The sequence below is a fragment of the Falco cherrug genome, chromosome 10, assembly GCF_023634085.1.
Source record: "Falco cherrug isolate bFalChe1 chromosome 10, bFalChe1.pri, whole genome shotgun sequence".
NCBI lineage: Eukaryota > Metazoa > Chordata > Aves > Falconiformes > Falconidae > Falco > Falco cherrug.
In genome coordinates, this window is record NC_073706.1 from 15,419,033 (window position 1) to 15,698,080 (window position 279,048).

Here is a 279,048-nt window from a genome sequence, read left to right on the forward strand (position 1 = left end):
TTGCTGCAGCCCCCAGCCCAGCCCCCTGATTCCAAGGAGCCAGAGCTGTTACCACCCGCTGCCCTTCCCCTTCTCCCGGACGCCTGGAGCAGATGAGCTCACACGGACTGGTTCCTTCAGTCCCTCACCAAAGGCATTAGCAGAACAAGGGAGTTTAATTATCTGGGTTTTCTTCCAGGAGGGCATGTACCTGTCTCTCTGTTGAATTTATCAGTCGCTGCTAGATTTTATCTCTTGCTTGCAATTTGCTTGTGATGGTGTTTTCTGCACCAGGGGCATCATGTCAGCAGCTCCCCTCCTTGCACAGCACGGACAAGGTAAATGATCTCACTCTTCCCTCTGCAGTGTCGGGTCCTGGGCGCTTCCTCCAACACACGCACCGCAGCATTCCGCCCACCCACCGGTGCTCACGTTGGTTTCGCATCAATTAGCGACTGTGGCGATGCCCACCTGACTGTGGCGATGCCCACCCAGCGCGGCAGAGCAAAGCTGGAGAGCCGCCAGCGCCAGTAGCAGGTCTCACCCGGGGGCTCTGCTAATATCCATGGCCCCGCCAGTCATACCCAGAGATGAAGGGCCCCCATTTTCAAGTGACTCAGACTCACCCTTCCTTCCTCAGGAAAACCTATGATCAGATAAAGCCATCAAACTATCTGGTAAGAATAAACAAGTTCTCATCTGCACGGATGCAGGCTATACCCCTTCTAACCCCTTGCAGAGAGGGGAGGCAATGTGTCTGCTGCCTTAACCTTGTCCTTAGGAGAGACGCCTCCAGCCCTGGGCAGAGAAGCAGGGTTTGCTCACGCATGTGCAAGGCTGGGAGCTGCTCTCCCTGTATAACTGCCCTTGCTGGAGGTTTGGAGAGTCAAATCCCAGCTGGCATGGCCCCGGTCCCTGCCCCGGCCCAGCATCTCTCCATCCTCCCTTGCCCCACTGAGCTGCATCTATGCTGTACCAGCAACAAATGCACAGAGAAAGCAAAGGTGCCCATGAGGGCGAGCAGGGGAGGAGCAGAGGGGGCTGCGCAGATACTGGGTGGAGGAGGAAGAGGGAGGGAGGAAAACATTTAAAAAAACCCTGCAACTGCCAGCAGATGGGCAGCTGCCCCCGCGAAGGTGACGTGCTGGCAGGCGGAGGGGCTGGCAAGGAAAAGAGCAAAGGAAGGTGTGAAGATTTCCCTGCAGATTAAACCAAACCCACACTGTGACTGCTGGTTGCCAACCCAAGCCTGGGCAGGGAAAACAGGGTGGGTTTGGGGTTTGCTGGACCCCTCCCGAGGGTCCTGGTGTGGCAGAGGCAGGACCCCCCAGTGACCTGCAGGTCTCAGCCCTGCCTGTGCCCATGGGGTGCCCAGGGGGCTATGGCCCAGCGTGTTCCCACCCTACCTGGGGGGCTGGCATGACCAGCAATCATGGGTAGGGGTACGGCCAGGAGCCCATGTCTCCACCCCAAAAACCCTTGGAGGCCAGAGACAAGGGAGCACGGTGCGAGGATGCAGCTGTGGGCACCAGGGGAAGTGACACCGGTAGCTCGGCGGCTCCAGCACTGGGAAAAGCAAGGATGGAGTGGGATCTGACAGAGGGGTGCAGAGGGGAGGCACTGGGGGTGGCTTGAACCCATGCTGGGTCCAGCAGCCAAGGGCCGGGACTGAAGCTCAGGGTTGGTGTGGCAATGGGGGGAGCAGATAATGCATTACAGGGAACAAACTCCCAGAGGAGTAATAAAAGTGAGTGGGATGGGTTTAGGAAAGAGCCGAGAAGAGAGCATGGACATTTTTGGAGGGGTTTGGAACTATGAAATCCAGGGGGAAAGAAAATAAAGAAGCCATCTGTCTTCTTTGCCCCCACCCCTGCGCCATTCCCTGGAGAGCAGGGGCTCTCCCAGGCTTTGGGGACAGTCGCCTTTCTGCCTCTGCCTGGGCGCATCCCTGAACCCGGGTGCAAGTGCCGGCCCTGCCAGCACAGCTCCGGCCCGACCGGGCTCCAGGGCTCATCCAGAAAGTGATTCCTGTCCCATCTGGTGGTTGAAATCGGGTCAGACGCAATGGCTGGGCTCCTGCATGGGGCTGAGCACACGGGAGGGATGAAGGCGAGCAGAGGGGAGGCTGGATTCATCACCGCCACTGCCTTGGGGACAGTCAGGCCCCGGGGACCATGAAGCCCTGCCTCCCCCGGACCCCCGCAGCCCTCTGGACTGGTATCCCCCTGCCCACGGCCCCGGGGCGATGCTGGACTCTGCCCGTGCCCTGCTCTGCCTGCCCAGAGAAGAGGAAACATCTTCCCAAGGGCGGCCCGCTCCAGGAGGGATTTTCTGCTGCCTGTTGGCTGTGTGTGGCCGGAGCCAGCCTGGCCCCTGCTCAGGTGCTGGATCTCCCTGGCTGTAATTTCATCCCTGGGCTCCTGTAGTGGCTCCGGCCGGGCGGCACGAGGGAAGTGACCGGGGCGCAGGTCCGAGCCCCGGCCTGGAGCTGCATCCGCCCGGCATTTCCAGCCCAGCCTTATCTGGCAGCTCCCCCCGTGACTCCCCATTTTCCTCCGCTCCCCTCCTTTCCCCACCCCACCCCACGCACCCGGAGGCGCTTCCTGCAGCCGGGCCAGGGCTGGGGGCTGCGGGGCACCCGGCCGGACCCCTCCCTGCCGACCCTGGCTCTGCCCAGATAGGAAATCCTGTGGGAGCCAAGGGCTGGGAACAGCGGCTGAGCTCTCCCCGGGGCTGGGAAGCACCGGGGTTTTGGCTAGAGGTCACATCAGCCAGCCAGGCTGCTCTGGGCAGAGGGGGAAAGCCAGGGTGAGCAGGGAGAAACCTGCAGGGAGTGCGTGGAGACCACTGGGAAGTGCCCACAGCGGACACCCATCACCTACACATGTACCATTGACACCAACAAGGGGGGGTTTTGCACTTAATGAGCCACTTTCCTGTTGGGAAGGGTGGGAAGGAGAGGTGGCTGTGGGCACTGCAGCAGGAAGATGCTGCCCGCCAGGACACACAGCCATGGGCGTGACCCCGACAGCTCCTAGGTCCGCAGGAGCCAGGCACTACCAGCGCTGCTGCTCACGGAACGGCTGGGTGATGCTGAACACTATTAACTGCCTTTGAACAGCTTCTAATATAAACTAATTTATTGTCAGCCTCATTGCTCCTCATGGCAAGCAATTTAATATAAATTCAAATATCGTGCAAAATGCTTCTTACTTACTTAAGAGCATTTTGTGAATGTTTTGTCAGGGTCTTCCTAATTTTTCTTGTTATGTCAGAATGGGAAGCAGCCACAGAGTTGCTGCTACCCCCACAGCAGCTCAGCTCCAGGCACTGCCCTGCGTGGGACCCCAAAACCTGGGCTGCCTGAGCAAATTCAGGACACTGGAGGTAAGAAAAAGGGGGAGCATCAGAGCAGGATCCAAATGAAGATGAGCTCTCCATCCCTCCTGAGCTGAGGGGGACGGGAGCAGAGGTGCAGTTAATCCACCCAGAAAGGGCTGGATTGTGCCCGCTGGACTGTCAGCCCAAGCTCCGCATAAATGAGAGCAGAACTTAACTTACTCTATTTAAACTAGCTAAACCTCAAATGTGGCCTGAATCGTTAGGCAAACTACCAATTGCCTGACTAAACCCCAAACCACACTGCCCAGACTTCAGCAGTTCTATATATTTTAACTGTTGCTTCTGCCTTTTTCGAGCGTGGCTCCATTACACACACAACTTACACAGATCGCATGAAACAAAGGGCTCGCACGGCCTGCAATTCCTTCAGGTTCTGAAGAAGACAAATTATTTGCACACAGAGGGATTTATTTCAGCTATATTTCTCTTAAACACTGAGTAGTTTGAGGTGCTGTAGCAAAACAGCTTAAGCTTAACTGAGCCAAATCAGACTGTCCTGCTTTGTGTCCACTGAAAAGAGAAACGGGTTTGCCCATTTCTAAAGGGGCTGGTGTAAGCCCGTGGGCAACAGCTGGGAAAGGTTGCAGGTGTGAAGGATGGTGATACTGGAGGAGAAAGGATCAAGATTTATTCTAAACGTGCCAACGTTGTGCTGTTGGTCTCAGGAAAAAGCATGGCCCAGGCAGTGGTTTTTTGCAGATGCAGAGAGGCAAATGTCAGCGGAGAGCTGAAAAAGGGGAAGATCTGGTTAAAGGGTGCTACCCAAAACACAGAGGGGTGAGCTGCTCCAGCTCCACACCTGGGAAAGGAGGAAATCTTTAAAGGGATGAAGTACCAGACCACTGCAACGTAAAATGCAGCAGAAAGCAACCCTGCGAAGAGCACAAACTCAGAAAAAGGAAAGCAGAGGTTCTTTATTGCAGGAGGAGGGCAATATCCACATAGCACAGTGATCTGCTTGAGCCTGGACCAGCACCAAAATGATCAGCAGCTTCTGGGTGGGGATCCAAGGGCCCCCAGGTTGGCTCTAGGCTCCCAAACAGTACTGGGAGGTCTCACACCAATGCTTTTGCTGGGGAACCATGAGTTACAGCCTCCTGTGTCACAGCCCATCGCCTTCCTTTTAAACCAGATGATTTGGGGTTTGTTTTTTTATTTTATTTTATTTTATTTCAATGTTATTTAATTAGTCACTGAATAAAAGTGTTCCCCAAATATTTCTTGTTGCAAACTGTGCTTCTGCCAGGCTTGCAGCCCCAAATAGCAACATAAAGTGCACCAGGCTTGTCACCCTTTTGGTAACCACCACAACTTGCACATCTTCCCCTGTGAACTGCCCTGCGTGAACATTCCTGGGAATGAAACACTAGGATTGTTATGGGTCCCTGTTTTGGAATGTTTTGAAAAGAGAACCTTTTCTGTCAGTTTGGGAATTTTTCTTTTGGTTTTAGCATTTCATTGGAAGAAGCAGAACCAGACTTTGGCTGCTGCTGGGCCACCCCAAGGAGGAGAACGAGCGAGAGGTGAGACAGAGCCAGGGCAGCAAGATGGGGATGGAGCAGGCAGGAGAAGGTCTGGGGACAGTGCTTGCTGCTGTGTCCCCCCACACCCCACTCCTGCACCCCTCTGTGCCATGGCCCCAGCACCTTTCATCCTTACCATCATCTACAGCCTTGGGTGAACCTAATCGAACACCCCGGAGCTGAGCTCACCCAGGCCATGAGAGGTTGGGAGTGGGGACCGAATTTGGCAGCCTGGAGGCTTCTCCACTTGAGAGGCTTTGAAAGGGAATGTATTTTTGGAGCATTAAAGATCAACTGTTTCTGACTCCGGCCAATCCCTTTCAACAGCAGCACCAAAGGAGGTCAGTGGGATGCGGCTGGTCAAATATTTTGTACATGAACATCATCTCTCACCCCCTCAAGTATTTACAGACCTGAGAGCATTTCCTGCTGTTCCCCCCCGTTGAGTATTTGGTGTCTCTGCTTTCTCTAGCAGGATGGTGTGGTGCATCTTGCTTAGTGGTGAAGATGTGAAGGACCACCCCGGTGCTGCCCTTTGGTACAGAAAATCAAAACTGAAGCAGCACAATGTGTTTAGTCACACAAATGGCGACGGATTTACCCGGCAAGAAGTGAAACAGCAGCGCACGATAATGAGAAAAAATATGCGGGGGTGGTGGTGGTGGGGAGATGGGGTGGAAAGAGGGAGTTTTATTCCCCAGGGATTTTTTGTAATCTTCATTCACCATATTTAGTAGGCTTGTGACTTGCCCTTGCTAGCTCATGGAGAATTCCCCCAAGTGTTTACTCCCACAACCTAGCAAATGCCTCAATACACATCATGGAAAAAATACAATTGACATCTTCACTCCCACTAGAGAAGGAATTCTAACTTGCCCGGCACAGACCGGGAGTATGTGCCTGTAAGAGAGACAAATACTGCTTCATTAGCTCGTCTCAGATGTGGTTTACTCCTCAAATGACCTGGTCAGGGCTTCTCACCACCTCCCTCCCTTCCTTCACCTAAAAACCCGCCTGACCTTTGGTCGGAGCAATAGGGACAGGAATGTGGGTCCTTTAACCCTTTCCTCTGACATCAGTTAGCTGCTTTCAACGTGGTTGACAAGAGTTGATGGTCCCAGGATTTGGAGGGATCCAGAGCTGCCATGAGGGGGAGGAGCAGAGCCCTGTGAAACAGCTTTCTTTATTCTGTAGTTAGGGAAGAGCAGGCTTTGGTGATGGAGATCCATGTCTATGGTGTACAGAACATGGAAACAAAATGGGGATCACTGCCAGCAGAGATTACAGGTCAGGGATCGCTCAGGATTTCTTTTCACATCTCTATTTCAGAGCACAAAACTTTTGTTGGGGAAAAAAACAGATAATTGAGCCATCTGGGTTTTCTTAATGTGCTTCCAAACTGACCGCATGACACAGACACACAAGAAATAATTTTCATTTATCAGTTGTAAAATCCCCTACAACTATGATGAGTATCAGGCAGAGCAGAGCTGAAGACAGGAGCTCTTGAGAATGCTTCAGCATTACTGATGATTTTGCAAATGGCACACGGTACAAACGCAGCAACCTAGGCAGCCGTTCCCCAGTCTGGTCCCACCCTACGCCAGCACAGGGGACAGCAGGAGGACAGTGCATGTGAGCACTGGCGTATTGACACCTGTAAGGTCTCTGAGATTGTCTAGTGAGTGATCACAGAGGTGCAGGTGCACCAAGCAGGCAGCAGAATTCAAGGACATGCTTGCAAGTCCACATGCGCTTGACTTGCGCAGCCAGTGACGATCATTAGCCACTAAGCACCGGCACATGGCTTCAGCTTGGCTGTGCTGGTGGCTGGCGGTATGTCTGTGCGCTCACAGGCTCTTCCTAAAGTGAAGGGAATGTGTTGGGGCGATTCCAAACACTCTTGTGCCACACGAATAGAACTTTTACTTGTTTTCCCAGTGGCTAAAAACTATGAATGGTGTGATTAAAGTCCTCACCTCCAGCGGTCTCTGCCTCGATGAGATCTGTGATATGGCGGCATGCAAAGGACATCGACTGAGGCTGGAAACATGCGGTCTTTAATCCTTGACATTTCTCCAAAGAAGTGCATCATTACACTCTTAACCTCTCCTTTGTGCATCTTGTTTATGGCACCTTGCACACCAAAAATCACTGAACTACCCTGATTTTTCCTCCAGCTCACTTTTTTTTTCCTGTTCTCTTTTTTTCCATGCACAATCTTTCCCTCTTTATGAGGAGAAAGCACCTCACTTCTAAGGACTGGCTGAGCAATGGCAGCATTTACCTAAAATACAATACAAACTTATAATTAAAGGAGGGGTGGTGGTGGTATGATTAGCAAAAGAATATTAAACCGTTTCAAGCCTCCTGAAATCCTTTGTGTGGAACAGCTTTGGGAAACTCGGCCTGCCGCCACCCTCCCCCTCTCGGAGAGCGCTCCCCAGGGCAGTGCCCAGGCTGCAGCTGCTGCTGCTCTGGGGGAGTCAGCCCAGCCTGACACACAAATAAATACTACATAAATAAATACTTTCATCCAACAAAGACCTGAGGAAGAAACCCTGGCTAGGAGGAGAGGAAGGGAATGTACATGCTGAACCTGAGGAGCTTTGGGGAAGCTCGCCCTCAAATACAGAGAAGTGAGGAAAGGCAGGAGTGCTTATATGGTATGATATAGATGTTATGCAAAATAGACATATTTGCATGAAGGTACAGCTCCATTTTCAAGCAGCCCCTCTAACCTTCAGTCAGCCTCTCACCTTCATATTTCAGCGCAGAGCCTAAAAACCAGGCAGACATAAAGCACAGAACAATTTGACACCTGCAGGTGCAGGAGGGACAGCTTCACATGAAAACTGGCTTGAGCCTTCAGGGTGGAAAAGGGATTTTGGCAGTTTAGTTCTGGTGCTCTTCACCCACAGGTAACCAAGAGCGGAAAATGTGCGTACGATGCGGCAAATGCACAGGATTGCGGTGCAGAAAGAGCAGGTGGCAGTGGGAAACTCCGCCTGGCAACGATACTGTGTTGCTTAAGTCTAAGAAATTGTGTCCTTCCATGACTTCTGCAAAGTCTTCATTTGCATTTTAATGGAACTCTTTCTAGGAAGGTGCTGCTTGGACTCTGTTGCAATATAAAATAAAGAGGTAATTAAAAACATGCTGGAGTTAAGACATTTCATTTTCATTAATCAGGTTTACTCATAGTCTTTTCAAAATTAAAACTATTTAGGGTACGTAGGAGGGAAGGGGGGGAGGAAAACACATGACGGAACATCCGTTTATTTAAATTACAGATTAAAAAGTGGAAAACACACTTTTTGTGAGGGGACATCCTAGAGATTAAAAGCACCTTGCAGAAATGGATTTTAATAAATGAAGAGCAGGTACAGAAGTCAGCTCCAAGGTAGGTCTGCCTACTTCAAAGCCTGAGATGAAGTAAATATATAGGATGAGGGAAAGGAAACCACGGAGGAAATTTTTAAACCTTAGGCACACAATTATCCAGGCAATTACTGTGATTAGACACCTAAGTCAGTTAACTATGCAAATAAATGGCCAACCCCAGTTACTCATAGGTATATTTCCCAACTGGGGGCACAGTCATGGTAGGAAAATGCAGGCAAACAGTTTGCAAACATTTTATCTGCTGGACCAGCTCCTGCTTTCACCATCCAGCACCCGCGGATTTTAAGAACGATTCCACTGCTCGCCACAGCTATCGTACGATCAGCGCTGACTTCCTCCACGCTCCAGACCTATCCTGTCCTGTTAAGCTCTGTCCTTTGAAATATAGGGCACTTTCTGTCAGATCCTTCAGCACGACAGCCAGAAGGGCAAAATCCTGCCCTTTGTGGCAACAAGAGGTTTTTCATCCCCGGATTTGACGGCCGACAAGGAACCGTGATCTCCATTTCACAGCGGCAGAACCTTTCTCCAGACCTCCCAGCCGTGCTCTCCAGCCATTGAGCCGGGCCAGCGCCCCGCTACCCAGGCTGGTCAGGGGGCTCTCAAGTCTGCAGGGCTGCGATTTTTTTTTTTTTTTTCCACTGGGGGTTGCGTGAAATATGACTTGTTTCTTAAGAGAGTGGCGAAGTGGGTTTTTTTTTGGCCCCTGCGAGGTGCCGAGGGGGCTATAGTGCGGCCCAGGCAGCGGCCCAGCCCCGCCGGGAGCACAGACTCCCGTGAAGAGCGAAGCCCCGGCCTTCGCCGCGGCTGATGCTCGCCCCGGCCCGGGCGCGGCGCCCAGGGAGGCCGCGCTGGGCCTGAGGGGACGCACCCCGCCGAGGGGAGCCCGCCGGCCGCAGCGGCGCGCCTCCTGCCCGGGCCAGGCGCACCTGCTGCCGCGGCAAGGGCAGGCAAGAGGCGCCCCGGCGGGCCCGGGGCGGCGACCGTCGGGGTGCGGACCCGAGGGGCAGGAGCGGGGGCACCCCCGCCCTCCGCCTCAGCCCTGTCACCGCGCCGTCCCGTCGTGCCCCGCGCAGGCGAGCCCGGGCGCGCGCCCCCACCCTCCCTCACTTCCGGTGTCCGGCAGTGGCAGAGCCGGCGGCGGCGCCCCCGCTCCCCCGGCGCAAGGGGGGGGGGGGGGGGGGGGGGAGGGGGGGGCGTAGAAAAGGGCGGTGCTTACGGAGGCCCGTGGCTCCTGCCGCCCAATCATCGGGCGCCGATGGGCGAGAAGGGGCGGGGAAAGCGCCGGCACGCGCCGCACGGCACCACCCCCCCGCCCGCCGCGGGCTCGCGCCCCGCGCGCCCGAGGGAGCGGCGGGAGCGCGCCCGGGCGCCCCCCCCACCCCCCCCCCCGCCTCCCCCCTCAGCCGGCTTCTCCCCCCCCCCCCTCCTCCGCCCTCCTCCCCCCTTCCCCTCCCCACCCGGGAGGAGAGGCACGGAGTGACCGACGGAGCCAGAGCTCCGGCCGCTCCGAGACCCCGCTCTCCTCCATGGGGCCCAGGTAAGCGCGCCGCCCCCCGCCCCTGAGGCGAGCGGGGGGTCGCCATGGCCGCCCGCCCCCTGAGGCGGCAGCGCCGGGCCGCCCCCATCCCCGCGGCCGCCCTGAGGCGAGGCGAGGCGGACAGCGCTCCGGGGGCGGCGGGGAGCCCCCCGCCCGCTGCTTCCGCACCGCCGCCTCGTTTATTATCAGCGATATTATCCCCCCCAGCCTGGCACCCTCGGCTGGGGCAGAGCCTGCCGCCCGCCGCGGGGGGAGCGGGGGCCGATCGCGCCCTGCCCGCGGAGGGGGCACGGTGCCTTCTTTGGGACGCGATGTCTTATTTGGTGTGGGTGGATGGCTTAACTTGGTAAGTGGCAGGGTTTAACCCCCCTCCCCCGGCCCTCCCCTCCCCTCGCTCCTCCGCCCGCCCCCCCCCCCCCCCCCCCCCTCCCCGTAACCTCCAAAAGGGGAATTTTCCAGCTGGTAATTTCTGCTGCGTCAACACCCAGCTCAAGGGAGAGGAGAAGAGACAAGGGGGCATTTTAACAGCAGCTCCACTTGCGAATAGCCAGCCTCAATCCCGGCTCCAGCATTAAACCCCTTTCCGCCCCCTAAAAACCAGCATCCGTGCAAGTTGGACCAAGAGTTTGTCAGGAGTGTGGTTCAAAACTGCTTGGAAAAAGGGATGAGGTAATAATACTGGTGAAGCATGTTGTATTTCTCTCCTTCTGCCGGTCTCTCTTTCTCTTTCTCCCTCTCCTCTCCCTCTCTTTCTCTCTCTCTCTTTTTTTTTTTTTTTTTTTTTTTCTCTCCTTTAAAAGCCAGGCCTGTTTTGGGTTATTGTCTCCCCCTAAAGCCAGACATAGATCGCCTGGCCTTGCCTCCATTTTAATTGCAGGCTGAAATGGGAGAAGTGACCCTTTTTTTTTTTTTTTTTAAAAAAAAAACAAACCTCAACAAGCAAACAAAAAAAAACCCTTGGAAAAAAAATACTGCTGTTCCTTTGGGGGATATAGGTGATTTTTCATAAGGCCGTAACAAGTGCAAAAGTGGCTGGAAATGTTTTCTGTCATGCTGGGAAACTAGTGAGGTGTCCTCCTCCCTGCTCCCCCAAAGAAAGTGTGTGTAAAATTTGGCTGTGGGAGGAGGAGAGGTGCTGCGAAAGGTGCTGGGAAAAGAAGGGGTTGTGCTGCTGGATTGCCTTTGTGTCTCTGTAAATAGACATGTCAGTTCCCAAAGTAATACAAGTAGTGTCTGATAACTCAATCCCAGATGACAAATAGAGAATGGAGCAGATTTTCAGGACTGTAATAGTGGGAGGATTTCTCTTTTGAAACAGAGGAAAAAAAAGAAACGTTGGTACCTCCTAAGGAGGTTCTTCACCGGCGCTTTATTGTGAAGCAGAGCGTTCGGATGAAATCCAGAGATATAAACTGATATTTATTTATTTTTGCACCTGACATGGGAAAGATAAACAAAGGAGAGTTTAACAGCTTTTTAATGAATTCCTCATGCTTTTTATTTTGCAATCTCAATGATTCATTTGGCAGGCTTTACAGGACCGGATTATTATCAGCATTGTTTAAAGCCATGCTAATTAGGAGATGTGTTTAGCAAACAGTAGTATTGTAGACACCTGTACCAAAGTTCCTGCATGCATTTTAATTGCATCACTGGTATCATTTTTAGCATTTAGTCACTATAATACAGATCTAGGTCTCAGTTCTTGAACTCGATCAAGTACTTATTACAAGTGTGGATTCTCTATGTACATAGAGCAGCCCTGCTACTAATGCACTAAATGTGTTTTCTCAGAAAGGAGGGGGGAATATTTTTTTTTTTTTTTCCCCTGTGGGGATTAAAAGGAAAAGCTGCATTATCCAGGATCGGTGAGAAAAATGAAATTTTGAGGAAGAAGCTTGATGTGGCTGGATAGCTCTTCCACTTTTATCAGTACCTTGCTTGAACATTTTATGTTTTTATAGCATCTTCTGATTGGAAGTAAAATGTGACTTTCCCCTTTTAAATTCTGTCTAGCTTCTCTTACTGTTTGTCAGGTTTTATATTTTGAAACCTTTAGTGATGGAAAAAATGGGTGGAGTGTATTATTAGTCACAATATTTTCAACATGTGGCAAGGAATTACCGCTTTAAGGTGTTTTTGGGGAACTGACAAGAAATGGGCAGAGAAGCCTGCCCCATGGGCTGGAGGGAGAGCTACAAAATGGTATTTAGGGGAGCTCCCAGACATACGTTCCTGAAAAATATTACGTGGTTTGGTATGTGAGTGGGATAACTGTAATTGAAACAGAAAACTAGTCTTTTGGTTTTGATGCAGCCTGTCCAGGAGGGGGAAACTCGCTCACAGCTAAACTTCTCTCACAGTAGTTTTCATAGACTTATCATTGGTGTAACTGAGTTAATTTTAGTGTGATACCAAAAAATGTGGTGTTATAATAATTCTAACATTCGATGTTTATTCATATACTTTAATGCTGCTTCATTGTGGAGTGTGTAGGATTGAGCCTTTGAAAACATGACCTGTACATGGGGTTCTTGGAGACTGAAGAAAATGGGCCAGTTTCTCCCCATGGTCTTGGTTTTCTGGGACAGTTGTACAACAGTGGATATGTTCTTCACAAGAGGATTTTTTTTTTGTTTTTTAATAATTGGAAGTGCTTAGAGGAAAACCAGTTTAGCAGTTTCCCCCCCATCCCCAGCAGTCCTCTGTCAAAAGGAAAAATGCCTCATGTTTGAAAGATGTGTTATTTGCTGTTAATATGCCTGCTTTTCCTCTCTTAACGTGTGGTGTTGCTGTGAGGTTGAGCATATTCTTTCGTCTTTGCTATCCACTTGTGTGGATTTTTTTTAGATATGTGTTTTTGAAGTTTCTATGCAAAGTTTCCTGTCCTCCCAGCAGTGCAGCAGCAGGCTGATGCCCAATCCAAACTGTTATTGCTTGCTTTCAGAGCAGAATTATTTCATAAACAGCTTAGCCTTTTCCCAGGACGTTTTTCCCTGCGTGTTCTTGCCAGTTTTACTGGCTGCTCTGTAACGCTCTCTAGACTCCCCCTAAACTGGTAAAAAGCATTCACAGGGGTTTTCCTTGCTCCTGTGTGCTTAGTTTAATGGGCAAACAAAAGGGCAAGGAGAGGGCTTAGTTTAAGTCTTTGAAGAGCTACCTGCAGTTGTAATGGTTATCCCACATGTCTGTTATAATTCCCAGGAGCCAGCAATTTGTGTCCATTCCTGGCTGTGAGCATACCCTAGAAAATTCTGACACTTTGGCACAAAAGGATTAATGCCGTGTTTATATTTTGCTTTTGGCTTATGACTGGCTAGAATATTTTTAAGTGCATGGCTCTACCTGTGTTTTATGTGTGTGATATTTGAAACTTAAAATGTATTAATAGTGAAAGCATGCATGCTGTAGGGTTGTCTGTAGATAGCAGGGGTCATGTTAGGCGAGAGTACAAGGACCTACCATGGCTGTGAGACAGAGGGAGGTGTTTGGTCTGCGGGAACTGCTGCGATCCTACTCCAGACCTAAGGATCCCCGCGAGCGTTTTTATGGTATTTTGGTCACGTACAATGACAGTCAGGACTCCAGTGTTAAAATTTGCTGCTTCAAAACGTCACTTTATTCCTTCTTGAGGACTTCTTGTTTCGCTAGGTGATATGTTTGTGTTACAGCTCCCTTAAATACAACCTTCAGTAGTTGGTTTCCTCAATTCCCTCTAGATCCTTAGCCCTTTAGGCGGAATGAGATATAAAAATGTGTGTTGTTTGTTGCAAGACTTCTTTCAGTTGAGATGCAAGAGGAAAGAATCTCAATTTCCCTGAACAGTTCAGTAGGTTTCTGGTTCTTGTTGCCTCAGTGTATTTGGATACACGGGGATGTCCAGTTTGGAGGGATAGGTGCTTGGGATTCAGTTCCCATCCTGCAGCTGTTGCCTGAATGTGCAGGCATCGTAATGGCTTTTTGTTGGTCTCCTCTTCTGTGAAACAGGGGTGCTGGGGTTTACTCAGCTCTTTCAAAGCATTTTCTATTAACACTGATGAAAAATCATAGTTGTGCCAAAAACGCCTACTCTTGGTAAATGAGTCTAATGGGAAGTCCTCCCTGAATTTCCTACACAGTGTGGTAGAGTTCAGAGGCTCGCGGGTGGGGTTTTGTGTCCCTTACCAAGTCAGCTGTGGCGCAGTTATTTTCTGAACAGTTGCTTTAACTTTCTTTCATACCCATGTATTTAAGAAACATCAGACTGCTGTTGAAACGTTGGTTTTGAATAGCTTCTGAGTGCTTTGCAGGCAGGATGAGATCCTTGACGGTAATTCTAATTAGATGGAAATGTGTTCCACTTTGCGGTGTTTTGTTGCGCGGAGGTAAGGGTGTACATGTGCATTGGAGCCGGTGGCGCAGCTGCGGGGAGGAGCGAGGAGGGCCTTGCTGAAATGTAACAGGTAGATGCTGAGTTAGAGGTGAAAAGCACCTTTCTGCCTTGCTTTTTGTGATGTGGCTCCCTTTTATTTCAGCCCATACGGTGATGATCCCTTCTGTCCCGTTACTTGCTTGGATATGCACTCGGGAAGAAAAATATTCTGCAAATGTTGGAAGTTGCCTAGTGTTCACTTTGTAGTAAAACTGAGTTGGGGTCTCCTGTAATGGAGGGAGGTAATGAGGCGTCAGAAATATTTTACAAACACAGCTACTAGCTCGTGTGTGGATTAAAATAAACTTAGTAACAAGAATGTCAGAGTGTGTGCCAGGAACTTAGCTGCTTAAGAACCCTACTTAGAAAAGTGAGTAGGGTTTTACATATTAAGGAATATGTTTATGTCTGTGTATACTTAAATACCTTGTTATCTTTCCTAATTATTTCCTCATCATGTGTTGAACAAACTGCTTATTCCATCCAAGCGAGTTTGCTTCCTGGTATTTCTCACCTTGCGAAGAAGACCTCTGCAGAAAGAGTTGTTATTTCAGGCAGTTAGCTCATTCTCTTTGAGGAAAGGGTTCAAGAAATGTGCACCTTTTGCACTGATATACCATTGGAGGAGATACCTTCCTGACTAGTGCTCAAATCGTCCTCTGAAACAGAAGAATCGATGGTCTGTATTAGCCATTCAGTGCTCAGAATACCCAAACCTGAAACCAACTAATTTAAGTACTGTTAAATGAAGTAGTCAGGATGCAGTACTGCTGAAAGCCCTGCCACTATAGTATTGGAGAATGAGGTGTTGGCTAAATATAAAACTAGTTTATTGACTTCCTTCTTATTACCACTGTATCCTTCTTGGCTTTGCTCCACTGTCTTTTTTTTTTCTTTTTTTTTTTTTTTTAATAATAGTTGATCAAATTGGGATTCTGAGATTTACACTAAAAAGTAAAAAGGGATACTTACCCAAGGCACTAAGTGTTTGTATTGCAGATTACACAAACAAAATTAGATTGTTCACAGAGTACCTTGTGTGTTATCTTTAGTTTTGCACTGGTTGATCTTTTCCCTTTTAGATTATTCCTGACCCCTTATGTCTGTCTCTTAGGTGCTCTCTTGGTTCCTCCCACTGCTATACTTCTCTTTAAAAATTACCTCATGATTCTTCCTCCTTTGGCTCCCTCCCTTTCTACGTACTGAGTTTGGGAACTTTAGCAAAGATCCCCTAGTTAAAAATCCAAAAAACAGTGAGAAAGTTTTGGGGGAATCATTCTTCAGGGCAATTCCCAGTGTGATATGCTTGCAGTTCTTCAATACTTTTTTTTTTTCTTTTTCTTTAAGGTGCTTTTTATGTTGTGTCTTGACTAATACGTGCACAAGGGCAAAGTCTTTTGCTTAGCTTTCTTTTGTGACTTTTTTTTAAGTGGAAGCTTAAGATCTTGTAGGAGTTAATGGCACTTGGATGGGTAAGTGTCACAATAGCCACAGGCATTTGGATTTTTTCCAGTTGTTTTTTAATCTTTACTAGAGTAGCAGATACATGTGTAGCTAAATTCTTGTATTTTTTTGGTATCACTAGACTTGTCAAGCCTGGTACCCTGTAAGGTACTTGTTTTGTAAGTGCTGGCTAGCTCTTCCATCTTTTGTGTTCTGCAAGGTCTGTGGCATCGTTCTCTTGGTGCAACCAGATGAGAGAGAATGGAGATCAAAAATAGGAGAATGATACAAGTAACTGTTTCGGTACTGAGATGTAGCTTTTCATGATGGAGAGACAGGCACATGGACATAGTTGGAAGTTACGGAGAAATGAATAAGGGAAATGCAGAGGAAATGCAAGTGCAGTAGAAATATTACTGCAAGTAAGCATTTTGAACTAGAAGCTTGCAGCTAGTGCCCTGTTGGAAAGGTGCATCCTGTTGTATTAGCAAATTGTAACCAGTTGGAATATTGTCTTTTGGAGTAATTGTCTTTTGGGCTGTGTAGATTTTACAGGCATGGAAGACAAAACTTTTACCTTCTGTTAGGTATTTGCATCTTTTTTCTGTATCTCTTTGAGTTTTCTTTTTCCAAAATACTTCAATTTTTGTAAGAGGAGCAAACTGCTTAGTACCGTTGTGCGTACTGCTTTTTAACTTGAAGGTAACACTGACTTTTGAAGACTGCAATTCAGTCAAGTTGGCTGGGAATAGAATTCAGATATCTTTTTTTTTTTTTGTAATGTGGACACATAATTTTCCTGTAACCTTAGGCAAATGTTTTGATTTGGGGGGGAATCGCTGTAACTGTATGGTTAGATTAATAGTAACCCCATTTAAACTGTGGATGACAGGTGCCACAGAAACATTACCTGAAACTTTTATGATGTTAACTAGAACAATGTTAACTGTTTGGAATCCTCGTATTTCTGGGGGTTTTACGGTGACTTTATATATACTGGCTCTTTTTAGTGACTTCTTCAGAGCACTTCTGTCTGGAAGCATAGTCAGAAGTTGTTAATAGTCTTAAAATTTGTGTGTTAAACTTCAGTTAACACAGGCTAAATCATTTTTCCTGTATGCTTAGTTATAGAAATCTGTCTGAAGATTTCTTGTTGGAAATGGCAGTGTTGTAAATGTGCAGTTATTTTAACGGCTGCTTGTAATTTTGTGATGCTGAATGTTTTTTCTATGAAGTTAAAGATTAGATTTTAATTTTTGCCACCTATTTTTTCCATTCCCAAATACAGGACATGTGATGAACCTTTTGGAGCTTGTTACCAGGGGCCAGTCTCCTCTCTTCATTAAAACATGCACTGTCCTGCTGTGAAACATTGTGACGTTTATTTTTGCTAACAGGAAACATTTTCAAATATTGGTAAGTTCTCAGCATTTAAACGTATTTTTGTGATGTGGTAAGGGAAGGAGGAGTAGCTGGAGATAATGTCATGAGGGCTTACTGTTCTTTATAAATTTGGGCTTAACATTGATAACAAGGGCTCATTTAGGAATCTTACCCAGCTGCAAAAGCTGAAGAAATACCTCTGGCTATTCTGCTCCTACCTTGTGGTAGGGGTGCCTCCATTAATCATGGTCATTTGGTTCTCATCTTGTCGATTAGAAGAGGAAAACAGGTGCAGAGCTCAAAGCAAAAAGAAAAAAATGCAGAGCAGTACAAAATAATACAGGTCTCAGCTTTACTGTTCTCGCCAGACTATTCTGGCTCATTTTGTGCTCTGGGACAGCAGCATAAATGAGAGTCTTAACAGTAACAGCCCTAAGTCTAAGTGAAAATACGTATTACTTTTACACTTCACTAACAAAGTAATTTCCCATGTGTCTGTTGGTCTGGCTCCTTCGCTCTCCCACTTTATTTTTTTTTTTAACTGTCTAAATAGCAGGACTAAAAAGAACTAGCCAAAACAATTGCTATGGAGAAGCAATCAGAATTAGAGAAAGGCAAGACTTGGCACTCTGAAATAGAAATTGAGAACAAAGTCAATGGTATTTGATTTAGTTGGGTCGTATTTGTTTTCAAGATTTTCAGTTCTGCGTGTTGCCATAAAGAATGCTTGGATTTTCCTTATTACTACTTTTATTTGTTAGATATGTTACTTCACCATATATTATGACATAAGTTTGTATTGGAAAAGCTTTCTTAATTTTTATCTTCTGATGTTTTCTTTCACAATCTGTTACTACAGAAGGTCGGTCTTGAAATCAACAGTATTGATTTATAGGTCATTTTCGTTAAGAGAGCTAATCTGTATATTCAAGGTGTCTGAAATGCAGAGATGAGAAGTATATGGCAAATACTTTGCTGTAATGGCTAACAGTATATAAGCAGTATAAAGTTTTGAATAAAGCATAGTCAGAAATTTTAGTTGAAGTTAAATGTTGCAAATGTAGTGAATATGCTATTCTGAAGAAAATAAAGCCTGTTTTATATAAGAAAAGCAAGTGTACAAGATGATAGCTACAGTGGATACATCCTCACTGACAAAAGACCTTTGTGTAGGTGAACTACTTCTTTGTACCTTGTCGTCAGAAACAATGTTTCATCTGAGAAGTCTACCTGTGAATGTGCCTTACTACACATAAGTATCTATATTTTACACAGAATTTTCAAAATCTTGGGGCTCTTTAGTCCCTTAAATTAGTATGCTGTTAGCTAGCTGCAGCTGGCAACTGAACATTTCAAGAAGAAATTCTCTTGAATATTCCATTGCAAACTCCTGTCAGGAGTTGTATTGGTAGCTTTTTAACCTTGATATTTTATAGGTCAGATAAGGTGAATTAGTGCCCTTCGGGCCACAAATGTCTCTTCAAAAAGTCATTAAAGTGAGAATGTTTTGAAAAGCTACCAAACAGGAAACCCCGTTGTTTCAAGGATCTGTTTGAAGTTCCATTATCTAAAATTAGACTTTTTTTTTTTCCCCCATACTTTTAAGAAGTAACTCTTGTTTTATTATTGCAAAAATGTAACCAGGCTTTAATTATCTGCAGTGTATTGATATGTTTTGAGTTAAAATTTTTTTAGGGTTCATTAAGTCATAAAAATAGGGGTGTTATAACTGAGCTTGGAGGGAAATGACTTAAAAATGCACCAATCGTTCAGTAATCTTGTAGTTTAATGCTAATAACTTCTGGTTTTCTTTTTGTAATAGTTCTGTCTTTCTCCTACAAGAGTTCACACCAGTGCTATCAGGAGGTCACAGAACAGTGCACTACCTGTGCTGCCCTAGGGCTGTTGATGTCCTCAGCTGTTGTAGGAGAAACACTAGACCTGGAACCCAGTTTGTTACTGGTAAGAAGTAATTGTCTTGGATTTTATTTAATTTTTTAACATAAAAATATTTTCTGGCTGCTTTCACTAACAAAATCAGTAAAAATCTCTTCAGTGCTTATTACTTTAAGAACGCTGTAGCAAAATGCGCATCTCTGGTCTTTTTTGGGTTGTTTTTTTTCCCTCCTATTTCTAGCTTTACAGTTTCTAAATTGCTAATTCTAATTTGTTATTGCCCTCCTTCCAAAATGTGGAGGCTAAGAGTTTTCCCTTAGCTTTCACTTTCAGACCTGATTTTCTCTTTAACTTCTTCAAGTGCTGTCAGAGGTAATGAAGGTTCATAAATGGATTTTTCCAAGATACCTTCAGAAATCCTGTCTTTTGGCTGCACCTTCGCAGTGTTCAGCTTCTACACGCTAACTGGCTGGCCCCATAGCATCAGGTAGACTGTTGGTAGGTCAAAGTCCACAGCCAAATCTTTGGTTTAAAAGTTTTGGAGTAGAGAGTGAAATGTTTAATGATAGCTCCCTGTTATTTTATGTTCTGCTTACTGGAGTTAGGTTTTGATTATGGTTCATGTTTGGCTTGAGGAAACTAAATTTTAACAATACGGTGAATGAGTAAAGTGTGTAGTGTTTTGCACTTGTTCTTTTTGCTGAAATTGGCCACCTTTGAATTCATAATTGCATTGAATCTATGTATTTTCATGGTAGAAGCAATTGTAAAATGATGATATGGTCTTAAATATATTTCCTGACTAAATGTAACCTGGACAGACGGGGAGTCGAAGGCTCTTTGCCTGCCCGGAGAACTAGGAGTTTGAGCAAGTGATTTCCTTGTCAGCGTGTTTACAGCTGCTGAAGGTGCAATGCTTGCCCTGCTGCTGCTGTTTGAACTTCACTTAAGGACTTTCTGGATTTTAACTACTACAGAGATGCTAAATGGAGATGTTGTTTTAATGCTGTTGATGATGGGATAGTGTTGGCTTGAAATCGGAGAAATTTTAGTGAATCATCATCAGGCAGGTGTTAATTAAATATTGGTAGGGGCTTGGTTTTTTTTTTTTCTTTTGCCCTACAATGAGAATTGAGTGGGCCTCTCAAACTTGATAATAAAAATATTAACTAGTATTTTTCTTAAAGTTCACTGAAAATCATTTGCCTCCCAAATTCTTGCCTTTTCTGTAATTCCGTAGTATTTCTTGAATTGAATGACAGCACACTTATTTTCTTTCTGTGACTCTTAACTCGTAAGGATGAACACACGCTGTTGGGCTGTAATTAAACATTCTTATCCCCAGTCATAAAGGAGAAGTGGTCCACTGTTGTTTTCATGAAACTGAGTTGTGAGTAACCTCTTTGGCCCAAGGGTCTGGTCTGGTCTGTTTACAAACATCTGCCTGTTTCTCTCTGAATTCAGAGTTGTGGTTGGAATGACCAACTTAAACAGTGAATGATCGGTTTCATGAGTCAGAATAGGGTAGAAGAGTTTCTTTTTTGGCAAACTGTTCATAAACTATTACTTGCATCTAATTTGAACAAAGCTGAACATACAAATATAATTTTGGGGTATCTAGTGTCAAGAAATGAAAACTTTTCTAGGATTGCGTGCTCTTCTTCCTCAGACACCCTCATGATAAAACACTCTGCTTCTGGGGACTTGCACTTGTAAAGCTCATGAGCAAAGTCTTTGCGTGAAGTGTTCATCCTTTAATATGCCTAGTAGTTTGCCTTTTCTCTCATTTAGGAGAGTAAGTATAGGTGCTGTCCTTTTCAGTTGCTAAGGTTACATTTGGGTTTCTTGTTCTCCCTTCTTTTCAGCCCAGGGCACAGGGATAGGAGGAATCCTATGCATTTCTGTTGTCTCTAATGGGATAAAAATGAAACTTGTATACACACTGTGTCCTGGGCAAGGAGGCGTTTCAAGCCCAATCTCACCTTACAGAACTCCTTTGCAGAGGAATTTTAAAAATGTTGGAATGTCTTGGGAGTGGAGACATGGACAGAACACAGGGGAAGCAGAGAAGTGGGGTGTGTTTGTTGGTTTTTTGTATAATAAACCATTGGAGTGAATTTGAGTTCTTCTTTAATCTTGTTTTTACCCTTCTCTGAAGGGGGAGGGGGGGAGGAAACAACACATTTTTGGTTACATTCCAGTTGGCATGTTTTCTCTGGGGAGCATAGAGTGGCTGGTGGAGGAGTGCACTAGTGATTATTTTGGTACTCTGTAGCTTGTGTCCTTAATACTCAGTGTAGAAACATGTTTAGAAAATTGTACAGATTAAGTGTCTTGTAGTTTAAAGTTTGGTTCACTTATGTTCTGAGAGCGCAAAAAGTAGATAAACAAAAACCCGCTACCAACAACAAAAATCTGAAAAACCCCTCTAGTCCTTTTTTTTTTTTTTGCTTCTTCCTTTTTTCCTGTTTTCTTTCTGAGTGAAGGGAGTTTATTTTTGTCCCCGCTATTTCCCAGGGGACTGTACTATAGAGGGTTTCGTGTGTGTACTTCATTTCTTGTCTGTGGCTTTTTGTCAAAAATAAAATAATGCACTGAGTTTTAGATGCAACGCATTTGTACCTCTTAATTTTATGGGTGTTGAGATTTTGGTCAGGAGACATTATGGGTATGTATGCGAGAGGTTGGCTTTGTAAGTATTACTGGTTACTCTTTTTAAAACCTTTCCTACAGTACGTGAAGATTGTGTTTGTTTAGACTCTTGTCACCAGGTGATATTTTCATGTTCAAATAACTGCTGGTAGTACAAAATAAACAGTTTTCATATATGCTGTCTTTGTAGAACTAGATTCATTCTAGCTAGGGTTAAAGATTATATAAATTATTAATGCTTACTTTAAGACCAGGCTTTCGAAAAGATGAACAATAAAAAGCTGGCCTGTATCTTAACAGAACTTTGCATGAAAGTGGTTATTAAATCTGCTCATGTTTTGTTCTTTTTGCTGGTACATGCAAGTGTTGTTTGTTTAGGGACAATTTTTTTTTTTTTTTAGTTATTTTTGAAAAAGTAATAGACTTGAATTACTGTACTGTCTGCGAATTGACTTATGAAGAAAGACTGATCTGCTGCAGTCTATTTTGTGGAATATCTACAGATAAGCTTTCATGGTTCATTGGCTTCTTGGAAAGCTGTGTGGTGGCCATGTGCTGTCATCACAGGCCCAGGCCTAGAGGGTTTTAGTAGGTGCTCAACATTGAAATCGTTCAGTGTACTAAAAAGCCAAATGAGATAAAATAAAAAATATATCATTGACATTCAAAGTCTAAAAAATTCTTCACAGTTTATTCCATCTTCACCATGCTTCCACTAGAAGTTGGAAGGGTACTGCTTTTCTGAAGAAATCTTTCCACAATGTTTTTTAAGTGGAGATAAATATTGTTACCAGGAAAAGGGGAAAAAAACCCTCAACAACAAGCCACAAAACAGCACGTAAAACTGGAACACAAGAGCACAGGGTTTTGAAGCTTCCTGAATTTTTAACTACTAGCGAATTGCCTTAAATTTAACTTGGATTAATTCCCTAGTGATCCTTGACATTAAACGGATGTGCTGGTTTGACATGGGTAGACAGAAAACTAATTAATTCCTCTGAATTTGAGGCATATTTAATTTTCTCCCCCAAAGACCTCTCATTTGAAAGGTACGATGCTGTAACAAATCTTGAATGTGGAATGTGGATAAGGTAGCAGACCTTTGGACAGAGGAAGATGAAGACACCTACAATAACAATTGCTGGTTTGGAAAATGTTAAATTTTATTGATTAGTCTGAACATGGGAGTATCCACATTATTGCTTGCATACTTGAAAGTGCTACATGTGCCCACTTGTCAGTGGAAAGGATGCTGCTCTTTGGGTGTCTTCCCTGTTCATCTCCCTCTCTTTGTACTTAAAGTACATTGGAACAAGGACAAGTTGTCTTCCCTTTGTGCAGAGCAATGTATGTTGTCATTATTTTTATTTGTTTTCTTATATTAATCACATTTTAGAACATCAGATACTTTTGCTTTCTTGTCCAAGAGGTACCTACACACCCTCTGCTCTTGTCCCCAGTGTCCTTGGAAATGTGGGCAAGGAAGGTACAAGGACTGTGTGATCTTATTGTTGTGACACGCTTTTGTTCATCCATGGCTTGCCTGGAGGGTGTCTTTTGTCAAGACTGGTGGGTGGGAGGGAGGCCAGTAAGGAATCTTGCATACAAGATTTCTGTGTGTTTAGTAAAAGTCTCTTGGTAGGAAATAGTGTCAGAGAAAAGCTGTTTCCTAGAGATGCTAGCAAGTGCTTCATCCATAAGAAGCACTAGATTAGTTCAATACCTGAACCTCAAACGGTCATGTCTAAAATCAAAGGTAGCAAGAGGCAAATATTTCTATCTGGGTTGCTGCCATAGGAAGCTTAAACAAAGGACAGGGTGTACCTAAAATAGGCTGTTACCAACAATGAGGGGGAATCCAGCCCACTGAAATAAGCTGAATAAATATCTGAAATGATAAAGAAACAAAATCTGTGAAGAAATCTGTGCAATTTCCAGGTGAAAACATTCAAGAAGAAAAGCTGCTGTTGTATAAATTCACAGAAGCAGGTGAAGACATTGACAAATACTCCTGATGCTAATCTGTATTAAATTGAGGAAGAGAAAATTATCCTTGCAGGAGATTCCCCCACCCCTCTTCAACCAATTCCAGGGAGTGATGCTTTAGAATATAGATTGCAATACCCATGGAGGAATAGCAAAAGGAAATGCCATCTCTGAAACCTTCTGATTGCTTTGTAATTGTGTGCTGTGAGGTTTTCTTGTGTCTTCCTCTGAATCACGTGGATCTGGCAGCTGTTGGAGACAGGATTGGTGATGGACAACTTGCTTTATCCTATGTGGCAATTCATGTTTCCTGAGGGGACTAAGCTGACTCTTCAACTCCTAAAAGTAGATACAGTAGTGGTTTCTGGAATAAAGACAAAACTGAACTGTCATTCTGCCTTAAGAGGTGGTTCTCTCAAATATGAAGATGCTGGGAAGCGGTGGCAGCCACCTTCAGAGCCTTGGTTAGAGAGCTGCTGTGCTGCCTGGTTCCATCACAACCTTTTCAGACCAAAGACATGAAAAATCAATTTCATTTTATTTTTTCCTTATTTCTCTTGATTCTTGGTTTGATTTTTATTTCATTTTTTTGAGATAGAGATGGTTTCTGTGTGAGAATTTGATTTGAGGTCTCCAGGCAGGTTTCAATGGTAAATAGGTAGTGTTACTCAGATACTGTAGAGCTACACTATTATTGACCTCTTCCAGTTCAAATAAAGATGATCAGCTTCTTTGTGCGTTCTGTGCTTAATTCTGTAGAAAAGCTGTATGGATTTGAAATAAATGAACACCAGTTTGGACTGACTGTGTTGCAGGAAGATGGTCCTTCCTCTCTTGAGTGAAGCAAATGCTTCTCAATGATCGGGGACCAGCTAGTCTTGCAAATTAGCATTTCTGACACTGCCGAAGAGGCAGCTCCACTCTTGCAGAACTGGAGAAGCTCGAGCAGGCAATCTTGCGTAACTTGAACTTCTGAATCATCAGGTGGCTCTCTAGAAGAAAAGTCCTGTATCATGTATGGTCTGTGGGCTGCGAGGTTGTTTTCCAGCCAATGGTGTTGGCTAAACTGTAGCTATTTTTCTCCTGGAGATGATAATAATAGCACAGACTAGGGGAAGGGGGCAGAGGTCTTGCGGATCTGTATTCCGCAGTACAGGAAACCCACTTGCATTTGTCAGGAAACTTTCTTAATCATAGCTGTCCTAGGACTGCTGTGAGCAGATTTGAACAGATGGGACTGAATTTGTGTTTGAACTCCATGTATGTTGGAAAGTTGCTTCAAGCTCTCATCAGTCTCCTTAATGATAGTGCTTGTATTTAACCATGTATGCTTCAAGACCATAAGACCTCAGAAGTACAGTGATTTTGGTTTTGATGTGTGTGCTTGCCCATAATTATATTCAGAATTTGGTCTTGTCAGCAGATACCAATTTTACAGTTGTACATTGACATGTGGACCCACATACCAGTTTTACAGGTGGAACTTCTTATATTGGAACAAATTTTTTGAGAGAAAGGAATGTATTTTTATATATATATATATATATATAAAATCCTTTATATTGTGTGGCACCTTGGCATTCTTAATTAGTTGTACTATTAAACCACTGTTACCCGGTATATAAATATTGATAGTAAGTTCCAAATAAGTCATAAAAGCTAGATAAAATGGCAGAAACTAATGCCAAGGAATTTGTAAAGCTGTGGCCACAAAGGTGAGTGTGGACCTGCAAAGGTAGTAACTGCTGAGGTACGGTGTTGCAGAGAACACTTCATCTGTCTGTTCTGGTGCTTCCAACATCCACCCTTAACGCCTTGGGTGTTGTGAACTTGAAGTTATCTCGCTTGAGAGACAGAGTGTGTTCATGTGCCCTATACCAGTGAAGTGTCACCTTGGGAGGCAAAGGGCAGGGAGTTTCTGCTGATGCTGAATGGCCACCAGATTAACCTGTGTGGTAGGAGTGACTTGCTGAACGCTGCAAGAAACGTACCTGTGCGCTTGTCCATGTTGATGTATCACTTCTCTCGTATTTGTACTTTGCAGGTGGGATAAAATTCAATCTGAAAATATTAGTGCCACTGATCACTGTCAACATATTCCCATTTAAGACCTTTTTTCTGTTTTGGGGTGTAAGAGGAGGGTAATTTAGAGCATAGCTTATAAGACAGGAGTCTCTGCCTTTATGCTTTAATGCTCCTGTCATTAACTAGCCTTTTTTTGGGATAATACTGTCAAATTTTATAAAAGATGATCAAAAGTCCTGTGAATTCTCTGCTTGGTGGATGCTTTGTTATTCTGGTCATAAGCATTCTTTCTAAACGTGAACGTTTACGTGATTATTGGAATTTCTCTATGCAGTATCATAGGGTGGTTGTGAGGTGAACTTGGAGATGTAAAACCAAGGAAATAACACACTTTATTGCAAAATTTAAATCTTGTAGCTTATAAGTAGTTAAGATTCAAATAACATTAATCTCATAGTTCTGATCTCTTGCCAGTTTAGTTTGGGTGGGGACTTAGAATTCTGTGATCTGTGGTCTTGGATTTGCCTATGGCTCTTCTGACTTGAAAACAGTATTTATAGCCCCTTAACGGCAATATAGCAAGGGAAATAGCTGGTTTCAATTGGCGTTTGCTGTTTGAGGATTTCAGCTATTCAGTGTGCTACATGTGCTTGTTCCCTTGAGAAAATTGTGTTACAGAGCGCTCTTCAATAGTTTGTCGCCATCAGCATGGTTTCAAGTGTGTAGTACCTTTTTCAAAACCAAACTTTGCTGCAGTCGAACTGTAATCTGACAGCTGTTTTACTCAAGTAACTTAAGACAGGTTTTCTTAGAAATCTGTAGTAATTTAAAGAAATATTTCTCTGGGATGTTATGAGCCACTGGAGGATTGAGCTTTGAATCTAGTCCCTTTTAACGTAAATTATTTGAAGTCTGGTAAAAATAAGCTGCATTGTGTAGTGAATGTGCAGTCTTTCTAGACAGTAGTTGTATTTTCTGGCATTCTTTCAAGATGAACCTGTTACTTAATTTGATACAACTTGGGGCTTGTCTCGGTCTTTGAAAAACACATCTGTATGCTTGTATTGGATTTTGTAATACTGTCATTTCCTTCCCAATACAGGACTTGTGGAAGAGGAAACACAAAGATTTCCAAATGAATAACCGAAAGGAAGATATGGAGATTGCTTCCCACTACCGTCATCTGCTGCGTGAGCTTAACGAGCAGAGACAACACGGCATCCTCTGTGATGTTTGCATTATAGTGGAGGGGAAGATATTTAAGGCTCACAAAAACGTCCTGCTTGGCAGCAGTCGCTACTTCAAAACGCTGTACTGCCAGGTACAGAAAACATCTGACCAGGCCACAGTCACCCATTTAGACATTGTAACTGCACAAGGCTTTAAAGCAATCATTGACTTCATGTATTCTGCACACCTAGCACTGACCAGCAGAAATGTCATTGAGGTGATGTCAGCTGCTAGCTATCTGCAAATGACAGATATTGTACAAGCCTGTCATAATTTCATAAAAGCAGCTCTCGACATAAGCATAAAGTCCGATGCCTCAGATGACCTCGTCGATTATGAACTCGGAGCCCCTTCCAGCAGTAGTACGGATGCTTTGATTTCAGCAGTCGTGGCTGGCAGGAGTATATCTCCCTGGTTAGCTCGGCGAACAAGTCCAGCAAACTCTTCTGGAGATTCAGCTATCGCCAGCTGCCATGAAGGAGGAAGTAGTTACGGAAAAGAGGATCAAGAACCAAAAACAGACAGCCACGAAGACATTTCATCCCAGTCTCTTTGGTCTAGTGACATGGGCTATGGGTCTTTACGTATTAAAGAGGAACAGGTTTCACCATCACATTATGGAGGGGGTGAACTGCATTCTGCCAAGGATAGTGCAATACAGAACACGTTCTCGGAACAAGGAGTAGGGGATGGCTGGCAACCCACTGGGCGCAGGAAGAACAGGAAAAATAAAGAAACTGTGCGGCATATTACACAGCAAGTGGAGGATGACAGCAGGGCAAGTTCTCCAATGCCATCTTTTTTACCCGCCTCAGGATGGCCATACAGCAGTCGAGACCCAAGTAAGTCGTTCTTCCGATTTTTGTGGCTGAAATGAAAAACATTGTTAATTACATCTGTTTATGGTGTCATCTTTTCTCTGAAAAACATAAGCTTGCCAGAGACTGAAAAATGGTAGAAACCTGTGTTGCCAGCTATTCAAAAGAATCAAGCACTGTATGGTTCAGGAGCCTCAGTCTCATGGTGTTGCGGGCTGGTTCTCCTCTGAAAGAAGCTGATAGTTTTGTTTTGGCCTGGAATGTAGGATGGTCTAAATCACCCCCAAAACACCATTATAATTGTCGGAATTAATGAGAGAAAAGGTTGGAATTTGTTAGCAGTTGTGCAAACTGATGTCAATGTTGAAGAATTTTCCTTGTGCTGTATATTGATGATGTAATTAGACCACACAGGTGTAATGATCCTATCTTCAGTACTTCCTGATGTTCAAGTGTCACTTTTTCATGTGTAAGAAAACCACCATAGCTTGTTGCTGGTAATTGCAAGACAAATGTTTGGTAATTCGTAAGAATAACATGGTGTTTTGAGGTACTACTGAGGCTTAAAATGTGTTTTGATGTGTGACTAGGTGTAGTCTTAGCTGAGTGGCTGCTTTTAAGGTGTATAGCCAGGGAGAAAAATGTTGCGTTGACTTCTTTTGAATCTTCAGTAGTTATTTTTCTGTCTCATGATAACTGTCCTATTTAATGCATTAATCACTGGCAACTAATAGACCCAGGAATGTTACTGATACAGGGGTTTGGGTGTTTTTTTCGTAAAGGACTTTAAGGGAGTGTGGTATTAAACTAACTCTCTCAAGCTGACTTGAAGAACTCAGTCTGTGCTGTGAGTTAGCCTGCATTTCATTGCATACCAGAATCCAAGTCAGCCAGGAGAAGGGTGTGTGAGGTTCTATGCCCTTATATTGCCAAATTCAGATGAAAAAAGCAGTATAAATAGTACTGAATGTCTGAAGAGTCTTTATGGGCTGGAAAGGGATGTTTAAATTGCCTACATACTGAAGTTTAAATGTGATTTTCATTGAACGGGTAACTCTTTACAAATGTCTTTAGATTTATTATGTTTTACAGTTATCTGCTGCAGCAAGCTTGCATGTAATTATTCTAATTAGCTGATGATAAAATCTAAACGTCAGTTAGAAGAAAAATACGAGATAACTTGAGGTAACAGTGATTTATGATGAATCCTGGTTTTATAATGCATGTATTTTAGGATTGTTTTGAATGAAGGTTCAGCATGGACTGCCTGGTATGCTACTGACACGCAAATATTTTTCACTTTCACGGCATCCCATGAAAACGACTCAATCACTTGTATTGTCTGTGGGGTGTGTGGGGTTTGGACAGGTATAAGAAGTAAACCACACATGTTGGAGTGATGGGGAAACAGGACTACAACTCTGATCGTCCTAGCAAACTGCTTAGAGATTGAATGCCTTTACATTACTGAAAACAGTGTGAAGTATAAGAGATCATATTAACAGGAAGCTGAATGAAGTTTAGATTATTTAATTCTTAATTGTTAAGGAATTAAATAGAAGTGGCCTTTTTCTTTGCAACTGTTTGCAGATGGGAGGAAGATGGCTTCGGGCATTGACTCAGCACAGTGCTGAGACAGCACGTCAGCAGGCACAATCAAGTTACTTGTTCCAAATCTTGCCTTAAATGAGGTTCCCAATAGAAGAGGTGTTTCTAATGATGGGAAAGGGGAAGCTGAAAGGTGGTGGTTGGAGGAATAGTTTTAATATTCCACTAGTGCTGGTAAAGCAAAAGGAAAAACTGAATAGCAACACTTCTCCTGTCCAAAACGAGAGGAGTGCCAGACCCAAACAGGCACAGGGCCTGCATACGCTGGCAGTGGCCAGCCGGTCTGGCTGCTGCTTGGAGAGCACTGTGTGCAAAGTAGAAGTACCCATGCTGAGCAAGGGGGATAGTTGGAGACTGAGCTGCTCATGGTTTCCCTATACTGGCCATCTGGAGAGGTGAGCTGAGATGAAATTCTCCTTTCTGCCCTGCTAAAAAGGGATGTTTCTCTGTGCTGTGGGGCCTGAGATTGTGGGATGGGCACATATGGACAACGATAGGGACTGTTTCTATGTGCTTCCCACAGGCAGGGCTCCTCCTGCTTAGATTTTAGGTCGAATTTTCTTGTCTTTTCGGTTTTGGTTTGGGGTGTTTTTTTGTATGATTTCAAAGGATTTGGGATCTGTGCACGTTCAGCTTAAGTTAACACTTGGACATCTCGTCAGCAGCGAGTCTCTCGCATGTTTGTGTGCGTAGTTGTGTGGTTTGAGTGAAACCAGAGTTGGTCACTCTGAGGTTGCCGCTTTTTCAGCGTGAAGTAAAGCATCCCTGCTCCCCCAGACCATCACTGTCATGGGCCCTATAAGCAGTAGGGTCTTTTGGTCTCACATTAATATTTCCCATCTCCAGCAGGTGGAAGCAACCCTCTTGCGAATTGCTCCATCTCCTAAGTTGCCAAGCTACAAGGTTCTGCTTAGGTTGGTTTTTGGTACCCCAGGTTCTTCCCTTTCCTGCTAGAGTTCAGAAGTAGTTTAGAGGCGTTGCAAACTTGGCTCCTATGCACGAAGGAAAACTGATTCTCTTGTGTGAAAATGGGTAATGGCAAGTGTCTGCGCTGTGTAATGAGTGTTTGGGATGTGTTTAAATTGCAGCTGGAAGTTGTCTTTGATTTAGTAGTGTCAGGCTTCATTCTTTAAAACAGACTTAATAGTCTAGGGCTGGTTTTTTACCTCATTTATTTAGAAGTGTCCCTATCAGTATTGTTCATAGCCAAGATGAAAAGGTACTGGTTTGCCAAGGAAATGGGTGTTGAATGTTCTTTCAATAAGCAGCTAAGAGGAAAAAAAGTTACCTAGAACTCTTTGTTCTTTGAGGCTCATTCATGTTTCTGATCTAATCAGTTATTTTAAGATGCTCCTTGTTAAGTCTGAAAGCCCTCGCTGTGGGATAATTTGGGTACCATTTCCAAATGCTTCTGTACTGGAGGACTAACAGACTTTCTGGCAATGCAAAAGCTGATGAAGAAGAGTCCATCTTAAAAGTTCCATGTTTGTGCAAGATACTCATTACATCTTGCTTGCAAGCAGCATTACATTTCAGCAACATGCAAGCAACGTTTTGGAAGGCGGATCTTACAGGTAATCATTGCATCACCCTTTTAAATCAGTGATTATTTGGGGCAGTATACTTCACAGATTAAAAATACTCTCCTATTCCTGTATTATACAGGATTATGTAATTTATGTTTTAACAAAGAAGCACATTGCAGTCACTGAAACTTTGATTTTGAAACAACTAACAATTTGTTTACACTTAGTAGTGGTGCTTCTTTCAGTGGGAAACATGTTCTTATCAATACAGGTAGGTAGGGTGTACCAAATTGTCCCGAATACATAAGTAGATGGTACTTAAATATGGATCAGTGGGGCCTCAAAAAGACACAGATATTTTTTAAATTTTTGTTTTAATTGAAAGGATAAGAAAATTCTTTCTGAATCAGTTGATTCTTTTCCAAATGCTGGTGGGGTGCTGCTGAGAGTCTTTGAATTTGTTCGCACTGTGGATTAAAAATAAAAAGGAGTGTCTGGAATAATCTTATTAATGGTACTCTAACATCATGGAAATAACAACTGAAGCAAGATTCTTAGTGTCTGCCATGCAGAGTATATCTTCTTCATCGAGAAAGAATGATCAAATAGGATTTGCAAAAGAATGCAAGCTAAGTTGAGATGCTAGATTGAGAATGTGATTAAGCTCTCAGTTTCTACAGGGTGGTGTTAGTCAAGCACAAAGCTTGATGAGGACCATCTTTTCAGGCTAGTTTCAATGTATTAACTTGGATACTCTGTTTAGCCTAAAACACATTCATTTTTTTCTGTCTCATCCTGTTTGGGTTGTTCAGGATGTCAGTTTGTCATTTCTTGTATGAAACGTTCGTATATGTTTTCCTCACCAAGCCACATTGCCTTGGAACAGCAATTCTCCAAAGTAAACTGAAGGATGGGCTTTTATAAATAATAACTTTCTTCATAACTGAGCCAAGAAGAATTTCCTCCACAGACTTGCCAAATAATAGGTCTGCCTTTTATTTTAACCTTTTTTCTTAAATCTTGTAGGTTTTCTAAAGAAACATACTATTCTTTGTTAGTCTTAATGTCAACAATGCTTATGAAATTCAGAAGTAGTCTTGTGCCTTGAGCATCTTTGTTTTCCTTAGGTTGCAGTTTCTTTAATATTGCTGGATAAAGTGTTTACAGGATTACACCTCCTGAGTGCATGGACTGCAGGATCGGGTGGTATTTAAAAGGCTCTTGCCAAAGAGGGCAGTTACCTTCACTAGAAAAGCTGTTAAGATAGCAAAACGTGGCTGGTTTTGCCTCTTCATATAATGGAAAACTCTTGTCACTTGGAGGGTGTCTTTTGAAGAATTTATTGATGGTTTTATTAATGTGTTAGTTCAAGCATAGTAGTTATGATTCAGGAATTTATTTTGAAGGAAATACTCCCCCACATCTTCTGAGTGTTTGCACCCTAAAGCTGCAAGTGAATTTCTGTGTGCCAATTGACTGTGAAATGAAGCTAATTATTTTTAAAACGGAACAGTCATTTTTAAAGACACTGCAGTTTGGGAACTTTTTGCTTTACTTTGCTTACATGCAGTGAAATGGTTGCATTCTGTAAGAGCAGCTTCAGGACTTAAGTAAGCCCAGAGCAGTGACCTTTGTGGGAAGCATGGACAGGACTTCACTATATCCTTCTGAATTTGCAGAGTTCTAAGCTGCTTCCAGCACTTTCCCATCAAAATCTTTAATTATGCACAAGTTTCCTCCCTCATGGTGAGGAGACATTAAAGTTCATCATTTTCCAATGACACAAGCTGATTTCGGTGCCTGCTGCAGGGAGTTGTGCTACTGGCTCTTGGTGAAGACTGGAGACAGCTGGTGTCATAAGCAGTTTCCTATCCCTTTTTCTGTCTTGGTTTCTAGAGAGTAAATTATGATTACACGAGTTGTTGGCAAGCACAGATGCTTAACAGTTGGATCATACAGTGAGCTTACATTTCAGAAGGCTTCAGAGGGAGGCAAGAAAGAGCTTGGTTTAGATGAACTCTCGAGTATTATTTTGTGCAGGTGAGGTCCCTGGGCCTGTCTGAGTGCAGGTAGGTGACTATGTGGATTGTCTTATTATGGAATGATTTTATTCTTGCTAAAAAAGTCTTTTTCTCAGCAATCTACTGAGCTTCCTGTAACTCCTTCACATTTTCAATGCAAATCTTCAAATCTTTCCTTGTATTATTATTAAAGAAAAAAAAACAGTGTAAATTTCTTTTTTTCTGTTGTGATATTTGGCAAGCATGTTAGTCCAAGCAGTGGAATAGAGGTCTTGCGTAACGAGAAGAGGGGGAAGAATGAATGTGGTGCTTGTATTCAGAAATCAGGTGTTTAAGGAACTCTTTAAGATTTTTGTTCTGCAAAACCTGTGTCATAGTTCTGGCTTTACATGATGCTTTATAAATAATCAATTTACCTGTCCTGAAGAGCTAGTGTTTAAAAGAGAAGAAAAAAAGGTCTTCAGGCTAGTACTGAGGGTTAATATTGAAGAAATAAAATGCTGCGTGAACAAGCTTGGAAAGAATGAGGCTTTGCCATTGATGACAAGCTGTTTGGTGTGAAGGATTATGCCAACATGGAATGGAAATGGAGAAAGGGAAGGAGAGGTGACGGAGTACAAGAGAGAAGAGAACAAGGAGCAGAAAGAGGGATAATAGAAAAAGGGAACTCAGAACAAGTTCTGAGAACAAAGACGCTAAATTTGGTGTAGGAAAGGTGCTATCTGAGACAGACTGAAGAGGTGAGGTAGGAAGGTTAAAGCAGACGTGTCTGTACCAGGAATACTTGTTGCATGTTAAGGCACAGAGAAGAAAAACACACATGTTTTTAGGCTTTTGTACCCAGCTGTTCCCATTAGACATGGATAAACCTTACTGAGGCTCTGTCCTGTCTAGTCGTTCTTCACTCTTTTTAACTTCTGCAGCCCAATGTTAAAACTCTTGCTCCAGCTTGAAATGCACGTAATAGTGCTCCCACATGCTATTCTGCCTTGCCGCTCTCCCATTAGTGGCACATTGATCCATCTATCTGGCCTATCCCAAACTTCTTTCCCTGCTCCTCAAAAAGCATATGAAAAGCATATATTTTTTTGAGACATGGTATCCCATACTTGATATAACTATTCATCTTACATAAAATAAAGATATATAAGTAAATCATAGATTTTTGTGGGATGAAAATGAATGTATTGAAGGAGATGCTAAGGGTAGTCTTAGCAGGTAGATTGAGAGCATGCAGTGTTGAAATGATCTGCCTAGTGTGGCAGCCAAAAAAAATCACTGGGACAGAATACAGTTGTTTGCTCTTCCTTTAAATGGATTTTGCTTTGAAGAGGTGGAGCTTCCAATCCATCTGCCATGGTTTGAGTTCTGGTTGCAATATAAAAACTTAAGGCAGGTGTTTAAGAATTTAACGGCCATGAATGAAAACTAAGTTGGTTAAAACTTCAATCCTCAGATTAGTATCTGATGTCCAAAACCAACATGGGCTTAAATTTTAACAGCTTTCCTACTGTTAGTTCATTATTTAGATCATTCTTTTATGCTCAGATTTGGAAAGATCACTTTTTATGGAGGATAGATGTTTTGGATCAAAATGTTCAGCTTATGGGAGTTCAACTTACGTTGGAGTATTTTTGAGGGTAGGTAATAGTAAATTACAAATAACCTGCCACTTGGAAAATTAAGTTAATTACTGCTTTTTTTCCACTTAACTTTCACAAAGTTGTAGTTATGCTGCAAGGTACTAAAATTTTCTTCGCTACGATTGAGGGGGGGTTTAATGATGTTTTTGTTGGGGAGATATTTTGATTCCTTAAGCAGTGGTAATCAGCAATGCCAGCCTTTCTTTCACAGCCAGACCTGGAGGGGTTACAGATTTGTGCTCTAATGCCACCCCCAGAATTCTTTCTTAGCGCCAAAATCGGCTTAGCCCATGTTCTGCATTCCTCTGGCTTATGGAGCTGCCCAGGTTTCTAGACTGTCTTTGGTACTCTCTTCATGTGCATGAAGTATTCTGTGTACTGTGTGGAGGCGGCTGCTAGTTGCAGCAAAATGCACCACCAATGGAAAAAACAAACAAACAAACAAAAAAACCCCAAACCAAAACCAAAAAACCAACCCTCCCTGACCTCTGTGTCCATCTGCTGAATTTTGCAGAAACTTTGCAGAGTGCTCAGTGAATAATTCATGTTCTCTGTATCACCACAGTTTATGGGCTAACAAAATTATTAGGATGCAGTCTTTGCAGGAATAACTCTTTCGAGTTTCTGTTATTAAAGGGTTAGGTCAGGTTATTTTCAAGTTTGGAAGTGAAAATCATTGCTTTAAACCCAGACACTTACTCCCTGGCTACACCCTGGCTTTAAAATGGTTCCACCCTAAACCAGCTTTAGCTCAAAGCTCAGTGTCTGTTTCCTTTCCCCACCCTGCATTCCATTTTCCCCAGGCTCCAAAGCTGCCCCCCTCCTCCTCCTCCTGCTCTTCCTCCTCCCTATGGTAGCAGCCTTGATTCTGTTAATCTGCTTTAACTCCAGAGATCAGAGGTACTTCCCCTCTCTTGAGTGCCCTTCTCACTATTTTACTGGTTCTGTGTGCCAAGGTTACACTAGGCTCATCTTTACAGAGATCTCAACCTTTCAAATAGTTGGTTGGCTGTTTTTTTTAACCTTTTTTTGTTTCTTTACTGAAATTACAAGTGAGAAATCAATAAGGCTACAGAATTTTAACATAAAAAATTCCTAATCCTGCTTTGCAATCATCACTGGTCAGGACTTTCACTTTCCAGCTTTCCCATTTGAAGTGCTGCTTTTGCATTAAAACATAGTAGGAATTAATGCTTTAGATGCAGTGTCTAGGAATCAAAACCAAAAAGTGACTTTGCTGCATTGGTCTTAGATTGTTTGGGTTTTTTGTTTACATTTCTTACAGGCACTTGTTTCAAAAGGTAAATATTTGTTCTGAGGGTTTTCAAAAGTTGTAACTCGGCATCCTGTCATATCATGAGTACTAGTGTTCATATTTAATGTGATACCTGAATGTTATATTTCTATCCCTTCATGTTTGTGTCTATTAATGTGCAGATGTGCAGCGAGAGGCTGTCTCTACACTGAGGAGCAGCAGAGAATAGTATCAGTCCTTTTACTGCTTGAGTTATGAGACTTAGAAAAAGAGGTTAAGCTTACAGTCAACCTTAGTATTTTTAAAGTGATAGTCTGTTTGAAGTTACTGTACAATTCTATGCTTATTTTGAGGAAACAGGAGTGTGGCTTAAGGTATTTCTGCACTGCCTGGTCATTCCTGCTCCTGCGGGGATGACTTTTATTATTCTGTTTTTTTAAAACAATTAACTTATTCATTTTAACTATTTTTTTTTCTTTGGATTTGGGTGTTTTGTTGTATCTTGTTTTGGGGAAGATCAGTTCGTTGACCAGGTTTACACTGTAGCCCTACAAACCATTGAGCTGAGGTCACTAACAGGTAGCAGTGCGCAGTAGGGTTTGGGGCCAGGAGCTCCTTTAGCTGACACAGACCATGGAAAAGCCTCTGCAGAATTTGGTTGAATGTTAGGAAAAAAAAAAATGTTACAAGAAAGAGATAGAAATTGGTCTTATTTTTTCCCCCAGATACCTGGAGGAGTGGAGGGAATTTTCCAGTTGATATTTGGACACTGATTACTGTTTTGAAAAAAATAGAGGGATGGAGATACACTTGTGCTTTTAGAATACCACTGCAGAACTATCAATATAAAACCAGGTCATATTTGTGTAGAACAAGCAAGTCTTGCTTTAGCAAGACTATTCTAGAGGTATTGAGGAGGATGTTGCTGCTGTTGGTAAAACATATATGGTGAACATCATATATGGTGAAAATCATATTCAAGCCTGTATGGTGAATGCTGCCTTTCAGTTGGCATGGACTCCCCCAAGCACTCCAGAAACAGTAACAGCATTTATTACAGTTTTATGCAGGATGGTGTTTCTCAGCAGCTCAAAACCCGACAGTGCAGGACAGTGTCCCAGGTCACCCTGCTTTGAGGCACAGCTGAGAAGCTGTAGTAATGCTCAGATCTGGAGGAGGAGGGGAAGAGGGGAAAGCGCAGCCTGAAGGAGACCATGGTTTTGGTTCCATAAGGATTCAATTAAGATATCTTAAAGTCTTTAACATAAAGGCAGTTTTTAATGATCATATATGTTGTGGTTAAATAGCTATGTTTGCCTTATAGTTTCCCAAGTTATGAAATTGGAGCTTATTTTGAATGCTGCGCACATTTATTATATCCACATGTATGCTATTATGTTTGTAAAATAGTGCTAATCAAAACCAATATAGTTTATGGCATCACTTCTCTATGTAAATATTACAGTATGTGAGAATGCTGGGTTTTGCTTAACAAATAGCAAGTTGTAAAACACTTGCGAAGGATTTCTGTTAGAAAGCAGGGGGTATCTGAAATACAAGCTTCAAAGGTATTTTTAGCAGTTCGTAGAAAATTGTCATTTTTCTACCAGCCCAGACACTTTTTTTTTTTAAGCCACTAGGAAATGAAAGCTTTTTTTTCTCCCTGTGAGTTTAAAAATTAATTATGTCTTTTGCACCAAAGGAGATCAAGCCAAATCTTCCTAAACTTATAGAAGAAGCATCATCCCTGGAATTTTAGATTAAATATACTGTCAGGCAGATCTGTATAGATACTTGACACAAATAGATAGATGAATCTCAGAAAACTGTCTTTGATTTCACCTAAGTTTTTTCCAGGAGAGTTCGGCTCGGGTCATAATTTGGCTGTGTCCTTGAAAGAAAAGCTGAGTTTAAGTGGCTCCCACTTTCCCTTGGTACTTAATTGTACCCCCACGCTCTCCTGCAGTTGTTCCGGTGAAGATGTCTGTGCAACCATGTAGTGAACCGGATTGGGGAACTGATCTGGGTTTAAAAATAACTTTTTTTAATAAACCAGTTTATTTTTAATGTATTAGTTCCTGTCTCAGGTTCACCTTGCAACTATACACGTAGTGTTGGTACAACTGAGGGAGTAGCAGGGGAGGATGCAGGAATGGACATTTGGGGTGGGAGAAGCTGCTGATGTTGGGACCTCTTTCCTCACCCCCTCTCTGCCCTTTCTGCCTGTCATGTTATAAACAAACAAAAAATTGTGTTTGCCACTGCACTAAAAATTACCCAGCTGTGTGCAGGAGATTCTAAACAACTACTCCAGAAAGCACGATGCCTGCATCCATCGCAGGTAGCTTCCAGAGCCAGTGCTCTGTACTTCGTTGGTTAACAACTTGGGTGGTGGGATGGAGCGAACCCTCAGCACGTTGTTTGGATCACACCAGACTGGGAGGAATGATTTGCTGGAAGGCAGCGGTGCCAGACACAGCATGGATTCAACAAAGACGAGTGTGAAGTCCAGCGTGTGGGACAGAACAGCCCCGTGCACCAGTGTGGGTTGGCAGCCAGGGAGCAAGAAAGCAACTTTGCAGAAAATGTGTTCGGGGGAGTAATGAGCTGAAGAAGGAAGGGTCTGCGTGCCCTCGCAGCTGCGAAGGCTGGCTGCGTGCCTTACAAGGAGCGTACGTAGCGTGTCAAGGGAAGTGAGACCACACTGGGGGTACGAGATCCTGTTTGGGGACCTCTAGGCCAAGAAGGACTTTGACAAGTTTGAGCAAGCCCAGCTGAGGCCATCAGGGTGTTGTGTACAAGGAGAGGCTGAGGCAGCTTAGTTTAACCTGGGAGGAGAGAAGGAGAGTGGATGGAGTGTCCAGAGCCAGACCCGTCCCAGATGCATATGGAGAAAGGGTGAGAGGTAATGGACACAAGTTACAGGAAGGGAAATTCTCATGGGGTAAAAGGAGGAAATTCTTTACAGAGTGGTCAGATGATGGAGGAAGGGCCGGGAGAAGCTGTGGTATCTCTGTCCCTGCAGATACTCAGACCTTGGCTGTACAAGCCCCTGAGAAACAGGATCTAACTCTAAAAGTAGCCCTGAAGTCCCTTTGAATTTATTTTTAAAAATGGTTCCAGGTAATACAACATTAACACTGTCACAAGTCAGGATGGCTTCTGGCTCACTGTCTGTTGGTGACACCGCTTAAGATACAACTCCAGTTGCTGTTGTTTTCAAACTGTACTCCCCTTGATCCTTGTCTTTCTGACAGCAGAATGGGTGCACCTGAAAGTTTGTCTTTCCTTTTGTTCACTTTTCCACCCTAATTTATGTAAAGACAGAGTATTCTCTGCACTTACAAACTTTGCTTTGTTCTTAAATGTGTTAAAAAGAAAATGAGCAGTATGATTTGCCAGCCCCGTGTCAGCTTCACATTTGCCTGTAGGAGGGAAAGTATTTGATGCACTTAACTGGGGGTCCTATTCTTTATGACTGTCAAGTGCGCTTTATAAATAAGAGTAGGATATAAGATTATTGAGTGTTTCTTTTATTAGTTCCAGATAGTTGGGATCTTGCTGTCACCCCTAGCTTTGGCAAGTGTCCACAAAATGCAGGCAGCCAGAGGCTTTGTCTGGGTTTAGTTGAGAGTGTTAGTGATGTTGGGTTGATAGTATGCTGGTGAAACTGGCAGGACGATGGTGTTCATTCTGCTGAAGCACCTAAAGGCTTAAAATCTGCTAAAACAGGTGCTGCAGCTGTGCGATTGGGTGAGCTGTGTGGAAAGGGTAAGGATGCTTTCCATGATAGGAGGTGCCTTGAATTGCCGTCATCTTTGGAGGTTGTGGGGACTTGTAAAGAATTTACTCCAGATGCTGAGCACTGATAACCTCCTGTTCGGAAAGGTGTGCTTGGAGGAATGGCTCATGCTGCGTGTAAAAAAAAAAAAAAAAAAAAAAAAAAAAAAAAAGTGCTAAATTTTAAGGGGGGTTGAGGATAGGTTGGAAGGGCTCCTAAAAGCTTCCTGAAATTTGCCAGGCATGATGGAGAAAACTTGCAGGAACTGGCTTAAAGCTTTGGCTGTGAATGATGAGCTGAGTACTGTTGCACGCCCTTCAAGGACCGCTGTGTTTGCTGGCTGACTTGCCCCACCTCGCTGGCGGCTGGGGCACTTTGATGAGGTAGGCAGTCGCTTGGTGGTGCATGTCGTGTGACCTCATCATCCTGGAAACTCAGAAGACCAAGGGAGAAACATTACTGCTTTGTATTTCTGCCAAACAGAAAGAGACTTTGAAGAGAAGATGACAGACTTCTTGGATCTCCTCTTACCCTGAGACTGTAATGAAAAGAGCAATATTGAGGAATAGCGACCTGGCAAAACGTTGCCTTCAGTTCTTGGGGAAGACCTTGTTTCTGCTTTGAATGCTTTCAGCAGCAGAGGTACTCGTGTATGGCTTTTATTCATGCCTTTCTCTCTTCTTACGGGTTAAGTCCTCCGGCTACATGTTTCTACCAACTCTGTATGTGAGAGAGCAGGAATAAAAGTTGAAAGATGAAAAAATTATTAAAGAAACTCCAAATTATAAAAGGGAATAATAGCATTGGGAGTCTGGAAAACAACAGAAAAGACCACTGGGGGTTTACAGAGAAGGTAAAAACACAATACAAACAAGAAATAAGTGGTGTGAGAGAAGCAAATACTGAGAAGGTAGTTTGGTAACAGCAGAGTTTAAGCTGTAATGAGGAAAAATGACTGTAGCAGGGAGAAGAAATACAAGGAAAAAACTGTATTAAAGTAATTAAGGAACTCAAATGGATTCTTTAAAATGGAGGAGCTTTTCTAGGGTCTTTCTGAGATGGCATGTGTGGGGTTTTTTCAGTTGTTTGGCTACATTTAATGCTCTTTACTGCCAGTTTTCTCGTAGATCTTGGAAAACAATTTATCACGCTAACATTTAATTTGGATACTTTTAGTAGGTTGCATCACCTTTCTCTCTGCTGTAGCCCTTGCTGAGGGGCTGGCAGATGTCTGCAGTGCTACTTGATTTTTTGACTAGTACAGCTTGGTTTTCTCATATGCATGAAGTGCGTTTTGTTGTGCCATGCTCAGCTGGGCTGTGTGGTCTCTGTGAGAAGGTGCTCATAATCGGGCTTCCTGTATTCCCTTTAGATAAGAACTTTACCAGTTAAATGTTGCTTTCAGAGATGCATGGAAATACTGTTGCCAAAGTTGTAAAAATGGGCCCTGTGTTTTATTTGAAAATAAAAGCTAATAATAAAAAGTATTCATCCAAGTCAACAAACTAATAAAGCTTTTCTAAAGCTTTTGTGTTTTGGAAAGTAGGCTGGTGTAATAGAATAACTGCAAAATAATTATTTGCTAAAGAGACTAATGAGCTCAGTTTTTTAGAGCAGCATTAATCCCATGTTTAACTTGCTGCCCCGACCGGGATTTCCTGCGCGCGGTGCCTGGAAGCTGTGCAGTCTCGGGGACTGTCTCAGCGGTGTGAAAAATGAGATGTGGGGGAGTTGGATAGAGCTCTCGGGCTGCCACGTGATCCGTCGCCTTGAATAATTGCAGAATAGAAGCTCATTTACTAAAGCTTGGTTTACGTACTGTTGAAGCACTGTAGTAAACAGTTTAGATTACTGGGAAGTGGCAGATACTTTTGATTCATGTAATTCTTTGACTGAATCTCGTTAAAAGAAGCTGCCTCCAAAACCACTTCTCTCTTTTCTCCAGAATACAATGTGAAGAGGGACTTCATGCATTTTTGGGTTTTGGTGCACTGAGAGTATTTTAGTGCTTATGTGACTAAGTGGATATTTATTTTGCCTTAATGTGTATTTGATTAGGTTACATCAGCTATAAATACTGGAAGCTCTAAAGCCTCTATTTCACTGTCTGTCTCTAATCTTGGCTTTTGAGGAACATTTAATGTCTTGTTGTGGTTACAATTAATCTCTGTGTGTTTTAGCAATTAGTGTTTATGTGCAGCAGGCAGTAACAGATTTTGGCAACTGTCAATCAGCATCTGTAATTGGCTATGAAAAAGGACAGGGCAAAAGGCAAGGTGATTTACTGCCTGTGTGGTTATTTGGCAACACCGTTTTGTTGACAAACACCCTTTCTGGCCCAGGTTATTTGCAGTGATTTGACGTGTAGGTGGTGAGGAGCAGAGAAATAGCAGTGTTAGCATGGCTTTGATTTGATAAAGCCGTCTGTTAACATTACCAGTGTAATGGGCTAGAATTTACTTACTTTGCCACCTTTTGTAACAGCTGCTGGTTTTTAAAGTCCTGTAATTTCCTTTTATGCAGAAATGTTAGTTTTAAAAACAAATGTCATTTGCTATCTAGAAAAATTATATTACCTGTTAGTTGCTCACTCAGTAGCAGAGGAATGACAAAATACATAAAAATCTGAAGCGACTGAATCTTTCTGCTTCACTAAGATTTAATAAAACTGCTAATATAAGGTTATACAAGCAAAACACAGATGGAGGAGGGAAAATCTCTTTAAAAGGGAGAGCATTTCTGAGAGTTCACATGGTTACTGCTGCTGTGTTTATAGCCCCCAGCCTTGGGTATTCCTTACGTCTCCAGGGCGTAGGAGTACCCTGCTAGTGATTGTTTTTTCATTATTGTTTGCTTTGAGTCTTTTTGTTTTTTGAAGGAAGTGGAAAAACTTAACAATAAGAGGTACTGGCAGTACAGCAGAGCTCAGTAAAGTGAATCTGAACGTGTTGAGGAACCTGTTGTGCCCTGGGCTGGGACTGGGGAGTTCACTGACTGCCTGGCTCCGTGGGCTTGGACACCTTGAGCAAGTCACCGCGTCTTTCTCTGGCGGTTACCACCTGTAAAATGGAGATAAAAATAACGATCATTTTCCTTTAGCAGTTTTCCAGGTTACAGGAGATAGGCGCTGTACCAGTGTCCTCATTAACATTTTTAATAAGGCTATGCAGATTGATATCTTGCCCTGGTTTGAAGCTGTTGAATGCTGCAACAGAGTGCTGGCGTACCACACTCTTCCTCTTCCCTTCTCGTAAGCTCTCCTGCTGGGAAACCTTCTGTACGGGAATAAGTTTATCGCTGTGGTGTATCTGATGAACACCTGGATTCCTTGCCCTGAGAAGTGCAAGGTGAATTTGTGCAAGCAGCAGAGTGTTAGTTTTGTACCCGTCATACCACTGTTTTGAACTGTAATAGTTGCATTAAGTAGACTTAAACATATTTTGAACTAGGAGGCAATAAAATGTTCAGGATCTGCGAAACAGCTTCCTCTTCCATCTGATCACTCATTATCTATGCCTTTTCTTTGGATTTGGATTTTTTTCCCCACTATGTCTTGATAGTAAAAATGCTACAAAGGCATCTGTTTGCTGGGAAGCTTTAGCCCTGTTTACCAGGTACTCAGTTGGGTTTTGAGCATGTCAGCTGTGTTGCTGTGGATTCTGGAGTAGGTAATTGCAGTTGATTTTACACACTTTATAAATAGGGCAACAACCCTTTTTGTAAATAACTTTTGTTTTGTGTGAAGAATAGAGAGGAGCATGAGAGTCACTTTCCTTTACATAAAACTACATATGTTATTTAAAACTGTAAGAGTCAAAGTTCAAACAAGGGAATCTTTAACTAGGCCTCCCCAAAAATACAAAAATAAAAAGTGTTTTGACAGGGAGACATTAACATTATGGTAACTTTTAAATTTTGTTTTGAGTTCACTGATGTTTTTGTTAGTAGTTTGTTACATTTTTATATAGCTGCTTTGTAGCTACCTGTTGTAAAGTGGCTGATCTGTGTCTTTGTATTTTAACTGTATCACTGCTGTATAAAACCTACCCTGTGATACATGCTGGGAACCACCCATTACTGTGTATTTTTCAGGTAAGTGACCCCGAGGGATTCATACTAATTATCAGTCCACTGTTACAGGCTGTTTATTACTGGATCTTTGAAAACTTTTATTATGGGGAAGAAATGAAAGAATAAAAATTTGTACTGCTGGTGTATAATTATGGAAAAAAACAGAACTTAAACATTGGAGTGTAACTTCAGTACTAGCAGACTATCCTGAAATCTTAGTTTAAAGTAAAGAAACAAAGTTTTATCCAGTTACTAGTTGTAGGGGAGGTTGCACACATCTCTCTCCCTCTGCCCTGCTATTGTGGTGTGTGGTGCTGAAGTTAAGACCAGGTAGATCTTAAAAAAAGATGGGGCAGAAGCGAAGGGTGCAGATGGGCACAGGCTGGGAGAACAGAAAGCCCCAGCCATGGGGTGGGTATGCTTTCTGTTGAGCCTCTGAACAGCCAAGTTCATCTTGGGACTTCGGGAAAAGAAGGGGCAAGAAGCAACACTCTCACGTGAAAAGTGAGAATAAGGCCAAACGAGGTGGTGATAAGTTCCTGGTTCTGTTATTTGGATCCATGATTAGGCAGACTTGTGTGGTTGGTGTGCCACATCTCAGGGGATTTGTTTGCACCTCTAACAGCATCTTCTGTCACACAGGTGCTGAGGTGGCAGTAACAGAGCCCAGCAGCTCCGACAGCAGAGTAGAGCGGTCAGACCCCTACCCAAATGTCGACGAAGCCCTCGTCGGCGGGGAGGCCAGCTACATCTCTCAGCCCTTGACTCCCGAGAAGGAGGATGCGCTCCAGGCTGCCACCGTCGCCAACCTGCGTGCGGCTCTCATGAGTAAGAACAGTTTGCTGTCTCTGAAAGCCGACATGCTGGGAGAGGATAGTTCTCTGCTGTTTGAGTACTTACCCAAAGGCACGCATTCCCTCTCTCGTAAGTTTGTGTTTTTATATTTTTTGTTTACTGATACTTTAAGTGAAATCTTTAGTGAGAAGAAAATACAAGTCACTGTCTTGTTTATTACTACTGATAGGTTTATATCAGTTTTAAATCCTTTTTAGTCCCACCTCCCTTAAAACTTGGAAACCTGTGTCTGGTATTGATCCAACTTTAATGTTAACTGCTGAAGGCATGGAAGAAAGTGTTTAGTGCATATGTATGTAGCGCTTGGCTTCAAATTCCTGTTTTATTTGTTTGCAAAATGGTACTTACAAATGAAATCCAAAGTATTTAAGTCCTTATGGTAAAAGAAGTAGCACCAAAGGTTTTGAATCCAAAACTGACTAATGTTGGAAGTCTTGAGTGTTGCTTCTATGTCTGTAGAAACGATTGTGAGTTCTGTAGATTGCATGATCTTCTTGCTGTTTACTTTTAGACCTATGTCCAAGTAATGAGCAGCTATTGATTGCTTTGTTATACTTGCACATGGAAACAAATGTTATTCTACTGGTGATTTGTTGGAGACAGCTGTTGTGTACCATTCTGTGTGGCCAGTTTACTTTTCAACATACTCTTGTATTTCCTTCGTTGCAATCATAGAACACATTGATTCGCTAGTGCATAAAGAAAGAAAAATGATTAATGGTGTATTTTAATAATAATCTCAGAAGATGGTGATATAATTTGTGATGTAAAATAGAGCAAGCAGTGGCTGAGTACTACTGTTTGTTTCCATCAGAAAAGGTTTATTTTAATCTATTACTGAGAAAATTGACTGATTAAATAGAATGAAATGTCCACTTAAGGTATTTATTATTTTATTTTATTTTTACTTTCCTATGGCAGAAGGTAGATAATGTTTAATGGTGGTAGATTCATAGAATATGTCATAGAATGGCTTGGGTTGGAAAGGACCTTAAAGATGACCTAGTTCCAGCCCCCCTGCCACGGGCAGGGACACCTTCCACTAGACCAGATTGCCTAAAGCACCGTGCGAGTGGCCAACTGGTCACTTGAGTTGTGTGATAAAGGGGAGTAGCTGCACAATGTAATGTCTGTCTTAGTATCTTATTTTGCTACTCGTGTCTGAACAGTGGAATCATTATTTTTTTTTTAAATATCTAAGTTCAGAGAGAAACAATACATTTTTTTGTACCTTATTCTGCAGCTTAAATCTTTAGGTGGAATTGCTGATGCAAAGTTCTTGTTTCTTCCGCAGTAGTTCACTTACTGAACGATCTCCAATTAAGTCAGATTTAGACAGTTCAAACCAGGCTCCTGGGTTGAAAATCCCTTTGTTGCAATGAAATAACAAAGATCCTGTGCAGCAGTTTAGTTGCTGGGCTCGCATGCAGTGAGAAGAGTGCCCTCAGCTGGCACCGGAACGGGTGGGAGCATAGACTGATGCGCAGCTGCAAGGGTGATTTATGCACCGCGTGTTCAGATCTGTGACTCGTGACAGGTGAAATCAGCGGTTTCATCTTCTGTCATGATAAACTGGAATAACGACAGGGCAGCCCTCTATCAGTCATCCTTCTCTTGGTTGGAGGATTTTACATTTTACTTAAAAGCTGCAGCACCACTTGGCGTAAAGACAAATGAGTATAAAGCAGTCATAAATTTGGGGCTAGAAATTAGAGATTGCCTAACCAGCTGAGAAGCGGAGTTCAGTAACAGGCATGGTGTAGGCAGAAGACCAACTGGGTTTAAAATAAAGCTTGGTAATTTAGAAAAGGGGGTGAATGATAGCACGTTGTGGGGTGCCATGACTCAGGAGGTCCTTCCAGCCTGTATTTGAGGTCCCTGCTTTCCAGCTCTCACTGTTGCTTGAATTTCATTCAGCTAAGCCTCAATAATCTTACCTTTATGGAAGCAAAGTGAATTGCGTAAGACAGACAGACGACTGCTGGATTAGTCTGTCGCTTCTACATCAGCAGGTGGATGTGGCTGTGGCCTGGTAAGGGGGTTTTTACAGAAGCAAGGAGTTAAGGGACCTATTTTTCTTTCATCTTATTCAGATTCACAGATACCGATTTACTTTAATCACTTAAAAAAGATGTTCTGATATAAGACTCTCTTGCTTCTAAGTGGTCATTACTGAATATAAGACTCTCTTGCTTTTAAGTGGTCATTACTGAATACAATAGGACATCAAGTTTAATGAGAATTTTCAGTGTATAAAGTGACAGTAAAGCAAGTGGTAAGAATTGCGGAGATCTAAAAGCACGGTCTAGGTTGGTGCTAGCTTTGTAGGTTTTTTTCACATTTTTCTTCAAACACAATTTGAGGATGTTGAGTCATTTTAAAGGCCCGGGTTATATTTAAAAAAAAGAGGGGAGTAGGCAGGAGCACAGTGAAAAAGATTTCTTTTCTTTTTTTTTTTTTTTTAAACCATCTGTCTGATGAAAAGGAAGCGCACTAATTTCAAGAATTTTAAGTGATCGATTCCCCTTGAGTTAAAAAAATGTGAAGTGTGCTTTTAATCTTAACTGCTATCACTGGATTGCCTTCGTATTCTCTTACAGAGCACTACAGTAAGTAACTGACTCAAGGAGCAGTGTTCGCATTCGCTTTTCTTTTGTGGAGGTAGAGACTTGATGGAGGCGGGCAGATCCGAAGAGTGTATCATACATGTTTAACATTCTGATGAGCCATTTCTAAAGGGGATATTAATCTCCAAATTACTGCACACATTACAAGTTTTCATTTTTTCTTCCGCATAGTTCATACTGTTGTAAAAGTCAATAGAGGATGCCGCAAGATTTTAGTTTTACCTTGTGTTCTTTTTTCGTAATTCATTGTATATTGTAATGATTGTATGAGGTTTGAAATCAGTTGACATTCTGCTGATGGAAAAATGACGCCCAGGATGTGTGTGGGGTGTTGTATCACTATGATGTAGTCAAACATAAGTACAGCATTTCTAAAGTTAACCGGTTCAAACTGATTTAAAACTAGAAGGGGATATTTAAATACCTTGCCGTTTGGGTAATACAGTTGCCAGATAACCTACAGCTGAGGAGCTTTGAGAATTTGATGTTCGTGGTATATAAGCAAAATTGACATTGTTCATGTGGTTGTCAGAAACCTAAAGAACATGGGGGTTTTGCAGGGGGGAAAAAAATAAGTACTTGCGACTTACGGGTAACACAGAGGTAGTCTTGGGAACCACTAGTTACAGAACCTGCAGTTTGTTGTTGGGGCTGTGTTTCAGATAAGACATTATAAGAGGTTCATTTTTTCTTGTCTTTACATGTTTTCGTGGTTTGCCTGTAAAAGCAGGTTATTCTTCTCTGACTTCCCACTTCAGCAGTGCTGTTCTGCTGAGCTCCTTGGTTTGATAATGTGTTTCTTATTTCGTTTGTAATACTGAACTTTGGTAGCATTGTTCCGTACAGTTACAGCACATCTACAAAAGCCTCAAAGGCTTAAGTTGAACGTTTTTAGCTGGTTTTGCCAAGAATAATCAAGAGAATGAGAATTTTAATATTCATTAGAAAATGAGTTGGTTAGTTTACAGCCCTGTTTTCTTGTAAAAAAAAATAAATAAAAATAAAAAATGCAGAAAACTTTTAGATTTTGGGGTGCCAGCTCCCTTAAAGGGTAACTCTTCCACATTTTCAGAATAGTACATTGCATACTTTTTTGTATGTCTAAGTTTGGCTTTTCCTGTTTACCCTGTTGCAACTGAAACTGTTTATAGAAGCAATTCCTATGAAGCTTGCTGTCCAAGTGATTACATGGTAGACAGAGCCCTTTTCTTCTGGGCAAACCAGCTAATACGTTATTTTTAGTTGGTGGTTCATTGGAGCCAATAATTTATACTTGCACTGGATGCTAAAGGAATACATTTTACACTGTGGTCGACTTTCCCAGGAGAGAGTTAAAGGTATTCAGTTTGGTGTGGAATTTTTCTATGTGTTAAACGAAGATTTGGGGGAGAATAGATGCAATTTTAAATAAGATATCATAACCTTTGCCTTTCTTTTTTCCATACTATGCTATATTCATATAAATACTGCATTCACGTAAATACTGCTAAACCAGTGCATCATCGTCTATATGCAAAGCTGATTGAAGTGCTTTTGATTTCTGGTTTAGAAGTTAAAATACTTTCATTAAAATTAATTTCAATACAAATTTAGGAGGGAAAAAGGTTTCTCACAGAACTAGTCAGAATGGGACAAAATGTAAATTTGGGTGCTGTTTGCGTTCTCGTGTACAAAGTATGGGTCATTGATGTGGGTTTCTCATGTTACTTGAAGTTGTTGAAACCAAATAAATATTAATTATTGTTTGAAAAATCATCTTTGTATTTTGTGTTGTAAATCTTTGTGGCTCACATTGGATTATTGAGTTTGTTTCTCCTTGCTCTACTTCATTGCTCATTCGTTAGCCTTAACTTTTGCTCTAAGCAGTGCATTGTTTCTCTAGGAACCTGTGTAACTCTGTAGAGGTGTTTAATAAGGAATTGATCAAGCCAGACCCCACTGGCTTATCTCTGCTCTACACTAAAACACTGTTTGTTTAAGGAAGCACAACCCAGAGATGCCTCTTAAGTCATCCGTGGTTGCAGTTTGTAGCTTCAATGTAAACAGGGCATCTTGAATCAGTTTGGGATGTTCAGGGGAAAAAAGGAACATGTGGATGACTAGGCAGGAATTCTGCTGCAGACGTGGAGAGCTGGATTCCTGCTAACAGTTTCTAACAAGAAACACTAATGAGTTTGCGTTTTCCCTTATTTTTTCCTGTCTTTTGTTTACGGGTTCTAGCGTTTTGCTGTCTTGCCTTTAAATTGCGACAGCTACAGATGAGCACCAACAGAATGAAAACTTCAAGTATTGTTACAACACTTGAATAGAGTTAATGAAGTTGTGAAAGATTTCAATCGGCGATCAAAGTGGAGGAAGGTAAATCAAACATCCAGCTTGTGGCACAAGAGCAGAATTTCCTTTGATAGCTGATAAAAAGTTAGGTTTGGGATTGTTCGCATTTAGAAACCTTTGTGTGGTTTCACTCGAATGCTTTGTTGTGACCCAGATCACAGTGTATTGTATTCGGATGTAGTATAAACTTTGACTTGTTATTTGTAGCTGCATTAAAGAGTGTGGGTTTTTATATCCATAAAGGTTTCAATCAGATTCTTTTGTGTTAGAAATAAAAAAGCCTTTAGGGCATAAAGTGCTTTAAATATGAATTTGTTTACTCTTATGCCATATTTGCTTCTGGTTTTGCCTGCTTGCTTTTCAAAAATAATGACGTGCTCGGTATGTCATTCCAATATTCAGTTGAGGTGCTTGTTAAAGTTTGTTTAAGACTTCGTAATGTACACTGATCTTGATAACACAGCCTTTATTTGTATTTAGATTTGTCATTGATTATCAGTCCAGTTTCTGGAATATTGTTTGCCATTTGGCTGTTGCTACAGAATAGGCAAGAGGGTACAATTCTGCTTCAGCTGGACAAGTAATGTTTTCCTTTTTAACTATGGTAGATTTGTAGAATGTAACGACTGTCGGGCATAATCGAACAGTTTTGTGCAAATACTTGAACTTCTGTGCTTGCTGTCTGTAGAAGGAAGGGAATACTTTTTTCCATCTTTTGTAAAGCACTTTGAGATCAAGGAAGTACCATATTAAATAAAACACCATGGTCAGATCATGAGATCTGAAGCTTTAACATACATTTTCAAGAAAGTTAGCAATAGAAAAAAGTTTGTGCGTATGTTACTTAAAGGTTGAAATGTATGTGTTTGAAGTGGTGCTTCTCCAAGAGGTGTCTTTCAGAAATGGGATTGCTCTGGATATTTGTGCTGGACTGTGCTGCTTTCTCCTGACAGACTCCTTAGTGACCTGCCACGCAATATTACTCCACTACATACATCGCGTACAGACGAGGCATTTTGGGTGGGGAGGCTGGTTTAAAAAAAAACACAACCACAGAACAAAACAAAACAAAAAAAAAAACCAACCCAAAAAAGCCTGGCATCACTGTCCTGCTGCATTCCCTCCCACTGACAGAAGATAAGCTGCGAGTGCTGGTGCACTGCCTTTGCAAGGCCTTTTTTAAAACCACCAGCTGGTGCTAGTTCACGTGGGTGAGATTCGTTTCCTGTGTTCCCCAGGGCCTGGCACCAACTTGAATCGTTCAAGGGGCGAATGTGATGGCAAAGTGGAAGCACCATCTCCCCCGCTGCCTTCATCACACCTTGCCACTCAGAGCCCCCCTGAGATCTGCTCTTCTGGTGAAATGTCACCAGAAACCATGATAAAAGGAGAGGTGCCTTCCTCAACCCAGGTAAGATCATGGGGGGAAAATGCAAAGACATTTAAATGCAAAGGTGTCTGTTTAATCAAATTCTGCCTGGCTAGGAGTACTTTGAAAGACTGTAATTCCTTATACTTTGATCTGTTCGCTTTTCTTTTTTAAAAACTATTTTAAAACTAGAAGTCTGTTGATGTCAGGGCTGGTGCTGTCCTAATTTTAGCCTTTCTGCCTTACCTCAACAGAACTTGCATTCAAAAAACAAGTGATTTTTATTTTGGGGTATACATGTCCTTTTTATTGTAAATCGCTTTGTTTGCAAAACATTGCATACAAGAACATAATATGGTATAAAGGTAGCAGAGATCCCAGCTATCCGTTGCCCGGTTCTGGTGTTTTGCATTTGGGTTTGTTGGAACTGTCTGAACAGGGACAGAAGCAGGCTGGCTTTCTGTGTCACGGGAGGCAGGAGTTTCAGGTAAGATCCATAGCTTCCTGTGGCATTTCTTATCCTTAATTAAAGGTATAGGTAGAAACACAGTTTTTCCTTTGCAGTCACCTTAGAGCAAAGCGAGCTGGCCAGAGCGGCTGGTCGCTGCTTGTCCTGTCTCCAGCAGACCTGCCCAGGCTGCATCATGCCCCTGCCTCATAGAGGGTTGCCATCTGCCGCACACTGGCATATTGCAAATGGTTTATGAAAAAATAAAAATAAAAATCTGCTTTTATTTATAATTTGGATCAGCAATGCCAGAGCGCGTTGCATAAAGGGAGCTACACAGAAGGTGTTTGTTTTCCATGGGCTTTTCTAGGTGGAAAGAAAAGGTCGCTGTGTAGGGCTAAGGGAAAATTTTCCAGCTCTGTTGTATCTGCTAGAAATTTTCTATCCAGTGTTTCCCGTTGGCCTGAGTGGGAGCCACAGGCGCTTGGTGAGCCTGGAAACTGAGTCGTTACCCAGGTCCTCAGTAGGCATGTTGATTGCTGTCTTCAAAACACCAGATCTTGCAAAATATGGCCCAGTTAACTTAGCTGCTTTGACAGTGAAAGCTTTGTGAAGGCAAACAGGGCTGCCAAAGCAAATGATGAGCCTCCCTTAAAGGAGTAAAGGCAATGATAAGATGGGAGCCTGAGCACTAACTGCAAAGATGTGTTCTTGTAAATGCTTGCCTTAACTTAAATGTGCTTTTCATTTGCAGGCCACTTACGATGGATTTTTAGCACTTTGGCAGTTTGATAATTCTCATTCAGGTAAGGGGAGAGAGAAAAAAAAATTTCAACTATCCGTGTTTTATACCCAAAGACGCTAATTTGTACACCTGTATGTGTGTGTTTCTGTTTCAGATAAGAATTTCTCGAGATCTGAAGACATGGACATAACCACTGATGGCCTGTTCCTGGATTCAGCCCTAGCCAAGAGGCTGACCTGTGGTTTCTGCAGGAGGGTTTTCCAGTGTGCTGAAGAGCTGAAGGAGCACATCCACAAGCATGCTTTCTCCGTGCTTCTCCCGTTTGACCTGGCAGACTGCTCCCAGCCTGGCCTTGTTGACAGCGTGCCTCCTGGCCACCTTGCCCGCTTCCAGTGCTCCAAATGCCCTGCAAGCTTCACTCTGAAATCAAACATGGATCGCCATGAAAAGACCATCCACTTCAACTGTAAGAAGATGCAGTGTCCTAACTGTGACAAGCTATTTCGAGACAAGACAGACTTAAACCGGCACCTTATGTCTGTGCACTCAAGAGAGCGTACTTTTGTCTGTCTCTCCTGTGGAAAGGGCTTTGGTACACAGAAGAACCTCACCAGCCACGTGAAAGCGTGTTACCTGGGCTCTGCCCGGCTGGTCGGGTTTGAGCTTTTGGACAGTGTAGGACAAAACGAGGATCCGGAGGACACATAGATACCATTGTGTATACGAGACGCTTCCTTAAAACTAGGAAAAGCAAATTGTTCCATTGTCCTCATACTGCAAATAAATGTGCCGCAGGTGTAATATAATAGAGTAATTCCCCAAAGCTGATCAGGTTGATAGTGTGCTGGTTCCAGATACTGTGTAACTGCAGCCACGGTGCTGGTTTTCTGCAAAGATAACTTTTGTCAGCCCATAATAATGGGCGCTTTGGCTATCTTGCTGGTGTGATCCTACTGTGTGCTTATACTACCTTAAACTTATTTTTTTTTTTTATCAGTAGATCTCAAAGTGCTTTATAAAAGAAACTGTGATGTTTTCCTCTTATTCCCTGGAAAAATAACATACCTCAGCTTGTTGGGCGTGTTAGCAATAGAATTAATAATAGAATTCAGTCGTCTGAGTTCTGGTCTAGTGCTCTGTCCATTAGACAATTCAGGCGTTTCAGGCTTTTATTCAGTTTGAGATGAGGAGCTGTGAAAGCATGGGGTTGCTCAGTCCTGTAAGGTGTTTGCAGTCTGGTTTTCTCTGTCATCTAAGGGATAAAAATGTGCTGCTTGTTCATGTGTGCAACAGGGTGTGTAATTTGGGCTTGAAAGTTGTTGCGAGGCCTATTTTATTGATACTATGTTCGAGTACTCTTAGGACTTTTTTGAAATATTCTGGAGTATGGGTGTGGTTTTCAGGAATTCTGTAAATTTTGCCGATTTGTTTGTTATACATAATGTAATTAAGTTAGCCAGACTGAATGTATGTTGTTGAAACGGAGGAGAGGATTCTTTACATAGAAGGTTGAACTGAAACTTAGGGTGCGCGTATAAAAATCAGTAGTGGTTGTTACTGGAGGGTAGAAACCTTACTGTAATGTCTATTTTATTATATAAAATTCATTTATTTTTTTAAATATTAAATATTTCTGTGTCTCTTGCTATATATTTACATGCAAAACCAGATTATAGTAACTGTGAAATTAAAATAGCATAATTACTTGTCGTGCTTCCCAGCTGCTCTGTGCACAGCACAGCTTGTCAGCAGCTTGAGCTTCAGCGCTGTAGGACTGCTTCCCTTCATGTGCGAGAGAGGCAGCTGAGAAAGCGAAAGCAACTTCTAGAAATGATCTTTAGAGTTCTCCAGAATAGTTCTTCCTCATAAGATTGTTGCATCTCAGGGAGGCAAAAACAAGCAATATGTGGTTGTGCACAAAGTGGACTTGAGCAGGCTGGAGGTCTCCAGTGGAGAGTTTCTGGCAGAGCTGTTCCCCGTGGAAGGCTGGGTGAGGGAGATCATCCAGGTCCTGCTGCCCTTGCTTTCCTAGAGAGGGAATAGTTATATTCTGGTGCAGCACTGCTTTTCCCACTCCTGCTGTGAATGGGAGCTTCAGGGATACGGCTCCATGCCGGCGCTGGGTTTTTGAGGGTAGGGGGGCTGGAGATTCCCTGCTTGGCTTAGTTCTTCCTCGTTGGTTGAGCAGGATGCGGTCAGAGTTGAGTCTGTGTTCCTATATAACCAGTGTAGGATGCCATACTTCAGTCATTTTTTTTTTTTTTTAATTTTTTTTGCAAAGTCACGTTCTTTTTTTTGCTCTGGTTCCCATTGACATCCTTGGTGTTGTGGATCACAGCTGTCTGTGTGTGTGTGTGGTTTATAGTCTGTCAGCTTCCCTTGCTACAAATATCCATTTATTTGCCTCATAATATATTTTGCTCTTCAATAACCAGCAAGTGAGGAAGGAGAAGGCCAAGCCAGAAGAGAAAGCTGTCACCAAAATGGGGAATTTGGGAGCAGCAAGGTAGGATTTGTCTGGAGTGGAAAAGTAAGATGCCAGCAGAAGTAACTTTAGCAAATTTTAAAAGGTTTAATTCATGTGGTAATACTCAATGACATTTCATATTTGTTCTTTTGTTTCCTCTCCTCATATTTGAGAATTTCATTCAACATGGAACTCTTCTTCTATAATCAGGGCAACTCCTTCTCTCTAATAGGGGTTTAAGTAGTGTACTTGGCCTGTACGTCAGAGTGTTTTCTGACTTCAGCACTGAGACTTTCCCGTGTTTCCCTTCAGGATCAGGAGTAGGTTTTTTAAAATGTTACAGCCATAGGGTATAACATAGCAGAGGCTTACATGGTGGAGAAAACTTTTAAAAAGTAGGGTTGCTGTGTGAGAAAATGGCACAGGAAGATGATGGGAAGTGTAAGTTTGGCGGTTAAATTGCACCTTACTATTCATAAACTTAAATATATTTATGAGGATTAAGTGGATGAGAATTCTCTTATTTGTGAATTCTTTGTAATAACCAAATGAGTGTAGTATTTCAGTGATTATTAACTACATATCAGTTTACAGAGTTGACACAAAGCAGCTGTACCGGGCGGTGTATCACTGGTGCTTTTCCTTCTCTCAAGCCAGGGATGTAGGAACCTGTTTTCATTTAACAGCCTCAGTGAAATAAGTGAAGTTACTTGAGATGACAATACCAAAGGCTTTTTCCAAACCGTTATTGTGTTGGTTTTAAAAATGCACATCTTTGTAAATATTTTAGTGAAGTACATAGATTTTCACCATGGCCCTGTGTATTACATTCTCCGTTTCTTGGTGCTGCTCTTCCTATAGAAGTGTCCAATAGCTCATTATCTGTGGCGCTGCTGTTGATGGTCTTGATGATCTTGTTAAAGATTATTTCTTAGGACCTTAATGCTGCTATACATAAACTCTACAAAATACTGTCACTTAGACAAAAGATTCTACTCGTTCCAAAATCGGTATGTTGTTCGTTGAATATACATACTTGTGGGTGCGTATATTTAACAGTACTGTGAAAATGTTAACTCTGCAATACAGTTGTTTTTTTTAACAATGCTGCTGTTTTTCAGGTGTTTACTTTTGTAGATGCAAGAACTAAATATATGGCTATTTGGTGAAAAAATAGTTTTCAATAAAACGAGAGCTGCAAAAGTGTTCTGTGACTGTTTTTAAATAGAAGCGTTCTGGAAGTTGAACATGTTATTCTCAAGCGATTTAAGCTGAATGCAGGCAGAAGTCGGCATGAGGGGTCTTGAAATTGGAAAGTGTTAGGAGTATGTTGTTGGAAATCCATGGATGTGTTGGAAACACATGGTGCCATCCGGAGTTGCCTTTCCAGCTCCCACAAGAGCTCAGCCGAAAAGTGAAGGGATGGGTGCGGACGGTAGATGAGAGGCGGCATCTGGTCATTTAGGAAATGACGGGATCAGGCACAATCTGGTGATGTAGGAAGTGAGGGATTTTGTGGTATTCTCTTCTCTAAAGCACTTTCGCTTTGTAATCTTGGGGTGTGGATGCTGTCAGGATCTCTGTGGCAGTTTTTTCCTGAGCTGCAGCCACCTCGCCAGGCGACTTGTCCTGCTGGCTGTGGGCTCCGCGTGCGGCTTGTTGGTGGTGCTGGGTACTGGATGTGTCCCCTCTTGACTTCTCCTGAGCAGCTTACACCTTGCTTACCTTGTCTAGACTCCATAGTAAGAGGTTTATAGTGATCCTGGGGAATGTAAGTGTTTGGGCTATCGCTAATAGTCAAGCAGTTACAAGAGCAGACAGGAAACGTATTTATCATAAATGGCTTTGTATCGTGACGTTGATACTCGTTGGGGAAGAAAGTGGGCTCCTTGCCTCTGTTTAGACAAGGGGGTCTGAAATCCCGAGGAGAAGATAAAGCAAAAAATACTTTCCCTGTAATATAAAAGAGAAAGAGTTTTCATATTCTAGGTTTTTTTAAAAAAATTCAAAATCTTGTATATCAGAGGGTAGGTGTGGGGTAGGGGAAGGACTGGGTTAGCAGCCCGAGCTTGCGCAAGGCTCTGGGCATGGGGCCATGTTAAAGTATCTCCTCTGGAAGGTTCCCAATGCAGTGCAAGTGCATAGTCACTGAAACCAACCCATCAAAATTCTGCCTGATCACAGGGATTAATCTTTACTGATGGGTGAATAAAATATTCTTTAGTGTTCACTTTCCCTATTGTCAGTATTGCAGCCGTGGCCCAGGTGAGTTGGCTTTTTTAAAAAAAAATATTTTATTATTATTATTTATTTTCCTTTTTTTTTTTCCCTTGAGCTAAAAAGTTCCCTTGACAGCTTTACAAATATGCTGGAAAACCCGCACCAAACCACTAAAAAAAAAAAAAAAAGAAAGAAAGCACCCGTAGGATGGGCCAGCACAGTTGCTGAGCAGCACAAGAAAAGAATATAAGAATATTAGATCCCATTCAAACTGCTAGTCAAAGGAAGTATTTTTTCCACAAAGTTACCTGTGTGGAGGATGTTTTTAATTCCAAGTAGTCAAAAGAAATGTGAAGACAAAATTCCTATCACAGCAGCTTGAACCATGCTTTTAATCTGCATTAGAACAATAAAAAAACTTGTTAGAATACTTTTTCTAAGCTGAGGTTCTGTTGAAATGTTTCTTCTGATCGTGAGGGGTGGTGTTACTTATTTAATTTAAAGATGTCTTCATAATGTCGTGTGGTTCGCACTTTCCCGTGATTAACAAATGTGGTTAACTTTTCACCTTGTTTTATCTGCATTGCAAATACAAAACAAACTTTAAAAATGGAAGAAAAGCAACAAAAATCCCACAAATTTGGCATCGAACAACACCAATCGCGTGAGCCTACTGACTTTCTTTAATAAACACTGGTTGTACATAGCTGGTTTGCAGGGTGCAGCGTAACTCCCAGGGTGTTACCTGCAGTACACGGGGGGCATGCACTGTACGTCAGTGAGTAGGGCATTTGTAGCAGATAACATTTCAATAAGCACCTAAAAATAATGCAAAATACTCAGTATGTTAGAAGCTGTGTAGTAGGACTGGTGTTATCCTTATTCCCCCAGCTCTCCTGCATAGATGTTTGCATTTACCAAGAGCCATTTACATCCACATAGGATACTTCAGGTGATTAACTAGAACTTGGCTTTCTTTTTTTTCCATTGTTGTTATGTAAACAATATATTGTTTTGAGAAATAATGCTAATTAGGAGAAAAAGTGGGTGAAAATTAACATACTAATGGAAAGGAATCGAATGACAAGAAGGTGGAGATTTAACATCCTATCCACGTGGACAGTCACTTCCAAACTTCTGGTGGGTGGATGTCCTCAGGGAGTAGCAAATACTCTGTTTTCACCTGCTGTGGTTTGCATATTGCACTTTCCCTTGGTTTGGAGGAGGAAATGCCACCACAGCTGCCGTGTGCGTTCTTCTGGCAAACGAGACCCTTGGGCTGGCAGTGCTGCGCGTCCCCTGGGGCCGCTTCCAGCGCACGTCTGAGGTGACAAGAAGAAAAGAATCAGCAGTGTCAGAATGGCTTCAAAGAACTCATCCCTTTTCAGCAAAATATGGTTGGGGGGGACAGAAAAAAGTCCATCAGGGGCTATATACAGCTGCCTCCTAAGGAGGCTCGCAAGGGTCCTGCTGCAATTCGACGTTACGCATCCTTTTAGATTTCTGTGTCTGTGCTGCAATGGTTACGCTGGGTGAGAGTTGGATAATGCAGAGCATGTTTGCTGTAACTGTCCTTTTTTTTCCTGGGTAATCCTTGGTTTCTGCATCTTCTTTTGAAATACTCCTGGAGTGTGTGATGATGTTCTTGCATCGTCCCATAACTAAAGCGCGTGGCACTGTCGGGGTGTTACAGCTGTGGTCTGCTCTTCACGGCTCGCCGCTTCCACAAATGGTGGTGGTAGAGTTTTAGATCTTGGTGTTTAGGATAATTCACTGTAAGTCAGAATCACAGCAGATTGTTAGTCCTCTTCAGCTGCCGTTCAGCAAGCGCTGGGCAGTGTTACAGACTGTTGCTAAACGTTTGTGCGTCGGCTTGTTCAAAAGCTGCTGTTATGAGGGTACTTCAAGTTGTTAGTTTTAATAATACAAGTGCATTAACATAGTATAAAGGTTTTAAAAAAGTGTAGGTGGTTCAGAGGTGAGAGTGTGATTTCACATTGAACTACTTTAATAGTGACATAGTAAGTGAGGAGACTGTCCCATTGAGAACGTTCTGAGCGTAATCTGTGTGTTGTGCTTCCTCTCTTCCAGTCAATGAGTTCACAGTCATCAGGAAGAAGTTCAAGTGCCCGTACTGCAGTTTCTCAGCCATGCATCAGTGCATCCTGAAGAGACACATGCGATCCCACACGGGAGAAAGACCTTATCCCTGTGAGATCTGTGGGAAGAAGTTCACCCGCCGGGAGCACATGAAGCGGCACACCTTGGTAAGAGCCCTGGCCGGGCAGCAGTGTGGGCAGCAGGTGCAGGCAGCACATCTGTTCAGCTGAAGGATAATGGGCTTCCTCCAATTTACAGCTGTATTTTGTTTTCCTGCTGGTCTGACAACTTCTCCAGGTTTTTTTGGTTTATTTTTTTCCCCTCCCACCTTTCAAAGGCACAGTGTTCTGCAGCCGGTTTGTGCAGAGGGAAGCCATGGCGGCTCTCCTGGCTCCACCGGAGGGTTTCCGAGTTGCTCCCCCGGCAGCCAGTGCTGCCTGTGCCAAGGGCTGAGCCGGCCTCGCAGTGCCAGCCTTGCCCTCCGGCACAGCCGCCTCCTTCCCAGCCATGCTGGCTGCCGGGGGGAGCCTGGGCACTGAGGACAGGAGCTAAAATAGCTAATGCTGCCTTTGGGGTGGAAAAGGAAATTTTTATTTTTTTTTTTAATAGGTTGAATGATTCGGTGCAGGAAGCTTTAAAATGCGTTGCTCAGCAAGAAGAACTCAAGGCAAAGCTGCTCTGATCTGGCAACGCTTAGTTATCAAAAATAATGTTATGCCTTATTGAAGGTGGTTCCTCAAAACGGAATAGGAGGCTGGCTGGTGCTGTTGGCCGGCCTTTTACAACTTCCTCTGAAACAAAATTTTTAGGTGAACTTTGATTTACTTATAAGGGGAGAATTAGTTGCCATCCTAACGTGGTTCCTCAGAGCTTGGTATAGAGGTGGTACGGTGGGTGAGCAAATAGTTTCTATGTCATTATTTCAGTAATGCACACCAGCAAGCTCTGTTGCCCCTCTAAATAAGCTTGTAGTGAAACCCAGATTATTTTTTTTCAATACTGGGGATGGCAGCTGTGAGGTTCTAGTACAGTGAGATACTTAAAAAAAAAACCAAACAGTCCCAAGAGTGTTTACAGTTCAGTGACTAAGAATCGATTTGTTGAGGTCAGTTAAATAACTCTCCCCATATTTATTATCTATATATATCATATGTATATTATCTATTAAATTTTGGATGTAAAGAATATCTCACTGGAGGAGGTGTGCTTCCGGTAATTAATACCTAATTTTCCTGGTTCTAACTCTCAAAAACCCCACAAAGAACCTGAATTCCCTCATCCCAGTCCTGCAGGCGTTGCGTCCCCTTCATCCCTCCTGCGGTGGCGGTTCAGCAGTGGTGACGCAGCTCGGTGCAGGTGTAACGAAATGGGCAATTCCTCTTCTTGCTCTGTAGATTTCTGCCCTGACGAGAATCAGCAGATCTTTACGTACTGTGGGGAAGGCAGGGAAGCGCCCTGTACCCTCAGGAGTGAAAGTGAGCCGATCTGCAAATTCGTTTTAGTGCTGCTGAAGCCGTTGTGGGTGACCGACACGGTTCTGTTCTGTCCCAAGTCCCATTAACGCACCCAGGGAGATGGAATCGGTGATTTGTGGATACGTACCAGGGGGCTGGTGTGTGTGTGTGTCTGCCTGCGTCTCTGTACGACTTGTTTCACGTCAGGAATTAGCTAGTTTAGGAAATACCGGCTGGATTACAGATTTGTAGTGCCAGCTCCTGAGCAAAGTGCCACCCCGACAAAACCGATTTGTTTTCATTTCCAAAGAGCCATCAGTGACTCCAGGGCACCTTGGAATGGATGGCTAAAGAGAAAAGGACAGGGATTTGGGGTTTTTTTGGTACTGTTTGAAGTAAGGCCCCAGAAAAAAATCCAGTTTCATTATTTATCTGAAGATTCTTTTGAAATGAACCTACAAAAAGGGGTGTTTTCTTACATGCAGATGCTACCGTGCTGATCATGGTTTACAACAGCAGTGGTGCGGGCTGCCCGAGGCGCTCGTGGCCGGATGAGCTGCTGGATTCGTGTGCTTTGCTTGTCTTGTTGTCTTATTTCGTCTGAAGTTTTGGGGCTTAATTGTGAACTCTTCAGCTAAATCTGTAAAGATGAATGCTAGTGTGCATCAAATAAAAATACATGTTATAAAAATAAGGTGTAGGAGAAGGAAGTAGGTTTAACACACCAAACCCCTTGTTTCTCTCAGTTCCTCAACTGATAACCACAGACATAAGGGGACTATTTTAATTTAACTCAGATTAAAAAGTGTACTTTTATAGTCTTGATATAACATTTAAATTTAATAGAAACACTTGTTTTCTTTGAATGGGAGTACTAAAGTAAAAACAAGAGTTTCTTTCTAAAAACCTTTGCACTTGGAGTGCTATTTCCGTGGGGTGGCAGAGCGGAGCTGGGTTTCCCACACCGTCGCAGTGACCAGGCTGTGTCCAGAAGGAAGCACTACCCCTGTGATACCCACCAGGTTTTCACCTTAAATGAAAAGAATTTGCCCAAAAGGGTCTTGATTTTTAATTTGAAGTGACTTGTCTCTGTACATGCCGAACTTTCTTACCTGGTCTGCCACAGCATCGCACGTGACGTGCAAACTGCTTAAAACTGGTGGGATACATTTAGGTGGGAAAGCGCAGGTTGGTTGGCATACTGAGCTGCTGTCTCCTTGCTGTAGCTTTTTAAAAGAAACTTTTTTTTTTTTTTCCCCCAAGCGCATGAGAGCCTGGTTATTATTGGGGTGTTACCCCCACTATGCAGCTTGCTCAATCCCCGCTGCTGTTGCAGAAGCGGGTGCCTTTTCCTGGGAAGAGCCGCTGCCCGATGGGAGCGGGGGGCTTACACAACACATTGCTGTGGCATTCCAAACCCCCCCCCCCCCCCCCCCCCCCGTCTCCTGCCACCCCCCCTCCGTGCATGCCTGTTGGGCTGAGTGCCCAGCCATCTGCTGGGGGACTGCCCCCTCCCCCCCGGCGTCCCGTCCCTATTGCCTTGGGGTCGGGGTTCTGCTGCTCGGGGGGCAGAGCCAAGCGGCGAGCTCAGGGCTGCTGCAAGTGCACAGGTTTGAAGAGCTGTTACTGGTTTTGCAGCAGGGAACACCTCGTCATGCCAGCTGGTTGCCTCCATCATTCCATTGTTTTATTTCTCAAAACTTTCCCCCTTTTTTTTCTTATTTTGTTTTTTTTTTAATTCTTCTCAGAAATTTAGGATGTTGATGTTGTCAGCACAATGTTTTCCCCTCTCCCCCTTGGAATATTGGTATTTAGTCTGTTAGTATGTGGTCTTTCCAATGGCATTTTCAGATACCGAGGACCAAACGCTGTTTCTGTATTCAATAATTACTAATTTGGCCATAAGAGAAGTAAAACTAATGCCTGCTCAGCTGCATCCAGTAATGTGGTTCACTTTGAATGTGCCAACTGAACTGTCAGTGCTGGCAAAGAGGGGGAGAGTGATCAGGTTTCTAACAAATACTTATCGTTTTAGTACCTGCTTCATAATTCCTTTTTTATATGGCTCTTTTAGCCCTTATTCTGTGCCCTTGACCACCTTCTGTGATCCTGTTTGGCTTTTGATGCCTGAAAATCATTCTTCTACCAGTTAAAAATGAGTGATACCGATAGATCCTGTTATACCTATAGATCCTGACTGACAGCCATGTCCCAACTGCTTCTGTAAAAGCTTACATGTAGTTTAAAAAAAAATAAATATAATGGCTTTGCTTGATGCTGTTGAACACTACATCACGGGGACTAGCTTGGAGCCAGGGAAGCCTGAAGCCGGAGCACATCAGAGGAGCTGGCGGGCTTTGAGCGCGGTGGGGACCGGTGCGGCACAGAGCCGGAGCGAGCATCATGTGGTAGCGAGGGCTTGAGGGGGTGAGGCGGGTCAGTTTGTCCTCATCCCACATCCCGTTAACTTGGCTGGCTGTTCGGATGAGCGACGAGCGCGGGGTTTTTGGAGGATCCTGTCTGAGAGCAGGCGATCCTGTGCTGAGGCAGGAGCAGGGAGCTGGCCTCTCCAGGTGCTGGGTTAAAATAAAAGGAAGGGCTTTTCCATGCAAGGCGTGTTTAACCAGCAAAACCTTCCCTACAGCCTGTTGGGAGCATGAAAAGAAATAATTAAAAAAGTAAAATAATTAGGTGCTGGCGATATGTGCCCAGCGGCTGTGGTAGCTGCTGGTCTGCATGAAGCAGCGTGCTCAGGACCACCCTGGATCACTGGCCACTGCGTAGCATCATACAGGGTGGATCCTCCTCTGCTTCTGCAGGTATCTCCTGCTGAGCAGTGCCAGTGACTGGGCAACGCGAGCTCCTGGCCTGTCCCTGTGTGGCATTAATGTATAATATATATATATACACACATAAAATTTTTCTTTATATATAGATATATATATGTTTAATGTTGGTCAGCCCTGAAGTAGTCAGGTGGTTGGGCTAGATGATTGTTGTAGGTCCTTCCAAATGAACTATTTTATATATAAATTGAATATATATCTGCATTTTATATAAATTCTTTATGTATAATGTAAATGAAAGTACCTGATGAGGCTCCTTGTGGTGGGATTGGGGAGCTCTGGCTGCACTGGCTGGCTGTTCCCTTTCAGAGAGGAGCAGGTGAACATTCTGGATGAGCTCCTTGCCTTCCACATGTGGCAGAAGTAGCCAGCAACAGATTTCACCTCTGATGAGGCGGTTTTGTGCTTCTCAAAGTAGGTGATTTTGCTCATTGTGTAGTGAAGTTTGAATCTTGGGAGTGATTTCTGGGATCCTGCAGAGCATTTTCCTACTTGCAGCTTATTCTGTAAGTGCGATAGCTCCCTCTGTGTGCCTGGCACGCTTGGACGTAGGCTGCAGCGTGATTTATAGAACAGAAACACTTGTGACAAACCATTTTTCAGCCACTGGAGTAGGCAGGATTAAGGTTATAGAAGTACGTTCAGCTGCACTTCTTGAGAGAGATTGGGTACGTTAACAGTGCTCCTACTCTGGGTCTTGGCAGCAGTGGGATCAGGAGGGAGATGGCTGAATTAACGTGATGTTAACAGCAGTTTGATCGTGCGTTGGTTTGCTCTGGTCTGAAGAGAACTGGGGCTTGGTGGTGGTGGGGTTTTTTCTTCCTTTTTAAGATCCTCCTCGTGGTGGTAGAGTAATGCAACTGTTGCACCCCAGAAGAAATGAAAAGGGGAGGAAAAAATGAAATGATACAAGTTCCTCTCAAAACTGCTAGTTTGATAATCAAAAGGCAGTCTTGAAAGGATTTTCTACTGATTAATTTTGTAATTAATCACAGCGGGTTTGAGTTCACGACAAGAGCCCACGACAATCTCAGGTTGCAGTCGCAGGCTGCGGTGGTTTTGCCTTTGCAAAGGATGGGGGAGCGAGTCCTTCCCTGCAGCTCTCCATCCCTCTCCCTGGGCATTAACTTTTCTGATCATTCTTCTTTTCCAGGTCCACAGCAAAGATAAAAAATACGTCTGCAAAGTGTGCAACCGAGTGTTCATGTCTGCGGCCAGTGTGGGGATAAAGCATGGCTCTCGCCGCCACGGAGTTTGTGCCGATTGCTCTGGGCGAGGCATCGCTGGTCACCTGGACCACAACGGGGGGGAAGGGTCTCCAGACGAGTGCTACCCCGGGGAGGGGCAGTACATGGAAGACCCAGATGACATCAAAGTGGAAGGAGACGAGGAGATGGGAGACGACGACGACATCAAGTGGAAGGATGACGTGGGCATGTCACAAGATGACGTGATTTTAGATGATGACAAAGATGTCGACTCTCCACAGGAGCAGGACAACTCTGGGGAGAACGACAAGGATTTTACCTGGATTTCTTAGGGATTTTTTTTTTTTTTTTTTTTTTTTGGTTTTTGTTTCGCTCTGATATTTGTAGGGGGAGGGAGGGTGGGGGAGGAAGGAGTATGTTGGGAAAACTAAATAGCCTTGTTGTCGTCCATGTGTGCAAAATAACTCTTGTGTTTTCTAAACAAGTCCTTCTCTGTTCCACTCAGATACTGTCTTAGCAGTGTCGCTTCCCTCGACACGACTGACTTCGCCTTCCCCCCCTCTCCCTCCGGGACAAGCCCGGATCGCGGTCGCCCCCTGGACCAGCCGGGCTGCACCTGGGCAAGGGGGACCCTGCGGGCGCGAGCGCTGCACCGCGGGGGGGCTGGGGGAGCACGAGTCCTCCTACCTTCCCACCCTCGACCAATGCCAGGGAGATTTTTGTGTCCGAAGCAGGTTTTTTTTTTTTTGTGGTTGTTGGTTGGTTTGTTTTTGTTGTTTTGGGTTTTTTTAACACCTTGTCTGTGTGCTAAAATCCCAGCAGCAGTGGAATTACAAGCTAACGTTGTGAAAGCAAATTGATGTGCGTGTTGGAGGGCTTCCCTTGATGATAACAGGCCTTTTGCAAAGTTATTTGAAGAGATTTTTTTATTCTTTTTTATGGAGCCAAATAGATCGAAAGGCAGGTCAGATTACAGCCTTACAAATTGTTTTCTTAGATACTTAGCTTCCAAAAGAATTGCCATCAAAGACAGAAAGACTATGACGTTTCTTGGACCTACTGGCGTCTTACCCGTGTCCCGTCTTCCAGTCTTGGTTATCCGCGGTTGCAGGGACGTGTGTGTGGGTGCTCCCAGAAGTGCCCTTTGCTGTAATGGGGACAGATAGTTCTTTACCTGTCGTTGTTCTCTGCAAACACCTTCACTTTCCTCCCTTTGCTCAGCTGCCTTTTTTGTCAATATATGCAAACCGTAGCAGAACGGAGGCATTTAGCAAAGTGCAGGATGAACTGGGAAGGGTGAGAAGCCAGGTTGAGGAGACCCCAGCTGGCTGGAAATCTTGCTGCTCCTGTCCGGTGGACTTTGCTGGGGCCAGGATTCACCTGGGTACATTGTTCTTCCCTGCTAATTTAAAATTTTTCGTGCATCACTCGTAGGTGTAACCCCTACTGAATTCACGGTGAAAACCTTCAGCTGTAGCTGCACTGGTTCCATGTACGTTTTTGAATAAACCTTTTTTTTTAAAAAAAAAAAAAAAAATTAAGAATCAGGTTTCTCCCAGTATCTCCTAACTGGCTCTGTGGGGCTGCTCCAGGTAGTTGGATTTTCCTTGTTCATATCGGCCACTGTTGCCTTCTTCCAGCTACACCTGAATGACAACAGCAACAAAGTGCGTTGGAACTGTCTCGTTCCTGAGTAGAAGCTTCTTTAACCCTTCGCCTCTTTGCTTCTGGTGCTTTTTTTTAAATAAGAATAATAATTAAAAAAAAAAAAGCTGAAGACCTCGCTCTTCCCTTGCCGTAGAGCAATTGTCTACGCTGTCTGTGACGGTGGTTTCTTGAAACCTGCCACCGCCGCCTGCCCGTTACCAGAAAGCCAAACGATAAAGGTGCTATTTACCCCGCGGTGGGACAGGTGAGCTCCGGGGGGGTGTGCGGCGCAGGGGGGGCCTCGCCAGCAGCGTGGTTCCACCCAGCGGAGCAAGGAACAAGGATTTTGTACAATAAACCCCAGTAAAGCAAATAATCTGGAGGGACTGAAGGTGTGCGGTGCCGGGGTGCGGCAGAGTGTGGGGGGAGCCGTGGGCCTGGCACCGCCGGCGGCCGGTTCTCATTTGTTCCCTGATTTAAGGTGCATCCCGGGTTTATGGTGTTCGACCCCCTTTGCTGCGCCTCAGCCCCTCGCCAGCGCTGGCCGCATCTCCCTGCCTGCGCCCTCCCGCATCACGCTGGCGATGCCCTTCACTGGAGCCTCCGGCCGCTCCCGACCCCTGCGGTGTCGGTGGGGGGGGACACGGGTCCTCAGCCCCTCCGCTGGGCTCGGCAGGGCCAGACCCCTGGGCTCAGTCAGGCTCGTTGCTTCTAGCCGGTGCGAGTGGGTGACCCTCTTTAAATACCGAACAGAGGCGCAGGGTCCCCCAGAAACTCTTTACTTTAATCCTAAAAATCTAATTCTGCGTTTTGGCTCCTTGCAGAGCCCTCCTACCATGCAGAAAAAGGCAGAACCCCACTGTTGTGCAATTAGACCTTGATACAGTCATTTCCCCACCAGCCGTAGCAGTTGGGGGGTCCCGGCGCAAGGTGCCCCCCCCCCCCCCCCCCCCCCCGCCCCGACCTGCTCCCCCGGGCACGGTCTTTGTATTTATTGTCATTTATCCTGTAAATATGGAGGGGGGAGGGGGTGTCTGAGGTCCTGAACTTGCAGCATCACCTGTTGCGTGTAGACAAATAGATACAGTACTGAACAGGTATCTGTAGCTTTGCTTTTTATATGTAAAAAAAGCTATTTTAAAGAATTTCCAAACCTGACCCCTTCACAGCCGCTGGGTTTTGGTGACATTCCGTCTCGCCCATCGCGGGTGCCGGTGCATGCGCCCACTGCCCACCCCTCCTGGGGGGAGCGGAAGCATCACTCCGAGCCCTCCTCTTCCTCGCTTCTCCCTGCCCTCGCCCTTGGGTGACTCGGGTTTTGTGATCAGAGTGACCGGGTGCTTAGCTTTACCTTGCAAATTCCTTTGGGAATATTTTATATTCTTTTCCTTTCCTTTTTTTTCTCCTTTCTTTTTGAGGGTGGGCAGTAGGGCAGGTGGCTTTCGGAGGTGCCTCCTGGCAGAGCTGCTCTGAAGCTCTTTGAGCTGAGGATGCAGAATTAAATTAAAAAGGAGAGAAAACCAGAAACTCCACGTAGAAGCTAACTTTCACCATGTTACCATTATTATCTGGCACATGCTTCCATATTACTAACATACACTATATATACCAAATAAAGTCATTCTAACACCTGATGTATATTTGAAGTGCTTTGTTTTGATGGAGGTGTGCAGATTCAGAAATGTAGGAATTAGTCCTTACATTTCCATGCTCTGGTGGATGCTTTGTGAGGCTTGGGTTCGAAAAAGGAATTTGGGCTTTTTTTTTCTTTTTTTTTTTTTTCTTTTTTTTTTTTTTTTTTTTTAAATGCTGAAACTTTATAAAACTTCATTAGTTGCTCTGTGCAACTGCAACCCTCGGGCTCCTCTCCGGGCACGTCTGGGATCTACTGCCTATGCAAACTTTTCAGCTCTTTGAGATTCCAACAAACCCCCAGTAATTTTGCCTGTGCTGTCCAGCGCTAGCTTGAGTAACCTCTAGCATCTCGTCTTTGTATTTCCTTTCAGGGCTTTGTATACTTCACTGAGGTTCCCTTTTTTTAATTTTTTCTAAATATACGTATGTGTATATATATATATATATATACAGATTTAGTTTAAAGAAAATAACTCCCTTATTGGTAAGAAAAAAATTGATACACTTGGTCTCGGTAACTTGCAACTAATTTTTTTAAGTCGTTGTATGTACTTGTAAATGTTCCTCCCGGAATTTCTTTGTTGTCCTTGTTATTTTTTTTTGACACACGAGAGAGTGCCAGGAGTAGAAAGAGCATTTCAAGCCGTGCTTGTTCTGCACGGGATGGGGTGCTCTGGCATCGTCCTGCCCTTCCCTCCGGGAGATGTCCCACGGGATGGGGGTCCTGCCCTGCCCTTGCGTTTGGCCAGTACCTTAAACAGGGGACAAACAAGGCTCGTGCGTGGCCTTCTGACAGTTTAGTTCCAAAAAAAATAAGTGATTTAAATGTCATGAAGTCCCCAGGTTGGTGTGTTTTAAGGTCACCCCAAAGCCCCACAGCTGGGAGCGACTTTGCGGGGCAGTGGGAGCGGGATGCGTCGCGGGGAGGTTGGCGGAGCCACCGTCCTGCTCCTTTTCCTTTTTATCCCAACTCAGCGCTGGGACTACACAGGGAGCAGTTTTCTTAGGAAAGGAAACCCGCCCTGGCGCTAGGGCCCGTTGTTTCTTCTCTCGACTCATGCCTTTAAATACTCCGCTTTTCCAAAGCGAAAGCCGCGTTGTTGGGGGGCTGGCGCGCGTTGGGGCCAGGGGCTGGAGCAGGGGCTCGGCTCATGCCCCCCAGGTGGCCCGGCTGCCGCTGGGGCTGAGCCCCCTGGCACCCCCACCTCCAGCTTCCCGTTTTGCACATCGCCCTTTAGGAAAGAAACTCCATGAAAATAATGCAAAAACTGGAATTTTTTGCAATATTATGAAAGATAATCTTATTTTAGCTCATTCTGTGACATGTGCAACTCCTAAGAAAGCCATACTTAATGGTTCTTTTTATTTTTTAGATTCTATATTGTGTTTTGAATTTCTGCCTTTTTTTTTTTTTTTTAGTTCTGCATAGTAAGAGTGCTGTGTGTATGCTTTCATATATATTTATTTTTCAACGTGCTTTAAACCTGTCTACACAAATAAAGCTAAACAAGAAAAAAAAAAAAAAGGACAGCGTTTGAAGACAGTTGACTATTATTATTTTTTTTGCTGGGAATATTCTATATTATACTGACTTTATATTAATTATTATAAACCTGTGTTTGTATTGAAGATGTGTTTAATATTTCGGGGAGGTTGAGGAGATGTAACCAGAGGGCAGTGGGAGAACATGGCTGTGTTGTACTGATTTTCTGTAAATGTAGTTCAGGTAACTATGACCTTATTTTCTAGTCGCTCTCCCAGTTCCGCGGCTGCCTCTGGGTTAGAATTACTTTGTGATGGGATTTAGCTTAGACATACTTGCAAAAATCAATCAGTTTCAATAAATTGGGAAATTGCTGCTACAATTCCGGCTGGAGGTCGGTGCTTGGTTTTGTTGGGGTTTTAATGTGTTGTTATTTCTCTGCTGCTGGCGGAGGGATGGGGCGATGGCGGGGCCGTGGGCACCACCCAGCTGCAGCCCAGCGGTGCTGCAGGGCCCAGCACCCCACACTCCCGGGTGCTGGGGGGCGGCCGGGGGGTCCCTGCACCCCAAAACCCCCCTCGCCCCGCGGGAAGCCCAGCACACCCCAGCTGCAGTGATGCCCCTTTGCCTTTGCCCATCCCAAATAGGTGCCTGTGGCTCCTTCCCCTCCCCCCCCCCCCCCCCCCGGGTGTGAGCATTGGGGGCAAATTTCTTATTTTTAGGGCTTTATTTGAAATTAAATTAATCCCTTTTGCCCAGCTCCTGGGGGGATGCACAGATGATGCCATCCCCAGGGGCTTTGGGATTCAGGAGGGGGGTGACAGCACCAGGTCCGGGGGCTGCCCCCCACCCTGCAGAGCCCATCGTAAGTAAAGAACCGTAATAATTGGGGGCAAATAAAAAAATAAAAATAAAAAGAAAATCCAAATATTTATTTTTTTTTTCTTCTGGATCTGACACGTCACGTCCCCGTTGGCGCCGTGTCAGGGACAAGCGGGGGCCCAGCCTGGCACAGCACCAGCCCGGCCCATGGGGCCGAAGCCGTCAGACCCCCTGCAAGGGGGGGGTCCCTGATAGGAAGGGAACCCTCCTGCCAGGCGGGTGCCTGCCCTGGTGCAGCCCTGTCCCCATCCCACCCATCCCTCCATGGGGAGGGGTGTGGGGGCGGGCTGCCAAACCCGGTCCTGAGCCACTGGCTGGGCAGGCAAGTGATGGGAATAATGGGGAGAAAGGGGTTGGGGTGGGTGGCTGGAAAGGGGGTTTGAAGGGAATAAAGCCCCTTAAAACCCCCCCAGGGCTGGAGGCATCGCAGAGCCGCAGCGCTGCAGCCAGTGCGTTCTCATGCCCTGGGAGGGAGTATTTAAAAATACGAATTTTCATATATTTTATTTAAAAAATAAAAACCACACGAAGGAAAAAAAAAAAAAAAAAAAGAAAAAAAAGAGGAAAAAAAAAAAAAGAAACCTCTTTGTGCAGTTTGGCTTAGTGCAAATGGGCGCGTTCCTGCAGGCACTTCCCGGAGCATCGCCCCGGCGGGAGCAGCTGCTCCCCCGATACGAAAAATAGAGAGAAACGACGATACAAAGAGTAAAAAACCCCTGGGAGGGGGGTAAGGGGGGGGGGCAGGCGCCCACCTGTGCCCTGGGCACTGGGGGTGCCCCCCAGGAGCGGGTGGGGGGCAGGAACGGACACCCCCTTTGCCGAGCCCCCGCCGGCCGCAGGCACAGCTTATTTGAGCAATGGCAGCCCCCCGGCCCCGGGGGGGGTCCCCAACCTGGCATGGGAAGGGGGGGGTCCAGGAGCAGCTGGCCACCCCCGCCAGCCCCCCGCCGCGGTGCCGGGAAAGGTTGGAGGGGTTGGATTTAGCTTATTTTCAAAGGGGAATAAAAAGGCCAGGGGGCTGGAGGGGGGGGGGGGGGGGCACAAGCTCCGTGGCAGGGAGGAGGAGGGGGCTGTGTGCATAAAGCTTTTGGGGGGGCCGTTCCCTGAGTCCGGGGGGGCCCCGGGGCGGCGGGGGGGGGGCGCGAAGGCACCTCAAGTGCAAAATGTGCAAGAAGGAGGGAGCACCGCGGTGGCGGCGTCAGTCGAGGAAGCGCTGGCAGGCCTTCTTCCAGCGGCACGCCGTGCACCACATCTCCCGGTTCTCCATGCCGTACACCTTGCGGCACTTCTTGGCCTCCCCCCGCGGCCTCCTGCGGCAGAGGGACACGTCACGGGGGGGGGACACGACGACACAGGACACGGACGCGAAGGGCCAGGGCAGGGGCGCGGGCAGTGGTGGCTCACCTGGGGACGGCGGGCGGCTTGGGTGGCGGTGGGGCGGGCGCAGTGGGGGGCACTGGTGGCCGGTGGGGGGCCGGGCAGCCCTGCCAAAGAGAGGACACAGCCCCCGCTGCGGCGTCAGGGCTCGCCGCAACCGACACCGAGCGGCTGGGGAGGCTGCAGGGTGGTGGTGATGGGGGGGGGTGCAGCAGCAGCCCCTCCATCCCCGCCCCCCCTCACCTGGTACGCGTGGTCAGTGTGGACGTGGCAGAGACTGAGAGGGGCCGGGGGGCTGCGGGGGGAGCCCAGCGCCAGCTCGGGCAGCGGCAGCGGCGGCCCCTGCGCCTCGGGGCCAGGGAAGGCGGGCGGCACCGAGGAGGTGGGTGAGACGGGCGTCAGGCTGGAGAGCCCGTCTGTTAGTGAGTCCACGTCCACGTCCAGCTCCGTGTAGTAGAAGTCCTCCTCACCGTCGCTCTGCTCAAGGTCGGCTTTCCGGCTGCAGGGAGAGCGGGGTCCGGCTGGGGCGGCTCCCCCCGCCCCCCCAGGCAGGACCCCGCAGGGGGCACTGGGGGGCTCTGGGGGTGTCCGGGGGGACCCCCATGCGCTTACCCAAGGTGCACAGTTCGGATGTGCTTCTGCATCCCTGAGGAGCTGCTGAGGACTTTGCCGCAGCTCTTCCACAAGCACTTGAACATCACCTTGGTGGAGTTCTGCCGGAGAGAGGCGTCAGGCCGGCAGCCCCAGCCCCGGCGTCATCCCCATCCCCAGCATCACCCTCCTCTTCTTCCCCACCCCCAACCTCATCCCCATCCCCATCCTCACTATCCCCAACCTCATCCCCATCATCATCCCCACGCCCAACGCCATCCTCATCATCATCATCCCTGTCCTCACTATCCCCATCCCCATCCTCACCCTCCTCTTCATCCCCAACCTCTTCCCCGTCATCATCCCCATCCTCATCCTCACTATCCCCCACCTCATCCCCATCCACGCCATCCTCATCATCATCCCTGTCCTCACTACCCCCATCCCCAACCTCATCCTCCTCTTCATCCCCAAGCTCATCCCCACCCCCAACCTCATGCTCCTCTTCATCCCTTGTCCTCACTATCCCCCTCCCTGACCTCACCCTCCTCTTCACCCCCATCCTCACCCTCCTCCATCCCCATCCTCACCATGCTCCTCCTTGACCCCATCCTCCTCTTCATCCCCATCCTCGCTCTCATCCCTCCCATCATCACCCTCCCCAACATCACCCTCCTCTTCACCCCCACCCTCACTATCCCAGCCTCATCCCCAACCTCATCCCACCTTCCTCTTCCGCGGGATGGGCTCTCCAAAGACGAAGTGGGTGCCGTCAGGCTCATCAGGGCCCTCGTCCGGCAGTGGGGCAGGCAGGAAGGTGCTGGGGACGTGGCTGGAGAGGGGGGGCGACGGGGTGGAGGGGGTGGAGCGGTCGCTAGGGGGGTCCCAGCTCCAGTCCCCGCTGGTATTGCTGCTGCTGCTGCAGCTGGAGGACATGGCAGGCGCCTCCTTCCAGACCTCGCCGCTGGGCTCTGGCGAGGAGGAGGAGGAGGAGGAGGAAGGTCAGGTCCTGCCGTGGGATGTGTGTCCAGGGATGGGGGGGGACAAGGGCACACTCTCACCTGGGGCGGGGGTGGCCGGGGGGTGACCAAGCACCAGCGGGCTGGTGGAGAGGCTGGTGAGCACCGTGGCCGCCATCACCTCATCGATGCCTGCCTTGCCAGAGAGCTTCCTGCCGGCGGGAGCAACACAGGGGCTGCGGCGAGACCAACAGCCCCCCAGGACCCTCTGCCCCTCCCCATCACCCACCGAGGTGCCAGAACCCCCTACCCACAGCAGTCAGGTCTGCACTCCCCACAGGGCTGACTTGGGGAGGGGGCACACAGGGGGCATAGGGTCACGGTGGCCATGCCGCGCTGGAGGCACCACCACCTGCGAAGGCACCCATGGGTGCCCCCCAGCACCCTGAGCTGCTGGGCTGAGCTGGCATCGTCCCAGCAGCCAGACTGGAAACCCGGCCGGGCAGTGGCGCAGGCAGCAGTGCAGGCAGGCAGCCAACGCGCCGTGTTTACCACTCGGGGGGGGGGGGGGGGGGGCAGGGGGGGACGAGACACCCTACACGCCCGTGGGCAGCCCCGCACTGGGGGGGTACCGGCAGCTGCATCCTGCCCCGAGCACCGAGAAACACGGGGTTTGCTCAGCCGGGGCCAAACAACTTCCTGAAGGGGGCAAAAAAAAAAAACAACCGACCAACTATAAAAAAAGATTAAATTAAAAAAAAAAAAAAAAAAAAAAAAAAAAGAGCAAGAGGTCAGGAGCAGCAGGAGCCATTTTGCAAACCTCTGGTGCCACGGGACGGATAAATACAGCGCTGGTGGGCAGCAGCGCTGCCGGAGCCCTCGAGGGCTCGTACACGGCACGTGGCTCCATCACTGGGGCTGGGCAGCGCCCGTGGTGCCGCAGGGATGGGACGGGACGGGACGGGATGGCACAGGATGGCATGGGGTGACGGGATGGGATGGGACAGGACAGGAGGGGATGGGATGGGACGGGACGGGATGGGATAGGATGGGATGGGATGGGATGGGATGGGATGGGATGGGATGGGACGGGACGGGATGGGATGGGACGGGACGGGATGGGATGGGATAGGACAGGGTGGGATGGGACGGGGTGGGATGGGACAGGGTGGGATGGGACAGGGTGGGATGGGACAGGGTGGGATGGGACAGGGTGGGATGGGACAGGGTGGGATGGGACGGGATGGGACGGGATGGGATGGGACAGGGTGGGATGGGACGGGACGGGGTGGGATGGGACGGGACGGGGTGGGATGGGATGAGATGGGATGGGACAGGGTGGGATGGGACGGGACGGGGTGGCCGCCCACAGCCGGAGCCCCCGGCGCCGTGGCCCAGCGGCCAAAGTCCTCCTCTCGCAGCCGGCGATAAAACAGCCGCTCGCCACGCGAGGCTGGTGCTGCAGGAGGTTTCAGCGCGGGGGCGGCCGTCACCCCCCCCCCGCCACCGTGGGCCTACCTGTGCCGGGGCACGGGGATGTAGGGGGAGTGCAGCGCCAGGCACCGCTCCAGCCCGGCGTCCAGCACCCGCAGCATCGCCTCCTGGCTGGCCGGCTCCCGGCGCGGCAGCGGCTCCCCCGGCGCGGGCAGCCAGCCCTCGGCTCCCGCCGGCAGCCCCCGGCCGCCGCAGGGGAGAGCAGCCTGCGGAGAGACAGCGCGTCACCGGGGGATCCCCTCAGCAGTGGATCCCTGGGGATAGCCCCCCCGAACAAGGAGGGGAGGGGAGGCAGGCCGGGGGAGCTGGATCAGCGCCTCCAGGCAGGGCTGTCGTGGGACCCTGCCGGCTGCTCGGTGGGTCCCTCTGGGGTAGATCCCCAGTGGATCCCACCAGGTCACGGTGGGGATCCAGCTGGGGATTTCCCCAGTGCTCTGCAGAGGCGAGAGCAGCCAATGTCCTCTGGCCAGGCTGCTCCCAGCGCTGTCACTCGCCGGCTGAGTGTCAGCAGCCAGCAGATCCCTTGCCAGGCAGATCCCCAGAGCCACAGTCAGGATCCAGCGGGGATCTCCACAGAGCCAGAACACCTGACAACCTCCAGCAGCATGGCTCCAAGGTGGCAGCACCCCACATGCCACGTGACAGCACCAAGCGGATCTCTCCCTGAGCAGATCGCCCAGGATCACCCCACAGAGCTATGCAGACCAGCAAACAAACTCTCAGCCCTGCCAGGCCAATTGCAGATGGCAGCACCCATTGACTGAGTGCTGGGACCAAGTGGATCCCGCTCCAGGAAGAGCCCTGGTGATCAGGTGATCTCCTTGGGGCTGGGGCTCTGTGGGGATCCCCCAAGAAGCAGGGAGCAGCCCTTCCCACAGGGCTGACCCAAGTCACAGCACTTGCTGGCCAAGTTCGGTCACCAGCTGGATCCCTCCACAAGCTGTGCCTGGGCAGATCACCCAGGGCTCAGATCCAGTGGGGATCTGCCCTGAGCCTCATGAAGGAAGGTGCCTACTTTGCGTGCTCCTCAGGGCTGCCTCAAGACAGCCGTGCCCATTGGGTGACTGTCAGCACCAAGCGGATCCCTCCAGGGTACATTCCTGGGAGATCCCAAAGGGCTGGGATCCACCAGGTTTCCTCTTGGAGTTGTGCAGAGCAGGGAGCGGATGGGGTCTGCTCCAAGAGATCACCGTCCTCTAGCTGTGTGGCAGCACTGAGCGGATCCCTCTCCAGGCAGATACCCAGCAGGTCCCCCGGAGTCAGGCTGGGATCCCCCAGGGATCCCCCTAAGCTCTGCAGCAGACTGCTCTGCTCCGGGCCAGCAGCGCTGCCTGCCCATGCACCGGCACTCAGCAGATCCCCAGCAGCAATCACCCCACAGCTCCTTCCAAGCAGATCCTGCCGGGATCCTGCAGGAATCACCCTGCAGCTCTTTCCAAGCAGATCCTGCTGTGATCCTGCAGGAATCACCCTGCAGCTCCTTCCAAGCAGATCCCAAGCAGATCCTGCAGGAATCGCCCTGCAGCTCTTTCCAAGCAGATCCTGCTAGGATCCAGCAGGAATCGCCCCACAGCTCCTTCCAAGCAGATCCCAAGCAGATCCTGCTGGGAGCCAGCAAGAATCACCCTGCAGCTCCTTCCAAGCAGATCCTGCTGAGATCCAGCAGGAATCGCCCCGCCGCTCCTTCCAAGCAGATCCCAAGGAGATCCTGCTGGGATCCAGCAAGAATCACCCTGCAGCTCCTTCCAAGCAGATCCCAAGGAGATCCTGCTGGGATCCAGCAAGAATCACCCTGCAGCTCCTTCCAAGCAGATCCCAAGCAGATCCTGCTGGGATCCAACAGGAATCATCCTCCAGCTCTGCCAAGCAGGGTGCAGTGCTCACGAGTGGGCTGAGCAGATCCCTCTCCGAGCAGATCCTGAGGGATCCCCCCACACACCCTGGGATCACCCAATCCTTGCACGAGCGGGTGGCTCCAAGGCAGGAGCATCCCCCGCACGGAGCGGACCCCCCCGGCTGCGGCCAGATCCCCCCCGGGCCGGACCACGGCGGGAGAGCCCAGGGAGTAGATCCCTACCATGGGACTCAGTAGGATCCTCCCCCCACCCCCCCCCACGCCCCCCTCCCCTTTTCAGCCTGGCCCAAAGCGCGTTGGCACCGGCGGACGGATCACACCGGGAGGGTGGGGGAGGCGGCGGGGGCGCGGGGGGGGGGGGGTTGTGTGTCCCCCCCCGCGCCCCCGCCGCCTCTTCCCCCCCCCCGAAGTTTCTCTCCCCGAGCGGCGCCATTTTAGCAGCGGGGAAAGTTTCGGGCGGGCCGCTGTCAGCTGTCACCGCCCCCGCCTCCCCCGGTTCCCACCCCGGTTGCCGCCGCCGCCGCCCCCGGTACCTTCGGGGCGGCCCCGCCAGCACCGTCACCGCCGCCGCCGGGCTCGGGGGGAGGGGGCGGCGGCGGGTCGCGGCGGCGGCGGCGGGCGACGGGCAGCGGCACCGCGGGCGGGCGCGGCGGCTCCATGCGGGGGAAGCGGCGGCGGCGGCGGCCGGGGCCGGGCCCGGCGGGGGAGCGCGCTCCGCCGCGCGCGGCCCGGTGTCGGCGCCGGCCAGGCCACGCCCCTTAGCCCCCACGCTATTGGTCAATCTCCTCAAGTTGGAACGAGAGCGCCGCTTTCCTCGCTTCGTATTGGTTCTCGCCCTCTGTCACTCAGCCCCGCCGCGCCACGCCCCCGTCTGAGACACGCCCACAGCGCGACACGCCCCCGCCGGCAGCGGCCATCTTCGCGCGCCCCGCCCTCCCGCCGCTCCGCGCGCGGCCCGCGGGGCCCCCCGAAAAAACACCCCCCCTCCCCCCCACCCCCACCCCCGCCCCCACCCCGTTAACCCCGGGACTCCCCCAGCCACGGGCGGCCCCGCTAAAGGCGCTTCCGCCTCCCGCCAAACTCCGGGGGGGTCCCCAAAAGTTGCCGGGTAGCCCCAAAAGTTCTGATTTTATTATCATAAAGCGGAATTAAGGGCCCCTCCCCCGAAAATACGGGGCTTACCGCGCCCGGAGGCCCCCCAGAACTCCTGCGGCTCCCACGAAGCTGCAGGGTGAAAACTTCAGGCGTTATAACTTGGGAGGGGGGGTCCCCAAAATTTGCCCCTCCCCTCCGAAAATCATAGGGCTCCTGAGGCGTTACAGGCGACCCCCCGAAGTCGCAGGGCTCCACGCAAAGTTACACTCCCCAAAACTTTCGGGGGTCCCCCAAAGTTCCCCCCCGAGTTCTAGAGCCGCTAGAAGCCTCCTGCGGGGCTCCCTGGCAGCCACAGCCCCCCCGGCAGCCACAGCCCCCCCGGCAGCCACAGCCCCCCGGCCCACAAGCCATGGTGGTTGCTGGGGGGTCGCGCCTGGAGCTCGTGGGGGGGGGGCGGGTCCCAGCGGGAAAGGGGTCCCCAACCCGTGGGGAGGGGGGGTCCTGCCCGGCACCAGGGAATGCTGCCAACTGCCACCAGGGCTGGCTCGGGGAAACTGGGGGACTGGGGGGCATGGGGAGTATGGGGTACTGCGGTGCGTGGGGTACTGGGGTGCACTGGGCGCATTGGGTAGCGGGTGCACGGGGTGCATAGGGTGCACAGGGTGCCCCTAGGTTCCCTGGGTGCATGGGTACTGGGGTGTAGGGGGTACTGGGGTGCAGGGGGTGCACAGGGTGCATGGGGTACTGGGGTGCATGGGGTACTGGGGTGCAGGGGGTACCCTGGGTATGTGGGATACTGGGGTGCAGGGGTTACAGGGGTGCGTGGGGTACTGGGGTGCATGGTGCACTGGGTGCAGGGGGTGCTGGGGTGCAGGGGGTGCTGGGGTGCATAGGGTGCCCTTGGTGCCTGGCATGCATGGGGTACTGGAGTGCATAGGGTGCCCTGGGTGCGTGGGGTGCATGGGGTACTGGGGTGCATAGGGTGCCCTGGCTGCATTGGGTGCATAAGGTACTGGGGTGCACAGGGTGCATGGGATGCTGGGGTGCATGAGGTGCCCTGTGTGCCTGGGGTGCATGGGGTACTGGGGTGCTGGGATGCTGGGGTGCATGAGGTGCCCTGGATGCTTGGGGTGCATGGAGTACTTGGGATATGTGGAGTGCACAGGCTGTGCTTGGTGCATGGGGTGCAGGGTGCACAGGGTGCCCTGGGTGCGTGGGGTGCATGGGGTGCTGGGGTGCATGGGGTGCCCTGGGTGCCCGGGGTACTTGGGGAGCCCTGGCTGGTGCCTACCGGTGCCCGGCTCCTCACGCACCCGAAGCCTGCGGGGCTGTGGGCGCCGGGCGCTGGTGTGGGGCCGCCCGGGCGCTGCTGCTGTTTGATTTACCCACCCGCAGCCTGAAGGCCGGGACAGAGTCCGTGTGGCTGTCCTGGCTGGTGGCCCCCGCCTGGCCCCCCCGCGCTGGCCAACACCGGTGATTCCCATGGCTGGGGGGCCACAGGGGTGTTGGGGCCAGGGGATTCCCTGCCTGAGGGAACCAGCGTGGTCCCCAGCGTGGCAGAGGGGCCAGTGTCCCGGGGTGCTCGGCCGCCCCTTGTCCCCTGCCCTCAGGGGTGGCTGGAAGTGCCACCTCCACCCTGCGCCATGCCCGGGCCCAGGCGCTTTCGTAAGCGTGAAAAAAATAAGTGGCAAACCAGGACCCCCCCCGCACATGCCCAGCCAAATGACCCGGTGTCACCCCCACGGCCACCCACAGGGTCCCCTTGCATACTGCAGGACGGGGGGGAGCCACCAGCATCCCCCTGGGAACAGCGGCATCCGCGGGGACCCCAACCTGCCCCAGCCATGCCAGGAGTGCCAGGAGCATCGCGGGGGCTGGCGGGGAGCATGGGAGGAGGAGCGCAGCCAGGGCAGCCTTCGTCCCCAGCGCCGGTGGCCAGTGCCGGTGGCCTCTGGCCTCGCCCCCCATTAGCATGGTCCCGGAGGGATTCAGGAGCCAGCCCCACCACGTGGGCGCGGGCATGATGCCTCGCCTGCCCCCGGGGTTACGAGACTCAGCCCCGGCTGTGCCGCAGCGGGACCAGGGGTGGCTCCGTCGGCTGCCCCCCACTCTGGTTTAATCGTTAACGCCGGCTGAAGCGCTGAGCTGGCGGCTCCAGCAGCTTCGGCGTTGTGCAACTCCTGCAGCATCGCCTGCCCATTGCACAAGGGCTCTGGTGCCACCAGCCTGACCCCCCTCCCGGGCAGGGTGGCTCCGCGGGGTGCCAGCCCAGCGCCGCATCCCTGCGAGATGCCCCCGTGGTACTCAGGTGCCCTGGCCAGGGCCAGGCTACCCCTCTGCCAGGGGGGTTGCAGAGGGAGTCAGGGCCAGGCCCGCACCACTTGTCTCACCTGAGCTGCCCGGCCGCCTGCCAGGAGGGCGCAGTGCTGCAGGGGGTACGGGGCTATGCAGGGGATACAGGGCTGCAAGGGGTACGGGGCTGCAGGGGGTACGGGGCCATGCAGGGTGTGAGCCTGCCCAGGGTACGGGGCTGCGCAGGATCCATCTGGCATGTGGAGCCGGGTGGGTGTGGAGCTGGTTTGGGTGCAGAGCCATATGCTGCACGCTGCCATACAGCGTGCGGAGCCATAGGAGCTGCAGAGCCATATGGGGTGCGGATCCTTACAGTATGCAGCACCATGCAGCATGCAGCACCATGCAGCACCACATGATGTGCAACACCATGCAGTGCACAGTACACCGTGCAGCACCATGCAACACCTCACAGAATGCAGCACCGCCCGGCGTGCAACAGCATGCAGCGCGCAGTACGTTGTGCAACACCCTACAGTGCAGCACTGCGCGGCGTGCAACACCAGGAGGCATGCAGTGCATTATGCAGCATGCAGCACAGCATGCAGCACTGTACAGCACCGCTGGGCTCCTGCTCACTCCCCCTTGTGGGAACAGCATCGTGCAGTGCTGTCCCTGCAGCAGCGGCCCCTGGCAGCAGGATGGGGACCTTGGCCTCCAGCGGGCTCCCATGGGTGGGGAGGAGCGGGCAGCCTGCAGCTCACAGGGCCCCGCACCCGGGGGGGGTTCCCAGCCCTACCCACCCTCCTCGCTCCGACACGGACCGTGACCTTCCCAGCCAGACCACGAGACCCCAGGCGATGTTTCGGGATGAATCCATCCTGAAGGCTTTGCGCCTCCAGCCGAGGTGCGTGTGGCCCCGAGGACTGGGCAGTTGTTCCCTTCATTAAACTGACCCTGGCTCCCCTGAGTGCTGCAGGCAGTGGGAATTACAGGCAACTGGGCTTTTCCTACTGCTGTTGGGGCACGTCTGGGAGATGCTTTGGCCACCCCCAGCTCAGCGGAAGCAGCTTTCCCTGGCGCAGGCGCAGCCCAGTGCCATGCTGAGCCTTCCCCAGGGAAGCGGCACGGCCATGCCCACATCCCACCTTGCCCCAGGAGCAAAGCCGTTCTGGTCCCGCAAGGATGTGATGCTCTCACGCCTGGGTGGTGCGGCCCAAACGCAGCTTCTGGGGGACTGGGGTGGTGCAGGAGGGACCCTCGAGAGCTGCGGGACAGGATGATGGAGGAAGGGAGCCAGGGAAGGCCACGGCCGGGGCAGCCCACGCAGCACAGCACGGCCGGCAGCAGGAAGAGCATCGGCACCAGCCGCCCTACGCCATTTTCTATCAGCGCCCTGATCTCACAGGGGGATGGGAGCAGCTGATGGGGCCGACTCCTCTATCTCGAGCGGCTGTGGTTTGGCACCAAGTGTGGGGCTGACAAAGTGGCACAAGCGCCCGAGCTGCCTCCCAGCTTCAATGTCTTCAGTCTGCAGCAGGTTTTGCCGAGCGCCTTGTTTTCGTTTTTAATCTCGTGTCACCTGCCGTGATGCAGGGGCGAAGCTGCTGATGGCAGGCACGTGGCTTCCTGCCCGCCCGCCGCACCGCACTGCACTGCCCGCCAGCTCTGCTGCACCGCGTCACCGTGCCACCAACTCCAGCAGCCCCTGGCCACCTGAGTTACACCCAGGGAGGCGGCAGTGGGACTAGGGCCACCATCGGTGCATAGCCTGGGGGGCCCCAGGCACCCCTTGGGGCAGGGATGCCCAACGCCCCGTTGGGGAAGGAAAGGAGGAAAGTTTGAGCCCTGGGATCCGAGGGCTGGGGGCGCACACCCAGCTCTCCCACAGGTTTTTGGCACCCGTTGGGGCTGTAGCACCCACAGGAGCGACATGGAGGTGAGCAGGGCAGCAAGCACCGTGCAAACGCTCCCCAGCTCCGACCCCCTGCAAAGCCCCAGAGCAAGTCCCTGCTCTGGGACGGGCCACCCTGTTTCAGCAGCTCTTGGAGGCTGCACATCCCAATGGTGGATAAAACCCGTGGAGGGGGCGGCAGGCAGGTGCACCCGCTCACAGATCCGCTGCACCCAAAGCCGCTCTCCCAGCACCAGCCCCACAGCATTGCTGCAGCAGCAGCAGCAGCACCAGAACCAGGCGTTTAGAGCCAGTTTAAGAGCATTCTCTCCTAAGGACAACCCACTCTCAGCCTTTTAATGGTGTTTGGGAGATGGCTGCTCACAGGAACACCATCACACGTGTCCGAAAGTCTACACTGCCTTGCACCGAGGCACAGGGCTGGCCCCAGGCCCCCACACCAGGAACCCTCAGTGATGGGAGCAAAGCTGCTCCTGGCTTCCTGGGGGCTTCCCCAGGCAGATGGAAGAAGACAGAGACCCTCACTTATGGCATAACCCTGTTGATGAGGGCCTGATCCTGCAGCCCAGGGCCATGGGGCTGGCTCACAGCCCTGCCACCACCAGCCTCCAGAACAGGACCGGTCCTGAAGCAGTTCCCATCGTGGTGGCAACACCGGCCCTGTCCCACTGGGCTCCCACATGGCACCCAGCACTGCAAACTGCCCATCTCGGGGCATCCCAACATCAGCCTGCTGGCACCGGTGGGATGGGTTTCAGCAAGGACACTTAAAGAAAAGTAACATGAAATACACACAGAAAGCGCTTGCAGGGCTGCAGCCGCCCTGGCTGGCACTGGGCTCCTGTGTGCCTGTCCCTGGGGGGCTCGGTCCCCTGGAAAGCCAGTCCCTGGGGAACCCCAGCCCTGGTGGCTCTGGCTGGGGTGGGACCACCCTGCGGTGAGGACCCCACTCCCAGGGGGATGCTATAGGTTGGTGATGTACACCTCCAGCCCGTTGGCTGCCGTCCTGGCAGAGGCTCGCCGGGACTCCCCTGCCCAAATGTCGCCAACACTTTCATACAGGTTCTCGGGTGCACAGGGCTTCCTCGGCTTGTCCCGTTTCACCACCTTCTTCCAGTTAACGTCCACAGCCTCATAGTCGGGGTCGGGGCTGCGGCCCTGAGCAGTCCAGGCTTTCTCGCTGATTGACTCATAGCAGGGGTCAGGGGGGCTTTGGGCTGCTGGAGACCAGCACCTGGCTGGGGCACCCTCCGCCTGGTGGGGGGGTGGCCAGCCAGCACCCCCCTCCCTCAGGGATGATGCAGGAACCTGGGTTCTCTTCTTGGTGGCTTTGCACACTGTTGAGTACATCTCTTCTAGCTGCAAAAGGAAGATGGAGGGTCACAGCAATCCCTGCCCATCACTGGGTATCCCCATGCCCCCCCAGCTTCCCACAGCCACTGGGAGGGTCCTGGCAGTGGATTAAGTATCGGGGATCCTGCTTTTTGAGCAGCTCAGGGAGCCTTTTGCAGGGTGTGGAGAGCAGCAGTATGGGCATCGCCTGACCTTGGGGTCTGGGCTTCATCCTGCACCCCCCTCCAAAAGCACTGCTGGAACTGCAGTTGCCTAATTTACAGCCTGCTCCAAACTCAGGTGTTACAGGGAGGCAAGGTATGACACCCCCCCTGTGTGCCCCATGCAGCACCAGCCCTGTGCCCCCACCCCACAGCCCCCCCACAGCCATACCTTCGCCTGGGGGGCATGGCCTGTGCCGTCCCAGTACTGTGGTGCTCCAGGAGGCCCCGCCACAGCCCCATCCTGCACCTCCACAGGCACCGTCTTCTTCACCTTATGGACACAGGCATAATCGGCTGCCCCGTGCCCAGCCCGTGGGGGGGACACCTGGGTGCCGGTGGGCACAGGGGCATCCTCGCCCCCCACCGCCAGGCACTCGTAGACGGTGTCTGGCACCGGCTTGCACCGTGGGGCAAAGAGCAGGTTGGAGTAGGTCTGGTCGGGGGCCGGGGAGGCAGCTGGGGGCTCGGGGACGGGGATCTGGGGCAGCTCACGGTGCAGGAGGACGCTGATGCCAGAGCTGTGCGGGGAATCAGTGCTGCTGGGGGGGGCTGTGGGACTGGGGAAATCCAGGCTGGCCGGCCGCTGGCCTGTGGGGACAGGAGAGGAGATGGGGGGATGCTGGGGATGCAGCAAGCACCGACCCCTGTGCCAGCAGCACACGGGTGCCATGGCATGTCTGTGCATGCCACGATGCGCTCACCGGGCAGCACAGGACTGCAGGCACCCGCCAGCCCCCCCGGCTCGACAGCCACTCACCGTCACCCCTGGCCTTCACCCGGTACAGCTCGTGCAGCTTCGTGTCGGACTTGCTGAGCGACCGCAGCTGCGTCTGTCTGAGCAGGGACTGCAACAGGGGGATGCACACGCTCAGGCTCATGGCTGGGAGCTGGGGGGCCCAGAGCTCCCCTGGGGCTGATCCTGCCCCCCAGCATGTGCTTACCTCGTCCACCAGCTTCACTCCGTCCGGAGGGACATTCTTCTTCCTGCCCCTTCTGTGGGAAGACGCGGGGCTGAGCCCAAGGCAGGCGGCCAAGGCAGGGGTGAGAAGTGGGTGCCCTGGGACCCCAGCCTGGCCACGATGGGCATCACTGCTTGCCCCTCACTGGAGCAGCAGCACCCCCCCAAACCCACAACCCTGCTCCTTCACCAGGCCCACAGAGGGCCCCAGGCTGGCTGGGGAAGTCTCAACTGCATTCTGCACTCCACTGAAATGTGCACCACTGCCATCCCCCTTAACATCACCCATCCTGCCCATCCCACGCGCAGCTCAGCACTCCCCAAGCTGCTCCTGCGAGGCCTTTGGGCACAGGGGCTGTGCTGGGGTCAGCAAGGCACCGGGGAGCAGGATAAGGCCAGGCAGTTGTGCTGGGGCTGCAGCCAGGGGCTCGGGGCAAGCAGAGAAGCAAGTGCCAGAACTCCCAGCCACGTGTGCAAACGCCACCGAGGGACCCCCAGCCCCAGTGGCAGGAGGGAAAGCAGCGAGCAGGGCGTACCGTCTGCAGGCAGCGCACAGGGCGCCCAGGTAGATCAGGATGCCGAGCAGGAGCAGGGCAGAGCAGGCTGGCAGGAGTGGGGTCCCCACCGGCCCCTTGCCACCGGCTGCAGCCATGGGGAAGCTGCTTCCAACACCACTGTGAGGATGAGCTCTGGGGAGAGAAAACAGGAGTCGGGGTGCAGCCGGGTGCCGCTGGGCTCACCCCAGCATGGGATGGTGCTCTGCAGCCCCCAAGGCTCACTGGGACCCACACACAGCAGCCCTCCCCAGGCAGGGGTTCTCTCTGGATGCTCTGGAGGGGGACATGCACCGGCAGCCCCATTTTCTGGCCAGCCGCTGCCCTCCCCGGGGTCACCGTGACACCTCCCCTGCTCTGCCCAGCCCAGTGCAGGCACCCTGCTGCGGGTGCTTTGCCACCCCCTGGAAAAACTTTGGATTATGGTTCTGTTTCAAAAAACACAAACCCAACCCAACCGGATTCATGCTCTCAAGTTGCCACCGAGATGTTGAAAAGGAGATGCCCAGGGGCCCTGAAAACTCTCTGGAGACACCCCAAAAAGTGCCAGTGTGCCAGTGCCAGTGAGACACTGCCCCAGGCTGCGGAACGGGGTGGCACTGCTCCCCAGCACAGGACATGGGGTGGCCCAGGCAGGACAGATGACTCCGCTTCCCGGAATCAGAGCGAGCTTCAGCCTCACAGCTGCCTCTCCCTCCTCGCATCCCAGGCCCAGCAGCTCGCACCGGGATACCCTCCTTCCCTAGTGGGTCTCCCCCTCCAAGCCCCATGGTATTCGGACCCATCCACCCGCACCGTGAGACCTGTGGAGTCACTGAATAGAAAATCCTGGGTGGGAGCAGCAGTGCTGCTGGTGTCACTGGTGTCGCCCCGTTTGCAGCACCGTGCATGGTGAGGTCCCCAGGGACTGAGCCCAGCCCAGCCCTGCAAACCACACTGTGATGTTTCTGCTCTCACAGGAACCCCAGTCGCTCCCTGCAGCATCCCAGCGCAATCCGCACTTGGGCCAGGAGCTGTGGGGTCGCAACCATGTGCCCACCCAGCCAGGCCGATTCTTTGGCACAGGCATACACCGAGCCCCCTTCTCCGCCACCATAACCCCAGTCCTGTGGCCACCCTGCGCTGTGACGCCCAACCTTTCCCCCGTTTGCCTAAAGAAGAGGCCGTGCCTTGCCCAAAGGCAGCCTCTTCCCTGCACCCCATTCAAGGAGCAGCGTCCTGCCCCGCAAGCTAAGGCAGCGGCAAGGCCAGAGCGAGCGGTCCGGCACAGAGAGCAGGCGTTCCCCAGCCTGTCAGTGTCCCAAGCCTTTCCTGGGGGTGCTCTTGGTGACACCCCGTCCCACCGTCCCTGTCCCTGCCCAGCCGCCAGCGTGCTGCAAAACCCACCGCAAGAGCTGACACCGCTTCACCCGCGCCGGTGCCAGGACGGCAGCTGCTGCCGGCTGCGTGCATGCCCCGCTCCCCTGTAGCGGGGGTGCATGCCAGTGTCCGGAACGCGCCTGGTCCGAAGGGAGACCACTTACCCTCTTACATATCTGAGCCCTGATGACAGAGGTGGGATGAGCCCCGGCGAGAAGCTGCCCTGCCTTGCACCAACCTCGGGTGCTACGGCAGCTCCAGCCCCGTGGTCAGCAGGGGGGTCTGTGCCCACGGAGGGACCGATCCTGCTGCCCTCTCCCCGCCACCGTGTCACACGGCAGCATCTCTGGCGCATCTTCACTCCGATAACTGGCAAGTCTCTGCCCACTTGTAGCACCCTTTTATCTGAGAGCTTCCCATGCCTTTGGAAACTTCTCTGACTGAAGCCTTAACCCCCAGAGAGCAATTATTTCAACGTGGAAAGTCAGACAGAGAGGTTTCAGGGACTAACCGGGCTGGACAGACTGGCTTAGATCAGAGCTGGGAAGGGAAGGCTGTTCCCTCTCCAACGACGTTTTAATTAGACAATGCTGCTTTTCTGTCTGAGCATACATTAATTATACGGATTACTTGCAACACAGGCATTCGCCTTAGACAGTCCTCACTGAACTTGCTCAGCTCATTACAGCGACCGGATCGCAGGCTGCAGAAGCGATTGTGTTCAGCGCAGAACCCAGCGGGCTGAGGTTTAGCAGACAAAATTATAATGAGGTCCAGTGGCCGGGAGCTGGTGTTAGGTCAGAACTGAAGTGCGAGCTTTTAACACGCTGAGGCGGGCACACGTGGGGCAGCTTATCCCACAGCAGGTGGATTTTCCATCCCCGAATTTTTAAGATTGAAGAATGAAGGGAGAGGCCTGCTAAGGTGAAATTAAGACAGAGAAATTCTTCTGACCTACTTTCTGTTGTGCAGGAGACCAGTGGTTTTTATAGCTCAATTTCTGAGCTATAAAAATGCCCCATGCATGCTCTTTGGTGTATTCAGGCTCAGCAGTCAGTGGGAAAAGCTGTTTCTTGGGACAACATTTTGGTTCTCCCAAAATTACAAATCTGGGAGGAAACCCCAGCACCTGGCTGAAGCTGCTCAGGTAGGACCGAGCAGGTTTGCAAGGCAAAGTCTCAAACAGACCTTCCGAAACCTACACCTGAATTTCCTGCCAATAAAGTTATCGATGTCCTGGTCCTGGGGCTACCCTCCGGGGCAGGAGACTCAGCAGACGGCATTTCGTAACGTGCTGGCTCTGCAAGCCAAGATGGCTTTGAAGATGACAGCAGTCACAGCCACCGCGTACGTGCGATGCACACCCACAGCCCACCGAGCAGGGAGTAACTCCCATCTGTGCCACCCGAGCACAGGCACAGTAAATGCAGTTGGTCTGTTACTACAGGACACAGGGGGTGTTTTTGCAACTCCCAGAAAAGGCACAAGTTTCTCAACTGGGCTTCACAAAAACAAGATTACATTTACTGTAAAACTAAGCACTGCTACTGACAATTTCACCTTGCTTCCGATTCATCTACCCAGATAAAAACGCACACAGCGTTCTGTGCAGGGTGACAAGAAGGTTTATGAAACTACTAAAAGCATAGTTGCAAGAAGCCAGGACAAGCACTACAAGCCGATTCCCATCAGTGACTGCGACCATGGCTGCAGCAAACGCAGCTCAGGTACCCTGGGGAGTTGTACTGAAAAAAAAAAACCCATCTCAAGAAGCAGAACTAGATTTTTTTCTTTTGAATTATGAAAAGTGAAAGCCCCATAACAGTTAGTCAACAACACTGCATCTGCCCTAGACCGTGGGATGCAATTAGTAAATTTTAAGACTGTTTCAAACATGGAGCAGGCATGATATCTCACCTGCTTCGCTCACATCTCTGCAGCAGGGAAGAGATTTCTTTGTCAAACTCCTGTGGAGGAGTTTCATTTAGAAAGGACCAACTATATTTCTAAATTCCAGACCCAAACATCACAAAACCTGGACACACTTCTAATTATAATCCTCATCGCTACTTATATGCTGAAGTGGCTTTTGAGAAAACAGAATTTTAAAACCTTAAGGTAAGCGACCCGCCTGCTCACGCCGTGTGGCCTTGGTCAAGGCTGACAATTCAGCACTTTTCTTTCTTCCTGCCCTTCTGTGATTGCTGGAAATGCACTCGCTCGGGCAGAGAAACGCCCTTCTTAGCAGAAGTCAAGAACCTGCTAGAGAGATTTTCTGCAGACCTGAGCCACAGCAGGACCAGTGGAGACCGTGGTGCTGCTGTTATGGAAAGCCAGATGACAAAACACAGGATGGGCACATTATGGAGATACGTCTCTTCTCAAGAATCACCTGCCTACCAGTGGTGGTCTTGCTACAAATTCAGTAGTTTTACATAATTCCAGTTTAGAGGACAGCGTTTCAATGCCCACACCCTTTTAAACCTCCCCACCTGCAGGCAGGAGCTCAGCCGTTCCCCAAGAGCCGTTCCACACGCAAGCAAAAACTCTAGTCCGCCTCCCTACACCAGGAAATTCTTCTCTTGAAAAGAAACAAGACAATGCCCTACACTCAACAATTCAGTCACCATGAAAGCCATCTGTAGACCCAAGCCCTGGGACCCCAGCAGCGTTACCAAGCTCAAGCACCTTTTTCTCCTTTCTAAGCCCAGAGCACCATGCACTAAAAGCGCAGGGCTTGCAGCTCCTCGCAGCCGACAAAGTTTAACCCAGCCGATGCTTCCCCGCTGCCGAGAGTTACAAACAGGAATCCTGCCTGTCCAGTCTAGCTGGCTGCAACAGCACCTCCGACAGCGCTGTGACTTCTATATAGATCAGGTGCTTGTAAGTATTCTTCAGCCCCTGGTTTAGCTGCAGATACCCAGGTTTGCCAGCCAGGCAAGCAGACAGCACTTACTTTGCAGAAACTCAAGAGCCGGTGAGTGTGAAGAGCAGGGATCTGATCATGCTCTCTTCCTTGCCAGCCCACCTGGAGGAGTTAGTTCCTTTTCTCCCGCAGAGTTATTCCTAATTAGGGGGTCCCGAGTATTTCAAACATCTTGATCTGAGCTCTCCCACTCCCCTTTGGCTCCTTCTAGAGCAGGCACCACGCAGCACACACCACAGCTCGCTTCCTGGCACTGCAGAGGTGGTTGCTTCACCCAATGGTAGGCTGGGTTCCTCCCCGCCTTAGCTGGGTGCAGCGCGGCAGACAAGCTCCGCAGGCACCCAGTGCACAAGAGCACCCTCTAACATGCTCCGCTCCCCACTAGCTGGTTTTAGCTGCAGCTCTCTGCCCGCAGGGAATATAAGGAAAGAATAGGTCACCACAGATCATCACCACCTTGCAAAAGAACAACGCCTTACAAGGACAGAGGGGGAAAAATAAAAATCAACTTTATTCACAGGGACGTGAACTGTCTTGGGTGGGAGGCAGCAGCCATTTGAGTAGGAGTCTGACAAGTAAGGCTGTGGAAATCCCAAGGAAAGGTCAAAACACGACTTAGCTGAGACACAGGGCTAAGAGACCCAATTCTGAAAGAGATGACGGTGTTAAATAGCATCAGAGAACACAACAAATCCAAGAAATTTCTCAGCCCAGCTCAGCTCAGCTGTCATGGGCCACTTCAGCGAGCACCCATGCTTAGCTGGGCACATCAATCCTTGTCACCACCCAACGTTTGAGTGTGGGAAATAAACACTCATTTGCGAGGGAAGGGCACTGAGCAACCATCGTTAAACCCTTAAGTTAAGCCGAGTGTGTGAACATGAACTGAGAACAACGAAGATGATACAGCTGATTTAGTTAGAAACTGATAGATGCTGAAGTGCTCAAGGCAGCCCACGCCACCTTGCACATCTACACAGTGCTTATCATAGCAGGATCCAAGCGCTCTTCAGGAGAGTCACTTGTAACAGGTTTCCTGAAGACGTTAATCTTGTTTACTTTTGCTGTTACTCTGTGTTTTCTGAGATGTGTCTGCAGCAATGCTAAATCCCACATGACTTGAACAGCTCTGATCGTATCTCCTTCAGCCTTAGATTTTCTGGTTAGTTTGGCAGCCTGACTCTACCAGTAGGCGCAGCCCTGCCCAGGCCAACAGCTCTAGAAGTTGCTTGGGAACAGATAAAAAAGGCGGTACTAAAGATGCAAAACTTTTCATTAGAAAAATGACTCAGAAGAAAAGGAAATAGATAAATTAAAAGAAAAATGTGTCTTTAAGATACTGGCATGAAACTGCAAACAATTATTTTTTTTTTTCTAAAAGCAATTACAATGCACAAGTCCCACCAGAAACGGAGTCTGACAAACCACCATCTCCTCTGGGGCAAGGACTGCCTGCCGCCAACGCAGAATATAACCTAGGGAAAAGACATCCTTCCTGTCCAAAGACTCTCCACGCTGCAGGGAAGGGCACTTCTCTTGCTTGGCCTGCTTCCAGCATAGCCTGACGCTCTCCCACAGGCAGGGCTGCATGCTGGGCACATACAGACCTCCTGATCTTTGTGCTCATCCAGCATCTGGGCCCTGAGGATTTTCAGTAAGAGGACCTGCGTTTGATGAGCCATCTAGGACAGAAAAACTCAAGTAATGATGGCAAAAATCGTAAGGTTCCCTGGGGATTTGTTCCCAGCTAGGAGGTTTGAGGATCCATTACTCTGCTGTGTTACACTCCCCCAGCTTTGGCACGCTACTTGCGGAACCACGCAGCTTTCCATGCCAAGTCAATGAGTTAGGCTACAGCATGTCCTGGGATACTCTTACAGTCAAACTGATGAAACCTGATGCGTGAGACCACTATTACCAACCTCCGAGCTGCCAGCTTTCTGTCTATTCTTTACACCAGGGCTACAAGGAACTGCTCCCCAAAGCAATGGGTTCTCAGACAAAGCCCACAGCAAAAACCAGAAGGTAGAGAGCAGCTGAAGCAACTTGCCTTTGTTGTTTTCACCCAGTACAAGCCTTTTCTGCTTCACCAGAATGTGCTCGGGACCCTGCCTCCACTTGCATTCGTCAGTTGGCTGCAAACACAAGCCACAGTTGATGGCAGGATGTGGGGCTTTCAAAGCCCCTCCTCAGCCAGTTCGCAGCCAGCGACGTTATCACCCAAGTAGCTACAGACTCTGGAAGGAGGTGCCACCACAGGGATAACAGAGGAAAAAAGTGTGCAAGAGAACAGAGAATCGTATTTCTTGTAGCTAGTCCTTATACAAGGCTCAGGCTTACTGAATGCTTGCAGGGCTGGACGGATGCACACCTCTCCCCCTCCCCGCAGAGCTCAGAACCACCTAGTTTTAGAAACTGCTGCTTTTCAGCCCAGTTTTCAGGCTGGGCAGCCTGAGGCCCAGAGGAGCAGGATGGCTCAGCCAGGCTCTGAGGCCACGAGCACCGGGCCTGACTTGGAAGGACAATCACTGCAGCCAAACGCCTTTCTCAGAGACTAGAACTCAGTCATCTTCTTATGCGTGTCTGCTTTCTTCTGCTCCCGCTGCAGGCTGGCTTCCTGGGCCTGCAGCTGCCCCAGCTGTTTATGTGCATTAGCCAGCTTCTCCTCCAGCTGAGCTGTAGCAATGCTGTGCCTGAAAGCAAAAAGTATTACAGCAATGTCATCCTGCACGGTAAGATCAAAGGACTGTCATCACCCCAGGAGGGTTTGCCCTTTCCTGTGGGATAAGTGCAAGTGACCTGCTGAAAGCCAGGAAGAACCCGATGCTCAGCACAGTCTGGGCTAGAAAATGTACTCCTGCGATGCTCAACAGCAACGCGGCAGGGATGGCCATGAGAAGGAAAGGACTCCGGTACCTTTCTGCAGAGAGCCCCCCTCTGCCACAGCCTGAATTCCAGCCAAAGAACCCCAGGCGCACCTGCCGGTGTCCAGACTGGTGTGAAGCACACACTAAAAGTCCCTCTCCCCCACTCCCCCTTAGGTCTCATCCAGATGTTTCACTTGTTCCTCCTATACCTCATTTCAAGGCCACCCCTTCCCAGAAGCGCCAAGAATCCTCAGCTCATCCTGCAGTCCCAAACAGAATGTTTTCCTACCGCCCAATGTTGCGTGCCAGGGCCTGCTGGATTCCTCTGATATCCTTCTGTGTTTGTTCAATCTTCTCCATCGTCTGGAAGAGGTGGACACTCAGGGCTTTCTTAGTGCTCTTGCTAGCGTGGTAGATCTCTTTGCTGTTCCTCTCTGGCATTGCCATCCCTCCAGCCTTCTCCCCGGTACTCTTCCCTCGCAGTTTTTCATTCAAAAAGTCAAACACATTGTGGGAAGGCTTACGGCTGCCCGCGGGGGACTGTCCACAGCTGTTCCTCTTTGCTCGGCATTTCCTTGATTTGCCTGGGTCCAGCTTCCCCTGTTTCTTTTTCTGAAGCACCTCAGCACACTGGTCAAGGGACTTCCCTCGAGGAAGTACCACAGCCTGCACTGGCTCCACTCGGCCTTCAGAATTCTTCCCTAACCCTGAGGAGAGACACCAAGAGAATACTGCAAGTGAGGACATCCCCTCTCCAAATCACCTCCCACCACAAGCTCATGTTGACAGTGACAAGCTTAGAACAAGCAGACGGGCTTCTGAGGTACAGAGAGCCCCAGCTACCACCCAAGTCAAGGGGAGCGGCGAAGGCCCCGGCACAGTGGATGCAGACGCTACAACAGGAGCCTTCTACAGCAAAAGATACGGGATAAAAAGCCCGAGGCCATTCATCAGGCCAGTTTCTGTGAAACTAGGTTCAGCCCTCACATTCTCAGCTTCTCAAGCCAGGTTCTTCCTAAAACTGGTTTGGTTCCTCTGGGAGAACTATAGACAAATGCAAGCAGCAGACTGCCCTCCTAAAGCCCCCAAGGCTCAATACAATTTGTGTAGCAAGAAGCTAGTTCAGCAGGCTTTGAAGTCTGTGTCTTGAGCCAGGAGATGCTTTAACGCAGACATCAGAAGCTTCATAGATCAGTTCCCTTCTACCTAAAGCCTTTGAACATTTCATATGACAGTTCTCATGGCTTTAATCATGAACTTGACCAGGGCTCCAAATGCCTCCAATTTTTGCTATGGCCATACAGGGGCTGGTGCACACATATACCTGTAGTTCAATTAAGTTATCCCTTCTTGCCTTCTAACGCAGCTGTGATTCATCACACAGCTTGAGCCTTATCTGACAGGCCCTTCAGCACAGGGAAGTTACAGTTCTACCCAAAATCTTATTTTTCTTAACTAGTTTTAGGATCCACCAAGCAGTCAGGCTCTCACAGCAGCAGGACCGCCTTCTCCCCTTACCTTTTCCAAATTCGTATCCCATCTGAACAAGCAGTTTGGAGCCAATACCACGAGTATGGGCTTCCCAGCCACCAAAAGAGGAACTGCATGCAGGAGTCCACTCCCCGTTCTCTGGAACTCTTGAATCTATCACTGTGGCACAGAATAGAAGAAACAGTGAAACACAAACCCAAAGCTTCTACACAAATGCTTCATCCGGGGCACCCATGGCATGAAAACCCCTCAGGAGGCAGTACAATATACTTCTCCCACCCTAGAATCACTCAAACAATCCTCCAGCCTTAATTAGTTCCTATTGAGCTGCCACTTTTTATGAACACTGTATAGCGAGTCACTTAAATGAGAGCTCTCACTTGATTCAATGCATATGCCATCTCACACTTCCAGGCAGAACCATCCAGAAGTTTTACGCTTCCTTTCCTTCCTTCTAGGATGGTGATACAGGCCGACATAAACCATTAGAGTAAAATTTGGCACAGTGGCAGGTAATACTTATTCTGTGCCTCTAGCTCATGTCTCTGGTATGAAGCTCCTCTAGGCCACAATGCTAATGCTGTGTTATTAGGATCTAATAACCTCTATTAGGCTAAGTGTAAAGAGCTCTAGGACTCAACTTTGTCCCTGTGACGTTAACTGTGCTACTAGCGCAGGGACAGAGTAATCTCAAAGAAGTCACTTGGGCTCTCTCTGTGTCAGCTTTCAATAATAAAACAGGGCATGGCTGCTCCTGTGACCTCATCAAGGCACTGGAAGGATCAAACACGCAAAATTACTCTTGTACTCTTGTGTCATGGAACTCCACAGAGCTCCCAGAGATGAGGAAGTCTCCCGATTCACTCGTCAGCCAGTCACATAAAGAACAGACTCAGAGCTGGGAACTCAGCACTAAAACATCACACCCTGTTCTTTCACGTGTTGGAAGTTCCCATAGAAACCTTCAACCTTTGCTGGCCCAGTCATCTGCATAAACCAAGTATTTTCATTTGCAATTGTAACATAATAGCTAATTCCCATTCTCTATCTTTCAGCAACACATAAAGAGATTAGTTATTCTTTCATCAGAGGTGAGACACTTTTAATGAAAGCTCCAGGAAAGTAATCCAGTAGGTCCCAGAGAAAGGCAGATGTAGATCACAAGTCACTTTTGCTCACACCGTCCCCGCTCTCTTACCTTTAGCATAACCAGAATCATCAACACTGTCTTCATCAGACTCAGCAGATTCGGCACCATCTTCACTTCGCAGCGGGGGAATGACACTATCTCCTTCCACAACAGCTTCCTTGAGCAGCAGGGAATCGAACTTCACAGTGTAGTAACCACTGTCGATGTCTACAGAAGGGAAAGCAAGGACAAGAGTTCCCGTAAGTCTCCAATGCGCAGCTGGCAGAGGGCTTTCAGAAACAGAGTTGGCTCCAGTGGAATGACACAGGCAAGGGGGAAGGCACAAGGAACGTGTGGTTTAAAAAATGCTGGCTTATCTTCGTGCTTTAGATTTCTGTTTCGGACAGAGAAGCACCCACTGCAGTGAAAAGCTATTTCCACAATGCCTATGTTGATACTTAAAGGTTTATTTCTAAAAATGAAGAAAGATGGGCTGTTGAGAAATGGAATTAAAGAGGTTAGACCTGCTCCTCTGTGACCTAATAACAGTCAAAGAAATATGAAAAGAGAGAATAAACCCTCACTCTTCCCAAGACATGGGGAAGCTTGTATCAGCAGGTGATAGGCAGGGCCAGCTTCCATGTCTTTTGGTTAAACAGGAGCAGATTATTGCAATTCTAACCTAATATGCATGCAAATTCCTGCAATACCTGCTTCTTCCCTTCTGGGGCAGATAATGACCACATAGTCATATCCCTTCCACATTCCTGCTCTGTATGTCTCCTTTTTGTCTAACACTTTCCTGTTTTCCAGACTATTCCCTTCCCAAGCCTGACAAAATTCAGAATGTTTTCTCAGCTATGTCAAGATTTTCAGTTTAGGGCTGCAGCTACATAGCTGATGTTTTTCTGTCATTAACCAAAATAGTCAAGTCTTATATTCACATAAACATCAGCCTTCATATTCCACACAGAATCCTGGCAAAGCACACTCAAACACGACTCACCAGTTATTTTTGCAGTGTACCATATTCCATCGCTGTGTTTCGCCAGGCAGGCTGAGCCCACCTCCAGCGTGCTCAGATTGGGCTCCTGAAATGGCTGAAGCTCCTCCACAGACACCACTTGCCCGTGTGAAAACCTGCCAGAGGAGGCAGAAGAAGAATTATCTCCATCTCATTTCAGCAGGCTTGAAATAAAAATTGCTTCCTGCCTTAAAGGAAATGCGAACAAGTTGTCAGCAGTGATGTCTTCACCAGTAGTTACAGAAATTTTATCGTGCATTATTTCAATTACACAGGTTATTCATTTTTCACCTTAAAACATTATTTATATCATGTAACAAAGACCGCATCCTACCCCAGACTTAAGCTCTCCTTCCTAGTGACACATTCAGCAAAAAAGTTCACAGGTCTTTTGAGATAAACAGGGTCACACTTTTGTGGGTCTCTGGGCCAACTTCCTCCAAAGACGGAGACTCTACTGCAATGTATGTACTATTGACAGACAAGCTTTGGTGTTTTATTTTAAAATACTTAATTGGTTATTAATTTAGCCACTCGACTGATTATGTAAAATCTCTGCAACTTTCCCATGGGATCTTCCATTTAATCTCTGCATTTGCTAAAGAAAACAGCCAAAGGGATGCCATGCTTACCATAACACATTTTTAAAACATAAACAAAAAGGCAAAATTTCATTGGGTAAAAAAGCCAAACGGTACAAACTCAAAGGTTTAACTCTTTGAGTGACAAGGCCATTAGCTATGGGAAGGACATAAGCCCCCTCCCACCCCTTTTTCTTTTTTACCGACAGTTCTCTTTAAATCTGCATTTGTCATCCAAGAAGAACGGGCACGGCTTCAATGACTTGTGAGTCGGATAGAGATACAGCACTCTGACTCCTGCACTGCCGTCTTCTAAGTCCTCTGTCCCCACAATCATGGCATTATGGTACTCCAGGGTCCCCCAAGAGCTGTAGTAGGGGGCTTTAACCTTCATTCCGCTCAATTCCTCCTCCCCCTCCTCTCTGTCAGACTCCACCTCTTCTTCACTGTACTTTGATTCACTTTTGTCATCAGTTTCTTCATCTCTCTTTGATGATATCTCACTGTTATTAGCTGAAGGCTTCTCATCAGTTCCAAGCTCAGCAATGGCTTCCTTAAAAGCAGCATACTCCTCATCCTGCGCAGAACTGTCTGGGTGGGTGTCCTGCTCCAGAAGGCCTACTGGAGAGGATGAGGAGGAGGCATTTGTATCTAGAGTAGCCAGAAGTTTGCTCTTTCTAACAGACACCAGGCTGGACTCGGTCAGTTCTATCAGCTGCTTCAAATCTTCCTGCAACTGAATCAAGTCCGACTGCTGTGAGGGGTCCAGGCCTGCCCCTAAAGCCAGCTCCACTTGCTGCAGCTGGGCATTGTAGCTCTGAATTGCTGCTTCCAGACTCTCTTCATCCATTATCAGCAAAAAAAAGGTGTGTTTAACTGTGTTCTCTCCGGGAACTCACAACACATTCGAAATGTTTACTTAAGACGAGCAACTTTTTGGATAACAAGCCCTTGTCTGCAGAAGCTACCATCCACCCCGCCGCCTCGCTTCTTCCCTCGGAAGTAACCAGGTCGAAGCTCCTGCAGCAAACGGGCGGCGACAGGCGATGAGGGAGGCCAAGGGGAGGCCAGGCCCTGCCCTCCCCCGCCACGGCGCCCGCTGGAGCGCGCCGGGCTCACACACGGTACCGCTCCTCCCGCAGCCTGGTCACTGGCGGCGCGACCCCTCCACCACAGGGCTGCCAGCAACTCCCCAACTTGACTCTGTCTCAGCCGCCCCACTCACCCCTCAGCTCCCCCTTCCCCTAGAGCGCCGCCGCCATAACACCCACCAGCTTCCGGCCCCCCGCGCCCCACTTCCGGCTTCCCCGGCCAGCGCGTTACGCCACTCAGCGGCGAGACCGTCCCTCTACTGCGCTTGCGCACTCGGTGTCCCCCGGCGGGCCGTGCTGCAGGGCATTCTGGGATTTGTAGTCCGTGCACCACCTCGCCATTCCGCCCGGCGCGGCGCGAGAACTACACTTCCCAGAGTGCCCCGCGCGGGACGGCGCCGGCGGCCCGGGCCGGTGGGCAGCGTTGAGGAGCTGCCTGGCGGGAGGTGCCTCCGGTAGCTGGTGAGGGGCCGCGGGTTTCGGGCGCGGTCCTCCGCCTTCCGCGCCCGTCGGACGTCAGGGGCCGCGGCGGGGCCCGCAGGGCACGGCTGGGCCTGGAGCGGGCCTGGGAGGCGGCACCGGCCCAGCCCGTCCCGGGACCTGGCCGTGGGCCGTGAGGGGGAAATGGCGGGGAGGGTCGGTTTCCCCCTGCTGCCCTGTCAGACCGTGGCAGGGGGAGGAGAGGGGGATCTCCCGGGTCTAGGGGAAACGAGGCGGTGCTTGGGCATGGCTCGGATCACCTGCTGGCCCCAAGGGGGAGCGGGCCGGAGGGGGGGGCCCAGCCTGGGCCTCTTGCAGAGCTGGGGATGAAGGGTCCCCACTCGCTCGGCCTGTACCTGTGGGGAGGCAAAGCCCCTGTGCCCCGAGGTGTCCTGTCCTCACGCTGAGTGCCCCAGCCTGAGAAATCCCTTACTTCTGGTCCAGAACGCTTTTTCCTTTCCTGTAGGTAGCAGCGTTTGACTTCAAAGTGATTGCTTACCTTCACACTTGCTTAAGGACAGTTGCCTCTCAAAGTCTTTGCCTTGAGGTTCTCTTTGTGTTCAAACGGGAGAGTTGTTGCAATGTTGTGTGAGTCAGCTGTAGTGCTTGGTACCAGTACTTCCTGCATCTTGGCAAGTCTTCTCTGCCTTGGTTGCAAATGTGCCAACAGAAAAAGTGTGGGTTTCTGCAGGTGTCGGTGTCGCCTTGCCTGATTCTCAGTCTTGTGCTTTTGCCTAGCTGACTGGCCTGTTTTGTCTTCATGGCATTCTAAGATGACAAAACACTTGTATGGTGGATACTGTAACAAGATTGTTGCTGGGTAAGGCTTAAATTAAGATAAGTAGGGGGTCTTATGCACCTTTTGGATACACTGCACTCTTGTTTGACTATTAAAGCTCCCATGATACTGTTATATGGATCAGGAACAGGGAGTGGGGGACCAGCCTGTACATTCTTGTTCAAAATACCTGTTCTGTGTATTTGTATGAAGTTGGCTTCATTTTCTTTGGGTCTTACGTGTATTGCAACAAGCATTCAAGCTCTTATTTGGCTCTCCTTTAAGCCCCAAAGCAGACAGGGTAGTTTTCCAATGAGGGCTGAGTTTGCAGTGGATGCTGGGCACTATGTGCAGAAACAGAGGATAGGCTTTTTGGAAAATAATGCCTCACTTGTATGCATTTGAAAATTTCATTTTGAGCCATTTGTGTGGTCTCTTTTGGATCTGTGATTTGTCCTGGGATTGCCTCGCTATGAGAGTTATTGACAAAATAATAATATCATTTATCTGTCTGGTGTTGGGAAGAACTTGTATTGTGGAATGAGAGACTTTTGGAAGTGACCTGTTTGTTAATGATTTCCTTGTACTTGTTTCAGGAGCAGGATGTATACTCTGCTGTCTGGACTCTATAAATACATGTTCCAGAGGGATGAGTACTGCGTCTTGATCCTTGGTTTGGACAATGCTGGTAAAACCGTAAGTGCTGTTTATTAACAACTGTGTGGAAGGCACACGCAGTTCTAAACATCCTCCAGAGATAAAACTTCCAACAGACAGGTCAGTCTTTCTTTGGCTGTATTGTGAGTTATTTTAGTGATGTTACACCAAAGAATCAACTTTTCCCTCTTACTTAAATTTAGCATAAGCTTTCAGGGATGTAGGTGAGGCTTTGTTAATCCCATAATCACCTGTGATCATCCCTTCTTCCCTTGCTAAAATAGGGACCAAGAAGAGTGGTTTGTTCCAGGGTTAGGTAGGGCAGTATCTGTTGGAGAGGATTCTGCAGAAATGAAAAAGCAGGTTTGGGTTAGCATTACCCCAGCCAGCAAAATATTTGAGAGTAAATACTTTTTCTTATTCCTTTTCAGACCTTCCTTGAACAAACTAAAACTCGATTTAACAAGAACTACAAAGGGATGAGTTTGTCCAAAATCACAACCACTGTAGGCTTAAACAGTAAGTAAATCTGTTTGGATTTTTTTCAGCTTTCCTGCACAGTTAGACAACAGTTGGTTCTTGTTTGAAATATTTAAGAATTGACAAGGGCAACATAGTTGTAGAAGTAGGGATCATATCTCCAAGCTCCCCATGTCCTTCTGTAAGAAAATAAAATAGGCTTTCTTAGCTTATGAGGAAAAAGCCTTGAAATGTTAAAAACCCAAGTATCTCATCTCAGTGCTACACTCCGAGGTTAAGCTAAATTTCACTGGTTCATGGGCCTCATTCTGATATTATTTGCACTGATATGACTCTGACATTAGTGGTCACCCTTTGCGAAGGTACTGTTCAGTTGTAGAGTGTAGCCACTCTATGTGATTTGTTCCTCTGGAAGACTGTTCTACCCCAGATTTCTTAGAGGGATGCACAGGTGTTTGTGCTTTAGGGACTGCCTTTAGTTTTCATTTGATTATCTTTTCTTCTTTCCCTTAGTTGGTACTATTGATGTTGGCAAAACTCGGCTAATGTTCTGGGATCTTGGTGGACAGGAGGAACTACAGTCTCTTTGGGACAAGGTAGCAGATGTTTTTTGGTGTTTTTTTTTTCTTTTATAAATATTTTGATCTCTTAGAATTGAAGCAGTCTGATCATTTAGTAACCATACAAGCTTATTGGTATTTAGCATCAACACTTTTCCAGACATTCAACTAGCAAGTTTAGCAGTGATAATGCTTAATATTTGCATTATTATTTAAAGGCAGCAAATTATCAACCTGTATCTGGGGTTTTGTCAGCAGAGAGAAGCTTTTTCACCTGCTGTATTCAGTAGGCCTGCAAACAGAACAGGCAATGTATTCTCTGTGCCACTCTTCTCTCCAGACAAATAATACAAAGACAGCTGGTACTAATTGGTTGATTTCTTCCATGTTTATCCACATTATACTGAATTAAAAAAAAAAAATCAGAAAGAGGAACAAATGGTCCTAGCAGATAGATACACTAATACTTGTGTTATCCTTTCAGTATTACGCTGAATCTCATGGAGTGATCTATGTTATTGACTCCACTGATGAGGAGAGGCTCTCGGAATCTAAAAGAGCTTTTGGTGAGTACCTTGTGTTTTAGCTGTACTGTGGTGTCACAATGTACTGTGGCACAGTTCTCTCGTTACTGTCATGACTGTTACTGTGTCCTTGAAGTAAGCTGTGTGGCCTGTTGGTGACACATCTGTAGCACTTCTGCACTTTTTTGTTGAAGTCTGTCTTGTCTGTAACACAGGACTCTTTTGTTGCCTATAATGATCTTGAATCTCTTTCTGTGCTTATGCTAATGATTTTGAAATTTTTATTTCTTATTCTGTATTTATCACCTCATTAATTTTCAGCAACATGCTTGTTGATCAAAATAAAGTTTGGAGTTTGATCTGGAAAAAAATTCTTTGAAGAAAATAGATCTGGAAGTTTGTATCTAAGGAAACTAATGCAGGAAGGAGCCTCTTGCTTCAGTCCCTGTGTCCAGATAGTCTGTCAGGCATTTGCACAACTTTTATCTTCCTGAATTTGCTAAACCTCTGTTTTTGTTTCTGTTCCTTTGCTTTGTAGAAAAGATGATTACTAGCGAAGCTCTGGAAGGGGTTCCCATTCTGGTGTTAGCTAACAAGCAGGATGTAGAGGTAAGATTATTGCAGATTTACTTCTTACGTGTGTGAATAAGCCTTGGAAAGGTGAGCTCTGCATGCATGTTAAATTTGTTATACATTCGTGGTCTGATCCTGTGGTGCTTTCCCACTGCTGTAAATAATTGCTTTGAATTTAGTTTTTATTTTTTTTCCTTTCTCCTCCATGCTCCTCCAAAGCATAAATCGGCTTACTACAGGCACATCAGTCTCAGCTGTTTTGAGATTTGTATGTAAACAGAACAGACTATGTAGCTGTGGTGGGTCTTTCTTTACTGTGATTTGATATCTTGATACTGTTTTTTCCTGTTGATCAGAAAAAGAATGTTTAGTGCACTTTGTTTATGGTGCTCTACTGTTACTGGGAACAGCACAACAAATGTATGTGAAGCAATACTGCCCATTTCCCATAAACAGATAATATCTAATCACTGAAACATTCTGTTTGTCCTAGAACATTCCATCTATGACAGCAGTGAATGGCAAGGAATGCCTTTTCTTGGTAGTATAATTTGAATTCTTTCTGGTACATCCAGAAATGCAAAACTTTTGGTTTGTATTTGACAAGTCAGTGGGCACTACAGTGTGACTGTTTAGGCAACGCACCCAGGCCAGTCTTCATCTCCCCCAGCACAGGAAAAACTGAAGTGCTCCCCCAGCACGTTTTCCTCCTCCTTTCCACCCGTTGTACCTGCAGTTCCAGTACTGCAGTTCGAGTGATTAATCTCTAGATGGAGCCTGAGATCTTCAGTAGATTTTGGAGTACCAGCCCTGGCAGCTGTGATCAGTATCTGTTTAAGTATGCAAAAACTTCCCAGCTTCTCCCCCTGGACTTTACACCTACTTCAGTGAGTGTACTTGTGGGAAATACTTGAGACTTCCATAGAAATAATTTTGGCTTTGAAGGAGGGTTTGGTTACACTTTGTGTGTATGACAATTTTTTTTTGGATGATCATAAGATTATCTAGTTATAGAAATAAAAGACATGTAATTCCATTTAAAAGACAGTGTGAGATTGAGACAGAATGCTCATTTATGGTCCTGACTTCCCTGTGATCTCTGGTATGTGGGGAAATTGACTGTCTTTTCTGTGTGGAAACCAAAATATTAACTCTTGTATTACCACACAAGACTACAGCTTTACAGCAGGGAGCAGTCTGCACTCCTGCCTTCAGCTGTTGAGAAATAAACTATATGCAGTGACCTGGAAAGCTGTTCCAGTTTTCCTTATGGCTGTATATGCATCTTTTGTTATGGGCGTACTGCAAATGCCAGCTCTTCTGGCACCCTAGCCAGACTAAAGAAATAAAAGTTGGACAAGTGGACTTCTTTATATGGTTAAAGGAGTTATTTGAAACAGGCTTTCAGGATAAAAACTATGACTGGCCCCTTGCCCTTTCTGGAGGGTCCAGGACCAGCTCATAGGTGTAGGACATTTATGCAGTCATAGAACAAGAGCTTAGCAAAGCCGTACCGCCTGGAGGTATGCCTATTTTTAAGAAATACCTATATTGTATATTTAGAGATCTACTGCTAGAGTGTGACCTTGGATATGGACACAGAGCAGAGAGACATCAATGCTATTAACAAAACATTAAGGGGACTATAGCTTATTTTTGAGTAATTATTTAGGTTCACTTAAGCAAGGTTTAGAAAACTAGAAGGCATGTTTCTCTTCCACTGATCTAGCAGAATCAAAGACCTCTGGAAGGAAGTTGAACGCTACAGAATTATCATTGCTAGAGATTTTTCTGCTCTGGATCTCCAGACATACAATCGTAGTGAGGAATTCTCACCAGTATCCCTCTGTTGTTAATGTGGATCATGACAAGGGAGGATAAGCGGTATCTTAACCTTGTTGGTATTTGCAGATGAAAGATGATGATTACATCTTGAAAGGCCAGCAGAAGACTTGTGGTGAAATATATCAGAAGTAGTACATCTGAAATAATTATTGTTTTTTTTCAAGTTTACATTCCTCACAGTAAGCTAACAAAAATCTGACTCAATGCCTGAAATTACATAAAGTGTAAGGATTTTTTGGCCCTGATGCTAAATTCCTCAAAGAAAAGCATTCTGCTGTTAATAGGCACCACTACCCTGGGGTAAATTGCCTCCACTTAGCGCTGCCAAGCACGAGCAGTATTTGGCCATATCAGGAGATGAAACACAGTCATGGACTTCAAAATACCAATTCTAAATACTGTGTATGATCTTTTTTTTTGTACCAGGAGAATGCTCCGTGTTTAGCAGGGGCATCAAAACTGAATCATTCTGTAATTAATTAGAGGACTGGGTCAAGTGTATGTTGTGGGAGGGAGTTTGGTATGTTTTATAAAGGGATTATTGCTTTATAGGGGAATTGAATGTCTAATATATAATAGTTCATGTGGACTCCCTTGCAAGTCAGAATGCTGCTTTTGAAACTACTGGGCACTTTGGCTCAGCTACTGTTCACTGCAGAAAACGCTGCAAAATAAGAATTTATATTTGCTATTTTGATGTTAAAAGTTTTATAAAAGCTATATATTTCTGAACTGTACAATGAACTGTTAAAACTGGAAGATAGAATGGTTTGTTTTGGAACACTATTAAAAACACTGGGAAAATGGAGCTGAAAAAATAGCATATGAAAATTACTGGGTGTTGTATGATGTCTTTGGGAGGAAGTTTTGCCTTCTGAATATTAAGGTAAATTTTGGAAATTTAATTTGAAATCTCCAGAACGTTGGAAAGCCTATTCATGTATTTGAAAAATGAGAGGAGTCATGCTGAGTAGCAGCATATATTTGATGACTCATAGTGTTATCTGTTTTCCATACAGTTTTTAGAAAATAAGCCTTGTGCGTGATGACCATTCTAATTTCCAGCTTGAGATGCCACAGCTTCCCTGTAAAATTAGTTTCAGCTTAAATAAGCTCAATTTAATTTAAACAAGCTCTAAGTTGTAATTTAAAATGAGCTTGTAAAAAAAGGTAGCACTGAACATGGGTCAGCTTGGTTAGACTTCTTATTAAATAGTTTTACTTAGGCTATCCACCTTTCTGTTGTTTATATTTTAATTCCATTCTGCCAATTGATTATTCTTGAGATGGCTGCAGAACCTATACGTCAGGTTTTATCCTGATATGAGACCAAGCAGCAGCACTGTATTTCCTGCAGTGGATCTGGCAGACGAAAAAAGATGCAATGCAACCTTTTTTGCCTAAAACAGCCACTCATGCTTTTCTGCAGGTGACTCCAGAAATGGAGCCTTTGCAGCTTGATACGATCCTAGGTGTACCATTCCTGAGTCTTAATTTGGGTAATGCTGTTCTGAACCCTTCATAAAAGGAATTTTGTTGTGCAGGCGGGTCAGTCCTGGCTAGAACAGGCCTTGAAGAGCCTTCATGAAAAGATGGGTTTCAGTGCGTTCTTTTGGGGAAGTTGAGATAGAAGTATGATTTGTCAAGTTGTGTGGGTTTCCTCTGAAATGTGTGGTAGATAACACTGCTCCAGAAAGGTCATCTGTGGATTTTATTATTGTGATGGTATGCTGTTTGTGATCAGGAATCCAGCTTCCCTAGTTTGCTCTTGATTTATGTGGTTTCAGTTGTGAAACAGAACACATCTGTAAATAAATATTTTGTAATGTCGATAGGGAGGTGGAAAAGAGGGGAACTTGGAAGCCGCAGCTGACATTTTCTCCCCAGCACGAGACGCTCAAATGCTCCTAGTTGAAGTGACGGGTAATCTGCCTCATCCTCTGCTGTAGGACGAGATTCCAGTTTGTGGCTTCCCCTTGAACACTAAAACAAGGCTTCTCTGAATAGATAGTTCAGGGGTGCTATCCCCTCTCATGTGTTAATGTATTTCATCCCAAGGGGAAAAAGATGTTCCTCAGAACAGGGGTAGTATTGTGATGCAGTGACATCCTGTTATAAACAATGCAAATGGTGCAAGGCCTCCTCAGAAGCAAAGCTCTCTGAGGCAGATTTCTGTGGGGAGCAATGGCTGGACAGCTCTGTGGAAGTTAGGGCAGGCCACGATTATACCAGAGCATGAGGAAGGGAAGTTATTATCTTAAAGGTCTTTTCCAACCTAAACAATTCTATGGTTCTGTAAGCTGGGGGAAAAAAATGCCTACAGCAGTTGTAAGCTGCACTGGGAAAAGTCAGCTTCTCAAAGGCCTTAAAGATGGATGAGTTGAAGGAGGTGGAATCCCTGTGCTGCTGAGTATGTGCAGGGGTATTGGTCTTCTGGTGGGTTTTGTGAAGTCTGTTGCCTGACTGCTTTGCACAGGCCTGTGCAAATAGAAATAAAGGACAGCATGACTATGCTCTGTGCTGTTATTTCCTACCTTGAACACTTTCTCTCAGATATATTTTAATAAGATTGTAAAATATACCATCATTTAGAAAAGGAGAAATTGTTATACTATGATATTAAGGTGTGATAAGCCTGAAGCATATTTCAAGAAACATTCGCTCAGTTTCAGCAGCCTTAGGGATTAACCTTCCTGCTGCCAAGTCAAAAAAAGGTGATGACATGAAAAATAGCTCAAATTACTGACATGCAGCTCTTCTTCCTTCGTAGTAGTTGGGTAATTGACTTACCTAGAGCTCTGGCTTAAATCAAGGGGCAGTTGCACCTGCCTTTCTTATTTGGCAGTGAACGTTACACCAAAACTAAAGTAGCATCTTTTACAAACTTGTAAGGAATGGTTGTTTGGTAGTAATTGCTTGCCCATCTTCCAGACCTACTGGTATGAATTCCAAGTCAAGTCTGACTCCCACTAAAGTTAGTATTAGATTAGGTTTTAAATTGATTTAACTATTTATCCTGTGGATGACAGCTCATATTTATAAATTGCAGATTTTTAATTTGGCAGAAATGGTGAAGTAAGTTTTTAGGGCTTTGGTGCCATGAAGTAAGTAATGTTTCTGGATACAGTTTCTAGCTCATTGATTGAAACTGCGAGTTTGAAATGCAACGTAGGTCATAAGAAAGTAGAGTCATCAGAAGTTGCACAACTAATGGATTCTAAGCCCTTCACATGGCAAATTGCAAGCCTGGATTCAAGAGCAGTGGGTGAATTGGGTGTTGTTAAAGTGCTCAACCCATTTCTTAGTACGTCTGACTTAAAAGCACTGAAACCTGCTTATTTGTCACATGGTCATCCCCACAGTAGTTTCCTGTAATTTCTCCAGAACCTGTATTTTGCAAAATGGATAGCTGGTATCATTAATTTCCATCTTCCTGCTAATTTAAGGGACAGACTTGTAGAAGACGACAGACTTGTAGGAGACTGAATTCCTGTTTGCAAGTAGTCTGTTCTTTCAAAGGCTACATCCACTTCGACTATTCCTTAAGACTCACAAGGGTCTGGTTTGGTATTTGAGTAAACACTTGCCCAGAACATGTATTTAAGTCTCAAGGCCACCAGACTTTGGTGCCAGCCTGCCTGGCTGGTGATTGATACTTCTACTCCATCCATTGAAGGTCCAAAAAATGTCTTTGCAGAGAGAGGAAGAAAGCTGGGCTTGTGGCTAGCTCAAGTGCTGAAATGGCATGTCCAAGGCTTCTGAGGAAAAAGCGAGCACCGAGATCAGAAAAGGATTTAAAGGCTGGTGATTCTTCTTGTCCCTGCTTCCCGTGTTCAGGGAGGAAGGCACAAATCTAGACTTCAGTAGGGCAGGGGTATTTTTGTTGTGTTTGTAACTTCAAGAATAAAAGTTTTGTGGTAACACTGGGATTTATGTCAGGAAAGTAACGCACTGGCTTGCTGGGATGTTTATGCATTTGTGTAGTTTAGAACCACTTCCCAGCAATCTCCTAGCAGCCTTATAGAAGTGCAAGAGCTGACGGTGATAAAGAGCAAAGTGACACCAGGCATTAGAAAATGTGCTGCATTCAGTGCTGTCAGCATTTTTTCCTGCAGGTGAAATGCAATCAAGTGCAGGGCAGCCATGCCTTTAGTGTCAAGGAATGTGCTGAGAGCTTAGGAAAAATCAGCGTCCAAGCCATTTTCTGAGAGTGTGCATGTAGGGAGACATGATCCAGGCCACTGGCAAAGAGTCAGCTGGGATTCTGGCAGGTTACACCATTTTAAAAGGCTTTGTAAATAGACATACATACATACATAGTCTTCGGTGAAAAAATAATATGTTCATTTTTTTAGAATGTAAAGAAGTGAGTTTGCTCTGTTAGTGCATGAGGGGGGTTTAACCTAACAGCATTGTACCATCCTCACTGATGCAGAGCTGTGGATGCGGAAGAAGGTCATCATCTCCTGTGGCATAGAAATCAAGCTCTTCTTTGCTTTCCCTTGCAGACTTGTCTCTCAATACCTGACATCAAGACAGCGTTTAGTGACTGCATTAACAAAATTGGGAAGAGAGACTGCCTAACGCAAGCCTGCTCTGCTCTTACTGGGTAAGCATGAGACTGGGTGGTGTTTTGGTTAACTGAACAGCTGCAGGGCACCGCACAAGCAGAGCAGCGCTATAGGATCTCATAACCCCTGAAAGGGAGCTGTGCTTCCTTCCCAGCAGTGACAGACCTTGTCTGTGAACTTTGGACTCGCACCAGGTCAGTAACTTCATCTGTGAATCCTGCCTATGAAACATGCTGAAAATGTACCGTTGGCTGAGAGCAGTGGGACTTGCAAGCACGTGGAGTTGTTGATTCTTGTCCTTTATCGTGCCTTCTCCATACACAGTAACCTTTGCGGTCGTTGGCATGCTGCTGCTCCTGGCTTTTATGTCAGTTGAAAATGTAGCTGTTTATGACACTGCCAGAGAAAAAAGTGGTTTCATTGGTAGTGGTGTAATTACGCTCTTGCTTTCATATTTCTTGGCGTGCAGATGAGCTTTGTTACGTAGATGATACAATCTCCAAGAGTGTTTGTACACTGGGGACCTCTGTGATTTAAGATACAATGACTAGGCCAGATCAAAATTTGGGACACTGGGCAGCCACACACCACCCAGCTGCATGCCGTGACCTTGACCAGCCCACTAGATTCCTGATATCCTCCCTATTGCACATTGACTCTTGCAATACTTTGGTTATGCTTTCAGTTCTTTGAGTGAAAAGTGCTCTTTGGCATAAGTCAAAAGTACTGTTCCAGATGGCTAGAAATACTCGTCTGAGTTACTGCCCGTACTGAATCCAGCACTTTGAGATGTCTTGTTTTTTTAATCTAGCAAGAAATCTGTTTTATTATACAAGCTACGGCAAAGGATAAGAAAAGCTTCTTAGGCCATGAGAAAAATCTCTGTTGACTGCACTGCTAAGAATCAAGTGCCATGAAGCAGGTGAATGACCACAAGAACAATGGTTAAGCATTGACTGGAAGAGAAGTATTAGATAATAATCTCATGAAATGACACCTTTTCAGTTGTTGTGGGTTTTGTACAAACACTTCTAGTTTTGATCTGTGTGGAATTCCCTTTCAAAATTTCTGTTTGAGTTTGCACTAAAACGGTAAGTTGTGGAAGTCCTGGTGGGAAGCTGCACAGCCCACCAATTTGCGGTCCCAGTGCAGATGATTACGGAGCTGGAGCCGGGATTGGAAGATCTGATACAACTAGCCTGAGGCTTGTAGCAAAAGAAGCTCAAACCAGCTGTCAGGTGGTGTGATGCTTGTTCGTTTCAAGGTTTCCACAGACCTGATGACTAACTAAATTGTATGTAGTCTTGTACAGACATCAGAAAAAAGAGATACATACTGAATTGAAGGAAAACAGATCCCCATTGTTTGTGTGTATGAGAAGCTAATCTCGTAATGCCAGTAAATAACTGCAGCGTGAAAGCCTTCACTTGCTCTCGTAAGGGCTCGGTTACGGACTACGTGAGCTACATTTTTGTTCTTGGTTGGTGTGTTTTAGGTTTTCTTCTTAAATCTTCTCTGCTTATTTCCTTAGCAAAGGAGTGAACGAGGGAATTGAATGGATGGTGAAGTGCGTGGTGAGAAATATACACCGGCCCCCAAGAAAGAAGGACATCACGTAAGGCATGCGAAGTCAGCCATGGAATGGACAGTCTTTTTTCACACAGTTTTGTGTTCCCTTTAAAGAAGGTGGTCTACTGGATTCCTATTACACCTGATTCTTTACTAAGTTTGAAGACAAACATTCTCTTTCTGTGTCTAAAAAACTTGAGCAAAGAATTCCAGCTGGGTGGGGGGTGGGAATCTCTTACATTAAGTATTAAGTCATTGGCCTGAGAGCATAGACCAAGTGGTAATCTATGCATTGTTGCAGATGTGAAGGACTTAATTTTCTACTGTATTACTTTGTGATTCTTGATTTGTTAGTCTAAGAGGCTGGAGGCCAGTGACATGAAGGAAATCCTGATGGAACTGTGTAGGTGAATACGAAAGGGGAGGGAAAGCCTGGGGAATCGCTGTCCCTTCTAACTGGGAAGTCACTTTGCTGCTCCAGCCCCAGGATTACCATAGAGGGTGTTACTGGCCCTGTTACGCTGCTGTTTGTATAATGGGGAGAGACAGCGTGGATTATAACTCAATTTTCAGTCGGCATGTTGATTTGTAACTTTTACCTGTGGTAGATGCAGATGTGGAAGCCAGCAACTGCAGGAGGTACACTGTTTAAAATGGGTATTCTTAACAGGACATGAACTCCAGGAGCACTGCCTTGCTTTGACTACCAATCTCTCTGTTGTGCATTCTCTTTAATTGTAAGAATAATTGGTATCTTCTGTAACTGGAATGAATTGAGGCCTCTCTGTGATCTTTTTAGGCTGAAAGCTGAACCTCTAGGCAGGGAGAAATCAGTATGCAATAAAGCTTCCTACTTTGAACTTCTCTTGCTGAAACAACAGATGTTTGGAAATGGTGGTACTTAGCCCGCTGTTTTTTTGAAAGGCAAGAAAAAAACAGAAAGGCAGCTGTCCAAGTCATATAGTGCACACTTATGTAGCCTACCCAGCTAGTAATTCTGCTGACATATCACTCACATTTCTCCAGATACTTCTTTTTACATGTGTTCTACAGTGGTTTGGCAGTGGGTGGTGTTGTCACATGTTTTAGTTACTCCTAGCACTGGTGACAGTTCTGTGGTAATTGATCACAATAACTAAGGGGACATTATTCGAGCTGTGTTTGAGCAAGTTAGACAGTAGGGTTTGTTTAAAGACATCTTCTTACTTGGCATCTGTCAAAGAACTTTCTACTAAATTTTCTGCATGCAGCTCATTGCAGGTTTTGGGTGTTTTTACAAGAGAACATAATTAATTCCCTCTCATTTGGGTCAAAGGGTGAGGGCAGCTGGACTAATGTTATTAAGCACATGAAGTCAGTGGAAGTAGTTGCACACTGGAAAGCAGAATCTTCTCAGTAAAGCCAGGATAGGGTAAGGCTAGGCAAACTGTCAGATATCAAATCCCTTTCTCATTACTTGCTGTTAGAACAGGTGGTGTAACACAGTACCTGAGTTTGAATTCAGATGGTGCCAATGTCAGTGCCATATCCCAGAAGACTTAAAATGCAGTAGATCTAACTCAGACACCATTGCATTGGGCTCCTCTGGACCTGGTGATCCGTCTCAGGTTTCTTAGGCTTCTTTGAATGTAGAGGATCCCTTGAAGATCACTCACCTACTCTAAGAAGCAGCACTTTCTTTAGGGTGCTGCATGTGATGTAGGGCTGAGTGTTTCAAGTGTACCCAAGTACTGGATACCCAGTGGCCACTGGTGGTAAGGGACACCTCTCTCACTTGGCCATCTCTGAAAACCTGAGTATTTTCAATGTATCTTTGTGGTCCTGGCTCTTCAGTTGCCAGGGTTGGTGTTAACAATTAAACTGAAGATGTAAATCTGTGACTGGTGGACAAAAGTACCTTGCTGATAGATGAAACGCTTCAGTCGAGTAACTTGAAATGTCTCTTTAATGGGACACCAGGGGTTTTCCAAACTTTCCACATACTCTTCTCATATCTGTTCCTCTCCCTATTCCCTAGGAGACCAGGGAGGAAAAAACCATTCTGAGCTTGAGCCCATAGCTGTTCTCACATAGACACAAAGACTGTTTTGTGTCACATATCAGCAGGAGATCTTAAATTAAAGCAAATATTTTGACTTCAGAATTCCCAGTTTCCAGAGTGGGAGAGTCTTTTACTCAGAGAGATGCATCTGCTGTGATAAGTATGAGTATGCTCTGATGTTCACAAGAGATCAGGGAGGATTTCTTTGAAACTGGCAGTGAAAAGTGCAGTATCACTCACAGTTAGCTTCTAGAGCAGTAACAGCAGTTACAGGATGGGGCACACAGATGCAGCTGTTTGGCACTCAAAAGTCTGTTTTAGGAAAGTGTGTCAGGTTTTTCCACCATTATAGATAAAGTGCACCTACCTGATACTTTTGACAGATTTCCTGAGTTCTGGGGAAGCCCAGCAGGTAAGCTGGGTAAGCTGTTGAATTGCTTTGGTGCGTCCTCCATGCTGCAGCATGACCCAAACGAAGGAATTCAGTTTGATCAGCCTACAGGTGTAAGATAAAGATCTTGCTGTGCAAGCACAACCTGAAGTTAGATTGTGCTGTTCGTACCACGTACAGTTACTTTTCACAAAGCACAAAGACAATGGAGTGTTGCCAAGCCAGCTGGGGTTTTTGGTTGTGTCTGCTTCTACATGGTCATAAACGGCTACACAAGGACACTGGTGAGTTTCTTCTTCTGTTGGTTTTACTGCCGTTTCAGTCTCTATAAGCTGGTCTGTTCTGCTAATGGTGCCCCAGAACGGACCAATGGAGTAGGACTGAACTGACGTGGAAAAGCATTCTGAAAAGGGATGGCAGTCAATGCATAAGCTCCACTAAAAAAAAAATCCCACTGGTGTAGCCTAAGACGATAATGCTGGTAGCTGATAACTGTTTTATATTTTGACCAGTAATTAATCAATAATTTATCATGTTTTAAACTTGCGCTTTATTGAAGTCCTTACAGGAGGCACAAACTTCTATTTAAAATGCTTTTGCATTGCAAGTAACCCCTCTGCAAGACCTCCAGCCAAAGCGATGGCGTTGCTGACTAGTTCAAATGCAATCGGTTTTCCAGATTTTTAATACATTTGAGATGGACCTATTTTGCCCTTGCCTGTTTACAGCAATTTATTTCTCTGAAGAGGTGCTTTATCTTTCCAAGGTGAAACAGATTCATCATCTGTACTTAGTAATCACTTTTTCCTTTAGCAAGCTTTACACTGAGGTAAAGCTAAGTGTCTAATAATCATGGTAGTTATTCTGCTTGCCTTATTTGAACATTGGCAGAAGATTAACTTTCTCTCACCCATCTGGAATTTTCCTGCTGTGCAAACATGTATTGGCTTTTATCACTGAGAGGCAAGAGTGTTCCTTAAGAAAACACAAAACCCACTTCTAATGCTTTTGAATACTCTCTGAATTACAGTGCTCTCCACGTGGTGACCATTTAATCTTCATTTGGAACTAGGGAAAGACGCAGAATAACCAAGTTACAGCACCTTTTGCTGGTACTGCCTAACCACGTCCCATCCTAGCGTGAGCCGACAGTGATGTTGCCTTGCTGCAATGGCTTGGTGGTCTGTTTCTCAGTGATGATGTCCAGTCTTGTCCCACTCACCCCGGCATCCTATCGCACAGAACCAGGGGAAATACCAGGACAAATCAGACACAGCTTTGTGCTAAGATCAACAGCTTCTTTAAGGCTCTGGCCTGTTTCAGAGCAGAGTGAAGAAGCAAGCAGAAGGCATGTATGGGGTGTATGCCCCCAGGCGTCCTTATTACTCTCTGCTAAACTGAAATCAGCCTATAACAGAGAAGTGGACTTATTATCTTTTCCAGTGCCATAGGGTTGTTTGATTCCTAACTGAGCTATTTTTAGTCTCTTCACCCTTAAGATCCTACTCCTGTACCACTGATACATGCTATAACATTTGTGCACCAACACGTCCACCACATCCATCAGTGCATTTAAGGTAAGGCTCTGCCTTTACACGGATTACAGATGGCAATCTTGAGCAAAAGGGCACTTTACTGCAAATCTGGAAGTTTGCTTCTCATCCTGATGATGTTTTAGCTAGGCATGAGACAGTTGAGTTAGTCATGAGTTCCAGAAGTGTGTGCTCATGAATAACTGGCTATGAGGTACTGTTGTGGGTTTGGAAAATGTAAGGTTACAACAGTCCTCAGCTAAAAACCTGGATTAAATTACATGCAGGTTTCTGAATTGATTTAGGTATTTCATTATTATTTGAAACAGTATCCTTGGACTTCTCTGATGGCAAGTGGTATTAGTTCAAGGAGAGAACTTCTAGAGGCATCTGCTAAGAAAGGCAAGAGTGGTATTGTCACAGGTCTTGACCATTATCCCTTTAAATTAAAAAAAAAATCTGATTAATGTAAATGGTAACTGGCTGGCAGCCACAGATGTGGTGTCCACACGTAAAGGAAAGTGGATTCTGCCCCTGCTTGCAGCTCTGCCTATGCTCCTTAGCTTTTACCAAAAGAAGTGCCACAGACTGAGCTTGCCCCCAGTCATGGGGCCATTTTCAGAGACTGAAAGCAATTACTGCCAAGCGTTTGTTTGTCTGTAGGTTTCCCAAAAGCAGCCTGGACAGTCAAGAAAACCAGGCTGAATAGACCCTGGCACAGAGACAGGATCCTTTCTCAAAAATCCCTTTTGGCACAGTTTTGTGGTAAAATCTGGTTTGAGTCTATCTCCAGGGAGATGAGAGGCAGCAGAGAGGTGGGCCCTCTCACCAGGACAAAGGGTGGCAGGGAAAGCAGAGCAGGTGCTTTTTCACACTGGAATTTTGTACAAGTTGGAAATCCCACACAAAACATTCCTGGTGTATAACGCATTATTTTGTTTGCTGGACCTCAGGCATTTCCTGCAGCGTCGCCCTTTGTTTATGTTTCTTTGCTTCTGAAGTTCCTTAAGGGCTCTTTTCTGCTCCTCTGATAGAACCAGCTTCTGTGACAATGGCTGGGGGCTTTCCATTAGTTTCTCTCTGCATGCTTAGGCTTTTTTATATACAAAACCACTTCACAAGGACCTAGTCCCAGCTGTCAGTAGTGCTTGCTCTCGTACAGCTTCAGCTGCACAACCGAAATCTGATCACAAGCCTTCAACCGTGCCACTCATTACCTCAGAAGGGAGTGTCGATAACATTTTCTGATGAAAGGAAGAAACAAATTGGTACTAAAACCAGTCAGAACGTCATGTAGGAAAATGCCTGAGGACTGGCGCAGAAAACTTGGACAGCAACATCACTGGGGACAGAATGACCTACATTTCTTCCATAAACTGGGTGCTTGTCAAGTGGCAACAAGGAGAGGAGGAACATTTGCAGAAAATTACTCACTTGTGGAATTCTGTCTGACATTTAAACACGTAAAATCACTTTCTGGAGGCAGGAATCTCCTCATTCCTTCTTGGTTGCACTGCCTTCCCTTAAAGCTGCTGATTCCAAATGAGTGTCCAAATTTCAGCTTTGTTAGCAGTGTCCTCTGTTGAATACCACGTTTCCCACATCCTTTTTTGAGGATGTCTTTGCAGCAGTCTCACCTTTCCCACAACCATGTTGTCACATGCTGTGAGAAGTACTTGTGATGATGAGGCAGTAGGTATATTTGCTTAGGAACTCACAGGATGAAGCATCCTTTCCTTGAAATAAAATCCTTGCTGGATGAATATCTAGTATTTACTAATGCTACTGACTCATGAGCAGTGACTTCTTTTTGAGCATGTCTATAGATGGTACTGGCTTTCCACCATCTGCAGATGTACTACCTAAAACATCTTCCATCCAGTTATCTCTTAACAGCTGCTCCCTGCCTCTGTGGCTGTGACAGGAGCAGGCACACACCGTGGAGGATTCCAGTGCTTAAACTCATCTGCTTAAACCCTTGTTCCTCACGGACAGGATTGTCTGTTGCTGACTGTGTCTGGGATGTGAAGCACAAGCAAGCAGCTATGCACAGCTGTCGCACTCGGTGCTGCCCTGTGAAGGAATTGCCCAGCGGCTGCTGGCCCATGACAAGCACAGCATTACTCAGTAAAAGCTTCATCATTTGAAGTGCATGTCCTTCAGCTGAATGGATGACATTTGGAGGAACTAATTCAAACCTCCAATCCAGTGCAGCCTGAAGGTATCTGTTCAGTGTACACCGTAAGTACTGCTCTGAGGATAAACTGAATTCACTGTAAAATTAAGTGTATCCTTAAATGCTTTCCTATAACAGAAATGTTCAGTTGTTCCTGTTGGGCCCCTACTTGTGTTCCAGTTCAATTCATAGCCAGGAACTCCTCTGCTAATTCTCAGAAGTCAAATAAGTTGATACCATCTCATCTGTATATTTCCTTTAGCTGTTTTTTGACTCATAGTCCCACAAAAAAAAAAAAAAAGGAAAAAAGAAAAAAGTTCTATAGGACAGTCATAAAGAGGAATAAGGAATCTGTTGTTCCCAGAAACTGGTATTACAAATAGCACCTCCTCACTGCCTACCCCTTTAAACAGCAAGTCAGATGAATACAAAATACAGGCAGCCCCTGTATTTTGCAGCGAGATTTTGCTGCATTTTGTGACCGAAGCCCGCTGCTTGTTTAGCTTTTCTATCAGGGGAACAAGATGATCTGTGAGATACCCACGGTTATCCTGCCCTGTTGAAAGATTTTGCCCCTCTGACACAAGCAAGGCTTATTTTCACAAGATATTTGCAGTTAGGCATAATACCCACATATATTGACCGCCACGCTTTGAACAGAAGAGCTTTGCCCTGGAGGTGAAAGCAGTGCAAGCAAAGGCAGCTGGCCAGATGTGGAAGGGGGAAGGACAACTGCCGAATCGAAAGCAACTGATCCCACGCAGCCCCGTCCTCTGCAAGGTTTAAGTTCTCCCGAGTCTGCACCCACATCCTCAGCGTCGTGGAAATTTTGACAGCTCATCTCCATGCCATGAGAAGAGACAGGATCACAGGATAGAGTGCACCACAGACTGAGAGAGACCTAGGAAATGCCCCGCGAGTACAGCTGTTGCACTAAAGGACAGGAGATCTCTGTAAACAAGAGCTGCTGAATCACAGGCTAGGTTGTTCCTGCGTGACATCACATCAGTGCACAACACACGAAAGTGAGTGAAAGAAAAACTGGAGTTTGGTCTTGTGAGACCTGGTTTGTTCTTTCAGGTTGAGAGTCGTGACGTGGGAAATGTACACTCCTTATCTTCCAAGTTTCCCAACTTGTCGTAGTCTTAACTTCTGGGAAGATCAAGAGAAGTCCAATAAATCACGGACCAAGCTCCAGTATCACAGAAGGAAGTACAGAGACAGGTAGACACCAGCATCAGGGAATCTGTATGTTCTGACTGAGGCTGAACAGGCACGTGGGAGCGTGTCCCGGAAGCCAATGTGAGCTCTCCAAACCTTCACCTAGTCCCTTACGCTTCATAGTCAAAAATGCCCTTAAGTCCACATGCCTGAGGCTCAGCAGCAGCACTCAGACCACCCAGCGCACATCCTCGCTGAGCTCGTGTCCTCCTAGCAATAGCTGGGAAGTCGTCATTCCCTGCACTTCCATAGAAAAATGATCGAGTCTCCTGGCTCCAGTCCCCTGGGTTACAGCTAAGTCACAACACAGCTAGAGCTCCTCTGTGCTCAGAGCAGCTGGGAAAGCCCCAGACCGAGCATGGGACACTGCTGGCACCTGGTGTGGTGGCAAGGGACACCACACGGAGCAGCCAGAGCCTTGGTTCTCCCCCACATACGTACAGCACTATAGGGTCTCTGATTTCCAATGCTGCTTAGTCATCTGGGCACAAGCAGGCTGTTCTAGCCCTCTGCCTAAACGCTGTGTTAGATGGAAAATGCCGTTGTTTTTAAAGAGTAAGCAAACAGTTGCTTTGGAAAGACTATTTTATGTTGACCCAGACAATAATACCTAAAGTGCTTGTGGTTCAATGAACAGCGAGGGTGTTGTGTAAGGATATTATAGCTGGAGTCATTGCAAGCTTCCTGACCGTGTTTCCCAGAAAACTGATGTAAGCTAAAGGGCACCAGAAGGTTTACTAATATTTTAATCAAGCTAAGAGGCAGCAGTGGCCAGACCTGAGCATTATAGACCTTGGGAGCAGATTCAGGGGAGCCAAACAATGGCTGAACAAATGGGACAAACAGACTTCTGATGTGACCCTGTGGCTGGATGGATTCCTGTAAGTGACCTTTCAAGCCTCTCGGGGCACAAGCAAGCTTTTCTGTAAGGACAGTTGTCCTCCTGACACTTGCTGGGAAGCAGACGCTGGAAATTAGTAAAAACTATACAGTGTTGGTTTCTGTAACCGCTACAAGAAACTGGATTAATTTCATGCTAGTATTTTACCTCCCTTTTTAACTAGCGATTCGGTGCTACAGCACTGCCTGGACAAGTCTGCTGGGCACTAAATACTCCCAAGTAACTGAATCTACTTTGGGAGGTGGTGGTTGAAAGGTACCGTCACCTGTCCTCGCCCTGCTCAGCGGCAGGCAGCAATCATCTGCTTATTTTGGAACAAGCTTACTGCAAATAGCTCTGAACGCTTGAAATGTGGAACCTAGAAAGCTCACTATATTTTACAAGGGGGAAAGAAGGGCCCTTTGGTGACAGACGGAGGCAGCTGGGCAGTGAGGGAAGGGGTGGGGGGAGCGAGCCCCCAACCGACACTGCGCCCGAGGCCAGGCGCAGCTTGGAAGCGGGGACCCTTTTGCAGCACTTGTAGGGTCATCAGGCTACCAAAGTGTTTGAGCTTCTTTAATAGGAGTAACACTGATGAACCAAAATGTTTCCTTTTCATTAATATTTTTCACTGAGGTTTTCATGTTTTCATTGGAAGGAGTTATTAGTCGGACTCTGGTTTAGATCATCATGGGGCAAAAATTCTCATTTCATTAAAAGACATGAGGAAAAGTGGTTAGGAGGCAGAGTTTCACCTAGCTCTGGCTGGATACAGATCAATGGTTATGAGCCACACCTGGCCCAAGGGCACTTGGTCATCTCCTCACCTGGCATGCTGAACCAGCACCAAACGGGGCCGCCTGGTCCTCACCGCTCAGTTCCGCGTCCGACCAACCCAGGCTGGGAACGGGTCACGTCTGCTGTGCCTCCTCTTGCTCTTTCAGACGTCCTGCTCCCAGGAAGCTCCTTGAACACAGAAGGGAGCAGAAATTCTAAACTGAGGAGGGGTAGAACCGAGGGCAGGGGCACGAGGTGAGACCCCTTAGGAGAAAAGCGTCTCCCTGGTCCCACATGCATAGCCAAAGCGGGTGGCACCGGAGCCCAGCTGGCGTGCTGTGAGAGGACACCTGCCACAGGCAGGGTGACGAAGCTCAATGCCAGCATGCTCACCAGTGACATGGAGCAGGTCAGTGCACCTCAGTAACTGTTTTCTGTAAAAACAGGGATGCAACAACTTCTGCTTCTCCTGCTGGTTTTGAGACTTCACCCCCTGAAGGCTCAGACAGAAACAAATGTGTACGAAGACCTGCAGCAGGGGAGGACTGGGAAATAGCAGCAGGGTGAGAGAAAGCCAGTGCTGCATTGTGGAAGGTCTGGGTCTGGGCTGGCAGCATCACCGGCGCTGCGATACCAGGCAGGGGCTGTGGCAATGGCTTTGTCCTGAGCATCATGGCACCTGCTTCCCTGTCTGAGTCAGGGGTCCTCTCCCAGGTCACATTCTCTGGCGCCCCAGTTCAGGTACCCCTGAGCTGAGCACAGGCTGGTTTGCCCTGCGTGCTTCAGCTCTCTCTGCTCCCGCTCTTAGGCACAACTGAGTTCGTCAGTCTGACCTTGGCTCGCTGGACGCAGCCAGCGCTCTCCAGCTGCAGCCGTGGCACCGGAGGAGGTGGCTCCCATCATTGGGTCACTACAGAAATAGCACGTGCAGCAGCAGGGGATGAGTCTCAGCAGGGAATGCAACACAAGGGATTACAGTCCGAAGTAATGATCATCATTTCTTCTATGATCAGAAGAAAAAAAGATGCATGCCTCCAAAGGAGATAGCATCGGTGCCTCTTTGGAATAGCGATGGATGAATTCGGGTGTGTTAGCGCTTCCGGAGCCCTGCCTCGCAGTGTCGGGAGGGCTCAGCCCGCTGCTGAGTGACATGGGAGGGCAGGGGGCAAAGACCCTCCTAGCAAAACAAACAGTGGGAAAATCTGCAGGCAGAAGGGTGAATTTACCTGTCTTGTGACTAGGTTGTAACCCCAGGGCCAAGGGTGGCTGGAGTCTGTTTCGACAAGCAGGATTATGAGTCTGCACTGGTCACATGCCCCTGCATCCCTCTGCACACCTCGAAAAATCCCCCCTCGGTTTCCTCTCGCGATCCTGGCTCTCCGCACTTGCCATGCTGCAGTGTGAGCCAGCTTGCATGACCTCACCAGAAAAACTCCCGCTGACTCCTTGAATGAATGGTAATCACACCTGCCCCGTTTCAAACCCTCGGGTGCTGGGCCAGCACACACGCTGTTCTCATTGCACTGAAGCGTAACGTGTCCAAACTGCTCTCGCGGGAGCATGTCGGCTCCTGCCGATGGTGGTTTCGTGGTTTTGAGGACCCGCTGCCACCCTGAGTCATTGCCACACCTGGCTGCCGTGAGCGGCGTCAGAGTCAGGCCGTGGCACAGGCGTAATGTGGCCGTGCCTCAACAGCTTAAATAAACTAGTTATTTTGGGGGTGTTTTTTCCCCTTATCTTAAGGATTTAACAGCACAGGGAAGCCCAACCCAAGAACAGCATGGGCTTGGTCTTTTTATGTAGTGCTCATAGCATTTGGGAAAATTACCTTCTGTGAAGTAAATATGTGTCATCCCCAGGACAGAGCCACATCCACATTTAAACGTTACTATGTACTTGTCGTTAGACACAGCTTATAAAGAAAGCAGCCATTTAAATTACCAGGAAGAAACTCGCACTGCTGACCGTTCCTCTTCTCTCTCCAGGCTTCGGAAACTTCAGTGAAAACCAAACGGGGTTTTTATCTTCTGAAGTTATTTCACCTTTTCAGCTAATTAAGCTGATGATCTACCCGAGGTTGGTCTGTGACCGCCTGCTATGGTCTGAGTGCGAGGCACCGGTGTGGAGCAGGGGAGGCGGGCAGGGAGGGCTGGGGCCAGCACCGCGGGGCTCATGCAGGCTTTTCCAGCAAAGCCCATTTCCTGGAAGCTGGGTGGGACTCGTGCTGGGGTGTTTGGACTCTGTTATAAAGGTCAATATTTACCAGAAAGATCCCCTACTGTCACACTGTCTGCAAGCCCACGCAGAGAAGCTTTGCTGTGCAGAAACTCCGACTAACTTGGCGTGAGGCGAGGGCGGGCTACAGCCAGAGGGAGACCTGGGGAGAGGGCTCGCACGGCTGAGAAACAGCCTGCAAACAGCACCGCTGCCCAAAACGCCACCTGCCTGGAAGGCGGCATCCCAAAGGGATGCTCCAACCTGCCTGTTGCTGGGCAGCACCCAAATGCGCACCGAGCCACCACCGGGTCTGAGCATGATAACAACACACGGTGCTCACGAGACATCCTGGAAGAACAAGCCATGCTGGCAGCACGGGGCTGGGAAGCTGCTGGGTGGTGCAGGGCATCGCCTGCCTTCCCAGACCCTCGGTCCTGGTTGCACTGGCCGGCGGCTGGGGGAACCTGGCAGTGCAGAGCCCACCTGGCACAGGCTGGGTGATCCCGTTACTGTAACCATCCTCTCCTGCTCCGGTGAGCTGAGGTCTGTGGTCCCCACTGTGCTGTGGCATAGCACACAGGTGACAGACACCCATCATCGGACATGATCGGCCCCTGCTCAGTGCTGGGGGGCCACAGGGGCTCAGCAAAGCATCACTTCTCAGGAGGATGGGAAGGAGCCAGGCGTCTCTCCCCACCCCTGTACCACCTGCACATGGGGGTGTTTGACCCCTCGGAGTCACGGCAGTGGGACACAAACTCTTGCAAACCTGTGGGCTGGAGGAAGCCTACAACAGCATCTGCTGCGTTTGCTCTGTGTGAAGGGACAAAGGATCGGTGCAGGCTGACATCCAGATGGGACAGAGCACTCGCGATATCAACTAAAGCCTCCAAAACAAACCCAAAACCCAACCCCAGCGCCCCTCTTATGCACTGGCATTCAGCAGGAAAGATGTTTCCTGGGCTCTTCTCCAGGCCAGGGCAAGCACAGCAGGGAGGACATGTGCTGGGAGGAGCAGGGGATCACGGCCCCATCCATGTTTATCAGCTGGTGGGCTCTGGCATCGCTCAGTGTGTAGACACGGAGAGCTGAGCCCAGGACTGAGCACGGCTGAGCCACAGCTGCTCTGCCAGTGCCTGGTGGGATCCGGACTCCCACGGAGCCCCCCACCACGTCACAGCCACGAGCAGCTGCTGGTGGGCAGCCACGGCTCAGCCAGGAGCCTGGGGGCTGCAGCTGGCTGCCTGTGGGTTTGCTTGCACCACTGGTGGAGCCCCCAGCCCACCCCCCAGCTCTTGCCTTGCTGGTGAGAAGGGCAACGAGCTCCAAGGACAACACGAGGCATCGCGAGACCCCAAGCTCAGCCGCAGTACCCCAAGGGCACTTCCATCTCAGGGCTGAGGGCTTTTATCACAAAAAATACACAAAAAAGGCACCTCTTTTCTTTGGAAAAATCACCCAACTAAACCAGCGTCCAAGATAATGACTATCAGATTCTTGCCGATAATATTCTCCTTTTGACTCCTTCCCCCTGCTGACTCTCATGGTGAATACATGTTTGAAGAAGCCAGGGTGATACGGACAAAGCACAGGAGGCAGCTCCCACACTATCAACCCCCCGTTCCCATTCTCCTTTAGACCAAGGGCACCAAATCCTTAGCGCAGCACCAGGACTAACTGCAGCGCAGCCAGGACGGGAATCCCCTGTGGAGCCGCAGCCAACGCCGGAGGCTCCGGCTGCTCCAGCCTTCGACCTGCCAGTGCTGGGTGCCCTGCCTCGCACGCTGCCTCGCGGAAAAGTGCTGCGCTGCAGCAGTGCTTTGTTTCTCACGTTACTCTGACGGAAACCCTCTTTGTCCATGGCTCATGGACTGTGCCATCGGCGCTTTCCTACTGGCAAGGGGCTCGGAGTAAATCATGCCTGGGGATGGAGCTGCAGCCCCCTGGAATAAAGCAGCTCACTAGGGCTGAGATTAGACAGTTATCAGTGATAACTGAGTGATAACAGCGATAACTGAGCCTTGGAAAGGGGAGTTACGGCCCCTTGTGCAGCCCCCCTGTAGGATTTCAAGGCCAGGCTTGGCAAAGCTGCGCAGGGGCTGCCAGGATCAGTCTGGCTCGGTGCAGGGGTGGGAGCGAGAGGTCCCCTCTCCTGCTTTTGAGCCATTTGCTTCTCTTTGTCCCTGGCTGAACTGACCCAGGACAACATCAGCATCACTGAACGGCTTCATTGCTGAGCCCCAAACTGGGGTGAGACGGTTGCAAGTCTGGGATGCCCAGCTGCGAGTCTGCAGCGCCAGGCTGGTGTGAGCAGGCACACAGGGGCTCTGGAGCAGCAAAAGGGCAAGTGGTGCTGCAGGGCCAGCCCTGCCCATCCAGCCTGGCCGGGGTGAACAGCTCATTATTGCAGCAGGGATAGCCCAGGATGTGTCTGTGGGCAGCAAGGGGAGGTCAAATTTCCCTCCTGTACTTGGTTATGCCAGATTTCCTCTCATGAAGGAAGGGTGGGGGCACTTCCACGTAGCACATGTTCTCAGAGTGCTTTTAACAGCTCCTCGGTGGGGGGAAATATTCCTCTTTTGAACCACAAACTATTCCTGGCGAGCTATAAAAAAGCCTAACTCATCCAAGGCAGAAAATGTAGGCTCTGTGTCATCATTGCCACAGGCTGGAAAATGCCTGAGAGTGTCACTTATCGACTTCCCTAAGTGGCACCTACAAGGTTTAAAACCAGCCCTGCCTGCAGTCAGCAGGAGCGCCCACAGGCACAGCTCTTGGCTGACGAAGCACCTCTTCATTTGCTGCAGCGTCTGCTCAGGTCTGGGGACAGACCAGAGTCTCAGGGTGACACAGTTGGGTCAACCCAAGAGATGTGACCTTCACTCTGGCTGTGTGGGCAGCAAATCCCAGCGCAGACAGGCAACACCCCGCTCGCCCGCAGCCGTTGTGTCGTGTGGGTGGCTGACGTGTGATGGTGGGGTGAAGCACGTGCAAAAACTGGGCAAGGGTAAGTGGAGTCAGATGTTGGTCTGGGACTTGCAACACTACCTTTCTCCTCCAAATGAGATTAGGAAAGGACTCTGGTGACAGGAAGTTGTATAATAAAATAACATCTTTTGTTTCTTTAGAAAACATCTCTCACAAATGATACAAAACCAGGTAGTTTAGAAATAAATCTAAAGCCAGCTGCAACGGTGACTTCAGGGGCATCCTTCACCCCACGTGTCTCAGCAGGAAACGCCTTTCTCAAAACAAAAGTGTGCTAACAAACGCAAGGGAATCCTCTGAAATACTGTTAAATAACTAAAAAACCAACCCCAGCAAAACCAAACCCACACAGTTTAAAACAAAGCCAGACAGTTTTCTAAAAGGAGGGAGCTGGGTTCTTCCCCAGAAAAAAAATGACGCTGGCCACATGTTTCTCTTCTGATAACATATTGACCTTTGTGTCCGCTGTACATCAGCAGCCCAGCACCCAGCGAGCTGCCAGGAGCCGGCCCGGCCACTGGCGCAGGGATGCTGCTGCCCACTGCATCCCACCCAGAGGCAGCGACCCAGCCGCACCCGAGTGGGACCCACCACATCTGCCCCCGCACGGCTTAACTCTGACCCATCGCTCATCTCTAATGCTTCAAGTTAGGTTTAGAAAGATTAATAAATTAATCAAGCCACAGAAGAAAAAACAAACCAAAAACCACCCGAAAAGTTCACTTTGTGTTCTCATTGCAGGAGGAAGCGCTGGCGGACCTTCTCCTCGATGGAGTGCAGCTTGGTGGCTCGCAGGGCGACCAGCAGCTGCCTGCTGACCTCATAGTGATCCCCTTTCAGGTTGGTGAGGAAAGCCCTGAACTTCTCCTGGCTGGCTGCCTTGCTCCCCAGCGCCTGCTTCTTCGGCGAGCGCTCCAGGATTTGCTGCAGGCGCTTCAGCTTTCGGGGGGGGATGTTCTGGTACGCCACAAAATCAATCATGGCTTGCTCACACTCGTCGTCTCCTAGAGCCGGTGGGAGAAAACCGCCCAGAGGTTAGAGGAAAGGTGACCATGGGACATCAGGAAAGCAGGTCACAGCCCTACCGAGCCTCTCCATGTGACATCTGCACAGAGGGGTGGTTGATGCCCCATCCCTGGAAACATTCAAGGTCAGGTGGGACGAGGCCCTGAGCAACCCGGTTGAGTTGAAGATGTCCCCGCTCATTGCGGGGGGGATGGACGTTAAGGTCCCTTCCAATCCAAACTATTCTATGATTTTATGACATTGTCCTCACCTGGGCACTGCTCTCGGGCCACAGCTCGGGCCGGGGGTCCCAGCCCAGTGAGCCTGATGGGAAACCTCTCACAAGCCATCTTCCAGAGTGGCGAGGGCATTTTAGCTCTCACATGGCCACGCACATCCATGACCAGGAGCTGGGGGCCACCTGCCCAGCTCTGCCCACGCACGGCGCCCAGGCAGAGCACCGGTCCCTGCCCAAGGATGCGGCAGCGTTTGCCTTGCGGTGGGCACATCCTTTGCCTAAGGGGGAAGGGAGGCCAGCCGGCTGGCGCTACCGGCTGGTGGTGGTGGCACAAGCAGGTCAGAGTAAGCATTTTGCAAGTGGAAAAAGCGAGGTTGGAAGGAAGAAGGGAGGAAAGCACCAGATACAGCATTGCTAACTGGCCAGCTAACTGCCCTGCAAGGCTGGGTCCAGCCCTCACCGCAGGCTGAATTTTCCAGCAGCAGCCCATCCTATAGGGAGCAGTTAGAAAACAATGGTTAAAACTTCCTGTCATTTTGAAAAACAATAAATATACCTTTCCCATATTCCTCCCTATCAGGGAGTAGAAAAAGAGGGAAACTCCAGAAAAATCTGAAGTAGTTGCAGTAAATATTTACACATGTTATTTTTCCTGAAAGTTTTTTTTGTTTTCCCATGCAGATTTTCACCTTTTGGGACAGGACCAGCTTCAAGCACAGCCCGGATCAGGACTTTTGGACAGACCTCATCCCAGCTGGTTAAAGCACTGCTGGAGTACATCCAGCCTAAGGAATGAAATCAGAAAGAATTTTCAAGACTCCAAGGTCAAACGATTACTCAAACAGGGAGAGACTAGCCCAGTTTCACACCACGGTAAACTGGGACGGTTTCACCGGTTATCATGGGGTGGGTCAGGCTCCCTTGCCCAGTCTCCATCCCTTGGAGGTTTTACTGAGTTGCTCCGCTGCTGCCATCGCCACAGCCGGCAGGTGCCTGCACGCCTCCCCTGTGAGATCATGACGAGCTGGAGTTAAAAACCCCTCTGGGCTCCACTGGGCGCCTCTCGCTCTATAAATAGCTGAAAGGCCGGTCTCGCCGGGGGTGTCGTTGCCTTCCGAGCGGCAGCACACGTGTGTGCTCTCATCTGGCCACCCCCTCTCCCTGGGACCGTGTCCCACTGATGACAGAACTTTCCATCCCCTCGTGCTGGCAGGATCACGCTCCTGGCAGGGAGCTGGTGCGTGAGTCAGGCTATGTGAAGGAGAAATGCAAAATGCCCTGCGCTGGAGGCACCAGGGGAGGGAAAGGCAAGAGCTCCTCATGCACGCTGCCGGGGAAAACAGCCTCCTCACTCCATCGCCGTGGAGAAGGAGATTTTATTTCTATCTATTTTATTTCTATCTATCTATCTTTCTATCAAGCACCATCTTGATGGAAGAAAGACTTTTTTTTTTTTTTTTTTTTTTAATACTGGAACAACCTCCCCAGGGATGCAGTGGAGACCCCATCGTGGGAGGTTTCCGGCTTATGGCTGGGCATGGTGCTGGGTAACCTCACCCAGGTTCCCCTTCCCATAAACGGTTGGGCCAGATGAATTTTCAAAGTCCCTTCCAGCCTGGGCTGTTCTATGGCTCTGTGACTGGGGTTTGGTTGGTTGGTTGGTTGAAGTTCAAGGGTGCAGGTTCACTGCCACCCAGATCAGTCACATTGAATTTTTCTCCTGTGTATATTGGCTGGATGCTCAGGGTAGAGCAGGTGGCTGGAACCAGCTGCCTGCCGCACTGCGGCTGGTGTCAGGCCCTTGAGATGGTCTTCAGTCTTTCTCATTCCCAGATCGGTTGGGTTGCGTGTTACAAAGCAGCCCTGGCACCAGCCCATCATCTCCCCTGCTCCTTTGCCCTGTGCTTTTTCCACGACAGATGATCCCTGAGGTCCCTTCCAATGTGGTGTTCTGTGATCCTATGAGCTGTGCCCGCTGGCGGCTCCTGCCAAGCCCCTGCCAAGCTCAGCGCTGTATTTGCACTATCACTGTGACACAGTTGACACCTGTTTCTACTTTTTCACCTAACAGGTCAAACCCTTACTCTCAGGTGATGAGCCTTGGCCTCTGCTCCGTTCAACCTGCACGGTACAAGGTTGCGGCTCCAATGAAAGCTTCCTGGAAAACAGGCTGAAAGCCCGGGAGAAGCGAGCGCAGGAGGCATGCCAGGAGCCTGGCTGGGTGGCTCAGCCCTTCACGTTGCATCTGCTAACTTGATTACCAGCTACTGATTATCACCGTGAGCTATCAGTTACAGCCGAACGGCTGCCAAAACTGTCCTTGTGTGCTGCTATCCCCCAGTTATCCCATGCCCTTGTAGAAACTACCCCAGGATTTCACTGCCAGCTCTTTGTTCTGTCTGAGCAAGGAGCCTGCACGGGCTCTGGCTGAGCGGTGCTCGCTGATTAAGCCCTGCACCCTGCCCTTGCCCTACAAGACTGACCCTGGAGGGGGAGGCAGGCAGACAGGCTATTTATCCACAATTATAATTAATTATGGATAGCTCTGTTCTTTTACAAGCTATTTCACCTCATTTTGCATCTAAGTAGGAAAAAGTCACCAGAAGGGTCGCTCTCACCCTGGCAGCATCATGGTACCAGCATCCTCCCGCTCTGCCCACGGAGCTGCAGCTCACCTGGTTCCTGTGTGCTGTTCCTCCTCCATGGCGCGCAGGAGGTGCAGAGGGTGTCGTGGTACTGGTTGCCCTGCACGTTGGTCACCTTCCCCTGCTGCTCGCAGTCCTGGTGCGGCTGGCACGGCTTGGTGCTGGAGTTGGAGGAAGAGAAGAAGCCGCGAGGGCAGGCGCGGCACTGGGTGTCCTCAAAGGGGGTACCTGCGCACGGGGAGGCAAGGGGACCATCAGCTGCAGTGACAAGCTGGCAAGGGGGCAGGAGCTGGGGACAATGCTGGCAGAGCAGAGAGTGCCAGACACCGTCTGAGGGTGAGGGTGATGTTTTGGAAACGATCACTGCCTGCAGCTCCCCTGGGAAGCATGTGTCTTCTTGTAGGACGAACAGCAATGCTTTCCCCGGTCATCTCCCAAACTGAAGCGTTTGGCACATGCTGATAAATTGCCACCAGCCTCCAGACACAAGAGGAGATCTCATCTGCTACTGAAAAAAGGCCACCTCCTGAGTAGGAGACACGAGCCAAGCTGGGATGATGGCTAAGCTGGGTGCCAAACCAGCCCTTTGATTCAGAGCGGAGTCAGGAGGCTCCTGGCCAAGTGAAAGTAAAAGTCACTGAGAAGGTGAAAGCAACGCTCGCTTCTGCAGTGCTGCAGCTTCCCCACCCCGGCTCCGGGCCAGACCTGTCGCTGTTTCACAGGGACAGTGCCACACGAGTGAGATTGCACCGGGCTGTCTCACACGTTGCCGGGGAGAAGAGGGAATGGCCCTGACGGTAGCAAATTCCACGTGCCTTTCCATCTCCTCTTCACCTGTCCACTTAAGAACGAGCTTTCTGCCTTATCACAACCCACTTTAGGCCATCGCTTTGGCTTTACTGCCAGAAGTCCCAGCCAGCCCGGCTGATGACACCAACACCTGAGCTGGTATTTGCGAATGGGAAATCCAAACTAGCCTGTGTCCCCCGAGGAGCCGCACATGGGCCAAGGCACCTGCCCAGCCCGAAAGGCAGCGAGGTCTGCCCACAGCCCCCGACCACAGGGTCACATCGTCCCCGTCCGCACACAAACGCTCACAGCCCCAGGGCTCTGCCCGCTCGTGCTGGACGCTCGGTCCTTGCTGTGGGGTTCAGACACCTGAGCTGGGGTGCTGTCATTCCCCGCACAAGAAACCATTTGTAACAAGTAAATAATAACAAAAATACCAGCTTCTCCTCAAACGCCCCAGCTTGCTCACATGGCTCATCAGTCCTACAGCCAACAATCCAGCCAAATGTGATGTTTCATTTCAAAGGGCTTTCCCCGCATTGCTTCAAGACCTAGTTCCCCTTTGGCTGCACTACTGCATTTGGTAACTGTCACGTCCTATAGAAAAATTAAACCCCAAACCTCAGCCATCAGCATCAGCTGCAGACAAATTATTTCTCCTCTGGCCCACGAGCCTGGAGCTCTTCTGTGCTGCACATGGGAAGACTTCAAAGCCTCCACACTTCAAAGCATGAAACAAGATAACGCTGTTTTTGCTGATGCTGCCCATGCTGGTTTATTACACCCAGGTGTTGTCTCCAGGCAGAGCCTGGTCCGAGCTGATTCAGGGGAGAGCGAGGCACAAACCTGCTCGTAGGCAACTTGTATTTTTAGAAAGTTTGCACACACACACACACACACAAATGGGGGCAACTAAATGAAAGACCAGGCAAATCTGTGCTAGGGAAACAATGGAAAAAATAAACGTCCCTAAAACCTCTCGTGACTTAAATCTTGCCAGGGACAGAGTCTTGGGCTTGTGAATCTCCCCCAGAGGTAAATCGAAACGAGGCTGATTTTATGGGTCTGGATCCTGTCTACGTATGCCTTTCATGGAGAGGCTGTATTCAAAACAAATTACTCAATAAAAACCGCAGAATGTAACCCCAGAGCTACACACATTCACCAGCCCTGCTCTTAAATCATTAGCGGTGTTTTTCAGTCCAGATAATTAGCATTCCCCACTCCCCCGACTACCTGCCTGGAAGAAGGAGCTGTCAGAGGAGCTGGAGCTGCTCGGACTTTCCCATGAGCTGGGACCCCGGCAGGGCGAGCGGCTGCACGGGGACGCTGGGGCTGCTGCATCCCATCTAAGCGTGGTGCTGGGGGACTGCAAAGGCTTTCAAAGTGAAAGTGGGAGGGAAAACCCAAACAAAGTCAATCCCTGGAGAAGAAGCCAGGAGCAGTTTCAGAGATCGTTAAGGATGGCACTGTGCTGGTGAGCAAAAAGGGAGCTCAGGCTACAGGCAATCATCGGCTGCTGTATCACGCCTCAATTTTTAGCTCCAGTGGAGCTTTTGGGATGTGACAAGAGCCTCAGGAGCATGCACCCCACTGCCACAGCTGCCTGGCTATGGTACTCACCCAGTTTCTCTACACCAGAGCCTGGTGGACACTCAGAGTGCCGGATGCAGAACTCCAACTCCGAGTAGTAGCCCTCCTGGCACTGACAAACGCGGTTGTGGGTGGAATTGCACTGCTGCACCTCCACCTGCTTCTCCTCGCAGATAACGTTACAGTACCGGCACTTCTCCAGGTAGTTCCAGTACTGCGTGTAGTGCAAATCCGGACAGGGTTTGCACACCGTCTGCCTGTCCCTGGTGCAGTGCTGTGCCACAAAGGTCCCCGGCGGGCACTGCTGGCAGGTGAGCTTCTCGTTCGTCACAGCATCCTTCCACTGGTAGGTGGGTTGGGCGCTGCAGCCAAGCTCAGCCAGGAAAAAGAGGAGAGGGGCAAACATCCACTGCAGCAGAGATAGCACAAAGAGCCCTTAGCTCATCCCCTCGCAGAGGCAGAAGCAGCAAATGAGGCTGCTGTGTTAGACAATTTGTTACCTTTCTAGATGCAAGAAATTATTCTTCCACCTCACGCACCCTCCAGCCCCAGAGGTAAAGCAATACAGTGGTACCGGGGACCAGCTGCTGCCCCCCACGTACCTCCCCCCCACTGCCCTCCACTTGCCATCCCAGGTGACAAGCATCCTTCCCAAACGATGCTGCTTGAACCCGTTTTCTGATGCCTTCGGAACCCTGTTTCTCTCTTTAGTACTAAAAGCAGCTCCAGCACATGCCCCTCCTCTCCACCCCATCTGCTTCCCCACCACCTGGGGTAGGAAAGACCTCTGCAGATCAAGAAACAGAGGACAAGTTTTCCAAACCAGCAAGTAAGTAGGCGTGTGCCGTAGGAACTCTAAACTGTTCTGGAAACCCAGCTGCTGGGTACAGGACTGAGGAACCCCGGGCTCTGGCTCAGCCTCCCTTTCCTTTCCGAAGTACGCGCACCCGGCCTCAGGAGCGGACCGTACCTTACCTTGGATGGATGCCTTGAATCCGGCACGTGGCAGGGTAGCATAGCACCGAGGGCTTCCAAGCGCCGTGATCAGAGACCTGGGGGCCAGAGGGTCCCTGGGCGGCGGCTCCTCCCTGTAGCAGCGGTGCCAATCCAGCCGTCCAGCTTCGGAGCAGAAAGAGAAAGCGATAGGTACGGGCTGTCAGGAAAGGGGGACTGCTCATCTGCTTTCCAGAGAGCCCTTCCCCCGAGGGAGGTGCTGGTTCTCCCCAGCCCAGGGGCAGAACCTGACCGAGCCTTACAGCGGCCGCGCTCCTGACGCGCTCGGCGCCCCGACGTGCGTAAGCACCCGGGGGGGGACGGTCACCCCCAGCCCGGCAATAGGTGGGACCCGCGGCCGGGGGGGGGGGGGGGGGGGGGGGGGGGGGGGCGGGGGGGGCAGCGGGAGTGAGCGAGGCGGTGGGGAGCAGCTGAGGCCTCCGTCCCTCCCCAACCCATCCATCCCCGGGGAGCGGCTGCCCTCCTATCCCTCCCCATCCACCGCCCGGGAGCGGCTGCCCGCCCCGCATCCCCGGCACTCACCGCCCCGCGCTGCGCCCTTCCCCTCCCCGGGCAGCATCTTATAGCCCCGGCCCCCAGGAAAGACCGACTCCTCTTGCGCAAGCGGCCCCCGGCCCCCGCCCCCCCCCCCCCCCCGGCCCCCTCCCCCCCGCGCTGCCCCCGCTCCCGCTTTCTGCTTGTGGGGGGCAGGATCAGGCTCCCGGCGCACCTTTACCTGCGCAGAGGAAGGAGGCAGGTGGGATCTGCGCAGCCACAAGCTTTGCCGAGGGGTGTGAGGGCTGGGGTTTATATAAATATGTATATATTTAATTTTTTGGGGCTAGGGAAGGGCAGGGAAATTCCCCCGCGAAGGCGCTGTTCCCTGGCTGTAAACGTTAGACAGCTTCCCCGTACCAGCACTGGTCTCGCACTCTCAGGGGCACAGTCTGTCCCCAGAAATATTCTCGCCGTGGCTCTGAACAGCGAAACCGGCACCGTGGGGCTGTTCCAGCTCCAGGGCACTATGGGACCCCCCCAGTGCTGCGAGGGCAGCAGCCCGCTGGAGCAGCCCAGGGCTCTTGCAGCCAGCTCAGAGCTTCAGCCCCCCCTCCAGCAACACTGAGGACCACGCTAACCCCAACCATAACACCGAAACACTCGGGGTTACCTTTACTGGGATAACGTCCAGCGGCCGAGGGGGCTGGTATTTAAATAGCTTACAGGTGACACTTAGCCCCAAGGGTTGGACCTCAAGGATTTCGGTGGAATGCGAACTCAGCCGGACAGGCACAGGGCTCGGCCGAGCCCTGGGAACGCGTGTCCCAGTGCCTACTCTTCTGCACCGCCCTGGCCAAACACATCAGGCTCGGGTGCTTTGTCCTTCTGCCTCGCCTTGCCAGATTCCCTCTGAAGGCGAGAAAAGTCCAGGGCACCCCTGCAAAGTGCTTTACATGCTGGGAAGGCAGAGGCTGGAGCGGAGGCTCCAGCTGTACCCGCTCCGCCTCCGCACTGAACGCACAGCAGGAAGGAAGAAACCACAGGACGTACCTACTCTTTGGGGTAGGAGCAGGATTGCTCCTGGCTGGGCCCACAAAGAGCACAGCACACACTGTACCTAAACCCCTGCCTCCCCCTTTCCTTCCAGGCACCATCTCACCTAGCAGGAGCTGTGCCACAAGGCAGAGAAGGGGAAAGCTGCAACCAATTCCAAACAGCTAGCCAAAAAAAAAGTTCAGGTTTTTTTCCTTGTTTTTAAACTTCCCAATCAATGCAAGAGAAGAAAACACAGCTACGTACAGATCACCCCCTAACGCACAGAGCACTCAGCTGGGAGCTCTGATGGGTGCTGTACTACACGCCTGTCAATGCAGGACCCCCCCTCGCCCCCCGTACTCAGCAGGGCTCTGCCATCCCTGGCCTGGCATGCTGAGCTAGTGACTAAGAAGAAAACCAGTTGGTAGGTTTTATACCAGTAAAGCACCACCACCTGTACCGCCCTGCAAGACAAAATAGGGACAATACACACCAGGTGGCAAAGCCTCGCTCGCTCTGAACGGAAGCACGTGAGACACCAGTCTGGAAACAGTAGCTGGTCCATAAACACACTGAATGTGCACAACTTGTCAAGCATCGTCACGTGGAGGGTCTTAAAACACCCTCTCACGAGCAATTTTCTGTGGAACTGCTGTTTATAGCTTTGCTGCTCTCAGGTCAGGCTTTGTGGTCTGCTCTGAAGACCTCCAAGGAAGAGGAACCAGCTGCTGCCTCCGAAAGCAGCGGCGCTCGGTACCCTCGCCTGCCCGTGCAGGAGCTCTGAACAAGTTTCCCACCATTGTTTGAGCTGTACAAAAGGTATTCCACTTGGGAATGCAGCTGTCCACAAGGAATACAGGCTTTTTATAAGCAGCCCAACATTATTACACAAGCTTCTCCAGCAGCTGTCACGATTTGCATTTTTCTCAAGCATCTCCCATTCCATGCACACCCGCGGCTCTGTTGGGTAGCAAAGCCTCCAGAAGCGCGGAGGACCCGTAGGCAGGAGGTGAGAGGCCGTGGTTTTCCCCCTCAGGAGGCAGCAGCCAAACCATTTTGTGTATCACTAGAGAACAAACATCTGAGCATTTGCCTCCTCAGCACCAGAATGAGCCCCCCTGCTCCAGCTGGGCACTGGACCTGCAGATGGTGGATCTCCTGGACTTTATTCTTAACGCTGTTAAAGCTTGAACCTACAAGAGCTAAACACACAACTTACAAAGAAAATCAAATCCAGTTTTCTGCTACCCAGCAGGAGAAGGAAACCCTGATGGTCAGAAGGAATCCAAAGCTCCTTCCAGCCAGACCAGTTTCTACCCAACATGGTTAAAGAAAAAAACCTCTATAAACTTAAAGAACAGGCTCCAGCTGGAGCCCAAGGGCTCAGTGTCCTGTTCCGACAGCACGGCCTGGGCTGCCTTTCTTTGCACCTACACCGATCAGGTGATGGGCTGATTTTCACAGGCTGCTTGGAAAGTTTTTAATTTTACTGTTGGTTTATCTCAATCATTTGCAGCTCTCCAGCATAATCCTGATGATTTCTAACAGCTTTTGACATAATCCCTGAGCCAAGGCCTGCTGGGGTTTTGCTTCATCAGTATGCATCATCCCAGTAATTAAATGTATCAGTTAATCTCCCAGCACTCCCCTGGGACAGAGGCACATCATCCTGAGGATATTTCTTCTGGGTGAAACTCACCACCGGTGTGAATCGAGCACGAAGCCCCGCAGCACGGCTTGCCCAGCTGGCGGGTTAAAACGAGCTCTCCTGTCCGGGAAGCTGATCTCAGTTTTCCTACCGTAGATTTCACATGGTGCTTCAGGCCTGTTATCAGCCTTCTTGCTGACACATCTAGACTTTTCCAAGTAATTGCAACAGAAATCAGGTCACTTACGACTTTTGCAAACCTGTGAGTCGGTTGAAGCGATGAACAGTCACACTGCGATGTTTGTAAAAGGCTTACCCGAAAAGAGTTTCTCTGACTGGCTTCATTTCTTCCCTGTCTCCCTCAGTATTCTGCTTACATTGAATCAACCCCCACCAGGAACACCTGCCCACACCTGGTAGCGCATCAGGAATCCACAGGATCTAGGATGTGAAGAGAGGTGGCACCTTCTGGTGGTCCCTGTACCCGCCACGGCAGCTGCCGGGTGGGTGCGATATGCCAGGGATCAGGTACGCAGCCCCTCACCGCCTGCAGCTCATTATCGTCAGCGACTTCTGAACATAACAAGGACCACAGTTGGTTAGACTGGTTCCTGGAGAGTGAAATACCATGTTAATGGGGCAGAAAGGGCTTCCCCAGGCAACCTCTGCCTTTTGGGGAAATAAGAGTCTGGTAGAACAATGACCTTCCGTTAACCTTTTCCCATCGGTGCTTTTGCTGGCCCAACGACTCCCCCGAACGGGTTAACGGCGGCACTGCCGGATCACTGGAGAACAACAGCTTGACTTACTACTGATTCTCTGGCCTGTGGAGGTAGCTTAGGAAAGGAATTCGGCATTGTATTCTCATGGCTCCGACTCACTTCCCCACACAGGGCGTTGTTTTCACACTTCTGAGAGTTTCAGGGTGTCCAGCAACACCCCTCTTCAAAACCACTCTTGCAAAATCAGGGTTTGTCACTAATATTTAGAGAAAAATCTGAAAAGCAAAGAAATTCCTTGCTTTGTCGGCAGCCACTTCTCCAGGCAAAGACACAGTTCATCTCTTTCCTGATAGAAGAGTTGCTTTGTTAATTTGGTCTCTTCCCAAATCCTTCCAGATTTATTTGGGAAAAAAAAAGCAAGGAAAGTTTTTTCAGTGACACACCAGTAAAACTGGAGACCATATTCCAGGTATAGTCATAGCTCAGTACTGCATGGACAATAAAAAGAGATTAGTATCTACTTCCTTCATGATCTGTAACTCATGTGTCATTTGCTTCCCAAAAATCAGCAAGGAGTGTCCACAATCAGTTTTCATCTCCCCAGGCATTCAGCACTTTGGATTAGTTCCTCTAATCACTTGTTATAGCAACACAGATTTTTCTGAAACAATTATCATTTTCACTTTCTGGCCTTCACAAATCAAGATCTCTCTCTGTCTCTCCTTCTCGTAAATTCAACCAGTTTCAAGATGACTTGGTGGTACGTCCCATCCTGGCAGCTGCTTCCTGGAGACCCCCGTTCCTGGGAAGCAGCTGGGGCAGGGCAGGGGGAGCAGCACTCCCAGCACGTTCAGGGGGACCACACTGGGGTCGGGGAAGATTCAGTAGCAGCTCTTTGGATGGTGGGGAGTGGGAACGCGCCGTCCTTTGCGAGAAGCGGTTCTTGAGCAACCTGCCATGGGGAATGTGCAAGTCAGAGTGTCCAGTTACCAGGCAGAGGTGGGAAAACTGGGAAGGGGAAGGGCCAGAGCTCTGATCCCAGGCCAGATAACATCGCTCTGGGCATCTGCCACGAGCCAGGCGAGCCAGGCGAGGATGAGCTGGAAGCCCTGGCATAAACACCCTCCAGCAGGTGAGGGGCTGCTATTTACTGACACCAAGTGATCTACAAGGGTAGGTGCCCCGAGACCTACCCTCAGGCTTGTAGCTGTGCTCTCCCACAAGAGGAGTTCCTCGGGGTTTATGGTAAAACCTGAAGGACACCACCACGTAAAAACCCATTTGCTCACCACCGGTCAGGGCTGCAGCAGCTCACCTTCTTTTAGCTGATGGGCGTAGCTTTTCAGGAAACCTCTCCAAGATCGGTCAGGAACAACAGAATCATTAAACTTTTTTCATTATTACAACTGAAGTGATGAGTGGCTAAGCTGCAGACAAGGACAACCCCCTGCAGGCTGGATGCTCTCCCATCACCAGCACCTGTCAGCACCCGTCAGCACCCACCTGTCCTGCCCGAGCCATGCTGACAGCAGGGACCCAGACAAGACCCGCTGCATCAGAAAGCAGCAACAAAACCAGAGCAGCTCCAGATCAATCCCATCTGCAGGCAGCAGATGCGCTGGTGGGGACACTGTTGCTGCAGAGCTTTTGGGGCAGGCGGAGCCAGCGAAGGCACACAACCGTAAATCTCTTCAGCAAGATGATCCGACTGCTGAAGAGGACAAGGAGGAATTTATGAATCTCTTGAAGGCACAAAGATATTCACATAGTTCCTCTGCCCCGACTAGCAACAGAGCATTCCCATGTAGGCGCAGCCTTCAGAACTAAAACAACTCTGGTGGCAAGTAAAAAGCACAGCTGGGGGGGAAAAAAAAAGTTTTCCCCAGCAAATCACACATACCTTTTAAGTATTTCATTGAGTCTTGCTGGATCTGAGGGCATTTTTGCAGCCCATAGCAGATAAAATTCCATCAGGCAAAGCCAAAGCCATCATTAAGGTGTTCCAAGGCATGTCCCATGCTGTGGTTTCCCTCCAGTGGCATAAGCAGTAAGCTGCAGTTCTCCCCAGGCAGAGATATTCAGAGTGGACTATCTTACTAACATTTTACCGCTCCCAGCCTTCACCCAGCTCTTGGATTTCCCCTTCCACCTTTTGCCCGGGCTGAAAGAACAGACAAGAATTCAAAACAAACATCTAAACAGCTGCAGGGACCTGCTCAGAGGTGGCTGTGGGGCTTCACCCCGTGCAGACCCCCCAACCCGCCCACTGCACAACGTCAGCACCGGCTGATCTGCTTCCCCCAAGAGCATCACCCTTCTTGCTTCTTTAATAAGTATACCTTTAACTATTGCACTACAGAAGTTTTTATAGAGAGAAGAAAAAAAGGAGAACTAATGATGATATAGAACACTCAGGGCCCAAGTTGCGAAGGTATAAGCTCATCACAACCCCCTTGACCCACAAATAAATTTAAGCACATTTCAGGTATGGAGTTGCTTTGGTTTTGGGAAACAAAGCTGTCTTCCATGCTTCTGGCAAGGTTTCAGTCCAGCAAACAGAGCTCTGCCACCATTAAACACGACGCAGTCACCAACGCTACAAAACCAGAGTCCTTTGGAAGGAGAAGTTCCCCCCTACTGCCTTCCTGACACCATCACTCCAAACCTGCCCCTGCGCCTTTTTACAACACATCTATGCATACATACATTTTCCTGTAATTTTCCCCACTTAACATTTCAAATATCTAGGGTTTTCTCTGCATGATTTGTTCTTTTTTTCAGAATGTAAACCACCATCAGTAGTGCACTGAATAGACAGGTGAATAGATAGAAGGTAAAATTCATTCACAGATTTAAACACGTCAGAATATATGCTAGCTCCAAATTCCCTTTATTCCTGTCTACATCTTTGTTATTTCTAATTACTGGTTAATGAAGTACGGGAAGTCCCTGCTTTGCTGCCATTTCAGAACACCGCTTTTCTTGCCCTTCCGACAGCCTGGCCTGAGAGCCCAGCCTGCACACACGCCAGGGGCCCGGCGTCACCGCTCCCCTAGGCTGCTCCTGTGGCAAGGGGATCCCAACCCGAAAAAAGAAATTTCTCAGTGAGGACCAATATCCCAGCAACTACAAAGAGACCCGTTTTGAATTGTATAATCAGGGGAAATAAGAACCTTTGAAATTTTTTGTTAAAATGCAGCTCACTTTTCAATTTTGAGTTATCAATTATTAACATAAAATTTTCCAAAATTCCACTGATATGGAATCTACCTAGACGCTGAGGAAAAAACCAACCTGCCCCTAAAATTATTGAAGTGTATGTTCTCCCAGAAAATTCTGGAAACATACGCTATATGAAGGGTCTCTGTCATCACAGGAACCCCACAACTAAGTAGCAAGTGAAAATACAATCAAAAGTATTCAAGTGTCAAAAATCCCACAGTATAAACCTTCCCACTTACTCCTACCTACTGTTTACATAACTGATAAAAATCAAACAAAACCCAATTAAAACAAAAAGGATTTTATTTATAGTTAAATTTACAGCAGCTACTGAAGATTTAAAATTGGGACAGGTTAACCGCTCATACCCACTACTGACAGAGAGTGGAAGGAGTTTTTTGTAACCCATCTAACTTGATTTATTTTAAAGTTTTAAGCCAATTAGGTCCTTTTTCTTTTTGGAAAGTGAACATCAGATCACACGGGCACAATGGAAATAGCAGCACTGAGCAGAAACTACAGCCTCCTTTGAAGCACCTTTCAAAAAAACCCAGCACGATGAAGGAGTCAGGCTTTGGGATACACAGCAGATGCAAGGGAGTGTTCCTGCTTGCTATCTAATCCCTGAAGTTGTTTTTAAAGAGCTCATCTTTAAAATTCAGTATCTTCTGCTACTGAAGACAGCAGCTGCTGCCAAACACCACACAGTGAATCACTTCTTCCAGGAACGCCAGCGCGGTAGGCTGGGGAGCCTGGCCTCCTCACCTAGCCAGCTCAGTTCCACTGTAGCACTACTGCTGGGTTTTTTTCCAGGATCTGGGATTACCTGAGAGGCTCATGAAGGACAGATGTCTCCAGGACATAAAGTTTCAAGCCTAAGAGTGGCCATAATATAATTGACAAGCTAAAAGTAGTAAGAAATTAACCTTCTTGGTTCCAATACAGGACAATACGCTGCTTTTGTCCCCTTCTCCTGCCAGGGGCTGGAGAGACCTTCCAGGCTGGATCACCTTTGTGGGAAGAAGTGATACGTGTCGGTGCACAGCATGTAATCCAGTGCCAAGGATTGAAGATATTTAAATATTCATCCTGCTTCTGTTCAGCTTGAGAGCCAGAGTGCAGCCATTTCTTTCTGCTGATACAAAGCACTTGCCCTTTCTGTCAGTGCGATTATGCCCAGAAGAAAGCTTGGATTAATCGCTGCTTCTTCACATCACTGCGGCACTCCGGGCACTTCTTCACCTTCTATATAAATAAACAAACAAAATGCATAGATAATATATTCAATTTCTCTATCAAGTTTGTGATCATCCAGTACCAACTACAAGCCATGCCAGTCATTTGACAGTCCCGAATATTTTATCTGCTATTTTTAAACACAGTGTCACTGTGCAGTTGGTTATTTAACTGCTAGTAACAAGAGGAGGACAAAGCCTCCCGGTCAAGTAGCAAACTTTACAGCAGGTGTCTCAGCCTAATGACAGCTGTGACAGCTGGAAGACAAATACAGGAACAAGGAACACAGAGGCTGCAAGAGCTGTTGAGAATTAGATGTACTTGTTATCAGTAGAATCCCGCGCGATGGCCGATGTGCTCCCCAAACTGCTGCTTCCTCTCGCGCAGACGAGAAGGAAGCTATCACCTGGGCATACCCCGACATCTCTGATACAGACCAAGAGCTTTGTAGAGGAAGGAACCAAGTACGTTTATTTCTTCATACCACCCCACACCTTTCCCAGTTAAGAGGGGAAGACTGGGTACATGAGGCAACCATTTCCCCATCCAGGTTTCAGTCTGCTTCTTCGCTCATCTTATTTTAAAGCCTGGTCTTTAGCCATTTGACCTGCAGCTGGACCCCAACTGTTCTTTCTATATCTTGCAAATTACTGGTAAAATTAAAATGCTCTGCTTATTTCAAAAGTGAGATAGTAATAAGTTTTTTTTAAAAAAAAATTAATCTTTGCAAAAAAATTGCCAGCTCAGTAGGCTAAAATGATTGTTGCCTACACCAGTGGCACTGTAGGTTTCCTTACAGTGTCGAAGTTAATTGTTGCTACAAAAGATGTAGACTGCAAAGTAGGCTCAGGCAGTGTATTTTGATTCTAGAAACAGTAGTTGAAACACCATAAATGGAGGGGGAGAGGAAAACTCATTTTACCTCCCAGTAGACAGCGATTTGTCAAAGAGCTCTGAAAATTAAGTGTAATAAAGTAACTCTGAAATCTTACAGTATTTGCCCATACTACAGATATCCAAAATAGCTCAGTCTCTCTGAAAGACCTGCAAAAAGAGGATGAATAAACATGATGCGTTTAAACATTGAAAAGCAGCAACAGACCTTTGCACAAAAAACGGCACCCTAAAGCTGCGTATACTGGCACAGGCTCTGCAAGGCTTCCCCTAACGCACCAAAAATCCTCCAACGTGCACAAGCGCTAATCCCTCTAATAACCTTTCCCAGCTCCAGGGAATTCTGTCTGCTTCTCCAAAATCTTCTAAAACATTCCAAAATTATTCATCGCCTCTCTCACCATCTAAGTTGTTTCAGTAAAACAACAAATCGGAATAGACATAACAATTTGCAAGAACCAAGTTACTGCATTTTGAATGACAGGCTGTTAGTCACTTCCTTGTGGACACCACCACCAAAGCACTTCTGAGCTGAAGAAACACAGTGAGTAACTTATTAGCAAGGAAAATTGCTAATATTTTTATTAGCAAGTTTTCAATCCAGCCCAGTCAGTGGTGACAAAGCCCAGGGCCACGGGGCGAGCTCAGGGCTCAGACACTAACTGGGTTGCTCATTTCCTGCTGGTAAGGGCACCCCCCCCCCCCCCCCCAGCCCTTGCCACGCACAGCCTGTACGACCAGCACGGGTGGGAATGCGGAGGGAAGTGTTGGGAGATGGTTCCTTTGGGACCGGTTTCAGAGAAACATGGAATAACCTCCTTCCCGCCTGCAAACCTGCGCTCTCAGCCAGGCTGCTCCTCCTCCTCCTTCTCATCTGCGTGACTGGCAGAACAGTTTTGCCTCATCACTGGGAGAAGTGTCTCTCAGACCTCGAGTAATATCCCAAACTACCAAATATTCAACTGTTCCTTAACTGAACTACACTTGAATCGTATCAATTCTAATGTTAGCTTGCTTACAGCATCATAATGTGTACTGAGACCCATTCATCACTAGAGCTATAGCATAAGGTAAGGAAAGGTGATGGACCACGTAATTTCATGTTCTGGAACAGTGGAGCAGAATGTCTCAGCTGGTGAGAAGATGCTTCTTACACACACACACTAGTTTGTTGTTCAAAGCAAGGAAAAAAACATTCTTCAAAATAAGGACTTTGATGTATGTTGTCTATGGAGGAAGCAAATGGATCATGCTGCTGGCGTACGTAGGAAGACTCCAAAGGACTGCTGATGAAGGACAGGGTACCCAGGATGCATTTTCTTGACAACTGGAAGCATATTTTATATGTCCTTGTTAAGGAAACAGAGCATTAAACTGAACTAGCAAGAAGCTAGTTCAAAAGGATGGCAAAAATTGTGGTGGCTCTTCACGTAACACTGGGCTCAGCTGTGGAAGCGCTTGCTGTAGGACATGGGCAAGCTCGCCTGTGTTCAAGGGAATTGGCTAATGTGCTGGAAATGCACCAGAGGTTTCTCAATGTGCAGCAGCAGCCTCTGGCTCAGGGAGTTCTTGTGCTGCAAATAGCTTTGGGGCAGAGATCACCTGCAAGAATAATCACTCAGGCTTGCCATGTTCTTTTTTGGCCACTGTCAGAGACAGAATGCTGCGCTGGATGAACCTTTGCTCTGACTCAGTATGTCTGCTGTCATGTTCTGATTAGTTGCTTCAAACTGTATCGGTCTTTCCAGATTATAATGGCTGTATTGACCTCACACGGCTGTGGTATGCTACCACAAAGCAAAGCTCTGATTCACCTTGCTAAGAAAAACACCTGCCACCACCTGGTACAACGTGGGACGAAGTTTCACTGTAACTAGCAAGATTATTCAGAGAAGTGGCAAATATGGAAGGCATTAATAATAATGATCCACGGGGAATGACTCATTTCCCCAAAGACAGTTTTGTATTGGATATCTGAATAGGACGGAAAGAATACTTCCAGTTGAAAGAGACCTGTAATGATCATCTAGTCCAACTGCCTGACCATTTCAGGGCTGAACAACAGTTAAAGCGTATTATTAAAGGCACTGAGGTATCGCCCCCCTCTCTAGGAAGCCTGTTCCATCGTCCGACCACCTTCTCAGTAAAGAAGTGTTTCCTAGTATCTAGTCTGAATCTCTCCAACACAGCTTTGAACTGTTCCACACAGTTCACTGGATACCAGGGGGAAGAGCTCAGCACCTCCCTCTCCACATCCCCTCCTCAGGAAACTGTAGAGAGCAATAAGGTCACCCCTCAGCCCCCTCTCTCCAAACCCGAGAGACCCCAGGTGCTCAGCACCCCTCACAGGGTGTGCCTTCCAGCCCCTCCACCAGCTTTGTTGCCCTCCTCCAACATGCATTCAAGCACCTGGGTTTCAAATACAGTCTAATCCAGTAAACCAGACTATTTTAATCCCCAGTCTGAGAGATGTGCAATCAGATAAAGGAGCTATTAAAAAAACATGTAGACAGCAATTTCTGTGATCTATGAGGTATGAAAATGCACATTCACTTCAGACCTCAGAATTAACCAATTTCAAGACAAAACCCATGGAACAGCATGGTACAATTGCTCAATATGCAGCTGTTCTACTTTTGTGGATTCTTAAGCTGATGAAACAACAATTGCAAGTTACATCTTACTGGCAAAAGGAGAGAGGTTTTTCCCCAGACATTAAAAAAAAAAAATTATGGGATGAGATAAGATAATCTCCCTGTGGGATAATAAATGCCTAACAAAAAAAAACCCCAACAACTCCCCAGGGAGCTCATTCTGTTCCTTAATCAACTCAAGTCTCAAGCAACAATTACAAACACATGCTATTAAAATTCTTGTTGTGGCTTTCCTAGAGCCTTTTCTGAAGCAGGGTATGCTGGCTGTCAGATGTTCATCCCCATTATACCTTGGCATAAAACGAACAACCGAGTATTCAGTGGTAACTCCTATCCAGGGTGACTGGTTTGACTGCCCAGCCTGCAGCAAAGATGAGATGCCTGCCTTTGGCTTTCTTGTACTTTCTTACATATATTCCTTATAAATCAATACTTTGTGATTTTAATTTTGAAGAAATATGGCATAGCAGACCAAGAATGAAATTTAGTTGAACAGCTATTCTGAATTCCCTCTAGGAGATACATGTTTGAGAATATCAGTCTGGACATTATTATGTATTCCTCTTGGGCCAAGTCTGTCTTGGTTGTTATATTTTATTTGGATGTTAGTATACTATTTTCTACACTTAGCTAACATAACTCAGTCATCTTCTTGAAAAAAAACCAAACCTTTTTCTATAGCTTGGAATGACTGATTATTTTGTACTTACTCATAGATTCACATAGTTGAAGAAATCTCTTCTGTAGTGTTTTTGTAGGTTTCTGAGCTTCATCGTTCACCTATAAATCTTTAGACACCACTCAACTTTGTATTTGGTTTCCATACCCAGGGCCCCAGATTACTAACACCTGGCTGCCGGATCCAATGTTGGGTAAGATGCCACCAAACACACAGTGTGGGAGCAATTACATTCTCTTACCTAAAGAATTTCAACCACCAATTTCCTCAGCCAGGAAAACCAAAGGACAGGATGACACAGGAGATAAATATTTGAGCATAAATTCAGAATCCCAGATTCATAGAACCATTTAGGTTGGAAAAGATCCTTATGATCAGTGAGTTCAACTGTTAACCCAGCACTACCAAGTCCACCACTAAACTGTGCCCCTAAGTGCTAGATCTACACCAGGGTGGTGACTCCACCACTTCCCTGGGCAGCCTGCTCCTGATGTGCCTCGTCTCATGATAGTGCTTTACAGTAGGTTTTTAGACGGGGAAAATTATGAAACTAAGCAAGGAGAGAAAAAAAAAGGAAAAGATTCTGATGTTAAAAAAAAAAACCAACCAAGACCTTTTTTTTAAGTTGACTCCACAGCTTGTTGCCTGTGTAGCTTTAGACAGGAAAACATGTGGAGGCAGCTCAGAAGGAGATGCAAAGGTATAAAAACCCCAGCAGAAGGCAGAGGTCTGCCTCCTATCACACTGCAGAACATGGAAAATAATGAAACAAGTGGTAAATCTTCCACTGGGATTTGGGCATACTCTCTGTAAAAAGAGGAATTCTGTTTCCAGGGCTGTCCACGTAGTTCTCCTGAAAAGCACAACATTTTCCAGCAGTTTCAGGAAAAACTGAAACCAGTAAGCAAGACAACCTTTAACAACTGCTCCCAGCATGTTTTGCAGCAAGTGAAGTCACACAATGGACATTTAAAAGGCACATCATCCTCAGACTTGCAGTTACAGCACTGGAATCTTCCTAGAAGAGAGGGGGAGTGGGGACAGAGAAAGGAAGGGAGGACATGACTAAATTCCAGTAATCACCTGTGAGATTTTCATGCATATACATTCCCAGTGCAGTCCAGAAAACAAATGAGCATGCACTTTATGGACTACCTTAACAGTGCACAGCGGGCCCTGTTACATTTTCTTTCATATGACCTCACTCAGGCTCTCAGTGTTTCAGATCCCCATTTAGAAACTGAGGTTACATCCTCACTTTACAAGGAAGTTGTAGAGAAAAAAAATTATCTAAGTTCTCAGGAAACTATTGCACCATTGTGATAAAGGCAACAAAGTACTTTGAGAGAACACATGGAAGTGACAGAAAGTTCAAATCTGACTTGGCAAACCGGGCTAATCAATATCGCACCTGTGCAAATACAGGCATGAACCAGTCAATGTATAACAGACCATCAGCATAATTCTCCTTTCTCTTAACTTATCTTTATTCCCCAGTATTAGAGCAAGACATCCCAGATCTCACCTATACCTACCAATGTCTGTTTCCATCTCTGGGGGAAAGACAGGCACAGCTCCAGAGCCTGTGGGTGCTCTCACATTTCTGGTTTCTTTTGATACTTTAATCTTTGGCAGTTCAAGTTTGCTTTCCTGCTTAAAGTGAGAGGAAGAAATATTCCTCTGAATTTCCTCCGGCACCTTACCCTCAGAAGTAGCTGCATCTGGTTATGAAAAAAAAAAAAAACCACAACCAAACCAACCAACATGCAAACCAGCATGATACAGACACAACACACAGCTCCGTAAAACACCGCTAGCAACAAGTTCAGTAAGTTGCCATTGTAAAAGAAAAACAATTTCTAAACCCACAACTTCTAAAAGAACAATTATTTTTTTTCATGCCATACCATTTGGTAACAGAAGTTTCTGATACCAACACATGCATTATTATTGAAAGGGACCCTTTATATAGAAAAAGCTCTGTGGAAATCTTTCCTAGACTGAGTGGATCTCAATCCACTCCTGCCCCCACCTCACTCAGAGGCAAAAATTCTGCCTTCACCCACAATGTACTTCACAGTTTACAGAAGATGGCACTATAATTTTTTTCTTATTTCTCTGCACTTCCCCATCTCACATTGCCTTCTATATTACAGCTAGTAAGTTTTTTGTTTGTTTTTGCTTTTTTTTTTGTTGTTTTGAAACACAATTTGCACAGTCAACTGCTTTGATCTTCCTTCACACATGTTGGGCGGGGAGGCCCACCCACCATAATAAATAAAGATTCTAAACTCCAGACAAATATTTGTTCCCAACCTTGTCCGTGGCTGTTGTCTTTACTGCTCCAGCTTTCTGAACTCCCCTCGCTTTGCACCTGCTGTCGCACTTGCTTTTCTCCCTCACCACAGGCCAGTCCAGTCAAATCTTTACACATCTGTTTGAACTGCTCTTTGTGATGAGGGCGCACAAACATGTTAAACCCTGTCAACAAGAAAATACAGTCAAAATCACAATAAATGCGTGACCGTGGGAGACTTTGGAAGGGAAAAATTCTTTGGAAGCTGAACAATATCAGCCATATTCCTCAGAGTACCTTCAGGTTGGTGGAACACTTTGGGTTTGTTCACATCATTATTACAAGGTTTTCCTTGTCAGAAGACAGGTAATTATATAGTATTGAAAATAATCTTGATTTACCTCAAAGTTATTCCGTTCTCTACAGCTAAGCATAAATACCTCCTCCAGCCCTTTACCTGACAAGTGATCTAGCAAAATCAGGTATATACACAGTATCCAAAAAGACTGTCAACAAGGAAATTCCTTGTTGCTGTTCTGTGGTGGTGTTGTTGACAATGATTCACCACACATACAGAAATTCTAAAAAAATCCCAATTATGACTTACTGCCAAGCACAGGCAACTCTACCACAAGTCTTCTGAGGTGAAAACATTTGCTCAGGAAAGATACTGACTCCGTCTGTCAGAAGGAATGCTCGGGGGAGAGGATGACTCACAGCGCCACACAACTTCCCTCCCACTCTTCACTGCATCAAGACTCATTGACTTGTTCATGGACCAGAAAAGTTATTTTCTAAAAATTTGGAGACTACGACATCTATTCAAGGTCAATGGAGTAGTTGTTATTGTTACTTCCTAAAGACAACAACCAAAACTACATCAGCATTTCCCAGAAGGCACCTTATGGATCATTCCCTGCAGAGGAGTTCCCAGCAGACACAAGGGAGAAGGTCGAACTGAGGTGTTACATAGCACAAGCCAAGGTGCATCCACAAAGGCAATCAAGATAAGCATATAATAAATTTTTTTTTTAAACAAAACCACCCTATTTCAAATTTTGAAAACTTGTATAGCTTCCTAAATCCTTTCATCATTAACCCCATGAAAGGCAAAAACCCAAAACAAACTACTAAGAAATTAAATAATAGCTTGGAATGTGTAGAAGATTATTATGAATGATAAGGATACTAAATTATGACACAGTTCTATAACTATTCAAAGTGAAGCTCTGTAGAGGAACAGCAAATCAAAAGTGCCACTGCTTATTCCAAAACCTGGAAGCCATCTAGGAGCTTAGCACCAGTATAGCAATCAACGGTCATGAGAGCAAAATTGAGTCAGTGCAGTAGTCAGCACTGTCTTTGCTAAAGAGCAACCACTTGTAGTAACTGAGGATAAAAAAAGGTAACAAAATAATTGGACTGAAGTTAGCTTGACTGAAGGTTAGGACTGGAATTACTGAGGTCTTATACAATGGTTTTAATGGACAATTTCTAACTGGGCAAACGGAATATTTTATAATCTTGACATTTTTAGCTCTCCAAACGACATTCGTTGAACACATCCGTCCTGCTGCTCCATTTAGCTGGTTTGCTAAACTGAAAGATGAGAGGTGAAGTTAACCAATGCTAAGTTTTTCCTGAAAGCGGAGAATTTGCAGACTAACGACCAGTGAAAGGTTATTGCTCACATGAGATCACAGCACCTACATCATCTTTCCAGCTAAATAAAAGTGATTTTAAAAAAAAAATCCCTTACTTTGTAGGAGATGAAAGTCTTCTGGACTCTCGGTGGTGAGGGCTGCTACCACCGAGATCATATTGTCATAGTTATTGGTCCTCTTGTAATCTAACAACGCTTTGTAGAAACGGCTGCAAGCACTTTTGTTCAAAGCCTTTTTTATGTCGTTGAGATAGGCAGTCCTGAGGGCCTGGTGGTGATCTCTCCTTGGGCTTGAAGCTTTTTCAGTGTCTTTCCTTGGAGCCTGACTGGCATTCTGCCCTGAGGGACAAAGAGCGCAGGTGAGCAGGGCTTGGGGAGGAACAAGCAGGTCGCTCCTTTGTACTGATGTCCCTTCTCATTTGGAAGGGAGCTCCTGGACCACTTTAAAGTGACCAAGCCAACACCGCCTGCACAGCCACACACCTCCCTCTGGCGTGGCCTTTGGCATCACCGAGACCTGCTCCTGGAAATGGCAACCGAGGAAATTAATTCTGGGGGTCACTTTTAGCGTTGTTGGGAGGTTTTTTTTATCTTTTACAATGAGAAATGTGACTAGGGAATGAGAAAAAGGCAACACAGAAAAGACTGTGCATGTAGCTCAGCAATAAATCAGGTTTTGTGCTACACTGGAGGAGCAGAAGCCTTTTAAACAGCTGGCTTAACCAACTCTGCTGGCCTGACACATGGGCAAGGAAACTGGTGAGAGCAATTTTAAAGACTATGTTACTCAACCCTTATTAACAAAATGAGAAGAGGCATGTGTACATGTTTCCCAACAGGAAAACAGAATGTCAAAAAAGAATAACTAAGCTGAAATAACACACAAGATAACACAAGAGCAATGTAGGAGTGACACAGAGGGTGGGAGCTGCCATGAACATCCTGCTAAATTCCAAGCAGACCTCTGTTCCCAACATCAGCCTGATTTCTGATACGTTTTAGAGGAAAAGGTTTTATTTTTCATATTACAGGCATGCAAATGTGAAGCGTATGATAAGAAACTGATCTAAATTAACTAGTCACACCTTTTGGTATTCAGATCTTTATTCTCCGTTAAAGTGCTTTTAAAGATGTTAAAGAAGATAATGAAGTTTTAAAAGGTGGGCTTAGTTCAGTTTCCTGAAAGGGGAAAAACATGGGTGTGAATTTTATAATCAGTATCTTTTACTGCGTATTACACAGCTTTCTGGCACATTCACAGGAGCATACTCAAGGAGTGAGCAACAGAAATAATGACAGCAATAAATTCAAGTATTTTCTTAATTTCTTTTAGTGGGAACAAGTTTCTGTGAAAATTAATCTCATCTACCTCAGGACAAAATAAGTACCAAAGATTCTGTTTTGTTCAAATGTTCTTAAAATACAAAACAGGAAAACAAATAAAAGAAACAACGCTGCTTCATACATCAAAAGCTTTTAAAACCTTCCAGGAAACATGGGCTTTTTATTTTTATTTTTAAAGAAAGGATTAGCCTTTGACTATTCTTTACCCTCTAAAGAAAGACTTCTAAGCTGTCCAACTATCCTACTCATTTCCTTGTGAGAAATACAAAAAAATTCCCAGCTGTTCTCAGGAAGATCTGTAATGAAATAATAATTGTGTCTTTGCCTTCAAAGATAAATACCGGACAGAATGAGATTAGAGGGATGCATACAGAGATTACACACCAGGGAGAGAATACATTTGCTAGTCTCCGTTTCTGCAGAAAAAGCAGACTGTTCACAAGGAGCATGCACATTACCAGTGACAAAAAAAAAGGAACTGTTTTCTTCTTCCTACCTGGATTCATAATGACCTAATCTAAAATTACACTCCTTAAACTGCTCTTTCACGAGCCCTGGATAAACAGGAAGCCCAGCAGTTCTGTGCTCAATGCACCATTTCCTTCCCTCACTGACATACACCAGGTCAGTCTGGTGTCAACAGAAGCATCTGGCTTTAGTTCGTTCCTTTCATATCTACCTTGATTTAACTTACTGGCTTGTGTGTTTCATTTTGTACAATCCTTGCTGAAAATTCTGAATTGGCACCACTCCAACCTACAGACAGTGAGCCACTGTGCTGGATGAACACAAAAAACCATCGCTTCCCACCAGGAGAATTTACAGTCAATGATGAAATAAAAGCATAACAGGTTATTACCTGGAGGCTATGTTTTTATTTAACGTGAAGGGTACCTGCACTATTCAGTCCTGTTGTCAAGTGGACTCCTCCCTGGTTCAAGTGGAGCCCGGGGTTCAGCTGAGCACACGAGCCCTCTGAGAATGCAGTTTTCTGCTGACTCTGGTTTTCTTCTGTTAAATCAAATCCATCCGTTAACAGTGAACTTAGGAAGAATGAACACAGAACGGTGCATTTCAAAGTATGCCACTCTAGGCTGAAAACACCACCTGAAGATGTAGATTTATTTCTCTGATAGGAGAGGATGAGCCAACACCCTGCTTTTTTTTTTAGGACTTTATTGTTGCAGGGTTTCAAAGATTTCACAGGTTCTGCAAGGACATGATTACCCTCTGTTCACAATTTGGGTGGCGCTATGTGGGTAGCAAAGTTTTACCACAAAGCAAACCACACAAAGTTTTAAAATTCACAGACTAGATCCACAATTTCAATATTTCAATTGAAAAGGATTTTACCCCTTTTGAAATAAAATGGCATCATTACTAACTACGCAGCAACTAACGCTCAGGCATCTGCGTATGTTCACAGGAAGGCAGGCAAGATCATACAGAGCAGAGAAATAGATCAATATTAAAATAAATTCCCTTCTGTCCTTGCATTTCTACATGTCACATCCATTTTGCTCTACAACCCAGTAATGTCCACCAAACAGTACAGCTGCTTGCACGGTGCTGAAGCCAGCTCACCTGTATTCTTGGCTAGTCCCTCTCTCTCTTCCCGCAGGAGGCTGTGCTCAGGTTTGTAGCCACAGCCCACTCCAGTCAGGTTGCAACATGCTTCATCAAACTGCTTTTTGTGTTGAGGTCGAACAAACTGGTAAAATTCTTTCATTAAAGAGAGGGAAGTGGGGGGAATTAAAAAAAAATAAATCAGTACACAACAGCTAATAAATGCCACAGAAACATACAATGGCAGCAATTCTAGGCTAGGTAACACGAAGATAAAAAAACCCAGCTATACAACTGAAAATTGAAATGTAATTATCTACTATCTATACAATAAGCACGCTTATAAGTTACAGACAGGTCAGCTGTCACGCAAATTCCAGCAATCTTATTACCAGTAGGTAGTAACTGTAATTTTTTCATTGCAAATATGAAGTAGCTTGCTTCTCAGTGAAACAGGTACCTGGAGCTTCATAAACAGTCATCAACCACGGGGTCAAAGTACCTGCTAGGCTGATACTTTGAATAACTGATATACTTAGGTTTACACCTCATCTTACTTAATTGCCACAAAACACTTGCCAACCAAAAGCCCAAACATCAAACGAACTTTAGGTTTTGAGTGCCTGTAACTTTTGAAAACTAGACTTAGACCTTCGTTTGGCAACCCAGTATTTTCTTATTTAGTAATTATTCTTATTTAGGAATCATTTAGTAAGATCAGCAAATTGGGAAAGAGACTGTGGCTACTATTAGTACTACATGCTCATGCTGTGCTTCCCTCTCCTTAACCTTAAAAAATTTACAAGATGCATAACTATGCTTTTTTATTTTTGTAGATGAAAAAAGTCACAGAAAAACCTGCCCATTTGCTCACAAGTTGAGAGGCAAATGAAAACTCACAGAGAACACTGTTAAACTAGAAGAAACACTGGTGGGAATCCAGTTCCTGTCACTGCAATTGTTAAAAGCCAAGAAAATACCAGCTAAACCAGCAAACTATCCACGTTTTCCCAGATAACTCAACTTTATACACATCATTAAATAGAAAATTTCTCTAGATATTCTGTCTACTCATTTACTGTATTAACACTGAACCCTTTATGAGTGCACCTATCCAACTCACACAACCACACTCTTGACCTTACCTCCTAAATCACAGGGAATAAGCTATACTACTATTTTTAGGCAAAGTTTAAAGTAACAAAAGCTTCCATGGAATGTGATTTTTTTCAGGCCTCTCAAGACGCAAACATATGAAAGCTAGGATTTTCTGTGTGATCTGGGGATATGAAGTGATGAATGTTCATGATTACCATCCTGACTGATCTGTACTTCAAATCTAAACCACTTACCTCTGAAACAGCCATCTATGTAAGAGACAAAGGTGACGTCATATAACTAGAGTAAGGAAGTCATCATACCTCGTAACAAGATATGCTTCTTTTTATCCTCTACAAAGAGAGAGCTCATTTGAGATAACATAGTATGGAAGTTGTCTGTTTTCTTGTAGTCCTGAAGAGCCTTAGAGAAGAGATCATAGTTCTGTTGGCTTAGGGTCTCCTTCACCATGGCGATGTACAGCATGGCACGCGTCTTCTTCGGGTCCATCGGGTCTGCTTTCTTATCTTGCTGCAAACACAGGAAGACTTTTCACTACATAGTAAGACATGAGAAGTTACTCTCCCATGAGTTCAGGTGGAAGCAATATATTTACACTTCTGCCAGCACACAGGACAATGAATGTTTTCAAGTAACAGTAACATACTGTCTCTTGCAGTTATGGTAGTCACCTTCACATCATATGTTATTTCCCAAAAAACCCAACAAAACAGAAGAAAAGGTTCAGTGCCACAGAATAAACACAAATCTAACTGGCCTACCCCCTGGAAATGTCCAATTAACTGAAAACAAATCTCTGAAGCAGGAGATAAAGACCACAGGATGTTCCAGCATTTCAGTTCTTCTAAGACATTTCTTGAAGACACTACACAAGTAAACTAGGTTACTCTCTCGTGTTGGGAAACTTACTTATTCTACAATCACAAGCAGCAGGGACTTGAAACACATTCAGAACTACCCGTCCTTTATGACGATGACACTGTGAGCACAGAAGCCGTTGGACCCTTGTCACATGCCTTCCTGACAAAACCCAGTATCAACGGGGCAACCCCCGAGGCACAATACACTGTTAATTTATCCAGCTGATTATTGTATCTATTTCTATAACATGAATCTCTAATATCTGTGAACGTTCATTCCCTCACAGAAGAGGGGAGCAACGCTGTTCGCTTTCTTTGCTGACAAAACTGACCCTTTCAGAGGAATATTCCTAGAGAAGGCAGCCAAGTCTTATTGCACAATTCCATTCTTGGGAGAAGGCTTAAGAGAAATGACATTTACTCCAAACCTTGAGGGCTAGGCTGACTCATCGTGACAGCAGATAGCAACCAACTGCAAACACAGCCTTCTGCAATGAACCTGCTCCCTTCCTCACACCTTGGATATTATCAGCTTCAGGATCTGTGATGAATTCTATCAGTTTTGTTTGCTAGGTGATGGAGCCTGACAGAGGCAGCACCGGGTTAAGACAGTATGTTGAACAGCACATATCACCCATGTGATTCTCCCACAATAAATTCTTGTTAATTTACCATGACTCCTATGCAACTAGCTGCATAATGAGTTAACTGAGTTTGGAGACAGGGCACAACAGTAACGCCCAGCCGCAACCACGACACACAATGCCCCACCGCAGGTGGGGTTCAGGTGTGATCGCTTACCCAAACAAAACTCGTCAGTTGCATCATTTGAGGCTCTCTTGGACTAAATGATTGTTGTAGGTCCCTTTCAACTGAACTATTTATTCTAATCAAAAAGAATGAAACCACCCACCACACCTGCTCAACGGGAGAGGTTTGCAAGGTAGTCAATGTCAGAAAACAATTCTTTTCACCTACTAGCCCTACCTGGACCCTATGATGTCTTGAGAAAAAGCGTGACAAAGATTTTGGATGTACATTGGTGATTATTTACAGTTTGGAGAAAAAAAAAATAATTGTTCTGGCACCAGTCATCTGTCTGCCTGGAAATTTCCAATTCAAATTACAGCAGTCTATGGATCAAAGGGATGGCACAGACACATAAAAACACATACTGTATTGCTGACTAGCTTTATTTTCTTCCTTCCTCCTTTCTGCTCATCAGTTAACCTCTTCTCATACTGAAGGGAAAGCGTTGACAGACGCTGTGCCTGGGAAGATTAAAAGAAAAGAAGAAAGGTCCAAAAAAATGCTTTTCAAAGTTATCGTCCATTTAATTTAGCCATTTCCAGTTCTAAAGCTCGTTAAAACAGTTTGTGACACCATTCAAGAAAGTGAAACAAGTCAACCTAAATTATTGCAACATAGCCTGGGACACATACGTATTTCTAGAAATTAATCACTTATGGGACAATTCAGAAAGAGAAACCAAAACAGAGGAAATTAATTACAAAGGTGGTCTTGAGGGTACAGATTCCCAATTAAGCAAAGCTGGACTTACAGCTGTTTTGGGGCAGCCCTGAGAGCACACACATATCTGTGTGTAACTGATGCCCCACATGCCCCTTCACTTTCCTGCCTGGAAGTACTTCTCTTCTGAAGAAAACCTATTATCAGGCTTTTCTTGGGGTACTGCGAAGGGAAGCCTAAGCAGTCTTGTAGAAAATATCAGGGCAGATAGGGTGAGACAGTGGCAGAAACACTTGTGGCTTGACAAATTCTTTAGCATCTCCCATTCCCAGTAACAGAGAACCATGCTTGTACTGCGGTGACTGGGAATACTGGTATATACAAAAGCTCCAAAAGAGAAGTGAGTGGGCATAAGCAAGAGGAGTAGAATTGCTTAATAGCAGTCTCCAATATTATCAGATCAAGCCAGTATCAACCACATTGAAACCAATCAATTAATTAACAGAAGAAACCACAGGATAGCCTCATATTGCCAGCTGGTTTCTATTCACCTGTTGCAAAAGCAGATATGCAAAGTGATTTATTTCTTTGCTCTTGCCCAATGAAAGAATTTCATGGCAAGTATGTGACTACCAGTGCATAACAGCGTTGTTTCAAAAAGCATTGTTTCAAAGTCAAATTAACTATGACTGAACCAACAATGCTTAAAACAAAAAAAATAAGCCAATGACCTCAGATTTGGCAGCTTGTAGTCAGCTGCTGGTACTCAAGAAATAAAGCCTTCAGTGCACTCATCATACTGCAGGGATACTGATTTCCAGACAAGCCTGACCATGATTTAAGTGCACATTTAAATGTATTTTCTTTAAGCATCATGTCATGGAATGAAGAATTGGAATACAAGCAGCAAATCAAACGTTTATGATACATGCAGTAAGCCAGAAAACCTATCAAACCCATCTTCTTTATCCTGGGCTTATGTAAAGGCACCACCTTGAATAGCATGATCCAGAAGAAATAAGACTTCTCAAAGATAGGTTTCCATACGGCATATCTCACAAGTAAAACTGATTAAGAGCAATTGTCAAATCATTTTGTAAAAGGGTTGAGAGACTATTTCTTCTATTTTGATTTTTTGAGATGACAAAGGCAAGAATTCTTCTCTTCTTTTTCACACTAAGCAAACTGTTTCAGAATGACCACAGCCAAGTTTCCGTTATTTAGGGATCAAGGGTACAATATAACCTTGATAAAAGAAAATATAGCCACACAGATACTATGATGGATGGTGAAGAAAGTTATGAAACCACACCAACCCCACTACCAGTCCAACTCCAGTGCTTATTAAAATCAGCTCAATACTAGACTCAGAGTGAAAGCTGGTTGCCTCAGAGGCTCTGCGTGTCTCAGGACTACACTCCCAAGGATGTCTGGTGCCAGGTCATCAAGCCACAGATATGTAGTAACACCAAACAGAAAGCGCAGTCAAGCCATTAAGACTGACCACCAACTTACTTGACTTAAGGAAATTATGCCAAAAGCAGTACAGCTGTCCTAATGAGACACTGTAGCAGAATCACCAAGTCCCTGGAGATGTGCCAGAGTTTCCAAAGAATAAGTTCTTGTGTCTGTCATGGTGGCCCATAGGCGATGGAGCAGATTTCTCACTCAGCTGGACACAAGTTAAATACTCACTATCCTGGTTTATTTCACCAGGTTTGTACATTCTCTCTGTTTTGTTCATGTCTCCATCTCCCTTAGGCCCCCTTAGATATTCCTGAGATACTCCTTACACCTCCTCACTTTCCCTTAGGAATTCTTTCCCTAAGCAAACCACTCAAATATGCTGCAACAGGCATTCCTGGAGTCCACAGACCAGTCATTGGCCAAACTCAAGTCTGCGAGCCAGCAACGAAATACTGCTGATGGTAGCCAGGTACAGGAGCTACCCCACCAACAACTGCAAATGGGGATTTGGGATAAAGCAAGAAGAACACAGCCTAATCACTGACATATTAAAAATACTAATCCAAGAGGGAAGAAAAGGAACAGCACAGAAACAGCTTTGTTGATCTTAATGCAATAGCAGATTTTTGATTCCAATAACATACTCTGCAAGTCTGCAATATTCAATATCTGAGGCAAATCAGATTTTAACCTGAAAGTGCAGTTTCTAATTCATAAACCCTCCCCCCATCCTCTTTTTAATTCAGTATCTGGTCACATATGAAATGTTGATGCAGATTCCCACCCAGGAGGAAGTGTGTAGCTACCATCTCTTCTTTGAGAACACCTTGTTCTCTGGAGAGCACAGGTAACTTCAGGAACCTAAGTGGTCAGCAGCTATGGAGAGCAGTACAAGTATGTACCTGTTGGTCATCTAGTTGAATGTGGCAAGGAAACCCTTTGATTAAGCTTAGTTACGAGAATCAGTGCTGATTACATGAGTTTTTCTTGAGCTGGTACTTTTAAATCAATGCCAAACTAATTTTGCTTTAGAGCTTACAATTTTTACTTAGAAGCATGTTTTGCTACACGATTGCCATTACCTTTTCCTCTCCCACCAAGGCACTTTCCTCCTGTGCATCTTTGCTGCTCTTCTCATGGCACTCCAATGCATCCAAGAGCCCGCAACATTGTCTTCTGGGTGAGACGAGCTCTTGTTCATATTCCACACATAGGCTGAACGCTCCACCTCCACTTACTGGCATCACAGCATAATACAGATGACAAATTAACATTCCACATTATCTCTTGTATTTTCTTTGACTTAGTAATACCTCAAAAACTTACACAGTAATCCACACAGATGAATTTGTTTGTTTAATCTTCCACGCCTTGCAAAGTTTCATTATATGGCTTAGTAAGAAGACTGCTTTGGTTAATCACTTCCAAAATTGCTCAAGCATTTGTTACCACAACCTGGTGGACTTCTCTCAAACTCTTCCTTAAGTTATTGTCATGTTTAACCTCAAAATGGCTTAGTATCAATGGAAAAAAAGTCTTACTGCAACAGCTGCCTGTGTTTAACTACTTTAGCATTATGGATTTCCCAAAAATTGAGTTCCTGTTTTTAAGAGATTCTGACATGAAATTATTTATTATTTTTAAACAGAACAAGCGTTTTTAAAGCCTACAATTCTCACAGTATCAATACCTATAAGACACAGTCATCCTCAGGTTCCAAGAACACATCAATCAGGATCCAGGTGTATTTGGTTTTGAATGTAAGAATTTAAAGCTGCAGGTAGTGTCAAATTAGCAACAATTGGCTACTTCTAAAAGGTACTCTCCTCAAAATATATTCCCACTATTTTGTGAAATTACTTCAATAGTTATTAAAGTCACTATTTTAAGAATGGAAGTATATTACACTATAAATAAAAAGTCAGTACAATAAATTTAGTCAAAACTACAATTACAGGTGCAGTTTGATGTTGATCTTAATGCAATGGTGGATTTTTGTTTCAGATAATGTATTCTACAAGTCTGCAATATTCATTATCTGAGGCAAGATTTTAATCTGAAAGTGCAATTTCTAATTCATAAACCCTCCCCCCAGCCTTTTTTTTTTTGTTTGCTAATGCACTGCAACTCAAAATCTACACCGAAAGAGGCAATGCAGCTTCTTCCCGTTACCTCCAGTCACACATTCCAGCCCAGCCTTTAAATTGATCTACCAGTCATGTGGATGAAAGGTAAATTGGTTCAGCAAGCTCATCTGCTTGCTCTGCAGCTGCACAATAGATGGATTCAATTCAAGGGAAGGAGCATAAGCACATGGTTGGAAATTGAGGCAGGAAAAAAGTGGTGGCCGAAGTAGCTCCTTTTGATCACAACCCACAGCCACCCTGGCTTAGATGTGACATGAAATCACCATCTCACTCAGCCATAACTGTTCTGGAACCACAGCTTTAACCATTTCATTGTTCTGTTCCAAAACAGCAAGCAATCTAGAGTGAAACATTCTGAAAGCATGGAAAATACTTTCTTCTCTGGCATTAGCTAACCACAAATTTTAAAATACTGTTTTGTTCCAAGGACAATGCTGTCTTTGTTTTCTTACTGTGTAACAGTCATTTATACAACAGGATGGGAGAAGGGCACATGAAAGTCAGTGCTCATCAGAAACCAACTTCCAGTTCATTTTTTTTAAACTATCTATGATATTCCATCAAACTGCTCCTGTTCTGCAGGATGCTTTTCAGGCCCTATCTGCCCCTCTGCTCTGTGGTTGCAGCTGGCTCCCCTGTTCTCTAACGCTGAGCTACGTTTCTTCTGATCAGACTTCTACATCAGTCTTTTAGCTCTCTTTGCTTTCTCTCCCATTCCAGTTTCTAGTCTCTTGCTTCTCCTTTTCTGGTTAAGCTTAAAACAAAAAAGTTTATCTGGAGCACCCAAACCTACCTGGTTTTTTCCTCTTCAAACTGGGAACATGGTCATCCAAGTTTTTGGCTTTTTTCAGGGAGAGGACGTGCTCAGATGAAGTAGATGGTGCCATATCACTTACACTTAGGGAACCAGCAGAGGCAGAAGGGCATTGTGGCACAGGTGGCGGCATCTGCAAGCAGTTTATGGAGTGTTATAGTAGACAAAAGCTACTCTCCCACTCCACTTCCTTCACAACCAAAAGTCTCAGCAACAACCCAAAGACACCTCTTTTTTCTCCAAATAACCCTTGACAGCAAGATCATTACACGTTCTGGATTTACGTGCTTTTGAAAAAGGCAACAAATAACTAGTAAGTGACACAGACAGATGAAGTGTAGTAAGCAGGCTTAGCATTAAGTGACCTCTGCAAGAGAAAAAGGGTCATGACCCCATTAAAGCAATTGCTTCCTAACACTATCCCTGCCACATAGCTCCTTCTAGCAAAGCACATTGGGCTGTGGTTCTTCTTTACCATGAAGCTCCCATTTATCATCAGAAAAGATCATCAAGTCATCCAGCCTCATCCATCTGTAACTTATTATTTTGAATAACTTGTATTTGGCTAAAGCATCTCCCAGGAGGTCAGCCAAGTCTGTATGTAAAATTTCAAGTGTTTATTTTAACCTTAACCTCCACTTTGGGGACAAAGAATTCCCCTGTCTGGCTTCCAGCCCATTTCTTGCAATGACTTTCTCCAATCAATTAGAAAATCTTTTTATAATGTTACTTTTTCAATCAAGGAACTGTTACCGAGAGAAGGAGCTTCTTAATACTAAGTTAGAAGCCATATTAATGATGATGACCCAGTGATGAACCGTAGTAACCACTGATGGGTTTGTCTCACTCTACCAGTCAGCTCTGATTGAAATCTAAGGGTTTGACCGATTCCTCCACGCATATACCCTCTCCCCCGAGGGTGAAGTAGAAAGCTTTTTCATACTAACATCAGTTCCAGTATTTGTGTATCATCCAGTGAAAGCTGTGTTGATTTAGGAAGAACTGGAGAAGGAAGTTATTTTTGTGATCTAACCTCATGAGCTGCCCAGCATGACAACACATCCTGTCCCAGCTCGCTCTTGGAGAAAACAGGGGTATACGGCTTTTCCCGTAAAGCTTCCGATGTTTAGAAGTGACAAGACAGGTCACATCTCTCACCTGGCTTAATATTCCCAGTTTCTAACACTATCAAGAAAATTTGGTTGTTGGGTTTTTGTTTGTTTGTTGGGGTTTTTTGGTGTTTTTTTTTAAGACACTTACAATTTCTTGAGCAACACGGAAGAACTGGGAAACACTTCTGATTGCATGCCCAAAGTTGTCATAAACATTCACGTAAGGGCGGATCCATGAAGGCAGCTTGGCTCTTACATCAGCAGCTGCAAACCTGTGTAGGATTGGAAAAGGAGAGAATTTTCTGGGTTGGCCTAAATGAATTAAAAAACCACTAGATCAGGGTCCAAAAGGACAAGAGAGGAGCAGCAAGTCAACAAGAGATTGAAACAGTGCAGTAAATATAATGGGGTGAGGTCTGCACTCAGGAGAAAAGGGCTTTGTTGATACCATGTCCCATGCGATCAGCCAATTCCTTTCTTTAATCCATAAAAATCTTTAACTGTACAACAGTAGTACTGAATGCAATGTGCTCGCTCTCCCCAGTCGAGCCTCAGCATTGAAGGTTATCACTTAAACTCGTTGCCTATACATATTATATTGATGGATATTAATGCAATATAATATTGATGTACCATATTAATATAGATTACATTGCTTCAGTAATATAACCTTTCTTCATTTCCATCCTCCTCTCAAAAAGCTGCAGTGCTGGTGACTGCCTTTTCAAATGAGAGATGGAGAAAATGCAAAACCATAAGTTATTACCAAATAATTTCCAGTAACATTATAAACACTAATTCAACAAATTGGCTTATTTTGCATTAATACTGTTAATATTTCTGCAGCTTCAAGACAGGATATTTTGGAAGAAGACAACAATCTAGTTGCTTTCTCCAAGTAGTACAATATTTATAAAACCTGTTACATAAAATAGTTTAATTACTTATGAACTGTAGCCTTCTCCAAACAGTAACATCAGCACTTTTATACACAAAATACCGACACCTGTGTTGGGATATAAAGATAGTGATGCATGTTTATGCTCTAGAGCCAAGGTTTTACCTGTGGTCACAGAGGAAGATGGCTCCATAGTCTTGACGATGTCTGATGACTCTGCCAATAGCCTGATTAACAGCCCGGGAAGCTTGATGACTGTACCACTCATGCCCAGATAAATACTGCAATAGGTGGGAGGAAGAATTAACATTTTTTACCAGGTAAAATATATTTTCCGTGCTATACAGTCACTATTTCTTTCAAAAGAAATTAAAAAAGAAATCACTATATCCAACAAGATCTTCTGACAGATCTCTAAAAGCCCATGAAAACCAAATAGAGGTTGACTTGAATATCACACCTGACTTAGGGTGCACAGAAAACTCCAGTAATATCCAGCCTGGGGGGCTATTTAGTACATGGTGCACCAACAGCCTTGGTAGTAAAACAGACTCACTGAATTATTTAGGACCTAACAGCTATCCCTGCAGGACAATAAACTAAATTCATAATGTCGCTCATTGTCATGCCTGAAGCAATAGAAAGAACAAACCCAAAACAAAACAAAACACAAACAACCAAAATCTCACACACACACACCCCTCAGACTTGCAAATCATCAAAACAAAAAACCCCAAACCAGCCAGCCCAGGGAATTCTTGCTGCCTGTCACCCCTCTGGATGAAGTAATTCCCTCATAGATGGACAAAATGCATACAAAGACTTTGACTGAAACTAAATTATACCATTTCTTGAGCCTACATTCGATTGAGACTGTGCCACTGGAGACAGAATTTAGAACCGTTAACATTATCAAAAAAAACAGTGACTGTATTTATGACAAACTCCCAAGGTCAGTTGACTTTTTGCTCTTCATTATCCCATAAGGCTGGAGAATAATGAAAGCAAAAATCCACAGAGACAAGAGGGAGAAACAATGACACAAACCCACAGACAACAGTGAAAAGTTGCCCGGTATTACCTGTGCACCTGCACGACTAATTCTGGTTTCATCCAGGAACTGCATCTTCAAAATGACTCTGGGATCCATACGAGGAGGATACGGAAGCCCAGTAATGATGACTCCTCGCCCATTTATGTCTGCAAAGTCCAAGCCTTCGCTGGCCTGAGGAGACAGAGCTTTCCATTAGCAACAGGATTTGAGGTGACATTTCAGAGCAATCCAGCAGCTATCAGCCCTTTTTCTCCATTAAATCAAATTCCCAGCCAAATGTAGTTTATGAATATATTATTAATAGTTTCAACTAGATTTTTGCTTTTATTACCAGGACTTTTAAGCTTAGCTTTTTCCTCTAGAATACCTCAGCCACCACCATTAACGCACGTGTCTTATTCCTGGATAAGCAGAACAGCTGTATTCAGAAGATGTCTTAAATGTCAGTCAATACCTGTGTTTAAACTTTCCATACACTGGATTGTTAAGACATGATAAGAACACAGCAAACCCTCTCTGATGTTAAAAACAAACAGTAATTTCAAAGCACTACTGGAAAGCTACCAGAAGTCTGCTCAGAATTCACCAGACTATAGCGTCATGGCCACCAGCTGTGCTGCTGACATCTGCTCAAGTATCTGTCACTCATGCCCCCTGAACGGCGCTCACTGTGCCGGCACATCACTTTAAATGAACAAAGTCAGAGTTAATCAGACTGAAAAAAAATTTGGAGGGGGGAAGTTGGTTTGTTTTTCAGCTGTATCAATTCTCCAGGCTTGTTTACCATGCTGCACAAGCAGCTGTGATGGAATACATCAGCGATGGGGGGGCAGGTGGAATGACCAACTCTGCTTAAGAAAAGCAATCACAGCATGCTCTGTAACAATCCAGTTGCTCACCACCTGCTGTCCAATGCCCAGCTCCTCCCAGTTTATACATTTAACATGATGTCCTGTGGTATGGAATATCCCTGTGGCTAGTTTGGGTCAGCAGCTGGCCTGGCTGTGTCCCCTCCCAGGCTCTTGTGCCCCTCCAGCCTTCTCGCTGGCAGGGCCTCAGAAACTGAGAAGTCCTTGACTTAGATGAGTTTGGTTGTTGCTGTGTAGAGTTTAAACTGTTATCAACAATATTCTCACACCAAATCCAAAACACAGCCACACACTAGCTACTAAGAAGAAAATCAACTATCTCAGCTGAAACCAGGATACCCTGTGACCAAACAGACTAAACTGTCTCTCCTCTAACAGCACGCTACTGGAAAGATGATCTCTCCGCCAACTCTGCACCTCCCGGGATAATACGCTATTGTAGGAAGCAGAGGCAGATTCAGCCCAGAGTCCCATGCTTTTTCTTCACTGCTGCAACAGCCACTTTGGAGACCAGGACCAAAGGTTTGCAAAAAGTTAAATCTTCCCTTGGTACGTAGTAAACAGCAGCAAAAAGGCTCAAAGAGCAATTTATAATTTTGCAAATATTTCCATTGATAATCATAGATCAATTTATCAGCACTGGAAAATGCAAATGAAAGGCCATCAAATGTATCCAAAGGACCTGAAATTAATGTAATTATTTTACAGCTAAGCAATATATTTTTGGTTTTCAGCAGTGTTGTTCTAACATGTTTGATTACAAATGTTTTAGTTCTCTTCCAAACCAGTTGTTGTCATCTAATGGATTAGGTTTCCCATGGGCAGCCAACAGGAAATAAGTATGTTGCTCATTTCCTTTAAAGAACCCAAAGATGTATCCCTTTCAATAAAACCAGGAATGAGGTATATGTAAACTTGACGTAATTTTGAAAAGGCTTCAGGGCATTCTTCTACTTTTGGGGTTTTTTTCCCTACATATAATTACAGTCAAATAACAGAAACATACTGAAATCCAGGATGATTGTTGTTTCCCCCCACCATCAACTATGTAAACTGATCTCAGACAAAACAAATACTCAATTACCTTCCCCCGACATACTGCCAAAAAAGAAGCTCCACTGGACTTAGGACGGACAAGTTGATCATAGTAGGCACCCATTACCTAAAAGATGAATTAGTTTAAGCAAGAACAGGAATAGTATTATCCTTCACATATATATGGATAAGTAGTAAAGTTGTACTAGCTAAATTTGACTTGTACACTAAGGTCTAAAACATGATTAATTTGGCTTAGTGTGATTTTCTTTACTTTTACTAATTGCAAACATTGAGACACCATTTGCTTTGCAAAATTCTTACATTACTGTGAAATCTAGAATACATCAGGGTAAGCATAAAAGATTAATGTCAAGATACTTCTGGTGAGAAAATAAAACCGTCCTGCGTTTCTGCAGATCCTTGAATAAATCAGGCAAACCATGAAAGCAATACAAGGATATTATTTACTCCAAGAACCAAACAGAACAGCTATAAATAAACAAGATGACACCGCAAAATTCCTTAATACCCAAAGCATGACAAGCTGCGAGGAACTGGGAGGAAATGCAGAACATTAGAAGATGCTGACTACTGAAGCGACAGCTTTCTACCAACTTGATTGCTCAGTACATATGTATGTTAGCCACTGTTACATCACTGGATTTCAAATAAAGACTGAACCCTGCACAACCAGACAAAAGGGTAAAGGAAGGATGCACAGAAGAACTATACCTCAAAGAAGCACTCAGAGTTTTAATTTTATCCTAGGATAAAATCTGGGTGTTTCACACCCGAATACAGCTTAAGAGAAGGTATTTAAACACAAAAACAGTTTCTGAAAACGTTATAGGTATGCAATGCAAACACCTCTGCAAAGCTTCCTTTGTTCTTGGGTTCCACAAATATTGGCTTAACTTCTTCTATTCTTTTAGTAAAATCATGCTCCTGTAAAAAAAAAAAACAAAAAAGCAATGAACAGATATAAATGGCCACCTTAAAGTAAGCACATACCTGAAGAGCCAACAAGAAAGGAAATGCTCAGGAATGGTCACCACAGACTCCCCCAACTGTCCACCCCTCTCTTGCTAAACGTAGGAAGAGATGGAAGCAGAAAAATGCACATCTAACTCCACTAACAGTGATTCCTTGCAGCTAGTGCAGCTCAGACATTACACTGATGGAAGATCCATTTCTTTTCCTTCCAACTTGCAAGTTCCCAACAACCAACTCCCAGAGACCCCCTCCATAGCATGACACCTCTGTCCCAGCACTCACTTTTAAGGAGGCGCATTCAAAACATAACTGTTCTATCAGGTCTCACCAGAGATGCTCAAGCCACTAGCATATAGCAGTTAAAGCTAGAGCTGCAACAGTTACAAATTAAAAATAAAAGAGAAATGCTCATAATGAGAATGTTTTCCTTAAGAGCTGAAATACAGACCAACTATAATTTGGAGGTTTAATAAAGAGGAGTCTGGTGAAATTAAATGAACTCTAAGATCAGACCAGATGAGATGATGTATTAACATTCCTTTGGGTTTAGTTTTTACCACACTGCATTTCAGTGCATTCTGATCATAATAAAGTAAGCCCGATGTGGGTTGTTACTTTCCAGGTTTTATAATTTACTTGTTAACAACAAATTTTTAATAAGCATGGTTAGATAGCATAACTACAAACCGACACATCTAACCAAACCACCTAATGAAGGCAGAGCAATTAACATACTCGCCAATATTCCAGGCTCTTATCCATGGCAGAGTATGATGGGAAGAACACCAACAGTCCGTGTGGTACAACTCGCACAAGGTTACCTGCAACAAGATAGGCAAATGTATAGCTGAGGGCATTTTCCTTCTGGGATGGAGTACACAGCCTGCAGAGGAACAATACAGCATGGGTTCCTTCCAAATATTTTCTACTTTCTTGACATGTATGTTCATGTATTAGAAGTTGTTTCATTTTTTTAAAAGTAATTTCAGTAACCTTGCTGCCAAGGTCTAAACTCTAATACAAATGCCTAACTAGTGTTGAGATATTATGAGCTACACCAAACACTATAGACAAAAGAGATACATCATCATCTGCTGTATTTTCCCCCGTGACAGTATGATCAATTTTGAGATCATTTTCTCCACTCTGTCCACCACAGTCTAAACATTCAAAGCAATGGATGAGGTACCTCAAGATTGCTTTTGAGAGTTTTCTAGTCAAATAGCATACACTTTACTGAAAAAACATTAATCTGGTATTCTGTGAAAGCACTTTCTTAACTTCACCTTTTAGGCTGCACCGAACACCTCTGAGCACGCTCCTCCGCTTCCTTCAAACAGTTCTAGATTTAACAGGTTCCTTTCAATCATATCTTAGCCAAGCTACACAAATGCTCTTCTTTTATTCTGTCCTCACATGTTAAAATTTTGTGGTTGTTACATTTGTAAAACATTAACAAAACAATAAAAACTGACTTAAGGTAGGCTTGGCACAGTGCCTTTAAAAATATCACAAGAAATTGCATTAACTTCTTGTGATCCTTAGTTGCTCTGCAAATGATGCTTGGCTGCATCATCTCTGTGCATTGATTTTCTAGTTTGCATCGCTATCAGACCATATTTGGGTCAAAAACATGGTTCCTAAACACAAACACTCAACAATAAAAATGAACTACCTATATTAAACCAAGGACTCAAATTCATTTTTGTATGCAATTACAACAGCCAGCTGCCTGAGCAAACAGAAGCACACAAACCCAGACGGCATTTAGATATGCAATTCAATCTTTTACCTTTCTCTTACTATCTCTAGATTTCTAAAAACCCTGTGCAACAACCTATTTTTGAAATCCACACATTTCACTTACCAATTGTTTTCCCCAGAGAAGACAAATAATCCTCTGAAAACCTACAAAGAAGAAAAATCAAGTGACATCAATGTATCTCCTTTTCTGTTTTTCATGCATATGGACTTCAATATTCACCTAAAATAGCGTATCCACAGTCCCAATTGCTCTCCTTCCTATGGCAAGCACCCCTAACAAGGACACAAAATTAGTCATACCTTGGCTTCGTTTTAATTCTCTTTGTATTAAATACTCTTATTATTAGCACTGAAGATGATCTAAGCTTCAGTACTATCAAAATGTAACAAGCGGAAATGGGCAGCCATATAAGTTTTACAATTAATACTAACAATTTAAGGGTGAAAATTCTGCCAGAAAAGTCTGCAGGTGCTGCTAAGCCTGACTAACCTTACAACTATTTAAAATAATTCTTGATGAATTAGGTGTGGTGAGGCTGCAGGGGCAAAAAGGGTGAATTTGGTTACTATGGTTATTATTTACTGGTGGCATAAGCCAAGTAAATAATTTTTGCTTTGACTGAAAAAGTACTGCTCTCAATGAGCAGTACTTATGTTTCTTTCAGCTTTGACTGAAAAATCACCTGTTGCCTCATGCCTTTATGTTTCTTTCTTTTAGTGCCCTTACTTTTGTGCACTGTTTTGCCAGGAAACTTACATATGCAGGGGAAAACCTGAACAAATGTATTTATTTAAGACCTACAAATACCAGTATCACCCCACAGACACTGTCAAAACACAGCGAACCCTGTGAATTCCCTTCCTTAAAAACAAAAAAAAAGTGTTTTAGGCCTTGCGGGGGGATCCCCAACCTTCCCTCTTCAAAAGCAGCATCTTCAACAAAATACACTGAAGCAGCACACTAAGCTTCTGAAAATGAAACAGTCTGAGGGTTTTCCGGACTTCTTCTCTGTAAAAATCAGTTACAATTGCCGAGTTCCTTTCCAGTTCTGTCGAACATCTGACATTTTTCCCCTTTCCTCAGTAAAAGCTCTTTGAGATCTATTTTTTTAATTTTGCTGTGCTGCTGAAAAAGAGTAAGTCAGGCTGCAGCAGGCTACATTGCAGAATTCTCAGCCAGAGGTTTGGCTATAATGTTGAAATCAAAACAGACTTAATGTGCCATTACATAAAAATGTGTGTACTACAAGAAGAAAGTTAAATGGAAGAATATTGATCCTCGTTTCAAAATCCTACAGAAGGATCACAACCCTACACACAGTACTAGCACCAAAGTGATGCCACTCTTTACTAACTTCAGAGAACTGGCAAGCACAGAACTTTCTGCCATGTGCACCAAAGCCTGAAATTGCCTTTTAAAAAAGTATATGGCAGAGATGCCAATGAGACTATCCCATTGCACAATGGAAGTCAACATACAATGAAATCAAGTTTTGGCCTTCTTTGCTGGCAGTATATTCTGCTGGCAGCAGAAGCACTGTATACTCTGAAGAGCAGAAAGTCACAGGCAAAATGATGAAAGGCCAAAGAAAAGCAAGTAAGATGATGATGAAGAGCTTTGGATGTATTTTCCTTCAGAAGGTAACGCAGACGTAAAAGAGAGGCTGGTCATGGTGACCGGTGACAAGCTTTAAAAGTAAAAATAGTTGTTGCAAAGGCCAGTCATGTTTCAAATCAATTAAGCTTTCAGCAAAGAAATTAGGATGGGGCTTCAAGTCAGGTAGGGTTGACTACTCTGTAAGGACAGGGACGTGGTACCCGACTACGACATGAAGGCATGCAGGGCAGGGGTCTTGCCGGCCAGGGCCCAGATCCACACTACCAGAGCAAGGCAAGCAGGGAAGTCTCAGACACAGTAGCCAGGCTCAATCACAAGTCCAGATCATCAGGCAAAGTCACAGTGATGGGGAAGGTCCAAGATCAAGCCAGGAATGGAAGTCAGTAAACCAGGAGCACATCCAGTGACAGTAGAGAGTGTCATAGCCCAGGGATGGTGAGGCAGGTCCATAGTGACCAGGAAGTCAATCAGTAGGTCAAGGTCAGATCAACAGGGTCCGTGGCCAGGTGTGGTTATGATGGAGCTGGAGACATAGTCCTATAGCTTGGGCAGTGATTGAAGACCTATGCCTGACCTTAAGTGGAGCTCTGGGTGATGGCTGTGGGTGGAGGTCCCAGCTGAGGCTGGTCAGAGCCGTTAAGAACAATTAATGCACTTAGTGCCCTGACATTTGATCCCTTCCAGCCCTCCAGTTCTAAATTTTCAACAGCAGTAGTTAAAGGAGTGTTGTTATTCAGCACAGTGTTTATCCAAGAACTACACTTATTTCACTAGCACCCTCCTGTAAGCAGAACCCAAAATGTCAGAACCCAAGACTTCAAAGCAGAATTCCACATGGAAGTTCATTACCTTCTTTCATAGGTAGAAGTAAGCACAGCTCCATCAGGTCCCTTAGGAATGATCCCAACCCAGAGCTGCTGTTCATTAATAACATGAGGATTCTCCAAGGAAACAGGAAAAGGGCTGAAGAAACACAAAAGGAAGATCCCAGTCATACTCATTCCTTACTGGTTATCAGTCCAGAACACCCAAAAATCCTGAGATAAAACCTAAACCCCACAGCAGTAGATTGGGCATTTTCAGTAATGGTACTCTTCACCCATCTAGGTACTTACATCTGCATTTCCATTGTAAATGATGAGAGTGGGGAGAGAGTCCCACTAGTAAGGATAATTGTCCTGACTCCCTGTCGAACAAGCTCATGCATGCTGTAGCCAGGACTGAAACACCAATAGCTTAAGGTCTTTCCTGTATCAAACAAAGAGAAAACGATAAGCAACAAGTCTGTATGTAGAAAAATGAGAATATGACTAGCATATAGCACATTGCACCTGAACTTCTGAAAACAAAATGGCCAGCATCTGAAGCTAAAATTACAGATGCGTGGCCTGTTCTGCTTTTGTCCTTCCCAGATTTAATTACTATGCCCATTCAAAATACAGTTTAAAAGGTTGTTGCTTCTTCACACCTTGAGTAGGTTATACTTTTAATCAAAAGATGGTCTAGGAAAGACAGCACTAGGTCTTTCTGTCAATCAAAAGTTGGTTCTAGACAAGACAGAGCACCAGGTCTTTTTGTCAGCAAGTAACAGGCAGCTTGAGCAGATAAAACTGCAAAGTCCTCCATCCACCGACTCATTTTCTGCTGTCAAGGACAACTGGAATGGGAAGCATCACAGAAGAACTGCAGAATACTAGGATGAAGGACAAAAGTTACTAAAACAAAATACCTCCACCCCTGCTCTTGCCTGAAAAGAGAAGAAACCCTTCTCCATCAGGAATTTCCAACGGGTATAAACCTTTCACCTAAAATTTCCCCTTCCCACAGTCAACTGCCAAACCTTGCAACTTCTGCTCAGATCTTTTGTGGGATGTGGATATACAACAGGCATGACAATCTGGCATACTATAAATTATCAGCAGAAAGGATATAAATAAAAATGGATATATCACACTAGTAATTTCATTCATCGCTCAGCTTATAGTTGTACCATTGCTGGTCTTGCTGAAAACTTAGCATCAGCTTTTCAGAGACAACCAAAGGAACAAGGGTACAAAAAAAATCATCTATGTCAAGAACAAGAGCAGCCAAATAGAACATTACTTTTTGTTTCTGTTTTGCATGATTAGTTTCAGTAAAAAACAAAGATTGAGCATCCACATATCATGTGAGTCTTTTAAACCTACACACTTCATTCAAAGACTCTTTCCAAAAAGGAGCTGACAGTTTCAGGAAATCCCCAGAAACATGTGCCCAGTGACTCACTCACTGCTTAGACTTACAAAAGCACATTTATTTTAAGCTAAAGTTTTCTCCTTCCATCTCATTTGGACAAAACCATCCAGATCATGTCCAGATTCTAGAAGAATCACATTCCAAAATTTAGCAAATTCTGTATCTCTAAGCCACACTAAAAATTGGTGCAAGTTACAGTTAGGACAGGCCAGTAAGCATCTACAGACAAGAGCAAAGTCACTTATGTCAGAAGCCTAAGAAATTCCAGCATAGAAGCAAACTGTGCTAATATGGGATGGCCTTGAAGAGAACACCACCAACCCACGCACATTTGCCTCGCCAATGCTCAGCTTGAGATGTACTCCTCTGTAACCCTGCAGGATGACTGCCAGGCACCAATTACCCAATTCTTGGAGAAGCTGGAATTGTAGTGCATTTGTAGCATGGTGTTCTGCCATTATTTCTTTAAACTTAACAATATTTAATCCATTTTAAATGTCCCATTCACCAGCAGACACCACTGGATGTTACACAAAGTAGATCTCTGCAGCAGCTTTTTCCAATCCTGGTAACAAGGACAGCTAATCCATGGAGAAGGGGGTTGCTAATAGTTTACAACATGGTGATTTCAAGCAAATCAAGAGCAAGAACATTTCATCTGAAGGTAAAACTGCAACAGTTCAATATTGCATTCAAAAATGTCATCTGTGCACAGAACAGATAGCTAGGGCAGCAATCTCATCTGCTATCCCAAGCTATGCCACGTCTCCTCACCAATTACAGTCTGTAGAGAATTACACTTCAGTGAATAATCTTCACAAAATCTTTTGAAAACAGCTAATCTTACAAGGTTTGCATTATTTCTATACAGTCTGCTATACCACTACAGGAAACGGGAGACTTGCTCAGTCTCGTCTGGCCTTTGCTAGGTTTGCACATAGCACAAGTCTGAACACATTGCTAGTCTTTTGCAGGGGTACTTTGCAGATCCTGTTTTTATTTGAAAAGCAAATGTATCAGTATGTGTCACAAAATAATTCTGTGACTGCTTTGTATCATTTTAATGTATAAATCCTCCACATTTTGCAATAGATGTAAAGTGTTTCTATTAGCCTTTCCTGCACACATATTTAACAAAATCTACTTGGAATTATTCCTTTAACTTCAAATTCCAATTGAGCAATACCTCAGGAAAACAATTATTTGCAGATTACCATAAGAACATGCTTCTGTTCAGAAACAGAACTTACTTTGTGGAAACATTTAAGGGGATATCATGTACAAACCCACTAAATTTGTGGTAACTCATTTTCTGAAAAAATGTTACTTTTGTCCTTAAGAAAAGGAATTCTCTGAAACAAATACTTACATTCCCAAGAGCATCTAACTGAATAATTAAGTAGATTGTTAATACCTTGCCTTATAATTGAGAACTTTGGAGAGTACACTGTTAAGGCAGCTTAGGTAAAGAGATCTGCATCTGCCTTCTCTAATCAGAAAATGTTTTGTTTTCCACTTAAATGTATTTATTAAAAAATAAATAAAAATATCAGGAAGAACAGATGTTGAAGTCCAAAGCAGCCAAACTCAGTACTGCTTTATAGGAGCCTTAGGACAAGCCTTTGATTCAGAAGCCAAGTTTTTCTTCCAAATATGTTCTTTTGAAGCATGGTTATATTGAGGTAGTTGCAGATACCAAGTTCTGCACAGCATAAGGAACAAAATAGGTGGGAGGAGAGAGACAGGAGACTGAGAAACCTCAGTTGAACAAGAAGGACTTAAAAGCATAGCTGAGGCCGAAACTCCCAAGAAGTGACAACATGCCTGGAAGAACTTTGGAAGTTGCTCAAAAAAGGTCCTATCTCAGAGAAGGTAACAGCGCCCCGAGGCTGTTACCTGGCATAGCATTTTCTGGCCTCGAATTCACATTGTCAAGCACTACTTCTCTGGCACTTCACATGAACCTACTGCAGAGCTTCAGAATGAGCCAACCAATTGTAACTCCTCCGCTATAAATGAGTAATTTCAACAGATCAAGAATTTTCATGGAATTGACTCTTACAATACTTCTGGCACACATTTTTACTATCATATCTATACATCAATCTCCTTCTTGTAAAGGATAGTTACAGCCTTAGCAACACTAATTTTGTGTTTAACACAACAATTATACAGAGAAATATAGCTGATATGAGGATAACAACATTTCATAAACCTCAGCATCGATCCTGAAGGAGGGCTTCCCATTCTTAGGCTGAAGATTTTCTCTACACCAATACAAGCAACCATTCCATAATGGAGATTATTTTATTTCACTGGAATAATTGCACTAGAAGAAATCCAGTAGTGCAGAAAGCAGCACTGGTACAAGAATGTTTTATATTGAGATTGCTTATGATACCTTCCCCTTGGAAGAAACTATAAAAGTGAAAAGCACCATCTCAACTCACTGTATCCACAATGGAGCTGCACTTGGAAACATAAAACTGCAAAAACACCCTCAAACAATCCTAGAACTCTTCAAACTTATAAGTCCCAAAGCCTTAGAAACCTCCCTGTTCTAGAGAAAGGGACCTCTGCGGCAATACTAATGCTCCATGTCTCTTCATCTTACAAATGACCAAAAACCTCTACTAACTGAGTGCAGGGGAAAGCAAAGGGGGGTAAAAGAAAAAAAAGTCTTTCCTAATCCCACATCTACCGATGGTTTTAACTTGGACCATGGCCACAGTAACAAGGCATACTAATCACAAACTTAAGACTTCCCAGCACCATGAGGAGCACCACTATGCCATTTGGGTTTAAAAAACTTTTTGCATATAGATAGATCTGAGGCGTGCCCTCATTGAGTTACTCTGTTCAGCCCTTCACTCCTCAGAGTCATTTCTAACATTTAAGACAACATAGGTGGTGTTTCACTCAAAATCCTACAATGACATTCCAAAATTTGCCAGAGGACTCCCTGTTCACAAATGGGAAGTAAGGCAGATTGCTGCTTCTTTCTGATTTGAATAAGAGAAAACAACTGAAGATATCTCAAAGTAGTTTTCAGTCCAGCTTTTGCATAAGCCTCCCCAAGACAGAGTCCTGTACCTTGTTTTTTTGGCAATGATGAATTCCAGAGATCTGTTCTTTGTTTCTTTTTCTTATTATCGTTATCTAGATGAATATGTACCTGAAGGAAAACAACAGAAACTGTTCTAGAGATGGCTACAGAAATGAACTTGCACTTCATCACTCAAAAAAGCTAGCCCATATTAAGTGTATTTAATGTAATTCTTTACTACGTAACACTTTTATAGTGTTACTAAGGTCATATTATTTCACGTTTGTCTTCCCTACTTTGTTTCCAGTCTTCCCTAACGTATTTAACAAGGAGCAAAAGTAGATCACCATTTAACCAGTCATTTTGAGTCAGATTATCAGAGCAGCTTTCCATGGGCTGCCCTGAGCAGAGACAAAGAACCCAATTATTTGGGTATTGCCCACCAGAATAAAACATGCAGAGAAGAAAAAAAAATAATATTACCGTATTAGAAAGATCTGATACTATCTTTGTTGCCAAATGATGCAAGTCTTAAACTTAATATGAAAGCCACCTTTTAGCTAAAAGATAAAAAAAATCTTCCTAAAATTCATTATAGCATTACAGCCTAGAAGTCCCAAAATCTAAATAAATAAGGACTTTGTGGGGGAGGTGGAGGGAAGTTTCAGTGGCTCTGCTGTACTTGCTTGGTAACAGGTTATTGGAAGAACACATCAGTTCTTGCATAACATGCAGTATCAAATTTTTCAATGATTCACACTTGCTGCACCTTCCAAATTTAATTACTGTGTAGCTCCCCTTTTTCCTTGGAACCTAAACTAACTACAGTTCCTTTAGTGGTGTTGTGTTTTGTTTTGGAAGAATTTACATATCCTCCCTATAATCAACATCTTCATCTGCTATACTGCCCACATCCTCCCAAGTCTTGGATACACTAAGCACAGACATTAAATGCCAGCAAGGAAAAATGTAGAGCACAAAGTATCCCATACCTTATAATGTTTAGATATTGACTGACGTGACATGAAATCTGTTGTGCCTTCCTGAGGATCAGTGCTGAATACTGTCTGGAAAAGTGGATATAAACAAAAGGAAAGATTTAACAACTGTTAACAGCAAAACCCCTAATGTATCTTTGCACTGAGAAGTATCTCCACAAAAGCTGCTGCAGTGATAACCTTAAATATATTTCCTTGCTCCTGTTATTAAATAAAGACAGAGAATCTTGAATAAATATTGTTTTTACAGGCAATTCCTGCTAACCACATGGCTTTCTCATTGTTCCAAAAAATGCGAGGCAGTATCTAAATATAAAGCCAGTATCTAAACTGTACAAACGACAGTATTATTATTCATGCTGTTCATCACTTCGGGCTGTGATTAAACAAACACACTACACGCTCACGAGATCAGAATCACAACTAAGTGTAAAAACTTTCTGAATTCCCTTAGTATAAAGTTTCAGCCATGATACCCTATACTAATAATGCTCTGCTTAGAGAAAAAAAAAGAAAAATCAACTTGTAATCATATCTAGTTGTCAATATATTAAATTAAAAGCTTCTATCAACTCTTCTGTACAGAGTTATGCATCTTCCCCTTTCCTGTATGTGGTATCTTATGACTAAGGGTGATGCTCTTTTGCACATATGGCATTCCAGTGCAACTTCAGTGAAAACAGCTGGGGTTCTCAAATATTTATTAACTTCTGTTAATTTTTCCAAACAAGATTTCTTTAGACATCTGAAAGGAATTATCCAAGCACATAAAAATATCAGCTAGTTACAACAAGAAAGATGTTCTCCAGTAGTTAAAAAAATCCTAAAATTATGATTCCTGGAAATATTAACTTCTGGAAAACAGCCAAAGATAGGGTGTACAAAAGACATTTTAGTAAGTGTTCTAAAAGGAAGCAAAAACAAGCTGTTAGAAATTAAGTCTTGAAGACAAGGCTCTGTAATAAGCAAGCAACACATTTAACGAACGAAGACTCTGTGACCTAGTCCTACTTAAAAATATCTCAAGACAACAAAGACTATTTGAAGTAACTGCCCAGATGCATACCCCCAGCAGCAAAGGGATTTTAGCTTTCAGCAAAAGACTGCTCTTCCAAATCAAGTCACCTGTCATCCATCCACAGGCTAAAAGAGCACACACCGACAATTATTCCCAGTCCTGCAGCACACACTTGCCTGTGGACTCTGTCACTGGGATCAGGAGACCTGGCTTCTACTTGTGAATCTTCTCGCCTCTCAGGTTTAGAACCCTGGGAAACTAACTTAAGTTAAGCACCCCTCACCTTCCCCATGGAAGAACAGTGATACCTTCCAGTACAAATCATTTTAGTATCTGTGTACACAAATTGCTACTACTGTATCAGAACATACATACAGGTTTTGTTGAACCACTGCTATAAAAATAAAATTCTGTGTATGCCACTGCAAATATTCCCTCACAAACATCCATGCATTTGATGAGTTCAGTATTGCAAACCTATGAGGACCGTTCAAAATACAGCTAGATAACTTGTCTATCATGCAGGTCTGCAAAGTTTGAATACATTTCTTCATGTCTAGTTTTACACAGGGTGTTATTCTGTGGTGTTCTTTTGGACATACAAGCTGCTCTCCACCAGCATAATAGGTGAAACATGACTTCATACACTACTAATAGACAGAGTAAGCACAGAAAGTCTTAAATAAAAAATAAAAAAAATCACCTATAGGAATCCCTGCGTTAACTTGAGCTGACTATTCTCCAACAAGTATCTAATAATGGGTTTTTAGGAAAAGTCCAAATTATAAAGATTATCCTTTTCTATTAAATTCCAATTCTAGAAGACGACGATACACAATTAAGCTAAGATAGCAAGTAAATCCTTAGGTGAAAAGCAGCAATACCGAACAATTCACACTTCCTCTTTGTCAGATTTTCCAGCAAGCAGCAGGAAGACAACCTGAATGTTGTCAGGAGATTTTGGTACCTATGACAAAATAGACCTGAGCAGTGTCATTCAAAACAAATGACTAAAATCCAAGACTCAGGACAGGTCTTTTAGAGAACATGGCTAAATTGAAATCTAGGTGATTTAATCCCTCCTATTTTACTTAAAAGGGACACTAAACCGTATAAACACTAATAATCTTGGGTAAAGGGAAACGTAAGTGGGAATGTTATAAATCCTTCAGCAAAAAGGGAAAACTGAAGTACGTAGTCAGTACCAGACCCAGACAGAAAAGATTTTAACAACAAATATTCTAACAATTGATCTGGAAATACGCAACAAAATTATGGAGGGGGTTAAAAAAATAGTTAATTTGCTGCTGCCAAATGCAGAGCTGGACCCAGAAATCATTCACTTTCCAGAATAAATAAATTGCTGTGTTCTCCCTCATTTCTGCTCTTGCATAGTTTTTACCCTCCTCCTGCCTGTGTTTCCATTGTTTTCTCATGTCTTTTGACACTTCTGTCCTTCCAATAAACACAGATTACACTTGTAAGCAGCATATTTTCCAGAAGAAAGATCATCTGTCATCAATGATTTCTGAAAAAGTCTAGCACCTGATCTATCATGCAGGCTAACAGCGAGTAGAACAAAACCAGAGAACTACAAAGAGACTAAACACTGCCAGCCACGACAGACTTAAATGTCATAAAATTTCTTGCATCAGTAGCTCAACTATAGTTTTTAATTAAAACCAAAATAATTAAACCAAGACAGAAAAACAATGATTAACACATTACAATGTCATGATTATTACCACCCACCTACTAAAGATGGATGGGAAAGATCTTTTTTATCAAAAAAATCCACAAGCATTTGGGACATGAAAGTCTTGTTTCACTGTCAGGAAAAGGTCTTATTCAACCTGACACCCAGTAACTCAGGCCAAGATGATGGTCTGAAATCACCAAATTCTGGGAATAGTTAACTTAATCCTAAGCATCTGCAGATTTTCCAGTAGCTAAGATGTTTGAACTTTAAGCTGTCCAAACATTACCCTCTTTTTGAGTATCACTCAAGAATATTAGAACTTCGGTCAACTTCAGAGGGAAGCTAGAAACAGAATTTCAGGCCACTGGCCCCCTGTACCTTCTAATTTTATGGGGCCCAGGTTTTTCATAATTGATATTTTGCAAGCTTACAACAGCGAGAGGACTAAACACTATATGGATACCCACAAGTGCCACTTTCAGTTCCTGTGGCACTAAAAACTTGTTTTACAGAGCCCTTATTTTAATGATTAAATGAAAAAAATACACTTAAATTATCTTTTGTTTGCCTTTTCTCTTTAGCCTGCCCTGTTTCATGAGAAGGTCTCACATTCTCAAACACTGCTGTTAGAAAGTAAATAGCTCAATAACCCAGCTCCACCTGGTGGAGGCTAAAACCAGACAAATTTAAATCGAGCATCTCCACAAAAGGAGATCAGAACCATAAAACAACAACCTGGGTAAAAACTGAAGTAGAGCATCCCGCTAGGCAGCAGCTTTCTCCTCAAAACCCCACAGACTTCCATCACTGCACAGACATACATACAATCAAGAATAAAATGGACCCAATGTCTTTCCTAATTTTTTTAACCGGCTCTTCTATCCTTCAGATGTATATAGAAGCAGCATTAGTTATTTACCTGGATAATATCCGAGAGCTTATGCAATCCAGATATATTGACAAATATCCCAGTACCTAGACATAACAACGCACGATTACTTTTACAGCACAAACATACATTCATTTGTACAGATCTATGTCTTACCTGAACAGCACAACATACTGAATACAATGACTTGAAAATACTATCTAAAACAAATTATTTCAAGTTTTTCAACATAATTCAAGATGCAGAGAGAAACGTGAAACTAGCATTCCAAAGGAAGTTTCACATCTCTGACACATTGGGAAGCTGTCATCTGAGACAGCTACATAAACTTCTTGAGGCTCCTCTACATTAAAAACTGGAAAGGAGATAATTGAAACCAAGATAAGCATGCTTAAGCTGTTTGGTTACTTTTTCAAATGCTCACACGACTACTATTAGTCTCACGAAGAAAAGAACAGAAAACTGACTACGCAGTTATGCAGAGAAACAAAGCTAACCTTTGCTATAGATATAGCCTTTTATAAATCACCTCCAAGCTTCTAGTATGCTTAAAACAGTGACTACAGAGCAGCTAAAAGACTATATGGCATACACTGATGATAAGAATTTGACCATGGAAATGAAACAGATGCACCTGTTAAGGCAGAGAGCAAATAGCCTAAAAGGAGAAAGATGCTGGGAAGAGAAAAAATAACGGGAAGGATAGATGTGTTCTCAAAGGATACACCTGCAGAACTGGCAGTCTATATTCTTAGTCTCCACAGACTGGGCTTGCTCTCATCAATTCTTTTACTGGAGAGCCTGCTAGTGAGAACTAAATAATTTTCTTAACACATGTAGAAGTTGGAGATTTTTCTTTGCAGAAGGGCAAATTAAGAACGAGATGCTGATAGACAGTAGAACAGAAGCTTGCTAAAACAAGGAAAAAACCCACCACATTGCGTGATTCCAAGTACTCCTGTTTCATAATTCCATGACCCCAGAAGAGCTCAAGACACTACAAGGGGCATCAGCAAAATGTCAACAAGCTCCACTTTGCAATCCTTCCAGTTTTGGAGAAAAAGTGTTGAGTGCAAAAATCTCTGTGTACGCACACATATGTACACACCCAGGTTTTGACACAAAGTAGTTCTTAAAACCAGTTCTGTTGCATGAACAGACATAAAACATTTCCCAGCAGCTTGCAGCAAGTCTTAATGGAAAGACACAGGCATTTGAGGTCAGATTTTTAGCTTTTAAAAGCTTTGTAACCTAAACAAAGCAGTCTTTCTCTCCCCTCTGCTCCCCAAACAATGCAAACTTCCAATTACTTACACTACAGAGAAAAGTCTGAGTGAAACAACTAACAGATTTACACTTACGGCCTGAAAGAAACTGTAAAATCTGCTCAAGTGACTCCAAGAGCAAGGATTTGGTCTGCAATGTTATTTGGGCCTCAGCGAACAGATCAAAGATGTAGCTGCAATTTACAAAGGAAAAGCACAAAGGGGTAAACACCGTAAATACTCATATGGACACTATTAGTGTTATTCTTTTATAACAGCAATAACTTCACCATCTAGTAGCAAAACATTCTTGTCTCCATGAGAAAGAAAAATTCACAGGAATAAAAATAAGTATTTGGTTATAAAGACAGCAGACAATATTGGCATGACAGAAAGCATACTGACCACATCCTTCACATTTTCCACAATTTCTCTATAACATACAATACATAAAATTTAGAAAGAGATTTGCATGCAATTTCCATGATTTGTTTTTTTACTATGTACTGTATGTATTAGCTTAGGAGACTTTTAGAGCAATGAGGTACCTCAAACCAAATCACTACAGCACTAGTACCTCTGTTTAAAACATGACGCAAAACTGAAAGTAGCATAGCGAGAAGCTTCTTCCAGTTCAGAACACCTGAGAGGTATACACCCAGCATAGGATTTTTCCACTCCTGAAACACTTTAAAAGGACGTTCCACCAGCAATAATGTTTACTACTGAAAGGGGATTTAAGGAAACCTTGGAAAAATACTATTCCCAGAAGCTAGAATAGTGCTGCCAATCCTCAAAGCTGACCCAGTGTCACCCAGCTCTAGAATCTGCTGTGCCTTTAGCATGTAAACACATTAACGAGAAGAAATTTACCTTCCCTCTTTGGTGACTCCACTACCATTCGATGGCAGCTCCACTGCATCAATAGCACTTTCTAGCTGAAGAAGAATTTCTTTAAGAGAATCAAGAAGGGAAAAAAAGTTAGGGTTCACAGAAACTCACTTCTGGGACACATCTAAGCCTCTTTTTCAAATGTACTTTATTACAAAGGCTTTTACCAGAGACAGCAATCTAGCTGTTTTCTCAATTCTGTAAACAAATCAAAATGATCAAAAACATTTCCTAGATGTCACCTCTAAATATTCATATTCAGCCTTAAGAACTTCCAGTTCTCAACTCTTAGATGAAGCTTAAATTGTCAGCTAAATGATAAAATCTTCTCTATAGACAGGGAAAGTTGTTCTTGGAAGTGCTTTGTAAACATGAGACATCTCAGGCTCTGGCTATTAACTTCACATAGCATGTTCTTACAGCAGAATGATGCAATCAATACAACTCCAGCCCACCGACAAGATTAGAAAATAGAGTACTTCTAGCAAAGAAGGAAGTGATGCATTCATCTGCCAAATCTCTCATCTTCTTGGGAAAAAACTGTAAGTAAACATTCCACAAAATTCTCGGAAAGAGACAACAAACTTCCATGAATTTCTCAGTCAAGAACAATGTCCACAGAAATGCTCTGTGAACCCCATTTATAGTTGTTGACCTTTTGAAACCATTTCAGCAACAATTTTCAGCAACAGCAAAAAACAGCCTTACTCTTTATCTTTGCTATATCTTCAAGTTCCATGTTCAGCCCTGCAGAAGAAAGGAGAGAATACAGAGAGGTCTGTTTCATTCCTAGTTTCTTTATGCCTTTTTAGACGTTATGGCTATGAAGGCTAGAACTCTGTATATAGAAAGACATCTGTATTCCACTCACTGTTCTTTTTCAAGACCCCTCATGTCACATGGGTTTAGCCAAATCTTTTCATCTTTGTCTGGCAGTGATTACTAATTAACAGTAATTTATCTACTCAGTAAATATTCCAGGAACTGCTAGGAAAAGTTATGTTTCAGTTCTTGGTACTGGCACCCTATACTCCCAGTGAAATGGTGGTTTGTGGTTGCCAACACACCTGAAGTGCCCAACTCCATACTGAATTCAGCCTTTATTTCATTCTGTTGAACTACTTTGGCTTGTTCTTCCAGTACGATGTTTATAGCATCCATTGCCGAAGCCAAATCATAGGGTGTCAAGTCAAAAGAAGATGACTCCTCACACAACTTTTCCTAAAAATAAGGAATAGAAGCATTACGTGGACTGCTCAGTGTGCTATTTGTTCAAGCAATTTCACAGATGATAAAGTCCAGATAACCAGGCTTCATTTCGTTTCTGGCCTCCAGTTAAAACATTCCCATGTAACAGCAAATCACTGCCATCATTAAGATCGTTTTAATAGGTGTCACCCTCCTCTGCATTCTTAATGTTGTTGCTAATAGATTTTTCTCTCCCACACAGTTGCCAAATAGCTTGCTGCCTGATGACAAATTGTTCAAGTACCAATTTTTTAGTTAGCAAATCAGTTTGTCCTTTGAAAGAGCTGCTTCCCAGTCCCCCTCATACTCCTAGGAGATCCTTGTATGCCTACACTCACTCATATAAAGACACAGCCCTTGCCGCTCATGAGCTTGCAGAGATGGGGGCATGGTGGAAAAAAAAGAAATAAAGGGTGGGCCATGAAAAAGCAAACAGTAGAATGCATGTTATTCACACACCAAATTTGGGCCAAAACGTATGCCAGAACAAATATTATCACAGGGAAAGAAGGAAACCTACTAACCTTCTATTAAAAACCGTAACTGTTTGAACACTCAAACTGGTAAGTTTGACAAAACTCTCTATGACCTTGAAAAAATAAGTCACATATTTTGTCACATAATTTTCATTCATGAAAAGAATCTTTTTCCCCTGAGGAATGAAGGGAAATAGTAAACTACACAAAAATTTGACTGCAACAGCTATGACGAAATGTTATGAAGAGAAAAAAAAAAGCTGAATTGGCTGCACGTATAAACAATCTAATCAGAAAGAGGTCAGTTCTGTTTCAACGTAATTACAAAGTTCCCCCATACTAACTTGGAACAGACAGTACTGTGGGAGAACTATTGCAAAATGAGTAGCTCTAGAATAGCTTTTCTGATTGATTTCTGCATGCTGGCACCAATTAATATTTTTTAGACACTAAAAAGGCGGGGGGGAGGCAGGATAAAAAAAAAAGAAAACTACAACTGGATCTCCACCCGTTTTTCAACAGAAATAAGATGTTCTGATGAAAGGAGCAAATACTGGATGCAACTCTGCAACACTCTCTAGTCAAATACAGCACACCCACTGGTGGCCTGTTACTGAACACGCAATCACGAAAAAAAACCCAAACGAACTCCACAGCTCTTTTGCAGAAATCCCACTGGGAGATTGTTCATGTGGCAGAAAAAAAGGGACACATTTCAAATGTTCCTTTGCATTTCATTATTTAGGCAAAGGGCTGCCATTTTGAGTCAGCCAAGAGGAAGATCTCATAATGCAGCATTTTCTCCTTCCCCCCCGCCTTAAGTGAAGACCTGGAAACATTAAGAGTCACGTTTGCCATCTACTGCACTTGGATAGCTGATGCAGCTGAGCTTAAGAATGGATCTTTCAAAATTTCTTACACCATGGAAGAGGACTCTCCAAACAAGAAAGTAAGCACCCCATAAATTTGGAGATCTACCCTTCAGGAAGAAGCTATCACCTTGCAGAAAATCACAGTAGCATCAAAGGACTGTTAATTAAACTACAAAGCTTTAACTGTCACAGAAACAACTATTCATGATAATGACCACTTACAACGTATAGCTGAGTACAGATTTTACAGACTGTGTTAGGGCACATGCCTGTTTTCCTCTTTGGATGAAGTTTGAAAAATGGCAACAGACCAGAAACAGCTTACCACGTTGTGAGCTTCATCAAGAATTACCACAGTCCCCTTCAGGTCCAAGTTGTGTGCCCTCCGGCTCTGAAGACGAAAAAGAGAACATGGGAATGGACAAAAAGGCCACAAAGAAACACAGATTTGATTGAGAAATTGGCTCATGAGACAGAAAACCTGAGTTTTCAAGTATCTTGAATTATTTTTAAAAAAAGAATACCGCAAGTAATTGCTGTGGTTACCTTTATATATAAACTACAGAATCATTTTCTCTGGAAATGAAGGTGCTAAAAAACACATCACAGAATCACAGAACCATTTAGGTTGGAAAAGATCTTTGAGATCATGAGTCCAACCGTTAACCCAGCACTGCTAAGCCCACCACTAACCCATGTCCCCAAGTGCCACATCTACATGTCTTTTAAACACCTCCAGGGATGGTGACTCCACCACCTCCCTGGGCAGCCTGTTCCAAAGCTCGGCCACCCTTTTGGTGAACAAATTTTTCCTGATATCCAACTTGAACCTCCCTGGTGCAGCCTGAGGCTGTTTCTCTTTGCCCTATCACTTGTTACTTGGGAGAAGAAACTGACCCCCACCTGCCTACAGCCCCTGTCAGGGAGTTGCAGAGACCGACAGGGTCTCCTCTAAGCCTCCTTTTCTCCAGGCTGAACAGCCTCAGTTCACATCAAAGTTTATTACAATGTAAGTTGTAACCTCCATAAAGAAAAAAAAGAAACAGGTGTACCATACTAGGATGCAGAAGTTTATCAGAATTGGTTTCAGTCACTATTTTTGCCGATAGGGCTCTCGAAGGAGAGGGGTGCAGAACAGGGGAATCTGCCTTGTTTTTACACATTTATGCTTGTGTCTTCAGAGCATCCGTTTCTTGCCCAGACCATACTCCAGAAGTAGATCGCATAGCTTCATTTCACAGTGCCTCTTTGCTTAAGGTGGTCACAGATATTTTTTTTAATTTAATTTTACTTTTTAGTTTATTAATCATATTGTCTTTTTGCCTTTTGTAGCAGTGGAATGTAATCTGGCTTTTATAATAACTCATTAATTACTCCAAGTTGCATGAAGATGTCTGCAGATTCATTTCTTCAGAGTTTTCAAAGGTTTCATTTTCTATCCATCAAATGTGGACAACTTATTGCAACAGCTTTCTTTACAAAGCCAGCAATTATTTCCAAAAAGAGATGTCCAACCTCTACCGAAAAAGTTTCCTTAGTCTAGAAATCATGCAGCTGGCTGCAGAAACAAAAATGTCTCAGGATGCACGCAAAAATACCACACAGTATGTGACTGAAGATTTGTATTCAGGAGGTGAGTATCACCAAACAAGAAGGGCATCACATTCTGCAAAGCTAATTCTATAAAAAGAGCAAGATCTCAAATAAAAGTAAAAAAGAGAAAAAAGAAAAAAAGAAAACAATTCTTATATGTGGGAGAAGTCTTTACAGAGAAAAAACACAGAATGGCATCTTCTATGGTTTTGAATTTGAACTTTTGATTAGTTTTCAAGTATAGGACATAATGCATTCACTTGCTGTGCATCAGTTCTTCACAGTTTATCCACTAAAAGCATATAAGATAAACAGAAGAACAATTGCATCTAAAAGCAAAGATATGTGTTACCTTTGAGTCTAGTAAATAGTTGTAAGGCATAAAAATAATATCTGCTTGCTGCTTCAGGCTTCGAGAAAGATAGTAAGGACAAGCTCTGTTTAAAGAAAAAATAGTACAAACTATAAAGAAATACTTGCAAAAATATTAAGAGTGCATTCAACATTTATGGACTATGTTTCACACTCTCAAGGGTTTCTAATTAATTTCTTAGGGAGCTGAAACTGGCATGTTTAATTTTAGGGCAGACTGCTAGCTCTATTCACAGAAGGCAAGTAAAAAGAAATGTAGAAAATAATACCTAGCTGTGCAGCTCAACCAAACAAAGGAAAAAATAAATTAAAGGAGAAAGAGTGGCATTCATTACTGCATTATTATTTTACCCCTTTAAGCTAGAAGTAAATGCTGCAGTGGACTATTTTATCTCAACAAATCAATCACGTCATGCTCTTCAACAAAACTGCAATATCATTTGTCATGACAGATGATATTGGTAGCCCCTGCTCAAGCAAGAAATAAAATACTGGTGAGCCTGACTCTGACCCAACTCAGTCTTTACCCAAGTAAGGACTGAAATAGACTGCTGTACAATGAAAACTGCCATGACAGAAGCTAAGGCCTCAGTGCATACATGATTGTGTTGGAAGCAGTTTCTGCAACTCTGCTTTGCTCCCATCACTGTTCTGCTATTTTAGTATATGTCAAGTTCATACCAAAGTTATTAATAAAAATGAGCAGAAACCCAGATTTCACTATTTTCACAAGTAAGGCGGAGGAAGGTCAGAGGGGGTTCTTTTACCTATGCTTGTTTCCATTTTTAACCAAGTCTTCAATATCCATGATTGGTTCAATCAGTTCTTTCTCCGTACTCTTTTCTGTGAAAAGTTACATTACAACCACAAGCTTAGGTAAAGGTATTACGCACAAATCCATTGTTACCCTGATCATCACTCTCACCCACTTTCTAACTCTTCCTCCTTGAAAGACACGAACACAGAGCAAGACACACAGGCAGATTCTGCCAACTCTTCCAAACTTCTCCACCTGCCTAACAAATCTCTCCCTCTCCAAAACATTGGGCTTTACTTCCACAGCCAAACTCACCGTCCACATTGTTATAGAAATGACAAGTACGAGCCATCACTTTCATTCGGCACATGTAGATCTGTAAAATATAGTAGATTTTAGCCAACAGTAGCACATCTTGTCAAGCACTGAGAAGCATGTTAAGGGGAGAAGAGCTATGAGCTTTCTCTAACACCAGCTACTGAATAAATACTAATCACAGTTCTTCAGTTTTGAAGTCACATGTGTCTCTGCCCACCATGAAAGTTAAGCTCTCTTTTATGCAGCACAGAACACTCAGACACTCAGAGGAAATTTTGTTATATTTTGCCACTAATATTTTTCAAGACAGTAATCTCTGATATTACTTGTAAAATAACAGGTAAATCAATCACTGAATCACTATTTTGAAATTATTATTGCTCTTGAAAAACACTTAAGTGGCAGATCAGAAAGTAAAGTGCAAACTGTTGCCTGCCACACTGTACACAATGACGTCCTCGTCTGGATGGAAAATGCTACCAGAGACTCAGAATTTAATTTTGCCCTCACAAAACTAGAAACCAGAAGTTCCTTGAAACACGTTTAGAACTACTGTCTTTCCCTACAGCCTCCAGTGGTTAAACAATGTCAGAGTTCAGAATTACACACCCCCCACCAAAACAAAACCCCTCCATGTTCTCACTGTGCATGCTTTCAAGACTCTATTCTCACCTGCATGTGGTTGCTCTCCTGTCGCTTCACTTCAGGATTGATGCAAAGCTGCTCTCTGGAACCCAAAACACATACCTTTGGCCTGTTCAAACAGAATACACAGACCTGTTAAAAATAAGGCAAGAAAGAAGAGCACGTATATGCCTAGGTTGGGTAAAATATATCAAAACTAAAAGGTTCAGGAGAAATAGATGAGCTCAAAGTAACTCTGTCTGTTTCTAACAGCTGTATATGTTATTTGACTTTACGATACTGCATTTCTCCTGGTAACCGCGGGAGATAATAAGCAGCAGTTTACAGCAGGAGGTAAATAATCAGCAGCTTACATCATCCACTATAAAATCTGCGTTCTGTTATGACAGTGCAGCCGAAGAAGCTGGGGTCTGTAATCTATTACGAACTATTCCAAGCTGGCTGTGATTTTCAGAGTAAGTTTATGACAAGAACTGATGCACTACAAACATTCACGATACTTCTTTGTTCATTACAGGGCTGTATCTTTACAAGACACATATAAACAAATCACTACTGCCTGTCCAAAGAACTCAGTCAACACACTGGCATGTCAACAGCTGAAAACTGTGACAGACGTTGATATAGAAAAACCACAAAGTTCTTTATAGCTTTAGATCAGCCTAAGGAATTCAACTTTGTAATGGCTTCCCCACTGCCTTAAGGAAATGCTCCAGAAAACAAAGAAAAAAAAAACACCCAGGTAAAAACCAGACCAAATTCAGGAAATTCTATGATTGAAGGAGATAAAAGAAGCTGTGAAATACCAAAAAAACCCCCAAACCCAAGTTCTATACATGCATATTAAGGAACTACATTTCACTGAGTATAATTTTTTTATACATTCATCCATATAAATTCAAAGAATAATTAAATCGGACAGTTTCACCACCTTTTCTTTTAATAGGAACATTACCCTAAATTGTATTTACCTGTAGACTGTGTTCTTTAACTCATTAATGACCTGTGTAAGTTGTGAGTGAGTTCTGGAGGCATAAATTATTTTAGGAATGTCAGTGTAATAAGCTGCCAAATAGAGGAGAAAAAAAAAAAAAAGAGGAAATACATTAGTAGCATGGAAAGAACCAGAGATACTATTAGCCCCTTTCCCAGCTGGTACTAGGGTAACAGTTTGCCTTGTAGAGGCAGCAAGAAATTCTGTCACCTAACTAAACTATTCACACACACAAAATGAGCTAAAGGAGTTTCTAATGTTCTAAGAAAAATTAAAAATGTATAACACACCTTTAAAATCTATAAATTGGTGAAACTGTGCATCACCTGCTAAACAATGGCTCCATTACTTTTAGAATTACATAGTTATTACAAAAGATAGATAAAAGCAAATGTTAATTAACATTCCTGTATCACCTCTACCGAGCATAAAAACTGCGGTACTTACTTGGGATATCGGCATCTGTGGCAGCATTGCCCCAGGACGACATGGGTCTGTCTGGAAAGAGTTCCATCCCATTCATACGCTGTGCAATTTTGCGGGCTGAGATAGTATCTTTTAAGTGTTCCCGCCAAGCCAGAGTGGAACACAGCAGGCAGAGGGTCTTCCCTGTGCCCGTAGGGCTCTCCAAAATGCCATTTACCTTCTTTATTGAAGAGAAATAAAAAGGGAACAAAAAAGTAACTTGGAGATGCAGCTAGAACAGGTCTTTGCAGTACTGCATATTGTCAGTACAAAAGCAATTGCCACCTGGCAGGCCCTACCACACGACAGAAACACACACAAGCCCTACGTAAGGTTGTTATAAATTCACAACCTGTAGGATCGTCTAATCAACTTACTGAGGCTCAATCTAAAACCCAGAGACAGCTATTACTCTTTACTTAGCAGAGGAATTCTCCACACTTAGAGCAACTAAAGTGCATCACATTTTAGCATAAGACACATGAAAATATGGGAAGTTATTGCAACAAAACCTAGAAAATGATTCTTAGATTACAGACCACTAGTGTCCTTTAGAACTGAGACTATATCCCACGTCAGTTTAGGCAGAAGATTTTGCAAGTACTTGTAACACTTCGTCCTACTGGATTTTAGTTGTAAAGGCTGTAACAATCCTAGAAGTTGCAGAAAAACTAGCAGCTGACCTTGCATTGCTGCGAAAATTTGTGTCCAAGAGAATGAAAATAATTTATACATATAATAGGCTTACAACACTTTTATTTTAGAATGAGGAGGTGCCGAGCAGGAACCAAACCACTGCCTGTGACACGGGGGCATACTGAGCCACATGGAAAGCCAAAGCTTCCACCACAAGCTTGTTTGAGCTTGCAGAAGAACAGGGACCATGAAGATCTGTTAAAGAAATCCAGAACAAAGGTGACTATTGTAAAAAAAACTTTCTTCCTTGACATTCATTAAGATTAACTTATTGGCGAGAAAATGAAAAGTCACACTGACAGCCGAAGAACTAACACCACGGACCCAAACCCCCAATAGTGCAGGCCAGGCTGCACGAAGACAAGGACAACCTGTACAGTTTTTCTTCCTTTTCCCAATTGACCCCCCTCCTGACCGCCACCTGCACGCCTCTGCGGTTTTAATAACTATACAGTAAAATAAAAACACAAGAAAGATTTGGAAAAGGCGGCATACAGATAACCAAAAGTCAACCTGAATGGTGACCACCGTTTTATCCAAAAGGTCGTTTTGCCCAGTTAGAAGTGAGGCGGCACTGACCTTCTGAAGGCACTCCAGCACCTTGGCCATGTAGGCCTCCTGGCAGCGGTAGGGCTGGAAGGGGAAATCCACCGTGATGCCGTTCAGCGTCACCCTGGGCATCCTGTCCGGCCGCCACCGGCAAGGCAGCGCGGGCCGTGGTTCACTCCGCCGGGAGGCGGCGCCTCCGGGGCAGATGGAGCGGCGAACGGCGCCGGGGGCAGGGCGGCCCGCCCGAGGGAAGGCCGCAGCGACGGGCCGCACACTCGTACTGCGCTGCGGGACCCGCAGCCCGGCCGGGGGGCTCCCGGGCCCAGCACCTCCGGTGCGGCTACAGGCCGCGCTCCCGGACCTCCCCCTCCCGGTGCGGTACGGGCCGCGCTCTCGGCCTCCCCCGGTGCGGTGCGGAGTGGGCTGCACCTCCCCGGCGCCGCCGTTCGGAATCCCCGCGCCTGTGTCACGTGACCTTCTGACTGCCCACGGCCACCCCTCACGCGCCCTGCGTCACTTCCGCCCAGAGCTCTCGCGAGAGCTGCGGCGTTGCCCCGGGAACGGCGGCGGGGGGCGGCGGCGCGGGGCGGTGGCGGGCTGCCGGTGGGCCTCACCAAGCCGGGGCAGCGCCGCGGGGGTCGGTGCTGCCTCTGTGAGGGGTGGCCCGAGGGGCCGCAGGCGGGGGGGGGTCAGGTGCGGGGGTGTGGGCCCTGCCGGGCGGACGGAGGCGGGAGCCGGGCCTGCGGCGGGGCCCAGCCGCGGGGTCCTTCAGCCGCCTCCCCCCGCCGTGCCCGGGCCGGAGACCGCGGCCTGGTCCCGGAGCACAGCAGCCTGGCGGGCCGGTTGCCGAAGACAGCAGAGCGGCTACGCTTCTAAAGCCTGTCGGGTCTCTGGAGTGTGTGAGGGCTGCCCGGGGCTGGCGGCCCTCTTCATAGCGGCTCCAAGCAGCCCTGTGACAAGCGTGCTGTGCACTCTGTGTGTGCGCAGTGTGTGCTGTGTGTGCTGAGCACTGTGTGCACTGTGTGCGCTGTGTGCTGTGTGTGCACGGTGCTCTGTGTGCTGCGTGCAGTGTGTGCACTGTGCCCTGTGTGCACTGTGCATTGTGTGTGCAGCGTGTGTTGTGTGTGCAGTGTGTCCCACGCTCCAGCGGGGCTGCGTGCAAGGGAGGGTGGAATGCTACAAATCATTTGTTGAGACTCGAGGCCTTAAAGCTGTGAGGGTTTCATGTCATTACGTTGAGCCTCGTGGCTTCTGCATTAGGAACAGTGATGAATTCTGACAGTTATCTTCTGCTGGGGGTGAATGTGCTGCTCCTTTGTTCCCTGCTTTTCTTCAGTACAATTCCTTCAGCTTCCAGCCCCCTGTCACTGTATCCATGCACATGGCCAGGAACAGCAACAGCAGCATTTCAGTTGCTCAGGCTGAGGGTTGGTCCCACAGATACGTGTGATTGTAGTGAACACTGGTCTGCTCCAGAATGATGGATTACTCAGTTTGTAAGATTCAAGTGGAGTCACAAATGGATAAATGGACAGGCATGGTTTACCTGGATCCCCAAATTTTGCAAAACCCTATTTTATGCAGTTACATGAGGAAGAAGGTAGGAAGAAAGTATTTTATACTCATCTCTGTGCTATGTTGCTGCATCTTACGCCATTAGATGCTTACTGCGTAGATGTAGAACAGGATGTGGCTTGTTTTATTATTACTTTAAAATGCATTTATTCCTAGCAAGCTGCACAGCTTGTTTGTATGTAGAAGTGTTCTGATACTTTATGAGTAATAACTATTAAAAGGAACAGACCTTAAACTTGAGTATATTACATAAGTTGTTCTCTTGTCAAACATGGTATGTTCTGTTTGGGTTAGGTGAGCTGCTGGCTGTTGCTGTTTTGGTTGCCAGCCTGTAAACTCCTTGAGCTGAGCTTGCCTGGTTTGTAAACTGTCTTTAATTTAGCAAATGGTCTAGAGAGCATTGAGTTATTCTTTCAGATCTCCGTGGTGCTCCACTCAAAATGTCACAACTGATTTTGTTCCTGTTTCTGACCGTGAACTCTTTAACTTGATACCAGTTGTGCAAGATTAAGCAAAATAAATGACCTTGTAAAGACTGTAAAATTGGAGTGCGGGATAAGGTATTTATAATGGAGAATAAAGGTTTGAAATTCCTCATAAATATATGGAATACTGTGTCATTATTTCCTGTAAATAGGCCTTTCCTACATTGAAGAACAATATCAATAATGTATCAAACCAGATTATTTTAACGTAACTGATGTTGATGGAAGCAGCATTGCCTTCCAAGAGAGAAGAGCTGGAAGGTTACCAAACCCAAAAAGGAGCATGAGTCAGTAGATACGCTGGTGTCCAGTGGCAAAAATGAGTCAGCACTGGCTGAGCGCTCCTCCTCCTTCTGGAGGGTTGTTCCTCTGCACCATTTACCTCACTTGACCAAGGCTGCAGTGCCAGCATTGGCAAGTCTGTCTTCAGCATTGCTACACCAGTTCCTTCTAAAAACAGAATGGAGGAAAAAAAAGTTGTAAGTGAAAAGAGAAAAAAATACTAAGGTTGCAAAAGAATTTTGAAGGTTTACTGAAGCTACAGCATCTGTTGATGTTGGGATACAGATATGATAAAGGTGTTGGTCTTTCTGGTGTTTGGCTCCCTAGGATAAACCCTGAGTTCTCATAAGGCAAGAGGTTGCAGAGGGAGAAGAGGAAAGGTTTGAAAAATTTGTCGGAGTGGCAGAGAGGATTGTATGAAAGTCTGGTCCTTACACCCGTAACAGGCCCTATGTGCAAACCCAGGCGGCAGGAACAGGGCGTTTCTGTTGCTCAGTTATTAGTGCATGGTGAAGATCTTGGATGAACTATTTTTCATTTAAAGTAGTGTCTTCAAGGGGAAAAAAAAAATGTAGGACAGAAAAAACCTTGGAAAAGATAACCCTTAAACACTGTGGGGAGGTGGGGGTGTGGGTGGCTGAAGAACTGCAGAGAACCCAGCGAGCAGAACGCTAGTGCGGTGCAGAAATACAAAGTGAATAACTGTCATTTTTGTTCAGAGGCCGCCTCGGCAAGAGCCCTCTTCCCAGGCAAGCAAGAATCTTGAGGAGTGGGATGAAAGAGGCTGAAGACCTGCAATGGCTGTGAAACTCCTGCAGTTGTCATGAAGGTTATTTTCCCTCTTTCAGATAGGAGGGGATTAAGTTGCCATTCATTGTCTTTCTGAGATGTGATGGTTCCCATAGCAACAGTCTAAAAGTTTTATTTGACCACAAGATTATTTGATTCCTTTGAATCCGATAATCCAGAGCCTTTCTGTCTCTTTACTGTTGGGAAATAACAAAATAGCTTTCCACTTTGACTCTCCAGTTCTAATCACAATCATCCTAGTATTAGGAAGGCAAATACTCCTTTTACAGATGAAGAAACCAAGGCAGATGGGATTAGTGATTTGGTGGAGGCCAGAAGGAAACCACCAGAGCAGAGCTCGCAGCTTCACGTGTTCAGCATTTGCTGCTCTTTACCGTTCGTAGTTAGTCATCTGACTTGGCATTGCTAACTTTACGTACGCTCTAACCTGTTGTAGCTGAGCAGACCCTATGGTGACCTGAATTCCCACCTTCCTTTACACCTCTACGTGATGGAATTAGTGCAACTCTTCCTTTTCTTCCTGATCCAGATTCTTTGGCCTTGTTTCTCAAGCGCACGTGACCAATGCTGAAAAGGAAACATCAGAACAACCCTGTTGTTTCTCTTGCCTTCAGGGAACGTTTTCCTGACTTAGTGCTGATGTTGCTGTCACTGCTTTCTCTCCCTCAGTTCTTTTTCTCCTTTCTCTTGTATTATTTTACAACAGATATTTTACAATATATTTACAATTTCAGGGGGTTGACTGCTGCCCTGTGTGGAATTGTTGTTGTTGTTGTTATTATTATTGTTAATGCTATTATTATTATTTCTTCATGCCAACTAAGAGATCTTCTTCCCGCTCTCCAGCAAACAGTACTGGGAGGTCTCACACCAATGCTTTTGCTGGGGAACCATGAGTTACAGCCTCCTGTGTCACAGCCCATCGCCTTCCTTTTAAACCAGATGATTTGGGGTTTGTTTATTTTATTTCATTTTATTTTATTTCAATGTTATTTAATTAGTCACTGAATAAAAGTGTTCCCCAAATATTTCTTGTTGCAAACTGTGCTTCTGCCAGGCTTGCAGCCCCAAATAGCAACATAAAGTGCACCAGGCTTGTCACCCTTTTGGTAACCACCACAACTTGCACATCTTCCCCTGTGAACTGCCCTGCGTGAACATTCCTGGGAATGAAACACTAGGATTGTTATGGGTCCCTGTTTTGGAATGTTTTGAAAAGAGAACCTTTTCTGTCAGTTTGGGAATTTTTCTTTTGGTTTTAGCATTTCATTGGAAGAAGCCCGTCCTATATCGAAAGACATCTAGGAATATTTTATTGTTAAAGATGTTGAAAACATTTGCCATAAAGTAGTGAAAGAAGTGCATGCTACAAAACCAACTTCTTTGCTGATTCTCCATGAAAATCAGTTGTTGCCTGATGGTTAGATGTCGTGTGGGAAGGCACAGGGCAAATTAACCAAATACTCACCAATTTTCCCTAATCCCCATCTTAATAAAAATAGCCAGTGTCTTCTAATGCTCCCTAGTGAAAATCAGGGAGAACTTTGAATGTAACCGTCTTTTCAGATAAGGAGGATATATTGCCTGGTGTTACAGATGAATTCAGAATTAACTGTATTAACATTATTTATATGACAGGATATCTGGAAAGTGTGAACAATATTGGAGCTAAAGTGTATGATGTGTGGCAGAGCCACATAAATTCATTCTCCACTTCTCATACGGTGTATTCCACTGGGACACATGCCACGGCACCTTGAAAGCATTCTGTGCCTTTTTCGAAATAAAAGGAATAAAATGCATACCGGATTTATGCCCAGAAAATCCAGAATGTTGCAAGAGGTAGACAGACCCTCTCAGGTCTGCTGGCTAAGTGAAAGGCAGAGCTCATCCTGAGCAGAGGGGGAAGTTACTCTGGCATTCGGGTGCTTGGGGTGGCTGCCTTCCTCTGTTAACGGGGAGTGTGTTTTTGAAATGTGTACAATTCAGCCTGCTGGCTTCAAGGTAACTTATAAAGTCTTAAAGATTCAACTCAAGGAGAAAGTAGAGGGAGTTGCAACTACAAAACAAGCCTTGGGCAGAGCAGGGAGCAGTTAATAGGAATAAAAAAACTCCTGTTCCAAACACGCATTGGAAATTTGTGGATAGTGTTAATATTATTGTAGAATCATAGAATGTTTTAGGTTGGAAGGGACTTTAAAAGTCATCTCATTCCACCCCCCTGCCCCGGGCAGGGACCCCTCCCACCAGCCCAGGTTGCCCCCAGCCCCGTCCAGCCTGGCCCTGAACCCTGCCAGGGACGGGGCACCCCCAGCTGCTCTGGGCAGCCTGTGCCAGCGCCTCGCCGCCCTCACAGGGAAGAATTTCTTCCTCGTATCTGATCTACATCTGCCCTCGCAGTTTAAAGCCATTCCCCCTTGTCCTGTCACTACCTGCCCCAGTAGCAGCCCCTCCCCAGGTTTCTCGCAGCCCCTCAGGCACTGGGAGCTGCTCCAAGGTCCCCCCCGGAGCCGTCTCTTCCCCAGGGTGACCCTCCCCCACTCCCAGCCTGTCCCCACAGCAGGGGGGCTCCAGCCCCCTGAGCATCTCCGTGGCCTCCTCTGGACCCGCTCCCACGGGTCCGTGTCCTCCTGACTCTGGGGGTCCCCGAGCTGGGGGCGGCGCTGCAGGGGGGTCTCAGCAGAGCGGGGCAGAGGGGCAGAGCCCCCCCTCGCCTGCCGGCCGCGCTGCCAGTGGTGCAGCCCAGGGCACGGGTGGGTTTCTGGGCTGCGGGCGCACGTTGCCTGGTCATGTTGGTCTTCTCCTCCACCAACACTCCCAAGTCTTTCTCCTCAGGGCTGCTCCCAATCCATTCTCCACCCAGCCTGCAATTGTGCTTGAATTAGGCTTATTTTCTTTGTTATTTATTTTTTTTTTTTACATACAGCATTGAACGAATAGAACATTTGAAGATTTGGGAAAAAAATAGGAAAAAAGGAAAATCTCTGCCTTTTTAACTGACTTTAGTAGGTACTGCCTGTGGCTTCTGCCCCTGGCCAAGCCAGAGCACCAGCAGCCACCCGAACAACCTGTAGTTCCCTGCAGCTGCTGGAATTGTTTGGGAGTGTCTGCATTGCAGCGTGCCAGGAGATTTGGGGTGTTTTCAGCCAGAGGGGATGTGCAGCTGGAGGGAGAACATCTGGCAGGAGAGGGCCAGAGGCTGGGAGGATTGCATGGGATTGCAGCCGCATGAGGTGGGGTTTGTGCAGCCCTGCTCGGGTGGGTGCAGCTGGCAGCAGGGACCGGGGAGGGTTCCTTGGTCCCAGGCATGTGTGTGATGCTCTGATAGCACAGATGCACTGGCCCCTAGCAACAGCCACAAATGGAAATGATAGAAAACAGAATAGAATAGGAAAAGATGTCCTGATGCCCGGGGCAAGGGGAGAAACCCCGAGAAGTCTCACTGAAACCAAAGGGATCTGTTCTGCTCTTCCTCCTCTACTTTTACAGCAGTTTCCCCTGCCCCCCCCGCCCGCCAAGACCGCAGCCCCTTTTGTGCCCCAGTGCTGGTGCAAAAAAACCCACATGCCTAAAAACTGCTGAGTCTGCCTGGGATCCCTCCTCCCTGTGCTGTTGGCCTAAAGCTGCTGCACAGTTTGGGATCTGGGATTTACACCTCAGCCTAGCTAAGCCAGACCCCAGACCTGGCCCTGTGGGTGGGAGCCGCCTTGGAATGGATGGGTTAAAAAAAAAAAAAAAGAAAGAAAGAAAGAAAGAAAGAAAGAAAGAAAGAAAGAAAAAAAGAAAGAAAGAAAGAAAGAAAGAAAGAAAGAAAGAAAGAAAGAAAGAAAGAAAGAAAGGAAGAAAGAATTTGCTTATTTCCATTTTCAGCAAGGGAAAAAGCAGTTTAGCCCATCTAGAGCAGACAAGAACGGGAGGAAGAAGAGGAAAAAGCATCTTTTGCCAGAGCCCAGCTGGGTGTGTCTCCTCGCCCCCCCCCCCCCGCGGTGGGTCTGGGTTTCTGGCAGGCAGTCTTGCCTGGGAGGGATCTGCCGTCAAAACCACCCAGGAAAGGAGGCCTGATACGCTAATTAATATTCTGAACTAGTGACCCTTCTTTTTCTTTCCACCCCTTCCCTTTCTCTGGCTCTCCAGCCTCTCCCCGCCGCGGATGGCTGCAGCCCCCTCCAGCTGAGTCAGTCCTGCCTCCCCGCAGCATTGCAGCACCTCCGCAGCTCCCTGCGCTCCATCCTGCAGCACCCGCACCGCGCCCGCCGCAGCAGCATGGCCAGCACCGTCTCAGGTAGGACAGGCATCTTCTGGGGGGTTTGTCATCGATGTGCTTATAGAACCATCAGGGTTTATTGTTTTTAATCATTATTTGGAGGGTTTGAGGTTGGGGTTTTTTTCCGTTTCGGGGGAGTTGTCTGATGAGGAGGCAGCTGGTATGGCAGCATTGTTCCCTTTCCTCCCCCATACACACACCCCTCTGATGCAAGATAGCAGGTGGGCTTTTTATTTTAATATGAATACACATGTGATAAACTTGCCAGTTTAAAATATTGTTGCCATTACATTATGCCACAAGAAGATGCTGCTGCATGACAATTTATTATTATTTTTGTAACGTGATGCAGCTTTTTTTTTCCCCTAAGAAAAATTTACATGCTGTGTAGCTGGATGCAGAGAAATCAGAAATTACATTTTGTTTTGTGAAGATTGTATATTGCCTAAATGGGTAACGGAAAGAAAGACATGGACAAGAGACTGACAGTAAAGCCCTAGAAAATCCCCCAAACCCAACCAGAAAAACCTGGATGGATTTCTGTGTATTCTCAGGGCTTCCCATCCCTAGATTTCTTCCACAGCTCACATTTCTTCGTTAGAAGATGCTACAGGGGAGCGGTCCTCTGATGGCGTTGGGTGAAATCAAATGCTGCAAGGGGAGCCCTTCCTCCCCCCTACAGCAGACGGGGATCTCGGAGCAGCTGCCTGGGAGCCTGGCACCAGGGTCGGCTCTGGCTGCAGGATGGCAGCCTGCCCTGAGGATGCTGCGCTTCTTTGGTCCAGCCGTTCCCAAGAGATGTGTCTTGCCCCTTTCAGCTGGGGAGGAGGGATCCAAATGGCTGAAACTGGGAAGTGGGTGAAGAAGAAAAGCCTGAAGTGGTACAATGAATAGTGGGTGGGTTTAGAGGGTCTTTTTCTTAAAAAAAAGCTGAGTTTTCTCTTTCAATGGCTCTGAATTCTGCAGTCCATAAAGAGGAGCTTGGGCGGGGGAACTAAACCCTGGAGAGCTGGGATGGAGGGCTGAGGGGGAACAGCAGACAAAAAGGAAAAGCAGGCAGTGCTTTGTGCCCCCCCCAGCAGGGGACCAGCCAGAAGGAGACCAGCAACACTTCTTGCTTCTTCCACTGCCCTTTGCCTGTGTTTCCTGCTGTGCCTTCTCTATTCCTTTTTCCTTTGAAAAGATTGGTAGATGCAGGGGAGAGAAGGACAGAGCGATGCGGGGGAGGGGGGGATGGGTGTAAGGGTGCAGCTGATCCCGGTGGGCTTAGCATGCAATGAAAGACAGTAAAGCAGCACTGTAAAAATGTGTCTCTATGACAGAAAATTTTCAGCTATTGTATATATTTCTGCAAGTATCCCTGTCTCAATGAAGGTGTGCGGCAGTGCACGCTCAGGAGGTCCCACCCATCTGCCTGCCTTCTCTACAGAACAGGATTGGACCTCGTTTGCGGAGTGGGGGTGGGAGGGACGGCTGAGGCTCACCAGCCATCGAAACCAAGGTTGCACCGAACTTGAGATGGACGAGGTGGTGGATGAGACAGGCGTAGGCATAACATGCATTTTCCAGTTGGTGCATTCTCTCCCTCCCAACCCACATATGCCTATGGCATATTTCATCTTCCCAAAGATGCAGTTTTACTGTTAAAGGAGACTCAGGATCATGAAGAAGTGTGTGCTTCAGAGAAACTGCACTTCTTTGTGGCTCAGACCAAGCAGAGAAATGATTTCAAGGAGTAGAAAGCCATGGGAAACCAGTGATGTGGCAGGAGGAAAGAGAATAGGGCAGTGTTTGCCAAGGGAGGGAGCAGGGCTGAGCCTCGCCCAGCTGCCTTTGCAGGGAGCAGCTCCCCATCACCTATAGCACTTATAGCAGGAATGGAGAGTAGCCTGGAATGGCAGGAGAAAAAGGCAAGCAAATCCTTAAATTAAGGAGAGTCTTGTTTGCTTTCTTCGTTATTTTCTTCTTTATTGGCAGCAAACGCAGACCCGTGCTGAAGGGAGAGCAGCTGCAATTGTCTGCAGCTGGTGCCCGGGGGCTCTTTTTCCCCTTGGGAAGATTTTCTTGGGTTTGTTTAAACAAACAAACAAATCCCTGGATTGAAAAGAAGTGGGGCTTGCTTCCCCCAGCCCAGCAGTCCTCCCTCTTTCCCCCCTGCCACCTTAGGCGTTTCTCCTGGCCATGGTGGCTGTTTTCCGCGCTGGAGCAGCGGGGTGGGCGGCACATGCTCAGTGCGGGCTGAGATGCGGTGCTGGCCCCGCTGCCGGCAGTTGCAGGGGCAGAGCCCTCGCACCCCCTCCCCACCTCGGCCGCACCAGGCTTTGGGCTTTTCTGCACCGCAGAAGGGGCATCTGGCCGGACCCTGCAGGGCTGCATAACTTTCCCCACCATTTGTAGGCATCTGGGTGGAATAAAGAGATGCGAGGTTATAAAATGATGCAGTAAGGTGACAGCCTCGTGGGCTTTGCTCCAATGTCTGCACATCTGAGAAGGTGGAGCCAAGAGGCAACACTGGTTTGTCATTCCTGGCCTTACAACTGGGCACGGTAAATGTGCTTTGGCAGATCCTGAAGTTTTCCCCTCCTACACAGACACGCGAGAGTTGTGTGACTTTGTGTAGGTCTGGGTTATCCCCTTAATCCCTTTTCTGGGATTTTACTGGTAGGCACCGTATGGTATTGCCCTGTCCTGACACTTACTGCTCATGCCGCAGAGCCAGAGCCCTTTCCATCAAGCTCTCCACCTCTGTGTTCTCAAGAAATCACTGTTCTCTTTTCTTCAGGTATTGATGGAGTCTATATGGTCTTAAAAACTTATGTTACTTCTATTAGGACTTCAGTTTTACAAGCCAAAAAAATCTATTGTAGCCATTTTTAATATTTTTTTTTTACCACTGTATCCAAATGAGGGGTCAAAATCCTCCAAAAATATTTGTTCTTTCTAAAATATAAATCATATTTTCTTTGATGGCAACATGTAGACTCTGTGAGGATCCCTTACGTATCTCAAAAGAGCTCTTTCTTGAGGCATAGCAATGTTGGTTCAAGTTTGGGGAAGGCATTGTTTTGGCAGATGAACACATTCTCCTTCTGCAAAGGAAAAGCTGAGACTGAGCGGTGTGATGTGGCAGCTGTAAGGTTGCAGATAAGACCTGGGTGGCAGCAGTGTGGGCAGCAGGATGGATTGCAACTTCCAGCTTTCTTAGGGTGAACGGGGCTGATGATTCTTGCTGACAATACTTGGAGGGACCTGAAGCTCACTAAACCTTCTATACCTCTGAAATAATGGGAAACAGCATGGCTGGCTGATCCCTCCCAGGTGTCCAACTGACATGGGCTTTATTCTTCTGGGTGTAAGCTTATGTTTAAAAAAAAATAATCTCCTGTCCAGAGGGCAGTTAAACCAGTGGTCCAGTCTTTGCCTGTGATTTAGAAATACAGAAGAGCTAGAGAGCAACCAAAGGCCATGTGCATGTGCTGCAGCGCTCTGGCACATCCCAACTGGTGAAGAGCTGATCAGCGTATTTCCAAATAATCCTTTTATTCTTTCAAGGTACCTCTACATGTTTAGTGTCATACTAGAGAACCTTGTGTTCTCTGAATGCGTTTATACAAATATTACCACTGTATAGCAGGCAAGTAAAATAATCTTCTGGTTAATGCAAAGGAAACCAAGATCCAGAGACCCAGTGGCTGTCTGGTCACACAGCATGTCTGTACCTGATGCTTCATGGCATTGGACTCCTGTCTCTGCCTCATGAACTGCTGTCTTATCTGGTCCCCAGCTCCTTTGTAGCTCTTTGCCTCATCCAGACCTGACCCTCTGAACCCTCTGTGTTTGCCCCAAATCCACAAACACCCTGGGACAGCCAAATCCACAAACACCCTGGGACAGCTGCCTGCATTGGGCTCCTTTCTTTGCTTTATGAAGCAACTCAGGCCATGCTTCTCTCCTTCCTGACAGTCACCCACCAGCTCAGCTGCCGGGTCTCCGCTGCCTGTTCAGCCCCTCTCTCTTGCCAAGCCCTTAGAAGAGGAGCTTTCCCTGGTTGTTTTCTGGAGGGCAGCCCACATGTTCCAGTGGTACAGCCTGGGTGATTTGCTAACCTGTTGGCTGTGCGGAAGACAGGTTGATGTGGTGTCCATGAGCTGCAGGTGAAACCCAGGGGAGCGGCCGGGTGACTGGGAACCCTTCCTGAGTGACAGTTTAGCAGATGTCGGACAGAAGGCAGAGTAACCCTCGCATCTGCCTCTTACCATGGATGGTTCCACATGAACCCACAGTAACTTCTGGGCCTCAGATCTCCTGAGGAGCAGCTGAGATGGTGTATGGCATCAGTGTGGGGTACAAATGCTGATTTGAAGAAAACCCCAAACCCACTAGTGTTTTCTGGTTGTGTGAGCTCCCCACTGACCTGTTTTCAGAAGCTGGGGAGCAAGAAGGTGGAAGCGAGTTAAACTGAAGTGAGGGTCTTGCCATTATTTTTATGCTAAGATTCAGAGCAGGTGACAATATCTAGGGTCTGTTGCACTCTCGAGGCTCATCAAGAACTAGGGTTGCTCTTGTGTATGTGGCATTGCAGTCTTTGTGCTGAAGGACTCCGTTCGCTGTCTCTCCAGCTTCCTTACCTTCTGGTTGTGCTTTGTCTATAGTTGTACTTGGACTGTTCCCATTTTTTCATGCTATAATATTCTTTATGGAAGCAATTTTTACTTCTCCAAAGTTATCTCTGCAAACCAAATTATTTCCTTATCATAACCTTCCTTTGACCTTGCTATTAGACATAGCACATCTGGTCTCATCCATTTAAAGTGCCTGAATTCACATAAATTAGTCTCGCTATGCCTCTGGTTCATTATGAATGACTCTGTATCAGCGTTGTGCCTAAATGGCCTCACTCTGTTTTGCTGGATGTCATTAAACAAGAAGACAGACTACTCAAGCAGTCTGCAGTTTAATTTTATCTGGTTAGGAGGCAGAGAACAAAACTTTTTGATGACTAATAAGTGGTGAGCACCACTGCCCAGGTACATCGTGAGTGGGAAGATAGTTCCCGTTGCTCACACGCTGCACCCATCCCTAGCCATTCCTCCATCTCCTGCACCACAGTCACTCCAGGAGCAGCTGGATGGTGTCTCCGGGGGGTGGTGGTGTATCTTGGAGATAAACACTTTCCACGGATAAATGCTGTACACAGGGCTCGTGCAAAGCAGCAAAGCAGCGAGGCTATGGAAGTGAAGTATGTGCTGTGTAGCACTAGAGGGAGCACAGGAGATGAGTGGCTGGAGAGAAAGCAAGCTGGGAGCAACCCGGCCCTCTTGGTGGCTTGATGAACGCCCAGGTGATCTCTCTTCTTCTCCTTGCCACAGGGAGAAAGGTGTTTTGCCCATGCAATATATAGAGCACAGAGAAAAGTTAGATGAAAAATTTTAATAAAGATTAATTGTGGCCTGGGGTGTGCAATGGAATATAAACAAAGCAGGATCTGACTGTGCTGTTTACAGGGCATAAATACTCAGAGATGCTGAGGACTGGTCCTTTTTAGATAGTATTCTATCTTAATCACTACCCAGGGCCCTATGAAACCAACTAAATGCAAGTTCACCCCTTTACAGGATGGGACTCTGATATATTTTCTATAACTTCTACAGTTTATTCACTCAATTTACACAACTCCGTTATTTGCAATGTTTCACCCCAATTCTGAGATGAAAGCTGTGAAGTGTTACGACTTAGTGATGAAGACCATACCAGAGTGAATGAGCTTGTTACTATTGCAGCGTTTGTCCAAAAAGAAAAGTAAAATATCCACAATTCATACCTGAGCGAGCAGCCTGTCCTAACCCTCTACCCATCAGTGGGACAAAGCTCTTGCTGTACCTCGGAGACCACGGTGACACTGTGGTGTAGTGTCCCTTAGGAATTGAGCCAGAGCGCCTTACTAATTTATGCACACATACAATATTTGCTCAATGTGAGCTGAATTTATGTTTCCTAACTTGGCAGAAGTAAAAAATGCAAATAGATGCTTAAATAACAAGTACGGCATTTCGTGTCTAATTGTTCTTAAATTATGTACATTTGTGCACTAGAAGACATACAGTCTGTCCTGGAAGGGACTTGGTGGCCATAGCATATTCTGGCCAGCCAGCTCTCTTACCTTGGCTCAAGGATTTTGTTTGCTGGCATAAATATGTCCTCAAAATTTTGTCTCCATTGTCAAATGTGAGTGCAGGTACTTCTGAACTAAATTTTAGTGCTGAGGTTTGCAGTGCTGATCTCCTACCCTTGGGCGTTTCAAGCAGGTCCTTGTGACCAGCGGCGCTGGAGGCACAGCCCAGGGGCTCGTTGGCAGCCCCTTGAAGTGACCCAGTCGTTGTGTTTCTTGCTTTTACTTGCTGGATCAGAGGATCTACCCCCCTGACAGGAGGCCTTTTCTTATTTTAGCCTGTTGACAGCGCGCTGGATACACATACCGCCTATTTGTCACTGATGGTCAAAAGCGCACAAGGCCGTGGGCGTTGCTGTGGGTGATGCTGTGTCCCACGGGTGACCGCGGGGACAGAGCGGGGCCGGGAGGGCCCCAGGATCCATCCACTTCTGGGGCCGTGGGTCGGGGTGACTCCTTCGGGGGCCGCTCCTGCCCCCTCCTCGTGACAAAGCCTCTGGGCTCGGTGCTGCTGGGGGCTTGCCGGGGGCTGTGGCGACCGGGCAGCTCCGGGCCGGGGTCTCTCGGGGCGGGGGTGCGATGCTGAGCGGGCAGCTCCGGGCCGGATCCCGGGGTCTCTCCGAGGGGGCGGTGCTGAGCGGGCAGCTCCGGGCCAGGATCTCTCGGGGTGGCCGTGGTAACCGGGCAGCTCCGGGCCGGGGGCTCTCGGTGTGTGTGTGCGATGCTGAGCAGGCAGCTCCGGGCCGGGATCCTGGGGGTCTCTCGGGGGAGCGGTGCTGAGCGGGCAGCTCCCGGACCGGGGTGTCTCCGGGGGAGGGGGCTGTGCTGAACGGGCAGCTCCGGGCCGGGGTCTCTCGGGGTGTGTGTGCGATGCTGAGCGGGCAGCTCCCGGGCCGGGGTCCCGGCGCCGCGCGGACCCTCCCCGGCACCGGCCGCGGGGTCTCGGGCCGCTCCCGGTGCTCCCCCCGCCCCCCGAGGCGCGGGGCGGGAGCGGGTTCTTCCGACGGTGGCGCTGCGGGAGGTGACCCCGCCGGTCCCCGCGGCCCCGCAGCGCCCAGCCCCGCCCCGGCCGGGCCCGCACGCGCCGCCGATGGCACCGGGTGGCGCGGGGGGCAGCTGCGGCCCCGGCGTCGGTGTGTGTGTGTGTGCACAGCAGCTCCGCAGCTCGGTACGGCCGTGCCGCATCCCGGCGGGGCGGTGTCCGTCTGCCCTCCTCCTTTTCCGTTCAGTTGACGGGGCGGGGGGGAACGGTCAGTGCGCGCTGCAGAAGGGAAAGCGCCGCCGGGAAGATCCGGGTGGGATGGAGGCAGCTGCGGAATTACTACAGCAGCTCTGAAGGCAGGGACCGCAGCGCACTCGTCTGCACAGAGCGTGGAACCAGCGCAGGGCAGACGTACTGCAGTCCAAGTAATGACACAAACAGCGCTGTGCTCCGTAACGGGGGCTAGGGGACAACTGAACGAGTGGGCTGCGGGTGCAGCACATCTGCTTAATGTCTTGATTTCACCCAGGACCAGACATAATGGTAGAGCAACGACCCCGGTGCATGGTTCGTATTAAGAGATAACATCTCTCATTCAGTCCAGGGGACCCTCCCCAGGGCCCTTGGCAGCACATGATGGGATACACCAGCTTGCTGCTGCATGCCCCGACTTCTAGCACGATACAGCACTCTCAGAGGCTTTCCAGTGACATTTTTCATTAAGAACAAAACCAAAGATGTCCTGCTCTGTGGCTAGCTCTGCTGATGGAAACTATTCCTATTTGATTTACAGGACTGCTCAGGGTATTAAAATCAGAACGTGCAGCAAACTAAAAAAATGTTCAGTAAAGAGCTGAGCTTCAGGGACTGTTGGTTAGCAAAAGGAGGGTGTTAATTAGGATGAAGTTCTGTATCTAGAAGGAAAAATAAGTGCACATATGAAGCAGGCATATGAAACCACTGTTTTCGCACCTGAGTAGCTGCAGGAAGGCAGAGGAGATCTGAAAGATGCTCCTAAGAGAATGTGGTACACAAAGTGATACTTTTTTCAAAATTGTTCTGTATCTAATGCCTCTTCAGATCACAAAGCTCTGGGGATTTCCCTTCCCTGGCCCAAAGGAGGGTCTTGCTCTGAAGGTGGCATTGGCGGCCAGGCTGCAGGTTCTTCTCTGGCTGGAGGTCAAACGGCAGCTCGGTCAGGAAGGGTCAACCAAGGCCAGGAGCACAAGGACGTGTGGGAAATCCAGAAGTAGGACCAAGGCAGAGCAGCAGCATGTCTGTGCCCTTGGTGGAGGGAGGAGGAGGGGCAGCATGAGGCTCAGGGCAGGTTTGGCCTGACACGCAGCCATGAAGACTCTCCCCGCATGTCTGGGTGTCCCCTGTGAAGCCAGGCCGGGGCAGAGCCTCACAGCATGTGGGAGACAGCAGCACCCACTGCTGAGCCTCAGCTGCTGACCTGTGATGTGGCAGTGTTGCTGCAAGGGTTACACTGGTGTGATAAAGAACTTGACAGCCTGATGGAGCACCTTTCTGTTTTCAAGTCCTTCTATTCTGAGGTTCTTTGTCAAGTGTGAGTGAACAGTTCACTGTCTTTAATGTGCTAAACTCCAAAAATACAGGTGAAGGTTGCCCCAGAAACAGACCCACTGCAAGCTGTGGTGCTGCTGTCGTTGGGGCAGCAGCTTGTGTACTTGTGATCACTGCGGATGCTGCAGTGCATCCTCCAGTCACAGGAATGATGAGCAAACTGGAGGGATCTTGCAGCAGTGGAGCTCGAAGGGTTTGTGTATTTCCCTGTCCTATGCAGAAGGCTGTGGGGACAGCATTTGCAGACCAGCATCAGCCTCTGCCTGCATGGGCCAAGGTGGTGACAGAATCCACTTACACCCTCCCTTATCTGCTTCTGCAGGGAAGGAAGCACCTCAGGAAGCTGAGTTACAGCAATCCCCCTGCTTAGCAGCACCCTGAACTGTATCTTCACTCAGATGCCCATTTTTTTTCTCCACATTGCTGGCTGCCTCTTGCTTCTTCACCCTGATGTCAGAAATGCATATTCCTAACTTGCCAGGGGTTGAGCAATGTTTCCAGGTATTGATGTGCGTTGTTTTACCTCTGAGTCTGGAACTGGAATGGAGAAAGAGTCTGGGCAGCTGTCCCGATGGGGTTAACTACACGGGCTGCAGTGTTTTACTCCTTCGGAGTGAAAATCCTGCACAGAAACTTATACCTCTAGATGTGGCAAATTCCTCCTGTGTCTTCCTACCACATTTGCCACACTGGCAGCTAGTTTAATCTGCTCTAGAACAGATGCTCATTGGGAACCTCTTGGCAAGCTATAGCACCCTGGAAAAGATTCCACAGAGTCTGGTAGCTGAAAATGTGTTTTCTTCTGTCCACTTGCTTCATTTCTCCGTGACAAAGAGCTGCCACTGCCATTAGACACTCTTCTCATTGCTATTTTGTACTTTTCAGCCTACAAGGAGAAAATGAAGGAGCTGTCTCTGCTCTCCCTCATCTGCTCCTGTTTCCACACCCAGCCCCATCCCAATACCATCTACCAGTATGGAGGTACGTAACCTGCTCTCACAGGGGCCACGACATCATTTGCGTGATGCTCCAGCAGACAACTTGGGAGCTCGTCAGAGTGCTGGGCTTTCCCAAACTGGAGCAGCAATCCATGCCTCAGCCCAGGGTCTTTCTGTTTAGTCTCCTTTCACAGTTTATGTTATTAACATAACCAACATTTTCCCAGAAAGTGCCTGCAGAAGCTGTCTGCTTCATGCTGGGGTGATGCGTAACATGTTAACAGCAATATGGCCATTCTGTAACTATGCCATGAATTTAAATTAATTGCATTGACATAGAGGGGGGATGAAGCTGATCACTAATCGGGAAATTTTGGAGACAGAACAAAATCACCCATATCAGGGCATGGGAACACCCTAATTCCTATGTGAAGAGCTCAGTGCCCTCAGGTGAATGCTTTCCTGAGTGTCATGGCTCCACAGAGTTGCTGTTTTTTGCCCCTCCCCCAAAGATATGGAGGTGAAGCAGCTGGATAAGAGGGCATCAGGCCAGAGCTTCGAAGTGATCCTGAAGTCGCCTTCAGATTTATCTCCCGAGAGCCCCATCCTTTCCTCCCCACCCAAGAAGAAGGATCTGTCCCTGGAGGAGCTGCAGAGGAGGCTGGAGGCTGCAGAGGAGAGAAGGAAGGTAATGAGATGTCCTGTAGAAGCAGTGACTTTTCTGTGATGGGTACCAGTTGCACCAAACCCTAAAACTGGCTTAGCAGGAGCAATCTAAATTGGCTGGGAAGAGTCTTCTGACAGTTATCATTATATTCCACTGTAAATTGTCAGGTGAGACATGGGAGTCATGGAGTGAGGTTCTGTAGCCTTGTTTAGGCAGGGAACTGGACACGATGATCATCATCGTCCTCCTGTTCCTAAAACCACACGGTATGGTGTCCTCTGCATGTGACCTGCCGGTGGGGGCTGTTCTCGCCAGCTGATGCTGCAGATGTAGCAGGTGGTCACACACCAGCCTGAACCACACCGAAACACAGCTGTGTGTTTCGGACAGCTGGCTGTGCCACATTTTATTGTAAGTGCTGTATGAAATGTCTCCTGGTGAAAACTGCTGAAAAGGAGAAAACCGGTAGAGTAAAACAGAGTATAAATGTTATGGGTATTGGTGGCTAAGAGGAGAGCAAGCTGGAATCATTGAAAGGATGAGGTGACACTTGGAGAGGAGACTCAACGTCCACGTGAAGGTCACCTTGGTTTTGCTGAGCTGGTGGGCGCAGCGTTGCATTGCCTGGAGCACCGGGCCCAGCAGACATTGCCCCACCGCAGGAAAAAGGTATCAAAGTATCTTCCAAGCCAGAGTGTTATGGGATGGAGGGGGGTGGCAGAGTGGCTTTGAGCAGAGGAGATGGTCAGAAAGCCTTTCTGGGGAGCTGAAGGCTAGAAGAGCCTCTTCGGTTTCCTTACGCCTCGGCAGACCCAGGAGGCACAGGTGCTGAAGCAGCTGGCGGAGAAGCGGGAACATGAGCGGGAGGTGCTGCACAAGGCACTGGAGGAGAACAACAACTTCAGCCGCCTGGCCGAGGAGAAGCTCAACTACAAGATGGAGCTGAGCAGGGAGATCCGCGAAGCACATCTTGCCGCCTTGAGGGAGCGGCTCCGTGAGAAGGCGAGTGCGATGCTGTGGGAGAGGGCTGGGTGCTGGTGGCCATGGCAGGAGCTGGGGTCTGGTCCCTGCAGGTTTGTCCCAGTGCGATGGGCACAGAAGAGTGAGCATCCCATTGCTGGTAGGAAGCGGGATGTGGAGCAGCTCCACTCAGGAGCAGCATGAGGAGGGGGGAATGTGTCTTTCAAGGTCAGTAAAGAAAATACCATCTGGCTGATCTTGATAAGTGCAAGCTCAAAGGCACAGGATCAGGCCCACCCCACATCCACGGGTGGGTGGCTGAAGGGCTTTGCAGAAGGCAGGAGCCGCGAACGTGTTTGCTGTAGGTTCGCATCACCTCCAGTCTCCCACAGGTGAGATGCTTTGATCCTTGCAGGTATAACCCGCTGCCCTCGGGGTGTGTTGGATGGGTGACCAGTGTCTTTTCTTTTGTTTTTGCCTGATGCCAATTCTGTGTGCAGGAGAGAAGGAAAGCAGAAATTGCAAGCACAGAAAGTGTTAGCCTGGTGGTGTCTCTCCCATCTTTGCAGGAACTGCATGCAGCTGAAGTTCGCAGGAACAAGGAACAGCGGGAGGAGATCTCTGGATAAAGGGCTTTTCTACACATCTAGCACCTGATTCCTGTTAACAAACCAACCAATCGACCAACCACCACATTTTATTTTGTTTGTCTAGATGCAACATTCGGTTCTCCATCCCCCCCTCCCCTGGTGTTCGTCCCCCAGCTACACGCTTCTCTATCTCTGCATCCTTAATAGTCAGTACTTGTGGGGATTCACAGATCATAGGGACCTCTAAGCAGAATAGCAACTAGTTAACATGAAATAGAGAATCAGTCAATCGACCGGTCAATCAAACAGCTTCTTTGGAGGGTTTTGTCCTTTTTTAAAAAAATATTTCTTAAACTGATGTAAAAAAAAATAATTAAGATATTAATAAATTCAACCAGCAGTGTCACAGAGATACGGATTTCTTATCTGGGGCTTTTACTCCTCTTGGTGTTTGCTCTGAGCCAAATATCAGTTTCAGAATAATGGGAAGTAAGTGGTAATTTCTGTGTGTGGAGTGGAACAGGGAACAGCCCCACGTTTGCCAGCGGTAGGAGAGAGGAATGAGAGGGTTGGATGGCTCGGGAGTCACGGCGTGCAGAAACCTCCCGCCCTCAGCGGTGCGCGGAGCCAGCCCAGGCAGGCAGTGAGCCAAAGGCCTCGTCTCTGCAGGATTCTTTGATACCCGTGTGGAAATAGGGGAGGGTCCCCACCCAGAGCTTGGTGCCCCTGGCACGGCCTGGTGCGCTGGGTGCCCGCGGGCTGAAGGAGCCGGTCGAGCGAGCTGCCCTCTCGAGCCCCAGAGGTCTTGGCCGCGCAGCTGGGGAGCACTGCGGGTGGCGGTGGCACCCCCAGCTCTGCGGGACCCCTGAGAGAGGGCACTCGCTCTGCCACTCCCCGGCGCTCCCACAACACCGTGTGTCACTCCATAAGAGAGCAAATCCAGTAGAGACGGTGCATGGTTGTGAACTAGCCTTTTAGTGAGCAGAATAACCATCCTTATTCCCTGTTTCCAAAGATGGATGTCGCTCTTCGATGCCGTTACAGACACCGAGAGTGGAGAGGGGCTTGGGGGCAGCACCCTGGGGGGCAGCACACGCCAGCTGCCTGCTGCTCCCTCCGGACCTGCGGCTTTGGGCGAGATGGAGCTAAGGGGCAGTAATTCTGCAGTAAGGGTGAAGAGATGTCCCCATGCTTGCTCCTTGTCTATCTTTCGCTTTTTAAGGCCTATTTTTAAGAAAAAAACCTTGCCTCTTGATGGAGGTAGGGATGAGCAGAGAAGATACAAGCATGGTAGTAATGTCCCATCTAAATAGGTGCCTGTCAAAGCCCACGGAGCTCCTCATCTTCGAGAGTCACAGCTGCGGAGGTAGTCAAGGTGCAGGCAAGGGGGCTGCCACCCTCCCGCCGAGACCTGCTCGCCTTGCCCCACCTCTGCTTCTGCCTTGAGAAACTAAGTGGAGATGTTGCATCCGAAAAGCAGGGACCAGCCACCTCCCGGCGCGGGGCCTCGCAGGACGCCGTGCTGGGACTCAGCCCTGGAGCAGGGTCCTGCAGCCAGGGTTTGCAGAGGATTCCATGGAAGCTGCTTTCATTGGAAGCAGAAGGTAAAAAGACTTCCCCTCTGTCCCATGCTTCGAGATCACTGGGTTCTTCTTTTTTTTGCAGACCGGTGCGGTGTTCCGGGGACATGGCGCAGGGTGCCTGGGCAGTATTTACACCAGGGCGCTGCTCCTGCCTGCCTCGCGATGGCCCCTCCGTCTGGGCTGCCCTCTCAGACCCCAGAATAAACCAAAGGGGCATCCAAGGCACCAAGATGTTTAATTATTAGTAATTGCTATCCTCTGCACGCTGTGCCTCCAAAGAGCCATTCCATGGGTGGGATCAGGGATTCCTGCGGTGGGCTTTGCAGGATTCTTGGGGAATAATTTAAGCAAACGAGGGGTGCCGAGTGGGCACGGGCGCAGCCCACCCAGGGTCCCCATGCTCTGCGCAGCAGTGGCGGACAGCGAGGAGCTAGAGCAGATGAGGGGTTTGCAGAGGGAATAGCGATCCCCTTGCTTCTCCTCCCCTCTGAAAAAGAAATCATTGCTGTTTTTGCCAGAAGCTGAAGTTTTCCATCTACCTTGTGCTTTAATTAGTTGAAGAATTGATTACGGCCTGGGGTGACCATCAGGCAGTGGCAGAAACCCCACAGAAAGCCAAAGAGCAGCAGCTGCTGGAGAACAGACCCCGGGGCTCTTTGCTAATCTCCCCTGAAGTCCCAGCTGGGTTTGGGAGGGATCCCCAATGGCCACAGTTTGATGTTAGGGGACTCTGCTCCTAAAAGGGTTGGCTTCCTTACTCCCAAACCCCTCCGCCTGGGCCGGCGGGAGCACAGGACTGTTAGAATGCCCCAGCACTGTCAGTGACAAAAAAAATAATAAATTATATTTAGGGCTAAGAGGGAAAAGGGAAGGAAACTGAGGGTTGAATTTCTTAACAGTAGCTAATGATCAGTTTATAGTAGCAGCTGTCTTAGATAAGCATCTGTGTAGAGCGCAGCATCACCGCCAGCATCACCTCATTCATATAGTGATGACAAATTTTAAAAAGTTTAAAAAAAAATTTAAAAGTAATTTAAACAAAATGTTTGTGTGTAAGAAATGGTTGAAACTGTCAAATGTCTGTGTCCCGCACGTTTGTGGGATCTGAGAAGGTATCTGCGAGATATTAACCCTGTCCTACTCTCTGTGGTGCTGAGTGTTTGCTTGGTGTGTAATTCTGACCTGGAGCTTGTTGTAAATACTGTTTTTAGTACTATGATTATTATGATTATTATGATTACTATTATCAGAAATGTTGTACTCATGAGCAGGAGTTTCAAACAAGAGAAACGACAGTTTTCCCTCTCTTCTGGGGGCTCTGAAGGAGTCAGAGGATCTGGTGAAGGCAGGGTGCCGGCAGGGTGGGATGCCAGACCAGAGACCAGCTGGAAAATCACGGAGTCAGGAGCTGGAGGCAGCTGAGTCCTGCAGGCAGGGCGGTGAGAGCGGTGATGGGCTGCTCCTCATGCTGGGAGGAGAAGGAAGGGCTGAGAGGTGAAATAGAGGTGATGCTTCAATTCTAGTACATATAATTTAGCGTTAACCCAAACCTCCTCATGTGTGTGGGGGTCCAGGCTCTTCCCTGCAGCCCCAGGGGAAGCCAGAGGAGCCGAGAGGTTTGGGGTGTGCTGAAGGAGGAGCGGTCGGTGGCAGGTTGTGATGGTTAGAGGTGTCCTCCCCATCTCTGGCCTCGGTTCCTGCCTGGATCTTCCACCTTGGTTCTTTGTGCTGCCCCACGCCTGCTCTCCTCTCCCTTCCTGGAGGCCAGCCTGGATCTCAGGTGGGGACTTATTCTTGCAATACCTTTGCCTGGCAAAAAATCCCATGGGAAAGGCACAAGAGAGTGGCCCAGCACAGGGTGCTCATGCAGGTGTGAGCACTGAGAAACTCACTTTTCTCACCTCCATTGGGTTGGTGCTGCGAGGGACAGTGGATGCGGCTGGGAAGTGTGTTAGTGCAGGGTAAGCTCCTGGGTCAGAGGAGCGGGTTTGTGCAGGGAGAGTTTTGCATTGGTAACGTCAGGTAACTGCTGCCGAGACGCGTTGTGCCAAGGAAATAAGCTCATCCGTGGGGCCAGATGCTTTAGGTGTAGCAGAGCGATGTTTGCCCGGTGCAGATGAATGTAGTAGGGATGTTAGGGAGCTTGACGTCTGTCCAGTGCCACTGGACGCTATCAGGGAAATGTGTGATTGCTTTGGCTGTGTGCACCAACTCCGGCAGGTTGGGCTGGAGACGGGGTGTCCGCCCGCCTACTGCCGCTCCAGACCCGAGGGATGGCACTGCTGTGGCCAGCGGCTAATGCAGCGCCGTGCCCGGCCGGCAGCACACCCTCTGGGATCACGGCTATTTCATGCCTTTCCATATCCCAGGGTTGCTAATGGTTGTGTGCAACAGCATACTTCATGCCTCAATTGAGACTAATTAAGTATCCTCATTAACATCCTTACTGTCCCAGCCTCCCTCATTCCCAGACTTTTCCCACGTCCTGCGGTCACAGACATGGCATGCAACCCCCCCGATTCCCAGGGCCACCTTCCTTATGGGAGGGCTTGAGGTTCTGCATTGATTCCCGTAGATGTTTATGAATCAAGCTTTGTAACGACAGTTAGCAACCCCATTTTTGCAGCAGCATATGAACATGAGACTTTGTGCGTGGCAGGGAGAGCATCCTCAAGGCAGCTGGCAGCATCCCTGCCTGGACCACAAACGTTTGCAGTTGTGTGAGGGAGGAAAGACGAGATGGTAACAATGAATTACGTGTATGCATCCAACTTTCAAAGAGCACTCCTGGAGCAGGGCCTCTGATTCGAGCAAGGCAGAGAAGCTAAAGCTAAACAAGTTCCCAGCTGGCACCGACAGCCGGGTGATGAGCAAAGTTGCGCTGAGCTGGGACAACTGGCCTCAGATCCCAAATCACAGCTCTGTGCTCGTATTAGCCCTTACAGCAAAGAGCTTGGCTCTGCCTGTAAACGGGTGCTTCCCAGGGATGCTGGCCCCTCAGACTGCTTCTGGACTAAGCCCATTCCTCATCCTATTAATTTGAAGTCATTAAAAAGTCTTGCTCTAACCCGGAGGTGGGGTTGCCTCTGAGCTGGCTTTCCAGGGACAGTGGCTGTTCATGATTGCATGCATCCTACCTTGGGGGTAGGTCGGTATTGCTGCTCCTTTTCAAATGTAAACTTCAGCTTGCTTGCTTCTGCTTAGCCTGGAGTGACTCTCTGGCCCTGGCTCTGCAAAGCCTGTCTCATGGGGTCCGTTTAATTCCCTCCTGCTGCATTACTTTCCTCCCTCACAGCGGCTGTGCACTGGGCTGTGCACATGCGCACAGAAATGCATACGTGGAAACAATATATGCACATACACTCTTACACCACGTGAAATGAGTCAGGGAATGGCTGTTTACGGTGCTAGAGATTTCTTACTATCCATGCTAGGGATGAGATGACATAGTAAGACCAATAAACTCCACCTTTGTAGTCAGTTGTCTTTAAGTAAAGCAAAAGAGGGGCACTGGCCAACGCCTACGGTTGGGTGCTCCGTGGTCCCCGGGGTGCTGGGAGGCGAGCACGGGGGGCACCGGGCAGCCCAGCCCCAGCATCCCCCATGCCTCAGTTTCTCCCCACCCCATGACAAGGGGCCACCGACGCTCCCTACCCCACGGGGACCACGGGACAGCCAACACAAACACGTCTCTCAAGTGCTCTGAAAATGGAAAGTACTGAAGTACCGAGCGTGGTACACAGCTGTCCGCCCCAGGAGGAATAAACTGGCCCATGGCTGCAGGCAGAGGTTTGGAAGATGACTGCGTGGCCACGGGGCTGAGCTGTAACCCCAGGGCTCAGCACCCTGGCTGCCCTCCAGGGCAGGATTCACTCCTCCTGCTGCAGCCTGGGCCACCTTTGCTCGTGCCGGGTGGGGAGCTGGCGTGGTGTCGTGGAAGGACTTTCCATCACTAACAGAGCCTTGTCTGGTTCCCTTCGGTCTACTGCGTGCATTTCATTGTCAACTTGAGGTTGTTGTTGTGCAAAAGAAGTGATTATGGGAAAAAAAAAAAGAAAAAAAAAAGAAATAAACTTGGTATGAAACCATATGTGTCCGTCTCTCTCCATAAATGGATCATTTTAGTTCTGAGGCTTCTCTTTGTATTGTGAGAATACTAATAAACTGCATTAAATGGAAATCTGACCTAAAGATTTAACAAAATAGACTAAGCATCTGTATGAGTACTATGCACCCAGCATAAAAGACGCAGCAACCCGCAGTTTATCGCCATTCCCAGAGGAAAGAAATAATAAGACATTTGAATGAGGGTACTGCTGACATCCCTTGCAGCTGGAAAGGTGACAGCACGCAAAGTCTTCACAGAGGAAGGTTGAAAAAGATATAAAACAATTACAAGTACAATAAATCCAGTTCTAGAAAACACGTGAGCTGCTTTTTTAAAAGAAACCCACTGCTTGCTTAGCAAGCTTTTCCTGAGAAACGGTCCAGCCTTCCCGCTGGGCTGGCCGCGGCAGGGGGAGTGGGGCTGTGCTTCCCACCGAGAGGGGCCCCAGCCCGGGAGACCCGGCACGGCCAGCACTCAAAATCACATCCTGGGGGCCAGGTACACAAAAATGCCCCAAAAGCTGCAACCGGAAACAGAGACATTTGCAATCCACAGGGACACCCGAGGGGAAGGTGCCTGGCCGCTTCCCCAGAGCTGCAGAAAGGACCCCCCACTTGCTTTTATTTGGGGGCTTCTGCTGGCATGAGCAGTGCCCGATGTCACTGACTGCTGCCCCCCACCCTCGAAGGGATATTTGAACAGCAGCACCCGTATGGGCTGCCCCACACCTAACGATCCTCTCCGAGTAACATGTGGGAGACTTCACACAAGTCTCAAGTGGCACCTGGTGCACAAGAAGCTAAGCCGAGGGGAAGGCAGGTGGTGAATGTTAATTCCTGGGGCAGCTCTTCTGGGAGAGCAGAGAGGACAGGAGAGCACGGGGGCCATCACCGAGTCAGCGCCTGATGCTCTTCCCATGTGTGCAGGATGCTGCCGGCTGCACAAACAGGAATTCTATATTTTGCAGCGTGACCTTCCTGAGTTTAGAGATAAGGACTTAACTGCCAATGCAGCATTGCTCACTTTCCTTCCAAGGTTCGCTACAGACCACTCACCCAGGCTCCTAAAACAAGTGGATGTGGTAAAGTAAGCCTCTGCATTTGTCTTAGGAAGACAGGCACAGCCCTTGGTGCCACAAAATTCAAGATATATTAGAGAGACCAAGCATGGTCACCCTCTAACTAGTTAGTTTGAGTCAGATCCTTCATCCTCTTGTGAGCTGAAGGAGAAAACTGCAGAGGAATGGGATCGGTTAGGGAGAGGGTGGGAGAGAGGAGCAGCAGCTGGGGCAGAGGCTCCCACCGCCCTCCAGTAGCCCTGTGGGGCTGAGTGCCTGCAGGCAGGACCCAGAGGGATTAAAGACACCAGGCTGAGGTCTTGGCAGCAGCTTGTAGAACCAACCAAAATGCTTCTTCAAAGATCAAAACCAGGCCAAGAAAGCAAAAATACCTAAGTAACTCTTGGAAGGATCCATACAAAGGGCTCAAACTGTGGCTGAGTGAAGGGAAGAGAACAGCGGCTCTGGCAAGGTGAACGCAAAAGCACACCTGGGCAGGCAAAAAGAAAAAAAAGATTTTGCAGAGTAATTTGCTGAAGGTTTGAAAAATAACAGGCTGCTTTTTCTCAGCACCCTCACTGATGCTAAGGCTGCGAGCGAGTCTGCCAGCTGATAAAGGCAGGAGCGAGTCTGCCAGCTGATAAAGGCAGGACCCAGGACCGGGAGCAGCCAGCAGATAAGGAGCCAGGAGGTGAATCCCTCCCGGCTGTGGGTGCTAGGGGAGAGCCCAGGGACGTTCCTGTTGTCTGGGGTCTGACAGCAAAGCCAGGTTTTGCTTCCCAAGAGGCCACAGGCTGCTGGGAAAACTGGAGCAGGGCAGCACCTCCGTGGGTTTGCTGCCTTCTTACCATCTCTATAATGCCTCTGCCACTGGGCGCCGTCGGGGGACAGTTGCGTTGGCAAAGGGACCCGTCCAGCCCCGCTGAGGTCCAAGGACACAGCTGGCAGGGCAGGTCCCTGGGGAGCCGCCAACAGCAGCATCAGTAGAAATATAGACAGGCTTCCTCAGAAAAGGGTGTTACTGGCCATTTGCAGCAGGTGAATTAACATCACTGGTAACTGTTGGTTATCTTGGAGAAGGAACAGAAATCCAATTCTTTGTGAAATATCACCGTAACAAGTATTAGCTTGGGTAAACTGGAAAGCAAGCAGGAACATGAGGGAAGCAGAGCTGGCAGCTGGTTTTTGGGCAGGTTTGGTTTGGATGTGGAGAATGGAAAGAGGAAAGGAAGAGCTTTGAGAAAAAAATAATTAAATAAACCACTACAAATCTATCAGACAGCACACACGTGCCGGGCCAGCCAGAGCCCAAGCGCAAGGCAGAAAATGCCACTCACCAAATAGCTTTGAAAACCCGACAGAACTAAAAAGTATCCAGAGAGTTTCAAAAAGGGATTCATGACTTTTTGGGCCTCTGGTTTGGCTCTGCCTTTTTTGGAGCGCGTCAACCACTCACTTGCAGAAAAAGCGCAGTGTAGTAAGATGATGCGAAAAAGTCCTCCCTTAAAAAGCACTGCGTGTCTTTCAAAGCCCCGACCTGGTGGGCACGGTGACCCAGAAAGGGCAGAAATTGCACCAAAACCTGTGTGAGCGTGAGGCAGCTGGGGGAAACGCCAGCGGGCAGAGCCACAGCATGATATTTAGTGCTGATGTGACCCCTGACCAGCCTGGCGGCCGTGCAGCGCCCCAGCACCTTGCATGCCCTGGGTGCCATGCAGAGTCCCCCTCCCAGGGACAATGGCTCTGCCCAGCCGCTGGACAGCCGTCACACCGGGCACCCACCGAGGGGGTTGCAAAGTGCAGGGGCAGCGCGGGCATCTCAGGTAGGAGGAGGTGTTGGTGTTGCCTTAACGGAGCAACTCCTGAGCCACCCTGAACAGCCACCATGCCTGCAGACCACCGAGAGGGCACTTTCCCTTGCAGGGGCAAAACACACATTTCTATCTCCCCTCTTACAACTCGCTGCTGATAAGGACAGCGAGAGCCCTCCGAGCACTCCTTTATCTCTTCGGGTTTTATTAGGCCTCTGAGCGCGGGCCGTGCCGAAGAGCACTGCAGGGTGAGATGCCTGACGCTCCCCCTTGGGATGGTCCAGGCTGGGAGGTCACTGGTGACACTCCGATGCCACCCTGAACCCCGGCAGCCTCCGGTGCTGCCCAGCAGTGGGGGCAGCCAGCACTGCCTGGGCAAGAGGGAGCATGGGTGGCACCCACTGCCGAGCTGCGTGCTGGACACCCCAAAATGCTGTGGGGAGCGGCACACACTGTCCCCCAGTGGCACCAAAGGCCCCAGTCCCCCATCAAATATGCTCCGCACCCCCAAGTGGCATGTGCACACCTCCCACCCGTGCACACCCCCACACGGGGGGGGAAGAAACAGGCATCCAGCACCCACACTTGGCCTCAAGCACACACAGCAGGATGCAGCCGTGCCTGGGATGGGGGGCGGCACACGTTTGGGGGCCCAGGGAGGGTGTGCATGCAGAGGGAGGGCACCATGTACCACCGCAAGGGATCACGCTGGGCATGCACAAACCGATGCATGCAGGGCACAGGGGGCACAGGCAGAAGATGGGGGCTTGCCAGGCCCTGGGTGGGGGCAGGCAGGAGACCTTGGCAGGCGGATACACAGAAGACACAAGGGGCTTGCTGGGCCCTGGAGTGGGGATGGGCATATGCAGGAGACATGGGGGGGGACACCAGGCCCAGGGGACACGTGCAGGGGACATGGGGGGCATGCAGGGCACGGGGGCTGGGGGCACACTAGGCCCTGGAGGACACACACACAGAGGCATCCCAGGGGGCATGCAGGGCCCTGGGGAGGGGGACACGGGGGAACATGTTCAGGAGAGCCAGGGGGGGTAGGTGTCCGGGGGAGGGGGGGCATGGGGGACATGTGATACACACAGAGGACTGGCGGGGCAGGCCGGGGCAGGCACGCAGGAGACCTGGGGGGCATGCAGGACACTGCCGGGGGCCCTGCAGGAGCCCCGGGGGGCACGCTGCTCCCGGGGCAGGGAGGACACACGGGAGCCCAGAGGTCACGCTGGGCACGGGGGAGACGTGCAAGAGCCCCGGAGGGGTGTGCAGGGCACGCGGGGACACACGCAGGAACGCAGGGCATGCAGGACACGGGGGGGGACGGGGACGACGACACGCGGGGACACACGCGGGAGGCCCGCACGCACACAGGAGCCCCGGGATGGCGCCGGGCCGGGGGACACGCGCGTGCAGCCGGGGGATGCCCACGGTGACGCCCACGCGCGGGTAGCCCCGGGCGGCGCGCGCCCTCTCCGCCCCGCACCCCCTCCCGCCCGTCGCGCAGGCGCACCGCGCCGGCCCGGCACCTATTTCACAGGCAGCTCGGGCCGCGGCGCCCCCGCGAAATAAGTCCCGGGAGCCGGGCCCGGCCGTGCGCCTGCGCGGGGGGCCGAGTGCCGCGCGCGGCGGAGCCCCGCTCCCCCCCACCCTGCCTCCCTTCCCTCCCTCCCTTCCCTCCCTCCCCGCGCCCACCGCCCGCCCGCCGCCCAGCCGGAGCGCCCGGAGCCGCAGCGGGGCAGCGGGACCCCGGCCTGAGGTAAGCGCCGGGCCCGGCCCTGGCCTCGGCCGCCGCGGGGCCTCCGCACGCGCCGTCCGGCCGCCGGGTCCCTGCGGAGCGTCAGGACGTTACGGCAGCGGCAGGAGACGGCGGCAGCGCCCGGCCGCCCGCCCCGCGCCCCCCCCCCCCCCCCCCCCACTCCTCCTCCTCCTCCTCCTCCTCCTCCTCCTCCTCCCTCCCGCGCGCCCGGCGCTGACGGCGTGAGCGCGCCCACGCTCCCCCCACCCCCACCCCCTACCCCGCCGGTCTCGCGCCCGGCGCCGCCGGCGGGAACGCGCGCGCCGCGGGGGGGTTGGGGGGGGAAGGGGGGTGGGCACCCTCCGGCTGCCCGCCCGGCGCCACGCGGAGCGGCCGGCCCCGGCCCTGGGGGGTCTTAAGCGAGGCGGCCCCCCCCGGCGACCCCCCCCCCCCCACCTCTGTGTAGCCGCGCCCGCCCGCCGGGCGCACCCCGAGTGCCCCCCCGCTCTGTGCAGTCACAGCCCCCCCTGTGCCCCCCTTACATGCACCCTCCCCCGTGCCTCCCCCCCCCCCCCCCCGTGCAGCCACAGCCCCGCGCGTACCCCCTTACATGCACCCCCCCGTGCCCGCCCCCGCCCCCGTGCAACCACGGCCCCCCCGTGCCCCCCCGCTCTGTGCAGTCACAGCCCCCCGCCGTGCCCCCCTTACCTGCACCCTCCCCCCATGCACCCCCACACCGTGCAGCCATGGCCCCCCATGTACCTCCTTCTATGCACCCCCTGTACCCCCCCCACGATGCAGCCACAGCCCCCAGTGCCCCCCCCGCTTTGTGCAGTCGCAGCCCCCCCCGTGCACCCCCTTACACGCACCCTCCCCCTGTGCCCCCCCCACCGTGCAGCCACGGCCCCCCGTGTACCCCCTTATATGCACCACTTTCTGTGCACCCCTCATGGCGTCCCTGCTCTGTGCAGTCACAGCCCCCCCGTGCACCCCCCTCTGTGCAGTCACCCCTCGCCCTGTACATCACCCCCCATGCACCCCCCTCCGTGCAGTCACCCCTCGCCCTGTACATCACCCCCCATGCACCCCCCTCCGTGCAGTCACCCCTCGCCCTGTACATCACCCCCGTGCACCCCCCTCTGTGCAGTCACCCCTCGCCCTGTACATCACCCCCCGTGCACCCCCCTCTGTGCAGTCACCCCTCGCCCTGTACATCACCCCCCATGCACCCCCCTCCGTGCAGTCACCCCTCGCCCTGTACATCACCCCCGTGCACCCCCCTCTGTGCAGACACCCCTCGCCCTGTACATCACCCCCCATGCACCCCCCTCCGTGCAGTCACCCCTCGCCCTGTACATCACCCCCGTGCACCCCCCTCTGTGCAGTCACCCCTCGCCCTGTACATCACCCCCCATGCACCCCCCTCCGTGCAGTCACCCCTCGCCCTGTACATCACCCCCGTGCACCCCCCTCTGTGCAGACACCCCTCGCCCTGTACATCACCCCCCGTGCACCCCCCTCTGTGCAGTCACCCCTCGCCCTGTACATCACCCCCCGTGCACCCCCCTCTGTGCAGACACCCCTCGCCCTGTACATCACCCCCGTGCACCCCCCTCCGTGCAGTCACCCCTCGCCCTGTACATCACCCCCGTGCACCCCCCTCTGTGCAGACACCCCTCGCCCTGTACATCACCCCCCGTGCACCCCCCTCTGTGCAGTCACCCCTCGCCCTGTACATCACCCCCGTGCACCCCCCTCTGTGCAGACACCCCTCGCCCTGTACATCACCCCCCGTGCACCCCCCTCTGCAGCCACAGCCCCTCTGCGCACACCCCCGCCCCTGTGCACCCCTGTCTGTGCAGCCACAGCCCCCCCCCCCCACACACACTTTTGTGCGACACTCCTCCTGCACCCCCTCCCCCTGCGGTCTCCTGCAGCCCCCTCCCACACACCCCCCCCTCTGTGCGCCCCCCCCCGAGCTTGCCCCCACTGTGCACCCCTCACCTGCAAGCCCGCCGCGTCCCCCCCCGCCCCCCCCCCCGGCTTGCTGCCCCCATGCACCTGTGGGAGCCCAGCTGTGCGCCCGCCCCTGCAGCAAATGCACCCCAAAAACCTCACCCTCCCTCAGAGTGGGGCAGTACTATTTTTTTCATTTTCCCCCCCTTATTATTATGGGCCACCCGCCCTTGTCATATAGGCTCCCCCCCTTGTTATACTACAGGCCCCTTTATTATGCACCCCCCCCCCCTTTTCTTCTTATTTCCTCCCTCTTTTTCTTCTTATTGCCCTCCTTTTATTTATTTATTTCCACCCCTTTTATTTATTTATTTCCCCCCCTTTTATTTATTTATTTCCCCCCCTTTTATTTATTTATTTCCCCCCCTTTTATTTATTTCCCCCTTTTTATTTATTTATTTCCCCCCCCTTTTATTTATTTATTTCCCCCCCTTTTATTTATTTATTTCCCCCCCTTTTATTTATTTATTTCCCCCCCCCTTTTATTTATTTATTTCCCCCCCTTTTATTTATTTATTTCCCCCCCTTTTATTTATTTATTTCCCCCCCCCTTTATTTATTTATTTCCCCCCCCTTTATTTATTTATTTTCCCCCCCTTTATTTATTTATTTCCCCCCCCTTTATTTATTTATTTCCCCCCCCTTTATTTATTTATTCCCCCCCCTTTATTTATTTATTCCCCCCCCTTTATTTATTTATTTCCCCCCCTTTATTTATTTATTTCCCCCCCCTTTATTTATTTATTGTTTTCCCCCTTTATTTCCCCCCTTTTATTGATCTATTATTTTCCCTCTTTTATTTATCTATTTAATTCCCCCCCTTTATTTATTTAATTCCCCCCCTTTATTTATTTAATTCCCCCCCTTTATTTATTTAATTCCCCCCTTTATTTATTTAATTCCCCCCCTTTATTTATTTAATTCCCCCCTTTATTTATTTAATTCCCCCCCTTTATTTATTTAATTCCCCCCCTTTATTTATTTAATTCCCCCCCTTTATTTAATTCACCCCCTTTTATTTATTATTATTATTTCCCCCCCTTTTCTTTATTATTATTTCCCCCTTTATTAATTTTTCCACCTACTTTTATTTCTTATTTCCCCCCTTTTATTTATTATTTTGTCCCCTTTCAGTTATTATTCCCCCGCCTCCCGCAATCTTCACTGCACCCACCGCACCCTGCTCGGTGCCGCCCATGGTGCCCTCGGGGGGCTGCATGCGGCTCCCCTGAGCCCCGATACAGCCGGGGTGCTCCCTGCCAGCCTGCTCCCCCCCAGCCCCCCCGCACCCCACTGCTGGTCATTACTTGTGTTTTCAGCCCAATTTTGCTCCGTCCCACACTGGTTCCTGCCTGGAGTCTGAGGCTTCCCGCAGCGCGGTGCAGCCCCCCCTCCCTGCAGGAGCTGGGTGGGCTGCCCAGAGCACCCCAAACCCAGGCACCCCGAACCCGGGCACCGGGGTGGTGGCTGGCGCAGGTGACACTAACGCAGCAAGGAGGGGGTTACCCCCAAACCAAGGACAGGCGTAGGGACAGCACCGCAAGGAATACTTGCAGCAGTTAAAGTGGACGCAGCTGAGCACCTGCGCTGTGTGCTGCGCCTTCGCTCGCTGCGCCGGTTTGTATCCTGATAAAATGCAGCGGCTGCTGCCGGGGTGCCGGAGCGATGGATCCGGGGTGCGCTGCAGCCCTGCCCGGCTCCGCCGTCCCTACGGTGCTGGTTTGTAGCAAACCCTCTGGTTTCTCGCGCCCTCCGCCCAGTTGCCGTCCCTCGCCTCGTGCCTTGCTGCTGCAAACAGTGGTGCTGGCTTCGTGCTGGCCCCTGCAGGGACCGCGCCACCCGTGGCTGCTGGGCTTGGAAGAGCCCCGGGGAGGGGGAGCTCATCTCCTGGGGGGTCAGGCAGATCTTTCTGCAGGACACTAATCCTGTTGCAAAGTCACGTTGGAGCCGTCGGGGCAGCGCGGTGGCCCGGGAAAGGCGCTGGGAGCCACGCAGCTCCTCTGCCGGGCTGGGTGCCGTGCTGGGTGCCGCTGCTCTGTACGGGTCCCAGCTGGAGCTGCCAGACCTCGCAGGGGAGCGAGTGCTCGCACAGCTGCCCCCCGAGGTGCTTCATAGTCACCTGCTTCTCGAGACGCAGGCATTGCGTGCGAGCAAGCGCTGCTCCCAGCGCAGCCGTGCTTCGCTCACGGGACGGGCTGAAGCTCCTCAGAAGCTGACTTGCGAACAGTTTTGTGGCTCTAAATAGCGTGTGCAAATTTTACTGCGCTGTCCTTGTAACGTTAATGATGTGTTTGGAGGATGTTTATGCATCTGTGTGTTGGTAAAGGATATTTATTTCTCTTTCCAACCTCTCCTATTGCTTAAATGGCTTAAAACTGCTTTTAATTCTATAGTTACCTGAAATCCCTAGGAAAGCAAGCGCAGGGCGTGAGGTGTCAGGAGAGGTGGGCGACGGGGGACCGGGGCTGTGCCCGTGGGTTACGTTGTGCTCTGGGTATGGAGGCTGGAGCCGCCGGGGATGTCACACAAACCGTGAGAGCATAAAGCTGCGCGGCGCCTTGTGCCTTCAGTTAATCAGGGGGTTGTTGGGGTTTTTCCCCAGGTTTCTGCTTGCAGATGAAATAGTGGCTTTGCAGGGGCGGATGCTGAAGTCTGGTTTAAGTGCTGTCTTCAGTCTGTTGCTGATTTACAAGAAACGTGCACTTCAAAATAGTTTTGGGATGTCACTTTGTTCCTGCAGGCTTGCAGTACTTTTTTTGATCTTTTGTGTGTGACTTTGGAGGAGGGAAGACTCCCCATTTCTGCCGTGGAGGAGACAGTGATGAGCTCCTCCAGCAGCGTGAAACCCTTCTGAGATAGTAGGAATACATTTGGAAACGCGCCTTCAAACCGAGTGCCTTCGTGGAGGTCTGGTGAATGCCAGGGCCATTTTTTTGCTTCCCACCTGTTCCCATACTCTGCCCCTCGCCACCTGCGCCCCAGCCCCTTCCTGTGCCCATCGCCCTCAGCCAGGCTGCAGAGCGTGCGTTGCGCTGCGAGCCTCCCCGCATCCCTCTGGGGATGGAGCAGTTGGGGGTTTGCTGATCCCCTTCTTAGGAGCGTGGGTCCCCTGCAGCCACCTCTCCCCTTCTTCCCACCGCGCCGGTGGTCTTTCCGTGCCCGGTTTTAGCAGGGGGGACCTTTTGACGTGGGGCTTCCCCTCGCTTCTCCGCAGGCAGCTGGTGACCGAGGGCTCTCCTGCCTCGCGATGGCAACCCCGGACGTCAGCGTTCACATGGAGGAGGTGGTGGTGGTGACAACGCCCGATGGCACGGTGGATGGAAGCGGCATGGAGGAGGTGAAGACGGTGCTGGTCACCACCAACCTGTCCCAGCACGGGTAAGAGATGAAGTCAGTGTACGCTATGGTGATGTGCTAGAAAACCTCTTGTCTGTGGTTGGAGTCAGCTGGGCTGGGTGTGTTTAATCTCCTGCTACCTAGTCCTGTGTCACTTCTCACAGCGGGGACCTTGGCGATGCCTGGGCAAGCTCCAGTTCCTTGTTAGGTCCTTGCTGGCACCCCCAGGACCATACCCGGGGCTCCCGGCTCTGTGGCTCCAAGCTTGCAGAGCAGGCTCCACTCTTTTCCCATTAAACCTGAGTTACCAGTGGTGGTTTTAAGCTGGGGTTAGCTGGAATAAAAAGCAGTGCAACAGTTTGGGTTGGACGTTTTGGAGAAAACTGGGAAGGGAAAAAAAAACCAAAAGCAAACCCAAAATAAAATATCTTCTGAGCGGATGTAAATGCTGGAGTGGACACAAACCGGGTTGGAACAGGACACCAGTAGCTAAATAGATGTTTTTCTGTTATTTATTTCATGATTGCTTCACTCGGCTGCGTACCCCCAAGAGATGAGTCTGCCTGCAGTGTGGTGAGCGCGGCGCAGCTGGGCCCCCTTCCCAGCACGGGTTTGGGGCCGTTTTTCGGCAGAGCTCTGCAGGAGCCTCCACCGTTGGCCATTGGAGCGAGAGAGGTGGCCTTGAAACCACGCAGCGCTGAACAGTGAGGCACTGCTCAAAAAATCAGAGTGACTGTGTCTGATTTTTAAAGTGCTGCTGCTTTGCTCAATTTCTGCCGTTCTTGTTGGTGTTTTGCATCCGGACCTGCTGTTCACTCGGGACACTCTGTTCAGCTGCAGGTCGGTCAGGTCTTTGCTTCCACGGCCAGAGTGCCTGGCTGGTACCTTGAGGGCCCGTGTAGCGGAGGCTGTTGGCTCTGTGTCTCCACAGTCTTTCATGGGACAGTGCCCAGAGACGTTTCAGTGCTTTTCTTTTTAGTAGGCAGAAAATCCCAGGTTCACACCTGGAGCTGGATCCGGGCAGGTTTGTCTGATCCAGACATCCCTGCGTGTGGGAATAAGGGGGTGGCGAGTGGCTCTTTGCTGCTCTTCGCAAAAAGGAGATGTTTGTCTCCTCAGATCCGCCCTGCTGTTCCTGTCGTTCCCAGTGGCTCGGGGCAGGGCAGCAGGAGAAGGGGGCAGCTGGTACCTTACAGCACAGGGGCTGTTCCCCTTGTCCTGCTCCAGCTGATGTAAAACTCTGGAGCAGCTGCAGCCCTGGTGGGGCGCGGGCCGGGGCAAGCCGTCAGCACCAGGGTGGGCAGCGGGGGTGCCCCCCGCTCCTCTGCATCCCGCCTCTGCCAGCGCTTCTGAGCGCCTCATCCATGCCCAGGAGAGTGGGGGGTGGAGGGGTGTTGCTGGCTGGCCCACAGCGGCTTCCTTGGCTCCCTCTGTGGAGAAGCAGCCAGATGTGAAACTTGGGATGTGGCTTCTCCTGGATGCAGAGCGGTTTCTGGTTTTAATGTGGCTCTGAGCCTTTGCCAACCCACGTGCAGCAGCGCAGTGTTATCTGAGGACACGGATCATGACAGTGGCTGGCTCCATCAGTTTTGTTTCCTTTTGCTCTTATTTCCCCTCCTATTTTACTTTGGAAGCCTTTTCCCATCCTCCCAGTGCCCCCTGGATGGCCAGGAGCAGGACAGCTCTGCACAGCTGGCAGGATGGATGATTTTTATTTACTTGCAGCTACGATCGGAGCATATCTCAGCAGGCATTCAGAGTCTCCCTGAGGATTTTCCGTGCAGCTCTCTGGAGAAGGGCCGGTGGACAGGCTTCTCACTCCTCCACGCTCTGGGACGGCATCAGATCGATGGGAAGGACGTGGATCTTGAGCTTGCAGAGCAGATCCCAGCCGCTGGGACTCCCCAGGGGTGCAGGGCTGGTGGTGGGTGGCAGCACGAGCCACCCACAGTCTCTGGAGCCTTGGACAGTTGCCTCTGCCAGGCTCTGCTCCTCCCGGGGAGCTGCCGGAGCGGCGCTGGCTCCCTCTCCCAGCTGGCATAAGGGAAGTGGCTGCAAGCACCAGCTGGGATTCCTCAGCTTTGGCTCAGTCGCCACTCACAAGGGGAGCAGCCTTTCAGCTTGTCTTATGTGACACTCGGAAACCAAGCTCAGCCTGAGGGTTGATGCCATTTCTAGTGCTCCTTTGGGTATGGTTTGCTATTTAAAAAAAAAAATAATTATACAAGCAATGATTAAGAGCTTAATTAGTTCATGTGTTTTTAAGATTGACTGGAAAAGGCAGAGGGAAATGGGAAGATAGTAATAATCAGCAAGAAGCTTTTCTCTTTCATCTGCGATCGGAAGGGACCTGCACTTGATGCTCTGATGAGGTGCTTGTATTTCTGATGGGCAAGCCCAGCACAGGTTTCTGATGGAGGCCTTTTCTCTGATGTTTCCAGGTGAGGCAGGAGCAGAGGAGAAAGGAGAGGCAAGCCCATTGCTTTATCAGCACGCACTTTCTTCTCTTCCTCCCATCTGGTTTATGGATTCTCCCAGGGAGGAAGACGAGAACCATCCTCCCCCAGCTTTGTCATGGCAACTGGGGAAGGCAGGACCGGCTTGGTGGGATGCACCACTGGGGCTGGGAAGGTGTTTGAGTTTTCTCCTTCTCCTGTATCTGCCTCAGTCTGTTCCTCTGGAATGGGATGGGGAAGCAGTGTCAAGAAACTCTCTGGGGTTTTTTGTGGTTTTCTCTTCCCCCAACCCAGTTACATCTCCATGGCAGATGCAGACTTTAGTTCATTGAATTTTTCATACAAGCTGCTGAAGTTGGTTGGTTTGTTTTTCTCTGGAGGATGGAGTTGAAACTGTGGGCTGGGTTATTTCTCCCGATCCAGTCATTCCTTTCAGTGCTTTTTCGGAGCGGTGCAAATGCGATGGAGTCCTGGAGGAAGCTGTGTTTCAGGTGTTGAATTTCTGCTGGGGTGTTTCTTCTAGATAAGTCAGTGGAGGTTTTTGATCTGGAGGCAGACAGTCAGGGCTGTGGAGTGCTGGGCTTGGCACATCAGAGGCAGCTGTCTCTTGTGGTGCTGGTGCCCTGCTGTAGCAGCATTGCTGGCTTGTCTCCACATGTGTCTGGAGAAGTGCAAGAACCAAGCCACGAACTGATGAAGAAAACCCAAGTTCCGTTCTTCTCGTGTCAAGCTGTCACTTCTGTAACATCCACCTGTGTGCAGATGCCTTGGCTCCCAGTTTACCTTTTTGAGTCCTTTTGTGTCACCCGTCACCCTTCCCTCCCAGGGTCAGGGTGGATGTGACACCGTGCAGTGCTTTTGTTCCACAGCTGGGGCCACGCTCAGCTCTCTGAAGCACCATCTCCTGAGTTACTCACCCGGTGAGGCTGAGCTGCCGCCCACACAGGTTCCCTTATCTCCGTGCTGCTTCCCACCAGGTACCTGCCCTGCAGCTGCAAGGGGAGGGATGCTCTGAAACTGCAGTTCCACCCCGGAGCTGTGTGTTAGGAGGCCAGGATGGAAAAACCGGTTGCTCTTGAATTTGCGTGTCCCCTGGCATCACAGGTGGGAAACATGGTTGCCAGTGGGTCACTAGGGCCATTCTTTTAATTCACCCGTGGTACCAGACCAGGGTAGATTTCAGGTTTATTTTCTCCTTACAGTTTTCCTTAGGAAGTTTATGTGCTGAAGTAGGTGAAAAGTTAACTGTGTTCCCAGCCCTGGCCCTGCAGGTCAAGCTTGCCACAGTAATGAGACACCTTCAATAACAAAACCAAACACAAAACCCATGAGGAATGTGGTTCATGCTGAGAGCTGGCTGGGGTGCGCAGGTCTGGTCTGTCGGGGTACCAGCACCTGCTCCCTGCCTTGCGCCGGACCCTCCCAACCGGGGGGTGAGGAACCATCCTGGATCCCAGACCTAAGTGTCTTTCCCGTCTGAGCGTGCGCATGGTGAGGGTGCGGGTGCTGCGCAGGACCAGCACCAGCTGCGTGTCTCCAGCAGCAAAGCACGAGAGAAGCCGGGGATCTCCGGGGGGGGGGTGTGTGTGTGCGCGGATGGAAGCAGCCAGATAGCCATGGCATTAACTAACAGCTGGCTGTGTTCAGTTGTAAGAGGCTCAGAGACTGGACCATGAGGGTCTACAGCTCATGTTATGTTCATTCTGCCCACGGATCCTCTGTCAGTTTGTCAAACTCCTTTAGGGCATGTTTGTGGCTCCTTGAGGTCTTGCTTCTGGGAGTATCCCGTGTACCGGGGGATTCAGCCAGTTCATCACCCAGACAGCAGGAGCATATTTCACACATGTTTTTCCTGGGGAAATCTTCTCAGACAAAGCTGCCAGAGGCTGGCAGCGACTTCTGAGCGAGGGGCCGTGCTGACAGCATCCTTCCACGCCAGCTCCCCAGCATGGGCCGCGTGCCGGAGGCAGCTCCGTGGGGCTGGGATTCAAAGGGCTGCTGGCAGCGGTCCTGCCTGCTGCGGGGCTCTGCGTCTCCCTACGGACAACTGGAGCTGAGCCTTTCAGAACCAGAGCTGACTTCCAGCTCTTGTGGGAAAATGTAGTCTGAGTGACTTTGGAAGTGATGTCTCCGTGGGGCATCGGGTGCGGGGGTGGCACATCCGCATGGTTTAACTCTGCCTCTCCGACTCTCTTACCAGCGGTGACATAAACGAAGACACACTGGAGACCGAAAACGCAGCTGCTGCGGCTGCTGCCGCCTTTACAGCCTCCACGCACCTGAAGGAAGCGGTCCTAGGTAGGTTCAGCCCCTGCCGTAGCCCCTCGGTTGAGCGGTGCCAGCTCCACCGCCCCAAAGCGGCACAGCCCGGTGCCGGTGCTGGTCGGGAGGGTCCGACTGTGCAGAGGTGCCGGCTGTGCCGGGGTGCTGTGCCGGGGTGCTGTGCCCAGCACCGGGGGAGCCCGGCGAGGGGAAGGGAGCCGCAGCTGCTGGCTGGGCGGCTGCTGCCCTCTCCTGGTGCAGGATGAGGCCCTGCGTCTGCCCGCGGCTGGCTCCTGCCCTCCCAGCTTGCGATGGGGCTGTCGGGTTTGCAGCGAACTCCCTGGCTTTGGTTACAACAATAGTGTATTTCGTGAGCAAAGGCTGTGGCCAGCTGGGCTGGAGTTGACTTACCAAAGTTTTAAAGTAAAACTGTTTAATTACCCAGGCGATATCACTGCTTTCATTTTTATCAAGAATTTACTTTCTTCAGCCCTGGCCACTGGCTTTGCGGATTTCACGCACTCACCTGCAGCCAGATCAGTATAAATCTGCCTGTCCGCGCTTGCCTGAGAAATCTAGGGGTTGAGTGCTTTAGTAGCAAAGTGCAAGTGAGTGGTCTCCATGAACCCCACCACGCCCCGCAATGCATCGTCTACATGTGGGTTTCTTTGGGTTTTTTTTTAATCCTGAGCTTCAAAACTCCTTTTTCACTGTACGTGTGCCTCGGTGTGGTGAACTGGGGGCTGTGACTCATGTTTCTTTTTGATCTGCCCCTTCCTCTGTTCCCTGTGAGAAGTGAAGATGGCTGAAGATGAGGACAGTTTGGAGGCAGAGATTGTCTACCCCATCACCTGTGGGGACAGCAAAGCCAACCTCATCTGGAGGAAATTTGTGTGCCCCGGGATCAACGTGAAGTGCGTGCAGGTGAGATAAAGGGCCCCAGCGCTGGACTCCTGCCTTCCCATGCCTGTGTTGCAGGCTCGCCTGGCTTGGCCTGTTTTAATGAGCTTTGGTACACTGCTTTGCATCAAACCATGTCGTGGTGGGGAAGGAGGAAATTTTCTTGGTGCTGTGATGCCTAGTATTTGCTGCCTTGGCCAAGTTGAGCAGTCTTGGCTGGAGAGATACTGCCTCAATTTAACTGAATTATTGAAGAATCTGAGAAATTTGGGCACTTCCAGTGCCTGAACAGTTTGGAAGTTGAGAATTTGTTGAGAAGTTCAGTGGTAGGGGACCTGCTGAAGAGCTTCTACTGTGTCCTGGGTAACTCGTGGTTAAAATTTGCATGATTCAGGAGCATATTCTGAGCGATGCTGTCATAAGCCATCGCTGGCAGTTATACACAGGCTAAACAATACCCTGCTGAGGCAGCGTCCCCTCTGGGCTCTGTTGTAAGAGGGTTTCCTGAAAGATGGTCCTTGCCCTTCGTAGGAGAGATGGTCTTTTCCATCTGTGAGGCAATAGGACAGGTACAGCTGCGAATAATGCTGCTGCCCAAGATCAGTCATGGCACCAAAGCTCATGTCCTTGTTCAGAGCAGCAGTGTCTCGTGCAGTAGTGCAGAGTGAGCTCTGTTGGTCAACGCGGGCATTGGAAAGGGGAGGCCTGGGCTTGGGAAATCCTTCCTGAGATCGGGGTAAAGCAGCTCCGTAGAGAAGTGCCTGATGCTGAAGACTGCTTTTAGATCAGCACGTGGGTTCAGGCGCAGCTGGGTGTGTGGGGCAATGAAAGCAGGGGGCAGAGCTGGCCGCTGACACGGTGTATGCCAGCTCCCTGGAGCTGGTTTTGGTGGGGGTGTGTGCGCTGCGAGAGGGGCCAGAGGTTTCACTGATACCAGCGGCTGGGCTCGGTAACAGGAGGTCAAAGACCGAACGAGCTTCTCCTTCCCTTGCTTGCAGAGGGTGTAGCGTGCCCCTGGAGCCAAACGTCACCAGTCACAGCCTGGCTTTTGTTGTGAGTCTGCTTGTTAGCAAGAGTGTGAGCAGCTACTGCTCTTAATTACACTTTGCACACGTTACAGTTTCTTTCCCGGCTGTCCCGCCTGGGCTGGGTATTTAGCAAACCCCTGTGCCACACACACCCCTGAACCCTTGGCTTTGAGCAGCTGTTAACCAACCGTCTGTGAAAGCAATATTTGTCTTTAATCTTTTTAACTGGGTCAGTGTTTTCTCTGAGGTTGGGCAGTGTGTGTCATCCCTGTGTCTTTGTGGTAGTAAACAGCACGTTGAGGCTGTGACGTGGCCAGGCAGCCTGGCTCTGCTGCTGAATCATGCTTGCAGGGCACACTGTCGTTGGCTTGTGGCTTGTCACACTGATGTTGCACTTCTGCCTTTTGCAGTTTGACGATCACCTAATTAGTCCCAAGGAGTTTGTCCACTTGGCGGGCAAATCGACCCTGAAGGATTGGAAGCGGGCGATCCGGATGAATGGGATCATGCTCCGGTTAGTCTCTTCGTTTGTATCTGCAGAGCAACAGCGGAGACTTTCTGGGGGATGACGGTGGAGTGGAACAGAGCCTTTGGCACGGCAAATGCACCACTGAACCGTTTGCCTTTATTAGAGCCTGGCCCAAAGTGTGCCCAGTGGCTTTCCTTTATCCTTGTGTCGAGGGAATAATTTGGGGCAAGTATTTCCTTGGTCTTTGTAGGACTTGAAGCACACCGAGCTCCCACCTGGTGTAAGGTCGTTGAAAATTGTAATGGCCGCTGGTGATCAGGCCGTGCTGTCTACAGGTTCCCAGTGTGACTTACCAAATGGAAGTCAGTCTGGTCATCAGCTAATGCTCCCATTGCAGCATGTCTGCTTTACATTGCTTTTTTTTTTTCCCCCCCCCAAGGACTTATTTAAAGCTTATTTATGCAAGTATTTCTTTTCTGTAGTCTTAACTACGGTAATTTAATTCTTCTACGGTCTTCTTGAACACCAGCCTGAGACTGTGATTTAATTAAAGTCTGTCTCTGCCTGTAGGCAGGATAAAAAAGCATCACCTCCTTCCCCAGGAATTGTCAGTGGTTTTGTACTCTTTTCACAGAGTGACATTGCCTTTGCCCCTATTCTTCTGTTTCAATACAGGCGGCTCCCATATTCCTTCTAAGCAGCTTTTGCTCCACATAGATTTTGCATAATAGGCTTATGCTTTGGCAAGGCAGGTCTTTCAAGGGGAAAAAAAGACTTGATGAGGAATGTGTGAAGGCAAGCCCAGCAGCCCATGGGAGCAAATCTTGGGAAGCTGGGGTTGTTGTTGGCCAGCAAGGCCTGGGGGTGCTTTGGAGGCGGCGTGCTTAGCCTGGGAAGATCACGTGCCAGTGCTTCAACCTCCTCTGCTTAAGCGGAGACACCTTATTTTAGTTTATGAATAGGGTTATGCTCCATCTCATTGAGGTGTAGAGTCAAAATGGGAAGGAGGAGGCGGCAGGCCGTCTCACCCTGAGCTGAGGCTTCAGCTAACCCTTCTGCTGGAAGCTGCAGGGCACTGGCAGGGAGGTGCTGGGGGGGCCGAGCTGGGACCTTCTTCCTCCCTCAACAAACCAGGAGTTCCTCTGTCCCAGCCAGGGTTCTGAGTTAGAATTACAGACCCCATGGCAGAAAAGCCTGCTCAGAGCAGTGAGACCAGCTTGGTTGGAGTCTGGGTACTGCCCTGCTGTTGGGGGGGTGGGAGGGCAGCAGCACAGGGCAGCTCTGCCTCTGCTCTGGGGACCCCACAGCCGTGTGGGAACACTCGGGGCAGGTGTGTGCTGCTCATACAAAGGCAGGGGTGTCCTCAGAGCAGGTCAGGAGATCCCAGGGAGGAGAACCCTGCTCAGCATCACAGGGCAGGGATAAAACTGCTGCCTGGGAGCATGGCCCAGGGTGATGAAGCAAAGCTCTCCCCACTGTGCTGCTGTTGCAGGAGTGGCAGTGTTTGGGCTCTAAATGGTGTGTGTTCCCTGAAGGCTTCCAGCCAGCAGATCATCTGCTGAGAGTGGTTTGTCCCAGTGCTTCTCAAAGTACGTTTAGTTTTACAGGGATATATCCTTAGGAGAAACTCATGTGTCTCTTGAGCCTCTCAAGTGCTCCAATGGTGAAAAAAGGACTTTCTTTCTTGGACAAAGGGAATTCATCCTCTCTGGGTTGGACTTGGAGAGGAACCTTTTCAGAGGGCTGAAGTCCCGCTCCCCCTCCTCCATCCCACAGGAGGATGCGGGATGCAGCAGGGAAGTGGTCAGAAACTGAATCTGCTGCAGCACAATGGGCTTTTTTTCTCCCCATCCCAGCCTCCTGAAAGGCTTTACCGCCCCTGGAGTATTGCGTGGTTGTTGGATCTGTGCATGTGGCCAGTACGGAGCAGGCTGTGGATGCTGGTTTAATTAATTCTTAGTTGATACTGCCTCTGAGGTCAGGACACAGGTACACTTGTCAAGGGGAATGCAGGACGTTGCCTCTGCCTGTTCTCCTGGCTTTTGCTTTTCACTTGAGACTTTTAAGAAGTTTGGGGGCGAAAGCTGCCAGGAGCTGTGTCTCAGAGCTCGCTGCTCCTGCTGATGTGCCTGTCCCTGTGCTTGCTCCCTGTCTTTCAGGAAGATCATGGACTCAGGAGAGCTGGATTTCTACCAGCACACAAAGGTCTGTTCCAACACCTGCCGGAGCACCAAAATCGACCTGACCGGAGCCAGGGTATCCTTGACCAGCCAGACATCGACAGAGTACATCCCTCTCACTCCTGCTTCTACGGATGGTACGTCCAGCCACTCCTCGCACCCTGAACAGGGGTGGTAAAGCATTAAAGCACAATGAGCACCGCGTAACCAACACCCCTTATGGTTGCCTCTCTTTCTGGCTTTACGGGTTGTTTTATCCTCTGCTTTCTCTCCCTGCTCTGTTGCAGGATCCCCCATAGCAGAGCTAGGCAGAGTCGTTGTTAGAGCATCTTGGCAGAGATGCAGTAACTCACCTAGTTGCTCTGTAACACTGCATGACCCGAAGAGCCGCCCTTCTGGCCTCCTGCCTTGCCCCAAACTGTGTAGCTGAAGCAGAAGACTACAATTAATCTGTAAGAAAACAGTAGTCATTGATTGATGAAGTTCCCTTTTGTCCTCGCTGCCGGTCGGGCACTGTGTCCATAGGGCTTGTCCCGGGAGGCAGGGATCAGCTTGGCTTCTCCTGCACAAGGTGCCAGAGAAGGGGTCCCTCCTCCTCCCAGCTCTGACCTGACTTCCAGAATAACTCAGGGATTTTCAATTAAGGCTCCTCAGCTGAATTATTATGGGATTTGTCTGATGAAAGATTAAAAAGAACTAGAGGTTACAACAGATTTATTTTTTTATCTGCACTCGTGTATGCTGCATTTAAATGATGATGTGGCTATGTAGCTGTAGCCCTAAACTTAACCTAACCTATAATTACAGGCAACTATTTTACTGGAAAGCTCTCTGATTTTTAAGTACTTGTGTATTTCTTAACTTCTTTTACTTCTGAGAGTTGAGGAGCCCCCAAAGAGCCCCACACCCTCGGCTCCTGCTGGTGTCTGTGGGAGCGGAGCAAGGACAGAGTGAGCCTTCAGCCTCTGCACCTGCCTTCAGCACCACAGCGCAGGATTGTGGTGGGGAAGCCGATGCCAGGGCACAGTGCAGCCTGTCCCCAGCCCTCTTGTCAAACGCGGACATCAGCTCACTAACGGGGAGATGCTTCCCACGCTACTGGGCTGGGCTGGAATAACCAGAGCCCTGAAGGCTGCAGAGTAAAGGAGGAGAGTAATTGGATTCAGTGGCAGCGGCTGAGCATTACAAACGCTCCACACAGCACCACAGGTCTCTGGCCAGATTCCCATTCATCCCGCTCCTGTGCACGGCTCAAATGACGCTGGTTCCCCTGGCTCTATGGTAACAAAAGCATTGAGATGTGGCAGAGCTGGAGGGAGGGAGCCCCCCTGCATCCCCACACAGCGGGTGGATGCTCTCCCCTTTGAGGCTTTAGAAACCCTCCAGACATCCCAGTCCTGCAAAACTGTAAGCTGGGTAAAAAAGCACTGCCAAAACAAATCAGACTCTAAATCTGTTTGACTTTTGCCCTGAGCAGTAGTAGTGTGTGTGCACGGGGGAAACAGGAGGGAGATGCTGCTCTTGGGCGTGTGTTCTTGTGCAGGGGTTGCAGAACTAATCCCCAGGGTGTTGCACTCGACTGTGGAAAAATAAGTACTGGTGGCACAGCAACGCGTGTGGCTCCACCACCCGCTTAGGCATCTCTCTCCACTCTGCTCTGAGAGCCACCTTCCAGGAAAAGTGGTCCTGTGCAGTAAAAAGGAGAAGTCACAGAAATGCAGCAAGGGAGTGCTTCCCTCAGAAACAGCCTGTGAAAAATACAGAGAAAAATCAGGACTTGGGGTTTTTTTTCTTTTCTTTTTTTGCTATTGGTTGCAGTGAATGGATCCCCAGCTACGATTACCATAGAAACCTGTGAGGATGCCAGCGATTGGAGCACCAGCATCGGAGGTACGGCTTAGGATCCCACTGGGCTCGGGCTCAGCGCATCCAGGGCAGTGGATGGAGGAGGTGAAGGGAAAGAGGGAAACAGCAGGGACGAGGAGCAGCACGCTTCTTGCTGGAGCAGCCCTGCCTGAGCCTCCACTGGCATTATTTGTTTGCTGCTTACCGGCACATAGTGCTGCACTGTATCCTGTCTGCGTGTGGTCTGGCGGCAGCATCGGCTGGGGATGAAGTTGTTTGTAAGCGCTAAGATATCAAAGTGTAGGCCAAGTGCTCGGTGTGGCTCTAGGAGAAAGAGGGGAAAAAAATAATCAGAGGGGTCATAAAATCTTACTTGTTCCTCTGGTGTGCTCTGAGCCACAGGCTTTTCTGTAGCATTGGTGTCCTGTTTGTGTGTGACAGAGGGTGGGGAAAGCGTATCCTTTTCCAGCTGCCCCTCCGGGTACGTGCTGGCGGGGCTTTGCCCCAGCACCCTCTGCCTGCAGCCTGTCGGGGCTTCACCCTTGCAGGGGCCAGAAGGGGATCTCAGAGCGCATTTGCCATTTCAAACCCCCTCCGAGGATTTTGAGGTTCTCCCGTGCTCTCTCTTTCCCCAGATGACACCTTTGCTTTCTGGCGAGGCCTGAAGGACACAGGTCTCCTGGAAGAAGTGATCCACGAGTTCCACCAGGAGCTAGTGGAGACCATGAAAGGCTTGCAGCAGCGAGCGCAGGATCCCCCGCTGCAGCTCAGCGGTAAGGACCCAGCCATGGGTGCTCGGGATCATCTCAGCAGAGGGCTTGTGGTTTGTTTTTTTCTTTTTCCTCCTCGGGGATATCTTGGTGGGACTACAGGGAGATAGTTCACCATCAATAAATCCCATTTCTGGCTGCTCCCTGGGCAGGCTCGTGGTTGTGCTTGGGGATGCTTCAGGTGGCCTCAGTTCTCCAATTCCCTCTGCCTGGGGCATCCTGGCTCTGGCTCTGGGTCTGAGCAAGCGCTTGGCTTGGGAACCGAGCTGGAATTTAGGCCATCGGGATAACGGTGCAGCAACCAGCTACTGTGCCAGCAGATTTCTTATCACCCCTGCTAAGCAGGAGAGCACTGTTTGTACTCTAGTGACCTCTTGCACTTTCTCATGACTTCTCCTGTCTTCTCCTCTTCCCCAGCCTCTTGCGTTACCCTCCCACAGATTTTGGCCGTCTCAGCTGATGTGTTTGCTGTCGTGTGGCTTTTTACCAAGCCATAAATAGTTTGCATGGGGAATTTTGCTTTCCTCAAAGATCTGTGTCTTCTTTTTAAGATGCTGTTTTACTCAACAACGTAGTCCAGAACTTTGGTATGCTGGACCTGGTCAAGAAGGTCCTGGCCAGCCACAAGTGTCAAATGGATCGCTCGCGGGAGCAGTACACGCGGGATTTGGCAGGTATTCCCCTGGGACATGCCGGTGCTCTGCCAGTGGCCATCGCTGCTAGCATGGGTTGTTCCTGTGTAAGGAGGTGGGTGGGGGGTGGGGGGGTGTTAAAGCTGGTGCGTGCTAACCCAGTCACGGCGGGGCTGGCTGCCACTGCTCCAGGCGGTGTCACAGTCCCTGGGAAGCTTGTCCCAGGCCCGGGCTGAGCCAACCCTCTTCTCTCTCCAGCGCTGGAGCAGCAGTGTGACGAGCACCGCAAGCGAGCGAAGGAGCTGAAGCACAAATCACAGCATCTCAACAATGTCCTGATGACCCTCACACCTGTCTCCGTCCCCACGCCTTTAAAACGTCCCAGGCTGACCAGGGCCACCTCTGGACCAGCTGCCATCACCTCCCAAGTCCTGTCCCAGCCAGCGCAGCTCGCCGTCACCCCCGGCGTGCCTGTCTCCCAGCTTGCCAACATCCCTCTTGGCAAAGTGGTCTCAGCCCTCCCGCCCTCCGTGCTAGGGAAGAGCCCGTCCCAACCTCCCACCGCCAGCTCCCCGGCCTCCCCACTGCTGGGAGGGTACACAGTACTGGCCTCCGCCGGCTCTACCTTCCCTGGCACGGTGGAGATCCACCCGGATGCTTCCAACCTGACGGTGCTGAGCACGGCAGCAGTCCAGGATGGCAGCACAGTCGTGAAGGTGGTGAGCCCCTTCCAGCTGCTGACGCTGCCAGGACTTGGCACGACCATCCAGAACGTTACACAAATGGCTCCCAGCGGGAGCACGGTCGTGACCGTCCCATCCGGTGCCACCGGGGACGAGCACGCTGCCGCCGCCATCGAGGTGACTGCAGTGGCTGACGAGGCAGAGCAGAAGTGAAAGGGGGGACTCGCCTGGAGGGACGCTGGCCGTGCCGCTCTGGGTGGAACTGCCTTTTTCTCTGGCTGCGCTGTGGGATGAGGAGCGGTGTAATGAGGGGCACGGGTTAACGAGACTCAGAGCAGCTCACGTCTGTAATGAGAAGGTGCAGGTCAGAGGGAAGGAGGGGGAGGAAATAATGCCTGAAGAAGCAAAAGGCAAAAAAACGCTCTGCCCTTTTTGGAGGAGAGAAGGGAAAAAAAAAAAGATTTTTTTTTTTTATAAAGCGTTCTTCCCCTGCTCTCATGGAATAGTTACTCTGTTTTAGCTCGTCAGCCTTGCCTCATCTGCAGGTGTAGCTGGAGCGGTTAGAGTGGGCAGGAGCAGGGGCGCAGGGCAGGGCGAAGGCAGTAGCGAAGGGAAAAGCAGGCGAAGTGCTGAGCAGGCACCAATCTGGCTGCCGAGGGGTCTGGCATGAACTGCTGGGGTGCATCGGAGCTGGCTGCGCCTGGTGCCTGGGGGCTCCAGGGAGGGAGAGGGGACACCAAGGGTAGGTTGTCCACGGGATGTTGTGCGGTCATCGCAGCCGGGAAGAGGCTCCACATGGCAGCGTAGATGCAAGCCCTGGGAGGTTGGCTTCTGCGTGATGCTGGCTTTGGGTGGCAGGAACAAGCAGGAGCTCTCATGACACTGGTCGTTGCGGGTTGCCCAGGTTTGCTGGGGGAAGGACTGGGGAGACACAAACCCAGAAGGCCAGGAAGAGCTGTAACTTCTGAGGATTAGGGTCTCTTTCTAGTTTTCTCAAAAAAAAAAAAACCAAACAAAAAAACAAAAAAAGGAAAAAATCCATTTTGGGGGGATTTTTTTAAGCAAACAGCCATTTTTCAGCAAAGCCCTTTGGTAGTGAAGATCATGCCATGAGGCAGAGATGTATGCAGGGAGATGAGCTGGACGGCAGCACTCCGAGGAGCTTCCGCTTATTACTGAGGTGTGACCCTGGTGCAGGATCCGGCTGGTCCCTGGTCCCCAGCATCTTGCTGATCGCCTCATCCCGTGGGAGCTGGATGCTGCTGTTGCCTCCCCGCCGAGTCTGAGCAGCCATTCTGTAATGGGGTGGTTGGCCCCCTCAGTACTCCTTCGACCGTTCAGCTCGCTGCAAGTCTCACCTGGTCCTGTTCTAGGGCACGCGCATGCCGTGGGGCTGCGGCGATGCTCACGCTGTCTCTGGCTGGAAGGAGTCAGGTGCTTGAAGTGTTGGGGTTTCTACAAACTTGATCTGGCAGCAGCAGCGATGACAGGTCACTTTAATGAGCTAATAAATATTTTTTTTGAAAGAGCGCTGCTGGTTGACTGTGTTTCTGTGTCTGACTGTGACAGCTGGGCTTGCAAAGTGGGGCTGAGTTGGGACAGGAATGTGCTTTTTGTAACTAAAAATGCACCGGCACATTTACTGTGTGCTTCCTGCTGTCTGCACATGTGCAAAGATGCTCCAAATCCTTTGAGGGTTGTGGGCACGTTGTGATGCTCTGACTGTATCCTTGGTGTTTGAGGAGGGTCTGGGCTTAGATACACCACTGCATTTGAGGGATTTATGAACCACAGGGAAGATAAAGGGGTGTTTTGTTTGTCTGAATCTGCTAGCTGTGGTGCTGTCTGCTAAAACACCAGGAGTGAAACTTGGGAGGTGGGGGGGAACCCTAGGGTTTGTTAAGGGAACACAAGAGCAGAGTTTTGCCTTAGAAGAGGGTGATTCTCCCATTGGAGGAAGGGAGAGAAACCTGATGCTGCTGTCGACCCTGACACGCATGTGAGTTTAAGCAATTTTGGTGCTACCTCTGTGAGTGGGAGCAGTTTTTATCTGAAATGTGTTCATAGAATAAAAGGATTTGTTATTTTTTTCTTTGCAGAGGATGCTCTTTAATTTCAGGAACTGGAAAGGTTGGGGCTACCCCGCGAGCCTGGCAGAGCAGCCATTGCATGGAGGATCATCCAGCCTGGCTGTAGGATGGGGCTGCCCAGGCCAAGTTAAGAGCTGTGGCTGTGCCGGCGTCTCCTGGCGCTCCGGGAAGGCACTGTGGGAGCAGGGGATGGAGCCGAGAGCCCATGGGCATGTGCTGCTCCGGGGGAAGAGCCTGGAGATGAAGCCCAGGGGTGTCGATGCTGCAGCTCCACTTCAAGTGGACACTTGGCCCTTTCCCGTGGCAGCAGACGGGCGATGCCGTGTGTCCGTGTGGAGGCACAGCCCGTTGCCATGGGGTCCCTCTCCATTAGCCGCAGGGTTGCTGTTAGGAAACCTCCAGTTCTGTGTGTCACCGCCCCAGCAAAACCATTAATTCACCCCATTATAGGCTAATTCTGCCTCTTCTGCCAGGCCAGCTTGGACTGTCCTTCCTTTCTCCTAGCAAATACATGTTAACTCCTTCCTCGCCCCGGGGAGGGGACGGCATGGCCAGGCTGTGGTCACTGGGGTGGGTGGGTGAGGACACAGTTCAGCAGTGCCACCTGCTCCTGCAGCCCCCAGGCCCTGCCCTGGACACCAAGGATGGGGAGGAGGCTGCAAGGGGGCTCCTCTCCATGCTCCTGCTGTTGGGGGAATGTTCCCACATCCTCTCTTGGGGGCAGGATCTGCCATAGCTTCAGCCACTTAATATTTTCAGGGGTTTTCAGCAATTTTTGTGTATAATTAATTTTGTCTTCAGGTCCAACCCTGGTGAGATGGACATGGTGATGAAGAAGAGGGGTGTTGCAAAGGGAGCGTTCTGCAGGTGCGGGGAGACAGAGTTGTCTCAAGGCTTTTTGAGTTTGCAAGGATGCTGGTGTGAAGTGGATGAAGCAGGAGAGGGATGTCTGTCTGTCCTGCCTGTGTGCCCACCGATGGGTGGGGGAGCCATTGAACACCCCCCGGTCCAGCCTGTGCGCCCCCAAGCCACAGTGGATGCTGTGAGCAGTGGCATCTTTCTGGAGACAGCTTTGGTGTCTTTAAGAAAGTTGGGGGTTTTTTATGGAGTCTGCACATCTGCTCTTGTTCAGGGATGCTCAGAGCGCTTTGTGTTGTTTTATTTTTCCACCCTTTGCCTGAGATTTGAATGTGGGTGGATGCAGCATCATCCTGGGAAAAATCTCCCTGCAGCCATGCCTACACTGAAATCTGCATCCTGAAATGGTGCAAGGAGGGTGGCGGGGCTGTCACTGGATGCCACTGGCTTTGCTCGTGGCACTCAATGCCATCTCCATCTCCCCCCGTGCTGCCCGTAACATCCTTCCTGCAAAGTACCAGTCTGAACTTTGAAAAGCTGCCAGTAGTTCTGAAGCTGAGCCCAGTGCTTCTGAGGGTGCTGTGCAGGGCTGGGCTGTTCGTGGGGTGTCCCTGGTGTGGGCAGGGTGTGTGGGGGCTTGTGAGCCTGAAACTTGGCTCCAAAGTCTGGTCATGCATGGCACGGCTGGGGCGAACCGGGCTGCGCCCAGCACTGATAACCGCCAGTGTCTTGAGTTGTATTTGGAAGAGTTATGACACACAGTCAGGAGGAAAAATGATTTATTCTTCTAAGGCATTATTTTCTGTTTCGTTTTGGCCAAGCCTGGATGTGGGGCCACAGACATTAGGAGGAGTTGTGCCTAATCAGAGGCTTTCCCCTCCCAGGCTGCCTGCGGTTAAGATATCACAGTTGTTTCTTCCTTGTTATCTTTGTACTTGGGGACAGCATGAGTATGTCAGGCCAAGGAAATGTAAAGGGTTGTGATCACCATGAGCCTCTGCTTGCCTGTCCAGCATGATCAGTGGTGCTGAGCCAGGTCAGGGGGTGCATTTCTAGCCCAAAACCCCCCGCTCCTGTGCTGCAACAGTGAGCATAGGTCCCTCTGGTCACAGGGACCCCGTCCCCTAGCAGTGCTGAGGCAGGAAAGCATTGGTGAATTTGCCCAGCCCTGGAGAGCTGCGGGCTGAGCACCCTGCCCCAGCCACCTCTGCTCTGGACAACCCCCTCCAGCTTATCCTAGGGTTATGAGTCAGGAGGGAATGGCCAGGTTGAAAGGTGATGGCTGCTGGGACCTCCTGGCTCCTCTTTAAGGTCATCTGAAAGGTGGCATCTGAGCACAGGGTGGAGCGGGGTTTGTGGCATCTCCACGTTGGTGTGAACAGTGCTGGGGACACGGCAGTGGGCAGTGGGCAGGAGGCAGCAGCTCTTCCCTGGTTCCACGCACCTTTACCTGCCCTGGAGACTACACACCACTTTGCTAGCAAAGCATTCCCAGTGTGGGCGTACTTTGCCCTGCAAGGCAACGCTTCTTAGGGAAGTAAACAGCTCCCCAAGCAATAAAATCTCTGCAGGCAGATTTTGGCTGGTGCAATCCTCCCCTCCCTTTGCAGCAGCATTTGGGGCAGCTCGGCAGGGAGATGCTGGCAGTACAGCCCCGTCTCCCTGGAGAGACTGGCTGTGATGCTCTGGGATGCCCTGGCAGTGTGCTCTGCTCCTGGGGGGCTGTGCCACTCCCAAGCGTGCCGTGGTGCTTCCTTGCTCTTGCAGGGTTGTCGGTGACTCATGGTAGGGCTGGGGCTGAGGCTTGAGAAGGAAAAGCAAAGGTAAGTCATCTGCAGCAAGCTGGGAACAGATCAGTTGGTGTGTGGATAACTGGCTTTGGGCTGGATGCAACAAGGACGCGGCCGTTGGGGCTTGCGCAAGACACCCTGGCCAGGGGGAAGGTCCTGTGGTGTGTGTGGTGACTTGTGTCCTGGCTCTTCAGCCCGGGTTTCAGCAGTGCTGGTAACGCGTCACTCATGGGGAGCGTGTCCCACCTGCAGACCAGAGGCACTGACAGCAGCACCGAGGTCTGAGGCTCAGCACTGGGGAGACCCCAAGCTCTGCGCCCCACCAGCGAGGCTGCGCTCGGGGGCTGAGTGCTGCCATGGAGCTGGGGTGGGCTCCCAGGGCTGCAGCGGGTGTTATGCACCCTGCAACTGGAGCATCAGGGTGAATCCCAATGGGTCAACCCACCTGGGGTCCCTGCAGCAGGGCTGGGGCTCCCCAATGCCCACCCTGCCAGCCCGGTGCTGCCGGCAGCTGCCTTCCCAGGGCCCCCTCGGGTGCTCAGTCGTGCTCCCCTTTCCTCCCTGGTACAAGGCCGGTCAGCGTCCCGTGGGGAGTGCAGGGCTGCTCTGCTCCAGCCGGGTGTGGAAGACTCATATCCAGAGGCAAATTACATAAGGGACGCAGGTGACTCATACCAAGTCACTGTTTTTCTTCAGACTGTGTGATGATGGAAGCAATGCTGTTTGTGTTTTCTCCTCCAGGCATCTGCGGGAGCAGCCTGCAGCATTTGGGAAAGACCCACATCCAACCGGCAGCATTGCAAACAGAGCCATGCCGTGGTCCTGCAAGCGCTGCCTGCACTCCTGCGCTGCCTGCGCTGCTGCCAGGGAGCAGGAGGCTGCGAGAAACCCAGTTCCTCAGCCGCCGGGTTGCTCTGGGCTGGTTAGGGGTGTTACCAGGGCAGGAGATGCTCCAGCATCGTCGTGTGAAGGCCCTCCCGGGTCCCAGCCCATCCTCAGGCAGTTGTGCAGTGCACAAAAGGCAGCGTGTCCGGGGCTGGGGGGGCTGCAGCAGCACACACCCCCGGAGCAGCAGTGATGACTTTGGGGGGAAACCCCTCCATGGCTGTTGGTCACGTCGCCGCCGCAGGAACGGAAACCGAAACTCGGGGCTTCCAGCTGGGTGTGTGTTTGTCTTAAAATCAGCAGATCCTGGGATTTGGCTCTTCCCACCTGACGCAGCTGATGCGGTGACGCAGCTTCACCTCCTCCCTGCTCCAGCTGCCGCTGCGGCTTCCTCGGCTCTGCTGCCCGGGGACCAAGTCCCAGGACCGCCCGGCTTCTCCCTGGCTTTCTCCTCTGTTTCTACCACTTTTTCATGCGTGCTGAGCAGGGGGAGAAGCTTCAGAGAAGATAGTGAAAGCTGTTTTCTCCTGGAGCTGTAGGGAAAATGTCCCACCTGTAAAATCAGTGAAACCTCCAAATATCCCACCCGCAATATCCCACCCGTAAACCAGGGTGACGCGCCGGCGCCCCAGCTGCTCTGCCAGGGAGAGCCTGGCACGCTCCGTTCGGGGTCTGGCGTCTGGGGGGTTGTTCGGGGGTGTTTTGTTTCTGGTTTTCACTGCTGGTTGATGCTGCCTGGGCTATGACAGAGTCATTTGCTGTGGTTCAGAGCAAGGGCTGTGGAGAGGGCCGCTTCTGCCCGCGGGCAACGCAAACCAAGGATGCTGTTGCACATCCGTGCGCCTGCACTTGCTCCATGCCAGAGCTGGGGACCAGAACCGCTGCCTTCTGGAGCCCTTTGGCCTCACTTGGCTCCAGGGCTGCATCTTCACAGGGGAAGGGACCACTCCTTTCCTGGGCAGGGATGGGGCCCCCACGCTGCCCGGCCTGCTAATGGTTCCCCAGGCAGCTGCAAGGCAAAGGCTGGGAAGATCCTTCCTGTGCAGGGAAGCCAATCGCAGGAGCTCTGTGGGGCCATCTGGGGCTGCAAGGCTGAGCCACCCACTTGCCCCTGTGACAAGGCACAGAGCAGAGCAGTGTGACCCTGCAGCTGTGGCCGTGCCCACGCGTCTGGCAGTGACAGGGCCTTTGGGACACAGACCAGGCGGGTTCAGCCAGCTCCCATGGCCACCCACTGCTCCAGCAGGGTCCATCCAGCACCCACAGGCCTGGGCTGCCCCACACCCCTCCCTGGTGTGAAAGCACTCGGGGCTCCCTGGGTGCTGCTGGATGGGAGCAGGGTGGGGGCTCCCCCCGAGGTATCCGATGGGTAAAAAAAATGACAAAACAAATGGTTCCTCTTGCTCCTTCCTTCAGTGTTGACAAACATGCCAGAACCCAGTCCCTGCCCCTCCTTCCTCCCTGCTCCTGCTGCCAGCAATGCCCCACGGGCTGCCTCTCAGCTCCTCGTTGTTTCCTCTTCCCACTTCTTTCAAGGATGAGCTTTTACTTCCCTCGCTGATGCTGGTTCATGTCAGGGCAGCCGCGCAGTATCACCAAGCACCATGTGCCCATCCGTCAACAGAGGGATTTAACAGTGTTGCTGTCAGCCCGGGAACTTTGCCTCCAGTGCCTGCAATCTTCTAGAGTCGCTCGTGGTTGGAGGTGCGTTATGTTTTGCCTGGTTGCTTTCCAGGGCTTGCAGCTGGCTGCTGGCATGAAGATAATTTTATTAAGTGGGAAGGCGGGGGCCTGGCCACATTGCTGTGTCAAGCACAGCATCCGCGCTGTAGCTTGGTGCTTTCTGAAGCGTCGTGTCCAGGCTGGTGAGACAATGCGCTGCCACAGCCCCTGTGCTCTGGTGGGCATTAGAGGAACCTCCTGGGCCCTTTGGTTGGATGCCTGTGTTTTGGGGGGGTCTCAGGCTGCTGGTTATCTGTGTCTATCACCCTCAAATTCACAGCAGCACCAAACCGTGCGTGGGGAGGATGTTGCTTTGTGCTGCGCTGGGGCTGTGCTGAGCTGCTGCGGGTTTGGCTGGGTGAGCTGGGAAGGGGTGATGCTGGGGGGCTGAGGAGCCCCCAGGCCTCGGGTGCTGAGTATCAGGGGATGGTGCTTTGAGCTGTGACATGTGCCTGCAAACCAAGGTGCAGGTTCTTGCTACCCAGGGTGTAGGTGCTGCTGCCTGGTACAATGTCATTTGCAAATGCGACTCGGCTGGCCTCAGAGCTGCTGGGAGGGCGGGGGGCGGGGGGGACGTTGGGTTTGTTTGGGTTTGGGGTGGTGGTTGGTTATTTCTATTTGGCTCGAGGTTGACCTTTCTGCAGTTGGGTGCTCTCAGGCCCGGAAAAGAATGGAAAACGAAACTGGTGCTGCTGAACCGAAAGGAAACCTGCGGGCTTTGCCCCTCCCAGACGCCCTTTTTAAGCGGGGCCGTCGGGCGGGGAGGGGGGGGCTGGCCGGGCTGGGCACCAGGGCTGCCGCTGGGCCGCTCCAGCATTCGCTTCATTCATTCCCCGGCGCCGGCCGGTACCGGGCTCTGGACAGAGGCTGAGTGCGGGAAAGCCCCGACCCCTCCTCAGGTGAGCAGCGGCTGTCGGCCCCGGCAGCACCCCGGGCAGCATCCCGGCAGCACCCCCCGCAGCATCCCGGGCAGCATCCCCGGCAGCACTCCCGGCAGCATCCTCGCAGCATCCCGGGCAGCACCCGCGGCAGCATCCCCTCCGCCCTGGGGGGAACCGGGGGGGGCTTGGCGGAGGTGGGCAGGAGGATCTCGTCCCCCGATGCTGGAGAAGTGGGACTTGGGGGAGCTGGTACCCCCGGGTATCGCCCCTCTCGTTGGCTGCGTGGAGCGCTGCTCCCCGATGCCGGCTGCCCGCCCCCCCCCCCCCCCCCCCCCCCCCCCCCGGTGCCGGTGCCGGCTCCCCCCGGTGCCAGCGGGCGGGGCGGGGCGGGGCCGCCGTGATGCAATTTCCGCGAAGTCCGGCCCCGGTTTGAATGCGGGGAGGCCCCAGAAACGAAACCGCCGCTGGCAGCGAGTCCCCGGGACGCCCCCGGCAGCGGTGAGAGCGGGGCGGAGGGGTCCGGGAGCGGGGAGGGGGCTGCGGAGCCCCCTGGGGGGCTGCAGGGCGCGGGGTGCTCCCATTAGCCTTGCAGCGTTCTTTAGGGTGCTGCACGGTGTGGGGTGCTCAGCTCTCCCGTCTGCTCCTGCCCCGGCCCGCAGCATCCCGGCCCGCAGCATCCCTGCCCGCAGCATCCCTGCCCGCGCTGGATTTTGGCGGCGGGTGTGGGAGGTGATGTCAGGATGCGGGTGTTGGGGTGCAGAGCCCGGGGCTGGCAGGGGTGCGGGGTGCTGCTGGTGGTGAGCCACCCCTGCAGGTCGCCCCTCTCTGCGCCGGGGATGTGGTCTGGGAGCTGCCAGGCAACTTTGGATAGTTGGGTAAAGCAAATGCAATAGCTGGGGGTGCAGGTGCCTGGGGGTTGCATGCAAGCTGGGGTGGCAGCGGTGCTGTGGCTGGTGCTTGGCAGCGGCCAGGCTGGCAGAGCCATGCCAGCTCTCTGGGTGGGACTTGGAATGAACTGTTTTGTTGAAAAAGACTGTGGAAAGGAGGAGCCCCAAGAATTTCTGAGGTTGGTTTTGTTCAAGAAGGAAATACCGGAGGGGGTGCGGTTTTGGTGCAGCCGGGACGATAACCAGAGGCGATGGGGTGGCACAGGACAGCATCCGCGGTGAAGCTCCTTTTCCAACGGTGCCAAACCCTTCCAGCCAACCCAGCTGTGCCGTTCACTCGCGGGGTGCTCAGGGATGCTGTGCTGGTCTCACACCGCTGCTCCAGCCGCTCGCAGTCAGGAGAGGAAAAACTCCCCAGGTGCCCAGGTCTGGTGCCCAGCCAGGACCGATAACTGGGGTGGGGGCTGCGGTCGCCCAAGGAGCACAGTCCCCCGGGTGTGCCGGTGGCCTGTCCCCATCCCCACAGAGGGCTGTCCCAGCACTCTGACCCATGTTGCTTGCTCTGATCGAGGGGCACTTGGCTTACTCCAGCATAGCATATTGCCTAATCTCCTGTCAATAATTAATTGCGGCAAGACCTGTGAAGAAGGCCACTTTCCGGTAGGCTGGGATGGCACAGAGGTGCAGCACAGCAGGACTCGGCCGCGGAGGCATGATGAGTGTTTTTCTGCCACCGCCTTGCTTCGACTCGCCATTTCCAGGGAAATGTGATTATCCCTGGCGTCAGCGCAGCCCCACGAGGCGCCTGCCGGGGGATGATGCTCGGACATAGTGTGGCCCGGCCCTGACCCGAAGTGTCTTCCTGAGCACGGAGGAAATGCCGCCAACGAGGCGATGGCACGGTTTGGGCTGGGCCGGGGCTGGGCAGTGGGTGCCTGTGTCCATGTCGGTGTCTCCCGAGGGTCCGTGCCACCGGGGGAGGCAGATACTCGCCCCGCTGGGGCGGTGAGTGGGTGTGGAGCTGGGCACGCAATAAACTGGTTTCTCCGTCTGCCAGACTGACTTGTTTTGCCCATCAGTGGGATGCAAGTGGCTTCAAATGCCAGGCTGGGCTTTTCAGGACGAGTCTAAAGGAGACTGTTTTTTCTTAAAATGTATAAAATTCAGCCTGCAAATCACAGTCTGTGGCTTGCTGATAAATACTGCTCTCACTCAGCTCCCACCTTCCTCTGGGCACTTGGATTTTGCCCTGTCGACATGAGAGTTTTATTGGCAGGACAGCTACCATGCCGTACAGCTCCCCAAGCTCCCTCCTGCCCTGCATCTTCCCCCCGCCCGGGCTCGGATTGCAAAAGCTCCCGTAGCTTTTTCCTTTTTTTTTTTTTTTCTTTCTTTTCTGGTATAAGATGGTTGTAGAGAGAAAAAGGCTTTAATTTGGTTTGAGTGCTGGTGCTGTGTGGGGACTTTAAGAGGAGTTTGTACTTCCCCTTCCTCTTCCCTCCCACCTCCAGACCCAGATCATGTTCTGGCAGCTTGCTCAAAATCAAAGGCTTTCTTAAAAAAAATAAACAGCAAGAGAATTGACCCTTTAAAGGTGGAATATTCCCTCTTAGTTTTTTCAAACCCGGATGGTCTGCCTAGGCAGGAATACCAGACCCAGCCCAGCTGTCCTGTGCAGCCTCTGTGGGTAGTTCTCACAGCGTTTAACCGAGCGGGTCCGTGTCACAGGACCGTGTCTCTTCTGGGCTCTGCGCCTGTGGATGTACCAGCACCGGGAAGCTCGGCTCCAGCTCCATGGAGCCGAGTGCCAGCAATTAGATTTCATCCTCTCTTGTGTGCATTACTGAGGTGTTTTGGAGTTTTCACCAGTGACAGCGTTGCACAGATGTTGCACAAGTCCTGAATGCAAGTGCCTTTCCCAGGAGGGCTTGTCGCAAGGAGGAACCTTCCAGAAGGAGGAAGGGGAAACGGTTATTGGAGGGAAACCAAAGTGTTCCCAAGGCTGCAGATGTCAGCCCCAGAACAAGCCCCGGTGCCACTAGGCCAGCTTCAAAGGAGCTGAAAGGCTCCTGGAGGCTGAGCGTGACCTTGGGTCCCTCTCTGGGTGCTCCCGCTGGCTGTGGTTCAGCAGCAGCTTGGCACCCCCGGCCCCTTGCTGCTGCTGTCCCCCCTGCCCCCCCCGCTTCTGCCCTCCCACTGCTGGACCTGCTGTGCCGGACCCTGGGAGCTCCTGCAGCAAGCTGAGCCTGCAGCAGTGGGAGTCTGTGCCTCTGCCCTGGGCTCCGACTTAACTGCAGCCGATTCCTGACCTCCCAGGGAAAGCCAAGCAGGAATTCTCCCTCTTAGCATTGCGATTTGCAGAAGGACAGTCTCCCCAGGCTGGCGCAGGGGGGATATTTGCCTCTGCAGGGGTTTCCCCTCCTGCAGCCATGCTCAGGGCAGACCACAGCTCCGCACGCTGCTGTCTCCTTTCCCAGCAGCCAGGGGTTTTGCAGGTGCTCACGACCCTGGGGGGTCTCAGCGAGAGCAGCCCCCAGGCACAGGGTCTGCAGCCCCATGCCAGTGCTGTGTAGCCTTCATTGTCTTGCTGGGGATCAGCGGAGCACCCCTTGGTGCCCTTGGGCAGGAGACACAGCGCCCCACTCCCCCTCCGGCCTTTTTATTGCTTATAGATGCTCTCCTATATTTTTATTGTTTTTTCAGTTATTTCATTTCAGTGCGAAGCATTTTTTCTACATCAGTTGGCAGTCAGGCAGCACCAAAACCTCTGTGGTGGCCCCAACCTTTTTTTTTGTGGCAGACCCAGAGCAAAGAAAGAGCTCTCGACCTCTGTGCAGCGTCTGGGCTGCAGAAACGGTTTTCTTCCAATGACCGTGACCTTCTTGCAGTCAGAGGCTGGGGATACTCTGGCTCTCCACTGGCCCCAGCAGAGGTCTGGGTAAGGGATGCTCTTCCTTGTGCTGCGTTCATGTCCAGCAGCTCTGCTGGGCCTGGGTACGCGCAGGATGCAGCACATAGGTGATGCTGCCGGATCAGGACCGCAGGGGTCCCTGCAGGTGCTGTAGCTCTGGGCAGTTTGTAGGGAACGCAGGCGGAGCTGTGGCAGGGCCGTGCTGCCCGTCTGGCTATAAGCTCATGCTGCAAGCGCAGGAGTGCTGCAAGCAAAGGTTTGGAGGCAAAGGCGCAGAGAGAAGTTGGGGTGTTTCAGCTCTCGCTGCGGAGAGCCGACGGTGTGGCACAGTGACCCGAATAATGGCAGAGTCAGCGTCAGCGCTGCCGTGGGACTCCACCGCGGAGTCTTGCGGTTTACTGAAACAGAAACTAGCACTTCTGCCCAGCGCCAGGCTCACTGCCAGACCTTGAGAGATAAACAGGGCTGGTGTTTATCCACTGAGCGCGTGTCCTACCTGATGCATGGCAAAGTGGGATTAGGCTGTTTCATCCTAGCTGGGCAGCGGGTGGGTGCTATGGCGTGGGGATGGGATGCAAGGAGCTCGCTAATGGTGAGCTGGGAGGGTGAGTAATGCTCCAGCTGCTTTCCCCTGTGGTCCTGGCTCAGCGTTTGCTGCCTGGAGCTTCAGCCCAAGGAGCAGCTTCAGCACCCCCCTGCCCACCTCCTCTGGCACCAAGCACCCCGTTTATCCCAGAGGTGGGGAAAGGAGTTAATTAAAAAATGAAAAGTATTTCTGCAGAAGCAGTGCAAAATTTGTCCCACTGCTCTGTGGTCTGCCAAACTGCAGCAGTAAATATTGCTCTTCCCCTGCTTTGCTAGAGCCGGTCCTTCGTGGCTGCGATGCTTGGCTCAAGGCTGGTGGCTTTGCCTGGCAGCACACGCTGCCCACGGATCTGCCCCACCACGCTCCCGTCGGCCCAGCCGCATGGCCTAGCCATGAAACCCTGCAGCATCATTCCCAGGGATCCTCCTGGGCTGTGGTTACCCAGGAAACTGCTGGCAAATGCTGGAGCCGGTGGCCGGGGAGGGCAGGGAGGTGAGTCACGGAGCTCTCCCGGCTGGGTGTTACCGAGCCGTTGGCTGGAGATGCTGGCAGGTCCCTGTTCCAGCATGCCCATCGCCCGGCCTTGGGTGCCGCATCCGAGGAGCAAAGAGGGTGGTTGCTTTGTTAATTAATTCCAATTAATCTTTCATGCCACAGAGGGAAAGGGGCTGGGCTGGAGCTGGGGTTTTCCCACTCGGCATGGGGCAGCGGTGGGGCTGCCCAGCTGGACCCAGGGGAGGGAACAGGAAAAAGAAAGAGAAAGTTGGCAGGAGCTAACCGAGGCGGGGAGGCCGTGGCAGCTGGAGGAGGAAGTTGAATCATCCGGGGCAGTGATCTGCGAGGAGGTCGGTGGCCACTGTGGGGCCCGTGCCAGGCCCTCTGGGGCAGCCGCTGCTGCAGCCGGCTCTCCTGGGTTGGGTGGTGGATGCTGATGGGCTGCAGGCTGCGGGACCGAGCCGAGTCCTGCCGGGAGCCCCTGCTGCTCCTGCGGGACACGGACCCCTGGGACCTGGGCTGGCGGGTGAATGGAGCTGGGTGAGCGGGTGAGGGCAGAGCCCAGGCACTTGGGTGCCGAGGGCAAGGGTGTCTGGTGGCTGTGGGTGCTGAGTGAGGCTTCTGGCCACTTGCTGGTGAGTGGCGCCAGGCTGTGCCGGTGCCTCGGCACGCGCCCAGCCAGGGACCAGCTGATGTTTCCTGCTAAGTCGCTTGTTCCTCGTTTCTTTGTCAGGCTTTGTGAACTCTCACCAATGGCTGGCAGGTACGTAGTGAGCTAGGACACGGCCACCCCATGGCACCTCCTCCCCCTGACAGCGCTTTGTAGGAACTTCCCGCCATTAATTTTGCTCCGCTCAAGCCAGCACCGAGGATGCCGACGGCAAACGGCCCGGCGGTGCTGCTGGGCAGCCTCCAGCAGCAGCTGGAGCTGCGCCTGGTCTGCTCCAAGTGCAGCATCAAGGAGAACGAGATCACCTACCAGCTGCGAGAGGTGGAGCACAGGTGCATGTATGAGATCCTCCTGGCTCGCTGCCACAGCCGTCGGAGCTCAGCCTGGAGGAAGGTGTCCAGGCGGCCGGGCTTCCCCAACCCGGCCCGCTACGCCGTCTGCAGGTACTACACAGCGGGGCTGGGCTGCAGCAGGCACAAGAGCCAGTGCACCTTCGCCTGGAGCTCGGAGGAGGCCATAGTCTGGAACTTTGAGAGGGAGCAGCAGCTGGAGCGGCGCCAGCTGAAGGCAGCAGTGCTGCAGGAGCAGCTGGAGGGTCACCCCGCCACCACCCCCAACCCCACGGCCAGCGCCGCCAGCGAGATCGCCAGCGAGTTCGGGGGGCAGTTCCAGGAGATCTGCAAGCGTTGCTTCTTTGGCTGCCCCCAGCGGATCTCAGTGGGCGGCCAGGGGCGGCTCTGCAAGTCCCACCGGACCTGGGACCCCCTCCTGGTGCACGTGGTGTCAGACAGCCGGAGGAAGCAGCAGTACTCTGCCATCCGGCCCTTCCCCGAGTTCATGCCAACCCTCAGCTACTGCAGGTTCGTCTCCAAGGGCCAGCCCTGCAAGCACGGCCCGCAGCGCTGCCGGTACGCACACAGCGACGTGGAGATGGCCATCTGGGAGGCCGAAAGGGAGCATGGCCTGGTTCGCTCTGACCTGCTGCCGGCCGTGGGGACCAGCAGCACCAATGGCGAGCTGGTGGCACCCACGCCGATGCAATTCTACTGCCGGGTCTGCCTGGTGACCTTCAGCTCGCAGGAGAGCTTCGAGAGCCACTGCGCCTCCGTGGAGCACGTGCAGATGCTCTCGGATGACAGCTCTGTCCAGTGGGTACACCGCACGCCGCCGCTCGGGCTGACCAAGTTCTCGCTGTGTAGCAGGTAAGGCGTCCACCCAGTGCAGCGAGGGAGAGGGCAGGGGCAGCAGGCAGCCACCAGCTCCCTGTGGACCCCCAAGCTGCCGGGCATGGGTCGCACCTGGGATACCTCTCTCCTGACAGAGCAGAGGTGTGTGAGATGGGGAACAGCTGCACCAAGGCTCATTCCCCTGAGGAGCTGCAGGAGTGGATCCAGAGGGTGAAGGTTGCTGTGAAGAAAAAGAAGCAAGCGCTGAAGGAAGGGCTCTTGTCGTACCAGGACCGGCTCATCGCTGAGTATCAGATGTGCTCCAACGAGGTGTTGATTGTAAGTCACGGGTGGCAGGGTGGGTGAGCGTTGGTCAGGCACATCGCGACAGACCTCACGGGTAAGAGCTTGGGAACAGGGTCCACCACTCACCTTTCTAACGGTGGTGCAGAAAGGGATGTTGCATCCCCCTTTCCCTCACCCCTTTTGAGACCCTGCTCAGGCTACCTGAGCACACTGCTGTGCCGGGTCCTTTCATTTCCCAAGGCTGCTGCGTGGGGACACTGAGGAGCGGTGGGTGAGGCCTGAGCATGGGGATTGACTGACCATCCCCTCTTGGGAGGATGTAGCATAAAGGCAAAGGATGAAGCTGGCTCCGTGCAGGGCTCTGCAGAGTGTCCCTGCGATGCTGCCTTCAGTCCCGCTCCTCCTCTGCTTCCCCCGCAGATGGCTGAGCACGTTGAGGGTGTCAGAGTTGTGTGTAAGCAGCCCCTGCACGTGCAGTCGGAGGACAGGAAGATGAAATACTGCTGGAAGTTCAAGGTCCACTCCCAGGTAAGCCCAGCTCTGTGCTGTGGGGGGCTGTGAGCCGCTGGCAGCACCTGCTGTCCTTTGGGGTTTTTTGTTTGTTTAATTATTATTTCTGCAAGGAGCGTAAGGACAGGGATGTGGGGGTGTCTGAGTGAGGGTGTGTGTTGGGTATTGAGGAGCAGCTCAGGTGGTGCCCGAGCTGGGGCTGTACGCGAGGGGAGCAGCCACCACATCTCCTGTCTCATCGTGTGCGGTGGGGCTGGGGCGGACCCGGCTGCTCTCAGCACCTCCCACATATCATCACAAATAACAAGATTCAGCTGCTTCCCTGCCCAGTATTTTGTGGGTGTTGTGGGCAGGAACCTGGGTCTGATTGTCCTTTACCAACACAGGAGATTTCCCGTTTGCAGCAGACTGGCTCAGTTGCTGTAAAACTGGAACCTGGGATTCTTTAAGACCTTAAAATAATTGCTGTGGGGTTGCATGAAAAATAAGCTCCTTTAAGGAGAATGTCAAGTGGTGCTGTAGATCCAGCATGGCATTCGGTTCCTGCAGCAGCCTTCAGTAGGAAATGCTGCTGGGAGGACCTCGTCAGCCGCTGGGCTCTTCCCGTGGGCTGCCCTGACCATATCCCTGTTCTCCTCTCAACTGGCAGATGCCTCTGCAGCACGTGGCGCTACTGAAGCGGGAACCTGGAGTCAACTTCTACCTCTCGGGGAATGGGCTTTCCCGGGGCCTCCACTACATTCGGGGGGAGCACGTGGCCACCCTGGCCTCCTCCCCACCCGCCGCGCTGGTGGAGGTCTGCATGGAGTGCTGCACGCTGGGCATCTTCGAGCAGTGGGTGGTCTTTGACTTTGGCAAACGCCCTGTCCTCATGCAGAAGATCAAGGTGAAGGTGGGCCGGCGGGAGACCCCCCAGCACATCCCCAGTAGCAGGGAGAGCAGCCGCCCCGTCAACTTTGTGCGATGGGATAGAGGTAACCGGATCATTGTTCCCAGCGTGCCAAGGACTGGTGAAGACATGGCTCTGCTGGCTAAGTACAAACCTCCTGCTCTTGCGCTGGACTACCAAAGTGAGGGTGGTGCCACTGTTCCCATCACCCGCCTCAACTATCGCGAGAGGATGCACAGATTCCTTTTCCGTGAGGAAGAAGCTGAACAGGCCCTGGTTGCCAAGTAAGTGCCAGGTGTGGATCCAGAGGGGTTCCTCCTTGCTGTGGACCATGCTAACCCTTGGGGCTATGCTGCTGCTGAAACCTCCGTCCCTTCTGGGCTGGGTCCTGGGGCGCCTTCCCAGAGAAGTGGAAACCTGCCAAGAAGGGTGGCTTGCTCTGTAGCAATAGGAGGGGAAGGGCTGGGTCTTGTCCTGTGGCCATGGATTAGCGAGAAGCACAGTTTCTGTGTGCTCAGGAGGCCAGCAGACCCTCTCTGGGTGTCGGTGGTGATCCTCCCTCTGCAGTGAGGGGGGCAGTTGCTGATGAACTGGTGGGCCAAGTTCTCTGTGGTTCATTTAGGTGTTTCCTCCTTTCAGACTCAACCTGCGGGTCCTCATCATGCTGACCCCCATGCTGCAAAGCCTCTCTGTGGGGATGAAGTTTGCCCTCTCTGGTGAGCTGTTTGCTGAAGTGCCTACCCCTTATAACCTCTCGCCGGACACAGATGAGGGGTATCTGCTGAGCAGGTCTGTGCCCACCGCTTTCCTGGCACTTGACCCACCTGTAGACAATCGGGTATATGAGGTTAGTGTGGAGCATAAAGCCACCACAGAGAAGACCATCTGGCTACAGATACCAAAGAGATGCTGCTTAGAGTTGAAATTCAAGCCAAACACCTCCCACAAGGTGGAGATCCAGTTCCAAATCGACCAGCTGCTGTTCCGGCAGTGGCATCAGGCTGTGGACCGCCTGTTGGATGAGAAGCTGGTCCTACCAGATGTTGCCAGTTGCTCTGTCCCCTACTCTCTTGGATCACCACAGAAAGGGAACAGCAAGCAGAAACTAGCCATCTCCTTCATCACGGGCCAGGCAACCACCAGCCGGCAGGTCCCACCTCTTCTCATCTACGGGCCCTTCGGCACCGGGAAGACGTTCACCTTGGCCATGGCCACCATGGAGATCCTCAGACAGCCCAAAACACGGGTGCTGATCTGCACTCACACTAACAGGTTAGCAGGGGGTGAGGGAAGAGGCCACCAGAGCTGTGGGCCGGGTCCAAGCAAACTGGTCCATCACTTGCCTGGTGGGATGAGAGGGAGCCAGGGTGCATGGGACAGAGCTGAGCAGCCCTTTTCTTAGCATGCATTTCAATTACTTGTTTAAATAAATTATTTTTATTTGGTATGTCTTAAACTGCTCTAGCACATCCTGCTAGGAAGAACCCTGGCATGCATGGAAGTCTTTGGGAAAGAGGCAAAAATATGCATTTTAAAGCATTATAAAATGGGGGTGGGCTTGGAGAGACAGTTCTTTCAGCCTTTACTGTGTGCCGGCAGAAGTAGAAAGCCATTGCCTGACCTTGCTGGGGTAGTGTTGCACTCTGCTTGCCCTTCAAAATGATTATGCTCTGCACACAGGCCAATTTTTTTACTTTTCCAGGGAGGGTTTGGGGAAGAGGAAATGCAGATCTGCTCTGACTGCCATTGAATCTGCCTTCAGAGAAACCAGGACAAGATTGTTAAAATTAGAGCAGTTAGACTGAAAAGAGTGTCCACATCCGATCCTGCAGGCTGTTACTGCCTTAGTTTTTTAATGTATAATAGATGAGTGAGCGACTGCTAATCCTGGCCTGTTTCGGGCTGTCTGCTTGCACTGAGGTGTCTTCTACAGATCTCATGCCACCTGCCTGGGCTGCGGGTGGTCAGCTGTTGGAGGAGAGGTCTGGTGGCTTGGCCCTAGAGAGCAGCAGGGCCACAGATTTTGTTAGGCACGTTGCGTTTTTCCATGTGAGCATTAAGACATGCCCTAGCCTCGAGTATCAACTCCTGTTTAAACCGTACCCTCAAAACAGGCTTGGAACCGGGCACCGCATGAACACCGGTGTCTTTGCACGTACGTGAATACCTCCTGTGGCAAGTGTGTTGTCAGCCAAAGCTGGGGAAGAGTTCGGGTGCGGGCTGGTGAGTGATCAGATGGTGCGTTGGAATGATGGTCATAGCATTTGGGAACAGCACTAACAATTCCTTGATGGTTTCCCCTTTTGTTCCCTTCCAGTGCTGCTGACATCTATATCCGGGAGTATTTCCATCACTACGTAACCAACGGGCATCCGTGGGCTGTTCCCTTGAGGATTATATCCACGGACCGTCCCATCAACCTGACGGACTCCATCACGCAGATGTACTGCTGCATCTCACCAGACCAGCGCTCCTTCCGCCACCCCACGCAGGTGGAGATCGACAGGCACCGCATCATTATTACCACCTCCATGTTATCCAAGAACTTGAAAGTTGCCCCTGGTTACTTCACCCACATCATGATCGATGAGGCTGCTCAGATGCTGGAGTGCGAGGCTTTGGTTCCACTCTCCTACGCCACTTTTGAGACCCGGATTGTCCTTGCTGGGGACCACATGCAGATAACCCCAAAGCTGTTCTGTGTTGAGGATGGACAATCTGCTGATCACACCCTGTTAAACCGACTCTTTCAGTTCTACCAGAAAGAGAAGCACGAAGTGGCCATGAAAAGCAGGATCATCTTCAACGAGAATTATCGTTCCACTGCGGGCATAATTGAGTTTGTCTCCAAGCACTTCTACATCGGCAAAGGCAATGCTATCCAAGCCAGCGGGAACATCCCACCCCATCCCGAAATCTACCCGCTCGTGTTCTGCCACGTGTCTGGCGTGGCTGAAAGAGATATGTCCATGATTTCTTGGCACAATGCCTCTGAGATAATACAAGTGGTTGAGAAAGTGAAGGAGATCTATCAGAGGTGGCCAGATGAGTGGGGTGTCCGAGATCTGAAGAGGATCTGCGTGGTCTCCCATGGGATGCAGGTAAGTAGGAGAACCATGCGTTTCCCAGCTGAAGGGGCTACGCTTGCTGCTGACTGCTCTCTAAACACTCCCAGATAAATTCTGGACTCTTTTTACAATAAACCTGTCTCTTGTGCTAGTAAAAGTAGGGAATCTGGGATCTTGCATACCTTCAGTGTTTTTTTGAGGCGCTCTCCTTTTGGATAGTATGTCAGGGGTGGTGGGAGCAGACATGCCTTGTGGTGGGATGGTTTAGTTGAAGATCTTCAGCATCTTCCAGGCAGGTCAGCTATAGGGCAGACTGGGAGCACTGGCTGAGGTCATCCCAGGACATGTGGCTGCTGTTGAGTAACTTTCTTGGAGAACCTGCAGCTGAGAAGGGTGAGGGACCTTGGTGTTGGGTGGGAGCCATTTCTGAGCTGAAACTGTATTCACTTGTGCCTCTTTCTTTCTTACCAGGTTTCTGCAACAAGACAAGAGCTGAGGAAAAAGCAACTGCAAGAAGTGGTGGTAGAAAACTATGAAAACTTGCCAGGTTTGTGTCTTGTGCAATAGTTGGTCGTGCCTGGCTACGTTTTGAGGTCTTCTGTGTGCTAGGGAGAACTTCTCCAGTCATGTTGATAGACAGGAGAGTCTATAGCAGCCACAGCCACTGTGTCATGGGCAGCGGGAGGAGACACTGGGTGGCTAGCAGAAGTCTTTCCACCATTTCAACATTGTCCTCCTTGCTAAAATGCAAAATACTGGCTGATCTCGTGGCAAAATACCTCTCTGGAAGGGTGCATGCGGTGTTGTTCGGCAGAGCTCCCTTGCCCTTCCCTGTGGCTCTGCCACCACTGCAGCTGCCGCAGCCCACATAGCACTGATTAGATGGGAGTGCCTGGAAATCCTTTGGCTGATTTCCACCCCCTTCTGGTTGGTAAATCTTTGATTTCGTCTTTTCCTTAATAAGATTTCACACCAAATTAAATCTGCACCCAACTGTCAACTTGTTTCAAATATACGAACGTTGCTTTGTAGGAGGGTGAAAACCCTGTAAATGCAATCCCAGGGACTTGAGCATGTGTGAATCATGTGAAGCCCCAGATACCAGTGGGGGAGGCTGGTAATAGAAGGGAATTGAAACCAGGATGGCCTGTGGGTACCAATCGCAGCAAAAATCACAGAGCGACTCACTAAAGGAGGCGTCTGCTGCTCTGGATGACAAGTGAGGGATAGGGCTGTTTTGTCCTCAAGGACTTAGTTTATGACTCACCCATGTTTTTATTTTTCTTTTTTTTTATTATTATTGTGCAGCTGGGACTCCTCATGGTGAGATTAACTGACCCCTGGGGTGTGTTTCTGATCTCCACACCCTTTCTTTGCAGTCTCTTCCCAGCTCTGAAATCACCAGGGTGCCTCTCGCTGTTTGTTATTTGTCATGCGATCAGCAGAGCCGTCCTTGAGGGGAGAGGGATTCTTGCCAACGGTCACTGCTCATGTTCCTGCAAGACCCTCGGTTCCCTGAGGAGTTTGGGATTCACAGAAAAGTCTGCCCATGTTATGAGGAGCAGCTGGCGGGGGCTGCCGGTGGCACTGGGCATGCAGGGGCTGCTCCATGGGCACTGACAGCTGCACTGGTCCAGTTCCCTGCCTTTCTCCCGTCTCCACGCTGCCCTTCCCTCCCTTGTGTGTGGGTGGTTGGTGGGTGGCCTTGTGGCGTCCATCCTGGTTCGTGCCTGGAGGCCCTCACGATCCCCAAGAGCTGCTTTATTCCCAGATAACAAGCAATAGGACAAGAGGAAATGGCCTGAAGTTGCACCAGGGGAGGTTTAGGTTGGATATTAGGAAAAATTTCTTCACCGAAAAGGGTGGTCAAGCATTGGAACAGGCTGCCCAGGGAGGTGGTGGAATCACCATCCTTGGAGGTGTTTAAAAAATGTGTAGATGCGGCGCTTAGGGACATGGTTTAGTGATGGACCTGGCAGTCCTGGGTTAATGGTTGGACTTGATGATCTTAAAGGTCTTTTCCAACCTGAATGATTCTATGGTTCTGTTCAGAACAGGTGGCTCCCGTGACTCAGCCAAGTGAGGCTACATCAGCCCACAGCCCTGTAACACAGTGTAGATGGGCAGAGCACTGGGCAGCATTCAGACAGGGTCTTTCCTGTTGGGTTCCTGTGAGTGACTTCTCCCTTGTCCCCTCTGGTGCAGGGCGGGAATTCCGGGTCATCATCATCAGCACAGTCCACACCAGTGAAAGCCTGCGCCTCTCAGCCTCCCACCACCTCGAGTTCTTCAACGAAGCCAGAGTGCTCAACACCATCATGACCCGGGCTCAGTCACTGGTTGTTGTGGTGGGGGATGCCGTCGCCTTGTGCTCCCATGGCCAGTGCAGCAAGGTGTGGAAACGCTTTATCCAGCAGTGCATCGAGAAGGGGAGCATCTTCCCGGAGAACCTGACGATGGCTCAGATAAAACAGGCTGCATGTGACAAAGAGAGCTGGAGCAAGAGGAGCCCGGAGGGCGATGAGGAGGACAGTGACACGGATTCCTGGAGCTCTGAGGCTGAGAGCATGAATCCCGATGATCCTATCCTCCAGGAGCTCTTAGATGAGAGCAAGAACGTGCTGGTGACGGTGTCTGAAGAAGGGCTGCTGAACGTGAAGTCTGAGGCTTCAAACCTGTGGAAAGACAGGCAGGAATACGTCAGCTTCTCTTCTCGGATGATGCAGGAGTATCTGCACATGCACCCTAAAATGTACAAGAGATGCGAGCTGATCAAAGAAGGGTTTGACAGAGCTTCTGCCTTCACCCTCAACGACTCCCCTGCGATGACCATTCAGATCAAAGGCAGAGTTCACTGCGGGACAGCCTTCACGGGGGACGAGGTGCTCGTGGAAATCCTGCAGAACATCACGGCTGACAGCGGCAGCCACCGCCCTCAGGGGAAGGTGGTGGGCATCTTAAAGCGCGCAGAGAGAGAATGGACCTTCATCTGCATGATGGATGAATTTGATCCCCGGGTGATGATACCCATCGATCCCACTGTCACCAAAATATTCGTCCCAGGGCTGAAGGAGAAACCCAACGTCATTCCCATCCGCAGGCTTGTCAATGGGAAGTACAGAGTGATCAGCTGTGAGAAGATCAGCCAGGAGATGAGGAGATGCCAGTTATTCTGCGTCCAGGTTATCTCCTGGCGGGAAGGGTTTTACTACCCTTTGGGAATAATAACGGAGATTCTGCATGCAGCGTTGACATTGGAAGAAGGCTTAAAGATCCTCAACTTGGAGTACAGTTTGGAGAAGAAATACCCATCTGCTGTCACCAAGGAGTTGGCCAAATATGCCTCCAGCAGCAAACTAAACTTCGCCAAGGAAAACCTGAAGGACTGTCGGAATTACCTGACCTTCACTGTCGACCCCAAAGGTGCCAGGGATTTGGATGATGCTGTCAGTGTTAGGGATCTCGGGCATCACTATGAGATTGGGATCCACATTGCAGACGTGGCTGCCATCATTCCCAAAGGCAGTGCCTTGGACCTGGAAGCAAAGAAGCGGGGTGTCACCTACTACGCTCCCAGCCAGGAGCCTCTGAGCATGTTCCCACCCCACATTAGCCAAGATGTCTGCAGCCTCCTGCCACAGAAAGATCGGCGTGTGATCTCCTTATTTGTCACGGTAGAAAAGACAACGGATCGGATGTTAAAGGGAGTCTTCACCATCTCTGTGATCTGCTCGGACAGGCAGCTGTCCTATGAAGAGGCAGAGCTCTGCATTAAGAGCCACTACAGAGGAGCGTCAGAGCCCCTGCGTTTCGATACCCTGGAGGACTGCATAGCTGTGGCTTATCACTTCTCCAGGATCCATCGGAAGTTTCGGCTGCAGGAGGACTGTTTCTATGACCGGCTGGATGAGGAAAGCTCCCCAGGTAACAGGGGGTCCCATCAGATGATAGAGGAGTTAATGATCATGTTCAACAGTTTTGTGGCCGAGTTCCTCACCAACCAGGAGGACACGAGAAATGCCACTCCTCTCCGGTGTCAGTGTGAGCCGAACCCTCAACAGTTATCACTCATGAAAAACAAGTACAACCACATCCTTCCTTTGTCCATCCATCTCTCGCACCACCTGGGAGAAGTGCCTCCCAGCCAAGACTCCTCTAAAAATGTGAAGTTCAGTTTCCTGGCCCCCATCTGGCAGCACCTGCAGTCAGCTGCTAATCGGCGTGACTTCCACAAGATGCTAGACCTTGTCGTTACTGATGACATCCACCCGAAGCTGGCCCCCGTGGCCCTGGAGTTCAGGAGGCTACTTGGCCGCTCCTATTTCAGTCGCTCCAACTCCACTGTCCAGTCGAAAGTGGGCCATTACTCCCTGCACGTTGACTCGTACACCTGGGCTTCCTCTCCCATCCGCCGGTACGTGGATGTTGTGGTCCAGCGGCACCTTCATTCTGTGCTCCACAAGAAGCCCATCGTCTATTCTTCGGATGACATTGAGTTTCTCTGTCGTGACTTCAACAAGAAGAATTCCCAGGCAACGACGTATGAGAAGAGAGCCCACTGCCTGCAGATGGCCACCCAGCTGAAGGACCAAGCCCTGCAGAAGGTCGCCTTTGTAGTGGATATTGAAGGGATGAACAAGTATTTTAAAGCCCTGTTTCCACTGAACAAGGAGAGTCTTCCAGATCCCCAGAGAATTAGCTACAGGTCTCTTCAGCTGATAGAGCAGCCCGTGTTCATCGAGGAGCGGAACAGCATCAAGCTCATGTGGAAGAGGAGGGTGTACTCCATGCAGACAATGAAGGAGCACAGCCTGCGGGAAGGGCCTCTCTGCGACTGCAGCGTCACCCTCTTCAGCACCCAGACTTGGCAAAACGTGCTCACGGCCATCAGGAGAGAGGAGTTTGAGACCGCTGCCTCGCTCCTGGAGAAGAGCAAGGAGCTGTACCGGCGGCACGTGGGCCGGATCAGGAGGAGCCCATGCTCACACTACATGGAGGTGTCCCTGGAGCTCAGCGCCGGCGACGTGCTGCAGTTCCAGCTCACCACCGATGTCTACCGGGGCTTCCTGGTGCCCTTTGTGCAGCTGTGGTGTGTGATGCCAGGCTTCGACATCTGCCTGCAGCACGCAGAAAAGCCTGTTGAATGCTTCTCTGCCTACGCCACCCTGCCATCCAAAGACAAGTACAAGCACGTAACGGAGTACAGCAAGGTGTGGATGCAGATGAGCGCCATAGAGTCTGCTTCGTGTGCGGTGGACAAAAATGACTCGATTATCCTCCATGATGTGCAGATAACCTGGGCGAGGCAAAGGACAAGCAAAGGACAGCTGCAAGGCAGTTTCCTCCTAAACAAAACGTTTTTGGAGGAGTGCTCTATTGAAGTGGACTTCAACCACTGTTACTTGTGCATTCGCTTGGGTGGGCTGAAGCTTGGGAGCCTTCAAAGCGATGAGGAATGCCTTAGCCATGGCCTCCAGAATCTGACTCTTCTTAACAAGGACAGCTCGGAAGGCAGACTTGTGGTTGATCCAGATACCTACACCTGGGTGGCTCACGGGGTCACTGAAGAGTTCAGCGACAACGCCAAGTCAGACAGGACTAGTCAGCACACTCTGACCTTTTACATTCACTCTATGTCTATGAGGAACATCCCTGTGGAAATCTCACAGGCGTCTGCCACGTTCACAGTGGAGCTCATACCAAAGATGCTGCCAGATATGTAAGTGTGCTCAGCAGTTGCGCTCTGGTTAACCTGTCCATGCAGAGTGACTGCTTCCCATGGGACTCCTTTGCTGCACCCAGATGGTGTGGCTGATCCCCTGAAAGATCTGTCCCTACCCAGCTCCGGCTGGCCGTGCTGCTGTGCTGCTGTTTGGTGAGGGTGGCAGCATGGCTCAGATCTGTTCTCCAGATGGTCTCTTGCTTTTCTGGTTGACTTTAAGAATGGGGAGATAGGGGAAGGTGCCATGCTGAAATTTCCCTGGGCATCTGTTTCTTATGTTACTGGATTGCTGCAATATGTGTCATAAAAGGCAGGGTGAAGCACTGGATCAGGGTTTGCTTAGCAGAAGTGCTCCCTGATTTCTCAATCATTCCCCTTTGTTGTTGCTGTGAAGCAAGATCGGCTCTTATTAAAGCAGAGCTGATGTCTGGTTTGCCCTTCATTGTACACGACATGGACTGCTATGCATCCATGGCTGCTGTGGCTTTTTCAGGGCAGAATGTGCTTCCTTTTTGTACCGTGAATTTCAGGGAAAAAATGGAAGCTGGGCCGTAATAAAAGGGAGCTGGGGCAGAAGTTGTGCTCCTTGCTCTCAACATCTTTGCAGGCTCAGCTCTTCAGACAGTTGAGAAATAGTCCCAGATGCAAAAGAGCAGAATAAGAATTGTTTTGGTTTAAGTTCCTTGTGAAAGCATTTAATGTAACACCAAAGCAGAGCAAAATAATGAACAAGACAGTTGTATGAAGCTGTATTACAAATTTTGCTGTTTTATGCTACATTCCATTCATTCTTATTTTTCTCTGTCAGACGGAAAGAAAAGGCAATCTGGAGGCTCAAGCATGCCTCTGAGCTTGCTAAAAGCATTGCCCTTGGCCATGAACCTCCTAAAAAAGGTAGGTGTAAATATTTGCCACTCTTGCCTTGTGGCTACTTGCTTTCTGGCTGGGCAGATGCCCTGGCAGCTTCCATGGGTCCTTGCCATAGGGGTTGTGCTCCCAGACCAGGTGGTTCCCCAGCCAAGGGGAGGAGAGGAGCTGCTAGCCTGGGAGGGTGAAGGTAATACGGGGTGCCCTGCTGGAGAGTGGCACGGGTGATGTTTTAATCCCCAGGGCTCACAGAGAAGGCTCATGGGCAGAAAGTCTTGGCACGGGACAGCTATTACTTTTGGGTGGTCTTTTTAGGTAAATGGGCCCCAATTGCTTGGTTCTTGCTGCATCCTCTGTTGAATCGCTTGTGTGCTGTCTTCAGTCACCTCCTTTAATCTTGTTTTCTTGGCTCTTTGCTTTAATAGAGACAGTGTCCAAAATCCTGCAGCAAAAATGCTTTGATCTCCCTGGCAGCCACAGGAAGCTTAACCAGAGTCAGAACCAGGCTATTCTAAATGCTCTGAGAAAACCCTTCACGCTCATCCAAGGCCCACCAGGTAAGGCTGGGGGGGGGTGGCAGGAGTACATGCCCACTTTGTTATGAAAGGCAGGTTAATCTGTTGCTTTCCGTAGGACCTTGGTGAGACAGGAGAAGGCAGCGTGGGTTGGCATCACCCGCAGCTGCTCAAGGCAGTCTCCTCAGTTCTTGATTTTATTTCATGGCTCATCACCCGGATGCTGACCTAGAGCACGGGTGTTGTGGCTCAAGTGTTCTCAGCAGCCTCCTTGTTTTTTCTAGGCACAGGGAAAACCATTGTTGGAACTCACATTGTCTACTGGTTCCATAAGCTGAATGACGATACCGTCAAGGAGCAAACACTTTCCCCTGAAGAAAAGCCCAAGGGGCAAAAGTGCATCTTGTACTGTGGCCCATCCAGGAAGTCTGTTGATGTTGTTGCTGGTAACTATTGGTTTTAAGCCCCTGAAGAGGCTCACACTGGGGGGAGGGAGATCACATGGCCGCAGGCAGGAGGGGGGAAAGCAGGGCTGGTCCTTAGGGAAGACCCCTTGCTGCTGGGCGAGGACCGGTGAAAGTGGGGCTGGTAAGCGAGCGGTGGGGAGGAGGCGAGTGAGTGCGCGCCCTCTCAACATTGCCGGCGCCTGGTGCTGTCTGAGCAAACCTGTCCTCCTTCCCCAGAGATGCTGCTGAAGATGAAGAACCTGAAACCGCTGAGGGTGTATGGGGAGGCCGTTGAGGCAATGGAATTCCCGTACCCGGGGAGCAACCGGCACTTCTCCCGCAAAGCCTTGCGGGATGCAAAACCAAAGCGTGAGCTCAGGTAGGACTGTGTGGCCCCGCGGGCTCCAAGGGTGCTGGGGAGCAATGTTTTCTGCGTCAGCAAAGCTGAACAAGCCAGAGCAAATGCAGGTTCCACTCCGCTACTGTGGAGCAGCACTATGAACCTGCTTGATCGTTAATTTTTTCAAGTGAAGGTGTGTAGCCTAATGTAGCGCCTAGTCAGGAAATCCAGGTTGTCAGAAAGATCCTAGATGTTTTCCTCTCTTTTGAACAGCTCTAAAAGTCCCTGACTTTATTCCTGCTTTCAACCACTAAAGAAAAGCGGTTGTGTTTTGTATCCTCGAGGGTCAACTAAGAGTTAGGTCGGTAAGGAAGGAGCAGTCTAACTGTGACTTCTTTAGCTCATGGGGTTTCTCTGCATAGGCGGATGTGGTCTGCTTTGCTGTAGAAGAGATCACTTCGGTCTGTGCTAGGGGGAAATATTTATATGTTAACTCTTTATTCAGCGAAATAATCCTGCATCATCGCATCCGGCGGCCACCCAACCCTTTCTGTCAGTATATCTGTAACTTTGACGCTCGGATGAGGAGAGGAGAGCAGATAACAGAAGAAGAAACAAGGAAGTGAGTAGAAGGAGACCCTGGTGAGAGATGGCTGACTCTGGCCGTGTGCCACCCCTGAAGCGCTGCCTGAAGGAGCACGGTGCAGCCACCTCCACCTCTGCGGGAAGAGGTTTGGGCTGTGCTCGCTGGCTCTCGGCTAACTGCGTGGAAGTCAGCAGATTTGTCCTGGCTCATGCAAGCCGAGGGACTAGGTGAAAACATCAAGGCAGATTAATAAGATGTGTGTTTGGAATGATGATAAAAAGTGATTAGCTTGGGGTTAGTGGTACAGTGCAGAGCCTCAGCATCACTTCTGCTCTCTTCTGTTGTCTGTCCGGACTAAAAGTTGTGTTATGTGTGTGTGACACTTGCATCCTCCACCCTGAGCCCCCTGCCCTGCTGAGTTGAGGACAAAGTACCTTTCCTACAGTGTCTATCCAGAGCCTTTTTCTGGGAACACCAGCTCATCCTGGGGAGGGAGATGGAGCCCTAATAATTTGGGAAAGTATAGCCTCTGCTTGGTTGCTGCATGAGGAACCTGGAGATGTTTCTCTTATGCATAACCTGGTGTCTTCTGCATTGACCACCAGGTACAAAAATCAGTTGTCGGCTGCTCGTATGTTTGAACTGGAGGCCCATGATGTCATCCTGTGCACGTGCTCTGCTGCATCGGCCACCTCCCTGGAGCAGCTCAATGTCAAGCAGATAATCATTGATGAGTGTGCCATGTCCACAGAACCCGAGACCCTCATCCCCTTGGTCAGCCACCCCCGTGCAGAGAAGGTCAGTCTTTTCCAAAAATGTGTCTCTAGGATGGCTGCTCAGGACTCCAAGCATCTGCATGTCTTCCATCCCTACCTTGCTGCTCTTCCAAGTTTTTTTAGGTTTTAATGTTGTTCTTGGTAGTATCTATGGTGGTGTATCAATATTTCAGCCTTCAGGGATTTGTTTCTGGAATGGCTGTACTAATGACAGTTAAACTCTCAAGGCACAGAAGGGTACGTGCAATACAGAAGTAATGTCACTAGATGCATAAGCTGTACGTTATCAGTTCATATCACATAAAGCAGAGTCATAAGAACTGCTGTAGACTTGAAAGCTGCTGTGAACAGTTGCATCTACTCACCTCTCTGCTATGTGTATCAGCTCAGCTCCTTGTCTTCTAAGAGTTACACCCATACTGTCTCCTCTAAACTTGCTCTTGGCTTTCTGCAAGAGAAAACAAGTGGTGGTGTGGCTGGATTTTTGGTGCTTCTTTACAGGGTGGGTATCACTGCCACCAAAAAATGTGCTGTGCACCCAGGTACAAAGTATTAATGTGACAAGAAGCATAGAGTAGATCTCAGTAGACTTACTTCATGATATCTTTCTCCTGTCAGATGGGAACAAGGCTCTGCATTCTCTGGGTCAGGATCTTTATATAATGTCCAACATGGTCTTCAATTGAGGTTGCTGTAACTGTAAAGTAAATAAGTAGCAATAAATGCCTGTGTACAAATAGCCTTTCAACCAGGTGATAGCCTTCACCAGTGTCACCGCCCTCATAGCTGAGATGTTCACTCTTTGTTCCAGGTTGTTTTGCTTGGGGATCACAAACAGCTGCGGCCTGTGGTCAAAAATGACCTCTGCAAGAGTCTTGGCATGGAGACATCCCTTTTTGAGCGCTACCGGAATCAGGCGTGGATGCTGGATACACAATACCGCATGGTGAGACCCTCACATGGATTGTCTTTTCTCCGTCACAGAAAATACTGCTGTCAGGGCTTACCTCCCACCACTGGGAAACAGATGTTCTGTATTACTGCTTCCCCTTCCTAGAGCAATGAATCATCCGCTTGCCCGGTGCCAGCTGCAGCACCAGGGTGCGGAGGTGAAGCGTGCCCAGAGAGGTGCTGCAGGTTGAGAAGTTCCTTGGTTTTTGTTCACCTCAGTTTCTCCCCTTTTCTCTGCCAGCACAAAAGCATTTGTGAGTTCCCGTCGCAGGAGTTTTATGAAACGCGGCTGAAAACATGCCCCCAGCCTCATCATAAACGCAGTGTCTTCCACCACAAAAATAACAACTGCTGCCCGATCATCTTTGGGCACATGGAAGGGAAGGAGCAGAGCCTCATGATTTCTACTGAGGAAGGAAATGAGAACTCCAAAGCTAACCTAGAAGAAGCGATGCAGGCGGTGAGGAGGGTCCTGGGGAATCTGGGGATATGCAAAAGGGAGGGTGTTGCGCTGAGTGACTCTGGGGATCGTGGAGGGATGATATTAGCGATACAGGATAAGGATCAGTGGGGAGATCTGGCGTGGCCTCCTGCCTGGTGCCTGCCCAGGTCTGCAGCACGCCACGATGGCGCTGGCCAGGGCGGCTGTAGGGGAGCGTGACCCGGAGCAGGGGGAGCAGCACAGCCAGGCACCACCGCTGCCCGGGGACAGGGCGCTGGAGGGCTGGGTCCCAGGTGAGCAGGACCCTCGGTGTCCCCAGGTGAGGATCGCGAAGCAGCTGACACTAGATGGCACCATCCAGCCGGAGAGCATCGCCATCCTGAGCCCCTACAGCGCCCAGGTGTCTGAGATCGGCAAGAGCCTTCAGAAGGAGGGCATCAGCGGAGTGACCACCTGCACCATCAACAACAGCCAAGGTGAGGGTGGCGGGGGCGGGGAGCCTTGGTTCTGTGCTCTCCTGCCTGCCCCAGGACCGAAACAACTTCTCCTAGAGACAGTCTTCCAGCAGGGTCCTTTCAGCCAGGGAGAAAGCATCCCTAGGCCAGCTTTCTGGGTGATTTGTGATTATAATAAATCCTTTGGAAACCTTTGGAGTGCCCAGGCAGGGTGAGACTGCTGAAGATAGGAAGGTGGAGGATGTCTGGAGGGGTGTTAAAGAGCTCTCGTAACGTGCTCCTCGAAGAGCAATGACTGGGAGCCCGATGGCCTCCAAAGCTGGAGAAACCCAAATCGTGGCTGCAGCTCTGGTGGTCTTGCTGTAGAGAAATGAGTGTCTTGAGGGGTGGCCAGATGCTTCCTGCTAAAAAATCTGGTTCCGTTCCACTTTCTAGGAAGTGAGTGGAGATACGTGATCCTGTCGACTGTACGCTCCTGCCCCCGATCAGAGATCGATAGGAAGCCCACCAAGAGCTGGCAGAAGAAGTACCTGGGGTTCGTTACCGACCCAAACCAGGTCAACGTCGGCATCACGCGCGCTCAGGAAGGACTCTGCATTATAGGTGGGTCTCCTGGGAGTGTGCGCAGGACGGCAGGGGAACAGGATGCCTGGATAAAAGGGTGGAGATCCCAACTAGTACAACTGCTGGTCTTGCTTTATTCTTTAGACTGTCTGTGGTATTGGAGCTGGGCTATCTGGACAATCTGGGCAAAGCAGAGATCGTGCATGGCTCATACACCGCATGTATAATTAGTTTTTCTCACCCTCTGCTTCGGACCACGTTGTTTCTGTCACTTGTGTGCTAGAGCTCTCTCCTAACAGAATCTGGCTGCATATTTTCCTCCTAATCACGCGGGTGTAGGCTGTGATGTGTAGGGAAGCTGCTCGCAGATATGACAGCTCTGAAAAGGGAGCTGGGATTTCACAGAGCTCTGGCTGAAGGAAATATCCCTGCAAGTTACCCAGCACTGTTAGGCTAGAAATGTTAGCCAAAAGTTCCCGTGACCGGTCTGTGATGGTATCGACCAAGCCTCTTGTGGCCACTAACCCACTGCCCCCATCCCTGTGCCAACAGGGAACCGGTACCTCCTGGAGTGCAACCCGTTGTGGAAGAAACTGCTCCAGCATTACAGACAGCACAACTGCGTCACTGCAGCCCAGGGGATCCTCGTCAGCAAGGTTTCAGCCTTCCGCCGATGAGGATGGTTTGTACCTTGATGAGCTTGTCCCGCTCTGCCTGAACTGCGTTACGTGTGCCTTGGGAAGGACACAATCTTTCCATTGTTTAATGACCTACAGAGCCAAATGCAGCGGGGGAGCCAGGATCTGCCCCTGCTCGGTGACAGCTCAGCTTCAGTGCGTGCTTTGGCATCTTGGGTTTTTTTTAATCAGTGCAACCTTGGACAGGACCTTTCAGCTGTAGCAAACCAAAAAGCATTTGAAATGGATGGCTGGGGCTGTGACTTTGATGATGATACTATTTTTTTAACTGTAAGATTTTCAGCGGAGCCCCCATCCTCTCTGCCAGTGCAGCTGCACTTTGGGGACCAAATACTCAGTCCATTCGCATGAAGGGTGGAACAACCGCGCAACGGAGCCACACGGCAAGCTGCGATTTGCCATAGAGGACCAAAGCTTCTGAGTACTACCACTCCTTTTAAAACCAAGGCCAGGGAATTTTTAAGACTTCTCATTTCTCAAAGCAGAAAACCAATTTTGTTTCTGTTTTTCTGTTGTTTTGGTTCTTTTTTAAATGAAGGAAAAAAGCAAAGAGACAACGATGCACCACTCTTTGTCTAACCGAAATGCTGTTCTCTAAGCATGTAAATATCACAGAGCCAAGGCCAAGTTGATTTTGTAAATAGATGTACTTATTCTTTGTACAAAGGATGTTGTCCTCACCAGTATAAAGTTAATGAAAAGTGAGGACCACTCCTACCAGGAAACATTGGAATTTGTAAGCATATTTTAAACTGTTCTGAGTTTTATCTGAAATCTCCTACAAGAGGCCCCCCCTTTCCTACCCAATATTTTTTTAAAGCTGCTTCTAATTTATTATTTTTTAATTCTGTGAATTTGTTTCACAGTCTTATGGCATAAGTTTTTAAGAGCAGTGATGGAAATTTGTTAAATATACCACAACATATATGTGTATAAGGTTGTTGGGTTTTTTTAATTGTAAGTATCCAAACTGCTGTGAACTGGAAGCTGTGATTCATTAGAGAAGGCTGCTTTTGCCCAGTAACGTATGGCTGATACAGATGTATAGTGGTGAAGCGGTGCTCTCTGCTGAATCATGGAGCTGCTTTTTGAGGCATGGTAGTTTTGAGGGAGGCTGTCTTTTATCTCATTTCAATTCTGAATGTATGAAGTGCCTGCCTCAGCTCTCCCCAAGACCACACGCCTGGCTGTCTCTAGATGTTCACGTGGGATGGAGCCAGGATGCAATCGCAGTGGTTGTGCACCAAGGATATAGCGTGCTGGGACACGGGTCCTCCTCAGCATAAGTGAGGGGTCCCCGTGACTTCACAGCACGATGGCAGGGATGAATTTTATGCTGTGTTTGCAACCGAAAATGCAGCATGGCTCTTCCCAGTGTGGTGGAATGTGCAATAAGAAAGTGTTGTATCTGGAAGAGTCCTTGGGTAACGCTGTTTCTTCTCATGCGTTTGTGTTAGACTTGACTCAAGAACCTATGGAGAAATTTTGTTGTTCTCTTCCTTATTTGAAACTACCTTCCTGCACTTCTGCATTTGGTGGGTTTGATTTGTATGCTAGAGACCACCCAGGCTTGCTCTTGTCTTTCTGAAGCATGATAACAAGCACGTGGTTGGTGACGCCATGAGGGACAAAAGCCTATGGGAAGTACTTCTTGCTGGTTCTAAAGGTGCTTGACAAAAGCTGGTAAGATGTAAAGTTCATTGTTCCTCTTTGAAGTTATCGTGGCTGGGATCTTAAAAGATTCTACGCTAGCCTGATTTTGCAAATATTGCAATTCCAAAATAAGCTTGTATGGAAATCATTTTGTAGACTACTGAAATGCAATCTCCAAGATGATGTGGAGAATCACAAAAGGTGCTGGAATTGTTGGGATAAATACTTTATCATGGTGGCAGCATAATTCCAAAAAAGTCACCCTGGTCCCATTAGAACCAGCAGGTCTCATTTTCATGACCTAATGAATAGTCTCTCCCCTGTTATTTTTTTGCTGGTTATTTCATTACATGTAACACAAACGAGGAGACTCACCCCAAGCGTAGTGGCTCTTAGCCCAACGCTCTTGTGTGAGGTTTAGCTGTGTGTTTGTATAGACTGAGAAAGAGATTTCACAAAGCATCTCCCTTTGCCCTCAGCAGGGAAAAGATGTTTACTGCTTCTCCTTGGAGGGTAACGGCTAGACTGAATGCTTTGCATGGTCACCTCTGTGTTGCAAGACAACATACTTTTTGTTTTTATTTTCCCCCTGAAGATGCATTTTGTGACTGGTGTTTAGAAAACGCTGCCCTAGACCACACAAGCAGCAGTAACAGCCAGGCTGGACTCGGGCTCTTTGGGCTGAGAGCAGGTACCTGTAGAGTTGGTCATGCAGCTGCAATAGTCAGGGAATAGCAGAAAGTGCAATTAATCAACCTTTTTATAGACTGTTAGTGATGGCTAAATATCATGTTCTTGTTCTTACGCTCATAGATAGAGAATCATATAAATGAATAAGAGAAAAGAAGTTCAAAGTAGTCCGGTTTCATTTGCACACAGAGCTTTGAATTTACCTTTGAATTTTATGTTCAAGCACATATTCTTAAAATACTTTAAAAAAAATACGAAACCACCAAACCTTTGATAATTCCGATAGGAAACCACTGGCAGCATGGTGCACAGGGTATCTGTCTGATCACAGCCTCTATGTTTTCCACAGCTCACAGAAGAAAGTATTTTTGCAGGGCACAAATGTCAGTTAATCCAACAAGATCATTTCCTTGGCACTGACTAGAGCTTGAGGCCAAGCTGAACAAGGGGAACCTGCGCACGCAGCAGGCAGTGTGCCAGGCATCAGCCTGAGATAGTCGGAGCGGTTGTAGCCATTGCCCTGTGTCCTGCTCGGACTGGCAGTGAAATTACAGACATCCAGAACTAGGAAACCTCTCCTTGGCTCCAGCTGGCCAAGGAGAAGCCCACTGGACTGTTTTTGAGGATTTGGACAGATCTGTATAGGACAATCAATTTACTGCAATAAATTGTTGGGATTTTTTAAAATGGAAATGAAATGTTAAGTGTCATGAAGTGTAAATTAAGGAACTCTAAATGTGGCAGGTTTTTATCTTTTGTATGTCTGTGACTGGCAGCAAACCTCAGATGACGTTTTGGATACAAATATTTTTACCTGCTTCTACCGTTTATAAGAATGAACCTCAACATTCCTTTTTTGATACTTAAGCCATAATTGTAAAAATTATTTGAATTTATTTAAATAATAAATTTTTATTACTAAAAGATCTGTTTATGTGATGGTTTGACTAGAATCTGTGTGGGGATGGCTACATTTGGACTGAACTAAATGGTAAAAAGAAAATTAGCATTAACTGCAGTACATGGCTAAAAAGATTGTTTTCTTCATATCGGTGGTGTAGATGTATTACCCTTCCCCATTTGTTGTAGGGTTTTAGGGGGTTCTTGGGCTTTTTTTGTTTTGTTGTTGTTGTTTGTTGTTCTGTTTTATTTAATCAGAGTGATCTTTTCCTGCACTGTAGGGGAGTGAGGATGAAATCATGCTTAGGTAGCTGTAAGGCACAGGGTATAGAGGGTGAGAGGAATCAGAGACGGAGATAAGCTGGGGTGAGAAATTTGAAGAGCTTAGGATTTAGTTCAGGTGTTTTAGAGGGAGAACATGGCAGGGCGAGGCATAACTTGTGGTAAAAAAACTGCAACTTGCAACATCATTGCAAGAAGCTGGCACGGGGCATGTTGCGGTGGATGAAAAGCACTGGATGATGGCGATGCTGTGCTATCCCTGTGCTTTGCATCTGAGGTGTCCTGCAAGACTGCCTGCTTCCAGCTGCTCCCGCCTGTGGGTTCTGGCAGTGGGAAGTGAGTGCTGAGTCTGGAATGCTGCCCAAGGATAGCATTTTGTGTGAGAAATTTGGAATGGGTTACTGTTAACCTGGAAATATTTGGGGAAGGTGCTTGTAAAATTGTTGAAAACAAATTGAGTCCAGTTTTACGCATAATGTTTTAAAATAAGGTTTACTTTTTCTCATTTGTCTTTTTGTAATGGATAAAATGAGAAAAATGTTCTTCTGTGCCATGTCATCCTTTTGGTGTCCAAGCACTTCTGTCTGCTTCTCCAACAGCATCAGTTTGTGTCGTCAATGTAATGCTGTCGTGCCATCTTTCAAAAACAAGAGTCTGAGTGTTTGATCTTCTGATGAGGAATGTGTATGAACTGCCAGGCTGCAAGTCCCGGACTACACACGTGTTGGAGATGACTACCTGAATCCTACCATATCCCACTTCTGCCTGACTCCCACCTGTCAGTAGCCTCACGTGCAGTTCATATTGTTCAAGGTGTGACTTTTGATCTTCGGCAAACCACTTGAGTGTGGCCCAGTCCTTGTGTGCAAATGATTCATTTCGATCAAAAATCAGTGGCATCTTGGTACGGAGAGAAAGCCTAATGTTGGGAAGCGTAGTACCTCTGAGATCTGCTTGTGACACCATCTGGTGCTTGACATGGAGCTTTCCCGGCACTTGCAAGGAAGTGAGAGTTTCCATATACTCGGAGAGCTTGGACAGCCTCTGCATAATCATGTCCCACCGGGAAAGAAAAGTTACAGTGTCATAAGTCTCTACGTAATGGCTCAGCTCCTCCCGTCCTCGTTCCAGTTGTTCTAAGAGCTCAGTTAGAAGTGACAGCTGGATTTCAGTCTGGTTTTTTCCCACCTTCTTCATCCTCTGGAATTGCCTGGGGTCTATTAGTTGCAAGATGTTAGTGCGATGCATCACTTGGTTCTGTTCTGTCACGGTCACGTGTTTGGGCTCAATATCTAAGTAAAAGTAACATTTGCTCAGAAGCTCAACTTTTTTCCGGTGGTGCTGGAGGTGGTGCAGGCTCAGGGTGGAGTTCAGGAACTGCAGAACAAAGCTGCTCCTTTCTGAGTACTGCTCCCAGCTGGCATTGTCTTGTGCTTCACTGTGTGCGGTACTGTCCAAACTGGTTTCAAATTCATTCAAAATCACAGCCATGATTCCAAAGCTCAGGTGCTGTGTAAGAAAGCAGTAATAATAACATTAAGAATCAGAGGAAAAGCAGCTGGGAGGGAGTATAATCATGACTGTGACTCTTCTCTTAATTAAAGCTTAGCTTATAAATTTATAGATGCAAAAGAACTCTTAGACTAGATGTAGTACCAGAGGAATTTTCCTTTATAGTTGTATGCTTTCTAATGTTTTGTATAGTCTACTTCTATATATTCCAACCAACTAGTTTCCTTCTACACCCCCACCCCCCGGGAGGTTCTACCTCTGCTTAATAGATTCAGAATGTCAGGAACTGTTCTCTGGTATACTCTGCCAAAATTTCTCCCTATCTTATTATCTTCTGTTTCATTCTAATTAGATGCCTTTGTACTCCTGTAAGCAATTTCTTTCCATTCTTCTACATCTCTGGAGATGTCTGTTTTTCTCTCTTTGTAATCTGCCAGGCTGCCGAGGTTTGAGACCCATTGTCTAAGCCCATTCCTACAGCTATATAATCACCTTGGTGATGATATATTAATTTATATAATATATTAATATATAATAAATTAACCCTCTGCCCCCTAGGCGAGCTGGTATCCAGCAGGCAGAACCATGAATGCCCCAAGTGCCACCTCACAACAGCTTTCAAGAGGAACGCTAGCGTTTTCCCTTGTACTTCCACCTTTCACAGTGGATTGACAGTTGTAACCTGACAATGTTTTCAGTGATGTATTGCTTTCCCTTTCTCTGTTTTTAATTTACATCATCACCTTGGACCATGATATCTACTTGCTTTCTTGTAGAGCACTGTTAGTCTATAAACAACATACAGTAAGAGAATGAAACACGTGTAAAGCACCTATGAACAGGTAACAGTTCACTGGAAGGAAGGTGTTTAGGTAGTGGCCCTTTGCAACTGTATCTGCTGTCTTAGTCTTAGCTGCTTCATTTACTGGCAAAGATGTACCCTGGGTGGTGGTGCCCACTGAGCCAAGGTGGAAGGTGTTTCTTTATTCTACTTTAGCTGAAGTACCTGTGGCTCATGCAGCTTACCTATCATAAACAGAAATTAGTTAAATGCCTGTGCCTCCCTGTTGTTGGTGACGTTGTAATGAGAACCCCGCTTGATGCTGAGAATGTGGCTTTCATAAGCTGAACACATTGGATTTGAAAAAGAAAGAAATACAGAATTCTGAGAGGAAGATTTTGTGACCCCAGTTAGACTGCGATGATGCCATCTAGCAACAGGTAACTTTCCTCATTCTATGTAATTTCCTGGTTATAATTATTTAAGTTCTTGTAGTATCTAGCTGGGATATTTTAATTCTTACATGTCTTGTAGAAGCTAGATGGTGATATCTAGTTGACAAAGCAATTTTTCTTAGCCTCATTTTCCATAAATACATAACAGAACTAATAACACTTCCTCATAGGAATTTCAAGTGTTTGTAAACCTTTCAGATGTCTGGCCCCTAGCTGCACTGCAATTTATTCATTTGCAGCAACTTTGTTTCCCAGAGAGCTGTCAACTTAAAAAACAAGCTGTATTTCCTTTCCACTTTTTTCTTTCCACAAAAAAAAAAAACACCTAAACCAAAGCACAGTGCCAGTTCCTGGCATCCCCGTATGGAGTGCAACAGGGACAGCACATGCACCAGGTTACATTACCCCGCTTTCAGAGTGATTTGGCTCTGTAGAGCAGTCTGTTTGCCCACAGACAGAGCTGTGATTGTGCTTGTTTTCCCTTTCTGTTTTTATATCCCATTTTTTTCGTGCCAGAGACGGCTGTTTTCCCAGTAGCACTGCTACATTTGCAGCCTGGGAGGCTGCAGTTGCCCAGGCTGGGGGCTGCGTGGCCCTGGACTCACCCAGGCCAGGGCTTGGAGGGGGTGGAAGGGGGCACCCATGGGAGCCGGAGCCACCCCAACACCTTCCCCGTGGCTCAAACCCAGCCCTGTATCCCAGGCCTGCAGCCTCCTCAAGCTGCCCTGGGCTGGGGGCCAAGGCCTGGCCCCTCTGGCAAAAGCCAAGCCCGGAAGGCCCCAGATTGCCTTGACCAGCACCAACCCAGCTTGCCAGGCCCTGGGGAGCTCCATCCAGCAGCACAGGGCTGGCCCTGCCTGCAGCCCGGCTCTGCCTGCGGCCCTGCCTGTGGCCCTGCCTGTGGTCCTTCCTGCAGCCCAGCTCTGCCTGCGGCCCTGCCCGGCCCTGCCTGTGGCCCTGCCTGCAGCCCAGCTCTGCCTGCGGCCCTGCCAGGCCCTGCCTGTGGCCCTGCCTGCAGCCCGGCTCTGCCTGCGGCCCTGCCTGCGGCCCTGCCCATGGCCCGGCTCTGCCTGCAGCCCAGCCCGGCCCTGCCCAGCCCTGCCCGTGGCCCGGCTCTGCCTGCAGCCCAGCCTGGCCCTGCCTGCAGCCCGGTTCTCTCTGCAGCCCGGCCCTGCCTGTGGCCCTGCCCGGCCCTGCCTGCGGCCCACCCCCTCTCCCTCCGGCCGGCCCGGCCACCCGCAGCCGCGGTTGCCATGGCGATGCTCCTGGCACTCGGGGCCGGGGTCCCCGCCTGCCCTGCCAGCGCCCTGCCCCGGGCGGCCCGGGCAAGCCCCAGGAGGGGGCTGCAGCGCCTTGGTCGGCCGCGGGGGCCGGAGCCTGGTACCCACCACCCAGCTGTGCCCCGGCTGGCGGCTGGCGGGGCTGTGGCACCCCCCAACCCCTCCCCCAAGCCCCCGCTTTACACCGCCATGCTTGTTGCTCGGGTTGTGGGGCCATGCCCCAGTTACCGGTGGGACTGTCGGCCCCAAAATAATTTGTACTTAACCCTCCATGAATCTCAGCAACCCACCTCTCAGCCGCCCCTCCTTCTCCCTGCGGTCCCTGGGGAAACACAGCACCGCGGCTCCCTGCGGGGTCCGTAGCACCGGGCCGGCCTCGAGGGGAGATGGCCGCCGCTGTGTGGAGAGGAGCACGGCCGTGCCCTCCTCTGCCCGCTTAACTGGCGGCGCCTGGGGTTGTACTGAAGCGGTGACACGGGTGGCTTACAGGGAGACAGCACACAATGCCCAGCTGCTGTGGTCACAGTGGGCGCATCCCTCGCTGCCAGGCACGGGAGGGGGAGGGGCCGCTGCAAACCCTGGGCTGGCATCGCCCACCTGGAGGTGTGAGAAGGCCCTGTCCCCCACCCCGGGCCCTGTCCCCCACCCCGGGCTCTGTCGCCAACCCTGAGCTCTGTCGCCAACCCCGGGCTCTGTTGCCAACTCTGGACTCTGTCCCCCACCCCAGCCTCTGTCCCCCACCCTGGGCTCTGTCCCCCGTCCCGGGCTGTGTCTCCCACCCCAGGGCTCTTTCCCATTGTACCGGAGGCCATGGAGGAGAAGAGCAGAGGGGCCAGGGGCTCTGTGGGTCCCCCTTGGCAGGCACATTGTGGTCTCACTCCCTCCTTGTGCCTTTGCTGTTGTGTCGGTGCTGTGGGAGTGCTAAGCTGATGAGAGGACCGTGTTCTGAGGACCACATGGTTTCTGATCATTGGGGCACTCAAAACACAATTTCCAAAGCTCTGCCTCCCTGTGTGTGACATTCCCGCTGCTCCTCCAGTGTGCTTCACCTCTGCTCCGTGGAGCTAGGTAGCAACGTCAGTGTTTTCTGAGCCCCGCTCCAAGGTCAAGGAGCCTGACTGAGCTGTTCACTGCAGGCAGGTGGAGAGCTCTGTTCTCTCTGCAGAGCCCGGGCCTCAGTAGCAAACTGCGGGGACACAGCCTCGAGCCAGGGGTCCTGGCGGACAGATGAAGTAGCTAAGGCAGGACAGCCAGAAAATGGTAAATGCTAGCTCAGAGCCAGGTGCAGTGAGTGCAGCACGGAGCAGAAAAGCCGGCCCCGTCCTGGAAAACCTTAAGGTTGTGGTGGCACCTTGCAAAGTGGCTGCTGTGAAGTGCTATGCTGGCACAGGGCTGCCCTGCTCCGCACACCCACAGGCACCTCACTGGGGTTTTGAGTTGCTGGGTGTAGGTACACCTCTGCCTCTGATGCTTAGTATCCTAACAGCCCCAGTTATCCACGCTGTTCCAAACAACACATCCATTTCTGGGAGCAGGATTGTGAATGACCCTGCCCTGAATTCCTGAGCATTAGGGCATCAGCAGCAGCACCCCACTGCTGCTCTGCCTGGGACCTGTCTGAGCCCAGTGCGGGGCGGATCTAGGATACCCACAGGTAATGCTTCAGCTTTGCTCATCACCACTTTGCAGATGTTAATATTTGCCCAGGAAAGCACAGGTAGTTCTGGGGTATTAATGGGATTTGCTGGGCTTTATGGCGTGCTGTGGGGTGAGGGTACTTTTGCTTTTTGAGAGTGAATCTTACACTCTGGTGCTTTGCTCTCCACTGTGAGACTGAGGCTGTTTCACAAAGCGTCAGGAGTTTTGTTAACTTAAACACATAACCCTTATTAAAGAGCTGTGTTGAAATAGGATATAAACTACTTCATGAAATGCAGCAAACTTCCTTTTGGGTAGGAAGGGATTTTCCTGCTCTGCTTTGCTGCAGGACCCGACTGGCCAGTCAGCTGTTTTATTGTGGAGACTGGCTCGTCTGGTTCACAGTGGGAAGCTCAATACCATGACCGGTATGTTCATCAGCAAACCAGACAGACATCCTGCGTGTAAAGGTGCCTTCATACTCCCTGCAATTAAATCTTTGGGTCAGGGCTTAGCCTTAATGCTGCCTTGTACGCTTAGCTGGTGCATCTCTGCTAAGCTTTTTAATTGAATGATGGGTAAGATCCATATCCTGCTTGAACATCAAGGGAGGAGGCGATATGTCATTTTAAGAAATCAATGCATCTTCTCAAGGCAGCTGGAGCTTACCATTTCACTTCACAGCTGCCAAGAGATTAACTATACAATTGTCAGGTGTGATTCTGTAACAGACAAGGAAGATAACAAATATGAGTGAAAGAAGGTTGACAGCCTTGCTTGGGGGGGGGGGGGGGAGGGCTAGCAGAGGTCAGTATTTGGTTATAATGCCAAGTTTCTGCAGGAAATGAGTGTTCATGCTCATGTCATGGATCCCAGTCCTGTCGTTCGGGCTGTGTGTGCTGGGAACTGGACCTGTCCTTTTCTCTTGGCCTTAGGGGTGTGAGGGCTTAAGGACATAAGAAGAGTCCTGCGGAGGTCCAGCTAACCTCACCTCCTATTCCAGCCACAGCCTGTGCCAGTTCCCTTGGGAGAAGTTCGAAGCAATGCTTGCACTTTGTGTCCATGTCCCATGATTTCTGACGGTGTGATGGTGCTTTGTATTTAATGGCTCTCAGTGGAGAGCATGTCTGCCTTCAGGGCTATTCAGGGTGTTCCTGTACCCCAGAACTGACCTGGAAAAGGTGGAGGGAGAAGATGAAAGTATGGCACAGCTGAGCCCTGTGCAAAGGCTGAGCTTCCCATGCAGCAAAGGTGAAGTCCTGGGCTTAACAAGCTTTGCTCCTCATTTTGGCAGGGTCGGGATGTCACCTGAGCAGTTTCTGTGAGCACGG

General features: G+C 48.5%; 11 protein-coding genes across 36 annotated transcripts; 5 read left to right on the plus strand and 6 right to left on the minus strand.

The window, feature by feature from the left end:
* Positions 1-9,738: 9,738 nt before the first annotated feature.
* ZBTB46 (zinc finger and BTB domain containing 46) lies at positions 9,739-66,015 on the plus strand. 8 transcript variants are annotated; one of them, XM_055721793.1, is made up of 11 exons: positions 9,739-9,849; positions 10,338-10,518; positions 16,992-17,119; positions 18,909-19,048; positions 26,748-27,717; positions 44,241-44,522; positions 50,653-50,825; positions 51,986-52,037; positions 52,131-52,442; positions 58,755-58,930; positions 64,217-66,015. In XM_055721793.1, the coding sequence occupies exons 4-11, from the start codon at positions 18,995-18,997 to the stop codon at positions 64,601-64,603; spliced, it is 2,406 nt and encodes an 801-aa protein (XP_055577768.1). In that variant the 5' UTR covers positions 9,739-9,849; positions 10,338-10,518; positions 16,992-17,119; positions 18,909-18,994; the 3' UTR covers positions 64,604-66,015. The 8 variants fall into 8 exon arrangements, with proteins under 8 accessions (XP_055577768.1, XP_055577772.1, XP_055577767.1 ...); XM_055721792.1 differs by having other exon boundaries at positions 9,748-10,195; positions 10,309-10,518; XM_055721791.1 differs by having other exon boundaries at positions 9,748-10,195.
* A 3,932-nt stretch (positions 66,016-69,947) lies between these two features.
* Positions 69,948-76,928, minus strand: SLC2A4RG (SLC2A4 regulator). Its single transcript, XM_055722932.1, has 8 exons — positions 76,728-76,928; positions 74,364-74,545; positions 72,948-73,057; positions 72,613-72,857; positions 71,908-72,008; positions 71,539-71,794; positions 71,323-71,402; positions 69,948-71,228 (listed from the first exon to the last, which is right to left on the minus strand). The coding sequence occupies exons 1-8, from the start codon at positions 76,851-76,853 to the stop codon at positions 71,117-71,119; spliced, it is 1,212 nt and encodes a 403-aa protein (XP_055578907.1). The 5' UTR covers positions 76,854-76,928; the 3' UTR covers positions 69,948-71,116.
* Positions 76,929-81,070: 4,142 nt separating this feature from the next.
* LIME1 (Lck interacting transmembrane adaptor 1) lies at positions 81,071-89,200 on the minus strand. The gene is made up of 6 exons (XM_005445004.4): positions 88,880-89,200; positions 84,547-84,699; positions 83,994-84,045; positions 83,810-83,897; positions 83,222-83,640; positions 81,071-82,855 (listed from the first exon to the last, which is right to left on the minus strand). The coding sequence occupies exons 2-6, from the start codon at positions 84,660-84,662 to the stop codon at positions 82,460-82,462; spliced, it is 1,071 nt and encodes a 356-aa protein (XP_005445061.2). The 5' UTR covers positions 84,663-84,699; positions 88,880-89,200; the 3' UTR covers positions 81,071-82,459.
* A 135-nt stretch (positions 89,201-89,335) lies between these two features.
* Positions 89,336-97,160, minus strand: ZGPAT (zinc finger CCCH-type and G-patch domain containing). The gene is made up of 6 exons (XM_005444858.4): positions 96,145-97,160; positions 95,343-95,476; positions 94,406-94,564; positions 93,235-93,366; positions 92,006-92,423; positions 89,336-91,542 (listed from the first exon to the last, which is right to left on the minus strand). The coding sequence occupies exons 1-6, from the start codon at positions 96,789-96,791 to the stop codon at positions 91,404-91,406; spliced, it is 1,629 nt and encodes a 542-aa protein (XP_005444915.1). The 5' UTR covers positions 96,792-97,160; the 3' UTR covers positions 89,336-91,403.
* Positions 97,161-97,416: 256 nt separating this feature from the next.
* ARFRP1 (ADP ribosylation factor related protein 1) lies at positions 97,417-109,929 on the plus strand. 3 transcript variants are annotated; one of them, XM_055722693.1, is made up of 9 exons: positions 97,428-97,494; positions 98,887-98,986; positions 99,379-99,466; positions 99,941-100,023; positions 100,472-100,553; positions 101,050-101,120; positions 107,438-107,538; positions 107,655-107,694; positions 109,032-109,929. In XM_055722693.1, exons 2-8 carry the CDS (start codon positions 98,894-98,896, stop codon positions 107,674-107,676), a joined length of 540 nt encoding a protein of 179 aa, XP_055578668.1. In that variant the 5' UTR covers positions 97,428-97,494; positions 98,887-98,893; the 3' UTR covers positions 107,677-107,694; positions 109,032-109,929. The 3 variants fall into 3 exon arrangements, with proteins under 3 accessions (XP_055578666.1, XP_055578667.1, XP_055578668.1); XM_055722691.1 differs by lacking the exon at positions 107,655-107,694 and having other exon boundaries at positions 97,417-97,494; XM_055722692.1 differs by lacking the exon at positions 107,655-107,694 and having other exon boundaries at positions 97,426-97,478.
* Positions 109,930-123,398: 13,469 nt separating this feature from the next.
* Positions 123,399-130,929, minus strand: TNFRSF6B (TNF receptor superfamily member 6b). 2 transcript variants are annotated; one of them, XM_027813655.2, is made up of 4 exons: positions 130,538-130,929; positions 129,593-129,971; positions 127,211-127,408; positions 123,399-124,296 (listed from the first exon to the last, which is right to left on the minus strand). In XM_027813655.2, the coding sequence occupies exons 1-4, from the start codon at positions 130,577-130,579 to the stop codon at positions 124,025-124,027; spliced, it is 891 nt and encodes a 296-aa protein (XP_027669456.1). In that variant the 5' UTR covers positions 130,580-130,929; the 3' UTR covers positions 123,399-124,024. The 2 variants fall into 2 exon arrangements, with proteins under 2 accessions (XP_027669456.1, XP_027669457.1); XM_027813656.2 differs by having other exon boundaries at positions 130,533-130,929.
* A 7,036-nt stretch (positions 130,930-137,965) lies between these two features.
* RTEL1 (regulator of telomere elongation helicase 1) lies at positions 137,966-188,721 on the minus strand. 6 transcript variants are annotated; one of them, XM_027813646.2, is made up of 35 exons: positions 188,292-188,721; positions 186,999-187,197; positions 186,529-186,622; positions 185,585-185,666; positions 184,910-184,970; positions 184,605-184,680; positions 183,818-183,902; positions 182,198-182,263; positions 180,344-180,497; positions 179,985-180,023; positions 179,259-179,337; positions 178,482-178,579; positions 177,151-177,206; positions 173,509-173,583; positions 172,564-172,645; positions 168,351-168,483; positions 168,085-168,198; positions 165,721-165,761; positions 164,589-164,674; positions 163,728-163,805; positions 162,907-162,984; positions 160,981-161,124; positions 160,065-160,180; positions 159,150-159,273; positions 157,869-158,022; positions 156,011-156,165; positions 153,167-153,262; positions 151,434-151,641; positions 150,031-150,168; positions 149,341-149,457; positions 147,199-147,441; positions 145,460-145,624; positions 144,679-144,864; positions 144,058-144,157; positions 137,966-138,925 (listed from the first exon to the last, which is right to left on the minus strand). In XM_027813646.2, the coding sequence occupies exons 1-34, from the start codon at positions 188,391-188,393 to the stop codon at positions 144,060-144,062; spliced, it is 3,822 nt and encodes a 1,273-aa protein (XP_027669447.2). In that variant the 5' UTR covers positions 188,394-188,721; the 3' UTR covers positions 137,966-138,925; positions 144,058-144,059. The 6 variants fall into 6 exon arrangements, 4 of the variants coding, with proteins under 4 accessions (XP_027669447.2, XP_027669445.2, XP_014140211.2 ...); XM_027813644.2 differs by having other exon boundaries at positions 144,058-144,161; XR_008734141.1 differs by lacking the exon at positions 144,058-144,157 and having other exon boundaries at positions 144,679-144,793.
* A 6,631-nt stretch (positions 188,722-195,352) lies between these two features.
* Positions 195,353-207,980, plus strand: STMN3 (stathmin 3). Of its 2 annotated transcripts, XM_005444856.3 has the most exons (6): positions 195,353-195,370; positions 195,548-195,695; positions 205,301-205,396; positions 205,866-206,041; positions 206,831-207,022; positions 207,550-207,980. In XM_005444856.3, the coding sequence occupies exons 2-6, from the start codon at positions 195,677-195,679 to the stop codon at positions 207,607-207,609; spliced, it is 543 nt and encodes a 180-aa protein (XP_005444913.1). In that variant the 5' UTR covers positions 195,353-195,370; positions 195,548-195,676; the 3' UTR covers positions 207,610-207,980. The 2 variants fall into 2 exon arrangements, with proteins under 2 accessions (XP_005444913.1, XP_055578873.1); XM_055722898.1 differs by lacking the exons at positions 195,353-195,370; positions 195,548-195,695 and adding an exon at positions 203,187-203,395.
* A 9,775-nt stretch (positions 207,981-217,755) lies between these two features.
* GMEB2 (glucocorticoid modulatory element binding protein 2) lies at positions 217,756-238,548 on the plus strand. Of its 6 annotated transcripts, XM_055722685.1 has the most exons (12): positions 217,770-217,894; positions 222,630-222,796; positions 223,104-223,267; positions 223,777-223,929; positions 227,882-227,979; positions 228,740-228,867; positions 230,282-230,385; positions 232,500-232,657; positions 234,339-234,410; positions 235,001-235,138; positions 235,687-235,809; positions 236,026-238,548. In XM_055722685.1, the coding sequence occupies exons 3-12, from the start codon at positions 223,137-223,139 to the stop codon at positions 236,661-236,663; spliced, it is 1,743 nt and encodes a 580-aa protein (XP_055578660.1). In that variant the 5' UTR covers positions 217,770-217,894; positions 222,630-222,796; positions 223,104-223,136; the 3' UTR covers positions 236,664-238,548. The 6 variants fall into 6 exon arrangements, with proteins under 6 accessions (XP_055578658.1, XP_055578661.1, XP_055578660.1 ...); XM_055722683.1 differs by lacking the exon at positions 222,630-222,796 and having other exon boundaries at positions 217,756-217,894; XM_055722684.1 differs by lacking the exon at positions 217,770-217,894 and having other exon boundaries at positions 221,054-222,801.
* Positions 238,549-243,589: 5,041 nt separating this feature from the next.
* Positions 243,590-271,778, plus strand: HELZ2 (helicase with zinc finger 2). Of its 5 annotated transcripts, none has more exons than XM_055722303.1 (21): positions 245,110-245,174; positions 250,289-250,318; positions 250,415-251,427; positions 251,547-251,730; positions 252,118-252,225; positions 252,857-253,380; positions 253,736-254,368; positions 255,414-256,197; positions 256,636-256,711; positions 258,370-261,883; positions 262,695-262,780; positions 263,179-263,310; positions 263,553-263,714; positions 263,952-264,093; positions 264,560-264,676; positions 265,246-265,438; positions 266,228-266,362; positions 266,609-266,827; positions 267,129-267,285; positions 267,700-267,867; positions 268,381-271,778. In XM_055722303.1, the coding sequence occupies exons 3-21, from the start codon at positions 250,427-250,429 to the stop codon at positions 268,503-268,505; spliced, it is 8,460 nt and encodes a 2,819-aa protein (XP_055578278.1). In that variant the 5' UTR covers positions 245,110-245,174; positions 250,289-250,318; positions 250,415-250,426; the 3' UTR covers positions 268,506-271,778. The 5 variants fall into 5 exon arrangements, with proteins under 5 accessions (XP_055578277.1, XP_055578276.1, XP_055578278.1 ...); XM_027813643.2 differs by lacking the exon at positions 245,110-245,174 and adding an exon at positions 245,424-248,501; XM_055722302.1 differs by lacking the exon at positions 245,110-245,174 and adding an exon at positions 243,590-243,777 and having other exon boundaries at positions 250,289-251,427.
* A 175-nt stretch (positions 271,779-271,953) lies between these two features.
* On the minus strand, positions 271,954-273,553 carry FNDC11 (fibronectin type III domain containing 11). Its single transcript, XM_005445001.4, has one exon. The coding sequence runs from the start codon at positions 273,540-273,542 to the stop codon at positions 272,607-272,609; it is 936 nt and encodes a 311-aa protein (XP_005445058.1). The 5' UTR covers positions 273,543-273,553; the 3' UTR covers positions 271,954-272,606.
* Between the last annotated feature and the right edge of the window lie 5,495 nt (positions 273,554-279,048).

What these genes read in the sequence shown, in the direction of transcription:
- STMN3 (XM_055722898.1), top strand. Translation starts at nt 203,257, where the DNA reads ATGACACAAACAGCGCTGTGCTCCGTAACGGGGGCTAGGGGACAACTG. An exon ending in TACCATCTACCAGTATGGAG is followed by an intron (nt 205,397 to 205,865) that starts GTACGTAACCTG and finishes CCTCCCCCAAAG; the next exon opens with ATATGGAGGTGAAGCAGCTG. An exon ending in CTGCAGAGGAGAGAAGGAAG is followed by an intron (nt 206,042 to 206,830) that starts GTAATGAGATGT and finishes ACGCCTCGGCAG; the next exon opens with ACCCAGGAGGCACAGGTGCT.
- TNFRSF6B (XM_027813655.2), bottom strand. Translation starts at nt 130,579, where the DNA reads ATGCTACCCTGCCACGTGCCGGATTCAAGGCATCCATCCAAG. An exon ending in ATTCAAGGCATCCATCCAAG is followed by an intron (nt 129,972 to 130,537) that starts GTAAGGTACGGT and finishes TCTCTGCTGCAG; the next exon opens with TGGATGTTTGCCCCTCTCCT. An exon ending in GAACAGCACACAGGAACCAG is followed by an intron (nt 124,297 to 127,210) that starts GTGAGCTGCAGC and finishes CACCGGCTCTAG; the next exon opens with GAGACGACGAGTGTGAGCAA.
- SLC2A4RG (XM_055722932.1), bottom strand. Translation starts at nt 76,853, where the DNA reads ATGGAGCCGCCGCGCCCGCCCGCGGTGCCGCTGCCCGTCGCCCGCCGC. An exon ending in CCATCCCGCGGAAGAGGAAG is followed by an intron (nt 72,009 to 72,612) that starts GTGGGATGAGGT and finishes TCTCTCCGGCAG; the next exon opens with AACTCCACCAAGGTGATGTT. An exon ending in AAGCCGCCCGCCGTCCCCAG is followed by an intron (nt 71,229 to 71,322) that starts GTGAGCCACCAC and finishes CCTCTGCCGCAG; the next exon opens with GAGGCCGCGGGGGGAGGCCA.
- ZGPAT (XM_005444858.4), bottom strand. Translation starts at nt 96,791, where the DNA reads ATGGATGAAGAGAGTCTGGAAGCAGCAATTCAGAGCTACAATGCCCAG. An exon ending in GTACACTGCAAAAATAACTG is followed by an intron (nt 94,565 to 95,342) that starts GTGAGTCGTGTT and finishes TCCCTTCTGTAG; the next exon opens with ACATCGACAGTGGTTACTAC. An exon ending in GGGATACGAATTTGGAAAAG is followed by an intron (nt 92,424 to 93,234) that starts GTAAGGGGAGAA and finishes GTCTCTCCTCAG; the next exon opens with GGTTAGGGAAGAATTCTGAA.
- HELZ2 (XM_055722302.1), top strand. Translation starts at nt 250,427, where the DNA reads ATGCCGACGGCAAACGGCCCGGCGGTGCTGCTGGGCAGCCTCCAGCAG. An exon ending in ACAGAAGAAGAAACAAGGAA is followed by an intron (nt 264,677 to 265,245) that starts GTGAGTAGAAGG and finishes ATTGACCACCAG; the next exon opens with GTACAAAAATCAGTTGTCGG. An exon ending in TGGATACACAATACCGCATG is followed by an intron (nt 266,363 to 266,608) that starts GTGAGACCCTCA and finishes TTTCTCTGCCAG; the next exon opens with CACAAAAGCATTTGTGAGTT.
- FNDC11 (XM_005445001.4), bottom strand. Translation starts at nt 273,542, where the DNA reads ATGGCTGTGATTTTGAATGAATTTGAAACCAGTTTGGACAGTACCGCA.
- ARFRP1 (XM_055722691.1), top strand. Translation starts at nt 98,894, where the DNA reads ATGTATACTCTGCTGTCTGGACTCTATAAATACATGTTCCAGAGGGAT. An exon ending in AACCACTGTAGGCTTAAACA is followed by an intron (nt 99,467 to 99,940) that starts GTAAGTAAATCT and finishes TCTTTCCCTTAG; the next exon opens with TTGGTACTATTGATGTTGGC. An exon ending in CTAACAAGCAGGATGTAGAG is followed by an intron (nt 101,121 to 107,437) that starts GTAAGATTATTG and finishes TTTCCCTTGCAG; the next exon opens with ACTTGTCTCTCAATACCTGA.
- GMEB2 (XM_055722683.1), top strand. Translation starts at nt 223,137, where the DNA reads ATGGCAACCCCGGACGTCAGCGTTCACATGGAGGAGGTGGTGGTGGTG. An exon ending in TTGGAGCACCAGCATCGGAG is followed by an intron (nt 234,411 to 235,000) that starts GTACGGCTTAGG and finishes CTCTTTCCCCAG; the next exon opens with ATGACACCTTTGCTTTCTGG. An exon ending in TCCCCCGCTGCAGCTCAGCG is followed by an intron (nt 235,139 to 235,686) that starts GTAAGGACCCAG and finishes CTTCTTTTTAAG; the next exon opens with ATGCTGTTTTACTCAACAAC.
- RTEL1 (XM_027813644.2), bottom strand. Translation starts at nt 188,393, where the DNA reads ATGCCCAGGGTGACGCTGAACGGCATCACGGTGGATTTCCCCTTCCAG. An exon ending in TTTCTATAACAATGTGGACG is followed by an intron (nt 184,681 to 184,909) that starts GTGAGTTTGGCT and finishes AACTTTTCACAG; the next exon opens with AAAAGAGTACGGAGAAAGAA. An exon ending in CAATATCTAAACATTATAAG is followed by an intron (nt 172,646 to 173,508) that starts GTATGGGATACT and finishes GTTTTCCTTCAG; the next exon opens with GTACATATTCATCTAGATAA.
- LIME1 (XM_005445004.4), bottom strand. Translation starts at nt 84,662, where the DNA reads ATGGCTGCAGCCGGTGGCAAGGGGCCGGTGGGGACCCCACTCCTGCCA. An exon ending in CTGTGCGCTGCCTGCAGACG is followed by an intron (nt 84,046 to 84,546) that starts GTACGCCCTGCT and finishes GTCTTCCCACAG; the next exon opens with AAGGGGCAGGAAGAAGAATG. An exon ending in GGTGAAGGCCAGGGGTGACG is followed by an intron (nt 83,641 to 83,809) that starts GTGAGTGGCTGT and finishes CTGTCCCCACAG; the next exon opens with GCCAGCGGCCGGCCAGCCTG.
- ZBTB46 (XM_055721793.1), top strand. Translation starts at nt 18,995, where the DNA reads ATGTCCTCAGCTGTTGTAGGAGAAACACTAGACCTGGAACCCAGTTTG. An exon ending in TGGAACCCAGTTTGTTACTG is followed by an intron (nt 19,049 to 26,747) that starts GTAAGAAGTAAT and finishes TTCCCAATACAG; the next exon opens with GACTTGTGGAAGAGGAAACA. An exon ending in ATACAGCAGTCGAGACCCAA is followed by an intron (nt 27,718 to 44,240) that starts GTAAGTCGTTCT and finishes TCTGTCACACAG; the next exon opens with GTGCTGAGGTGGCAGTAACA.